This window comes from Pholcus phalangioides, unplaced genomic scaffold (genome assembly GCF_987345545.1).
Source record: "Pholcus phalangioides strain wild (caught in Gottingen) unplaced genomic scaffold, Ppha-v1.0 ptg000039l_1, whole genome shotgun sequence".
Taxonomy (NCBI): domain Eukaryota; kingdom Metazoa; phylum Arthropoda; class Arachnida; order Araneae; family Pholcidae; genus Pholcus; species Pholcus phalangioides.
The window spans coordinates 8982638-9270995 of NW_028301625.1; the positions used below are offsets into that span (position 1 = coordinate 8982638).

A 288358-nucleotide genomic window follows, 5' to 3' on the forward strand; every position below is an offset into this window, starting at 1 on the left:
AAGTATATAAGACATGCAAGGGATGTTTTTGAGGATTACAGGACAACAGCAGATATTCGGTATTATGAAGAATAAGGGGGATGGAGAAGGAGGAATGGTCCACCCCGTCCGGTTCAAAAACACAAGACGAAGAAGTGTACAACATGGCGAAAAGCCCGATGAATAATACTAGAAAAAAAAAAAAATTTGAATGATGTTTCAACGTAACAGATCTCAGTTATAGTCCGTGTCTTCAAGTCTTACTGTTTTACAGCATCTGGAATCTGTATATTTTTTTTATGAAATACCCTGTATTATGGGAATATTAGAATTTAAATCTGTGATTTTTTAATTATGAATTATAAAAAGGAAATGAATAAAATTCCATATAAAAATGCGAGTCAGTGAAACACCAATAGTAATATTTATTCAAAACATTCCATCACAGAAATACATCGCATCATCTCTTACGAGAGCATTCTCTTTTCATTCCAGATCACATTCTAGATACATATACTTTTGAAATGACAAGAACCACAAACTTTTTCACCTGTAGGTTAAAATCACAAAGATACAACAACGTTTTGTATTTTCCTTTCTCAACTTTTTTTTATAATCACAATATACACACAACAATACACGATATACAACATTGATATAATTTTATCATTTTTAATATTGAGACTGATCAAGTAGCTTATTCGCTCAATTTCACACTCCAAAACGACGTGGCCCCTTCCTGGTGGGAATACGTTTTTCGCATTCCTTTAAACAATCTCAGAAATATGTGTTGTAAGTCTCTGGTCTATCTGGTGCCTTTTCTTCTTGGTCTGAAGCCAGATACTGAGTGAGTGCTCCAGTGGGTGCATCCAGATTCCTAGTGGTACTGGGAGGGCCTGATACGGTCTTACTGCAGTGTGGCTCTGAAATAATGGGTGGTCTGGGAGAAACAACCAAACCAACATTAACAGTAGGATTAAAATCAGCTGAAAGGATGGTTTTATCTGCATGGAATGGAGCATTCTCAATGGCTTTGCTCGTAGAAGGTATTTCTTTTCTCACCTTGTCATCAGATGTAAGATTATAATCGCAATCATAAAAAGGTCCTTGTCTGTAAACATATCTATCAACAACGTCATAATTTCGTCTTCCGACAACAACGTAACTGCATCTATCGACTTCACCGTAATTATATCCATCTTCGATTTTGTGGGTATATCCACCGTAAGCGTATTTATTCTCGTCAATTTCTTCGATACTCCCAGTATTTTTAACATAATTAAAGTCATACGTGTCATTATATCGAGTAGAAAGAGGAGTCATAGCCATGGCTGTGGAAGCAGCATCTCTGTCCTCCGGAATATTAATTGGATTCATTTTGGTAGCTTCGGAACGAGCTCTCATTCTCTCCATACGAGCATCTATACCGTGATCGAGACCTTCTGTGCTGCTGAATCCACCCTCACCACTGCTATGTTCCATGCTTCCAGAGTTATTGTCAGGACTTTCATGATTTTGATTTTCATCTGATCCTGACCCCCTTCTTTCCTGTCTAATGTTCCTGGGCTGCAACAAAAAACTCAAATCAATCTAAATACAATAAAAAAATATTCAGTACATTTTTTTCCACTGTGGTATTTAAACCACGACGTTTGTATAGTGTTTGCTGATGTTTAATTGCTTGGAACGTATGTCTAGTCGCTTTGCGTAGCTGTTCAGACAAATAAAGATTTAAGCATAGTTTTTGTAGAAACTAGATACTAATCCTATAGTTTAAACTTCAGTGATTCTTGACGCATGAAAATTTTGATATTGATCCAGCTGATATGACTCTACCGGTTTACAATAACAGAAACAAATTTCAGACTACAACGTTGACAACAGTCAAAGATTATAAATTTAGCTCTTCAAAGACCACACTAGTCTTGTCCCTCAGATGAGTTCGGTTGAAACATACTGTAGTATATACCGTCGTTTGAGAGAGGTGTAACAGTATGTCATAAATGAATCGTGAATTAAGAAATGCAAAGGAATTCAAAAACTTGATTTTTAAGGGCAAAAAACATCCAAACATTTTTTCCCTTATTTTCTAAATTATATTTTTTTTACAAAGAGCAGAAATATGCCTAAAATTTGTGATTGTTAGTTGGGACGTTTTTGTTTGCATGGAATTAGTAGGCTGTTGTTAATAAGTGATCTACTAATCAGGTTGGATTCGTACGTTAACAGGTGGTTTTCGTTTCCTTTTTAGGACTAGAGATTCAATTATGTCCGTAACTCAGAGTGGAAAATCAAGAGATGAAAGAGAATCATTTGAAGAATAGACCTTGTATCAAACCTATAGGGTTCTTAAAAATTTCCGACACAAAATTTGGATGTAAGTAAAAAAAACATGAACCACATTCACCACAAGAAATTGAACTACAGTAAAACCTCGGTAAGTCGTCACTCGTGTTATCAAAAAGTTATGACGGCTTAAGAGCGAGTGACGACTTAAGCAAAGTGCTGTCAGTTTCAATGTTGTGAAAATCGTATAAATTTAAAGTAATATAACATTTATTAAAATATTAATTAAAAATACGATATTAACAAAACTTATAGATTACAAAAGAGAAAAAAACGAAAGTTCTACCTTTTTTGAGCTTTAGTATTTAAATTATTACGGTAAAATACATGGGTACATTTACGATCAAAACCAAAAATTTTTAATTAAGATTAATCAGAGCAATTGTTAAAATACAGTTAGCAACTCTGTACAAAAGAACTATTACACATTAATTTCACATATACATGCCATTTAAGTTTAGGGCTAGTTGTAGTTCATGATACAAAAATAAGGTAATGTTGAACACAGAACCCACTTTTGACTTGAACCTGGGCAGGGAAAGCAAACAGAAGACACCACTTGGGGAAAAATGTCTGGTTTTTCAACAAATATATTTTGTTTAAATTTGAAGTCCCAAATTAGTGTGGCCCATGCAGAAATCCGGCCCAGCTTCAACAATCTTAAACGTTTTAAGGGTTTTTGTTTTATAGCCGACAAATGAAAATTCTCAGCAAAACTTTCGTTACTTGAGCTGTTTCCCTTTTGTATATAAGTTTTACTTTCTCCTTTTGAAACATAGCAATGCTGTTATCAAGTTCTTTTTTTTAAAGGGAGCCAAAGAAATTATCTATTCCTCTCTCTCAATCTTTTCCATAGTGACGAGTTAACCGAAATTAGCGCGAGTAAACGAGGATGTATGAACAATATTATCTATAGAAGGTGAAAAGGACCAAAGAAAAAGGACGACTTAACGAGGTTTTACGGTATATTCACAATGGAAATAATGATCAGAAATTCCAAAGAAAAAAGGAGAAAGTGGTCACTGCTTCAGGCGCGTTTGGAACCTCATTTTGGAGGGGAATCTTCATGAGGCACATTGTGGCATTCTGTAATGGAACTTTCAGGCAAGAGTTATCGTCAGAGGTGCTGATGTATGAAACGATAGGGTCCTTTCGAAAGTACGACAGTCAATCAATCAGGTGCACCTCTGCTAATGGGCAGAATTTTGAGCACTTGTTTTGAAATCGTATTGTGTATAACTATTGTTCATTTCAAGCGTAACAAAGTTTTTCTTACACTTATTACTGTATAATATTGTGTTGTGTGTACCCGTTTTTCTATTTTTATCATCTTCAGGTCATATTTCTGGTCACGTTTTCCTTTGGGAATGTGGTTCAGTTTGGTGATCTCTTATACAAATACAACGCCACAACAGGCAAAATGCCCAACGAGGTGGCTGAGAAAGTGTATTTTTCTGTAGGTGGGCTTGAACCCATGTACCCTGAACTTTTCCCATCTCTAACTCCGTATCTTACCAACCCACCACTACAGCACTCTCTTCCTCCCCATTGTGTATTTTGTGCATATTTTTTTCAAGCACTCTGCATTAGGGAATGCAGAATAGAATTCCGAATCTAGAAAGATCTAGAAATCGGAAGTTGGTTGTTTAACCCCCAAACTGCTCTCATCCCCTGATCACGATGGACGTAATTGGCTGTTAATGGCTTATTGACAATTTGAAATAATATCGATGTTTTAGAATTTTTAAAATGAGATATTTTGGTCTTTTTGCTTTTTTTATTGCTTTTAACTAGCATGTGGTTTTAGAAAGACTGGTTTGTTAGTAGGGTGAATCGTCAGCAGCTATTTACTTTTGTGCAGATGCCATCTATCTTCTCTCAAAAGGATGCAAGAACCACCAAAATCTTATTCCTTTGCCCATAAGAAAAGGTAAATCTCCGACAATTTTCACTGATAAAAGGTTGAGATTTGAACATGTGTCTGTAGTTTAGCTTTAACGTCATTTATTCTAAATACTAGTAATAAACTGTTTTTTACTGTATTGTGTTGCCTTTAGAATGGACAGATTTTCACAATAGATGAAAAATTTAAGAAAGCTAAAAAGTTAATTTGATTGCTACGTTTCATTTTACTAAAAATATTGTTTAACCATCAAAGTAGGCATCGTATGTTACAGTGTGGAATTCTTAACTTCAAATTACTTTTTCCATTTGTTTCAACAAAAATTATTCAAGTTTTGAAATATTAATATTCAAACTTTAACTAGCACATTAAGCGTGAATAAATCTGCGAGAATATACTAACAGAGCTGTAGCCATTCTGATAGTTCCACGTATCTTTGGCAGCGTAGGAAACTTCAAAAGACATGAACAAATACGCTAATCTCATTAGTTCGATAAATAACTATTAATGGAACTAACAATTTGATTTCTCGGCTAGAGCCTTCGTGACATCTGTTAATGTATTTATTCATTATGGTTTTCTTTTCTTAATTTTTTTTTATATTTCTCTTGTGAGCATGATGAAAAATTTAGGAAAGTAAAAAAATTGAATTAGCTTTTTTTTCTGTGATATATTCATGCACGTTCCATTGAAAACAACTTTCAGTCAAACATGCATCGGATTCACAAACTCTAAAAATATCGTTGAAAACAACAGAGCATTCCTCACAATTTCATTTCGCAATTTCAACTATTTTTTTCGTCACCTGGTTATTTTATGAACTTACGAAAGCTATATAGACAACGATTTATAATTTAAAACTAACTTTAAACTTCTGAAACCAATAATGATTTAGCTATTATTCATAATCAGAATAATCGAAAGTGAATAAAAAATTTAATGACCTAAACTTTAATATCTCTTTTTAACAAGTTAAAGCTTCAAAGAAAATAATGACCACTTGTTGAAATTTTGTATGTATCTTTCGCGTTTTATATGATGATTATTTTTCATTGTAGTGCAAATCCTTAAATCTGGCGTTTTTTTGGAAAAAAAAAACACACACACACACAACAACAGACAGATTGACAAAAATATATCATAAAAACAACGCAACTTACACACCATTATACAGACACACACAACATTTTGCAATGAACAAAGCACACAACACGAGTACATATTACACATACACACACAATAACAGACATAAAATTTCACAGGCACCAAAATATGAGAGCAAACAGATATGTACAATACACAAACACCACATGGATATGAACTCAAGCAAGGCAGATGTTATAAGATAGTGACGGAATATGTGTATTCACACATACACACATACACAACACGAATAACCTCAGGCAAACGTATTTGTATATATATACAGGCAGATATATATGTACGTATATAGATGATACATACGCATGTGTACCAGGACGAGTTATAATTTCGCTTAGCTTTCGATTACGTACAATGTTAAAGCATCATGTATTATCCAGAACTCGCGATTACAACGATCGATAAAGTAGGTGATATATACAACACGAATCAGTCGAAACAGCAGTTTGAAGACCTTGAATTCTGCATCAGAAACTTTTCAACGATATTAAAAAAAATGTATTTTAAAATACCGAACGCCTCAATGGGAAATATCAATACCTTATGAGAAATGACAATATCTTAAAATTTTACATAATATAGCAGTTGACGGGGTTTTCAATAGCTATAGCCGACGATAAAAAATGATATCACTTCTCTCTCCGTAGATAACAGAAAAATTAATTCCTTAAATATAGTATTCATTAAAAAATTGTGTTGTTTTGAGATCTTTATACAATATGAATTTAACGAAAATGTCATAAAAATCCCTTATACAATCTATTTTGTTTATGAACCCACTGGGGTTTCAAATACTTTTTTAAAACCGTTAGCAAAAAATTCAATAAAAAGCCTAGCGACACAGCCACGAACTGCAAGACTACACTAAATTATTTTTTTGTGATGAGTCGAAACTATTAATTTATGAATTTTATTTACCATTCCAAACAATATATTGTTATTGAAAGTAACTTTGAATTGATTAAATTTTGAAAATGAATGTAATCACAAACAGTGTGAAATAGGGAACCTAAAATTCTTTGAGCGACAAGTTTTGGCATTTGGCACCTATAAGGTTATTTATGATTGCAAAACTGACTATATTTCATCGAGACAAATACGAGTTTTAAGATTGTTGAGGAAAAATAAAAGTACTGGACATTTCATCGATTTTTGCCAAAATTATTGCCATTTGTTTTTAAACCAGCTAAAATATGCTTGTGAATATTCGCTCTCATTTTCTTCTCACTCGAATTCAAACACTAAAACAAAAGCCACAACAGGCAAACTTTCCAACGAGGTGACTGAAAAAATCATGCCCATAAAAAGTATGAACGTCAAGTACAGTCAACTCACGATAAGTCGAATTCCGTTGAATCAAATATCTGTTTAAGTCTGTTTTCTCGCCACTCTAAAATCCTCAATATCATTTTATTGTTCAAATTTTTCCTTGAACTAGTTTTTTGTATGCTTGATAAAGCAGCATATACAAATACAAGGCCGCAACAGACAAAATGCCCAACGAGGTGGTTGAGAAAAAGATGCCCATAACAAATATGGATGTCATATGTTTCTAAAATACAGCATCGCAATTAAAAATGCATGCCAAGAAAATTAAATGACGTTTCAGAGATATATAGCAATGGACTAAACATTCAGTATTGCCATTATAAACAATATTCTGGTCTACAAAAATTTTCAACCGATATTGAAATTATAACTCGTCACGGTTTTTTTTTTTTCAATTTTCAACACACATATGCAATTATTAAAACAAATACATGCGATTCACCAATCTCCTAAAAAAAAAAAAACAGTGAAAAAAACAAAACAAAACACAATTACAAAAACACATAATTCACAAAATTCACAAGCTTTACAACATAAAGAGCATTTTGTGTGTGTATTGTTTCAAATAACGTCGGCATAACGAATTTATTGTATTCATTATACATTACTGTTATGAAACTAATTATTCTTTTACCTCTATTATTGAATGATTTCCACAGCTATTTATGAAATTAAATATTATTATATTCGTATGTGTGTTGTGATCTTTAATAAGGTTCTTGTTACACTTGAGACAATGAAAAGCGACACGATATTTTACTTTGAATATTTGCTATGATTGTTCGTCATATATTACCTCAAAGTTTTAAATTTTCCTTCGGCTAAATTTTATCTTTGTACTTGTGAAATGAGCACAAATGTTTGCAAAATTACAGAGCCTCGTTAAACGGTCCTCTAGAAAATGCGCTCAAAGATTTTCTCAGTTGAAAAGTAAGGGGGAGAGAAAGGAATAGCACGAGGGAGAAACTGAGGTTTATTTGGAAGAGGCGTGCGTGCCCAATTATTCTAAACGTCAATTAGGCCTTAACGGTATCGTTTAAGTTTTGCCCCACGGCACAAACCACGCCCTTACGATGTCTTCTTACTCTGGGTGCATTTATTAATCTTTTGCGCCGCTGGTCTTATTCTATGCACGAGATTAAGGGAGTGACGAGAAGACGTAGAAATTTCTTGAAAAACCTTTATATAAGTTAACGTATACCCCATACTGGTTCAAGATATGTGAAACAGCCGATCTTACTATGTAATATGAACTCATTTATCATCGCGCATGTTATTGATGTATCACAAAACTCATTGGTTATATTTTTTTAACTCGACTGCTCGAACTTTATACAGTCAACCAACGGTTAACGAACTTAATTCTTTTCAGAGAGAAATCTGGTCGCAAACCGAAATTATTACTTCCATAGATATCAATGTAAAGAAATTAATCCGTTCCTGGCACTCAGAAGATCTCTATTTCGAACTTTTACAACAGCTTCTGTGAGGAAGCAATGGTTACCATAGAAACATTACTGAAAAAATTACAATAATTCGAAAGAGATGAAATGCAAACAAAATGAAAACGATGCTAGGGGGAAGTCTGTCTTTCTTGAATATGTATCATCTATAAAAAAATCTCAGTGTCAAAACCCTCAAAATGTCCACTTACAACACTATCCGCCCACAAAATATACTCCAAGCCCAGTTACTGGTTCTGTGAGACACTTGTACCAAGCTTTCTAAATAAGAACTATGCAATGTACGCTGATGAAATAATGATTCCAGAAGTTACTGACTATTACTTCTATAATCTATACGAAGGTTTTAACAGCTGGCTGATGCGAAGATGTATTCAGGAAAGAAAGAAAATTCAACTGTCCTCGCTGGGAATCGAACCCACGCCCGCTCACTTACCGGGTGAGTGCCCTAGACCACTAGACTACTACTAAACCACACATACACCTGGTCCATATTCCTCTAACGAATTGGTACATGCTGAAATGTGCGTGTACATGTTATGAACCTGACGTGAAGTTTGTTTGCTGTGTGTGGTGCAGCCACCTGCCATCAGTTTTTTTCTAATTATGAGTGAAGTGTAATGATTGAATAACTGCATCGTTGTAGGACTGTTGCTCTAGACCACTAGACTACAAAGGCAACGAATGTCTCAATCTTTCCTTCGAGTTCGAGTGCACTGAACGGGACCGTACATGGACGGTCGGACCTAACTCAGGCCAAAGCTCACAAATGCTGACACTGCCACCAGATGGCGACTTATCTGAGGATGATGTCACTCTCCACTATCCATACGATAGTTTTTAACAGCTAGCTGATGCGAAGATGTATTTAGGAAAGACAGAAAATTCAACTGTCCTTGCGGGGATGTATTAGGAAAGAGAGAAAATTCATTTTCGCATCAGCCAGCTGTTAAAAGAAGCCTTCACAGTTCTATGTCAGATATTATTGCAAAACATCTATAAAAAAGTTTCTCTCTTCAGAGCTTCATAAAGTTTGAAATGACCTGCTGATCAATGGGCTGGATAAGAGGAGCAGTTTTTGGTGGCGGGAAACTTCACTCTAATCAAAATATAATTATTACTCTATGAAATATAATTCAACCAAATTCTGTCGGGAAGAAAAATTGTAATCTCAGACTTCTGAAATATGCTTCCTTAAGGATTCAGACCGTTTTGCCTGTTCGTAAACCGAATCATATTTTGTTGTTCGTAAACAAAATTGTTCAAAAACCGAGATATTCGTAAACCGAAGGTTTGACTGTATGGATTCAACTGTAGATACTATTACGTATCTGTTTACGTTATTTTCTTTAGAAATTAAGTTTTAGTCAGAAAGACTCAGGTATATTACTTTTTACCAGGTCATAATATTCACTTTGTTACCAGATTAGGGGGGGGGAATTAAAATTTAGAGCCCTTTAAAGTTCTTTTGTTGAGATGATTCTATGCTAAATCTATCATGGACGATAATAAAGGAAACTAACAGAATCTGAAAGCAGTCATCAAAGGAAGCATGACGAAATATAAACGAAGAAAAGACTATAGAGTGATTGAATATCGAGTATCTCCGAGGCGAAAGCTTTTTTCAGAGTGTTTTGAGAAAATTTTCAACGAGACTATCAGAAACATTCCAAGAACAATACATGTTTTCAGTTCATAGCTATCTGCTTGAAAGCACTGCGATATAACTATATAATGTATGTACGCTACCTCCGATTGTGTGTTTTGTGTTAGACACGAATGACGTAATGTTTCGTTGTTGTTAGATAAGACGTGCATTAAATCGTTAATTTAAGTAAGTAAAGAAATGATTGGAAATGACTTACTACCAATACACACACAATGAGGAAGGAAAATTTCAAAAGATTACCTCACCATCTGCACGGCGTTTTTCGTAATAATATTTGATGACCAATCCTAGCACAACGCTTGCCGTAACTCCACTAATTGTGTATACAGTTCCAATAAAAGTTGCACTGTTCAAGCCATAAGCATCGTCACCGGGGTTACCAGGTTTCTTTTGTTTTCCTACTTGGTCGTCCGGATCACCTGGAAGAAGAGCCTCAGTATAAAAAAAAATTGTACTTACGTTTTAATTCTGTGCTTGTTTCACTACATCTAATGACCAATTATAACTTAATTAAAATTATTAGTTCTGTAAGTTGGTAAAACTACAGGGTGATTAGGAACTCGTGGGACAAACTTGAAGTTGTGGTAACGCTCACTAAAATCAACATTTTTGGTCAAAGAAGATGGGAAAAAACTTCCTTCTGAAACACACATAAAGGTACTAATGGGCACCTTGTTTGAGCTAATACAATACGCTTGTTTTCTCGCTACCATTAACATCTTTCACACATGAGGGTGTCTAATATCAATGCTGCTTATGTTTAGGCTAACGACTATTCACACCCTTTACTGCTGCCTCTTACCAGCAATGTTTCTTTATCAATGAAAGATGTCGATGATTCACGATTTCGTTACATCTGCCATTATCTCCACTCGACATAAGGGAAACATTATGTTAGGCTTTCGCCCAATCTCTTTGGACATTTTTTCGAGGAGTCTAAACAGTGAATAGCAACGAAATCTGAAACCCATTATATATATAATGGCATCTTCTAAAACATTGATAAATCAACAATGCTGGTAAGAGACAGTTGTACAGAGTGTGAAGTTGAGCGTTAGCTCAAACATAAACAGCGTTAATATTAGATTCCCTTCCGTGTAAAGGATGTTGTTGATAAGAGAAACTATTTTCAAGCACATACTATTAGCTCAAGTATGACTCCCTTTAGTGCCCCTCATGCTTAAGTTTCAGCCTTACATCGTTAATTTGAGTGAGCACCTCAAAGTTTGTCCCACAAATTCAGAATCATCTCGAATATTTTGATCTATTAAAAAAAAGAATACGAACGTGGTATACTATAAAAATAAGGAAATGATATTTCTTATATCGATTTTGTCACATCATGGTAATTTTAAGTATACGAGGGTTAATTAAACCTATAGTTTGTAGCCGAAACCAAACGGGAATGCTTCCATGTTTCTATAACCGGGACTTGAAACCCCAGAGGGTGGTGGAAGATAATTTATATGAAAGATAATTTTGCCAAGAAATGACTTAAAAAAGATTGATTGAAAGTAAATTAACAATTGATCTTTTGCCCCCAAAGTTCTTTTAAAAATCAACTGCGCGAATTGTACGTACTCGTATTGTGCATTTTGGATTTTTTGCCATCACACAATGAACACGTTTCCTATATAATTATTTATTCACGATCATTAATTTTCTCAACATGGCTTTTTCAGTGATTATAGTACATTACAAAAACAGTGAAAAATATCACACCATAGTAATAGTAAAATAATAATAACTCAGTTTTGAAATTGAAAACAAATGATATCCAAACGAAAAAAGACGGTACTGTTTATAGCAAAACGAAGAAAGAAGAAACTAATTAACATTTGAAAGTGAGATATGAATCCAATTTACACGATAAGTCAAGATTTACGCATGAGTTAACGTCGGTGCATTTTGATGAAACCGATATTGATGTTCGTGCAGCATGGTGCGTGGCCCAACTCACACTGTTCATCAAATAGTTTCTATTTGTTCTGAAGATTTGTTTAGATATTTAGCTTTATTTTTTCAGTCCAGACTTGAATTTCTACTGTCACATCATTGCGTCTAGCGCTGTCTCATGAATAGTGTTTTGAATAAGAAATTGAATTGCTCCTTTGGGGCACTGTCCGGGCTGAATTTGGTTTTGAATGGTTCCCAAACTTCTTGCGTTACGTTACACTCAATACAGACTCACCTTTGAGAAGAAAACAACCAACAACATTCCACAGCATAGTTCCATAAACATAATATGCAAATAAGAATAGAGGAAAAAAAACCATTCCAGTTCTCCCGATTTCTATCTCCAGTGGTGTTCGACTTTTCTGTTCAATCCGGCTCTGTTAATTTAGGTTGGAAAAGATTCTATAACAAACAGGTTTCAAATTGGCAATAAATTTATACATAATAACTAGGTCTATGTTTTTTATGACCTAAAGTTGAAGCGTCGTCTATGATCTGTTAAAAAACTTAAAATTCAGGTGTTTAACCTACCACCACGATGTTTCATATTCAGGACATAAAAATTCGAGCCCTAATAATAACACATTAATAGTTAGACCTGTTACTTCGGTTTCCCTTAAACAATAAGATGAAAATTTTTGACTTCAGTATTAATCAAAAATAATTTTTCCATAAATTGGTTATGCAAATTGTCAAAAATAATAGGAGCTATTACAGGGCTTTCATATTTGGGACACTCTGCAGGATTTAGATTTGTGTATGGGACTAATAAGGGGTGAAGTATTCGTAGTACTAACTTCATCGTAGAATATATATATATATTACATGGATTTTGCGTACGTGTGAATTCTTGTCTAATAATTCGTAATGTAAATCGATGAGTTGTACAAAAAATAATGCAATGCCACTCGTGAAGGAAAAATAAAAATAATCTGTTACTTATATATACTGTGTGTGTGTGTGTGTATATATATATATATATATATATATATATATATACTGAAAACTATACAGAAAACTTTCTGTTAAGAGATGCTGAGTTTAGGAAAGAAAAATTCACCTCTGTTTCTACGGGAACAGAATCGACACCCTCTCGTATTTTGGACGAGTGCGCTGCCACTACCCTATAAAAGCAGCTTCCTTGGAGCGTATTTCGAAAGGTGCTATGGCATGGACAATTTCTCAGCAAATTCTCTCTAAAAATCAGCATCTCTACATAACAGCCAGTTTTCTGTGTATCTTGTATTAACAAGTTGAGAGGACATGTTTCTCTACATATATGTCGCCATTTGGTAGCCTTGATGTCATTTACGAGCCATTAGCTGATTTCTGTCGCCGTCCATCGAACGATACACTTAGGCATACATACGCTCCAAGGAAGAAATATTCTATTTGTTTCTATAGCGTAGTGGTAGTGCAACCACCCGTAATGACATAGGGCGTGGGTTCGTGTTTGTGAGTGAGTTTTCCGTATATATTGTATTCAAATGTATTTTGTATTTTTAATTTTGATACATGATTCTATTATCTGTAATTTCCCTTTTATGCAGATTCCAAGTCGATATGCATTTCTTTGATAATATCTTTGATAATGATCTTTGATAATGATCTTTGATAATATCTTTGATAATGATCACTTAATATAATAAACTTTTGCTGTACGATTAAAGGTTTAGCCCCACTAAGCAATAATTAAGTGCATATTTATAAATTCGTGTTCATTCGTGTTCGTGAGCAGAGGGATAGGTAGAGAGAAAGAGGGGGGGGGGGGTGAATAAATGTTTCGAAACTATTTGAATGTACACCTTGAGTATTTTGTTGACTACGAGTATAAGTACGTATCCCAGAGTAGGATCGTTGATTAAAATTTTTGGATAAAGAATTGAAGGTCGTGTGAAATGATATAGTTTTCAAGCATCAAAAATTTCATTAAAAAAACATGCACATTTCCGATGTTAAAAAGCTTATATAAATATCTCGAATTTCTAGCCTTCTACCTACCGAGCCAAGGATGACCTCCGATATATGGCACCTTCATTTCCCATCCAACTCCAATGGTAGAAAATTGCGGTATGCCGATCTTACCGGAGTTGGTGTGCGGTAAAGTAGTCCTCTAACGTAACGCAATGATCGGTAACGTACTCTTCGGGTTTGGATTTTTTATTGGCAGTACCGCAAAAATATACATTTAATTGAAGATTATGATACTCACTATTCGAAAAAAATAGGTGGCAGTACACAATATATGGAACAAATATCGACATATTCCTGGGCACACGTTTGAGAGCAGCACGAGAAACACCCGAAGGGAAGGTATATCATCATCATTGCAGTGATTCCGAAATGGTGTGACATTCGTGGCACCTGGAGTGATATGAGAGGCACCTTGGGGGTATCACAGTTCCTCGAGATCTGCAAGGATGCTGCGACATATTTCAAATTCCCGCGAATGTAAATTAAAATTCGGAAACCGTTTCATCATCTGGAGAATACCGATAGTACCTGAATAAAAATATCGTTAGCTTTCAGGCGGTTGACATCCAGTTTTGATGCGTATTTAGATTTTTGGATTTGAAAGAATAAAAACTGCAAATAATCAACAAAACATTGTTTGATTAAGTAGGTTTTCCCACTTCTGATTGTTTTAATCGTGTTATTTTAATGCTGAACGTGCAGAGCATTCCATTAAAAATTCCATAGAAACATACTTTATTGATAGTTTTGGAGAGTTAAACCAATTCAATCATTAATGGAAACGTCATATAATAAGACCTCCAAACACAGACCTGTGTAGCCTGAGCTTTATGCACTCTAAAAATATAAATAGTGAAATACACGTGACGTGCAACAACAACACAAAACGTATATATTTTCATTGTTTTTTTTCAATTTAAATAGCCTCATAAAAATATACTTACCCAAGTAAAGTGGAGACATGATCCTCTCTCATATATTAGGTGACTTACCTTCATCAGAAAATCACCTTTCGACAGTTATAAATATTACATACTCGTATCGAAACATATCCATAAAAAAATTGAGAAATTAAATTTGTATAGACATAAAAATGTACAGGGTGTCCCTTAAATTCGTAAATAATTCAAAAGTTCATAAAAATTGAAGGAATCGGTGTATTCGAATGCGGTTTGTAAAAAATGTTATTCTCACGAAAGGGAATTTTTTTCTGGTACTGAAAAGTTCAAAAATCAAGGGTGCAAAAGTTCAATTGAGGTTCAAAATAGAGGGTGCTGCATGATAGTAAATAATTAGAAATATGCAAATCAGAGTTCTATAAAATGGGATTAAAAGCTTATTTCTGAATTTTCCGGTTACTGGCCTCTTACATAAGGTTTTCACTGTGATGTTGACATTGGTGGATGAAGCACCATTGGTGAAGTTGTTGTTACGGCTGAAGCTTCACGAACGTTTCAAACACAAAAGAGATTAAAGAAAGGTTCAGGCCCAATCGCTCTTGCCGGACTGGTTTCCCTGGCCCTCTATCAACGAAAATGTGAACTAATTTTTTTTCTGTACCAAAAGAAAAAATCCTCTTTCATGGGAATAACTTTTTCTCAAACTGCATTCATATATGGCAATTTCTTCAACTTTTATGAACTTTTAAATTATTAACAAATTTATGGGACACCCTGTATATAGATGCTTATACTCTTACCTTCAGAAATTTTAGTGAATGAATCGGAATCAAAGTTTGGCTTCATAGATTCAAAAAACATTTATTCTTCGTCAAAGCCGAAACTACGAAACGGATAATATTACAGGGGCACACTATTCATCAACTGCCAGGAAAAAGCCGTTTTTAACTGACGTGTGACATGTTTTGCTCATGTACCACAAGAAATATTGTATCAATGATATGGCAATAGGTTCTTCTGGAACATAAACATATATATTTCTTTAGATAGCCAACTCGATGGATATTACTATGATTTTTTTCCTATGGAGTGATTTGATGAACTCAGTGTATGTTTCTGAAAGGCCATTGCCCTCTAACGAAGGATGTTTTTCCGGGAATGATGTTCATGCATGTTATGCATCAAAAGGATGTTTTCCCGAGCATGATATTAATGCATGTTATGTTAATGACGACACCTGTATATAGATTTTTCGTATATATCAGGTTATTCATACGTATTATATTGATAGACGCATCGTCCGATGATTATTATTTCTTTTCGGTCTCGTTGTCAAAGAGTAGAAAAATATTTTCAATATTTTAGAACTTCTCATTAAAAGTTTCTATTCTTGTTTTCTTTCCAGTATGAACTACCATTCAGTTTATAATATAGTAATACCCCAAAGTTACACACGCGATAGTTGGGATCGACGAAAACCGCGTAAGCTGAATTTGCGTAAACTACGGTATGATTTTGCATACAAATTTATACAAATATTTGTTAATTTAGACAAAAATTTAGAAAACACGTCTCTTTCCTTCCTACTACAGTACTTTCCTAACTTAATAAACTTTAATTTGCCTCCGTGACTGCAATCCTGTCCTTAAAAAGAATATGCTGTATTCCCTAAAATCTCTGTACAAATGAAAGTCACGTATTGAACGCTTTGAAGGTTTTGTTGGTCCATCGTAATAAAATAAGCCATTTGTGCTTATCCATACTTTAGATAAGACAACCATAATTTTTTTATGGGCAGGTTGACAGATTATATTTTATTATAATTATTAGTTCTTTCGCGATAATTGCTCGTGCATTGGGTTGATGTATTTAGATATATTGGAACATACATATACAGTATATTTTTCATTGGTATCTTTTTTCAGCTACCTCGTTGGGCATTTTGCAAGTTGAGGCCTTTGTATTTGTGTTTGGAGGCAAGAAAACAATTTTCACCTGTGGTGGGTTTGAATTAACTGAGAGTTGCAGATCTGGTGCATTGTCATCAAAGAGTGCCTCATTAAACGAAAAGTTTTCAAAACTGGCAATAAAGTTGGACTTCGGTACGAAATTGTGATGTTTTCTGCAAAAATGCAGATATCATACAAGCCTTGGAATTAAATTTCTAAATGAATAGTAATGTTCCATTTTTAGATAGTGCAGCCACTAATTATTCGGTATAGTTTCATTGCACATATGGTGTTCGCATTTAAAATAATTCTTACTTAAATTAACACTTAATTAATCCTTACTCTCTCAGCAATAATCCCTTGATTATGATGAATTTCAGAAACATAAAAGACAAAATTATCCTTTTCTTGGTATAATCACAGGAGAAAATCAACAAAAAAAGGCAAATAAAACCAAAAATCGCGAAATTCCTAACACGTTTCGACACAAACAATTCCGTCTTCAGAGGCATCCCAATTGGGTTGGTTACCAAATTTTCACTCCCGGTTGTTCAGCGGAAAAATACTTCTGTTTCATTCTGACCACGTCGTTTGACTTGAGCAGACGTATTTTTCCGCCGAGAAATCATGAGCGGAGATTTGGTAATCAACCCAAGTTCGATCCCTGGTCAGTGATATAGTGGTTATATTTATCCCCTTTGCAGACGGCACCCATTGTTTGTGCACAAATGCCTTGATTTTTATTCTGTTTGCTTTTTTTTCTGTTGATTTCCTTCTGTAATATCAGAAATGTGTATTTATCACAGGAATCGCGCAACTTGGGGTAGCGTAAGTCGGGGAACTATTGTATTTAACGCATAATATAGCTAATTGTATGTTTCTGTTTAACAAGTTTTCATTACGTAACATTTATTGAACCACACACTTATACGTAGCTCAAGTATGATTCTGCTCGGTGACAAATGCACGCCTCAACTAGAGGGTCATAGTAAATGCATTCAGAAACAAATGTGTTCAATCGAACATTGAAAATGATGTGCTTTCAGGCTTTCATGTGGAAAGTGAAATAGCTCAAAACCTCCTATTATATTGTCTTTGGAAATAATTTGTGTATATCCACTTATAAACATGGGGGTTGACAAATTTGTCATTTGTTCTAAGTACATCACTAATATTTCCGCGTGAGAGATCTGCTTTCATTCATCGCGCATTGCACCTCCAGTTATTCATAATACACCGATAAATCTTTCACGCATTGTTCGCATATTTGACGCGGATCACTATTCTAGGAACATGGCGAAATTTCATGATGAATGATGATTCATTAAATTTTTCTTTCCACCCCTCCCTCTCTTCCCACGCGTTCGGCAAAACTTTACTATATAATTTGATTTTCAATTCGACATTGAAAGATATCGCGTGATGACACGTTGGGGCAGCTATTCTTCGGAATACGCAGATATATAAGAGCCTATAACATTTGTTTTGGTGTTATATATATATATGTATATATTTTAAAGGCACTCAACACATCTTTTAATCTAGTTTCCCCTCTTCGATAGATAGGAGAATCCTTTCTTCTCAGAGAACGAAAAATAAGAACTTGTCAGAATTTTATTTTCTCGAGAGGGGAACAAGCAAGCAAAAGGAAAGGAAAAAAAAATGAATGGAAGGGGGATATATAAAATAAATATGAATGGTTTAGTGTGCGAAGAATTTCTCAGGTACTTGTGAAGTAATTTGGATTTCTATTTTTATTTATTTTTTGGCGAACAAAACACTTACACATACAAAGGCCACTGCAACAATCTATATTTATGAGGCTTCCGCTGTTGAAATTGTGCATTCCGTGAAGTACTGCCGCGCTCTCACCGTTTTTCATATACATCACGCTTTTTTCGAAATTGAGTACACCGTTATACATCTGGGTTATCTTGCAATTTTATAATGCACAGAGCGATATCGCTGATAAAAGTATTTGCTATTCAGAGATTATTTTGGTTTTCGGTATTTTTTTTAATTGGTTTAATTTTTTTAAACGTGTGTGTATAAAATTTCAATTTTTTTTTATTTTTTATTTTCGGATGAGTACAGATACTGATACAGATACACTGAAGAGGCAAAAAAACTGGTACACCTGCCTAATATCGTGTAGTGCCCCCGCGAGCTCGCAGAAGGGCCGCAACACGACGTGGCATGGACTCGACTAATGTCTGAAGTAGTGCTGGAGGTAACCATGAATCCTGCAGGGCTGTCCATCAATCCGTAGGAGTAAGAGGGGGTGGAGATCTCTTCTGAACAGCACGTTGCAAGGCATCCCAGATATGTTCAATAATGTTCATGTTTGGGGATTTAGGTGGCCAGCGGAAGTGTCTAAAGTCAGAAGAGTGTTCCTGGAGCCACTTTGTAGAAATTCTGGACGTGTGGGGTGTCGCATTGTCCTGCTGAAATTGTCCAAGTCCGTCGGAATGCACAATGGACATGAATGGGTGCAGGTGATCACACAGGATGCTTACCTACCTGTCACCTGTCAGAGTCGTATCTAGACGTATCAGGGGTCCCATATCACGCCAACTGCACACGCCCCATACCATCACAGAGCCTCCACCAGCTTGAACAGTCCCCTGTTGACATGTAGGGTCCATGGATTCATGAGGTTGTCTCCATACCCGTACACGTCCATCAACTCGAAGCAATTGGAACCGAGACTCGTCAGACCAGGCAACGTGTTTCCAGTCCTCAACAGTCCAATGTCGGTGTTGTCGGGCCCAGGCGAGGCGTAAAGCTTTGTGTCGTGCAGTCATCAAGGGTACACGAGTGGGCCTTCGGCTCCGAAAGCCCATATCGATGATGTTTCGTTGAATGGTTCGCACGCTGACACTTGTTGATGGCCCAGCATTGAAATCTGCAGCAATTTGCGGAAGGGTTGCACGTCTGTCACGTTTAATGATTCTCGTCAGTCGTCGTTGGCCCCGTTCTTGCATGATCTTTTTCCGGCCGCAGCGATGTCGTAGATTTAATTTTTTACCGGATTCCCGATATTCACGGTACACTCGTGAAATGGTCGTACGTGAAAATCCAAATTTCATCGCTACCTCGGAAATGCTATGTCCCATCTCTCGTGCGCCGACTATAACACCACGTTCAAACTCACTTAAATCTCGATAACCTGTAGCAGCAGTAACCGATCTGACAACTATGCCAGACACTTGTTGTGTTATATAGGCGTTGCCGACCGCAGCGCCGTTCTCTGATTGGTTCCATATCTCTTTATTTGCATACGCATGCCTGTACCAGTTTTTTTGGCTCTTCAGTTTACATGAAGGAACGTTTTAGAATGAGAAAAAATCATTTCTTCATACCAGTAAGAATTAAAAGTAAATTTTTCCGAATGCAATTCTTGTCATTATTTCCAATAGTTATTTCGTTTTTTCTCATTATACACGGTGACCGAGAGACTCATGAACAAATTTTAAAAATTGATAACACATAAACCACCTGACATAAAAAGGTACAGTTTACACTAAAATAATTATCATGGCCTAGATTTTTTTTTTTGATAAATTTTTATTTTTTTGGGGAACAAAACACAAATACAAAGGCCACTGCAACAATCTATATTTATGAGGCTTCCACTGTTGAAATTCTGCATTTTTTGAAGTACCAAAACGCTCTCTCACCGTTTTTTCTATCATCATCATCGTCGTCGTCGTCGTCATAAGCATCATCATCAACAACAGGAACCATTTTACATCCACTGCTGGATGAAAAGGTCTCTTCTAAATTTTCCCATTTTGCTCTGTCTGATGCTTTAGCCATCCAGTCAACTCCAGCCACTTTTCTGATCTCGTCGATCCATCTTGAGTGGTGACGCCTTCTCGGACGTTTAACACCACGAGGGTATTAATCTAGAATACTTGTGTTCCATCTGTTGTCCTGTCTTCTTGCAATATGTCCATCCCATTTCATTTTAGACGTTTAATTCTTTCCATGATATCATATACCTTTGCGCGGCTCCTTATCGAAGTGATTCATTTTCTGTCTCTTCTTGTGATGCCTAGCATACATCTTTCCATGATCAGACAGATGTTGTCTGTAGCCTTTGTATCGTCTTGCTTGTGAGTGTCCGTGTTTCAGCTCCATAAGTCAGTGCTGGTAGCACACACTTTCCTTTTCAGGCATAATAGCATGTGACTCTTCAGAATTAGTTTTTGCCAAAAGTGGTTTCATATACATCGCGCTTTATTCGAAATTGAGTATACCGGTATACAACTGGGTATATAATTAGTAGTTATAATAGGGTATATAATAACTAGTTTTATAATGCACAAAGCGATATTTTGTTACAAAGTATTTGTTCCTCGCTGATTTTTACGGTTTTTATTATTTTTTAAATTGGTTTAATTTTTTTAAGCGTGCATATGATATTTGAATGTTTTTTCGGGTGAGTACAGATACCGCTTCACATATAGGAATTTTTTTCAAAAAAAAAAAATCATTTCATCAAACAAGTAGGTAGGAATTAAAAGTAAATTTTTTCGAATGAAATTCCAATTCGTGTTATTATTTTTAATAGTTATTCCGGTTTTTTTTTTTATTATACAGGGTGGCCGAGAGAGTCCTGGACACATTTTAAAAATTAATAACAAATCAACCAATTGATGTAAAGAGGTGCGGTTTGCACTAAAATACTTATCATGATCTAGTATTTTTTTGATGACTGAAAAAAAATGCTCAAGTCTCACTCGTAGGTGGCGTTGTTAAACGAAAAACTCGATATAACATATAAAATGCAGCACAAACAGGACGTAATTAATGTTTATGACAATTTGCGTTACATAAAACCATCACATTTAAATATGAGTTCCCTCTTTAGATCGGGCTCATCTTCCCTCATCTAAACGGATGAAAGGATGCTGATGTTGAAATATGATAGTTTTTTATGTGTAACTCAAATTATCAGAAGTGTTAATTATACACCGTTTGTGTTGCATTTTATGAGTTATGTCGAGTTTTTCGTTGAAAAGTGCCACCTGGGAGTGAAGTTTAACTTTTAAAGTTTACTCTTTTTCTCCTATCGAAAAAATATCCGAAAACTCTAGGCCATTATGAGTATTTTAGTGCAAACCGCACCTTTTTATATCAATTGGTTAATTTGTTATTAATTTTTAAAATGCGTGCAGGACTTCTTGTCCACCCTGTACTACTATGGTTTATACTGATTTACTGAATGTGAAATGAGATTGAATTTAAATTTGCCTGTTATGGCTCATGCTTTGCTATTTATACAGTGAGACCTCGGTTATCTGAGTCTCGATTAACAGAGTTTCGTGTTATTCGAGGTACTTTTTATGAGCTGATTTAAAAAATTAGGCTCAGTGAAAGGATTTTCTAAACGTCTTTTGTTGCGACAGAACTGGTTTGCAGAATGTCAACGCCCGTGTTTCAAAGAGTGGGTGATATTGCCCTTAGAGAAGGGACCAGTGGGGTTGGGGGGGGGGACGGGAAAACTACAGATACACAATATGGATCCTATGGTCATATCTTAAGGATTATTATTTTTCGGAGAATGGGGTTGATGAGACGGAAAGGTTTTTGCAAGATTCTAGATTGGACAAAAACTTCAAACCTGTTGTTCATGAGCACATTGGTGCTCCAAAATGCCATTTTAACGCATGACCAACCCGGTCATGGCCCAGGGGTCTTAAGTGCATGGGGAGGGGTTTGGTACTATTATTTCCAGGGGTAAGTATGTAAATTGGTAGGCAGGTAGACACAACTACACTGGTGTAAGAAATTAAGAGAATTTGCAGACTTGGTTATTATTTCTAGAATTACTGTACCGATTTTAATGAAATTTGATATGTACATACATTGATACAATACAAAACAAATACATAACAATTCAATAATTGTAATACACACGCATGATCGTGCGTAACACTCGTTGGAGTCGGAAGGTATGAAACAGCGGTTGCAGAATAAACAAAAAAATGGGTTAATAGATAGGTTAATAGGGGGTATGGTCCCCTCTTACAGATATACAGGTCTCGCAGCGTGATTTCATACTTGAAATAAGGCAGTTTATCATTTCCTGTGGCAATTGGTTCCACTCGTTCAGCAACGCTGTTTTCATTCCCTGGATGGTTCCCGGAGGGGGGTTGCGAGTTGCAATTGCCCTCCCCAGAGCGTTCCAGACATGCTCTATAGGGTTAAGGTATGGAGATCTGGCTGGCCAATCCATCCGGTGAATATCCTCACCCTCTAGAAAATCGTCGAGCAGAAGAACTCTATGTGGCCTCGCGTTATCGTCCATTAAAATGAACTCAGGGCCAACTGCACCCCTGAAAAGGCGAACATAGGGCTCCAAGACCTCACACCAGTCACAGTGCACAGTGCCTCTTTCAAAGACATGGAGAAGTGCGCGGCCATCCAACATGATGCCTGCCCAGACCATTAAACCTCCTCCGCCATAATGGTAGATTTCGCGGACATTGGAGGGTAGGTAGCGGGTCCGTGGTTCTCTCCATATGAACGTACGGCGAGAATCTGTGCTTAGGCTGAACCGGGACTCATCAGTGAAGAGAACGGTCGCCCATTGATCCATAATCCAATCTCTATGCTCTCTGCTCCATGATAAACGGATTCTCTTGTCCGTAGAAGTGAGCGGGACGCAAACAGCAGGTCTTCTTGCAAACAACCCTCTCTCATGAAGTTTTTTGGAAACAGTCACCCTTGATACACGGGTTCCTGTGGCTGCATACAAGTCACGAGAGAGCTGAGAAGCTGTAGCACTCCTGTTACGCCTCGCTATAATCGAAAAATGGTGATCTTCTCTGGCCGTCGTGGCTCTTGGATGACTTTGCCCAGGCTTTCTCTCGATGGATCCGGTATCCTGGAACTGTTTTCATAAATTACACACGACGCTGGGCGTTAAATTGAACTCTCTACAAATCTGGACTTGAGATTGGCCTACTTCTAGACTCCCCACAATTCGCCACCTCATTCCATCATCTAAACGTTGGTGGTTACTTATTTTTACTGTTACAATTTGAAATTAATCGATTACTGCAAAATAACACCAAGAAATTCGCCGGGGTGTGCTAGCGAACGAAATGCGTCTTAACTTACGCGCGCTTATAAAGCCCGTTTCTCTGCTGACTTCGCCTACACACACGTGTACGGTTACGTATTTGACGTACAAGATTTGCATTTTTGTCTAGAAGCAGTGGTTTTACATTCAGTTCAGTTCTTTTCATGAAATTCGATGAAATATGCAAATTCTCTTAATTTATTTCACCAGTGTAAGTAGAGGTCCCAGAATATCACTTGACTCGGGCGTCGATGGTGCTGTTAAGACGACTCTAGCGCTCCTTGAAGCATTTAAGACTGTTAGATGAATGTAAAATGAGTACTAAATGTACTAAAATAATCTTTGAAATGTTGTAAAGTGTGAATATATTGTAGTACTTCATATAACTTCATACAAATTCATTTGATTTTTGAAGTGAGTATTTTTTCTCTTCACGACAATTGTACATATACTAAAAAACTAATTTCACACCATTTATCATTTATTTACCTAATTTAATCTCAAAACTCTGTAAGGATAATTTTATCGAAGATTTCGTTAACCGAGTTAGGTCCGGTCCACATTAGCTCAGATAATTGGGGTCCTAATGCATTTGCATTCAAACCAAGAATAGGAAAGGAATTAAACCTCATACAAAATCACTGGAAGTTAATAGTATTGACGACGGAAAACGTTCATGTGTGCAAAGATTCAGCGTATGCTGAAAGAGAAACACCAATCTATACCCCAAGGCTTTCTAAAACATTTTGTGTGTGTAAATGCATTTTACATAAAATTTATGAATATCGCGTCGATGAATTCATGGGAAACCGGATGCTTTTTGGCATAATATATACACGTTCAGACTGCGAGTTTCACCTGTGTATGTTATTTAAGCGGATAAAAGTCCAAAAAAAAATTCTTTGAATCAGCAGTCTTGCGATATAGTAAATTGATGTAGGAAGATTTTTAGCCACAATCGTCGTGATATTATGAGAACAGATTCTAGAGAGAAGTTTAAAAGTCCCATGAGGGCCAAGAAAAATTGTTTGCGTCAAAAATGCCACGTTAGAAATTAATTACTATTCAACGACGCTCATGACAAATCATGCGGAGGACTGAGAAGAAAAGAATGGAAATGAAGGAAATTAAAATTGTTAATACACTGTATAGTAAATACACATTATAGTCGTTTTAATAACTACTCAGTAGTTTGTTATAATCTCCCCATGGTGTCTTCTCTTTCGTTCACTTTCTTAGACCAACGACAATTGCATAAGAAATTTGAACAGAAAAACGTGCCTAAATGTGAAACAAGAAAGATTGGCTTTTGAGACTCAAGTACCAAATTTAGAAAGTGATGGATTAAACGGGAAATATAAATGAAAGATTATAATCTATAATACTTAATCTCGTAGACTGAATTCACGTAACTTAGTATATTTTGTGGAGATGTATAAGAGCTGACGCAGTTTGTTTCCAAGTGCTTCATTTTATAAAGTGCGTAAGAAAGGCTTTTGACCAAAAAATAACTTGTGCTGTTCGACTCAAGTAAAGTCACTACGCTCAGTCAGCTGCAATAAACAGTATATCTGTACTGTGTAGTAAAATGACAACTGAGAGGAAATATTAAAAAAAATTGGGGCAGGCTGTGTCATAGACACGGCCACAAGTTTTGACGCGGATACGTTTTTTGTGCCTTGAATCGCATGGTAGATACTGACATAATGAAATTATATCATTATCTCATCGGTTTTTTCTTTGGAATACCTAACAAACGATACCAATGCCGTCTATTTTAGTAGTGAACTTCTAAAGATATACGTAAAACAACGTGTTACGAATTCGGGTAGCGGCCCTGGTGACCAGACTAAAAAAGATATTGAAACCGGAGTGATATCATTAAATGCAACTTTGCAATGTGTGCATCTGATGATACTATTGCTTTTGACTTGCGTTGGATACTTCCTGAGATATGACCGTTTAAAGAATTTCATCACGCAACTTTTTGCGAATGCTCCCAGTAGCGTCAGATGATTTAAAAGACGTATTTACGTCAAAAATTTCTAGACGCTGCCAGTAAAATTACCAATTAGTAAAATCTGCCCCTATCTCTATTATAACGACAGACGTTTCCCTCCTGTAACATTTGAGGAAAAATGTTACTTTTTCCGTGCTATGACCTTAAATTCTTGAAAGAAATACCGAGATTGTTGTAAAAATGTAGAAATCAATAATTTGGATTACCGATATCTCTGTGAATTTTTCTTTGAATGTTACAAAGGTAAATAAATCTTTTCCATTGTAATAGAGAGAAGAATAATTTTTACTTATTGACACTTGTTTTTTTAGGGGTTGTAAAGAGAGAGAGAGAGAGAGAATACTTTTTTTAAAATTAAATTCCAAAATCAGCAGGGTAGGTCACGTACCACCGCGGTACATTCAACAATTTGTCTACCGCTGAGATGGAGGCAAATCCAGTGGAACACGATAAAATGTTCAGTAACGGTGTCCGGATTCAGCTCTTGCAGACTGATTTGTGTTAAACAGGCTTTAATTTAGGCAGTTAATAATGTTAAGCTTTAGTTTAGGCAGACTTAAAAAAATGAAAATCATAAAAAATGAACAAATGACGGTTTGCGGCGTTACACTTGTCAAAGAATCAGCTTTTGATACACTTAGATATTTCTTTGTTTATGGGGGCACCTAAAATTTCGGGTATATGACCCATCCACCTTGCCTGAGCTGAAAGATATCTTACGTTGCGAGATCTCTGATATGCTATACGCAAATGTGCCTGTATGTACGACGACCAGTATAAAGCACAGCAAACCGTCTATACCTTTGAAAAAAAAAACCATCACGGAAACGGATAAATTTTAGGTGGGTTTTATACCGATGGTGACCGACTACACGTGACAAACAACACGAGCGATTAAAGCCAACACTGAGTCGGACGACTAGGGCTACTGAGGTCGTCCATTGAAGGCGACTCTTAATAAGCAACTCAGTTGCGATTGTATTTCGTATAGGGCACAAAAATAGGAGCGCGAATTTTTTTGAATATGAACCGAAAACTTGTGTTATCAAAGATTAATGGAGTTGACATGTTTTATGTCCCCAGAAATGATTAATTATCACAAATTTCATATAACTATGTATTCATAATGAATATTTCAAGACCAAAAAAATTTGGCGGACAGTATTTGAATATTGCGTGCTTCTCACGTTACACAAAGTACTTTGTAAACATGAGACTGAGGAAATTTTTTAGCATCCATATTCACAATCACTTGATCATTTTTGTCACATCACGGTCATTTTCTGTCTACGATGACCATGCATGCAAATGCAACCTGGGGAAATCTCATCTTCCACACCTCCACACCTGCTGTTCTAGCAATCCTTGTACGACCTGCATCAGACCAGGAAGCAAGAAAGGATCCCGTTTCGCACAGCTGCCGATGCAAGCGCGCAAATGTTTTCGTATTGAGCAACCGCCTGTGGGAAAACGTTCACCGTACATTCGTGCTGCGTCTGTGGTACTTCCTATTGCAGCTCCGTCAATGTCTGCTTTTTTCAGTATTACTAAACTGCGCCATTATCCCGTACGTAACGTATAGAACGTACTGTTAGAACGGTTGCACGCTGGAATAACTTAAAAGGGCTATAACTTAAAGGGCTTTTAGGCGCCTTTTATTCACTGTGGCGCAGATTTGTTTCTTTTTCTCTCGATAAATTTCAACGGGTAAAGCCATTTTAACGTTTGCGGAGCGGCCGCAATGCATGTTAGACCATGCATTCTTTGATGACAATTGTTTGTATTGGTGTGTACTATCACTTCTTAAAGTTTACTATCACTAGTAAATGAGTACTATCACTCATTAAAGTTTTTCCCACCTTTTCTGAATCGCCCTGTATTTACGAAAAGCGGGAAATATTTTGTCCGAAAAATGTGTACGTAAAAGAGACATTAGATGGTGCGAAGATACAAAACAACCAAAAAACTTCACAAAACAACCGCACTACGCCTGCACAGAAGTTTCAAGACACATAAAATCTCTCTTTTCTGCGGGATAAGCCACTCGTCGTCTGTAATCTTCGATGTCGGTAACTCACGTCTTTTGCCACTGATGATGCTGGTTCAATTTTTGTGAATTGCGATCGGTCTGTCGCGTATGGACGACTGCGCGGGACTTGTTTATCGTGCGTAATTGCTTCTAGTAGACGATTAGCCTTAGTACCTGTTTGCAAGTAAAGAGAGATATCATGTTAGACGGCCATATTTTCGGAAGTGATTCCATTAATGTACAAGATGCAGGACGAGATCCAGGGAACCTATATTCATCTGTTTTGAGGAGCAATAACAGGACAATTCCTATTCACGAATGGTAACGTAAGTAACTCCTCTATGCCTAGTTTTTTTATGATTTTTCAAAAAGTGAGAATATCTGGTGAATGTGGCTATCGAAATATTTTGATCTCAGTTTGTCAGAACATTTATAAGATGCTCTTGAGACAAATTTCATCTTATAAGTCTCTCCCACTACTATTTTAGAGCTAGAAACAGCACTTTTTGACCGCATGGAACTACAGTAAAAGTCTGTTATCACTCTTGCAGCCAATTCAAAAAGCCGTGGCCTATCCATTAATATTTTTTTCTGAAATCGTAACTTTAAAAGAGTCCAGTAAATACCAATAAATTTTTAAAGACATTTTCACTCCAGGACAATGTTTAAGCAGCAATACCAAGTACAGGTGTACCACAAGCATGGGGAAAAATTGTCGTTGTAACACTGGTTAGAAGCGAATTTCAATTTTCGCACTGTCAAGTAAAACTATGTAGTTGTTTGCCTACATGATATACCAGGCATAATTGTGTTTTAGATAATTTTGTTCTGATATTGGCAAATGAACAGAATTCGAATCGTAAAATTGATTTTTGGCTCACAGCCACTGTTTTGCTCAGAATTTTAATAATGTTTACCAGGAGCATGGGGAGAGAGAGAGATGAATGACAGTAATCCATCCCTAGTCCCATTCTTGAGATAGAAAAGAAAAACGAGCGTGTTTTTGAGAATGTGACGTTACGTATGAATCTGTTGACGTTATAACGAAAGCGTTCAAATTTTCAACTAGTTACAAAAGAATATTTTTTGTATCTTTAACATTAGCTCTTTGGCAATCACTCTCAAATCACTTTTAATAGCGAGATTTTCTTTATATGCTGTACTCGTTATAACGAACTTTTACTATAGTTGCCCGCGTGGTTAATTAATAAACTCATCGAAAGCATGAGCAATAATTGCACGGCTACCAGAGGTAACCACATCTCCTACTAAACGTTCATTAGATAATTAAAAATCAAAATTGAAATAAACAAAAACATACTTGATCGGTTGAGTTATTTCGAGTGTAAAATGCTTACCTGTAGGATCAGGTAGCAGTATAGCTTTCTTTTTCTCCTATAGACACAAAATATTAGCAGTTACAAATATTCACGCTTATAAAATAAGTCAATATACATAATTTATATTACACAAAACGTATTTAATGTAATAGAGTTGAATTTTAAGGCAAGCAACATTTTGAAAATATAATTAGTCAGATACATCAACAACATTTTAACAGATTTTAAATGAAATTTATCTTCAACACACACACTCACAAATTATTAATGAATAATAGCGGGTACTAACCCATGGAGTTGATGTCCCTGGAGCATGTGGAAAACAAAAATCAGATTGAAAAATTCATAATAAAAAATAAAACACAATATTTCAATTGTAAACTTTTAATTAATAGTGTTTTGAGCGTCATTCGTTGCACATTGCAACAAAATATTCAAATAGCTTTGACAACGGAACGAAAAGGGAATCCGATCTATTGTGAGCTGTATTCTAGAATGAATTAAAGTTGTTTGTTAAATAAGGGTTTCAAGAATTTTGTAATTTCACGGAGATTATTCGTTTTACAATTTTCCTTTGCGTTATCATTAGCATCTGCCTAATGGAATTCGTAGATTGCGAAACACATTTAGCTTTTTAATATAAATTTCCAGATATTTCAAAAACCCATGTATTTAGAGCATTATGTTGTTGAAAATCATAAGATATTATAATTTTCCTAAATTTCAAAATCTTTTAAATAGAAATGCGGATAAATATCTTATGCACCTAGTTTGCCAATTGTATCTGGCGTCCAGCCCAGAAGCTTCTTTAATTGTTGTTAATATAATATTACAGAAGCTTCACAATATAATTGTTGATGCTTTGATTTTGAAGTACATACGTAAACATGGGAATACATTTCCAGGTAATATCGTGTTGTGAGCGAGACACAATACAAAGATAAGCTATTTTTATTTATGCTCTGCAGTAACGATTCTTCTCTCTCCCTCTCGTGCCGCGTATCATCCATGTAAAACAGAGTCAGCCGTAACTTTTCACAGAATTTTCTTAAAATTTCCAGGCATTTCAGAGGACGTTGAATTCAAAAAAAAGCTCTACATATTACTATATCGTAATCTGGGGAAAAATTGAAGTGATTCCTTGCGTATCCGCCAGTGTTTCTTAGTTTAGAAATAAAACACAGTATGGAGTTCACGTTTTGTTGAGTACAGATTTCTGTCATTTATGTTCTGGTAGTAGCCAACAAAACAAACTCGTCTTTGATTCGTGTAAACGAAAATTTCTAGAAATGTAGTACTTTTTTCTGTGAGGATCAACCGAACGATGCTGTTTTCTCGCACTTTGTCTGGCAAGTGAGTGCCTTGAACAAAAGCCTGAACGATCCATCAGGAAAGTTAAAAAATGTTTAATGCATAAGGAATCCGTCTGAATCTGCTGCATTTTTTAACAGCCTTTGCTCCAGGCGCCCATCTATCGATATGAGTATGCGCGGTGCATAAATTCACGCACAATTCGATACATTCCATGCATAAAATGTGGTCGGAACGGTTTCAGAAGCTCATACATCGGAAATATTCCAGGCGATGTGATTTTGAGATTCGGTCATCGGATATTAAGCATGGTTGGATCGGATACGCGTATGTATATCAATATAACTACATGTCAGAAAACTCTACTCATTTCTCTGAGCCGCCTTTGCCCATTTTTATCGAATAATAAATTCTATCTCTTGACTCTCATCGAAAAATCGAAAAATCTTTATTTGTCTCATTTTTAATCAAATATGAATGTAAGAATTCAAGGAGAAATTACATTATATTCTGTGTATTTTCTATGCACTTAAGAACTCGAGAAATCTTAACTAGCCTACTTCCATTAGTATTCAATGCATCGCGCTGTTATTTGATAACGTCTTCGGATGCGATAATGACGAATAATTTGGATTTATGAATGAGTTATCTATATTCCTCGTTTGATATAGAAAAATTGGGCATAATTGACTTTGACATCGATATAAGAAGAAACTTAACAGAAATAAGAAAATAAAATGAACGGATGAGAAAAAACAACTGAAAAAAAAAGAAAGACTAAAAGATGAAATGGAAAGAATAAAAAAAAAAAAAAAATAGAGAAATTGGTAAGAAATAAAAAGGAATTGAAATAGAAATTTGAAACAAGAAAAAAATTGACAACAGGAAACTGGAATTTTTATCGAAAAAGAAACGCAAAATTGGATAAGGAAAGATTAGAAATGAAATATAAAAAAATTAACTCATACGAATATGATACTTGATAGGAAGAAGAAATCTCATTGGGAATAACTCGAATAGAATCAACGTATAAATTGTAAACAAAATTTGAGGCAAATACAAGCACTTCCCGATTTATGAATGAAATAAGCTTTGTGGCCTTGATCAACCATTAAATAATTGATCTTGCGATATTTGGCAAAAACAGTTCAAATATCGCTGATTAACCATGGTCGTGATGAAACTGTTAAGTCACGTTCAAATATAGAATAACTCATAAAGAAGAATATAATGTTTCCAGATACTATAAAACAGTAACGCCGCAACTACTATCCGTTTGGTAGATGTACCGGTACTCATAAAGTTTGTGCCTCGCTATTGAGGGAAGTGACGGGGCGATAGCGCTTCTTTCACGTGACTAATCAGTCAAGAATGCAGAGTCTGCAGTGAAGAAGACGTTTCGCATTCAGAAACTGAGATTGAACTGAATTGCGGGCACCATTTTAGCGGCATTTTGGGCAAGAAATTAGGCTTTCTTTCTCTGGTATAAGACTGCAAAGCGTTTTTCCATCAGATTGGAGAAATAGTCTTCCTCGAGAAAATGGAAAAATGAACGAGCCGAGGATACGTATTTTAGTAAGAAGCACAAACGCAAGAGAGATAAGAAACTGATGACAATACTAATTGAAAATAAAAAATAAGGATAGAGCGCATGTTGGCGTAAAAATCATTCCGGTGGCTAATGATAAGTTTTATCAATAACAACCGTCGATTTAGCGGCAACCTCGTCCACGGAATCATAGCCAGTAGATATAATCATAGAGTTTGTTTTCCGCTACTGAGGGAATCGACGCAGATGTTAGAACGTTTGTAACACGATTAATCATAACGACTGCGTCTGCAGTGGGGGAAAGAGCGTTTTGCATTCTTGAAATGAGCAAAACGGAATTCGTAACTGTAATGCAACAACATTTTCAATCCAATTGAAAAATAAAGTTGTCACTGTCGTACTGCAACTGTACCATCAACCAAAGACTTAAAATTCCCAGAAAAGAGCCTCCCGTGACAGTTTTCTCGTTAAAAACGAAAGGCTGGTGTAAACTTTCTTTATGGATATAGTTGTGGTAGTGAAATCTCCTTTAAAAAGTGGCTATTATTATTATTTTTTTCTTCAGCGTGGGAATCCGCCATTCCACTTTTTGGCAAAGAAGAAGGGAGGAATTCAAACCTCGATCTGTCAATCAAGCCTGACGTAGCGTAGTCCTGACCATCTCGCGTCTGATGGGAAGGTCAGAAAACAGTTTTTTTCTAGTTGAGCAGAGCAGAGCAAACGTACTGTCAACCGTCTAAGATTTAACTGGGCTGCCTCCCGAACGTGGAGGATAACTCAGCCGGAGGCCCCGTTTTGGGCATCCAGTACTGTGGCCTGACTCCTGAGCAGGTCCCTTGAGCTGCAGATCTCTGATTGAGCTGCCAGTCTTCCTCCGCCCCCTTGAGATGGAATCACCAGACTCCCGGACCATGTTGCCCACCGCCCCTTGCGATTGAGCTGCCAGCCTTCCGGTCCCGGTAGTCCACCGTCTACTTACGAATGAGCTGCCAAGGCCCCCAGTCCAGGTAATCCACTGCCTACTTATGAATGAACTGCCAACCTCCCGGTCCCGGTCGTTCACCGTCCAACTCTGATTGAATTGCCAGTCTCCCGGTCGTTCACCACCTACTTGCGATTGAACTGCCAGTCTCCCAGTCCAGGTCGGCCACCGCCTACTTGCGATTGAATTACCAGTCTCCCGGACCATGCCGCTCACCGCCTGCTGACGATTGATCTGTCAGCCTCCCGGTCAACGTCTCCCCTATGACTCGGCTCCTCTGACGTCTTCTCCCGGACATATCCATAAGTGAAATCAATTACACTGACTTCTCATTACCGTGCCACATATTTTGAACCCTTCTTGTTCATTTCCCGAGTTCTGTCTCTATTTATATTTAAAAGGTCACCTTTTGTTATCGAATTTCATGATGGAATTTTTAATTTTGGTGTTATTCTAATGTCGCTCCATTAATATTTTTTTTGTCTCCAAATACCTTTCTTTCATTAAAAGTTTGTCATGATCTAATTTTCTTCTTTGTTGTATTGCCTTATTGTGTCAACATGTTTGCTTCTTTCCTAAGTGATTAATGATAGATAATTTTGTTTATGATTAAAATGAACCTGAGTGTATGTATTTCGCAACCCCTTTAGTCTCTTCAAGTGCTCCCCAAGCATAAATTTTTAAATTAATAAATTTTAAAGTTAAGATAACTTGAGGTAATCCAAATAACCATATAACACAGCACTAGAACAGCCTAGTTATATGACACATGGGCTATCCCCTACGTTACTTGCCTTTGTAGCGGAACACAAATTTTATGAGTACATCTACCTGTCGAATCGCAGTTTTTGTCCGTGTCTTCAACTGTTTAAGGTTCCACAGAACTTTATACTTTTATATGAATCATCCTGTAAGTTAGAATGAGTAAATGTATTAGTGTTATTTAGATAGAAGATTATGACGATCTCTGTTAAATGGTGGAATGAGAAACATCTTGATATTGCAGTAAATTGAATTCACGTGTCGGTAGTACGTGGGGTGTGCTAATGCTTTGATGCAATGCCAGCCATGGAAGAATTATGTGTATTTGAGACTTAGGCCGGGATTACACTATCAAAGTTTGATAAAAGATCTTTTATAAAATTTTGTAAAATGCAACCAATAAGCGCATTGGTTACATTGGAGCAAATGCAACCGGTGATCTCATTGATTGAATTTTTCAAGTTTTATCAAAGTGCTTTTACAAAAATTTTATAGTGCAATCCCGGCCTTAAATAAAATATTTTGTTATGTATTATGCCAGCAATGTGCCCATATTTTCATTTTCTGTTGTTTTTTATGTTGTGATTTTTATTGTTGTTCGTTGAAGTTTTGTTGCTCATTGCCGGACTTCCCCGAGGGCGTTTCAAGATTTTCTAATGCATTACGTTTCAATTCGTTAGAGCTGTCGTTTTATATCAATCCAGGTATTATACCCATAATAGCTTAAACCAAATGGGGCTCTTCTGAGCAACATCTAAAATCACCTAATTGGCCCTCGTGGGGATTTTACTACACTTCATATCATAACAACGATGCAGATGAAATGAAGAATCAATTTTTTCAACTAACGCTTCCCACTGTGTGTTGAAAAGAGATTTTTTTCAATATATATTAACCATTTGAAATATTAAAGCTTATTTTTAGATATGGAATTTTTGGTGCATTTAGAACGCATATATTTATTTCTTGGCATTGTCACCGGCAAATATGTTTTTATACGCACCATTATACCATTTTGCAAAGCACATGCTCCCACTAGTCGCTTCAGTTTTTTCCTGTCCCCACTCTGATACGTATATATTTTTTAAATTTTTTTCTCATTATTATATATATTCTTACTTTAGTATTCATATAATTTATATTTGCCTCTGGATGTTAATGAATATATTGCTTTAAAACATTGTTTAGTCATTAACTGCATCTAATTTTAGTGTGGTGGCCAGTACGGGCAAGATATTTACTCCTTGACCACTCATAAACATAATTTTGATTTTAGTATTTTGTGTTCTAATATAAAGTGAATAGATAATAAATGTTTCTGGTTTATTATCTATTCACTTGTGTCTGTAATCTGTAATTTTTTTCTCATTTCGAATATAATAAGTAATTTGAAATTGAATTTGACTCAATAAAGTTCACGAAGAAAAGATCAAGAGTCATAATGACATGAAATTTCTTCTTGGCAAGATAGGAAAATGAAGATGGGAAAATGAAGTTAAGGGCAAAATACAATGAATTAAATGATTAAAAGCGTGAATATATATAGACAATTGGGGAAAAAATGAAGTCTGTGAAAAAATATACATATTAAGTTCCCAGACGGCATCAGGGGTTAATAAGTACAAAGGGGAAAACCAGGATATTAACCGGTAGAAACAAGGATTGTGAAAAAATGCGAAATAACATAAGAGGAAATGTCCAAGAAATTGAAGAATATTATAACAAAAAAGATAAAGATTCAGAATTTTTTAAAATTTATTTGGGTATGAAAAAAACTCAATGGTTTTTTGAAATAGCGAGTTCATGAAAAATATCTAGAGGGAAAAAATAAACCAAAAGTCACGAAAACTTTACAAAAATAACACAATTGAATAAATAGGAGACAATGTTTAAAAATAGAAATGGAGCAAGGATAACTCTCGAAGAACTTTCGACAAGTTAAAGATTAAAAACTGAATAGAAGAGCGAATTGAATGATCACAAAATGTGACGTTCACACCGAAAATAACTAGAAAAATGAAAAAAAAACACAGTTTTAAGGAAAAGAAACTTGTTTCGAATCAAAAGATCGGAAAAGAAATGAAAATATTATCATCAGTGAAATTTTTGATTTAAAAGTAGAAAAACCTGCAATAATCAAACATGATACACGAGAATCATATTGAACATGAACAAACTTTCAATTACAGCGTGATCATCACGTATTCCCAGATGTTTACAATCTGTCCAGGGAATTTATTAGTAGACGTCCATGATCGAACCGGGATTCGAACCCAGACCTGCATCTTCAGAAGCTACTTCCTAACCACTGGACTGCCAGGCGGCAAATGATATGCCAGAATGAATTGGAATATTGAAATAACAAATGAAAATGAAATTTCAATTCGATTTTTAACCACTCAGACACAGGTCAATGACGATCTGATGAACAAATAATGTGGGATCGAAATGAGGACATCCTTCATTGATATTTCTGAACTTATTATCGGCGACGAATTTTTTAAAATTTATCCAGTAATATCTTCGAAATTATTTGATTTCACATTGATATGTGTAGATTATACATGCTCAACCTATGACCTGCGGGCCAAATATGGCCCTCAAAGTCACCTGATGTAGCCCATGGCATCAAGCTAAATTTTGCAAAAATGAACTAAGCGACACATTGACAGACTTAAGTGATCGCGGTGCAGTAACAGAGCACTAAAACGACCAGCGCCACATTAACAGATTACTCAAGCAATCCGCGGCACATTTACAGATAGCAGAAGTGAGTGACCCAAGGAACATTTCCAAATCACTCAAGTGACTAGTGCCACATTTCCGAAACACTTGAGTGGCTCCTGGTACATTAGCAGATTACACAAGTAACCCGCGGCACTTTTCCATACCAATGAAGTGGCCGCACTTCCGAAAAAGTTGAGCACCATCGATATAGACTATAATTAAACATAGACATAAAAATTTTAGCATATTCAGTATAGTGGCATTTTCTTATGTTTTTCCTTCAGTTTTTCACTGTATTTTTTAGTAAAATAAAAGAAGGTAGTGAGACATATTTTTGTGATGAGAAGCACCCCAATTTTAAGAAGTGTCACTAGAGCACCCAAAATTTATTCTGTTTTCTATTAAATATTTTTATAGTCTTATATTGAAGGGCATGGGCCTAGACTAGGCTTGGCAGAAGTCCACATATTTTGGAGGTTCTCCTGCCCGTACTCGTTACTTTTATAAAATAAGGGAAATGTACGTATTTTTTTAATGACACCTATCAATTCAATCTCTCATGTGAGAAAAAAAAATCTTCAGTTGTAATGTTAGTTATGACAGTGTATGACATTAGGAATACTTTAGGTGGCTGTGCCATATTAGGAATACTTTAGGTGGCTGTGCCATATTAGGAATACTTTAGGTGGTCAAAACTGTCCCATCAATTGGCGATGATTGGCTATTGAGCAAAATATTGGAGTGAAGTGGTACGCAGTCGAGTCATATTAACGTGGCTAAAGCTCCTTGAAATTTCTCTATAGGTGCCTTAAAGGAAAGTCATTCATACCGGGCCGCGAGTGATTAGCGTTTCATTTTCCCTTATTCATTTTCCATTGGTCATGTATTTGACCGGGCAGCGGGCTCGAAAAGCTTGAGAGGTTGAAAACCATACTGTGCCTTAAATGTCATCACCTCTTACTTGTGACGTCAGTGTGAAAACACCAATAGGATACAACACGTCATAAACAGCCTCTGATCGGTCACTGTTCTTTTACAGCCAAATAATAATTTCTCTTATATGTAAAAAATAATGCATTTCAAATCCCTGATAATTAGTCACCCCTCTTTTACGAATTTTTTTGTCCCGCCGTTGTCCGCAAAAGAGGGGTTTTACTGTATATATAAAGTGGATTGTAGGAATTTGGAAAACATTTTACTTGTTGGCGTGAAAATAAACGGAGTGACTCATCAGACTTACATTTCGGAAATGCTGATTTAATCAGAATATTTAATAAGCATTTTCAAATTCAAAATAGGCCCATGGATAGCAAAGTTAATCATTTTATTGATTTTGAGTCGCGGCTAAAAAAAATTTAAAACACGATTTATACTAAAATGACGAAATAAAACATCGATGAAGTTTCAACCTTGTTACTACTGACGGTACTTTAAAGTACCACGAGTTTTAAACCCCGTAACATCCTTACATACGTTGTTGGGTGGTGGCATTTTGAAGTATAAAGGCTGTACAACTATTCCACGATTACCAGATGACAGTGTCGCGTAACGGTGACACGAAAATATTTAAAATTATATGAAAAATACATATATAAACAAATAAACACATTCTGCAGCGTTGTGTGCCGATAATTAACTTTTATTCAAATTTTCAGAGAGATCATTGATCAAATGTGATGAAAAATTTCAAATGGATATTCAATTGCAATTTTACGCCGAGATTAAATTAAATCAATTAATTAATAAAACAAATGATTCGCAAGTATAAAAGAATAGATTATAGTAACGACACACACACACAAAAATAAATGGGGGGGGGGGTACTAATCACCTCCTCTGGCTTCTTTGAGGCCAAGAAACGGCTAAGAAGCACTAAATGCTACATTTTCAACATTTTAAAGGTTGGGGGTCCCCCTGTTCAAGAATTTTGAGCGTAGCCCAGGGAACTACTTATACGCGAACCCTTACACACGCAAAGCCGCAAAGAAAGCGAGTACAACTGAGAGATACTTCTACGCGCTACCAAAAAAGCTCTAATTTGATTGGTTAATTGAAGTGTGGAAATGGAATGATATATCAGCATTAATGTTTTGGTGTTTGGGTGCCCCAATCAGTATAAACTAAAGTCGTGGTGCACCAGTTTTAATCATGTATATGAAAAAGTGGTAAGCAAGAGATGATGTGAAAGCAAAGAAAAGTGTGTTTCTCTATTATTAAAATGAGAATAATTCTGCCTATGGAATTTCAAAAGTTTAAATATTTTTAAAGAGAAAATGGCGATTACGACAACAGCACAAGTGTGGAACAACTAGTTTTTTTAATATGTTAATCAATAAAATTCAGTTAGATGTTTCGCTTTTTGAAAGTGTTTACTTCTTGAAACTTTCGTGTGATGCAGTTAAAAACTGCTTCCGACAAAATGATCCCTAACAAATGTATAACCCTTTCAGACCCTGGTGCTACAAATGTGTGGGATGCTTTTTCTCACCGTAGAATTTTTCCTTTCGATCTCAGGGAGTTAAGTCCTGACTTAAGAGATCGTGTATATAAGTTTTGAGTTAAAAATATAGTGAATATAAACTTCAGGGACTTACATCAGAGGGCAGCACTTAAAGTCGAACTTTTAAGAGTCGGAGTTAAGTTTAAGTTAAGTCGGAGTTTTTAAGATTTCTTCGAAGAAAACGTTCTTCCGGGAAAAGTGTGATTTATTACATAAAATTCTGTGGTGTTTGGTCAGAACATGATAACTCCAAAATTACATTTTTGAGATATGAGTATTTTCATTGCGATTTAAAAAACAAAGATAAAGCGTACACACAAATACAAATAAAAATATCATACACCAGCATGTTGTTTAGCTGTACGCGCGTGTTTGCGCATTTATCTCACTTCTAATTAGTTATAATTAGCAAGATTTTCTTTTAGATCAAAAAAACATTTTTTTGGAGATATCATGTTCTGACCAAACACCACAGAATTTAGCAATAAAATTCTGGTAAACATTATTTGTGAAGATGAATATATCCTACATTATCTTGGCTGACAAATTCGAACGAAGTCAGTTATTTCTTGACAAAAAAAAAAAAAAATTGCAAATTTGACATTTATGTTTTTAATGAATTTTTTGAATATCAAAAATGTAAAGACATTTTGAAAATTCCAAAAAAAAGAAGAAAATAAATGCTCGGGTCTGAAAGGGATAAAACAAATTGTGGCTTTTTTACGGTAACATAAATAAAAATTCCTTGTTATGTATTATTCAATAAATTCGAATTGGATGTAAATTATTTTTGATGTTAAGTATGAAGTATGAAGGGAAGTGCTGAGAGAGAGAGAAGAAACTTTCAGGTACAATGTACGTTCAGGTACAATTCGTTCTGTACTACATAACTTTTTTGAAAAAAGCCCCATATTTTTTGTTTTTATAGTCTTTAATTAGATTTAAAATAACGTATACAAAAAAATTAACATGATAATTATCTCATTTTTTTACGATGCGGTAGTAGAAGGGTTAGTATGTAAAATTATGAATGAAATATTTTGAAAAAAAAGGGAAAATATTATTCATAATAAATAATATTTGAATAAATTTACCTTCCGTTACAATTGATAAAGGTGGCACCCCTGGTCGAAATTTTTCACCGGTTTTATCAGTTACAAAATATGGTGATGTATCTGTTGTTGGTGGACTGTATGCACCAGCCTCACCTATAGTTACGATGAAAAACAAAAACACTACACATTTGATCTGACGCATCACAGCTGAGTTTATATCATGGTTTTGTTTTCAATCTACTCTACTAGATAATGATTATTATTTTCCAATATCATCGTTATATCGACAAAAGTTTTATTTCATCGCAACTCGAGATATTTTCGTATTTTTATGTGAATGAGAGGGGTTTATACACGCAGGGGGGGGGGGGGAATCGGAAAAAGACGTTATTTTTGTATGTATACGCAATACGGGAACATGATCTGAAGAAAATACTATACTACACACGTTTTCGGATAACAAAAATGAAAGCATACAATAAATTCGTGTTTTGAAGCCATAGAAAATTTATTCATATCACTCGAAAGAAATGAAAATACGGAAAAACAGAGAAAGGATTTGATTTCACATTTCAGAATTTTTTTACGAATGATTGTAAAACAAAAAACAAATGTGTGTATGAAGGGAACTCGTCAGATAACTGGTGTTTTTTTTTGTAGGAAGTGGAAATAAAAACTATAGCAACACATATATGATAATAGAACTAACTTTTCATGAATCTTTCATCAGTTTTTTAATGCATCTTTAGATGTTTTTGTAATTCTCAACACGAAAATGTGCCTCACACGTGATTGCGTTGTTTGTGATTATTTCCAAGAATATTAAAAAAAGGGGGAGGAAGATGATGAAGAAAGTGTGAAAAATAATTGATAAAAAAAACATTTATTTTAAGAAACAGTGAAAAACTAAAGCAAAAATATCTTTCAGCTGTCTGGCAGCCGAGTCATTAACGCAACAATCTCCAGCTTCACAGGTCTGGATTAAAATACCGATGAGGAATATGGAAGCATACCCATTCGGAATCGGCTCTTAAATTGTAAATTAAATTTGAAATTTATCAACATTTACACAAACACGAAAAATACTAATACAAACAGATATGACGAACATAATTATTTTAATACACAGAGAACATACTTATTTTATCTCCTATTGCTAGGCCCAAGGAATTAAATGTCTAAAATATAAATGGGGTTACAAAAAAAACTCTTAACAAAATATAATATGTAATAACTTTTAGAAATGACAATACATCTGATATTACATTGGATTTCAAAAGAAATGAAATATAATTTATTTTTTCAAGTTAAAATAAAACTATGTAACTCACGTATTCTGTTTATGTAGTTGATAATTACTTTTTTCTAAAATAATTGAATAATTGATACTAATTTTATCACGATTTGAATCATTTTGTTATGTTTGTTAAATAAGATTATATATAAGTTGTGGCTTTGTCCTTAAAAAAATTATCTCTGAAAACCGCCAATGTCGTCAACAACGCGCCAAGAAAAAAAGTAAGCTAAAATACAATTTCACCATTATATAAAGCGTTTGCCCCCCCCCCCCTCCCCAGGTACAAATCCAAACTAAAGGCACATGGCTTTATTTTATTTATTTTATAATCATTATAAAAAAAACGACCACTTTTCTTATATCATATCAGAAATGTTAACAAGTTTGAAATTATCGAATATACATGCAGATTATCGTAATATCATGCAGTTTATCGTAATATCATGCAGTTTATCGTAATATCATGCAGTTTATCGTAATATCATGCAGTTTATCGTAATATCATGCAGTTTTTTTTCCTCATATAATTTTTAATTAATGTATTTCTTTAAATATAATCCCTTAACACATTTTTCTTTCTTCAAAGTAGTTCAAAATTTGTCGTTTTTACGGTGTATGTTTTTTCTCCCTTTAAATCTGTTAAAAAACGTAATTTTTTATGATAGAATTTTACAATGCAGTTTATTAATTGACTTGGTTTTATTTTGGGTACAGTGGAACAAAAGTGAATGTTGTTACACTTTGAAGCGTTTTTATAGGGGGTTAAAGCCTCTGTTTCAATTGCATTTTCTTATTTTTTTTTGTTCAAATTAATCAAAATATAGCAAAAAGAAAAAAAAATTAAATTGCCGTTAAAGTAATTTAAGGCTTTTACATATAGTGAATAAGGTAAACGATTAGGTTGTCAACTATTGTTGTGGCCTGTCAAAAAAAAAAAAAAAAAATGTGCATGCAGTGTGCCAATGTTGCCAATAACGCGCCAAGAAGTTAGCTAAAATATAATTTCATCATTATTATAGATAGCCTTCGCTCCCCCCGTCTACAAAGTGTTAAAATCGAAACTAAAGACACATAGCTTTACTCATTTATAAAGAAAAATGACTACTTCTCTTATATCATATCAGAAATGTTAACATGATTATAATTATATTAATTTCATGCACTTTTTTCCCCATATATTACTTTTAATTTATTTTTTTTTCTTTAAATAATCCCTTCACATTTTTCTTTCTTCAAAGTAGTTCAAAATATCTCTTCCTAGATGCATTTTCTTCCTTTATCATCTGCTGAAAAACGTACGTTTTTATGATAGCATTTACAATACAGTTCATTAATTGACTTTTTTCTTTTGGGTACAGCGAAACAAAAGTAAATGTTATTGCACTTCCAAGCGTTTTTGTAGGGATTAATTTAAGCCTCTATTTCCATTTTATTTTATTTATTTTTTGTTAAAATTAATCTAAATATAGCAAGAAGGGGGAAAAAAAGGAAATTAAAAAATTACTATTAAAGTCATTTAAGATCGATGTTTCAAAAGAAAGGCTTTTACATGCGGTGAAAACCAAGAAAGAATTTTTTAATTTAGAACATGAGGTAGCTATTTTATATAATATTTAATCACTATTATTAATAATGTCTATATTGTGGGTACTAGTTATTACTGATTTAATTAGTTGCGGGTTTTTTCGGTACTTTCAGGTATATTTTTACAATGTCGAGTATTTTTTTGTTTTGAAATAATGTATAAGTAGCCGAGGCGAAGTTATGATACAGATTGATAGTTAATGCCGCTATGTATTTATTCATTTACTTGATCAGGAAGACATTAGTAAATATTTATGATTTATTAAAAAAATTTTTGCTACATTTTATGGAGCTTATCACCACCTTCATTAGATTTAATGGCGTTTACGTAATCGTTAAGAGTAAAATTAAAACTTTAACGTCATCAATGGTTTTTTTTCCTTGTGTCAGACATTTTCATCTCTTTTAGATGAACATTTTTTTCATGTGCTAATCTAAAATTGCGTCACTTCAATAAGCTTATTTAACTTCTACGGGATGAAATTGCATTTTTGATACTAAAACCATGAAGTTCGCTTTGAATAGAAGTTATAGTGGAATCCCATAATTTAAGAGGAATTATTAATTCAAGTTCGGATCATTATTTTTTACCTTAAAATCAGAATATCTTGGCAAAATATGTCTTGCATGTAAGAAATATGTAAGCCAAATTTATTAATTATGTGATATTTATCAACATTTAGTTACAAGAAATAGTTTTCATTTGAGTTCGATTTACAAGCTTACGAAATAAAAGCTAAATTTAAAGAAACTTACCTGGTCTGATAATGGTAAAGAAGCAGGCTTGCTCTTGGTCTCCAAGACTGTTATTGGCCCAACAGTAATAAACTCCATAATCCAAATATGTAATTGGAGTATGATTGACATAGCTAACTTTTCCATTAGAAGTAAATGAGATATTTGTGTATATTACTGTTGTAGTGATATTATTTATTTTAGTGGTATTTCTGTATTCCCAGCGAAAATTTACTTCTTCAGGGTCAGCAATAACTTCGCATTTTACGGTTACCATATTATTGAGTTCAGTCTCATATGTTATCGTATAATCTGGAAGGCAGGCGGGTTTATCTGTAACACAGATGCGATAACAAATAATGCGTTATAAACATTTCAGTACAAAGTTAAATTATGTAAAACCATACAAAGCCATGTACACAATTCCAAAATGAAATTCTTACCTCAAAAATCACTATCTGCGATACTTTCAACTAAACTAAAAGAATTCTATCTAGCTATAGAGAATCATATATGCCCTCACTCTGAACCACCTACTGCTTGGTGGAACATTCTCTGCAAGCTTTATAATAAATTTCTACTGTTTCTTTCACTGCTTTCACGAGCGCTTGGTAATATCCTTGCTCTGAGGAGAGATAAATAGCTAAAATTCACTTAATAAATGGCAGACTCTACGAGATTGCAACGCTCCGGTAAATAGTATCGTTTTATCAATCGATTTGGGCTCCCGAAGCATCCTTCATTCCTTTTATCTGGTGCTCCTTGACGTTTTCTTTCTTTACTAATAGAGCAACAGACATTAAAGACACAGAACAGAGTGCCGAAGGATACGTTGTTTCATTGAAGACGTAAACAGCCAAAAGACCTGAGAGCAGGAATCACAATCCTAACAAGTATTCTGGAGCATATTCTGCACCATACTTTGATACGTATGTACAATTGAGGATTCACGTTTGCGTGAGGCCACTTTTTGAATATAATGAATTCAATTATAAATATAACTCAAAATGTACGATCAAAAACTCATCATAATGATAGTGTTTCCAATTATCTTAAATCAAACACTTTAAAATACATACTGAAATATATAACTCCTGTTTTCCGAGTAATCACATATTTCCTGAAATACTGAATACAGAAACTACACATAGCAATGAAAAACTTGAAAGTGGAAAACATGCATATATATGACATCAAGTTTTCGTAAATAATTATTTAAAGACTATTGTTATTAAAATGCATTTGTACTGATGAAACGGAATTATTATTTCTAAATGATATTTTGAATGTAGAGAGGGATGAGCTTCTCCCGTTTTAAAGCAAAATTAATGGATGTATACGGAGAATTATGAACAACAAAAATCACAAAACGTGCTCTAAAAGGAGTATGAAATATGTTTTCATAGCTTCTATTAAACAAGCATTCTATTTAAATATAAAGAGAAGTTTGTTGAGATAACTTATACATAAATAGTTGAAAATGTTTACTTTAAATAATATTGTGATTAATTGCACGCATAAATGTATAAAATAAATTATATTATCCATAAAGGCTTACAAAAATAAGTGAACAAACTTGAGATAACAGTGATATTCTTTATTTATGATTCAATATTTACCCATGAGAGTCTGTTTCTAGCATTTACTTATGCATATTTATAAATATAAGAACGATAATTATTCTTCTACATGATGTTTTCCTCCTTTGAATGAGAATTTCGCGTAACACGAAATATATTCCTTAAGTAGTTGGCCATAGAAGGCGATTGAAAAGTAAAAAAAATATTTGCTTTTTATTTCATCTCTCTCTTTGAGGAGTATTTAATCATTTGTTTTCTACTTTACCGTTTTTTGAAAACCAAAAAATTTTCATTTTGACTTAGCCAAAACATTTAGTTTCATTTTTCAGGGTTATTGATCTCAGAGCAGAAATAATAAAGAAAAACAATTGAACTAAAAATCGCCCATATTCATCTCTTTAATTCTATTTCCATCCATTGTGCGATTTTGTCCTTCAGATTTGGATTCATCGGTTTCAAACAACCCCGTGATTCAAATTCCATACCTGAGATAGAATCCGTTGTATTTTTCCCCCAGAGATTTTATCAACTATATTTCACTAACAAAGTTATTCCACCAAGTGTGCTGAATATTGGAAAACTATTTCAAAACCCAGATCAGGTTGAAAGTGAAAGCGGATTTTGAGGAATCGAATTCTACGTTCGTAAATTATTTATAAGCGCATCTACACTTCCCGTACGTCGGTATGCTGCGTTTCGACAAAACTACAATGTTGTGCATAGTTCACATGGACCAGAATCGCATTTTAAACATATACAGGCATTCTGAGAAAGATAGACATTGGAAACAGACGTGAATTATCCTACCTGAATGGTCTTTATGTTTTCGATGCTGTTCTTTATCCATCACTCGTTCACGGTTGGATCGAAAACATATGAAAATTCTTGAATTTCAATTACATAGACAGGACTGATTCTAATTTGTTATAATGTGCATACATTAATGAGTCGTGGCCATAATCCTTGTTTTCAGAGGTATAAAAACAGATAAATCAAATGATCGATATCAGGTGCGTATTGTATTTAACTCATTATGTGTATTGTATATAACTCATTATATGTATTGTATATAACTCATTATATGTATTGTATTTAACTCATTATATGTATTGTATGCTAGCTGCCTTGTTCATAAATTGTCTCACAAAATCGGATGTGCCTGAAGATTGGAATAACGCAATGATGGTTCTTCACAAAAAAGGCGAAAAAGAGGATATTAAGAACTATCAAGCAATCAGTCTCCTATCAGTAATTTATAAAATCTTCACCAAAGTGCTGACATATAGGCTTGAATCCAAATTGGACGAAGCTCAACCAAAAGAACAGGCAGAAGTGGATTCAGTACAATGGATCACATCCAAACAATCAGGGAACATATAGAGAGACACAAGGAATACGAATTACCATTGTGTATGGCCTTGATTAATTTTGAGAAAGCGTTTGACTCTATCTCCACATCTGCTGTTGTTAAAGCTCTAGATGTAACTGGGGTAGTGAAGACTTACATCAATATCATCAAGAAAATATATGACAAAGCAACTGCAACAATTCGTTTGAATAAAGGAAAAGCAAAGATTGAACTTGGGAAAGGAATCAGACAAGGTGATACTATCTCACCAAAACGTTTTACCACTGTTTTAGAAGAAGTATTCAGAAAACTGGATTGGGATAAAAAAGGAATTAAAATAAATGGAGAGTTTCTCGACCATTTGCGTTTTGCAGACGACATTGTTGTTATCAGCAGTAATCCAGACGAACTAAAAGAAATGGTACAAGAATTGGTGAAGGCATGTATTCAGGTGGGCTTGAAAATGAATCTGCAAAAGACTAAAGTTATGTTCAACCTCTTTGCGTTGAAGAGGACAATCTTGCTCAACAACACAGATAGAAGAATTAGAAAGCTATGTATACCTGGGACAAGAAATCACCATGGACAACGGAGTCATTAATGAAATAAACAGAAGGATGAGGATTGGATGGAGCACTTTTGTCAAAAACTGTGTAATTCTGAAGAGTCACATGCCATTATGCCTGAAAAAGAAAAGTTTTTAACCAGTGTATGCTACCAGCATTGACTTATGGAGCTGAAACATGGACACTCACAAGCAAGACGATACAAAGGCTACAGAGAACACAAAGGAACATGGAAAGATGTATGCTAGGCATCACAAGGAGAGACAGAAAACGAATCACTTGGATAAGGAACCACACAAAGGTATGTGATATCATGGAATGAATTAAACGTTTGAAATGGAAATGGGCTGGACATATTGGACAGGACAACAGATGGACCACAAGCATTCTAGATTGGTACCCCCGTGGTGTTAAACGTCCGAGAAGGCGTCCCCACGAAAGATGGATTGACGAGATCAGGAAAGTGGCAGGAGTCGACTGGATGGCTAAAGCATCAGCCAGAGCAGAATGGGAAAATTTAGAGGAGACCTTCATCTCCAGCAGTGGATTGAAAATGGTTGTTGTTGATGATGATGATGTATTGTATTTAATATATGTATTGTATTTCATGCCACCGGTGTGTAAAATGGCAAGTGTTGTATGAACGACTATATTTATATTTTGTATTTTCTTGTTATTAAAGGATCCGAAATTATACATTGTATGCTATACAGGCTGACGCACATTGTTTGCTCAGTGAATATATCTGCAATAATTGACGTTAGACAAATACTTTTAATTATAACTTTTTTTGCAAATACCATGTGATTACTTGAAATGCCATAAATTTTATAATATATTGTATACTTAAGAGAGGCGCTAAAACTTCCGAAAAAGCAAAGATTAAACTCAGATCTTAGATCTTGCTCTGCGAAATCATTCCAAAAGTCAGTCTCTCAGCAAAATTTCCGTACAATATTCAACGCAATGGTGTACTTATTCTAACATTATCGATGGGAAAATTATTGTTTTGGCGATTTATATACTACTGTGTCGATAAGTTTTCATTTGCTAGAAAATCTTCATTTTTAGAGACCGTACACAAATGGATTGATCTCAACTATTGATTATTTTATTTAGGTTATTTTATATATTAACTGAAGACCTCAGATCCAAACTCACACTTTATTTTTATGATGTAAAACATTGCATAATGTTCTATATTTTTTTATTAGACGTCCAGTTCTTTACTACGTTTAACTGATGGAGATTCATAACTAAAAGTTTTTCTGGTTTTGTGTAGGAGTTATGGAATTCAATATATAAAATACTTTTTTTTCGGTATATTACAGCTCATTCTCTCACGCTCTCTCTGAATACATTAACTATTTATAAATTGGCCTCGAAAAATCTATAGGATTTTAGCAACACGTATTAAATTTCACGGCTGATACATAATAAATGTTGAAGTAGAATGTTGTAATTTAATTTGAGGGGCCATTAAAAAAATGGGTGGGGATACAAAATTAACAAATAGCAAAAAAGGAACGGAAAAAAAATGACATCACACTGGCTAAATCGGCAAAGTAAGTAAAAAAAGCAAGTGAGTAAAAGTCACGACATAAGGTATGAATTAATTTTGTTAATTAAGAATAAACTTGAAACGTTGCAAATACTAGTGGCACAAATAATCTGCAGATGCTTATAACAAAAAAAGGTAAAAATATCTTATTTTTGTCTTTAGAATTCTCAGGAATGTGGTAAATCACCGCAAAAATGTTTGTGTCATCAGGTTATTTATTGCGAATGCATTTGTTTAATTTGAAAAGTCTTGCTTTTTTCAGTATTTTTCAACAACTTCTTCGCAAATTCAGGCACCAATGCTCGCGAAATAATCAACCTAATTGATTTTAATTAACAACACCTTTCTCACTTTCCAGATGACTAACCCTTGTTGATAGAAATGCAATGAATTGGCTAGAAAATTTTGACCGAAACATTGTATTAAAGCTCGATACATTGGAACGGATGTCGTTTGATAAAAATACTTCCGAATTTTACAGGAAATAAGTAGTTGCAAAGAGAGAGAGAGAGAGAGAGAGAGAGAGAAAGAGTTTATTTCCCGAGATTACGATTTATGTATTTTCTTCGTCTTGATTAAGCTGTTTAATAGCAGAAGCTGATTAAATGTTAATCTGTACTTCGGTGGGTTTTAATTCCGCAACCGATTTCACTTCGTGATATTTAACATGGTTTCTTACGGGAATTAAGAATTCAAGAACACGTACATAATACGCTGCGGAATTCCGAGAAACGTAGATGACGACTTTTAAAATTTACGGGAAATTTCACTTAAATTTTCTGTTTGGGAACGTGTACTGAACGCAATGCGAGAAAAATCGACGGGTTGTGTTTTCATGGAGAGTGCGCATTCTACTAATCTTTCAATTAAAACTAATTAGCTTGATTTGCTTTCATTGATTTGAACGATGTTGCTAGGACGGGAAATTCTCAAAGCTGTTTATTTGATTTGTTTCCAAGGCAAGCTATTTTGTAATCTGTAATACAACTCTGAAGAGATTTCGCAAATCTTTTGAATTTAGTTTCAATTTGCTGTTTTCCTAAACTAAAAATATAACGCTGATTTTTTTCTCTGATATTTCGTAACGCATGAGTTAAAAGATAACAAAATTCATATACAATGGATTTTTTAGAGTAATTCCTTTGTGGTTAGGTAAGTGGTTTACATGAGTAAACGAATTTATAAAAAAAATATGAAGATCATAATCTAATACCTAAAAGGAGATTATGGAGGGAAAAAGTTAAAAAAAAATGTGTGTGTGTGTGAAAGTTTTCTCTTATAAAATATGGGAATATTTGGAAATTAGTACCACTTTACGCACTTGACACAAGGGAATTGACGCAAGCGGGTAATGTTTCGGTTTTTTGATACTGTAATGTTCTGAGGTTATGATTTTCAGTTTAGATGAATAGCAAATGAATTTCGGGGCAGGCTTTTGTGCCGTTGTTCGACGGAGGAATGATTTTTTCAGGCTTTGGGACCGTCGTTTTTTTGAATATTCACTCGACTTTTCAAAAACTCTAGTAGCTAAATCACCAAGAGTAGCTTACGGGTCTCGAAACTTCTTGGGGAAAGGATTATTTGATACATCCGAAACGCTCCTACTGGTCGGCAGGGTCAGAGCTATTTCATTGGCCAGTCTCTTCATTTGGCGTCCGTGTGGTGCAGTAGTGAGACGCTCATCTACCATCATGAAGGCTACCGGTTAGATCCCGGGACGAACATGGATGTCAAGTTCTTTTTTCGCTGAATCTGAGGTGACGATCGATAGATGGCGCTTTCATTTCCGACCCAACTCGTTCGGTAGTAAATTGCTATATGGTGATATTATCGGGGTGGGTGTGCGTTAAAGTGGTTTTCTCTTCATTCCGACTGGTCCGATAGTTACGGGTGTACCTCTCTTGAAACTGAATTAACGCCAGAACTCTGCCGTCATTCGTATCCCGTTGTTGAGATCTCTTCTAGCTCAGTTTCATGGTAGAGTCCTTCTCTCTTGCAACTGAGAAAAGTCTTTACATTTCACTATGGATTGTGGAGGGGAGGGTTGACGAACATCCTTTCTCCTATTATAGCAGTTCGTGTGTTTGAAAGTTATTATGGACTCTTTGTTTATAGGTGATACAGACAGGGTTTGGATCTCTGCGTTGAAAAGCATGAGACCCACTCCTAACCGTACTCAAAAACAGAATGAAGGTATGACCCCCTAATCACGTAACTCCAACCCTGCCAATCAGAATGAAGGGATGATCCCAATCAAGTAACTCCAACCCTGCCAATCAATCTGAGTACATTTCGAATTTACTATAACCCTTAACAAAAAATCAACCTCGTTGCCCAGTGACCAACCTCATCATGACACCTCTACTCAATTTAAACCGACCCAGAAGTACGAGATCCCGACGAATTGCCGAAGTTCAAGACTAACAAACATCTCTTGATGCCACTTAATGGAATAAGAGAAACTTCAAATGAATTCTAATTATGGTTTCTGCCTGGTACAGAAGCTGTTTTCTTGCGCCTTCGAAAAGGCATCCTAGAGTGCCAGAACAATTGTCGATGTTGAACAAAATTGGCTAGTTATTACATGCTCGTGTTACGTTGTATTTTCTCCTTAGCCCTCTCCCTGGCATTGACGAGATATCTCACATTCTTAAAAGCATTTAATTTCAGCAATGGAAGACCAAGATACGGTATTTTGTAAAACTGATTTCTCAATGAAACCCTTTTCTTATATTCCTTTGCACTTGCTTAAAATAGGAAGAAAGCCTTATTTATAAAAAAAAGTATGACATTTTACACTGGGGGGAGGGGTTAGTTATTTCTGCTATGCCGTCTCAGGCAAAGTTATGATACAGGCATTAAGTGAATACTTAAACAAACAACGACCCTTTTAGCTCGAAAAACCATTCATCAGGTAATGGATTCTCATGAAAGCATAGAGTAACGTCGGCATATATCATTAGATAATGATTTTTATCTGTCGTGTAATAACTACAGCAAAATTTTCAAAAAAGAGGAATATTAATAATGCTAGTATCTATTATCAAACAAACAAGTAATATCAGATGTCTATAATTAAAAAATTGCAGATGAATTAAGTTATTGAAATGTATTTATTTCGTTAAAGTATCTAATTAAAAAACTTGTGAATTTCTTATGTGGGTTTTCAAGACTTTCAACTGGTATAGAAAAATGATAAATCGGTGTAGTTTTTTTGCATAAGAACATGTAAAAACTGATTCCATAACGTTGTTTTTTGTTTTTTTTACTCTATGACCATTATGACTGACTATAAATTTTTACGACTCCTACTCTGAAGAGCTACTTTCTATGAATGGCTCCATTAATATAAACAAGGACTATTAGAATGATGACTTGTTCGCCAAAAACAGAAGTGGTACTTACGAGTGATTTTGAGCTCCATTTCTTCACTAAAGCCTTCGCCTTCTGAATTGAGAGCAAAACAGCGATATCGTCCTTTGTCTTCTCGTCGGAGTCCTTTGAGAACAATGCTATTCCCGCTTGATATGTCAGCACGTGAATGATTTTCGGTGACCTCCACGTCGTCCACCAGCCATCCTATTTTATACACATCAGGATTCGATTTAATTTCACAGTTCAGCCGGAAGTAATCGCCTTCGGAAGGAGTTCTTTCAAAGTATTCTTTCATAACTTTCAAGCGCACCCGGGGCGGATCTAAAATTATAATAAAAAAAATTGAAGAAAATAAGGAAAATTTCCTAACAATCCAGTCCAAAGGTGCATATGCAATCTCGAATGCTTGATAGCACATATCACAACAAATCCGTCGGAACAAATTATATATTTGTTTTTGGTGAAGTGCCGTTGAGCACTTTCTAAAAAAACCCTAGCCTTTGCGACCACACATTTTATGATCAAAAATGCTTGTTTATGTGTCTTATATCACCTTTTAAAGTTTGTCCAGTGAATTTAGAATCACCCTGTATTTTGAAAAGTTAGATTGTAAGTTGAATAAAGCAATCTTCAACTTACGAACGTTTGAGTCGAAAAGGGTTGCAATTTACCTGATAAAACGTCGTTGCAATACAAATACAAATAAATACCACAACAGACAAATTGCTCAACAAGGTGCCTGAAAAAAGATGCCCATGAAAAATGGTGATGTCAAATATAACCAACATATAGCAGCCCAATAGAAAGCATATATAAGAGAAAAAAACTAATAATTAATAGTATATAAATATATATTGTTGCGTCTATACATAATGTTAAGGTGAATTCGAATCCATTAGCATTAGCGAATGGATTCACGATATTGAGAGAAAACGCTTATACAGGATGTCCCAAATTCTTTGCACAGCAGATACCTTTGCAACCGTTAACATTAGAGAAACACACTTTCAATTACAAAAAGTTTTCAAATGCATTGCAACTACTTAGAATTTCAAAATTTGTTTGAAGAGTCGTATACATAAAAAATAAACGAATTAACTTTTTATACAGTCCCCATGTGTTTCCAATTATAGAAATGTAGATTCTACTCTGAAAAGACATTTGCAAAAGATTCATATTTTCAAATGTAATATTTAAAATCAAATGTTTTAAATCACTATGTTTTGGCAACTTATCACTGTGTAGTGACAAGTTTTCATTACCTCAAAAATTTTCATTTTTAGGGACTGTACACAAATAGAATGAACTCAATCATTTAATTTTTTTTAAATCGCAATAAATAATAATTGCATCTTTGACTATTATTTAGGAAATTACAGAATTTTTAAGACTTTGAATTGAATTTATTCTCGTGGTTTGTGAACCACACCCTCACTAATTGGCGATAAATGCTTATAACGTCAGTCGAATACTGAATCTTTACTAATACTGAATGAATTAATATTGCATTTAAAAACATACAGTTTTTTTTTGTAAATGACTTCGCAAAGCCACATTTATCTTCACTTTTTTAAAGCTTTAGCGCAAAGCATCTACATAAAAAGTAAATTTTTCTATTTTTATACGTATACGACCCCTTGGGAAATTTAAGAAATTTTTAGTCTCTGTTCGTCATTTGAAAACTTTTTGTAATTTAAAGTGTTTCTAAAACCAAAAACAGTTGCAGAAATATCTGCTGTGGAAACTATTTGGGTTTGGGAAAGCCTGTATAGAATTTTTAAAATGGCGGATTAAAGAAATGGCTCGCCATCATTTTGAATCGTACTTATCTGGAGTCATTCCGCTACCCCGTTTCTGACGAATATCTTACCACGGAACGAACAAAAACAGAATAGTAAAATTAAGGGACCAAATGTCACTTCACAGTATTCGGTGTCATATCGGTTCACACACAGAATATTTTAACACACTTGAAAGGACGTTTGCCAAAAATACAGTCCGAGGGCTTTTCTACGGAAGGTGTAAGTTTTTGAAAAATACATTTCCCATCAAAACAGAACTACTATTTTTTTTCCGTATTTGGTCAAGGGTTATCGGATTATGAGCATGGAAATGACGACACATGTGTGAGCACTCTTTACAACATCACTTAAATATTTTCACAATAGATGGCACTTCTATACCATCAATGTGAACAACAATTTTTTTTTCTTTGGGGAGGGAGTACTTTCAATAAAGTAAGCACTGCCCTTGGGGTTTTCTCAGAGTGTAAATATGTACGGGGAAAAAACCAAATAAACACACACTGAGGGTTTTGGTTCCAGAGTTAATTTTTTTCGAAAAAATTACTTCAAGGTGCAATTTTTTTTCCAAAAAAGAAAAAAAACGGAAAGTTATAATTCCAGAAACCTGGAAATTTGAACAAAGGGGAGGAATTTCGGAAGCGTGTCGGAAGACGCTCAGAATGACATGCAAAATGAGGACGTCTAGCAAACCTAATAAAAAAAATCTAATTCCGCTCATAGGTTTACCGATGAAGCGTATTGATGACAAAAGGAAAGGTAAAAGGAGAGTGTTCTAAGGCATTTATTCCCGCTACTCTAATACGAGATATCTCGCTCTTGTACGGGAAGATGTTATAGGTGCCAAAATGTCACTTCTTAGTCATTTGTGATATAAATATATTTAATTGTTGTGTGTGTGTAGAGCGTTTTCGCCAAGTGGCCGTTGGCGCCTTGCTAGCCGTCACCAATAGAACGCCAAGCTCACTCAGGGAGAGAAAAAACCTGTTGTGGAGTAGCGGTCGGTCTCGAGCGACGATCTTTCCTTCTTCTGGTTCGCATCGTAGTTGAGAGAGGTCAGCCAACACCATCTATAGCAGATGGCCTCCTCGCAAAGCTCGTGACGTCACTGAACGTAATCTCACCTATAGCCATTGGATATAGCAGGCTGATACATGCGCCATTTTTACCCGTTTTTGTAATATATCCAAGTGCTATAGATGAGATGACCTTCTTCAGTGACGTCACTTTGCGCGGAGACCTTCTGCTATAGATGGTGTTGGGTCAGCTCGACCTCGGCGGGTGAGCTAGCCCAGGTCGATAAGAATACTCCCATAAAGTACCAAAGGATGTTTAGAAGTGTCACGAGTTCGATACCCGGTTCGTCCTTGTCAGAAAAATTTCCTGACACAGGGGTGCAACAGAAACGGCGACGTGACCGCAGAAAAAATTGCTATCGAAGGGAGTCCCCCCATCGAGGGGTTAGCGAACCAACCTCTCGATGAGTACAAAAAAACAAGCCTGCCGTTCGGAACCGGCAATAAATTGTAGGTCCCGGTCTAATTAGCCCTCGTGTGCAGAAAATGACCGTGGTGCGACAAAAATGACTATTAATGGTCATGATCTAAAAATAATGCACTGAAATTACTAAACACCCCTCTCAAATATGCATTGAGTAAAATTGCTTCAATCTCCAGACTTCTCGTCATCCAGACGATAGTGGGCTCGTTGACTTTGCGGTTCCCACGCCGATCCGGGGATCGCCGTCACCCATAATCTTCCGGTAACGAGATGGACATGGTCGCTGGTTGTAATGACACCTCGGTTATAACGTCAATAGTTGGTGGTCCGGACTGATTCCCGTAGAGAATAGTGTTAACGAACCTTGCTTTTAACTTCGATGAAAAGCATTTACGTCGATTGTAACGACAAATTTTTTCACTTTTGTCTTTGTTTCGATGACGTTTTCCCAAGAAACTCCCAAAATTAGGGCTGATCATATCAACGGAATAGTCTGTTGATCTATTTATGCCTAACATTAAAAAAAATATTTCATGTTGACGTTCTTGACTGGCTCATTGACATGATCACTATACAAAAAACCTTTGTGTTTTGCCCTTCCCGACTTTTTCTTACGTAAGTGTCTCGTTTTTTCAACGAAGCTTGCTTTAATTCCTGATTTTTACTAGAATCGGGAATGAAGGTAATTTGTATAATTTATAAATAGTGCCATTATGAACATGACAAAAAATATTTATCTCACGCATTTGTCAAGTTCATTTTTTCCCGTAAAATACATTTTAGGAGACTTGATGTAGCACTGTGTCCAAATTCAAAAGAAATAAAAACTTTTTATGCACAGCATTTGATTGCCACTGATTATATTTTTTGCCAAAAAAAGTTCTTGAAGATGGTAACCTCGGTTATAAGGATAAAAGTTCGTGAAATTTTCGATGTGGACAAGCTTTCGATAGACAAACTTTGCCTCAGAACAAGTCACCAACGAATAAGGTAAATATACGAAAAATACAAAATTCCTATGTGTTTAGACACACAGTGGAAGAGGACACCCACTATGTGTCGAAATGCATGAGGAGTTTTATATTTTTCGTATATTTGTGTTACTCGTTGGGGACTTGTTCTCAGTAATCTTCGATGTCGTAGTAACCGAGTTTGACTGTATTCCTCACAAGAAGATATTGTACATATATTGAGACGATCTATCTGGCACGATAAAAAAATGCCATTTTTTACTCGATCCTTTTGTTATAGCCGATGCCTTGAAAAGAAGCGGGTCATGTTTGTCATGAAAATATGTTTATTTCTTTTTTTTTTATTAACATTATTCCCTCTCGCGATCCTCATTTGCACTTTGTCTTCTCGTGTGCACCACGTCTCGATTTCTTTTCACTCTTTTTCGAAGATGGAAATACTTTCTCATAAAGCAAAGACGAGAATGTTGCTCTTTGACTCCTTGTTCATATTACACTGCTCAACACTGATTTTATTGCCGAAGATGTTTCAGTGATTTTAGGGTGAATTTCGGGCGCAGATTTCGAATGTGGCATTGGTTTTCTGAGATTGGAAATAATTTTTAAGATAAAGTGAAAATTAAACTTCAATAGCAATACATAAGCAGTATACGAATCACATTGAAACTGTGTAAAATGTAAATCATTGCCAAAATTATTTCAACGATTTCAGGGTGCTGATTTTGAATTTGGCATTGGTATTATCAGATTGGCTCTACTTACTGAGATGAAGTAGAAATTAAATTTCAATAGTAATACAAAAATAAAACACAGTTCCATGAAAACCACATTGAAACTGTGCAAAAGAATGTAATCATTGCCAAAGTAAATCATTGTAAATCATTGTAAATTTAATGTAATCCAATCAAAGTAAATCATTGTAAATTTAATGTAATCCAATCAAAGTAAATCATTGTAAATTTAATGTAATCCAATCAAAGTAAATCATTGTAAATTTAATGTAATCCAATCAAAGTAAATCATTGTAAATTTAATGTAATCCAATTAAAGTAAATCATTGTAAATTTAATGTAATCCAATCAAAGTAAATCATTGTAAATTTAATGTAATCCAATTAAAGTAAATCATTGTAAATTTAATGTAATCCAATCAAAGTAAATCATTGTAAATTTAATGTAATCCAATCAAAGTAAACCATTGTAAAAATCCAATGCAATCCAATATAAATCATCTCCAAAGATATTTCAGTGATTTTTAGGTGACTTTCGGGAGTTGATTTCGAATCTGGCATTGGTTTTGTCAGATTGGCTGAAGTTTTCCGAGATAAACTGAGAATTAAATTTCAGAAGTATACAAAAGCAGTATATAAATCACATCAAAGCTGTGCGAAATGTGAATCACTGTCATAAATATTTCAGTGATTTTAGGGCACTGATGCTGAATTTGGGACTGGTTTTGTCAATTTGGCTCTCGTTTTTAAGATAAAGTGAAAATTAAAATCCAGTAGTAATATACAAGGTATTTCAAAAATCCGATAAAATCATAACTATTAAGCTTTTAATCCGTTTTGATCGAATAATGTATAGGTAGAAAGAGAAAAATCTCGAGTTTCACGCCGTTGCTGACAGGAAGCGCTAACGCTCTTCCTTCAGCCGCCACTTCAGTGTTTGTCAAAATGGCGACTGCACAAAAGAAATCGTTTTGTGTTCTAAGCTTCGCGAAGTGTGAGACCGTAACAACGTTTCATTGTACTTTTCATTGACAATACCCTGGTGTTGAACTTCCTACCACTTAGATCATTAGGCGATGGTATAAACAGTTCCGAGACACGAGTTATCTGTGTATAGGGGAAATCCCCTGGCCATCCCCGCATGTCAGACGAAAATGTGGAGCGCATCTGCACGTAGTCCACAGAAATCCACTCGCAGTGAATGCAAACATGCTCGCAAAAGCTTGGGACAAATTTGACTACCGTATAGACATATGCCGTGCATCCCAAGGTGCACATATTGAACACCTTTAATTTGGTTTGCAAAAAAACCTTTATGATTAGCCATGTAATATAAAATTAATCTTAAGTGTCTATGTGTTCAATATTTTTCGTAATATACGTATTTCAAATCGGTTATTCTTTTTGAAATACCCTGTACATAAGTAGCACACAAATCACTTTGAATCTGTGTGAAATGTAAATCAATAATAATGTTAAGACCAATACATATGGACCACTGATATCATGATGATGTAAACGTAATAATATAGTGAACAAAATAGGAAAATAAATAAAAAAAATTAAAAGTAGAAATTCGACGCAAAAATTAGTCTCTTCAGACAACATTGAAATGCTGAGAGTATGCACTATCTCAAAAACTAGAGCTAATTCGGCAAAACGAACACCATTTTTGAAATTAGCAGCTCCAATATACTCTAAAATCGTTGAAATATTCGTGGCAACTTGAAATTTTTATTTTTGTTGAGAGGCGTTATCACTCCTTTTTTGATTTTCACGCAACAACACTGTATTATTCTATTAAATTTATTAATGAATGTATTGATCGAGTCCAAAACCTCAAATTAAATTCATTTCTCTAAAGTTTTTCGCATTTTTATTAACAGATTTAAATTGAATTTTTTTAAAACTTTCTTCCGAAACTTTGTTTCATTTATTTTAAATGCGAACCTACTAATAACGATGGAAAAAAATCCTGAGCTTATCAGCACGCTTCATTACCTGAAGCGTTTTTTTCCAATTTCATTTTCATGTCATTTTTTTAGAGGGTGAATCAAACTCGGTATCTGTGTGCACTCGTCAATAAAATCTAATCAATGAATACATCTGGGAGGTTTCTCAAAAAACACTTGAATGAGACACCAATTTATTAATGAAATTCGGTGTTACCTAATTGCATGCAAAGCAAGTATTTTTGTGGATTTTGACTCAAAGACAGATTTGTCATTTTTATAAAGACAATGTATGTGTGAAAGTATTTACTCTGAATTCATCCACGTTTATCTAACTCGTTGGTGCTTGTTTTCAAATTTTAAATGTATATCATGATACAGTCAATTTCGGTTATAACGTCATCAAAGAAAGCGAAATTTTGTCGCTATAACCGAGGTTGGGATATTTAAGACCTTTTCTTTGAGGAAAAAAATATAAACAGATGCAATCAAATGCCGTGCATTCATAGCTCATTATGGTTAAGTTGACCATATTTGATCGAGAAAAATACGAAAAATTTGGATTATAAATACGATACACCGTAGTTTCTCGCCAATTGTCACCGAAATCGCCAAATATTGCTTACAAATAACCCTTTGCGAGAAATACTTTGCTGAAGCAAGTCTGCTAAAATGTATTTCATGAAAAACAGATGAATATGTGTCGAATATGTAAGAGGAATATTTATATTCATATTTATAAAAAGACAATTTATAAAATATGCAGATTGCTTTCATCCTCAATTTTAGTGTAGATTAAGAATTAAAGCTAGCTCCGTTGAAAAAACGAGATAGTTTTATAAGAAAAAGACGGCAAGGGTGAAATACGAGAATTTTTATAAATACGGGCCATGTCAATGAGCTAGTCAGATCCTCAAACGCGTAATAAATCTTTTTCTAACCCTTTATTCAAATCTTCGACCTCGTACAGACCCTCAAAATACTTGCACTGAGAGTGAAGAGTTGGTTTGTTTCGGATTCGCTCGCGTAAGGACGAAAAACCACGTCAAACATCACTCGTCTGTATATTAGGCTCAGCACAAAAAAATTGATTATCTCTATACGGCTTCGTTGTAAACACTTACAATCATCTATCATGTTAGCATGTCTTTCTTTGATGCAGTTTGTTATTGGTCCCTACAAAGGCATCCCGCAGAAGCCAGACATGCTTGGAAGATCGAAGAAAGAAAAGATGCAGAGAAGAAAAAAACACAATAACACAACAACAACAACACAAAGATAACATTTGTCATGAAAATATGTTTTCATGTATTTTTTTTTCTTTTCTTCACCCTTGATTAATGCCGCCATTATTCACGAGGGAAAACTGTTCTTACAATGTCGAAACGATTGGGTTGATGTCTAAGTTCACTGCCGTCATCTTCTCGCCCATCAAAATGGCATTTGTATATCTGGTTCTTCTTTTTCCTGCAGAATTCGTACATTAACCGCAGTTTTATTTGCATACGTAGGGTAAATGCGAAAGAATCATCTGATTTCCCCTTCTCGTTTAATGTATTCCAAAAAAAGAGCTTATACTTTTTCTATCATACCCTGAATTCTTTTCAAAGTCTTCTTCCTCATGTCGGTGTACATTCGAAGGAATTTGTTCATATATATATATATATCCCACTTGAAATGCATCTGTATCTCATACCTTCTTTCATCTCATTTTTTTTCTCTAAACGTGACACTTATGTTTGAAAACCAGTAATTTATCCAAAAAGTTGGATGCATTTGGGTTTTCAGTCAATAAATTACCGGAACAGATGCCATTTTCCGACTGATTTGTTCCAAAGTAAATTTGACGAAGAATATTTTAAGAAAATTGATGAACTCCACTTGAATTTTTCTTTTAGGTTTCTTAGAACAATATTATGTTCTAATTTTAAAAGATATGGTTTTTTGCGTCTTCCGCCGTATAACGAGATCCTGTCTAATCTTAACGTGTATGCATCTGATACTCCATCTGATGGTAGCCAACTATCGACAGGATAGTATTCATGTTTTTAACACGAGCATTTCTGTGTTATCATAAACGAAAAGACGCCAATTCTATATAATACTGTAAACACAAAAAATATAAATAATGGATTATAGCCAACTAGCGATATGCCACAGTTTATGTTTCGAACACCTGCCTTTCTAGATATCAAAAACCAACGCTATTTTTATTAAATATAGGCCTATACAAAATTTATAGCTAGTCTAGCTTTTGTACGCGTGTAATGATTACAAAAACGTACATATGTTAGAAACATAAACATTATCATATCACTACTTTCGATATGTATTTTGCGTAGTAGTAATTGAATTAGAATATATCATGCACACACGAGAATAAATTATAAATACAGTAATATATAGGAGTTAACCCTATTTTAATCCCCATCACAAAATCTCAACAACGCTATCAACTTCATAACACACATCGGTCTATTTTTAATTTATAAAGTCTTATAAAATATTTCTGATTCGCAAAATGTTTGGTTTTCTAAATAGGTGAAACACCAGCCCACGACGTCTTAACAGGTAGGTCTACAGGATCAGAGCCCCAGGCTCCGAATATTATTGGGTCCCAATATTAGAGGGCCCCAAATTATTGAAAGCTTTCACTTATTCTGAAATTTTTCCTTTTATTCTCTCTGGATTTTCATTACTTATCGCACATTATTTCTTTCATTAATTCTTCAACTTGCATCATCGCATTTTTATCTTTCGCTGTATAACGGAATACCGCCTAATCTTAACGTATACTCGTATGGAGTATATCGTATACAGTAGTCTTCAAAGTTACATAATCAAAGTTTTAGTCAACTAGTGATAGGAAAGTCTTTATGCTTTTCTAAGCTACTGTAGCTTTTATGTGTGTAATGATTACAGGAAGACACATGCTTTATATAGAAACATAAACATTGCCATATCACTACTTTCGATATGTATTCTGCTTAGTAGTTATCGAAGCGGAGGCATATATATTAATCATACCGTAATATAAGGGTTCTTAATAATTTTCAGTCGCGACCCAAAATCCGCGTGCGGAAAATTCACCGCCAGCAATTCACCGCTAAGAAAATTCACCGACCAACAATTCACCGCCATGCAATTCACCGCCAGGAAAATTCACCGACCGACAATTCACCGCCATGCAATTCACCACTAAGAAAATTCACCGACAAGTTCAATGCGAGTCAGTTAGCGAGGGAGTGAGCGATTGAGTTACTGAGTGAGTGAGTGACCGAGTGATTGATCCAGTGACCGAGTCAGTGAGTGAGTGACTGAGTGACCGAGTAAGTAAGTGATTGAGTGACAGAGTGAGTGAGTGACCCAGTGAGTGACCTAGTGACCGAGTAATTAAGTGACCGAGTGAGTGACCGAGTGAGTGACCGAGTGAGTGACCCAGTGAGTGACCGAGTGACCGAGTAAGTAATTGATTGAGTGACCGAGTGAGTGAGTGACTGAGTGACCGAGTAAGTAAGTGATTGATCGAGTCAGTGATTGAGCGGGTGAGTGAGTGACCCAGTAGTGACTGAGTGACCGAGTGAGTAAGTGATTGATCGAGTCAGTGATTGAGCGGGTGAGTGACCCAGTAGTGACGAGTGAGTAAGTGATTGATCGAGTCAGTGATTGAGCGGGTGAGTGAGTGACCCAGTAGTGACTGAGTGACCGAGTGAGTAAGTGATTGATCGAGTCAATTTTTAATTCGAGAAAATTTTTAATTTTTATCAATTTTAAAACGAATAAAATCCAGGGCCCACATCCAGTAACGGGGACCCAATACGCAGATATTTAGTGGGGCACCCAGACACTGGATTTATCTCGGGCTTCCGCTGTTGAAAATTCTACAATGTTAAACGACAGAAAAGAATGAGATTCATCCAGTGCCCCCAAAATGAAACGGGACCCCTGACTCAGAAGCCAATCGGGCATCCCCCTGTGAGGGCCACTGCAAACATTCATTTTACCAACGAATAAAATCCAGCCCTCCCCCCACGCAATTACCCTCGACCGAATTCGCAAATTTTATGGGGTCCCAGACTGGATATACCTCGGGCTTCCACTATCGCAAGGACCCCTGGAAATGAAACCTTTTAACTTCCCCATGAAGGTATATGTGCAATCCCCCGGGTACCCCGACCCTGTATGTTGGGAGCACTGGTGATATATGTATATTTTACGTATACATACCTCTCGGCATGACCCCCACGAGGGCAGGGCTGACAGGGGCCGGAACGTTTCTTATCGCTTTTTGATATTTTCATACTATAAATTAAGCACAGAGGGGCCCGTGAAAAAGCTTGTTTGGGGGCCCGCCATCTATTTCAGCTTAGGGGACCTGCTGTAGGATGTGGGAACCTCTGGGTACATGCACATTGCTTGGCCCCAATGCGTCAAATGGGTCCCGATATATGCAAGAGTTAAATGAAAACTTGATCCCAAAATCGTAACCGACTTCCGTAACACAAAAACGTAACAGATTTCCATCACTCAAAAAACGTCACCGACTCCCGTAATAAAAAAATCGTCACTAATTTCCGTTGCATAGGAAGTATATATATATACGTATATAGTAAATATACAGTACATATAGATACGCACTAAGGCGGGATTCCTGAAAGTTCATCACGTGAAATCGCGGGTAACAGCTAGTTCAGCATAAAAAAAAACCATTGGTTACTGATGATCAGCGATGTTTTTTATAATATGTATTAAAGTGATAACAGGAGATGATTTTAAGCATTTTTAGGGGGTTGATTTATCGCGTATCCACTTACTTTATTATCTTTTAATTCTGTTATTATCGCTTTTAACATTTCATTAGAAGTTTCTGAGTAAAACAGAGTTAATGGAATTTTGTTGAATATACTATCTTGTATTGGGCAACAGCAATTTGTAATTTATACAAATACAAGGCTACAACAGGCAAAATGCCCAGCGAGGTGGCTGAGAAAAAGATGCCCACAATAAATATGGATGTCATATATTTCAAAAATACAGCAACCCGAATCCGTATCATCTGAATTTCTTCTCATAAAGTCATTATTTAAACTTTCCGCCATATCTTTAGGATATGGCACTTACTCACTCAATAGATCACTCACTCACTTAGCAGCTCGCTCACTCACTCACGGACTGACTTACTCGCTCATTGAATCAGTAACCCGCTCGCTCACTGAATCACTTACTCGGTCACTCAGCCCCTCACTGGGTCACTCACTCACTCAGTAACTCAATCGCTCATTCCCTCGCTAACTGACTCGCATCGAACTGTCGTCGGTGAATTGTATGGCGGTGAATTGTTGGTCGGTGAATTTTCCTAGCGGTGAATTGTTGGTCGGTGAATTTTCCTAGCGGTGAATTGCATGGCGGTGAATTTTCCTAGCGGTGAATTGCATGGCGGTGAATTTTCCTAGCGGTGAATTGCATGGCGGTGAATTGTTGGTCGGTGAATTTTCCTAGCGGTGAATTGCATGGCGGTGAATTTTCCGTAAACCCCCAAAATCAACAACACTATCAACTTCGCAATTCATCAATCTATTCTTAATTTAAAATTCTTATTGAATATTTCTGATCAACAAAACGTTTACTTTTCTAAATTAGTGAAACCAGTCCACGACATCTCAACAGGTGGGCCAACGGGATCAGAGTCTATTGCACCGAATCATACAGAAGGGTCTCAAATTATTAAAAGCTTTTAATAATTTGAAATTAATTCGGAATTCATTTCTGTTATTATTTTCAGTAATTTTTTTATCAATGTGAAATCAATCATTTTCCAGCAAGTATGGAAATGTTTCTGATTAATTCTGAAATTAGGGTGTGCTTTGAAATGTGTTCAAATATTTTTATAGGGGTAGTTTTCAGCATTCTGTAATAATAACCTGCCATTTTTTGGATGTCCCCCGGCATGTCTCCGGAAATACTCTATGTGGACATCATAAATATGTGGGTAGCAGCCTAAGCCGCCGCAATCATCAGGAAGCCCCATGAAACAAGTCGGGCAGAAAAGTTAATTTATAATATGTGGATTTGTACAATAATCTCAGGAGACCTTGTGACCCAAGTTTGAGTCGTGTTTCATATGTTAAGATCCCCTGCCGTAATTGACTTGATTTTTACTAGGCGAGATTTTGTGAATCGAATCTTAGCTGTAAGTTCAAGCTGGCCAAAGAGAGGGAATCGATTGATATTTAAGATCTAATATAAAACATTTGAAACATTTTTGCCATTTTTGTTTCTTGTTATAATTGTTGATTTTGGATTGCTGTATTTTGGTACTATTAACATCCATTTTATAAGTTATGGGGTTTTTCTTTAAATATCTTATTTTACAGTATTTATTAATTTTTTTCAAGCCATCTTGAAGGGCAATCACCTGCTGTGGCTTACATTTTGTATTTGTATATTATTTACCATTTAACGACAGCCAATGTTCCCCATTGGGGATACCGGTTTTATTAATTAGAAAAACTATTTTTCGTTCATGAAACTTGATTTTTTTTCGCTGAAAAGGTGTAATATCCCAATTTCAATTTACAAAACAAAAATTTCATTCATTTCAGCAATTATGCCATATAAATATAATTTTTTTAAATCACCTATTTTGGAGGATGAATAAAATTTAATTTTTTGGTTAACTTTAATGTTATTTCAAGGATACGAGCAGTTCAGAAAAGACATAGGAAATTTTTTTTCATGAATTTTTCGGTTGATGTTTGTTTTTAAACTAAAGTATCTCTCAGAAGGGGAAATAAAAGGAAAAATATATAAAAATCAATTCAAATCTGAATTCAGCTTGTAAAAGGTTAAGAATACATATAATGTTCATTTCTGGTTTAATTTATATGAATATGTTATGTTATCACGAAGAGTGCCAACATAAGGTGACAAATAACATATAACATTATTGTGATGTGACAAAAGATTGTTTCCGTTCGCGTATGTTTTATCAAAACGTGAAATATTTTTACATATTTTCGAGTATTAGTAGCTATCAGGTTGTACGCATTAACGAAGAACCGTATTTATTGATAAATTTGCTGATGTAATTTTTATTCTGTGTGCTATCGAATATATTGGACTTGTGATACAAATAAATCTAAAAAACCGAGTTTTGTAATAGATCTGGTACGTAACGTCTTTTATGTTTCCCTAATGATTCAAACTGCTTAAACATTCATATATTGCACTAGGAATGAGATATTTCTATTCAATAAGCATAGTGTAATAAGACTCTGTGACATCTTATTCGAAAATAAGTCCCAAGGTGTTTATTGATATGATTGTTAATGTGCATTTATTTCTCGTAGCGAGAGAGACTGGATAACTTGTGTCTGCTAATTAGCGCTACCCTTCGAGTTCTTTTTCAGCCAGACTTCCTTCTCGCATTTTCTTCGTTTTGCTCGCCAAGACATTTGCCGAAAGTAACGATCATTTCCGATATTTCCTCCTTAATTAGGTTTATGACCTAACTGAGATTCGGATAATTGCTTTTCGATATTTTCCTTCCATTTTTATCGGAACTCACCAAAGGAATACAGTTTTAAAAGCATATGGTATTAATGCTCGATATCTTTATCGTACAATGCTGTGTTTCCGAAACATTTGTTGCTCGTCAATGTATTAGTTATGAAGAGACGAGAAAGATACCACACACACAACATGGGCAAATTATTAAGAAAAAAAAGTGGACGAGGATTTGAGTGAAATTCTGGAAGTATGCTTTAACCACCGAAATTTATATCTGAAAATACAATAGGGAAGACCGGGGCTAGTTTTCTTAAGGGGCAAGTTGGCATACAGCTTATCTTTCCTACCGCAGTGAGCACTGAGTGCTGAGTATCGTCATTGTCAAAATACCTGAGGATGTTGCATCATTCATTGTAGTTTCAGTGCGATGGGAGCTTCCAGAGAGCAAGGACAGCAAGTTTACTGATTTCCTGCTAAGAAAACATTTCTTTTTTCACTCAAAGTTTTTATTCTCTGAAGCACATGAATATGTTGTGGCCTCTTTTTAACAGTTATGATGGGTAGATTGGTCAATAACGTTTTGTATTCAAGTACTGAAATGCTTTATGGAACTTTTGTGGAATGGTGAGGCAACAAGTCCTCTTGTGTAAAAAAGTCATGTTGGGGCAAGTTGGCATCCCGCCTGAGGGTCATGTTGGCATATAGAACACGTGTAATATACCAACTTACCGATTCGGTATAACAGCATCAAAATTGTGCGAAAATCACAGTTCAAGTGAGCGATCGACCTGATTTCTTGGTGGATATGAGGCTGTGAATGATGACTTTCTTATTCTTTTTTGGTTTTTTGTAACTTTTGTTTTTATATTCGTTTTTACTTCAAAACATCGAATGCTTAATATGCACATAATTTTTTCTGCATTGAAAGAAAAGTTTTGTAGTTACTAATTTTTGCTTATTCCTCATACCCTATTAACCACCATGCTATGCCAACTTACCCCAGAAGTTGCGACAATTTGCTCCATGGTTGGCAGAGCTTTTTAAATTTTTCAAGTGGATTTGACGAAATAAGCATGTAATTTTAAGTGATGTTTTTTTCATCATTAATTTGTAGCCAAGAAATACAGCTATCCACAGCATCGGTCACATTTGCTGTAAGTACTACAAAAGAAAAATAAAAAATTATAAACTATGCCAACCAGACCTGGTCTCCCCTAGTCTCGATAATCCGAGAGAAACGGAACCGAGAACATTTCGGAATACTGAAAACTCGGATTATCCGAAAAAATTATTTTGTGAAGAGGGGAGGGGGGAATTTCTATTTTGATTTTATGGGTAAAAAAAGTATAAGTAGTAAAATATTAAGAAAGAATTATTATGTTCATCCCTGAGTGACCGGAGTGGAGCCCTGCCGCCAGCCTCATTTGAGGAAATATAATTGCTCTTACATGGACCTTCTTTTTGAGCTTACGCGTATTCGTACTTCATCTTCTTATTTCTTAAAGAATTAAACGGATAAATTCTCCATAAATTAGGGCTGTCTCTTCTAAAAAAAGACTGGTATAGCTCTGGCCCTGGGAGTCCAATATGAATACTATTACAGTCGACACTCGGTTTACGAACTTAATTCTTAATTCTTTCTAGATGTCCGTTCGTAAACCGAAATAATTTTTCCTATAGGAATCAGTGTAAAATGAATTAATCCGTTTCTGCAACTTTGAAGATTTCTAGTGTGAACTTTTACAACTGATTCTGTACATAATCAATGGTTATAATTGTACCAACGCTGAAAAAATTACCATAATTCGAAAGAGATTAAATACAAACAAAATGGAAACGCATCGCCAGGACAAAGTCTGGTTTCGTGAATATGTATCATCAATAATCTCGCTGTGAAAACCCTCAAAATCTCCTCTTGCAACAACACATCTGGCCGCAAAATACACCTAAAGCCAAACTGATGCTTCTGTAAGACACTTGCTGCCGCAAGCTCTGTAAGAAAGAACTATGCAATGTAGGATGATGAAATAATTTTTCTAGAAAATGACTATTAGTTCTGTCAGATATTATTTCAAAAAACATCTTTAAAAAAAAGTTTCTCTCTTCATAGATTCATAAAGTTTGACATAACCTGCTGATCCATGGGCTGGATAAGAGGAGTAGTATTTGATGGCGGGGAAACTTTTCACTCTGATGAAATATAATTCTTCAACCAAATTCTGTCGAAAAAAAAAATTGTAAAATTGTAATCTCAGACTTGTTCGCTTCCATTGGGAATTAGACCGTTTGGCGTGTTCGTAAACAAAATTGTTCACAATCCGAGACGTTTGTAAAGCAAGAGTTGACCGTACAATTATTTGATCATTTTTTACGCTATAGATTTACTATAGAGGAATCTGTGAACCTTCATTCTCGAGGGTCCGATGCCGATCTCAGTCAGAGCCCGAGTGGCGCAGTGATAAGATGCTCGTCTACCACTATGAAGGTTACTGTCAAGGTTCACGTGCTCGAATCCGGCCAAAGAACATCAGAGTATAGGGATCAAGACATTTTTAAACTGAAATTACTCGCATTCATAGAAAAAAAACAGACAGAATGAAACACAACTCGTCCGAAACCTCGAGCTTTCGAATTATCGAGACTTCACTGAAGATTTTATTTTCCAGTAAATATTTCACACATATGCCGTTTTGAAATGAATTCATTAACTATTAATGTAGTTTTTACTTCAATTTATTAAATGATAATGAGATTGGGATACACACGCATTCTGAGATTTTTTTTTAGGGGTAAAAAAATTTATCGCCTTTGGGATCCACCCAAGAACTAGAAACTGCAAGAGCGTGAAGGAGTTTACTTACTGTTATCGTTCCATTGGGAAACATCTTGGTGACACAGACTTGGATGCTTCGACTCGTCGGAGAAGAAACAGTGGTGTAGAAGACAAAACAAAAAGCATTTTTGTTCGTAGAAATGGCTCTATATATACGTGAAGTATTTTTTTTAACTTTTAAACCGTATACTACCCAGGCAATGCGGCATTCGTCAATTTTAGCCATTGTCCCAGTTGAGGGGCTGGGCGGTGTCGGGAACTTTATTTTCCATGTACATAAAACACATACATAAAAAAAAAAACTCATAACATAGAATTTACAAAAGAAAATAGAGAAGAAAAAAACAAGCATAACTAATTATAAATATGTACAATTCCAATTGCAGGAGATTTCGGCAGGTCTGTGAGTGAGTTCCGGTTGGAAAACAAGATATATATATATATATTACTGCCAAAGCCCGAAGTGCGGCCAATTCGCGACGGGACCGGCCACTCCACCAATTGGCCAAGAGTTTTGGTCAAAGTCCGAATTGTAGAAATGATTCGGACTTTCACCGACCATTTAGCGAAGTGGCCGGAGATACCTGACCAAAGCTCGATGTGCTGATGTAAGATGGCCCGGTAGGAGCCAAATCTATTTTTTTAATCGCCAACGTGTGATGCATGTCTGCATATAGCAGCTGTATTGGATTAGCTCCATGTGGCGAAAGAAAAAAAGTGAAATTTGAGAGAAAAAAAACTATACAAATATTTATATAAACATATAGTTTTTTCTGCCAAAGTTTGAAGAAAAAAATGATTACCGCATCGTGACTGCAGTTTGATGGGTTGCCATAACTAACGTGGACATAATTATCACGAAAAAATACGCCAAATTGACGATCATCCCGAATCATGTTTTTTGATATCGGACTTTGATCTGGGATCACCGACCACGGCCAGTCGGGTGGAAACGGAACAAATTCAACGAAATTAGCCAATTCGCAAAGTGGCCAGTTTCGGGCTTGAGCAGTAATATATACAATTGAAATTCCGGGACATTCTAGGGGGCCAGTGAACTATGGCTGGAAAATAAAGCAGAAAGTAGAAAAAGAAAAAGAACTAGTAAGAGAGAGGAGGGGGAAGCTAAACTCTGTAAAAATGCGTGTCCGCCGGGGGCCCCCAGCGCAGGACTTCCTTGGGTCCAGCTTAGCCAGGAGACGTGTGCAATCAGTCCGAGTCTGATTCTTGGACGTATCGTTGATGTCTTCCTACCAGCCCAGCTGAGCGTTTTGGCTCCACAACGATGGTGCTATGTTCCGCTTCATTTAGATCTGGTCCTACCATCTTAGCTTCGTCTGGGTTGTCTTGCAGGAATCTGACAAGCTTGACCAGTTTTCCTGTCGGTCCCGGTCTTTTTAATATATTGTCCGTGGCATCCGAGGGAGTTCTTAAGTGGAATTATTTGGTATGTCGACAAGATGTGGCGAAGTGAAATTTTGTTCCACGCTCACCACAGCTGCAGCGATCGTTGGAAATGGACTTGAACCTTGTGAGGTTAGCAGAGAACGGACCGGGTCCAGTAAAGATAACAACCAGTTCTCTGCACCACTTGCTGTTCGTGGTTTTTAACTCGACGCACGATCTTAGGTTTCAGGGCACTGAATCCTGATCTCGATCTTTTGATTTTTGGATCTTGGCTGAAAAGGGTTAAGAGCCCTCCCTGGTCATAGAGATTATATACATAAATATTGTTGTATAAACAGAATTCTTTTAAACGTGCATATGTTATGTAAATATTTATGATTCGTTTTATATTTCATTAAATTTAATTAAAATTTCAGACAAAAAAATTACATAGTTCCAAATATTTATACAATTCGCGATTGAGCTATACACAGGGTGCATGCATAGCTAACACCTTGCAATTACTGGCAAACCGTTGATCCTAGAGGCCCAATGATAAAAAGTATCCAAAAAATATGTAGAACTCAGATACGTCGTTCATATTGCAAGGGGTTGTATAGTTATTGAAATAAAAAAAAATATTTTATATAGACACCCTATACTCAGAAACACAATCAGAAAATTGTTGTCCCGCTTCTCCTGAGGCAAAAAAAAAAAAAAAAAAAAAAAAAAAAAATTACATCTCGAAGTGCAATATTCACTGAACATTTGAATTCAAAAATTCAGAAAAGTTGGGAAGAAAACAGCATAAATGAGGCCGAAAAGTGCCTTCCGTTCGCGTTTGTCGTTTTTCCCAATTTTTCTCCGATTTTAGAATTCAAATATTTTAGTGAATATTGCAAAACGTGAATTGTTTTTTGTCGACCATAGGAGAGACAGGGCAACAACTTTTTAATTGGGTTTTTGAGCTCAGGGTGTCTGTATAAAAGGTTATTTTTTTATTTTAATAACTATACAATCCCTTGCAACATGAATGACCAACAAGTCAAATAATTGAAAGTTTTCACTGATTCTGAAACAATTTCTTTCACAAATTCTGAATTTTCATTAATTCTGGAATTGTTTCGATTCTAAGTGCAACATTCGCTAAAGTATTTTTAAATTAAAAAAGTAGAGAAAAGTTGGGGAAAAAAACATGAATGAAGAGAAAAAAGCGCCTTCCGTTATAGTTTATGCTATCCCCCCCCCCAAATTTTCAAATTTTCTCTAATTTTTGCGAACATTGCACTTGGAAACGTGGAATTTTATTTTGTTGGCCTCAGAAGGGACAGGGCAATAACTTTCTAATTAGGTTTTTGAGGACAGAGTGTCGGTATAAAAAGTTGATTTTTATATATTAATAATTATACAGCCCCTTGCAACATGAATAACGTATCCGAGTTCTACACGTTATTTGGATATTTTTTCATATTGCAAGTATGCCTGTAAGATCAACGTTTCACCCGTACAATGCAGAAAATGTGGCAAGGGTAATTATGGAATCACCCTGTATATAAAACAAAATATTATATCAAGATAAGAAAGCAAAATACTACTCAAAGCAGAACTTACAAGTTATATTGAGGTATCGCTTAGTTTCCACAAACTTTCCTGGGTACTGTACTTTATTCTCAGCTCGACACACGAGTGGCAATCGGTGATGCTTCTGTTGAGGTTTGAACTTGAGGACCGAACGGGATAAATTTTCTGTGGTTAACACCATTGTGCTTGGTAGATACGTATTGTAATTCAAAGACCATGTTATCAAAGCTGGAGGCCTCGAGCCAGTTGTTTGGCATACTATATGAGCAACGTGCCCTGCGCTGAAGTTCACTTCTGTATTCACGATCTGCACTTCAGATGGAGGAACTAGAAGCCGAAACAAACAAAATATAGAGATCATGGATACATTATATTAAAGACAATTTCAAATAGGATCCAGATTGATTTTCACTGAAGAAGTAAAAAAAAATAATACCTCGGCTAACGAAGATAATTCGTACCGGAATCGTATTCGTTAGCCGAAACGTGATTTTCCATGGGTTTCTACAGAAAATCGTTTAATTCGTTCTAGGTACATCCCAAAATGTAAAGATAAGTTTTAAAACCCCAAAGAACTCTATAAAAAAAGATAAAAACTGATCGAAGGCTGAAATGACCATTATCAAAGTTGGATAAATGAGAATTTACAGGAAATGAGTCACTGAAGATCTTATTTTACACTATGTATGTAATCAATACCATCTTTAGTCTACTAAAGCTGTGGTTGTAGCCGGATAGAACAACCCAGTCGAATTTGTAGGTGTCCCCATCCATTTATGATTTGTTCAGGTCATTTCTGTGTCATATGATGCATGTAGATGGTAAAGATGATATTCTTCGACAAGGGAACACCAGTATCGTTTAATAATCAACAACATCAGGTTGTGGTGTTGCTGGGAGTTTTTCTCTAACAGGGTTATCAATAAATGAAATAGCTCACCTAAATGTTTAAAAACAAGTACGATAAACATATTGGGATAAATCGAGAAGCTATTCTACTTAAAAAATAAGACAACCATAATCTTTTTTTACGGGCAGCGTATTAGTTATTATTAGTTTTTTTCGTGATATTGGGGGTTTCTGTATTTTAGTTATATTTGACGTCCATATCTTTTATGGGCACCTTTTTTGCAGCCATCTCGTTGGGCAACATGCTTGTTATGCCCTTTGTTTTTGTATTTGTATAACTCCTAGAATGCCCAGACTGTTCAGTCTGATGCTAAGATTCTGACGCGGACATGAGTTAATCGGGATCAAATGATAGTAATTCTGTAATTCTGATGATGATTGGTGCTAAAATTCAGCTATATATATAAACGATGTGGCTGTTTTATGTTCGCGCGTTCATCCATATCTACGAAATTGTTAGTTGGCCGAAAAATTCGTAAGCCATCATTGTATTGAACTAGAGAAGTTTTCTTGTTCAAACTTATATATATCGGGAATTTCATTCAATGTATGTACGTTCAACAGTTGCGATCATGTGTTGTGATCTTTTGAATGACTGAAATGTTTGAATGAGGGGTTTTGAACATCAACGAAATTATTTAAAAAAAAGGATCCTTTTCTTACTGAAAAACCGAAAAATCTTGTCGACTACTTACGAAAGAGATCCACCATAATACTTTTTACTAGCGGCTCGGCAACTTCAGCATTCTGTGCTTCGCATCGAAGTTGGTTTTCGAAATCAAATCGATCAAGATTTTGAACCGTCACGTAGTTAACAATACCGGTAGATGTATTTTCGAACGTGTCATCGTACAGTTTATCGCCTCGCCACCAAGTCACGTTCGGGGGTGGATCTCCTGTTCAACAGAGAACGAAAAACATGAAATCAATTACAAAAAATACCAGGTGTTTATCTCTCTCAAATTGTAATGTTCAGTATATACAGGGGGTTTCATGAAGAGTATCAGAAAGAAATAAAAATTCTACTGTTGATTTTGAGATTGGTATAAAATATGAAATATATGAAAAATATTATCAACAAAAAGATGAAACTTTATATAGCTGTGTTTTACTTGCACCTACGTACAATTATAATTAAAGGAAATGAAATTAAAATTTTTAGTGCCCTTAAGAAAAATTTACGTCTTACTCGCGGCCGAAAGGAATTTTTCCGGTAACAACTAGCTGAGGCATGAGTGATTGGGGAAAAAATACTAGATTTTTTTTAACCTTTTCAATTCCTAAATTTCTGAGAAAGAAAAATTGTTGGACGTGCAAGTCACAAAAAATCAAAAATTAAATTTCTGATTTCTCAGCGAATTTTCATTCGAATGCCACGGGATAAATTTCTTTCGGTATGGTAGCAAGAGTCAAATTTTACTAATTGATATTTTTTGATTGAGGGACGTATAATTTTTTTTCCTAGTTATTATTTTACGGATGTGGATTGATTGATGATGTGACTGTGATCACGACTGTAATTGTTTTTCTACTGGCATGTTTGATATTACTATAAATTTCGAATAAACCATACAAAGGCATCTCTCGTTTTATGCGATTAACTCGTTCCTCAAAATAATCGCGTTGAATTTGATTGATACTTTTTATGTTTGTTTTCAGTACTTCCGATTGATTCTAGTGAGTGTGGATGGAGCCCAATATTGATCGGCCGATCATTTTTTCTAAAAGAAAGAGTCGAGTTGCCCGACAAGAAGCACTTTTCGTCTTTTTATGAACACTTCAGTAGTAAAAGAATAGCCAGAGAATTCTGAATTTCCCTCCCAAATATGACAGTTCTATTCCCATTAGGATCTTTTTCTTTGACTTTTTTTTTTTTTTTTTTTTTTAAACCGAGCACAACTCAGGTCTATCGCCATAGGCAATTTTCTACCTAGTGAGTTGTGTCGGAAGTGTAATTGTGTGTACCTAACAGTCTGAGTGCGTATCTAGTGTTGTGTATGATTTTTCAGTGCTGCCATCTATATCTCAGAAGTGAAGTGAGTGATGTGTCGTGACTGAATATTTGTACTGTTTGTAGGTCTGTCGCTCTCTGTGGCGAGACTTTTTAACGGGGAGATCGGCTCGCATTTGCGCCTCGAAGTTGGGAACCACAGAAAACCAACTTCAGCCGACCACCACTGTGGCGACGGTGGGGCTCGAACCCGGGTCCCCGCGATGCGAGTCCGTCAGTATGACCACTCGACCACCACAGCGGCCTTTTTCTTTGACTATAATTCTGAGAGCAAATTCTGAAATTAATTTCTTAAGCAGTTTCTGTTACCAAAAGCTGTTGATTAGTGAGATCTGGCAAATTGGCTTTGAGCGTTTGTCCTCATCTAAATCATAAAACCCAACAGACTGTCATTTTAACAACGCCATATATTTTTAACTTGCAAGCCCATTTCCAAGATTAACATCAAACTTCAGGTTTAATTCTGAAAGATACGATGCGCGAATGCGAGTCCCCGTGAAAAAGTTTCGCCACAGAGAACAGGCCTCTAACGGTACAAATATTCAATTATTACACTTCACTCACAGATGGCAGCACTGCGTAATCCGACACGACGCTAGATAGTACGCACTCAGATGGTTAGGTACTACTTCACCAAACACCAACTCTGGCCATATCACTATACTGCAATTTACTGTCATTAATGAGCTGGGTTGGAAATGAAGGCGCCATCTATCGGTGGTCGCCTCAAGCTCATTTTAGGAAAATATCTTATGCATATTCTCCTCCGGGTTAGAATCTGGGATCGTTACGGAAACTTTCACGGTGGTAGACGCGCATATTACTACCACGTCACTCGAGCGCTTAGACGGTTAGGTATACGCACTTTATTCCCGATTCTGCCACGAAGCTGGACTGGAAGAGATCTCGGCCTTAAATACGGTAGCAGAGTCCTGGCGCTCATTCATACACAGGATACGATTCTATAATCTACTTTTCAAAATTGCGTTATGGCAAGAACGCGTGGAGTGAGGGATACCTATCATTTGTATATACTTTAGACGCACGTGAAACACTCTTTATACAGGGTGATTCTGAATTCATGGGGCAAGCTTTAAGAAGTAATATATAAGACTTCAAAACAAACATTTTTCATCATAGAATGTGCGGTCGAATCACAATGGAAAAGGCGGTAGAGGGTGTTTTTAGAGAATGCACAACAGCACTTCACCAAAAACAAATATCATATTTCCCCGGTGAATTTGATGCGAAATGTGCTATCAACCATCCGAGGGTGCATCTTCGGACTTGATACAAGTTTGTTTTTTATTGATGTACAGATAATCAAGGTAATGCTGCGCCAAACAATCATTAAGCAGTATAAAGACTTGTTGAAAAATTTGTGTTAGCCAGGTTGCATCATAAGAACGCCTACCACATTACAATACCTTGCAGCACTCGAATGGCTGATTGCACTTATTGCAGCAAATCCGTCGGTTTTCTACAGAAAAATAGGACATTTGCTTTTGGCAAAGTTCTGTTGTGCACCGCAGCTGTGGTGGTTAAGTGATCATAGTGACGAACTCGCATCATGAGGTCCCGGGCTCGAACCCCACCGGTGCCACAGTGATTGGCCGGCTGAAGTTGGTTTTCTGTGGGTTCCCAACTTTCAGGGGGGAATGCAAGCCGATCTCCTTTTGAAAAAGCCCCGTGACAGAGAGCTAAAGGCCTCTACAATGGTACTATTCAATCATTATAAAAGCCTCTACAATGGTACTATTCAATCATTATAAAAGCCTCTACAATGGTACTATTCAATCATTATAATTCACGTACAGATGGCAGCACTGAAAATTCAAAAACACGACATTAGATACGCACTCGGACTTTGTTAGGTACCTATATACAAACACATTCTTCTGGCGCAACTCGATCGGTTGTAAATTACCCATGGTGATAGACCTGAGTCGTTCTTTGGTTCGAATGAATGCTGTTGTGCGGTCTATGAAAACACCCTCTACCGCCTTTGCTATTGCAATTCGACCACAAATTCTATGATGAAAAATACTTGTTTAGAGCCCAGTTTATATACGTGGGAAGTGAAAAATACGGTTCCCTTGACTTCGCAAAAATCCTCATACAAAAGAGGGTGTCAATATTTCATCCTTTTTCTTCACTCCTCTTTCCGTACGAGGGAGAAAAGTTGCCAAGAGAGGGCCAGAACTCCCAATGCTACCGCAATATTGCACATGTAAACGGGGCTTAGGTCTTATATGACCTGTTAAGTCCCGTTTATATGAGAAATGGAAAAAGCGTTTTTAAAACGGGCTTCAAGGATTTTCACCAAAACCAGTTCGCATGGACCGGCACTTTAACCCCGCTTTACCGATGTCGTCAGAGGTAAAGTGGGTCGGTCGGTTCAATTCGCAACACAAAGGATTATTAGGAAAGGAGGTTACACTCCCCAAGTATCCTCAACAAAGAAAGGGCAATTCCTGCTCCTCATTTCTTTTCCTGCGAGGGAAAAAAGTTGCCAAGCGGGTGCTAGAACTTCCAATGCTATACCGCAATATTGCACATGTAAACGGGGCTCTAAAGTTTGTCTCATGAATTTAAAAACATCCCGAGTAGATAAAGCAATATTTACTATTTTTAACGATTCAATTATAAATATCTCCAATCAAGAACGGGAAGAAAGTTATTCCAGTGTTTTAAAATTTCAAATGATTCATTACGTAATTCATAGAATTGAAATAAAACCAATGGCTTTCAACAGTGATTGGAATTAGTGTGCCATAGGTCAATTCAAGAACCCCCCACTAGAGTTTCGTATCGACTGTTTCTGCTGTAAATCTCGAATGTTCTCAGCCAATTCTGAAATCTCAGCAGTTTGAGGCAGCAACTAATTTGTGATATCCACCCTTGGCTGTATGCGTGCCTGAGAAAATTTCTCTCGCAGGTCATAAATCATCGAATACCCTGCCGCTCATTAATTTTTCATCAAACAGCCATCCACACATCCTGGCACTTATTCTACTGAACCTGTCTTTAGCAGTGATTGCTTATTAATGTATAACACGATCCGTGACTCTTTCAGCTATTTTCTTGCAGTCAATATATTTCTTCGCGTTAAATCTGCTGGGTCAGATTAATAGATTAACTTACACAATCTTAAGAAAAGGCACCGAGAAATTTAAATTCTAACTAATTATTACTATCCGTTTCAAAATGAAACCCAAACTCAAAATTAATCCATTCGTAAAAATTAACGTCTTAAAATGAATTTGTATTTTTAATCACTCTTATATAAAAAAGAAACTATTAATTTTAAGGGATTAATAAAAACAAACAATTACAAAAATTATTTTATTGACTCACCATTAATTGACTTGAAAAGGCGCAATCTCTCATTAAATTTTATTTTTTCAAGTTAATTATTTGGGATCAGTTCGATTTTAATTATAACAAACGGCTGAATAGCATTGCACTAATTATTAGAATTAATTATATGATAGTTGAAGTTTATTTATTAGTTCTCCTAATTACTCATTTACCTCATTAGTTACTTTATTTTTTATAGAAATGAGGTATGATGATCGTTTGATCATTTTTGCCGCTTCACGGTCGTTTTATGCATATTAGGGCTAATTTGACTGGAACAGTTTATGCCCATTTGATGGCTTTTGCATGCATAAAAATTCCATTCCTTTCACCGACAGGGAGGATTCTGACGAGAACTGTGCGGTTTCTCTGAACTTTTGAAATCTTTCTTGATGTGAACTTTTGAGGCCTTTAGAGCAGTGGTGCACAACCTCAGTTTAGTTAGCGGGCATGATACGCGTTATTTCTGTCATGCGTAGGCCAGAAACTTGTATTTATATAGGGTGACCATATGACTTTTATTTTACGGGACATTCTCCTAATTTTGCTAGTCCGAACTTCTTTATAAAAAAAAAATGTCCCTTTTTTCCCCCTATTTTCACAACTTGGCTTGCATTTTTGAAACCAAGCATTAAGGGTCTTTTCAAGACATAAAATAAATTATTATAATTATGACTATTCGTTTTTGTTTGTTTGTTGCGGGGTATTTGCATGAATATATTGGTTAATCTCTCACATATTTGTCCGCTTTTCGTTTTTTGGTGAATTACTTGCCTTTGATAATTTTTCTTGGGTGTAATTGACAACTTCACTTGCATTTCACTATTTTTTGACTGTAATTGGCCATTTTACTTGGCTTCGATAATATTCTTTGTGCACAATTCAAACTATAGTCGGCAACCTAAGGGGTTTCTTACGTATGATATGGTCATTGGGCCATATTTTTTATATATCTGTGACAGCATTTACATGGATAAGTTGCAAATTTACGCGGTACCACAAATGCAACATTTACAGCTGCTAGCCCCACCGTCACCACAGTGGTAGTCGGTTGAAGTTGGTTTTCTGTGGTTCTATCGCTAGGTCTATCGCCATGGGCGATATTGCGTTATGGCGGAGGGATACCTATCATTTGTATATCCTTTAGACGCACGTGAAACACTCTTTATACAGGGTGATTCTGAATTCATGGGACAAGCTTTAAGAAGTAATATATAAGACTTCAAAACAAACATTTTTCATCATAGAATGTGCGGTCGAATCACAATGGAAAAGGCGGTAGAGGGTGTTTTTAGAGAATGCACAACAGCACTTCACCAAAAACATATATTTTCCCGGCGAATTTGATGCGAAATGTGCTATCAACCATCCGAGGGTGCATCTTCGGGCTTTTGCTCGGTTTAAAAAACAAAAGCCCAACGATATCACCGCCCACGTGGCGTGGTGGTAAGATGCTCATCTTCAACCCTGAAGGTTACTGTCATGATCCCAGGTTCGAATCCAAAGGAGGATATAGATAAGATATATAATCTAATGCGCCTAAGGCGACCACGGCAGTCAACGTCTTCACTTCCAACCCGTCTCATTATTGGCAGTAAATTGCAATATAGCGATATTGGTGAAGTCGTAGACCAATGCTATTTACGAGCAAGAAAAATGGATCTCTACACCGGACCACGAATGTTTTATTATTTGTGGACCAATATAGCCTGGTCTTTCCCAGATTACTAGATTTCGTCTGAGAACACGTTACACTGTGTTTACAGCTGAAATATCCATAATCTGCAAGAGAAATAACGTTCTGTGACTGCGGAAATGCTGCACAGGATATGACTGGAACTCGACTATCGATTGGATATCTCATCAGGGCAACATAAAGAGTGTATGAGGAAGGGTGTTAATTTTTTTTTTATGAAAACTCTTTGAGAGCGTTGCTTGTAATACTTTTCTTATCCTTTCCAACTTCTTGTAAAGTGTAGGGATCTTTGAAAAATCAGGAGTATTTGTACCGGATACCCTGTATAGCAATGGTGCTCAATCTTTCGGAGAGAGTGCGGGCCACTTCATTGGATTGAAAATATGTCACGGGCAATTTTAGCTATTAGTAACCAAGCTGCGGGTCACTTTAGTAATGTAAATATGCCTCGGGTTACTGAAGTGGTCTATTTCACCAAACACGAACTCTGGGCATATCGCTATATTTCAATTTACTGCGATTGACGAGTTGGGTTGGAAATTAAGGCGCCATCTATCGGCGGTCACTCAAAACTCATTAGGAAAAATATCATGCTATCTATATTCTTCTTCCCGTTCGAACCTGGGACCTGACGGCAACTTTCACGTTGGTAGACGAACATCTTACCACCATGCCACTCTCGCGACCCACATGCCGTGGATCACAGATCTGTGAATGTGCTGCAGGCCACTCGAGTGATCTGAAACTGTGTCGCGGGTCACTTAAGTCATCTGTAAAAATGCCGCGGGCCACTAAAGTTCTCTGGGAATGTGACGCGAGCCACTAAAGTGATGTGGAACTGCACCGCGGGCCACTTAAGCGATCTGCAAATGTGTCGCGGGTCTTTTAAATGCTCTAGAACTATGTCGCGAATCATTCAAGTGATCCGCAAATATATTGTGTGTCACTCGAGGGATGTAGAACTGCTCCGCAGGTGCAGTGATGTATAAATGTGCCGCTTAATTTATTTTTACGAAATTAGGTTTGAGGTCGCGGGCAACATCAAGCACTCAGAGGGCTGCATTTCACCTGCAGGCCATGGATAAAGCATCTATGCCATATAGTGAATAGCTACAGAACACCGCAAGAGTTAATTGTTAATTGGTTTCGTCAATCCTTGACGATTCTCGGGTGAGTACCAATCGGAGACCACTACCCTAAAGAATGAAAATTGTTCTGTGCCTTGGTTATGCACAAATTCCCTATTACTCGATGAATGACAACATTAAAAAATAATTTACTGATAAAGTCGATCGAATCACATTGATAACGTAGGCCTAATTGATAATGTTGGTCTTCATCATAATACAATAATTAAATGATATGTAAAAAAAAAAATTATCAGTGAATCTTATAATTTTTAGGTTGATGCAGCTTATGAAATAAATCTGTAATTTATACAGTCTGTAAAAAGTAGATTAAAAAATGCCTAAAAACCCTGAAAGTTTAATCTTTGCAATGTATTTGAGAGTGATTAGTGGTTACTTGAAACCTCAAGTTAGAAAATATCTAACCATCAAACAAAATAAAAACCTTAAGCTTTAGTTTATTGATTTCTTCTTTTAGTGTAGAGACTATTTAAATCCTTTTTATGATCCTCAAAGCTTTTTAAGAGCTTGTATAACCTCAATTAATTAAACTAAATTACTTCCATTAAAGAGGATAGACGATACTGTTCTTGAGAAAGGAATCGATCGATTAAGAAAAAAATGGAAAAAAACAGGATCTTGACTTCAATCGCGTGATGAATAACGTGATATTTTGAAGAAAACTTTAAATGATGCGCATATACAGTAGCTGTTTTTACATCAATGAAAATTTGACGAGTATTACAGCCCGTCGTTAACGAGTGGCATTTGCGGTACTGAACTGTAATGTACTGTAGGAGATTTTTTGGTTTTCTAGGAAAATTTCTTCTTTTTCAGATTTATTTTCCTACTTTTGTGTTTGTTCTCTCAGTTCTTGCATCATTGAAGGAAGAGAAGTTTTAACGAACCGTTTTGTGTATATATACTGTGTCCATTAATAATTGCTTCAGTGGGTGAATTTTTAGATAGCCGCTAGAACGGATAGGAAAAAAAAAAAAAAATTGGAAATTCTCTCCGATGATAGCCCGTAGCCCTCTCTCCCTCGTTAACCAAAACAAAACATAATGAGCTTGTCATTGCAGAAGCGAGCTCATTAGGGATGATTATGAGAAACATTCACTAGTGGGTTGAAAAAAAAAATGGAGCCGAAGAGAGATCGGAGTTTTGGCAGAAAGAGCGAAAAAAAGAAGCATGCGAAGATTCGGCAAAGTTCGAGGATTGCCCTGGGAAATGAATAATGTATCTGTATCGTTTTCGTCTTTGTTCTGTCATTTTGGAAGTTATAGATACGCAACGTAGTTATTTATGTCCCGTACAATTGTGACAAAAAAATAAAGAATGTCGAAAAATTGGAACACTTAAGTGCTTTGGTATTTAAAAACAGATTGCGGGGGCAAAACTTCATCGTTCGATGGATGGTAACGATATGATTAGGTTTCGAAAATCAATGATTCACGCTCTAGAAAACAGTAGTGATATTTAAAGTCGAAAACACGTGGGTCGTAGTATTTATCTAAGGGGGTGTCCCAAAATTAATAACAGTTTTTAAATAAAAACAATACTAGGAAAAATGTCGTTTTACAAAAAGAATGCTGGTAGCAGATTAGTGGGATAGGGCATACACAATTTATCCGTTAATAAAATATCTTTCGGAAAGATGACGCTGTAGGCACCACCAGGAAGCATCAATGGACAATAAAGGACAATTATATCACAACATTCCCGGAATGTCTAACGTCAGTCGTAATTTAATGTAAAAATCGTCGAATGAACTTAGCCGACAGTTTATATAGCTTTAATAGATGTAGAATGGTTACACATAGGAATGACTATTGCTGAAGTTGCTCTAAAGTTTGATTGCCACATGATTTTTTTGGTACATAGCAACCTTTAGGAAGACTCAAAGAAAGAAACCGCATTGATTTAAATCCGACGGATACGCTGGCCAACTCTATTATTATTCCTGGTTGGAGAAAAAATTCTAGACCAATAATATACGATTATATCAAGACATTCCTCCAGAAAACCGTAAAGCTCAGCAGACCGATTTGCAACATCTTGCATGAATGAGGTTGGCTCCGGTGATTCGTATAAGACACTATAGATGGATGGCCATAAAATAATGCAAAAAAGTATCTGCACCGTCATCTGATGGTAATATTTTGTACGAATATTATAATAGTTTCTTAAATAAGTTTTTTGGAACACCCACTATAAGAGCAACTGCAGAAGCATTCCTTTCATACGATATCAAGGGATTTCACTCTCATGAAGCGTGATTACTTAGCTCTTTGCTTTCTGAATATCTGACGTAAATTGATGTTCTTAACATATTTTTGATTGAAAAAAATATTGGCAAAGTAAATAATAGGTTATTATAAATAGATAATTCAAATATATATATGCATAATTTGACTCTTGAAACGACTAAGAACATCTCAAGAAACAACTCATAAAATCTTGTTTAACGAAGGGAAAGAATACTTACCTTAGATTTTATTCACGATTTTTTTAATTTGGTGTAATTTTATAATTTTCTGAGTATATGAAACATGAGCAGTGTTTGCAGGTAAAGGCTTCAACAGATTTATTTTATACAGAATAGTAAGAAAGGGGTTTTATACAGGGATGTGTCTGGTGTTCAAATGCATCTCGCGAAAATGTATTTTATGCGCAAAACACAATGCTATTTTAGAGTGCCAGTTTCGTAATAATGAGTTTCTGGCGATATATTTGCTGTACACATTCAAATAGATACCGGTCCATAATGGGTCAACCTATATCAATTACTGTCAAGATTGTTGCAGCCAAGCTCGAACTATAGAGTTATATAGCTTTGCGTTCTCTCTCTAATTGGATATAGTCAGTTTGTAAATTAGCATTAATTTATAAAATTACCAATTAACTGAAGTCGCAGACGGGAATGCTTAGAAAGGGTAACTCGGTAATGCCAATGGAGTCATTGCAACAATTTTGTAGTTTAATTACTAATTTCAATAAAATATCCGCTGATAGATCAAATAAAAACAAATTAATTCGGTGAAAAACGAAGAAATGATGAAACGTTTCTATACAAACGTTTATTGAATTTTACGTTTATAACATGTTGAACGGACGATTTCAGATTCAAGAATAATGATGTTCCTTACCTCCTCTGGCTTCACAAACGAGACTCACATTGTCTTTTATTTTATACGGTCCGATGACATCATTTACCTCAATATCATTCGCATCACGAATAATTACTTCATCTGGAGGAACTGAAAAATAGAGAAAAAAAATACGATCATATATACCAAATATTCAAACGTCATTTTGAGCCTGATGCTAACACGAATGGTAGGTCAGTGAGGGAAATGACACTATTAATGTGAATTGTACAGGGAAATGTAGGCTTCACGGCTGGTGTCATAGGAAGTACGTTCCAGATCAAAGATCTGTATAGCCCAGGACATTTTTGTTTACAAATTTGTCTACGAAAGTGATGGACATTAATTGAGACGGATTGTTTAGTGTCGCAAAGCGTTTCCCAATGAGTATTTTTGATTCCCTTTAATGAATTATAGAATAGAGTACTTCTTTTTTCCTTGCTCTCTTTTACCGAACCTCGATCTTTCTTCGGTGAAAGTGTTTTGAAGTCCCTTGTATCAAACTCTTTTGTTTTCCTACGTTTGACTTCAGCCACACAAAGTTGTTTCTCTGTGACACCTAGTCCAATTCCGAAAAGAACCACCATGTGATTGCCTTGAGCTGATATACTGTAGAATTGCTGATAGCTTTTTAGCTAATAGAATAGGCCATATCTGAACAGAAAATATTTTTAATTGGGGTTCTTGATAACGTCACCTGTGGTGCGCTTTTTTATGTGTTAGGATCAATCGTTTATTGTTTTTTGTTTAAAAAAATAAATTGGAAATGTAGAATATGTAAAAGTGTAAAGGAAACTGGTATACCTCCACCATAGTAAACCTTGAAACACTTGAAATAGTTTTAATAATATTGCATTTTTAGCTGTGTGGATGTTTTTGGAGTGCAAAAGATTACAAATGCACCAGCTCACAACGAAATGTGTTTTCAGCTCTTTGTCGGTGACCTTGATGGAGTTTTTGCAATTGGAAAATTTTAGTAAACAAATTGTGTGCTTGTTTTTGCCGCGTTTATTCTCAACATTGCAAGTTTAGTGAACTATATTTAGCAATTATAATCTATGCAATCACCTGATGAACCATACCAAGTGCTCAATCATACCAATCACTACGAAAAAAGTTATTAATATTTTTCACGAGTGTTGGAACATTGTGTACCTTAAAATAAAAAGAGATCGTGTACTTCGGAACAGTATAAAACTTGAAATTTCCCTAGTTTACCTTGGAAAACCAACTTACACTTTACTTTTAATACGCCTTCTTTTGTTTTTAAATACAATTTATGTTTTAAATTTTAGTTCTATACTTTTTCCCAAGAAGAACTCCAGCGACATCCATTTCTTCTCTTTTATTCACCTTCGGTTATTTCTGGTCAAATTTGTTAGAAAAAACATCAAGTTTACAGTATGGGATGCGTCCAATAAAAACTTCCCCCGAGTGAATTTCCTTAGGAAGAGAGGTAAGGAAATATTTTATTGTTCATCACAGTGCTAGATATAGCAAATGTTGCATCACGGATGTTGTATCTCTGCTGAAATCACCTAATATCAAGGGAACTGATAAAACTAAAGATGTAAAATCATTCAATTTTCTTCTCTACAACTATAATGTAGAATAATTATGCATTTCACATCTATATATAAGTACGTTTTTACCTCCATTATTGTTAATTTTGTGTCCATGTATTAATAATCGTATTCGTGTCACTATTTTGATATGTTTTATTCCAATATATGATTTATATTAGAAAAAATACTTATACAAATACAAATACAATGCCACAACGGGCAAAATGCCCAACGAGGTGGCTGAGAAAAAGATGCCCATAAAAATATGAATGTCTTATCATACAGGGTTGTCAAAAAGTCCGTAGAAACTTTAAAAATGAATAAAAACCGGAAAAACGAAATAAAAAACGGTTTGCCGGGTTAGCATTGCTAGGTCACGGGAACTTTTTTAAGACAGAAAAAAAAATTTAAAACAAAACAGCCGATAGAGTTGCGCTGGTACGAGTGACTTGGTGGAAATATGTAAATGAGACCATTATAAGAACTTGCGCTCCTAATCCACAATCAGTTCACCATTGTAAACAATGTATGTGAACCTGCTGCACTCTGCCGTTGCTGGATTTGTGACTCGCCTGCAATGTGTTATCTCCTGTGGTGGCGGTCATGTGGAACACATACTGCTGTAATAACCGATTTGGAGGCATTCTGTTCGTTATTTCCGTATCTTTTCTTTGACTTGTGTGCGTCAGCACCACCTATCGGCTTTTTTTTTACTTTTCTTTCGTACAAAAATTCCCGCGACCTGGCGATGCTAACCCTACAAACCGTTTTTAATTGCGGTTATTTTTCCGGTTTTTATGAATTTTTAAAGTCTCTACGGACTTCTTGCCCACCCTGTATTATTTTTTCAGCAATATTTGTATTTTGCGAGGTACAAGACCCTTTCTCCTACTTGCCAACTACTTCGGAATTTCCGAATTTTCTACAGATTTCTACCATGAAACTACAGCGAATCATGAAAAACTACGGAAAATTTCATTTGTTCAAGGATTTCTTTGAATTTCATTATCCAATTTAGTACAAAATGACGTCGCGCAAAGACCGCATCTCCAAAGAATAAATATGAAATTAATAACAAATCAAGAAATTGATATAAAAATGTGCAGTTTGCACTAAGATAACTTATCATGATCTAGAGTTCTTTTTGATAAATAAAATAATGTTAAAATTTCACTCACAGATGGAACGAAAAGTTTGATCGACATCTATATGCATATAAAATCGATTTTCTGTTTGATTGCTTGTCTGTCTGTCTCTGCGTGATCCCTATACGAATCTGCAATTTCATACAAATCTTTGCCAAAATTTGTACATGCACGAAACAGAATTAAACTTAGGGTAAATTCTAAATTGGATCATAAAACTGTCCAGCAACAATGACTTTTGTTACCTTGGTTCACAAACAATGGTTCGTCACTTTTTCAATGCTTCCAGTATATGAAGAAAACCCGGGTATAAAGGGCCAGGTATTACTGCTGGTGTTTGATATAGAATGTCAGATTCCCAATTTTTTTCCCAAGTTGAAGAAAATTGATTTGAATTAAAAAAAAAACATGCAAAAAAAATTTAAGGGGGTAGGGGAACTGTCCCCTGGACAACAAAAAACTTTTTCGGGAAAAAAATTTCGGCAATTTTTTTTTCAATTTTTTTGAAGGATTTTCGAGAATTTTTTTTTTTGGCTATGAACATTGACATTACGGAGAAGCTTATTTCCTAGGTTGGCATGTATGCACTTTGTTGCAATTTAGAATATTTTTGCCTTTTCAAAAATCCATATTTCATGATTACAGTCAAGAAAGACTGTTTAAAATTCATATGATGTTTCATACAGTATACAGATACTAAAAATTAATTTAGAGAAATCTTACGGTTAACATTGACTGAGAAAATATAAAGTTTGAAAAATAATGTACCGGAATGTAAAACACAGTCCTTATATCTGTCACCACAGAGGCTTTGGGCAGGAGTTGGGTAAGTGATACTGTTTTGAGTGACAAATTGTTTTTTGCTTGATCTGAAAGTGGTTCTATATATTAGTCTCGATATCAATTGTCTATGTTTGTATATGCGATTGATCACTTAAAGCTTAAAGTGCGGGTGACAACGCTAACGCCCAGGTGTCAATGAGTATGTTTCATTTTAATTTAATTCAATATGTCCGTGTCCCGATTGAGCGACATTTTTAAAGACTTCATATTTCCAACTTATTCGAAGATGTTGACCAAATTTGTAAACAAAACGTTTTGGGGAGAAATTTTCCTTGGACCATGGCTCCTTGGTCGAAAATCTAATTGGTAAAAATTGAGTTGTTGTGCAATAAGAATAAGAGATAATCGTGGAAAAAAACCTGCCTTTTCAAAACTTTAGATAGTTTTGCAACATATACGAGTAAATATGAAATTTCAAGATAAAAGCTATTGACACTTACTGACTACTTTCAGATAAATATTGACGATCTTTGTCGAAGACCACTGAAAATCCACTCTGCAAAAATATCTTCCGGTGTCGTTTTCTCTCAGGTCAAACATGTATATCCCAATAGGCACCGATTTGTTGAATTTCACTTTAAATCTACTGAATGAAGTATAACGAGTTTCCTGGACGGTATTTCCCTTAGCGTCAATAGCGTAAAGTGGCGTAACGTCATCGTCTTTGTACCAGAAGATGAATTCCATCTTGTCACCTTCCTTACGTGGTTGGACATCGCACGGTAGTTGGACATTCCCGGCTAATAAGCTGTGTTCCAAAAGCGTCTGAGAAATCACTAGAAAAGCAATATAGAAAAATACCTTGTCTGTATAACGGAAAAGTATGAATCAAGAGAAGGGTCTTCAACCTTTTGGACCCGGCGAGCCAAATTGAAACTTCCCACAAAGTGCGCGGGCAATTAACTAATGTAATTTATGAAACACTTCAATAGAAAGGGCGAATTTGGCCTCTCTCGAGTTAAACAGGGATAAAAATAACTGAAGACTTAAACTAATTCTGGAGTTATTTCTTTTATCAATTATCAATTTTGATTAGATCTGAAACTATTTGAACACTAATTCTGAGAAACTTTTTTGTTTAATCACTGATTAAATTAATTAATTCTGAGATCAATTTTAAATGATTCTGTAGTTATTTATTTAGGTAATTATGAAATTAAGTTTTCCTTCTCAATATATCTTGAAATCATTCTTACAATAATTACGTGACTAATTTTATTGATTGTGAAATAATTTCCACCAGAAAATACGAAATAATTTCTCACACGGATTTATAAGTTATTTTTTCACTATTTCTGAAATTATTTGTTTAAAGAATTCTAAAATAATTATTAGTTTAAAGAATTCTAAAATAATTATTAGTTTAAAGAATTCTAAAATAATTATTAGTTTAAAGAATTCTAAAATAATTATTAGTTTTTAAAAATTCAAAAGTTATTTGTTTCAAAAATTTTGAATTTTCATCAATTGTGGAATTATTTCTTTAATCAGTTCTGGGAATTATTTCCTTCATCAATTCTGGGGAATTATTTCTTTCATTTATTCTAGAATTAATAATTTTTGAATGTTTTCAACTATTTTCTGTCAAATGATCGGCAGGCTACGACAAAAAACTCCGGGGACAAATATACAAATATGGCCAGCGGGCCATGCGTTGAAGACCCCCTGAATTAAGAACTCTATCTATACATTAAATTTTTATTATGTTGATATTAATATATGGAGTACATACAATCAATAACTAAAAAGTCAAACAGACTCTCAAACCTAAGAATGGTTTAAGAAGTATCCTTGCTCGAGAGTTTTCATTTTCTCACAAAGATTTATTTAACCAAAAATCATAAGTATATACTTGGTATAGTGTAGAAGAGCATGGAGCTATTCCTGGAATAGAAACGTGACGTTGTGCACCTATTGGATAAAATTCTAAAGTGATCCCACGCAGATTTCTTGGGAAATTTGCAGATGTGACAGCCAAGATTACGGAAAGATGCAATTAGGCAAAAGTAAAGTGGCTAGCACAGCGGAGACAGAGGAAATTCTCAAACTTGATAATGTGCCTGCACTGAGGCTTATTTCCAACTTGCTCGCTTGTTTAAACGAACACTTTCAGGCTGCTTAGTTTCAACAGAAGCTCTTGGCAATTCTCACGAAGTGTTTTATTTAACCATAGTAAACAGTTTGGTGAAGTAATGATGTGTGTAATATTAAGCTCATGATGTGTATTCAGGTTAGTAATTTTTTTTTAATACAGTAGAATTTATAACAACTTACAATTACAGAAAAAACTGCCATTACAACGGACTTATCGTTTGAAGGGGTCTCATACCTGTTAAGTGGTGAAAACTATGCTCTGGTAGAAATATTATTAAAAATGCTATTTAACGACTGATTTATTTCAATTTTTTTTGCACATATTTTCGATTATATATGCTATACCAGTATATACTGGCATATTATATGCCAGTATAATATATATATATATATATAACCATTGATTTTTATTTCAAATATTTTACACAAATTATATATATATAATTACTATTTTTTATGATATTTCTACTAGAGCAGCGGTTCTCAACCTTTTTTGACTCGCGGAGCCCTTTTATATAATTAAGAAAATCTATGGCGGAGCCCCATAGGCCAATTTTTTAGTTATTCATCAAAGTTGCTGATGTTTTACTATTTAAAAATATTTATAATTATTTTTTTTAATTTTACTGTTTTTTCTTTATTTTCCTTGAGTGGCCGCGGAGCCCCTGGAGAGTGCACAAGGAGCCCCGTGCAGCACCGGTTGAGAACCGCTGTACTAGAGTTCATCATGCTAAAAGGTATGAGACCCTATGAGGGAATTTCAATTTTTTGCTTTTGCAATCCTTTACATGCATTATAATCATTTTTTGCATCATTTTGTCCTCACACACACACATTGGCATATGAATAGGTTTCTCCAATTGTCAGATTGATATTTGGCTCACAGCAATGAACGTTTTTGTTCAGAATTTCGTATTCTCAAAACAAATTGACCGACCTATTAAAACTCCCAGTTATTATCTAGAAGCTCAATTCTATGACTTTATAGAATTGTTAAAATCTTTCCGCTGATCGGTAGCTTTTTTGCAGGATTTGTCCACGACATGAATTCCTGTTAAATAACCCCCCCGGCAGGAAAAGATGACCGTAGTCTGTCAGTCACTGGAAGTAACGAAAGTCGAAAGTCTGAGTCAGAGATTAGATTGGTAAAACCTATAAATAGGAAAAAGAGGTAAAATTGCGACTTTTCTTTGTTCATCCTTTGTTAGAAAGGTACCTATGGATGATGTTTATAAGGAGCATTTGCAATGACGAGTGACTAGTTACCCCATTCTTAGTTCGTTTTCAAAGAGATAGAAAGGAAGAATAGAAAGAATTTTTTTATTGACGTTATAGCGGAAGGTTTCCAAATTGAAACTCGCTGTAAATGAATATTTTTGTATCTTTAAATTAGCAATTGACAATAACTTGCAAATCAATCGTAATAGCGAGATTCTCGTTGAAAGCCGTAATCGTTATAACAGACTGTCACAGCGTGCCCAGTAAATCCTTACCTAGGGGTATTTTTTTCTCAAACATTAGTTATAGAAACATACTTTCAATTAGAAAAAATACCTGAATAACCTTCCATTTTAGAAACGTCATTTTTTACTAGGGACCATTCACGTACTGAGATACACAATTTAATTTATTATACACTTCTCCTGTCCTATAAAATGTAATTAGAAAGTTTTTGCCCAGTGTCTTCTGAGTCCAACAGAAAAATTTCAATTCTATGTTTCTAAGTGCAATATCAACTGAAATATTTGAGTTCAAAATTAGCTGAAAACGAGGGAAAGAACAGCATATACCAAGAAAAAAGAAAAAACTTGTTTTATGCTTCATATGCTGTTTTTCTGTCATTTTTAATCACTTTGAATTAAAATATGTCAGCTGATATGTGCTTAAAAACATGGATTTTTTTGCTGCACTCAAAAGCGACAGCAACAATTTTCTAGATGTCTAATTCGAAGTTAGGGAACAGAAGTACTGTGTGAAAAATTAAATTCGGTATCTCAGTTTTTGTTCGGTAAATTAAATGATATATCTGAAACGGGCACGTTATTTGGATACGTTTTCTAATTGAAAACATGTTTCTATAACGAGAAGAAAAAGGTATAGGTAAGGACGTTATGGACATACTATATATGTTTAGTGAATATTTCTCTTAAGGGCGTCTGAAACCTCTTAGCATGGTTAAAAACCATGTATGTATTTAGTTTCCCAAACTTTTGGAACCAACACTCCTTTCTTCAGAATTTTTTTTTCTCATCGCCCCCCCTCCAACTCAAGAAAACCCATAGGATTCTATGTTAAACCCGTGAGTTCTATCGCCCCCTTAGACCATTTCATCGCACCCGCCACGAGACGATATTGTCCACTTTGGGAAACACTATTCTAGTAGAAATATCATTGAAGATACTTGTTTAACCAATGATTTATTTTGATTTCTTTACACATATTTTTGATTGTATATACTATCGTATGTCAGGATAAAGTTTTACATGTCTCTAATACTTAATTTTTTGTGAATTAAAAAAAAAAGCATCACAAACAGCTTGCGCGCATCATGAAATAGCATGAAACTGTTCAGTTGACGAAATGAAGCAAAAGATAAAAATTTCATTGACTTTTCAATCTCATTTAAAATTAGGTTTAAAAGTTTTGCGAATTTTGAATTATATTCAATTGCATTTTAATATCATGCTATTTTATCATGCGCGGAAGATGTTTCTTGATGCATTTTTTTTGAAAATTTGCGAAAAAATTAAGTATTTAGAGATATGTAAAACTTTATACTGCCACACATAAGATAGCATATACAATTAGAAATATGAGTAAAAAAATTGAAATGCATGAATTGAACGCATTTCTATTAGAGCATAGTTTTTTGTAACATATTAAAAGTATGAGATTCCTTAAAATCAAGAAGGAAAAATTCCATTCGGATAATCTCTGGATGTTGAATTAATCGATATCCCAATAAAAATATTAAATTTATATATAATGCTAAAAAAAATATTTTCATTTCACTTCCGAATCCACAATCAATTTGATGTATAATTTCGTATCAGATGATCTAATATCCTCTTTATCTATCTCAGCGGGTTTAATTCCATGGATGTTTGTATTTATGAATTATTCAGCGGAAAAAAAAAATAAGTTGAATACATAAATATTTTCATATTATTTGCATATTCATGTAGTAAGCTCTTGACGTATAAATCATTTTTGACCAGGAAAAAAAATTATTTAAGGTGAAAAAATAATAATATTTCGGAAAGTGTGTATTTTCAGCAAGGAATGGAAAAAGGAGGAGATTAATTGTTCTTTTTCCTGGGATATGTGTTTGCTTTTGTATTTCCCCTTCTCCTAATTCTTGTAACGTCTCAGGATATTGAATGTTAAGTAATCGCTAGAATTTTTTTGTCTTGGGTGAATATCATATCGAAAGGAGACAAACACGAGGGAAATTAATACCGAATAGAAATTTTTGCACGAATCTAAAAAAAACTAACTCCCGAAATTAAACGTAATATCTTGGGAAAATTTGCTCGGATTCTTATTAAGGAGAAATCGTATCGATTATTGCTTTTTTTTTTATTGATTAGTTGAGATAAAATATTAACCTTTTACGGTCCCGTGTGTATTTGAATATACAGAGTGCCCCGTAAATTCGTAAATAGTTTGAAAATTCATAAAAATTGAAGGAATTGGTATATTTGTATGCTGTTTGCGAAAGAGTTTTTCTCACAAAAGGGGATTTCTTTTTGGTACAGAAAAAAATTAGTCGAGGAGCTTATTTTCAAAGGTAATATTTTCATTTCTTTAAATCTTTGGGATGAGTTTTGTCGAATTATGTAACAGGGTTTATTCAAACGGGAATATTTTTTGGGTAGAAACCACAATGTAAAGTTGGTCGTTTCTACCGAAAGGGAACATATCCACCTAGTTTATTCACTTCAGTATTTTTCATTCAAAAAGGAACAGAAGAAAGCTGTTCTCCCACTGGCGTTAAGTGAATTTTTCAAAACCGCATATTTTTCATAAGAGCTTTTAATTTCGAATTTTAGAGTAGAACCTCTCGATAATGGACACCCATGGAACCAAAAATATTTTCCGCTAACGAGGAGTATCCGACAATGGGTAGTAAAATACATCGAGTCCCGTCAATGTAATTCAAGAAAGTGTCCGTTAGTGGAGGTATATGTTAATAGGAGTGTACGTTATGAGAAATTCCACTGTAAGAGAAGGATCATGCTTCTTATGTTACTCATAAGAGAGTAGTAAGATTACCTTCCTTGGCTGGTGAAACCTTTTGGAATCAACGGGTGGCATGGAAATTTTCAATTTTCCAGAGTTGACTAGCTCGAATTTTCATTAAAAGGTAACATTTCCACTAACACTAATTGCCATTCAAAACGGAACATTTCCAAAATTTAAATGTAGATGACTTCCTCGAATGTTGGCCAAGGAATATAGTATTTTAAATATTTTTATATCACTTCGTATGCTATTTGTTGGGCTATTTTCCACGTTTTAAAAGCAGTCCATTTTGGAGAAAAAAGGTTTTCTAATTCTACTGTGTAAATTTAGTAATTATGGAAATGTTTTCTTTAAAAAATAAGTTCCTCAGTTAAAATTTTTGTCGACGGAGGGCCAGGAAAGCAGTGCGGCAAGAGTTATTGGCCCTGAACCTTTCTTCAATCTCTTCTGTGTCAGAAATGTTCGTTAAACCTCAGCCGGCGATTCGTGGCTTAGGTAAAACAACTTTACCAATAGTGTTTCACCAACCGATGTCAACATTACAATGAAAACCTTCTGTGAGTTCCACTAACAGGAAAATTCAGAAACACGCTGTGTTTATCGTACATCCTGCATTTTATAGGACTCTAATTTGCATATTTCCAAGAATTTACTTTCATGCAGTATTTATATACATTTCCCTCTATCGACGAAAATTTGAAGTATTTTTTTTGTACCAAAAAACTTCCTTCGTTAGAACAACTTTTTTGCAAACCGATTTCAAATACAATAATTTCTTAAATTTTTATGAATATTTGAACTATTTAAGAATCGATGGGACACTTGTAAAATTTAAAAAAAGAACATTATACCAATTTCTTTTCTCAATTCATGTGATATTTTTGAAAGTACGGCTATATGAGTCCAAAACTTTTTCATCTAAAAAGAGATGATTCCTCATTGGTGTCATTTTTCGAGAGGCTGAAATTTTGCGTGCTCAGAGATTTATTATTTTTATTATATTATTCATTTTATTTATTATTCTTATTATTCGCTCACCAAATTGCGGGAATTGGAAATAAAATTCAGGTTAAAAACTAATCAACTTTGCTAAGCAAGATTTTATCTGTTCTTAGATAACATTAAAATCTAGGCAAACTATATATTTTACCCTTAATTAACCATTTTAGCTAATTAAAAAAAATCTACTCTAATTAATTAAATTGCTGTGTTAATGTATTGTTTTAATTAAAAATATGCAAACAGCAGCAATTTACAGCCGTTTTTGTAATTTTTTTTCAATACGTTTTTAGGGGGGGGTGAACCATAGAAGGTTGATGGATTTATTTTTGTTTTTATACTGTTTTGATTGATTTCACCGAGATAGAGAGAGAGTCATAAACGGCATAATTTGCGCTCCTAGATGGTGTAAATTTTATTCGATTTTTAATTTAACTTACTTTTCTTGCACAATATTGCTAATTGATTGGAGTATCTTAAACGAGAAATTTAAGTTCTTCCCACAAGCGGTGAAGTAATAGTTATATATTTATACATAGAATATTAACTCACGTCTCTCTTTTAAGATAGTTTCCTTGCGGATCATCAACGTTGCTGTCTCACGGGTATTAAGTGTTAGATATTTTAAGCTGTGTCTATTAGAAGCTGTTAATTTGCTTTACTAAAGTACAGCCTAGTTTTACTGGACTTGTGTGTGTGTGTGTGTGTGTGGTTTGCCGAAGGGAGGTTCGTAGATGTTCTAAATCCTTCTTCGTTCGGAAAGAGGAAATATCTTCTGCTTGAGAGGAACGACTCTAATAATTGGTTCTTGGATGGGTTCGAAGTCAAATGAAGCGAAATAATCTCAAGTTTTGGGCCTCAAATCAACGAGATACGTTTAGAAATTCGACTGCGAAGTGCTGGGCGGATGTAACGTTGTGGTAAAGAGATTTAATACTTGATAACCGAATGTTTAATAACTTTAACAGTTAATGAAATGCTCGAATGTCTAATCTTTTTGGTATAGGCCCCGGGGTTCAATCGCTTCGGTTATGGAAGGCTACGTGAACAAAGCTTTAGGCTAAACTAGGCATTCTTTGCGCATATTTACCATATGCGAAAAGTTTGTATTTCAAATTAATTTTGATGTCAAAAATTACTTCGGCTTTAGCGATGCTTTCTCGAGAAGTATTTCGCTTATGCTACTAATTATGTATCATATCACGCCGCATGGCATATAATTATTCAAAAGTTTGGTTTCTCGGAAACTTTAAGAGGATTTATTTGAAATAGCGGAAAATTGAAATGTCTCTATTAATGACACCAGAAGAATTTTGTATCCAATTCGGTTAAGAAGATGATAAAATATAGGTTTTCATTTCGCTAAAGTGTTTATTCTCAGTTTTAGCATTTACAAGCCTCCAATAGAAAGCAGAATAAATTCGTTTATTTAGTAAAATAGATAATCGAACTTTTTCTGAGAATCTTTGATTGCCATCAGTTTATTCGGTTGATGTTTTGCCGTCACACACTGAGCTCCATTAATTACTTTAACCCTTAAATGCTCAATTTTTTTCGAGCTGATAATTTTTTCCTAGTTAATGATACGTATAGATAGCCAAAAAATCATTTAAAAAATCTTAAATTATACTGCTTCTACAGTGTCTTTAAAGTGTCTTAGTAGAGCCTCAAATATCACCCATAAAATTAATGTATTGGAGTATTTTACATTCCAGATATATAACTACCTTCTTTGTTATTCACTTTTTTGAGAAAAAAATTGTATTGCAAACTTCAAGGTAAATAAAAGAAATGCAAACATAACATTTCAACAAATCAGCAAAATCACAGCCATACATGGTCTGCAGCAAACAAAAAGTTGTCGTTAATTGAGGCATCTTCAATCTGGTTTAAAACATAAAATGGAAAGAAAATGACCTCAGCTCATGTGCGAAGTCGATTTTGATTTTTTGTCTTCAAACTGGCTAAAGTAATGAAGGTTTAAAGGACCCTTTGCATATATGCAAAGCTACGTATTTGGATTAAGAGGCTGATAAGTATACAAGCTCAAATATTATCAATACAATGCCTTTGCATATATACAATGTGTTTGAGTATTTCAGCTTCGTTTAGAAGCATATTTTAACCTAAAAAGCTATGCTTAAATAAACAGGTTTTTGATAAAAGTTAGTTAATAGTCAAATACATTTTTTCCAAGTTCTAGAAGTTGCCAACAAACGTGGAAAACCCTCAAGAAACAGCTCTTTCAACACTAAAGAAGTGCATACTTTAGTAGTTTGTCAGGCATGTTTCTTAATGTTCATCACTTTTCTCACACTTTTATATTTTTCTTATAAATCAGTGAAATAACCTGAACTCATTTTCCTTCGGAAATTAAATTACTAGTAGGTAAAGCAAAGATAATAATGGCATTGCACAGACACAATCGGTTATAATCGAATTCTATCCTCGAAGCATTCTTTTCATCATATTAGAGAAGGACAGAAGGATTTATAAAAGCTTTCTCAAATTTTCACAAATTGATTAATGAAATTTATCGCGCGTTAATAAGTGTTCATGCCATTGGTTTCTGGGTTCACGAAATAGCTTAGGAAATCCAATTCGTTTCTTGTAAAGAAATCCAATAAAATAAACTAATCTAATAACTTATCCCTATAATCCATTTATCCTTAAAGGGCATTATGACTTTTCATTGCCATGTACTAAAAACTAATTGCAAAAAAAAAAAAAAAAATTGCAAATAAGATGGCCTGCTTTCAACGCATTTTTTACATTGTATAAATTAATGTTTAATCATTTTTCAATAAGAGAACACTTTGGCATACGAGGATTCAACAAGGTGGCAATCATTTAATTTAATTAATTGATTGATTAGAATATTTATAAAATAATAGCTTGTAATTAGTTATTTATTAGGTCATTAGGAGTTTTATTTTTAATGATTTTTCATCAGTTTTTTTTGTTCACTTTGTATATTGGTCTTATCGATGTATAAGTCTTTGTTCGGTGCCGTTTATAATTTGCGTAATTATGTTTGTTGCCGTTCAGAACAAGAGGTGAGTAGTCAAGAGGAAATTTCTTGGCTCTGATCTGGAATGATCCAAGTTTACGCTTGAAATTGCAAACAAATCAGAGTTGATGCTACGAGAACGCTGTGGAGAGTAACTACTACCCAGTGATACGTAGTGAGCAGTCGAGTGATTCACTTGTCGCTCTCCGAGAGAAGGGTTATCACAAAATGCCTTAAACACATGAATAATGTCTTCCAACACTCCTGATCAAGATCCCAAGTCAGAAATACAAATAGATTGTTGAATACCAAGAATTTAATTACAGTTAATTAAAAACAAGAGGATGCTTTTGCGAAGTGAGGAAGGTTCTTATAATGACAATCAAAGGTAATTGACAGTAACAATATTTTATAGATAGCTTGCGAATATTCCCCCAGGCGCTATCTTCTTGTGAGCAGATTTAATTAGACGCTCCTGTGAGTGGAAGACAAACTTGGAAAGACTATTCAAATGCCGAAGGTCTTTAGGCTTTCTATGGGAAAACTCATTGTATAGTATGAAATGTTATACATGAGGAGCATTTTTAGCGCAACAAAATCTTTCTAATATGCAGCCAGTGTCTGACAGATTGTGAAATATCGCGTTCTTATTTCTTTTTCATGAGCTTTTGCAGCTTGAATCGGTAAAATCTCTTGAAATAGTTTGCTGAACCATAGAACCCCTGCTCTGCAAGAATAGGTGACTTTACTCTAGTGTTTCTCAAAGTGTGCGTCGCGGCTCCTAGGGGTATCACCAACGTTTACCAGAGGGATGAGCTGCAAATATTTATGTGTGCACCTATTTATGCTGCGAAGTGGCACTTTTATGATTACGCAAAATCTACTTAACGATTCTGGGTAGCCGTTGCTGAACCATGAATAGACAAGGGAGCCACGAGTGACAAAAGTTTGAGAACCACTATTGTACTCGATTGTCAAGGAATAGTTTTAACCGGTACTATGCCTAAATATCAGCCTGCTTAACAACTATCGAGTTGATGTAGCTATCGGACCAACTCCAGTTTGTTCCATCCAAAATATGAAGCCTAACTAAAAAGGTGGTACTCATTGACATAGTTTAAGCTAGAGTCTCACAATTTCACAAGTTTTGCATAGGAGATCGACACGGATTTGTTAAAAACCTGAATTTAACCAATTCATGTCGATCTCCTATCCAAAAATTGTGACTATAGTTTAAACCATGTCGACGGATACCACCCCAAAGCCCGGTTTTCCCGGCAGCAGATTTTTCTACGCCACGTGAACCGAACAGGACAATTTTGCGTCGGCAGAAACGTGTAACTTTATCAAGCTACAAATTTGTGTTTTCCCAGTGTGGCGCATCAGTTCAGGGCGGTTATATAGTATACTAGCTGTTACCCACGGCTTCGCTCGCGTGAATTTGGTAATCCGAAAATTTTTCCTTGAGACCCCTTTAGGGAGTGAATTTTGAGAAATCCCTTCTTAGCGAGTCTTTGCATCTGTGGACCTTTTAACCCTTCAAGCGGTTTTAAAATTTTTCCTGACCTGCATTATATAACTGCCACAGTAGAAATTACTAAACATTCTAGAAATTGTCACCTATTTTCAAGGAGAAATTTTTTTTTCTACTGGGAGTGAGCGGAAAAGTGCCCTCCCCCCACCAACACCGAAAATAATAATAAAAAAAACAAAGAAGAGGAAAAACCCATCGTTTTCTGTTATTTTTGCTGCACGCAATAATCCTATACTACCCCGAAGGGAAAAGGAAAATATTGCCTCTCTCCCCTTCCGTCATCAGACATTGAACAAATACTGACTCGGCTCACTGGTAGTTGATCAACAGGACGGGAGGATGGAAAGCTTAAAAAAGCTGAAAAAAACATGCTATTAGGAGAAGAAAACTTACAAGGGTACCTGAGCTCCGGGTTGCCGAAATAAGAGCGTCTTCAGAACCCGAGATATTTCGGGATGGCCAAAATAAAGCGGTTTGAATTAGACGAGATACTCGGGATCACCGCTGTAAGGGTTAATAATCTCGCTCATATTCCACTTGATTTCACTCCATTGGTCTCCTTAGAATATCCCAGGATCACAAGAGGGCCATACGGACCCGTGTTGAAAACCACCGTCGTAGAAGACACCAAAAAATACCAAGACGAAGTGAAAGTTACGTATATGACCCCTGTACACTTCTGTAACGTGCCACCGCATACATTATATAATTGCGAACATTAACCTGATTACTCGGTCTCAAAGGGGCAGAGGTTCCGAAAGCTGTAGACCTTCGTAAGCAAATATAAAATAAAACGGCGTGAATGAAAATTCAGGAATGTAGAGAAAACTTTAAGGGAATTTTTCGGCGGAAATGATAAGAAAAGAGCCGAAAAAGAAAAGAAAAGAAAAGAAAGCCAGATGAGGCAAAAAGAATCGTCTTAAAAGAACGAACAAGGAACGGATTGAAAAACAAAAAACTTTGCAAGTGAATATTGATTTTCTTTGAAGAAAAGTTCCAGAAGCGCAGCAGCAAATGAGCGAATTTCAAATTGTTTTCAGTGGGGAATTCCGTAACAGCCAGCGCACACAAAACTTTTCTCTTGTTGTGCAGCATCACAGACACCGATGTGATGCTATATCTCCTTGTGTATGTGTGTCTAGGAATTTTTTTTTATACACATGTACATCCATATACCTATGAGAAACGCGTATCAAAGCTTTTTCTTATTTTTAGAGAAATTTGAATTTTCGTAACAGCGTCAGAATAATTCATCTAAAAGAATTTGAATTTACTTCGTGAGAAAAATAACTTACATGGAAAGAAAGTACAAAATTTTGTGTATAAAACAAAATGAGAATTTTTCCGAGGTGTGAAATGTATATTTGGTACAAACAATCTGAATGCATTATTGGAATTCTGATCGACATTTATAAAATTGATGCGATTCATATACTTTTTTAAAGCGTTTTATATTAAATTTTAGATGAGTTTTCATTTCTCTGAGAGTATCCGTTCCGTTTTGCTTTTCAATCATGTCTTTGGTAACATCAATAATAAATTAAAATGCTCTAAATCAGGGGATCTGATGCATGGCCAAAATTACGGGAATGCCCCATAAAGACAGGTCTCATTTGGCCACCTATTATATAGGGTGTAACTAAATTGATGGTCAGAAAGGAGCAATATTTTTCGGTACGGAGGGAGGACCAGATATGCGGTATTTCTGCCACTAGCGAGACAGAAACTTGTATACAGACTGTAACTAAACTGATCAGAACTATGAGGGGTGAACTCGTCAAAACAATGTGGGGTCGGAAAGCAAGCGGCGAGCCGCGAGAGGGAGCTTTCTCTGGAGTGTATGAAACGTCGCCCTTCAATCAGTTGCTATTCGTCGTTCAGCAGGTTTTGCCTGATTTGCTATGAAATGTACCAGCAAATCTTTGAGCGATTATGGTTCCATCACGACGGAGCGCCAGCACATTTCCTCAGGATTTTGCGGAACTACCTGGACACTGCCTTTCCGAACGAATAGATTTGCCATGGTGGGCCCGTCGCTTGGCCTCCCAGATCTCCCGATCTGTCCTGCCTAGATTTTTTTTCTCTGAGAACAGCTAAACAGCATAGTTTACGAGACGCCGATTGAGATAACAGAGGACTTTGCCACTCGAATTAGCGTTGCAGCTGCAGACGTTCGTGAAATGTCAGGAATCTTGGCAACGTGTGACGCCTGTAAAGCAGCTGGTGGTTGCTCATTTTAGCATTTGTTGTGAAGTTTTCGATAATAAAGATTTTTGTTCTTTATTATTCGTCTTTGGTGTGTTCCCCATTTTCACCAAGCAGGCGCCCTCTCGCGTCTTGCCGCTTGCTTTTCGACCCCACAATGTATGGTGAAAGTTGTTTGATTTGGCGAGTTTTATCACCCCTTACAGTTCTGGTAATCAGTTTAGTTACACCCTGTATAACAAATGACCATATAACCTGTATTTTATGGGACTCTCGTAATTTTGGCCACGGATATACACATGCACACTACGTTCCGGCATGTACTGATTCGTTAGAAATTCCTCAGAGGAATGTGTACGAGGTGCATGCACGGTCAAGTAGTAGTAGGCCTACCAATCATTTTCCGCGATTGGCAATTTTTCAGCAATTTCAACGATAGTTGGCTACTTTACTCGTTTTTGACAATGTTTTTTGGCGGTAAATGGTAACTTTACTTGCCTTTAACAACTTTTTTTGGCTATAGTTGGCAACTTTGCAGACCTATAAAACATTTTTTGGCTGTAACTGGCAACTTTACTTGTCTTGGGTATAAATGGCAACTTTGCTTGCCTTGGGTATAAATGGCAACTTTGCTTGTCTTGGGTATAAATGGCAACTTTGCTTGTCTTGGGTATAAATGGCAACTTTGCTTGTCTTGGGTATAAATGGCAACTTCACTTTTCTTTGGTGTGAATGACAACTTTACTTGCCTTTGAAAATTTTTTTCGGTTTTAATGTGCAACTTTTTATGAGAGTTGTATTAAAATATCGTCTGTCTAGGTATTTATCGTACTGCGTGTATTGACATTTTTCAGCCTGAACAACTTTCGCGGGCCCGATGGGAACACTTAGTCGGCCACCTTTGTCCCGTGGGCCGGAGGTTGCACTCCCTGCTATAAATTAACACTAATAAAACACTAATTAACACTATAGCGTGTCCAGGAAGTCCTTACCAAGGCAATAGTTCGTCGTAGAATGTTTTAAATTGGTAAATATATTTGATTACACACACACTTACATATAAAGAAATTAATTTTTCAAAAAATTACAAAATTAATTTTTTATCCATTCTTCCTTATAGTTATTAAATCATAACTTTAGTTATAATTTAATATCATTATGGGGTGATAAAATTCATTTCACCATTTATAAAATTTCTTTCATCACCGTACTAAGCAAGATATTTAATTAAAAATTTGCAATTTTTTTTTACTTTTTGGTGTTTGGAAGCATATTTTTAGCTGTGATTGAGGTGTCAGTGCACAAAATTTAAATTACAATAATTAGAGGTCAATGTCCTCTGTCAATCTCACAGTGTTATTTTTTCGTAATTCACCAGTAAGTGAAATTCTCAAATGGTTTTGTATTTCGTATGCTGAAATTAAAGTAGAAAAATCAATTAATTGCGTTTTTGCAAACATGTAATTTATCGAATTTCACATTAATAATTTTTTTCTTCAAACCAGTGGAATATCAGTCATAATTTCTCAATGTCAGTTCAAAACTCAAGTGTTTTGCTTTTTAATTTGTGAACGACCCCCAAATTTCTCTCACAAATTCTAAAATTTAATATTTCCGTCAATATTTGTCGTCAGATCCAGGCAGATTCATGTGTCTCCAGTGGTGTAGATGGTAGCATGCTTGCCCGGTATGCAAGAGGGCCTGGGTTCGAGTCCCGGCGGAGACGTGATGACTTTTCTTTCCGAGCTTACCTCAGCATAATATCCGGAAAATAACTGTTTCCTTGAAACTTGTTTCGTTTCACATGTTTCCGAAAGGACAAACATTTTCTATACATGACTTTGGGGCACCGTGGAAAATACAGTGGAAAACCTCGTTCATACGTCACTCAGTTATACGACATCCAGCTTTAGCTTTGGTCTTAATTGGTTCCAATAAATTTCAACCCATCCAATGTTTCTGACGTAATATTACGTCGGAAGTTCTATGGAAGAAATACTAACACCATTCTTTCGCTTGCCACGGTATGTGCGCCGCGAATTTGAGATGGAAATGCAACCTTGAGAATTTTTTGTATGAATTACATAAAAATACGGTTTTTTTTTCACTGAAAATCTGCTTTCTCCCATTTTTGTTCTATGCTTGTCTTTGCCTTTGCTTGAGGGGTCGTACATTAGAATAATTTCTCAGAGCGAGGATTTAAAATTGAATAGTGCTTTATCAAATTAGAAATGATATCTAGTACAATATGCAAAGTCATGAAGTTATTGAAAATATGAGGAGAGCTCAAAAATATTGTTAGGTGGGGGGGGGGGGAAACAAACCAAATATTTTTATAGGTATTACTGACATAGGGTTTAAAATATTGTATAGTCTTGGACTCATGGACCGGATACAAGTTCACGCGCTGATGATAATTCTGCATTATACATTTGTCCATATAATATTGCATCGTACCCAATAGTTTTTTTCTCGACAAGATATTACAATTAAGGATCAATTTCTCGCATTTTGTATTTTTTATTTGATATACGTTTCATTCCACGTCGTTGATTTATGCATGGTGCTATAATCTAAATGCTCAGTTTAAGTGGAGGAGATTAAATTTAGGAGCGTCGGAAGATCAGACCCGTTGTGCTTGGGCAAGCAAGTAAAAAAAAAAATTTAACTAGAATAATCTATTTTTTAATTTTTTCACAAAAACCCCAGGTTTTCACTTTTGGTGGATTCTTGCATAGAGAGGAAAATATGCAGTTCATTGAAAGAAGGAACCGAGAGCAAAAACATTTTTTGAAGAGGTTTTAATGTTAAAATAATTCATTTATTCGACGTTTTCACTTCGTCTTTTGAAAAAACGTCATTTATATCCACCAAATGCGCGCAGTGTTGCTGCAACAGTTCACCTTGCATATTGTCACAGCAGAATCCATAAATTTTAGGGTGATTGCTGACGTATATGACAATAACTAGTGAGATAGCTGATGGCCATTCAGAGTGAACACTTGAATGATTTGTTTATTGCTTGTTTTTGAGAATACGCTCACGCGGCGAGACCCAAAGAAACGGGTTTCAATTGTTCTGACGGGTATATATCCTTTTAGAATTTTGTTTTCTCGCAATATTTTCAGCATTATCCTCAGAGGGTAAGAAAGTCTAATAGCTCTAACGACGTTAGCCCCCAGACGGTGACGTCTCTCTCTATACTTCGATCATATCTCCCCTACACCTGCGTTCATCCAATGTAAACATATTCAAAAAATGAAGTCTCTCTTCATAATTTAAACCTCGTGTGCCAATAAGGACATGCGTAGCTCTTCTCTGCATCCTCATTCGACCAAGTCTATGTCCCTCTGTAGGTATAGTCAACAAAGCCTTACATCATACTCCAGTCCAGCACGAACTAAGCCTGAGAAAAACGGAAGAATGACCTTGAGAGAACGCGAAGAGACCTTTTTGAAAATGAATTGATCATTCTATACGCTGTTTTGACCACTGCTGAACAATGTTCAAAAAACCTAAGCCGCTCGTCAAGAGAATTCCCAAATCGGTGACCCTAGTTACATCTGGGATAATGACATCATTCAAGTAGCAAGAGAAACGTTAGTTATTGGAAACAAAATGAGTGACCATGCACGTGTCAACGCTAAACATCATGCTCCATTCCTTTGCCCATGCTCCAATCCTGTTTAAGTTGGTCTGAACTCCCTATCGCTTTGATTTCTGACTACCACCTCTGTAGTTGCACGTCTTCTGCGAATTTGCTAGCAATTCCATCGATACCCTGATGGAGTTTATCGATAAAAAGTGAAAAAGTATGGGCCAAGGAGTTCCTTGAGAATTCCCCGTTCACCATGACTCGTTGTGCCCTATCTCTTAACCACGATTCTATCTAATTCAGCAAGTTGCCCCTAATCTCGTGTAAAAGAGTTTACCCTGTTGGACCCGATCGAATGCCTTCTGGAAATCAAGGTAAACAACATCTACAATTTTGCCCTTACCCAAAGCCTTTGCCACGTGATCTAAGGAAAGGGAATTAGTCACACATGACTTCCCCTTCCTGAACCCATGCTGATTATTCAACAATACATTATTATCGTCTATCCACTTCACCAATTGCCTTTCGATAATAATTTCCAAAATTTTCGAGAGGGAGCTTGTCAAACTCACTGGACGATAAATGGACACAGCTTTCCTACGACCTTTTTTAAATATCGGACCAACATTAGCAAGCTTCCAATCCTTTGGGACGATACCCTCAGCAACACTACTCCTGTAAATCTGTGCGACTGACCCCAACAATTTATCAGCACATTCCCTGAGGACCCTGGGATAGACATCATCTGGTCCTGGTGCTTTGCTTGCACATACATTTTGTAGAAGATTTAGGACCTCCGCATCTTCCACTTGAATTTCTTTGAGAATTTTATTACCCCATGCAACACCCGTACATTGAATATCATTTTCTCCATTAAAAACCGACACGAAAAAGTCATTGAAAACACTACACATGTCTACATTGCTCTCTACTCTAGACCCTCCTATCAAGAAGAGGCCAACTGTCCCCTTACATCCATTATTGATTGATGTATCTAAAAATGATTTTGGGTCAGAGCCAATGTGTGTGTGTGTTATCTGCCAACCTAGATTCAACATCTTTTTTACTATCCCTCATTGCTTTGTTCAACGCCCTTATTTTATTAGTGAACAATGACAGGTCACCTCGTCCACTTTCATAATCTCTGAATGCTCTTTTCTTTTGAAGATAAAGGTTACGCATGCTATCCGTGAACCATAGGGGGCGCGATGTATAAACAAGCTTTTTTCGAACAAAGGATATGACGTCGTGCAAAAAAGCTTCGTACTAAAGTCTTCCCATTGACTTACCACCCCGACGGATTCACTTCCGCTAACCTTCCGCTCAAAACATCAAAGTTAGTTCTCCGAAAACAAGGAACCGGTTTTTTGTTATCAATTTTACTCGAAGAAAAGTTACAGAATAAACTGACGACACGATGATCACTGGAAGAAAATTTGTCCCCACCGAAACATGTTCAACAAGATTCGCGGAAATAGTGAGAACTAAATCAAAAATTGCAGTATCCCTAATGGCTTTTGATACATGCTGACGCAAAAAATTATCGAGCACAAACTTAAGAAAGTCTCTTTCATATTGATCTCTAGCTTAAAGGTTCTTCCAATCGATACCCGGGTAATTGAAACCCCTAATATGACAACACTTTTATGCTTGCACATGTAGGAAATTACATCATGAAGTTTGGCGATGTAGTTTGGATACCTATTCGGTGTACGCCTTTTGTTTTGAAGCTCAATTCACATACTTTCATTATCACTTCTTTGCACGTTACACTCTCTAGCTTTTAAACATGATTTCACGTATATCAAGACTCCACCCCTTTTCTTATCTGATCTATTTCTTAAAAAAAGTAGCGTATCCTGAGATGTGTAAGAACACATCAAACAATGTTCCACTGCAAGATTCATTGAGAGACTGGTTATTTGTGGAGATATATACGCTCCAAGGTTGAAACATTCTATCTGCTTCCATAGCTTAGATGGTAGAGCACTCGTCCGGCAAGAGAGAGACTGGGGTTCGAGTCTCCGTGGGGGCAGTAATGAATTTCCTTCCTTGTAATCTCCATCTCCACAAATATCTCAATGAATCTTGAATTGACAAGGGGAGAGGACATTTCTATATGCAATGTTCCACTGTATACAAAGTTTAATCTAGTAATTGTTTCACACACAAAAATTGATTTGTTTGTGCAACGTTGGTCATTTTTGTCGCACCACGGTCATTTTCTGCACACGAAGGCTAATTTGACCGGGACGTACAATTTATTGCCTATTCCTAACTTCAGACGTTTTTATACTCACTGAGAGGTTGGTGAGCTACTGGTCATGCCGCCGTTTCTGTTGAACCCCTGCATCAGGAAAGATTCTGACAAGGACGAACCGGGTATACGCGTATACCTCGCGACACCTCTAAACATTGTCTGGTACTTCAGGTGAGTATCTTATCGAACTGGGCTACCACGCCCATGTAAGTAACGTGTTATGAGTACTATCCGATTTGCAACATTTTTTTCATTTGGAAATTGTTAGTCAACAAAGCATTTATCTACGACCAACGGTTCAGAAGAAAAATGCTTTCGTAGACACGCTGTAGATAGCGTAGAATTTCTAGCTACGAAAAGTAAAGGTTTTCTAGTGGAATTCCGGAAATAATCCGCACCGAATTTCTGGAGTATATGACGAAAGACATTTACGTCAGGAAATGTAATTTGATTTGCAGGACATCGGTTATCTTCAAGGAGCCACCTAATTATTGAGTTTATTAATCTAGAATTAAACAGTTTCTAACAATGTTCTAGTTTTGATTATTCCCGACGCACTTGTTTTCGCATTAACTGACTTGAGAGAGAATGAGAGAAATGCCATTACACATTTGTCGAGTAATACGTTATATAAGAGGAATTTTCTGTAAAATTCAATTCTTTGGTATTGATTTGAGTGCCTTTTGAAGTAGAATCTTCACATATTATTTCATTGTATAGTTTCATGGAAGTTTTATATGTGACCAAGAGCAATACCGTATGAAAAGCGTGTTTTTACAATATATACAGGGTGAAAATTTGAGTGCGTTTGAGCTTAAATAACTTGTGAGCCGTTTGTTGCAGTTGATAAATACACCCCGTAATACTTTAATTTAGAAAAATTATACGAACTCCGTGTCATTTATTTTAGGACCGAAAATGTACTGAGATACAATATTTAATTTTTTATACGGTCTCTCTGTTTTCTAACTTCCAATTAATAAGTTGCTGCTCAGTCTTTACTGAGTCATAAAAAATTCTACACATCTAAGTGCAGTATTCGCCGAGATATTGCTCATTGAACGTTAACCCTGTATGGTTAACCAACCCCTATAGAAACGTATTGGAAAACATTTTCTTTTACAAAAACGGATGTGAACTGATGATGTTAGAATATTTTTGATTGAAGTAATACATCAACACAGCAATTTAATTAATAAGAGTGGATTTTTTTAATTAGCTAAAATGGTTAATTAAGGGTGAAATATACGGTTTGCCTTGATTTTAATGTTATCTATAGACCGGTAAAATCTTGCTTAGTTTAGTCGAATGGTTTCTATCTTGAATTTTATTTCCAATACTCTCAATTTAGTGAGATTTCGTAAACCTCCGAAATCGCAAAATTTCAGCAGCTCTCAAAAAATAACAATGACAAGAAATAAACGCTTTCTGGATAAAAAAAGTATCGTACTTATATAGCTGTATTTTGTACTGAAAGTTTTTATACTACTTGTTTATAGCACTACACTTGTTCTAACACTACAAGATGCACTGTGCAGTAATTTCTAAAATATCAAAAATATTGAGAAAACAAATTGGTATACTGAGTTTTTTTGACCATGTATATTTAAATATGCATATTTAAATATACATGTTTAGAAGACACCAACGAATAAGGCAAATACACAAAAAATAATAAAAGTCCTAATGCATTTCAACACCAATGGGTGCCGTCTTCAGAGGAAAAATTTAACCACTACTTTCGCTGACCGAGTTTCCCATTTGGGTTGAATACCAAATCTTCACGTTCGGTTGCTCAGCGGAAGAAGTACGTCTGTTCACTTATAGTACGTCAGAATGAAGCTGTGAGCCTGCGTGAGATACTAATGCAGCGTCCTGATTGGACATTTGCGAAATATTGCTATCCGATTGGTCCATTCGAATTTTCTTGTAATTCCCGCTCGAAATGAATTTAAGCCATGGTGTTGCGATCAGGGGTGTAGATTTATTATCGTTCACTAGTATATTTTTGAAGGCCCGAATATATGTGCCTTCGTAGAAATCTAGATCAACTGTGGACTTGACTTTGTGAAAAACTCTCGCTTCTTGAAATTTGAATTTGTGGCCTTCTTGCCAACAGTGAGCGGCGATGGTCGATTTTTCACATTCCTGATTCTTAACACAGCGAGCGTGTTCATTTAATCTTGCTTTTATGGGTCTCCTTGTCTGTCCTATATAACCAAGAGAGCAATCACCACATGGAATGTAATAAATGCCCCATTGTTTATTCTGCGGTATAGCATCTTTAGGGGGCATGAAACCAAAGTTTTTAGTGGGCACATCTATGGTTGTTAGATTAAACTTTTTAAGAGTCGGTTTTCTTCAGTGAGAGTATTGGATCGTAGGGTATGACTACACTTTCTCTGAGTGGTCTCTCTGTAATATTTTCTAGAGTGGTTCTTCACGAAGAACCACTCTAGAAAATATTCGACAATATAAATATTCTAAAATATTTCAAGAAGCGAGAGTTTTTCACAAAGTCAAGTCCACAGTTGATCTAGATTTCTACGAAGGCACATATATTCGTGCCTTCAAAAATATACTAGTGAACGATAATAAATCTACACCCCCGATCGCAACACCATGGCTTAAATTCATTTCGAGCGGGAATTACAAGAAAATTCGAATGGACCAATCGGATAGCAATATTTCGCAAATGTCCAATCAGGACGCTGCATTAGTATCTCACGCAGGCTCACAGCTTCATTCTGACGTACTATAAGTGAACAGACGTACTTCTTCCGCTGAGCAACCGAGCGTGAAGATTTGGTATTCAACCCAAATGGGAAACTCGGTCAGCGAGACTAGTGGTTAAATTTTTCCTCTGAAGACGGCACCCATTGGTGTTGAAATGCATTATGACTTTTATTATTTTTTGTGTATTTGCCTTATTCGTTGGTGTCTTCTAAATATTCTTGGGCAAAGTGGATCAACTCTTCTAAATATACATGGTTAAAAAAATAGGGCCAAAGAGTGTTATGGAGGGTTTCAAAATTTAGAAAAGTTCAATAAACTGCAACTTTAAAGAATCTTTAAAAAAGTCTTGTTTCAAGTTTTTCCCTTTACCCATTTTTTACCATTTCTGGGACGCTTGTTTTCATTTCTATTTGATCTGTGCAACTTTTAGTTTTGATTGTTGTACCTAAATTTTGAACTGATACAAAAGTTACAAACTGAATAAAAATATCTTAAAAAGTTTTAATAAATAATAATTAATTAATTAATGATTAACATTTTCAACGCAAATAAAACCTTTTTCGCTCACAAACAGTTTTTCTTTCATATTTCATTCATATTATCACAATTTTTTTTTTTAAAGTTAAATAATAGAGTTTTTTTGTCATATATAATGTATTTTATTTTTTATGATAATCGTTGGCTTGTATTAGTTTTATTTTAGTGCTATATTTGTTTTCTCGTGTAAATTGCTCTTATTTTGGGTTACTGTGTATTTCAGTTATGTTTTTACATATATATTTTTCATGGGCATAATATTTTTAACCACTTCGTTGGGCAATTTACCTGTTGTGGACTTAGTATTTGTATTAATATACAAACTGTTATTATTACAAATACTAAGTTTTTGTATTATACAACACTGTTTTTACCCTAATTTTCATCGATTTTGAATTCAAAGGTATTGATTAATATGACATTTAGAAACATGGATTTTTTTTGCCGGGCTCAAGAATGACATAGTAACTACTTGTTAATTGGAAGTTTGTGGACGAGGAGACTACAATAAATTAAATTCTATATCTTAGTACATATTCATCCCCTATTTAAAAAATAACACATCTAAAATAGACAAGTTATTTGGATACTTTTTCTAAACTGGTGGTTTTCATATAACCAACGGTTCACGAGTTATTCGAGCCAAAACGCACTATGTTTCCTCCCAGTATAAAATGTGATTTATATTAATTTTAATAATTTAGTATTGTTTTGTAACTAACTACTCTATGCAGTAATCTAATTATATGAAACTTTTTTTGTCGAATTTAGTATTACAACCCCTAATCGTTATTATATCTGGCAACTAGGAAAGTAGCGTAATTATTTCTTGGCGAACTAAAAAATTGCCAATAAATACAGAATTCAATTTGAAAAATCCGCTACCATATATAGACGACATTTTTTCTTTTAACATCAAACATTCAAAACTGAATTAAAATATTTCAAAGCGACAACGGCACGACATCAAACATTACCTCTTAAAACCATCTGGTCATGAAAGCATTGCACTTGCTAAACTAAATGATTTATTCATGAATAAATTACAAAAAAGGTGAAAACAATGGACAGACGAATAAAATATTTATATCCATATAATCAAATATAAATATAAACGATCTCGCGGTTCAATCTGATCCATAAAAAACAAATTAATTCAAACTCCCTAAAAAAAAATTAATTTAAATATGAACTTTATTCCTCGAAATTTAACAAAGCAACACGTTTGAAGTTTCTTTTGTTGCGTGAAATTAATAATTTCAAAACATTTGAGTATTTCAATATATCATTAAACAAAATTGCATTTCCTTTTTATTTCGTCACAAAAAATAAGAAATATATGTTGAAAAAAAATCTCTCGTGTTCAATTTGATTAATTATTGGAATTTTTTTCTTTGCTAAAAAAATCAAATATTTAAATTTTGAAGTATTTTGTTTTTGTATTTCGAAGAAAAACAATAATTTCATTGTTTTTTTTTTCGTGGTTTTGTTTATAAGAACGGAAACAATTACTTTGATTATTTCTATCTGTAAACTTATAATTGTGCGAATTGAATAGGGAGCGACTGTTGAGCTTTGAATATTGTTAGAAACACGAAATTTATCATGTTTATTTATTGAGTTTTTTTCTCTTAAGTTTTATTCATTATTTTCTTCTTTACTGTTGGCAAATGGTTACAAGGGATTTCCCGTCTTCGAACAAATGTCCAATGGAAAATATGTATAAAAACATGAACACTTTAAAATCTTATTGTTTTCCCTACTAAGAATTGTCTTGAAGTTTTTCGTTTTATAGTGGTTTTATTGATAAATTATGCGCATTTTTATGAAGATATTATTTCGTTCTGTTGTGTGTATATAAAGAGTAATACATCTCTTATAAAGTCTTTGAGAAAAGGGGAGTTTGAAATTTTGTTTCATTTTTATTTTATTTTATAACACTTTCAGGTGTGTGTGTATTTTTCATCATCGTAATATTTGATGAAAAATTCTTTGATGTGTTTTTTTTTAGTATAAGGATCTAACGGGAGTTAGGAAGAAAACATTTCACACAATAATACTGTATATCAGTGGTTCTCAACATTTTTTCACTCGCAGAGCTCTTTTTACCCTATAATTTCTGTGGTGGATCCTCGTAGGCCTCTTTTTTTTCCATATTATGTATCAGATCTACTGATTTATTTTATTTTCCTGGAGCTGCAGCGGAGCCCTTGGAAAATCACACGGAGTATGGGTTGAGAACCCCTGACCTAGAGAGTTTGCTAGCATGTGAGTGACGAAAACAATGTGCAAGCATGTGGATGATTAAAAGAGTGGTCCAGAGAAAGAGGGTTTAGTTCGTTGAGTGACTAAGAAAGTCTGTAAACATGTGACTGATCGAAAGAGTGACCTAAAGAGTGTGTGAGCAGGGTAGTGACCGAAATAGTAACTTTGAGAGTTTGTATGCATGGGAGTGACCTAAAGAGTGATCCAGAGAACGAAGGATTAGTTCGGTGAGTGAACAAGAAAGTGTGTAAGCACGTGACTGACATAAAGAATGATTTAGAGAGTGTGTAAGCAGGGGAGTGAGACCTAAAAAGTGTGCAAGCATAGTAGTGACCTAAAGATCGAAGAACTCGACCGTAATTTTTTATTGAATATTTTAATTTCTAAAATTTTAAATTAGCTTAAACATTGATAGAATATCATTGTCCTTAGACATCGTTTGTTGTCAATGTAGACTAAAATATCACATGTATATAGTAATTGTACTACTACTGCACCATTGTCATGGCCCTACAAAAAAAGAGGGTGGGGTCGACAGAGCTCCAACCATATATTGCCACATGGAAATTTCCAATTAGTGGAGATGGGTTGGAAATGAAGGCATCTTCTATCGGTGCTCGTCCCAGGTTCGGTAGACAAAGAACTTGTTTCTGACATTCTTAGAGTGGATTCGAACCCGCGGATCTTGACGATAACCTTTATGGTGGAAGACGAGCATCTTACTACGGCACTACTCGAACTCCAGAGTTCCAACCCCTGGGACTCAGCATGATTCTCATCACTTTTTGTTTTTCAAGCTATAAATTCACTATAGAAGAGCCTAGGGGATCTGCTCCTGGATATGGGGGGCCATGACTATTGTTAGAGCTCATAACTCTGGATCAGAGGTTCCCAAACTTTTTGTTCCATCGCCCCCTTCTTCAGAATATTTTTTTAATCATAGTCAACAACTCCAACCAACCCATAGGATCCTATGCTATACACGTAGCTTCTACCACCTCCTGGACCTTTCTATCACCTTAAAGGGCGATATTGCCCACTTTAGAAAAAAATGTTCTAGATAGATTCTCTTAACAGTAACACTTCTTTGACAAAATACCACACTCGGTCAATACTATAAACCTCTTGCGGATAAGTTGTCATTCATGTGGGAGGAATCTCACACACTTTAATATAATAAACCTGTAATCCTTACTGTTTAAGGGGAAGGAGGAGGAAGGGCAATAGTTAATATGAGATGGTTTTATTACAAAGGTAAAAATGACAATAAAGTATTCCTCCACATATAACTTCAGGAATAATCAAAAATATTCTAGAAGTCCCCCCCACTGGGATAAACTTTGGCTATTTTTGATACAAAAAAGGGTTTTTTTTGGCCCTTAGTAGCGGAAATTAGATGCTTATAACCGATGATTTTCATATGTTGAAACAGCGTTTGGTTTTCGTTTTGCCGATTTGATTCTTATAAGTGGTTGGTTCTTATAACCAGTGATTCTTATAAGTGGTTGGTTCTTATAACCAGTGATTCTTATAAGTGGTTGGTTCTTATAACCAGTGATTCTTATAAGTGGTTGGTTCTTATAACCAGTGATTCTTATAAGTGGTTGGTTCTTATAACCAGTGATTCTTATAAGTGGTTGGTTCTTATAACCAGTGATTCTTATAAGTGGTTGGTTCTTATAACCAGTGATTCTTACAAGCGGTGGCTACTGTACATCCCGTGTTTAGCGGGACTTTTCGTATTTTGTAAATTTTTCTGCCGCAAAGTTAAAATGATAAAAATTTCTGTTTAATCTCATGTTTTCAAAAAAAAACCCTGGTATAAACTTTTTGTTTATCGTAGATATAAGTATTTTGCATAATATTTGTAAATACCGATTTCACAGAGCCAGAGGAACTCAATTTCAAAAACGTGATTTACGGTGAACCAAAAAAACTTTTTAAATGCGTTTAAGCCGAATGGAGTTATTATAATTCTTTTTGTAAGTCAAAATACTCACACACGCATATATATATATATGGACTTGATGCTCCATGGCATCGATGAAACCCATATTGTAAAACTGAACAACTTGGTGCGTGTGTGTGTGTAAAATACTAAAAAACGCAAAAAAATTGGAGTGTTCTTTTGTGTTCTTTTTTTCATTTAACTGTAGAATATTCAACATATATATTTGAGGTTTTGTTTCAAAACGCATTCTACTTCATCGTGAACTGCTATAGTTGCTTTGAATTATTTAGCTAGCTCTTTATTTCCCACTAATTGCAATTTATGAAATGCTTAAATTTGTATCAAGTGTCCTACAATTATAAATGCACTCACGCATCGCTGTTGCCAGAGATATAATCAAGATGCATCATGGCAAACACAGTTTCAAGTCGTTCACATTCATTGACTTGAAATCATTCAACAGACAAAGAAACCTACGTTATATTAAATTAATTATCAATATTCAGATGGTACGACTCCAAGAAAGTTCGTTTCAAATAATTAAAGAAAACGTATACGTCATTTGTAGCTGAAAATTAAATTTTGTAGAAATGCTCATCTACGATTCCGATTATATTCTTCCATCCAAAATCAAGAGAGTACAAGGTATTACTACGATGCAAACCGTTACGCTTACATATTCATGAATTAAATTAACCCGATATATGAAAGCATTTAGGTTAAAAATAAAGCAAAATATGCAATTAGCTTTGCCATAATGAATTAATGAAATGGACGAATCCTCTTCATAAGAAAAATAAAAATAATTTAATCGTAGAGGTGTTCGAGCATCTAACATCTGCTGCAAATTGAAATGCATTTGTTAGTATCACAGACGGTACCGTTATTATATAAAAAGCCATGTAAACATTTTTTCTATCTAATGCCCACTATTTTAAGTAATCTACTTTAATAAATATTGTATAAAAAAATTAAAAAATCTTTTCTAGTAAAAAATTGAAAAAATAAAATCACATTACCTACTCCTATGGAGCGTGAAAAGTTAAAGATCATTGAATAAAAATTCATATAATATTATCTTAATATGCATAAATATATATAGATCAATTAGGTATGCATTTATTATCCGGATGTTCTTTAGTATTAAAACAGCATCTAACTTTAATCAAAATAACATATCCGCAGGAATATCTCTTTAAATTTTGAGTTTGATATATTATGCCAAATGTGTGTGTGTGTGTGTGTAATGCTAAAATATGTAATTGAAAGATTTCGAAAGATGTAAACATTACCGAGAAAACATGTTATTTAAAACATGGAAATTTTCAAAAGTGATATATACAGAGTAAGAGGAATCCCTCAAATGTATATTTGAGGAAATAATATTTTCAATGTTGTTGTCTGACCTTAAATCGGATAATTTCTGTTTAACAAATAACACCAAGTTATAAATTTTTCAAACGTGGAGTAGGGAGATTTAGTGGAAAGAGTGAATGCATAACAGGTAAATGTTTGCTTTGTAAATGTGTGCAAACTTTGCATATTTACTCAAGGATTTCTTAGTTTTTATAGTACGTGTATATGAGAAAGACGCAATTTCAAGACAGTGTCCTTGAATAATATGATACGGAGCCCAGCATTTGGACCACTTGAAACGCTATCGAAAATCATAAAGCTTACATGCATGCCAGAAACAGAGTCAATGTGAGGATTTTCAACAGATCGAAGCACTGAGGCTGAAGAATACTGTATAGGACGTTCGAGTGATATGGAATACTACTTTTATTTTTCGATTATTCCAGTCTAAATCATGGTAGAGAAACCGGAAACTTGCATTTTTATAAAATCTAGATTCTTGTCTTTGCATTGGCAGGTGTACCGTATTTAAAAATAAATATTATGTCTAAAAAAAGGCATTTGAAAAAAATCATTTTCATCGGGTAATATGGAATAGACGGGCCTCAAAATGAAGAAAACTAATTCGAATCGGCCAAAAACAAGATTAAATGAGTTTATGACAATGAAAAATGAAAATTTCATCGTTTGTTTTTGTAGTTGATATATGCGGTGTTATCATATTCTATTTCCAAGAGTCACAAATGAAATCTTCCTATTCTGACTCAAAACAGTCAAGGTGGGCCGGACCCACAGCGAACAGGGCACACATTATTTCTAGATTTTTTTTCTCTTCTGTCTTTCGAATTTTTCAATCTTGAAGAGATACTCTAACCAACTCAGATAATATTTATAGTATTCCATATTATACCCGACATACCATCTGTGAAAAAGTAGCGTTCCATCTAGACGGAGGAAGTCGCTAGCTAAAAATAAGCACAGTACAATAAAATACAACACTTGTGAAGTGTATTGTGCTTAGTTTCAAATTATTTAGTGGCAGCAAGTGGAAAAACAAATATTCAGCTATAGCAGCTGTGATGATAGTGACAACCGAGCTACACTGGCTCTGTAAGTGTCGAAGTTCGTTTTACCCCTGTTCCATCTGACGGCATACCTGAAGGTGGAGAAAACCTATATAGTGTTTCATATCACTCGAGAATTCCATTATCATCGCACTTTATAGACAGGGTGTCCTGTAAGACGTAGAGGAATGGTTTAAATTAAAAAAAAAAATGCTGAAAATGTGTTCCGAAATCACTCTGTACCAGTTTTGAGAGTTAAAATACAGTGTGTCACTAAATAGAAGAAATCTGATTTTTTATACGGTCTCCTGTCCTTTTGCTCTTCCACTTGGAAAATTGTTGACCTGTCTCTCCTGAGGAAAAAAACCCAAGTTTCAAGTATGATATTCTCTGAGATATTTGAATTCAAAAATCGGAGAAAAATTGGGAAACAACAGCATAAACTAACGGATAATTCTTCTTCCCCTGAGTTAAGCAGTTCTTTAAAAACTTTTCTATCTCTGCGAATATCGCTGTTAAAAACATGGATTTTTTTTCTCCGGCTGAGAACAGGGCAACAACGTTTTAATTAGAAGTTACAGAACAGGGGGACCGTATAAAAATTTACATTTATTTATTTTGCGTAACACACTGTATTTTCACTCTCAAAACTGGCGCACGCATCCAGAAGAAATTTTGGGCATTTTTTAAATTGAAACCATTAGTCACTTACTCACTGGTCACTCATTCAGTCACTAACTTACTCACTGGTCACTCATTCAGTCATTGACTTACTCACTGGTCACTCATTCAGTCACTAACTTACTCATTGGTCATTCATTCAGTCACTCACTCATACGGTCACTAATTCATTCATATGGTCACTGACACAGTCACTCTCTCATACGGTCACTAATTCATTCATATGGTCACTGACACAGTCAGTCGCTCATACGGTCAGGGCAGGTGAAATGTCAGGTGCCAAATTTCCGAGGACGAAACATACCAGGGGTGAAATTTCCGGGGGCAAAATATACCGGGGACGAAACATCGCGAGCGAAATGTCGGAGGCAAAATTCCAGGATATCCCATAATTATAGTAACTAAAAATAACCATATTTTTACTAAGACAAAAATAAATTCACTAAGCACTAACGGGTTTAAATATGATTAATTAGTAAAATACCATATTAAAAAATTATAAAAAAAATTATAAATTCACTCGAAAATAAAAAAATTCAAGGCAAATTGATTCATTCAAATTACGAGCACATTCTCATCAATTAATTCATGCAAATTTCTTACCGGTGTTAAACGTGTTAGAGATTATGAACATGACACACAGCAAACACATGTTCCATCGGAAATACAAGGCTATTAGCTCCCACATTGTTTTATATTCTTTTTGCATTTTCATCCATCAAACTTTAAATCTAAACGAATAGAACGAAACACCATTAATTTCACAATTATGAAAAAAAATATACAGGGTGGGCAAAAAGTCCGTAGAGACTTTAAAAATGAATAAAATCCGGAAAAATAAGCGAAATAAAAAACAGTTTGCATGGTTAGCATCACTAAAAAAGGTCACGGGAATTTTAAAAGACAGAAAAAAACCTAAAAACACAGCCGCCAGGTGGCGCTGACGTACACAAGTCAGAGGAAAGATACGCAAATAACTAACAGAATGCAGCCACCACATGACCACCACCACCACAGGGGATAACTGCACTCTGCCGTTGCAAGATTTGTGACTCGCCTGCAATGTGTTATCCCCTGTCGCGGTGGTCATGTGGAACACATACTGCTGTAGTAAACGATTTGGAGGCATTCTGTTCGTTATTTGCGTATCTTTTCTTTGACTTGTTATACGTCAGCGCCACCTATCGGCTGTTTGTTTTATTTTTCTTTTTCTTTCGTACAAAAATTCCCGCGACCTAGCGATGCTAACCCTACAAACCGTTTTTTATGGCGGTTATTTTTCCGGTTTTCATGAATTTTTAAATTTTCTAAGCGGACTTTTTGCCCACCCTGTATATATATATACACACACACACACACACACACACAAACACAGGGTGCATAGCAAACAGGGGGTATGGAACTTTAATGGCGAACCGTTAATTCTTGAGGCATAGTTTCAATTACACTGCTGGCCACCGTAAATGCAACACCCTGAAGGAAGCATGCAAATAATATGAAATTTACAACATGCATTAGCGGAGGTGAGATATGCAAATGATTAGAATTTCAGCGCAGACGCACATCACGCGCGCCTGTGGCGCCACTTCAAAGCGCTATTTAAGGCTTGGAGATTTCGACGATTTGAAGTACGGCAATTGTGTTTTTCTTATGGTTTTTTCAAAAAAACGATCAATTATTCCTCGTAGAAAACAGCGATCATCTTTTGATCAAGTATCCGAGTTCGACAGAGGAAGGATAGTGGCCTACCGAGATTGTGGATTATCTTTCAGGGAAATCGGTAGTCGTGTTGGACGAAACCAAACAACTGTAATGCGGATATGTGATCGTTGGATGCAGGAGGGTTAGACGTGTTCGATCGCATCCACCTCAGTGCACCACTTCACGTGATGACAGGCGTATTGTGCGTATGGCAGTGACGGATTGCTCAGCCACATCACGAACCATAGCACAGCACATTCAGTCTGTACCGCGTCATCCAGTGTCTGCGCGTACCATTCGACGCCGTTTACAGCAGAGTGGTCTGTCCGCAAGACGTCCATTGCTTCGTCTACCCTTGACGCAGAACCACAGACGCCTCCGCCGCCAATGGTGCGATGAAAGAAGGATGTGGACGGCACAATGGAATGAAATTGTCTTTACTGACGAGTCACGCTTCTGTCTGCAGCACCACGATGGTCGGATTCGAGTCTGGAGACACCGTGGAGAGAGGATGCTGAACAGCTGCGTTATGCACCGCCACACTGGTCCTGCACCGGGTATTATGGTATGGGGCGGTATTGGATATCACTCTCGCACTCCTCTAGTACGCATTGCCGGTACTTTAAAAAGCCAGCGCTACATCTCCGAGGTGTTGGAGCCAGTTGTCCTTCCTTATCTTCAGGGCTTGCCCACAGCCATATTTCAACAGGATAATGCGCGACCACACGTGGCACGCATTGTCCAAAGGTTCTTCGTCAATCGCCAGATTGAATTGCTTCCCTGGCCAGCTCGCTCTCCGGATCTTTCGCCGATAGAAAACATGTGGTCCATGGTTGCTCAACGATTGGCCCAGATTACATCCCCAGCTGCCACACCAGATCAACTTTGGCAACGCGTGGAAGCTGCTTGGTCTGCTGTACCCCAAGAACACATCCAAAGTCTCTTTGAATCAATGCCGAGGCGTGTGGCAGCGGTGATCTCCAACAATGGCGGCTACTCTGGCTACTGATTTTGGCAGGAACCACACTTCACAGAAGTCTATAAATTTAATCATTTGATGCTTGGTCAACATGTTATCTACAAAATAAATATTGTTGCGATATCTCTTGTCTTTCTTGGTGTTGCAATTTGGGTGGCCAGCAGTGTAGATAATTTTTCCTAATAACGTGTAGTACTCAGATATGCCATACATGTTTTAAGGGGTTTATATAGTTATTAAAATAAAAAAAAACTTTTTATACAGTCCCCGTGTGCCCTAAAACCACCCAATTAGAAAGTTGTTGCCCCATTTCTCCTGATGCCAAAATAAATTCCCTGTTTCTAAGTGCGATATTCACTGATATATTCGAATACGAAAAGCGGAGGAAAGTTGAAGGAAAAGCAGTTCTGAATGCGGAAAAACCATTTTACCCTCACTTAATGCTGTCCCCCCCCCAAATTTCCTCCGTTTTTCAAATTCGATTATCTCAGTGAATATTGCAAAAACAACCATCAGGAGATACAGGGCAGCAACTTTCTAATTGAATTTTGGGGCACACGGGAGCTATATAGAAAGTTTATTTTTTTTATTTTAATAACTATACACAAAACCCCTTGAAACATGAATGGCATATCTGAGCACTTCACGTTATTCGCAAACCTTTTCTAATTGGAAGTATGTCTCTAAGATCATTGGTTCGAAAGGAAAATGCCATACCCCACCCCCCCCCCCCCGTTTGCTGTGCATGTTTCTAAGCGAAATATTAAACGAGATATTGAAATTCAAAATTTCTGAAAATGAGGGAAAGAAGAGTATAAATAACGGACAAAATTCTTCTATGCGATGGTTTTTAACAGCAGGCTGATGGGACGATGACTTTAGGAAAGAAAGAAAATTCAACTGCCCTTCTCAAGGGGAATCTAACCCACGTCATCTCACTTGCCGGGTGAGTGCACTAGACCAGTGGTTCTCAACCTTTTTTAGCTTATGACCCACTTTGAACCACATTTTCTTCTCGTGGCCGCCCTCGTCTTACCTAGGGCCCCCTACCCTCATGAAGGAACGAAACACTTTATACTTACTGTGTGAATTTAGTTTAGTCCAAACTAAATTTATAATGAACAAAAATTTTATAGATAAGATCAATTTAAGTGAGGGGAAGGGAAGATTGCCACTTTTCTTAAGGGACAAATTATATGGGAATGATAGGTATGTGCGAAATGCTGGACGATCCAACGAACCTACACAATAAATCGCCTCTACCGACACATCATTATGGGTCTGCACCTTATAAAGTGGCTGAAGTTCAGTGGACTTCCTTCTTTTGGGGGTTCTATGCATGGCCGTCTCACTATAATGATTCCCCGGGCAAAATTATATTCTGGGGCGCCCCTTTACGTAATCGAAACCGCTTACATATTTACACTCAAAAATTATTGTACCATATGTGACCATGAAGGGCCTCCATGAGCATCCCAAGCCATGCCCACATAGGTTTAGACGGCTCCTGCTTCATGGACAGCTCTGCTGGATTCTGAAAGTTTAGTCACACTTTTCCCCCAACATATTTCACTTGAAAATTTGTATATAATTTATAATTGTTATAATTTCTTCATATCTCTCTGCGGGCCCCCTTCACCACTTGTCATGACTCCCCCTTTCATCTGATTTTCACTCGTGGCCCCCTTAGAATATCCCAGGACCGCAAGGGGGCCATATGACCCCAGGTTGAGAAACACTGCACTAGACTACAAAGGCAACGAATCTCAATCTTTCCTTAGAAGCTTCGTCTACGCTTCATACACTGTTCCTTCCCTCATTTTCAATGATTTTAAATTCAAATATTTCTGCGAATATTACATTTAAAAGCATGGAAGTTTTTACGTTGGGCTCAAGAAGATTATACGGCAACAGCTTTCTAAGTGGAAGTTAGAGGACGGGAGGGGGCGTATAAAAGATTTAATGCTTTATCTCGGTACGTTTACGGCGCTTAGTCAAATAAGTAACACATAGAAGAGATGGGCACGTTAAACACTTTTCCTAACTGAAAGTATGATTCCACAGCCAACGGTTTACGGGTTATTTTAGGTGAAGCGGACTTTTTATACCCTGTATACAATATACAGGGCGATTCCATAATTCCCGTTGCCTAATTTTACTGGTGAACTGTTGATCCTTGAGGCATGCTTTCAATTAGAAGGAGTATACATATACAAATACAAATTCAACGCCACAACAGGCAAAATGCCCAACGAGGTGGCTGATAAAAAGGTGCCCATAAAAATATGGATGTCATATATTTCAAAAATACGACAACCCAATTAAAATAGCAATTAACACAAATTATAAACAATATATACACGTGATAAAATATACAATGCCCATAAGGAATACTTATGGTTGTCTTATTCTAAGAATGGATAGCTTCTCGATTTACCCCAACATGTATATCGTATTTCTTTTTAAATGTGTCAATTGTGTTACAATTTACTACCTCCGGGGGTAAGCTATTCCATTTATTAATTTAGGGGAATTTTCCCCTATTACAGAAAAATTCCCTGCGACACCATAACCTTGCATTGTCCATCACCAATCGATACTGGTGTCCCCTTGTAAACGCAGTCGATTGGCGGTGTACTAAAAGTTCATGGTCCATCCTATCCATCCCATTGAAAATTTCGAACACTTCGATCATATCTCCTCGACACCTGCGTTCATCCAATGTAAACATATTCAAAAAAGAAATCTCTCTTCATAACTCAAGCCCTGTGTGCCAATAAGGACAAGCGTAGCTCTTCTCTGCACCCCTTCAACCAAGTCTGTCCCTCTGTAGGTATGGTCTCCAAAATCTTACAGCATACTCCAGTCCAGGACGAACTAAGCCTCGAAAAACCGGAAGAATGACTTTAGGAGAACGCGAAGAGACCTTTTTGAAAATGAGACATAGCATTCTATTCGCTTTTTTGACCACCGCTGAACAATGTTCAGGAAACCTAAGTCGCTCGTCAATGAGAATTCCAAAATCGGTGACCCTAGTTGCATCCGGGATAGTGACACCATTCAACTCGTAAGAGAACCGTGGGTTGTTCGAACCAAAATGAGCGACCCTGCACTTATCAACGCTAAACGTCATGCTCCATTCATTTGCCCATGCTGCAATCCTGTTTAAGTTGGTCTGGAGCAACTCCCTATCGCTTTCATTCCGGATTACCCCCATTAGCTTCACATCATCTGCGAATTTGCTAGTAATCCCCTCGATACCCTGATCGAGTTTATCGATAAAAAGTGAAAAAAGTATGGGGCCAAGGACACTTCCTTGAGGAACTCCACTTGTGATGTCTGTCCAACCAGAGAATTCCTCGTTCACCATAACCCGTTGCGACCTATCTCTTAACCACGATTCTATCCAATTCAGCAAGTTTCCCCTAATTCCAATCTCGTGTAAACGCTTCAAGAGTTTAGCATGTTGGACCCGATCGAGTATCCAAATAACGTTTAGAATTCAAATGCCTCATTCATATTGCAAGGGGTTGTGTAGTTATTAAAATATAAAAATCAATTTTTTATATGGACGCGATGACTCGTAAACCCGATTATAAAATTTTTGCCCTGGCTCTGCTGAAGAGGAAAAAAAATACACGTTTCAAGTGCAATATTTGCTAAGATATTTACATTGAAAAATCGGAGAAAAGTTGGCACAGAACAGCATAAACTAACGAACAATGCTTATGTCCCTGGTTTATGCTGTTTTTTCACAAATTTTCTCCGAATTTGAATTCAAACATCTCAGCGAATATTGCACTTAGAAAAGTAATTTTTTTTTTGTTGGCGTCAGGAGAGACAGGACAAGAACATTGTAATTGGGGTTTTTGAGGACAGGGTGCCTGTATCAAAAGTTAATTTATATATTTCAATAAAGGGGAGGTATATTTTAATAAATATGTAACACCTTGCAACATGAATGACGTATCTGAGTTCTATACGTTATTTGGATACTTTTTCCAATTGGAAATACGCCCCTAAGATCTACTGTTTACCAGTAAAATGCGGCAAGGGGAATTATGGAATCACCCTGTATATAAAGAATGTTCTATAAAAATCCACGAATAAGCTGACGTTTGTTTACAAATGAAAATTCAAAACGGAAATCACTTACAGTAAAGAGACATTTATGAGAACTGCGATGGCGTTTTGATATACTTATCCCTTATGTAGGGAATTATGATTGATTGCAGACATTTTCCACCGAGTTTTCTCTCAGTATTGACTCTTTCTCAAATTTCTGCCGCTTACGTACAGTCAATAGGTTGTTGACCAACGTGCTCATAAGAGAACAATCAATGGATGATAGCTAAGAGTATCGATTAAAGCCATTAATCGTCGACTCCGCTGACAACGAAACTCAATTCGTCGCCATTCTGACAGATGAGAATTTAAATTTTCCATAGGGCTCTGTCTCTCTTTCTCCATCTGAGCCCTCCATAGGAATGCAAACAGAACCATTAAGATATCAAAAGCCTAAGTCTTGTGGATCTAGATGAGGAAAAGAGGTAGAGAGAACTGTTAGAGAGAGAGAGATACCTTTCTGCACTAGCCGGAAATTCAGTTTCAGTTTAAACAGAGTCTAATATCTTGGATGGTTCCGATTTTCGCTTTCATTAACTGAAAGCATATTCGATGGAATAATACCTCTCTCTCTCCCTCTCTGTCTTCTAGACATTTCTCTCTTGGACCTCTTTCTATCATCTCACCCTCTCGCTCTCTCTCTCTCTCTTTCTCTCTGGAGTCGTTTACTGAAGAAAGTGAGGCGACATCTCTTACTTGAAGCACGCCATGCAAAGTGTTTTGCATAGGACTCAGCAGAAATCCATCATTTCCCTAGAGGAGTCTTCCTTTAGTAAAATGAGCAAGAAGATGCGTGCAAAGATGCTTCAAATTGGACTGAATATTAGAACGTTTAACCTCTTCTCACTGATCTACTACAAGTGTGATAACAATACACTCGTCTAATATAAACTTTGGCAAGTCAGAAATGGCTAACACTCACAGAAGCAAATCATTCAAAAGTGAAATTAGAACGATGAATTATTTAAAATGATTTATTTTTGAGTAATTTCGGGTGACTTTGCAAATTAGGAAGTGTATAAAAACTTTGTGAGAACGAAAAGTCACATTTGGAAACCAATCAACATTTGTTTTAGTTGAATGATCAATGCAATTAGTTAATTAAACACACTTGATTATAAATAATTTTCAAAGAATAATTATTTGTCAAATGTAGGCTGACCATAATTTTTCGAGAAAAATGTCTAAAATATTGCCTATTGCCGCCTAAACTGATTCTAACATTTCGAATTATGACTGAAAAACTGCTAAATGTGGGAAATGAAGCACTACTCTAAATTGTAGTGGATCAAAATACAATTCATTTTAAAAACGTTGAACAGGATTTAGAGAGATGATTATTTATATTTTTGGTAGTAATTATATGATTTTTATAAGTTGGGAAGAGAATTGCAGTTCTCTTGATTCCAGTAAAAAATTAAAATTTTGTAGACTTTGGTGGAAAAGCCTACAATGACTAAAATTACGGAAAACACGGGAATTTCCGGAGAAATACGGATCATATGGTCATCCTGGTCAGAGTGTATACTGCATTACACAAAAGGGTGATGCAGTAAACGGTTTTGCAAAGGCGAAATATTTAACTGAATTTTATTCATTAATTTTACGAAATCGGGGAACAAACACAATAGAAGAAACCACAAAGAGCATTAGAATTTCTGCTCCAAGTCCAGACAGGTCAGCATAAAATCCACGAAAAAGTCATGAAATAAATGGTTGAAAAATAAGAGAATTTTCAACAGCAAGGTCCCTAATTTGTTCACACATATACCGTGATGTTCTCACCAAAACGGGAGGAAAAAAGCCTAGCTAAGCAGTGTAGAAAATAACAGAACTTCTTCTGGCGGAACTCGCATTTTGGCGGTAGAAGTGAGTAAATTCCAGAACATTGTGTGAAAACCGTTATTTGTTTTGTACCATTTATTTTGATACTTCTCGGATTTTTTTTGCAGACCTATATGAATTCGAAGTGAAAATTCCAATGCTCTTGGTAGTTTTCTCCAGTGGTTGTTCTGATTCTGCAGTAAAATTTAGGTGTTGAAATTGCATTTATTCGAAATTTTGTAATCGTTGCCGCGTAACTACTGCGAAAAAAAAGTGGCGGAATGCCAGATGTGTGTCTCGATCGTAGGCTGAAAACAATGGATTTCTCTAATTTCGCATCAAAACCTTCATCTCCACCTCCCGCTCGGCACTTCAAACCAGTGCAGAAACTTTCTGACCACTTAAAAAACCCCGTGTTTTCCTGTTCGCTTTTGTCAAAACGCATTGCGCTACTATTTATACCAGGGATGGTCAACTTCTCACTATCGGAGGGCCAACGTGATGGTCAGATGCAGCATCAGGTGCAACACTCCGGTGTATAAGCTGCATCAGTAAAATGACTCAGAAAACGCAGATTTGTCATTTAGTCGTTAAAATGTTGCCCTGAGTTCCACTTTATAAACTGATACATATTCGATACATCATCGTTTATCTTTTTAACATTTAGTGGATGCAATGCATCAAAAATTATAGTTTCTTCTGCAAATTTTTCATCTAGTTAAATACAATAAATATTACAGAAAAAACATTTTTTCCCTTACCCCTGATTTAGTAACGCAACCGGTGGACCGCACGGGTCGAATAGAAGCTCAAGGAATTGATTAACGTACCGGTAGATTTTGAGAGGAGAATCATTATTGGGATAGAAAGCTTGGAAAAAGACAGAGGCGTGGATAGGATTGACCATTCGGAGTGAGTAAACACGATACCAAGATAAGATTGACTAGTTTTGCATGGATCAGGCGGTAGATCAGGAATCCTGTAGATGTGAAGAATGCTCACATGCCTTATTACCTGTTGCTCCTGTATCTTCATAAAATTACAGGGAACCAGATTTGCGATACACGTACTCTTATTACGTGAGTTACCTTCTTTAAACAGAATATCAGTATTTTGGTTTGATAAAGTGTTAGACTGCTTCAACAAAGGATATCACCAACCTGGCCTGTCGAAATTTAGAGATAAAAGGCTTCTCTGTTTTCGAATCAAATATTTATAGTGTCAGGAAGTGAAACTCATTCTGTCAACGGCACCATGTCAAATGTCAACTATCCAATTTGTCGAATTTTTGCTCTTTGGAATTATTAAGGTCTGCTTAGCCTAGTCGATTGAAGTTTCAAGTTGCTATTATGAGTTGAAATCTACTTCGAAAAAGTTTCATTACTTTAAGCAGCACACCAAAAATGAATTAGCTGCAAATACAGAGGCCGCCACAGCATTCATCTTCTTTAACAAGGGAAAAAAAACCCTTCACACTAAATTACGCACTAGAAATAATGAGTGTAAGTAATTTGCTAATCAGAAAGCCTGCTGTTGGAACTAAAATAGCTCAAATAATAATCACAAATTTGATTCATAGTATTTTCACTTAGTCTGGGGTCGAGCATACGAACTTCGCTGGCCAACTGTTGGCTACCTCTGATCTATAATATTCGAATTATTGACTTATCTGTTACTTTGATCAGCCGTTATTCCACAGTTATCAAAATATATCAATATATATTTTTAACTCCATACATTTTGTCAGATGTATATCTTGAGTTATGCGGCCTGCCACAGTCACAAAACATTATTGATATATTCTATGTCAAAAGCACAGCTTTAGTCAAAGATTTTTCGCTATTTTGTGGAATAGAAATAACTAAAAACTACACGAATAAGAGAAAAGAGAAGAAAAGGAAAGATTCTCATCAACTCACAATAAGCATAAAAGATTCTTAATCCAGATTAAAGCTGCTCTCAGGTTTTCCGCACTTAATCCCATTTCGGATGTGGTGGCATCAGGGGAAAGATTGCATTCAGGATCAGCTGTTCCTTACATCCTGTTTCCCGTTGCAGAGTTGGCTTGGTTCTGATTTGCGATTCCAGATCAAAATCTTTTTATTTTTATTTTTTCGGTACAAAAAAGAATTCGAGGGCAAAAAAGAAGAAACAAAAAAACCTTGGCGTTATAGTGCTTTGTGACAGAGCAAAAGCGCCCAGGCAAGCGCAAATTGGCCTTCCCGTTGTCTGCATTGATTACCGCTTAAAATGGTTCTTTTTGCCCCGTTTTTGCTACTTTTTATGCTATTCTTTTTTATTTCTCTTTATCATTTAAGTTTTTTTTTCTCTCTCTCTCTTTCATCTGTCTTACTTTCTTATGTGTGTGTAGTTTTTTTTTTTTTTTTATCTAAGTTCCTTTTATCTTTGAGCTCCCATGTCAGCAGTTATTTCAAGAAAAGAGTAGTGATTGGTGTTGATGTGATCCTAATGCAATTTGCAAGCTTGCGGTTCGTCATTCACTTTTCTTACCAACAGTTTCGGTCGGTTTTTTTTTCATGGGATTATGGATATATTTTTTTTGTAGATTACGTTTTTTCCATTCTGTTTTCAGGCGTTTTCTGGAAATGGTAAAGAAAAAAAAAATACACACGTGGTATTACGTAAAGTGTCCCGAGGGAGAAAGATCGAAACAGTTTGCTTTGCTCCCAAGGTAACTTCCAGTTTGTATTTTCAACGTGTTGTTGTTGGAGACATATCACGAGTTCATTCAAAACATTTTTATATTTCTTAAATTTTTATGCTGTAACAGAGATTTGACAAAAATAAATTTGTTGCTGTTGAAAATGTCTCTGAGGGTGTCTGAAAATTTTATTCGAGTATTTTATTTGGTATTTTTACAAGTTCAACATGAATAGTGATACAGCAAATACAAAATTTTAATTAACTTTAAAAATTTCATTTCTGTTTAACAGTTATTTTAACATAGTAAAAAAAGCATTGAATATCATGAATTATATATATTATTTAATCACTGATTCATCTCATATTTGGCACACATATCTAACTATATATGCTACGCTATGTCAATGCAATGTTTCACATCTTTCTAATAAGAGTACTTATTTTTTGTGAGTTTTAAAGCGGTAAGAAAAAAATTTAATGTTAACACCTTACGTGCATAATAAAACAGTACGCATATAAAACCAATGTAAGTGAATAAAAACTGATTCAAAATATGAAAAAAAAATTAGTTCATTAAATGAAGCAAAATATTTGAAATCCATTCACTTGATGTATCCAATACTTCATGTATAAAAAATTATTACAATTTTTCAATTTTAAATTTGATTCTAATTGAGATTGAGTCAATGAAATTTTAATCTTTCTCTTCATTTCATGAATTGAACAGTGTTTATTCTATCAAGTTTTATTCAATTACATTATTTTAAATTAGGAAGTTTATAAAAACTTTGTTAAAGCCAAGTATGTTTTTTTTTCTTTTTTGACACAAAATAATGTGTTACAGACTCTGCCACGGAACTGGGCTGAAAGAGATCTCGGCAACGGGATAAGTCCAGTGGCAAAGTTCTGGCGTTCATTCATTCATTCATATTAAAGCCAAGTCACATTTGAAAAGTATAATCAACATTATTATTTGTTAAATGACTTATGCAATTAGTTAATTGATTATTAGTTCATAATTATTAAATAACTTTCAAGGGCGCGGTAGCACAGGTCGATTAGATACTCGCCTAAAGTACCAAAGAATGTTTAGAGGTGTCGGGAGTTCGATACCAACAAAAATGGCGACGTGACCACAAAATAAAAATCACTACCGCAAAGAGCCCCACACCGAGGGGTTAGCGCACCAACTTTTCGGTGACTATAAAAAAAGGTTAAAGTTCGTAAGCGGAATAAAATGTAGGTCCCGGTCTAATTAGCCATCGTGTGCGGAAAATGACCGTGGTGCGACAAAAATGATCAAATAGCTTTCAAAGAATAATTATTTGTCAAAGGTTGGCTGGCCGTATTCCCTCGAGAAAAATACGGGAATTTAGGAATCCAAATATGACACATCACAAATTGTCAAACGATGCCAAATGTAGGCTAAACTGCCAATTATCATTAAATTATCAATACCATACTATTAAAAGAACCTGCCAAGTGACACGAAATGAAGCACTACTTCAAGTAGCAGTGTATCAAAATGCAATGCTTGAGTAAAACGTTGAACATGAATTAAACAGTAAAGTGAGATGAATCTTTACGGTCATAATTATCATAATATGATTTGTATGTTTAGAAAATAGTTTTAATCATTGATTTCTGTGAAAAATTAAAAATTTGTAGGCTTCGGTGGCAGTACTATAAAAAGTCAGACATTTCTATCAAGTAAGTTTTCAATCATCCGTACATGCATCAAAGACTCTGGATGGCAAATATGTTTTTCAAAAATTAATTTCAAATCTCTCTGTATGTTTGAAAATTTATTTCCTTTTATTTTTGTGGGAAAAGTTCGTTTTATCTTTGAGCTCCCTTGTCAGCAGTTATTTCAAGAAAAGAGTGTTGATGGGGGTGTGATCCTAATGCAATTTGCAAGCTTGCGGTTCGTCATCCACTTTTCTTACCGACAGTTTCGGTCGGTTTTTTTTTTCATTGGGATTATGGATATTTTTTTTTTATAGATTCCCTTTTTACGTGTTTTCTGGAAAAGGTAAAGAAAAAAGAATACACGTGGCATTATGTAAACTGTCCCGAGGGAGTAAGATTGAAACAGTTTGTTTTGCTCAGAAAAGGTAACTTCCAGTTTTTGTATTTTCAACGTGTTGTTGGAGACACGAGTTCATTCAAAACAATTTATATTTTTTAAGTTTTTATGCTCTAAAAGATATTCGACAGAAATAAATTTGTGGCTGTTGAAAATGTCTCTGTGGATGTCTGAGAATTTTATTCGAGCATTATTAGGCATTTTTTGCAAGTTGAACATAAATAGTGATACAACAAATCCAAAATTTTAGGTAACTTTCAAAATGTCATTTTTGTTTAAGAGGTATTTTAACATGTTCAAAAAGTACTGAATATAATGAAATATGTTATTTAACCACTGATTTATATCTCAAATTTAGTACGCATATCTAACTATACGTGGCATGTTAGTTTCGGGCTGCAGGAGATCTGTGGGACACATGGGATTGGGGGGGGGGGGGTATACTCACACTTCCGGCACAACTCAATCGGTAGTAAATTGTCCATGGCGGTAGACCCCGGAGTTGTGTTCGGTTTGAATGAAAGTAATTCTCCAGTAGAAATATCATTGAATATATTATTTTACCACTGATTTATTTCCAATTCGGCACACATATTTTCTGTTGCATATGCTTTATATGCTAATGCTCTCTCTTTATCAACACAATGATCTACATATTTCTAACAATTATATTTTTGCCAAAAAAAGAAATATTTGAAAAAAAAGGTATTGTTAACACCTTGTGAGAGGTGATGATCTGATCTGAGGGCTTTTCAACATGGTCAAAAACCTTAAAAACCATGCTCCAGTCAAAATTTCATTAAAAATATTATTTAAACTTTGATTTATTTCAAATTTGATACACATAATTTCAATTGCATTCACTGCGCTATGCCAACATAATGTTCTACGTACCTTTAGTAATTTTGTTTTTACAATTTTCCGAACATTAAGAAAAAATGCATTGTTAACAACTTGCGCGCATGATAAAATAGCATAACATCAACGCAATCGAATAAAAAAAGTGTTCAGTTTATCAAATGAATGAAAAGATTGAAATTTCATCATTGACTTAATCTCATTCGGAGTTAAGTTTAAAATTTGAAAAATAATAATTTTATTTGTATATTAATTATTCATGAACGGATTTCAAATATTTTGCCTTATTTGATGAACTAAACAGTTTTCTTCATTTTGAATCAGTTTTTATTCAATTACTTTGATGTCACGGTATTTTATCATACGCGCAAGGTGTTAACAATGAGTTTTACACTTAAAGTTTTAAAATCAGAAACAAAATAATTACATTGAAGATATGTAAAATATTGTATTGGCATAGCATACTATACACAATCGAAAATATGTATACAAAAAATGATCGTAATGCAACAAGAATGATAGAGGTATTATCAGAAAAAAATAACACAATTTTTTACACCTTACAATACCTTTATACCCCATGGGTTGACCGAGTACATGATTTTATAATCACTTGTGAAACAAAAGTGATAATTTCGTACCGAACCCCACAAAGACAAAGAACTAAAAAAGCCCATTTTACGTGGAAATAGCTGTGATACCATAGAAACGACTAAATTGTTGAGTCATGACTTCTGTATAATTTACACCGACTCCATACAAAAAATTACAAAAACATACATTGTTGACATTCTCTTAATGAGAAGTGGTTAATTGATAAGCCTATATTCTTGTGTTGGTTGTTACACTAAGCAACAGATCCACTGCAGATTAATTGTTTACCAGCAAATAATTAGTGTCCCTCACGCATAAAATAAGATTAAGTATTCTTCAGCATGGATGAAAAATACGTACGCGTTTTTTGTTCTTTTACTCAACGTCACTGCAATATCCACACTATAACTTTTTTACTTTATAATATATATTTCATTTACCTTCCGAAAGTGTATTTAGTTGTGCGAATGCCCGCCGCAAGGAACAACAAAGAAAAATAACATTACTTCTGTGAGAGTTAATAAAACACACATATATAATTAACATGGAAGAGAGAACAGGAATGGATGCTGTGTAATTCATATTAACTTCTGGCATAAGAAACAAAAATTCCCGTTGTTATAACGGCTACAAAAAAAAACAATAACAACATGGCGTTAACTAATGGGATGCGGCTAGAGTATCACAAAAAATTCTAAATGTAAAAAGAAAAAAATTTGCAGAAAAAATAATAATAACAATACAATTAAATGAGGAATACACACACTTTTATTTCTGTTAAAAAAGACCATAATACATATGAAAGAAATTTTTATTTAAAATTAAAATCAAAAAGTCTAAAAGTTTATTTCCTTGTTTCAAGAGCAATATTCATCATTATTATTATTTTTTAAATTGTCATCATTATTTAAAAAGACTAAAAACCATGATATAAATGAGAAGAAAAAAAAAAAAAAAAGAAAAATTAACAGTTATTATTATTTATCTTTTTTTAGATAAATTTTTTTCCCTCTTTGAAATAAGGATCTGAAGCAAAAGGGAAATTAAATATCAGAATCGATAATAGCTTGAAATGATAGGGTCAGCGTTTTCTTTTTCTGATTCCCATGGCAAAGTCGTTAACAGCAATGGAGATGGATACATCAGGGAGAAAATTTGTCTGGATCTCGCATCTGGAGATGGGAAAAATCGGCCGATTACAAGCAGTTCTGCAGATATTAATATCGAAATTTTTTTATGTTTTTTTAAAAAAAAAAAAATGTTACTTTAAAGACAATAGTATGTTTTATTATTCTTGCGTGTATATCAGGTTTGAAACAAGTAGCGTTACGAGGATCTCATCTCTTAAAAGAAAAGAAGTCTGATGATGATGCATGATGTTCAAAACTGATGCTTTTTCCCTACTAACGACGTTCGAGATATAAAATGAAACGTAATTTTAGTTTTGGAAGAGCAAAGTGATTTAGTAGTGAAATAAGAATTTTTTTTATACATAGTCGTATTTTTCCTAAATGAGGATTCACGTAACATGAAAATAATTCTGTCCATTTTTTTTTGCTTTCGATATTTTCTAGTGATGACTGACTGTATGAGCGATTATTTAGTAATGTCCGCATGGGAAATATTTCTATAGACGACATTGCTATGTTTGATTTTAGCTTAAAATAGAATATGTATTTATCATGTAGTTTGTGTTGGATATGATAAAACTATTGTGTTCATTGAGTGTGTTGTGAAAAAGTATATCATTGACGTTTTACTTTCTTTTGAGTACTATATATAGGATTTATAAGCGCGAAGGAGTATTTATTGTTCGTTTTACAGATGAATATTCGTTTTATGGACATGAAGGCTACTAGGAGTATAGCTCAACACATACAAACATTATTAACCGGCTATTTTATATGAGAATTAACCCACGTCACCGAATAATTTATTCAGATTATTTGGATAACTCTGAAAAAATGTGGAAATTCACTGTATATTTTGATGGCTGAAATGGAGGGTGTAATTCAGAAATCTTCATGCTTGATGAAATTTAATATTTATGTAATACGTAATGAAAAAATTGCAAAAGCATTTCGTCTGTATAAGTGCCTTCACTGCATAGAACATATTTTTGAGGAAAAGCCGCTAATAAAGAATGAAAGTAGGCGATATCTCTGCGATATCCAAAAATAATATTTATGTAGAAAATAAACATTTGCACCCCTCTCCCCAGACACTGAAATGAATTAAAAAAATAAAATAAAATAAATTCCAAATAAATTCAAGATTCTTAAAGCAATTCATTTATTTTCTCATTTTTAGTGTGTTCATTTTCATTACGCTCAACTGGCAATGTCGATTTATAGAAGCCGTCATATATAGTTTTGGTAAATGACTATTCACGTAACATGAAAATAATTCTGCCCATTTCTATTTAGTTTTCTATATTTTCTAGTATGAAACGGCTATTATATGAGCGATTGTTTGGTAATGTCAGCACTGGAAATATTCCTATAGATGACATTGTTATGTTTGATTTTAGCTTAGAGTAGGACATGTATTTTTTGCAGGTTGGTGTTGGATATAAAACTATCGTGTTCATTGAGTGTGCCGTGAAAAAGTACATCATTGACGTTTTCGCTTTTTTGAGTACTTACATGGAAGATTTATAAGTGTGAAGGGGGGGGAGGAGTATTAACTGTTCATTTTAGAGCTGAATATTCGTTTTAGGAACGGGGGGGGGAGGGGGGCTATTGGGAATATAGCTTAACAAGTCACTGACCGGATATTTTATGTGAAAACTCACTCGCGTTACCGAATAACTTATTTAGATTACTTGAATAATGCTCTGAAAAAATGTGGAAATTCACTAGACCTCTAACTTTGACGAAATTTATTATTTATATAGGGCAAACGCGCCTAATATCGCTCTCTTGGTTTTCGAGGGATGTAGGTGCAGAAACTTGGTTGTGATTGTCTGAACTTGCTTCATCATGAACTAGTTCAACTCTGAGTCGTCGCTGATAGAATGTGGACGTGCTTTGTTGAGTTGTTCATCTTTACATTTTTTAGACTCATGAAATATTTTTCAATGTAAACTTCTCTCTCAGCTAAAAATATGAAGGTAACCGGCAAAAGTTTTGAAATGTAATCAAGACATTGCTATTGTTCCCGGGTCTTATTTAATTCAAATTTCGATGAATTTTTTATGTGTTTAAGCCCGCCTGGGTGGTCTTTTTTTTTCGTGGAAATATGCTTAATATCGCATCTATTGATTAGTCCACATACAGTACGCTGTGATATTAGGGTTTCTTTCGTTATTCTTTTACTTTCTTTTCTCTTATTTTTAGGAATAAAGCATATCAGAGTCAATTCATGTTTGCAGCTTTTCATTTTGTGTGAATTTGAATCTTTGAAATCTTAGATCCAAGCGTTTTTCAAATGTTCAAATAAGAATGAAAGATGCTGATTATAATGAAAATTCTGTAAAGTATAAAAAGCACTTTTTCAGCTAATTGGTTTCAACATTTCTTAAGTTCTTGGTAGCTATTGCCTATCACAAATGTCAAATTTGAGACAAAACTTTTGTATTCCCAATGTATGCGACAGTAGAAACTGTTAGAAAGATGGGAATTTCAATGGAGCTATATTTGTTTCTCCAAAAAACGATGTTTTTATACTTGAATATCATTTTTTGACGAACAACACATAACTACATTTGTGCAAGAACATATTCCATCAATAATTTTCCCCTTTTTGTGTAATCCAGAAACTTGAGAATGAAAATTCAAAATAGGAGTGATATTAGGCACGCGTTTCTCTTAATACTTATTGCAAAGGTGATATTAAAGAGATTATTTTAGAAGAAAATAAATAGTTTGAAACGCCCCCGTCACCCCTCTTCAGGAAAATGCGTAAGGAACTGCATTTTTTTCTCATATCTATACGACTCCAATAATCCAATAAAATAATCATTTATGCTATTGTCACATGTATTTTCTTACATGGCATAGCGATTGCTATACTATATTATTTTATACTGTTCAATAAATATCTGCTTCTTTTTTTTTCCTTTTGTAGTCTTATTAAAGAATAAGTGTCATTCAACTTTTCTACGAGGTTTCCGGTATTTATCTAAACTCGATTGTACATTAACGGAGACTCTCACTATCAGTTTAAGTGAGTACTTCACATTACTCTTCCTAACCTCATAAAGTTGTCTTAGCAAGAGTCATCCGCGACAGCCAGTCCATCGAATTCGCGAGGATGGGCTCCTTGAAATATTGAATTATTGATTTCAGCTGCCTATAAACATAAGATGGTACATGATTTCGTTGCTCTTTAATCTGACATTAAACTAACTTAATTGGAACATAAACTATTTTAATGTCAGACAAATACAAAGAGGTATTGACATGCTTCTCCGTATTCTCTGCAGAGACGCTCTTGTTTTTCGAGATTGTAGACACAACGTGATATTGACAATTCCAAGAAGAAAATAAGTGAAATCCATATAAGGAAGCGTTAAGATAAGAAGCCTCATTCAATTCATTTGTGGGGGATATTAGTTAGACGGAGTAACTATTTCGAGACATGGTATTGTAAGACAGTTTCGCGACAGTATTGTGTATGTGTCTTTCTCAATCACTAGATGCGTTCAGTTGGAAGCCGCACGTCACGCTATATGTTTGTTGTGTCTAATCTACGAATAATATAATAATCAAGGATTGTGTTCGGTAGTGATACGCTTTTCAATCGAGTTGTTACATCCTAAATACTTATGATGCAACTTTAAAACATATAGTAAAATTCGATTTGGTTATTTCTATAGAATATCAATGTGATTCGATCAGGATAATTTTTATTGGAGGATAAAAACAAAATGCTGAAGGAGTTCAAATCAGTTTAAATTTTAGAAAATATTTTTTTATTTATTAATTTCAACTCGTATCCTATGGCCGAAGAAATGAAATTCGAGCGATGAAAGAAATGCACATGGCAGCATCTTCTCTTCAAAATCAAATTCCCGATAAATCTCATTAAAATACTCTAAACTTGAAGACAGTTGAAATATATATATATTAACAAAAGCACGTAATTCTTTTATTTTGTATCAGAAACTCAATAAATGGATGATGCGAATAAGAAAATAATTTCTGAAGAAGATGAATTAGTATCAGATAGCGTTTGAAAAATAATTCGAAAAAAAAGAATCTTTCCGTCAATGGTAGAAAACATAGAAGAGAATTGCACGAGAAGCACGAAAGTTAAGTGGTATGATACTCATGTACATTATCTGGCTTCTAAAATGTAAAACAAAAGCATAAATTCAAGATAATAAAACTTATAATCAGTTTTCAGAACGACATTGTGCGATTGAGATTTAATTCTTTATTATTATACGAATCAGATAACGTGAATAATGATGCTGGGCCTTTATTTCAAACAAATAATATATTCACCTAAATGCGTTTTTATATTGTGTACACTGTTATATTAATAAAAATGAGGGCTAGTCGAAGAAATGAGAATAATCTCATAAATTACGTAGTGGAATCCCGTTTATACGACAATTAAGAATCACGCTAAAACGTCACATAAATGCGGAAATAGTAGAGCTGAAACCAGTTTAAACATGACCCCGATAATAGACCTCTGAGGAAAATATTATAAAAATTAATTGCATAGAAATTTGGTTGTATAAAAATCGCATTTGAGAGGAGGATATACATAAAAATGAATTTTTTTAAAATACCATGCTGAAAAACTATATTTGATTTAGTATTACGGTTGATTGAATCTCTAAGTAATCTTATCCTATTCCTTTCAGTATATAAAAAACAAACTGAAATTATAAACCTTTTTAGAGACGTCTTATAGCTGTTTATCTAAGGAGATAATAAAAGGAATTGAGTCCAATTCTTTTCTATTCTCTCACAGGCATTGACGAGATATCTCGCATTCTTTAAAGTTTTTTACTTTAGCAATGGCTCAGATATTTTGGGAAGCTGATTTATCAATGGAACATTTACCTATCTCTCGTTGTACCTGCTAAATAAGGTAATAAAAGATACGGGAATCGAAAAGAAAATTAGTGACTTCTGCTACACCGGGGAAGAATTAAAAGTTGTCTAAAAAAGTAACTGATGCTGTACATGTTTCCCTTTGGTAGACCTGTACCCTCCTAAATGCTTTCAAAGCACTTTTCTATCCTCCAGGAAAAACGCTGAGGACATTGGAAAAAGATTCTAAAAAAAACATGATCCCAGTTGAAAAAAATTGTATTCAGTGTTTTTGGGGTTTGCCGCGTTTGAATTCTCAGAAACATGTCAATAAACAAATCACTTGAGTGTCCACTCTAAAATGGTCACAACCGACTCAATGTTTATTTCCGCATCTATCAACAATCATTCAAAACTTTATGGCTTTCGTGGTGATAATTCGCTTAATAATCTACAAAAATTACGTGAATTTGAGAGATTGAGAGAAATGGTACTTTACAACACTGAGCTTTTAGAAAACGTTAATGCACACTCTGCTTGACAAAACGTGAAATATGTACTGTTCTCTTCATACAATCCTGACATTATTCCGTATGACGTTTGCAGTCAACTGAATGTAATTGAAGCTGTAGAGCCAATAATTTTCCTCATAAACGGTGAGTTTGACGAAAATGCGTTACTGCCAATTTGCCAATACTGGTAAAAACACTGGGCAGAACACAAAGATCAATGAAGACAATTACAAAAAAATGTACAACTGGACTGTAACTAATGTAGATTTTAACTTATTTGTACCCACTGTTTCTCAGTTTAGTACAGCAAGGATTTGGCTTTGTATAATACTTTGGCCTTGCAACTAGATGTTGAATATTTTAGCAAGAGTAGATCACAACCCTACTCAGAGATTGGCATCGAAAAATTTTTCTAAAAGCCATTCCTGATTTATAAATGAACTTTTGAAGTTAATGTATTTTATTATCTCGTGGTTACTTTTGTGTTAAAATTTATATTATTGGCATTATATTGTTATTTTCCGTGCTAATGATTATTTTGTAATTGATTATTTAGATTACTGTTTGAAGTAAATAACTAACACAATTTTGATGTCCTCAATTGAGGGCACTTGTCGTCCAATGACATACTTCCTGTTGATGTACTTAAAAAATCTCTTGAAATATTCTTAATTGGTACAATTTCAACAAAATATCCCAATATCGAAATGGAATTCAAGGCGCATCAAGGGGTTAAAATGCAGAGCACGGTCCACCTTCATTTATTGCTGATTGTATTCTATGGTAACCCTACCACACAGGTTCTTTTCGAATTGATGTCATTTCATCACAATCATCAATGTTGACAAAAAAAAACTAAAATTTAATTTAAATACGTATCAATAAAATAATTTCCTGGTGATGAATTCTCAATGAATGATTAATTATTAATTAATTATGAAAATAAAATTTATTTTATACTATGTAATAAAAAATAAATATTATGTGCGACAAAACAAACGAATAAAATATAATGATTTCTGAAATGACAGGAAACAAACCGTACACTCTTTGCTAGGTATTGTATCGGGATTGAAATGAAAAGCGTCTATCGGCACTATAATTTTTGAGTTGATAATGATTAATTTCTATTGATCGTTAATCATAATGATTAATGAGTCCTTAAAAAGTTGTGAATGGCATAAAAATGGTGAATGTTATTGGCGATGCTAAGGTGGACAGTGTTCCGCATTTTAACCCAACAAGGTGAGAGCATAAATGGGTTAAGCAGTTTTCACTGCTTAATTTAATTTACTACTAATTTATTTTTTTTGACTATCCAGGCTTATTTCAGCAACAATTAAAGATGGTAGAAACATTCTTTTACGTATGGCCATGCATAGAAAAAATGCTTTCGTGTTTTCGAAAGTACAAAGGGGAAAAAAAACATAAATAGCTTAAAATAACTAAAACAATAGAAAAATTCTAAATATATAAAATAACGAACGGAAAAAAACACTTATGCATTGTAGGCGAAAACGCGATTTTCAAATCAATAGAATGTAAGGGTTTGGACTCACAACATGAAAATTTCTAAATTAATTCGAACTCACTTTCATTAACTTCACGAATAAAGCTTATGATAATGAGCATGAGTTGTTCTGAAAGTCGAGTTTACTTCATTTCTATTTAAAAAAAAGGAAAGAAGGAAAAAATAAAAAAATAATTTGTATGCTTTACTTAGAGGTTGCAGGGAGTTCATTGGTGTTAATTAGGGCAAGTTAAATTGACTACTACTTTAACCCGTTAAATTTAATTTGAGAGATTTGAAACGAGCTCATTTCTTTCATTAATTCAATTGGTAAATGTAGGCGAATAAGCATAATTTCTTTTTTTTTTGGTGGAAATCTACACAAAATATATATTAAAAAAAATAGTTTTCTCTTTACTCTATTTGTACTCCATGTTTAAGTAAATTCATATTGTTTCTATTAGGTTCCTTATAAAATAATGTGTGTGGGCTTTGTGATAGACTACTAGATCAAACTCAAGGACTGAATATTGAATACATTTTTAATTAAATACTAATTTATTTTATATGGTACTCTGTAAATAAGAAATTAAAATGTAACAGATAAAATAAATACTTGAATCAGTTCAACATTGCCGTTGTTAATGGTATACTTGATATTATTTTTTATCCATATATTACCTGCTATGGTCGTGAAATGTGGTCACACCTGCTATGGGGTAAAACAATTATACCCAATTGCTGCCATTAGGGTAGAAAGAAAAGATTAGCTCACTGCAGAACTAGCTAAAAGTTTAACATTCTCAATTCAATTTCACTACCCCGGAGTTGACATTGATGATTTTTCTTCCGATAAATAAATGAAGGGGAAAAAATAGACAAGATAATTAACTTGATACCACATTGGCGTTAAAAGTTGACTACAGGCCATGTTAAATCCTTTATGATTAAAACTTATTTTAATTAAGAAAAAATCAAACTTTCAAACTGAAACTATCTGAGGTTCAATAGCCTGTAGCTGAATAGTTATCATAAAAGTCTCTGGTTTAACAATTCCTGGAGCTGGCAGTAAACAATAATCATTCAAAATACACGTGAAGCAACGCTGTTTAATAAAAATTTGAATAAAAGTCTTCAAAAGGCCATGATGAAACAAAATGATCAAATGATATCAGTTTTAGACGGAAAAGGCAATTTCTTAGTTCTAGCTTTCTAAAGCATGCGAATTTGTTTGAATTGCCATTTTTTTATAGTTCGTGACATCGTGAGGAGTACGTTAATTTTTGCATACAAGGCTACCACATCATTAGAATTTAATCCTTGAGCATACTTTACGAAACGGAAAGTACAATGAAAAAGAAACCGTACAAAAAAAAATAAATAAATAAGTCTAACGAATTCTGTAAGATACTCGGTCGTCAAATATATTTTCTTCAATTTTTTTTTAGGTGAAGAGCCATCTGCTATCAACATGAGAAAATTACATAGAAACAGATCCAAGCGGAAGTAAAGAGCGAAACTTCTGTGGTACACAGCACAAATTAAATTCGAGTTAAGGTCTTTACAAGCATACGATGGACTGTAACAAACGAGATATAAAAGAAACTAAAAAAAAAACAAAAAAACTAAATGAAACGAGCCTTATACGAAGCATAATACTAAGGAAAAAAAAAAACCAAAACTCGTTATGAGTGTGTGCAAAGCATTTTCTTTTTTTGTTTTTCAACACTAGTAAGTTGATCGCTATAAGATGAGGTAAAGAAATTAAAAAACGATTGTCTTCAAGAAAGAAATTCTTATTCTCATGAAGAAATGCAACGTACACTCATTTGCGGAATGCGTTTCATCCCGTTGTAATTCTAGGTTAAATGCACTTAAGAAACGTCAACCAAATACGCAGAATTTTAAAAGGATATTAAACGTCATTCCAGACACAGACGAACTAATCCCTCTTTCTACAGAATTGCGTCGAAACATTTGAATTCAAAAGTTGAAATTTTATCTCGTGGTTTAACCAAACCCACATATGTATCGTTGTGTGATTAATATTATCCCGTCTATCGCTAACATAATTCCAATAGAATTAAAGTTCAGCTATGCTGGTACATTTTGCAATTTTTGTTATATTAAAGCACCAAGTATTCACCTATACTGCCACCATATCGTTTCTTTATGGAAAACAGAAATGCTGGTTCAGAGCCACCCTTAGGGTATGCGACAGGTGTGGTAGCACCAAGCTCCTTGGCTTTGTGAGGCTCCGCATTCACGGTAAATTATTGGAGGCTTTCACCAATTCTTAAATTATTTCTTCTGTTAATTCTGAATTTTCATCAATTCTAAAATTTTCATTAATTTCTAGAGTTGTTTCTTTCATTAGTTTAAAACCACCTTCGATGCTAAAATGTAGTTTACATTTTATTGTGTCCTAAAAATGTTTTGTGTATATATTTCTCAGCAGTCATATATATTATGAAATAATAGATGCCAATTCTCCCCTCTAACCACAAAATGTATAAAATCGGGGCAAAAGGGGTCCTAAACATTTTTGGTGCTTCAAAATTGTTGAGACACACCTGGCAACGAATCTGGTAAGGACGGCCCGGTGCTGGTTAACTGGAATAGTGAATATTCCACTGAAATAATAGAATTCGAATATACAAAGTGATTCAAATTATTTGTCTATATGACTATCTCTGCAACCGCTGACTTTAGAGTTGCACTTCCAATTACAAAAACTTTTCAAATGAAATAAGACTGCGAAATGGTAGGGTCGTACGCATAAAAAAAACCTTTTTATACAGTCCCAATGTGCTAAAACAATGTGCCAATTAGTGAAATTCAGAACCTGCTCCGAAAAGTAGTTTGTAAAAAAAAAAAAAAATTCCGTATTTTTAAATAAGATATTTATGGAGATATTCGACTTTGACACAAACTGCGTGAATGTAAATTGAATTCAAAATTTAAAAATTCTGCAAAAAAATAAAATGTTATTGTCATTGTGATAGAATAAAAAAAAAATAGTCGAAACTTCAATAATTCTAATAATAAAGCGTTTCCAGTCAAGTTGTTTCGCATCGGAACCCATCTCCTTATTTACGTTCCTTATGTTACCCAGTCGTTTAAAGTTGGATTCACCAAAGATTTGTGCATTCGCTATCTTCCGAACCATTTAAACACATTATTGTTTTTTCGTTTTTTTATATCAATTCTTAGTATAGAATAATAATTGTTTCTAGAATTTTGATTTTTTTTTGTAATTTTAATTTTTTTTATAAATTTTGTTTATGGGTGAAAAATATCTGACAGTGTAAGTGATGAAAAACAATCATTTATTTTTTAAATACATAATAAAATGACCAATAGTTGGATCATTTCTTTTGCGTACAATCCCTAAAAATGTAAATTTTCAACACACAATAAACTCGTCAACACAGAAAGTCACTAAAACATAATTTTTCATCTGAAAATATGGAACTTTCTGTAAATGACTTTTTGGAGCAGGTTTTTCTTTAATTTTTAATGGAGCAGGCATTTCTCTAATTGGAAAGTTTAGCAGACTGTATAAAAGTTAATTTGTTTATTTTTTTATGTATACGCTCAACGTAACCAGGACTCCGGGTTTTCCGATAACAATAACTGAATGATAACTGTATCCGAAAAATCCTGTTTTCACGTACAGTGACCATGCATCTTGTTTGGTAAAATTGGACGTATGGTAAACGGGTATTAGTAAAACAGGACAATTATGTGTTTCTTACCTACATATTTGGTTGAAAAATGTTCAATCGATCTTTTTCCCTTTAAAGATAATCTTGCAGCCTGATAACGATAACTTACAGGGGAAAAAAGTAAGTTTGGCAGAATGCGTAGAAAATAAAAATAAAAAAAACAACCCGCGAATATTTGAAAATGAAGAAATTTGACCTAAAAATGAAAAATATCTAATAAAAAATTGCATAAAAATTAAAAAAACACTCAAGTTTACCGTAAGGGAAAAGAGCAATATTCAGTAAAACTGAAAAATATGAGCAAAAAATGAGAAAACATGCATTTAGCTTTGCAAAAATATGCATTTAGCTTTGCAAAAATATGCATTTAGCTTTGCAAAAATATGCATTTAGCTTTGCAAAAATATGCATTTAGCTTTGCAAAAATATGCATTTAGCTTTGCAAAAATATGCATTTAGCTTTGCAAAAATATGCATTTAGCTTTGCAAAAATATGCATTTAGCTTTGCAAAAATATGCATTTAGCTTTGCAAAAATATGCATTTAGCTTTGCAAAAATATGCATTTAAAAATGCCTAAAAATGTGCCCTAATACTCAATAGTGAAATATTTTCTGCAAAAAGTTAAAAAAATTTGATTAGATTTGAAGAACAAAAAAATAAAAGTTATCTTGAAAACTCTAATACAAATACAAATACAACGCCACAACAGGTAAAATGCCCAACGAGTTGGCTGAGAAAAGGCTCTAGTACATAGTTTTATAAACGTTTGGTTCCATCGCCCTGTTCTTAAGAAAATTTTTCTCCCATCGCCCCCAACTCAAGCGAATCCACATGATCCTATTTTATATCTGTAGCTTTTATTCCCCCCCCCTCCCGGGACCATTACATCGCCCCCTAAAAGGCGATATTGCCGTTTTTGGAAAACACTACTCTAGTACAATGCGATTAATATAAAAATGCACTTATTCTAAAATTTCGGCGATTGTATGCATTTGTATGCAGTAACTATAAAAAGTCCTAAAACACGCAATTGCATTTGTACTTATGCATTTGCGTATTATCCGGGCTCTATATTGATAACAGTACTCATATGATAACATTATCCGTGATTCCAATAAGCGGTGTCGACTGTATTATGATATTTTAAGAAACCGCATGGCATTTGGAAACTTTTCGTATATAATTAGAAGTATATATCTAAAGTCAACGGTTGCAGAGATAGTGCCATGGGCAAAAAATATTTGATTCACACTGTATACACGCACTTGGTAGCTAAAAGGTTAATTGGAACGCTTTGGAAATATCGACGTACATTGAGAATCCTAAATAACTCCCCTAAACACACATCCTTTTATCCAATAAATCCTCTAAATCATAGATTCGAATATAGATTTCTATTACAGTCGTTTAAAAGGGCGTATGTTGATAATTATTTAAATTTGTCTAATTAAATTTGATTTCAGGTTTTTCGTAGAAACCAAAGATCGAGGAAATTTTAGGATTTACACAAAACGGAAAACCTCAGGTAAACTCGACAGAGAGAGAAAGTTTTCAGCAGAATTTGATTAGGTGAAAATTAATTAAAGGATTGTGGGATTTCGCTTTTGTACAGGAGACAGAGAGAGTTAAATTTTTTTTATTATTCTCTCCTCCGAATGTGGTGTTGTGTCTTTGACAGTATTGTTGAGAATAAAATGCTATTTTGGCAATGATTTCGGTGTGGCTTCGTATAAATGGAAACCCTTGCTTTGTGTCAACTTAATCGAATTCTCACTGCAGGCGCCATGATGAAATAGTTGCCCCTTCATCCATTCAACGATCAATCATTTCCGCTTCATTTTTCAACACCATCAACAATATATATTTTTTGTTTTAACACACGCATGCAGTAAATGTAATAAATAAAAATTTTGAGCTGTGTGGGATAATTTTTTTAAATATTCTATTAAATGATGTTGTTGATTAATGGTGTAATTTATTTAGTTTTTTTTTCGAAATTTTAATAAAATATCAACGTAAAAAATCGATCACATTTTGATATCTGGAGATCCGTTGTGTAAAAACTGTCTTTGTGGCAAAAAAATTCAATTTACCAGTTTACTGATCATTTAACGCGTCATTTTCATTCAATAATTTTATGTGAACACCATTTGAATCATTTCAGACCCTGGTGCCACAAATGTGTGGGTTGCTTTCTCGCTGTATTTGAAATTTTTCTTTTGACCTCAGGAAGTTAAGAGCTCCAACTTAAAGGATTGTGTAAGTTTTGAGTTGGGAATGTAGTGAATATGAACTTTGGCGGCTTTCATCAGAGGGCAGCACTTAAAGTGGTTTTTCAATAGGTTTATAAGATGGCTTTCAGGAAAAAGTGCCTCCGAAAAGTATGATTTGTTACATAAAATTTAACGATAAAATTCTGGAAAAAATTGTATGTGTCAAGATGATTTTAACCTGCATCATCTTGACTGAAAAAAATTGAAGTGGATTACTTCTTTACAAAAAAAATTGACAAATAGAGATTCGCTGACATATATGTTTTTAATGCGTTTTTTGAGTATCAAAAATGTGAAAATATTTTTAAAATTCCAAAAAAGTGAATGCTCTCTCGGGTCTGAAAGGGTTAATGTCGGAAACATCTGATCACAGAATGTCATTTCATTCAGTATTTTCATAAATACGTGATTTTTCAAGTACTTACAGTAGTTTCTAGAAGATGCACATCACACTTATGTGGTTTTTAATAGTTGATTTAGAATTTGTAATTAACTTTTTGGTAGATCATCGTATTTTAATGAATTGAAATGATTTCTAAATAACAACCTACAGTATTCATTTTAATAATTCCTAAAAACGCTTTCACCATAAATCCTATCTTTCGAATATGGACATCCATTACTGTCAGGTCGTATGTTTCAAATTATTTAAATTTGTTAATTAACTTGATTACAGCTTTTTCACAAAAATGAAAGATAAATTTTTAGTTTTCGTGGATTATTAAATTTTAATTTTATTTGAAATATTTGCATTGAAGCATTGTTCAAATCACGTTTTATGAGAACCACACTTCTTGTTATTATTGCTTTATATTTTATTGAACACAGAGTAGTCTGTTGAAGCTGCGACGTACTTAAAGGCGTAATAGTACGCATCAAGCGTAGCAGAAATGGCATGGATGCTACAGTAGGCCACATCTTGTCAGTGGAAATGACAGCGGGGATGACAATAAGTATAATAATGATAATAATTATAAAAATATTATATACAGGATATATATGGACAAATATTATATATGGATGAGTGTGGTTATCGGGGATCAGAAGGTGGTACAACCTTTCTGGTTGTGTTGATTCCAGCCGCAGTGACGACTATGCGTGCTATGAGATTCACAGGTGTCTCCAGAAGATTTCCAAGGGAATGAGGTCAGATGAGAAGCCTAGCAACAGGTCCATCGCGTGCAAATCCACCTCCTGGCATACGCAGTATGAAAACACGCAAGTACGACACAGGAAAAATAAATGCACTGGGGTACCATCATGCATGTAACCACATGACATGCTGCCCTGTAGTAACGCCCCAGCTGTAGTAGATACTACTACTATTACAGGTTTACTATAGCTGGTGTGGACTGTGGACGGTATATCCTCCATAAGTATTTATGCGATTTTCACTGACTAAACGTGTTTTGCGGATAGCATGTTTTATGATGATTTTTGTTTCTCTTGAGTTTACCACCCCTTTGAGTTTTGCAACCTCTTCAACAGAACACTGTTTATAAGGAAACTCAGAAGTCGAGCAAGTTAAGCTGATATAATTTCATTTGAAGGTTAGTTAGCGTCCAAATCTTAAATGGAAATGGTTGGTTATGAGGCACAGCTTATACACAGGGTAGTAAGGAAAGTCACCAGGCCACATTTTATTGGCGAACCATTTATCCTAGAGGCATACTTTCAATTAAAAAAAACCATTCAAATCAGGTGTAGAACTCAGATACGTCATTCATATTGCAAGGGGTTGTATAGTAATTAAAATACAGAAACTAATTTTTTATACGGACACCCCGTCCTCAAATACCCAAATAAAAAGTTGTTGCCCAGTCTCTTCTGAGGCCAAAAGAAAAAAAAATCTGAGTTTCCAAGTGTAATATTCAATAAGATATTTGAATTCAAAATGGGGACAGAAAAGCAAAAAACTAACGGACAACGCTTCTTTCCTTCATTTATGCTTTGTTTCTCAACTTTCCTTCAATTTTTTAGTTCAAATATCGCTGCGAATATTGCACTTGGAAACGTGTAATTTATTTTGTTGGCCTCAGGAAGAACAGGGCAACAAATTTTTAATTTCATTTTTGAGGGCAGGATGTCCGTATGAAAAGTTAGTTTTTGTATTTTTATAACTATACAACCCCTTGAAACATGAATTACGTATCTGAGTTTTACACGTTATTTTGATACTTTTCTAATCGGAAACATGCCTGTAGGATCAATGTTTCACCAGTAAAATGTGGCCTAGTGATATTCCTTACTACCTTGTGCATTTATTAAGTGCACATGCCCTGTATTTCTCAATACTTCGGCACAAGCTATTCTGCTTTTCTATTTAGCACGTTCTATGTATCTCTGTCTATGTATCTTTTTGTTGTCTATAAATGTTGTGTAAAAATACAAAAAAATTCCGAAACTGCCACACCCACCATGGCGACGCGCTTAAATTGTGCAGGCGGCGGAGCCTGGCCGTGTTCAGTGAGTAATTTAGGTGCAGCTTTTTTTTTATCGTCCTGGAATCACTGTATAAACGATTGTGAATTGATACATTGTTGCTCAATGTTCATTCACGTTGCCATAAACCTGTTTATATATTTTACAAGCCAAAAACCTACAACCATATTCGTATATTTACTTAAACGTAACAACTTGTTGATGTGTACCATTGGAATTTATTTAAGGTTTTAAAGGAATAAATTCTATTTCTTACATCGACGGAAACAACAACAGAAATTTGACTTTAGCGTTGTTGGCATTCGATTGAACTTGGTATAGATCGAGAAAAGGACAGGATAAAAAGAAAATCTTACCTTCTGTATTCGTATTATATATATATATATATCTTTCATGCTACTTTTCGTGACCTGCAAGGCTTCTAACTTCCTAACTTCAAACAGCATTTCGTTTAAAACCACATCAGTGCCACAAGCGCCAGTCGATTTCACAAGAAGTTTCTACGTCCTCTTCAACTCTTCCAAAAACCCAGACAGCACAGAAGCAGCGGCACTCTAACGCACGTTTAACCGCAAGAATAGGAAACAAAATATTTTGGAGAAAATTTTGAAGGATTTGGAAAAACAGGATTTTTTTTCTGTCTCTCTTTCTCACTCTCTTTCCTATTTTTTTATTTATTTTTTTCGTGTCCTCCGCTTTAAGGTAAATCCAGAGATATACGTAAAAATTTTTCAACTGCGTGTTTCGAATAGAGGGTTTTGTGTTACTCAGGTGAAATAACTCTGTTTCCTCCTATGGTCGGAAACGATCAGAAACGCTCTGGGCGAAATGAATTACCAAACTTCGGATTGTTATTTTAGGGGGAAAACAGATACGTCACCTGACTCTTCTATTTTTGTGTCCTTCTCAGGAACTCTTTTTTGAGGAACTTATTCATTGACAAACTTAATTCCAATACAAAAATAGTTTAAATATGATGCAAAGATTCTTTTGAATTAATTATTAATAATTCGAGCGCATTTATGCTGAGACGCCATCGTGTTAATATGCTTGATTAATTCACTAGAGCCGGGAAGTTCAGGCACTAAAAATGGTCAAAATAGGCAGGAAAAAAGCCGCCAAAAGTGCTCAAGATAAGCAATAAGAAAAGGCATTTATAATTAATGTAAGAAAAAAAAAAACAACTAAAAGCCGATATTAAGTATCCGAAAACAGACAAAAAATTGGCACTTCGTCTTCTGTATGATATTGCTTATAATAGATACAATATTTTGGAAATTAAATTGATTTCATGCCAAAAATAAAGTGTTTGTGATTTCTTCACTATTAGACGAATTCTAGGGCCAGCAGTACCAGACGCGGGACCCATAAAATTATTGTACGGATCCTTCGAGTTATGAATGATTCCATTTATTTGTTGCATTATTTGGAAAATTCATTATAATTTTTATAGTTAAAACACAGCCACTCTCTGTTTTATTGTTGTGAAAAAAAACAATTTTTTTCATTCATATTTCCCCGTATGCGGACATATATATATACTTCAAAGGAAGGGCCTGGTGTGGCCGCACCTGTCACACACTCTTAAGGACCTCTCTGGCCAATTCAATAGAGTATTAAAATAACGTGCTATGGTTGTTTGCAGTGCATTTGTGGTGTATAAAAATAAAATGGACCCCAAGTCCGGAGCCCTCTCAACTCCTTAACGGCCTAAGCCAACCGATTACCTCTTAGGACAGGAATTGGTCAGCTATACATGTACAATACAGTCCAATGCATGAGCAAGATATGTTATAAGGAGAAACGAACTTCTACTTTTTCTCATCTTCGCGCATACAGGGCTGCGTTCGTCTGAAGCAAAAACATTCATATCTACAGGGCCGCCATTGGGGAGGGGGGGGGGGAAGCGAGTCTGGTGCCCCGGGCGCTGGGCCAGAGGGGGTGTAAATTTCACCCTTTAACCTTTTATTCAATTTTAAAGGAGGCGCCGAAATGTATGCTTGCCCGGAGGACCAAGCATCTGGCTACGGCTCTACATATCCAACAACATCCAGCCAAAGCAAACTTAATGCAGGGCAACCCCCAAGTTTTTGACCTCGCAGACAGTTACAGCTATTCGCATTTAAATGGAGCTGGAAGGATGAGGGGAGGGTGCTTTCTGATAATAATTAATACGAAGAGTTGGAGATTTTAAAAAGATCATGTGTGCCTTCTGAAGTTTTCCCCACTCAAAATATTCAAGTTCTACAGAATAATGGTCTCTGAAATTCACGAGCAAACTTAAAACAATGTTAAAATAGTCATTTATGGCGGGGAAATTCAAAAAAGCGTTTTTGCAAGAAAAGTTCAAGAAAAGTTGCAAGAAATAGGCAGAAATAGGAATTTATGGCATTTTGCCTAAACTTCCGGGCTATATTAATCCCCATTTTTGAATCCAGATGTTGTTTAGATCACATGTGTTTTATTTGCATATCCTCGTTTTAACGTTGTATTTTTTTATCTAGCTTTCGTAAAATATTTTCTGCACAAATATCCTTTACTAATAATCAATAGGAACGGTAGAAGGGATTAGAAATTCAAAGTGAATTTCGGCAAAAAAATTCTTTGACCCATAGCCGTTATTATATATTCTTTCTCTTTAACCTTCCTATCTAGCCTCAATTTCATATATGCATTACTATAACATCAGTAGAAGCCAAATTCGTGCAATAGTACGAACGGGTATTATTTTCGATTGTTATAACTGATAATGGACGACGATGATTCTGGAAAACAATGGTAAACATATTGACATACATAAATGTGTATGAATATATTCAGCAAACACAGCATGCTATTAGTTCCGCTTGCGATTGTAATCGATTACTCTCATCCCAGAAGTCTTTGTTGCTTCAATTATAGCGAATTTCTTCTACGATGAACAATGTCGCTGTCTGCATTGTACGATTACGGCCTCTTATGATTGATGCTTTCAATAATAATGATAAAACAAATATATACGATGTTCCGTAAAGGTACGTTCCCGTAACATTCTCGTAAATCTTGTAAATTCCTCGAAAATCCTTGCACCTTTTGTTTTAGCGATAACTAAAATCTGCACTTCGCAAACGTTTGCGAGGGAATGACATTTCTTAATATACAGCGCAACAGAAAACAAATAGCTATTCTCCAAACAATAAAGGCGCCCAATCATTTGAACAACGGCATTTTTAACACCCAAAAGAATTCCGCATGTTCTTAAAGAAGAGATTGAAGATTTGCCATTTTTTTGGCAAGAATTTTTCAAAAGGAACAATTCATTAAATTTTTTACATCATTTAATCTTCTGGCACTAGCTTTATTTTGCGAATTTGAAAAAAAAATATATATTTTCGGTTGTCGTGCTCGGGCAAAATGTTTGCACTTGAGGAATACCTACAATTTTGGATAGAGTCTGCTATCTTATTAGAAGAAGCCAATACTTCAGCGTACCCCAGGACAAAAATTTTATAAAGGAAAAGTTCTAGGTGTTCCATATAAGATTCATTCTACTTGCATGTTCATGTTTTGACTCGGGTGGATGGTATAGAAAGGGAACGATGCTGTAGTAAAAAGCGAAACGTGTCATCAAAATTTACTGACACTACTGAGACGTAGGTAGCGGCTATTCTGATGGAGGTATTTTGGTGAAACTTTTTTTTGGATATAAATGGACCATGGGGGGATGGAACAGATTCAATAACAGAAATAGTTCAAGATTTTTTACCACCAAGTGAAAAAGTGGCGCTTTTTATAATCAAGAACTGTTCTTGTAACAAAACTTTTTACACAATTAAACTGTCATTAATCAGTTTAATTATACTGACACTACTGCGCCCTATGTCCCGTTATGGTGGACACATTTCATTGAAACTTGATATACCCGTTATTGGGGAAAAAACTGAGATAAAAAAAAAGCACACTTCTTCATCTGGTGCTTAAAAATTGAACTGGTTTTTATAATTGAACCTTTCTTTTCGCCATGGTCCATATACCCTATATACCAAGTTTCATCAAAATATCTCCATCACAATGGGAGCTACATACGTCTGAATACTGCCAGTTTATTTATACAAATTCAAATAGAAGGTGATCGAACATGTCACTGGACTTGTAGAACGTAACTCCTCGTGAAGCTAGGGACTGTGAATAAATGATGCAGTAAATCCACACCATACCGTCACTTTTGGTGAATGCAACGGAACCTCTAAGATAGCGTGCGAATTTTCTGGCTCCTAAATTCAGCAGTTGTGAGTATTGACTGCACCATCGAAGTGAAAATGCGCTTCGTCTCTCCAGAGAATATTCTAAGGCCATTTTGAATCGACCTCAGCGCGAGCTAGAAACTGCAGTGAGAACCGGAGTCGAGCGTCATAATCATGTGGAAGCAACCGCTGCACAAGTGAAAGTTTGTACGGATAATATCAGAAGATATTCCGCATGATCTTATGGATAGTTGAACGTGACCTATCTAACGCCTGTGCTATACGCCTGACACTAGTGCACACTACCACGAGAATTTGAAGCTCTGTCTTCTTCCACCTGAAGCGAAACCTCCTGTAGCTGCGTCTATAGAAACGAGTTTTCTTCCTCTTCCAGGACGAACAGCCAACCATCCCGCGGTTTCAAATGTCGTTATAATACTCCGAAGGGTTTTGACATTCATTGGACCTTTTCGAATCCTCTTTCAAATCCGATATTTCCGTAGAGCGGTTACTGCGGAATTGCTGTTTTGGTAAAACAATTCGACCAAGAAAGTGCGATCTCGTAAACTTATCGTCATTGTGATCAGTAAACACATTGAGAAACAAGATCTCCGCGAACGTTTCTAGGTTTTATAACAGATGCTGCGTGACATCACATAAATTTACATGTTTACTCCAGGTATACAAAGTGAAACGCCCTCTGGTGGTGACATATGCAACTAAATTTCCCCCCCCGAAACAAATTTTATACCTTCATGAAGTCCTGCACAAAATTTTAGATTTTTCTGATGACTTGTGTCGCCTGTAGGCTATTTTAAAATAGGGTCTTTTAATTATGGACGACCTGTAGATGATGATATACTAAACAATGCCCATAAGAATATTTATGGTTGTCTTATTCTAAGTATGAATAGATTCTCGATTTACCCCAACATGTTTATGAACATGTTACTTGTAACACACACCACCCTGTGTGTGTATTATAAGTTATATAATTTATTTTCTTCCGGAGAGGGAACATCGGGTTCAAGGAATCAATTAAACTCAACGGTTTTATTTTCCACGTCACTATTTAAGAATTCAAATCTCGATTGAATGGCATCCCATGAGCATGATATCTCTTGGGTTAAAACAAATTCAGGATAAAAGTTGTGAAAAACAAGATTGATAAAAGAAATAAAAACGGATATATATATATACACATATACACACACTTATATATATATAGTAAAGAATGAATGATACATCAAAGTGTAAATGCATTTAATCAAGGAAATTATGTAGGAAAGCAATTACGCAGAATTGAACTGAAAATACATGTCCTTGTTCTTGTTTCATTTGCATATCGTAGTCCCTCAATGTTATTTTTTTTTCTTTTAGCTCTATTAGTATTTATTTACACTCACTTTTTTGTATGCTACATTTGTCTGATGAAATTTTAATTAATCGCTGTTATTTGATTAGATAGAGACGTATTATAATGGTTTACAGTCACAAGAACCGAATATATCGTACAAAGTTATTCAAGTACGCAGTACAAGAAGATATTACCGCCTAAAAATAGAGAACAACTGAATTCCGTTCAAATGTATCAGAACTCATATTTTATTTTTTTAAGGTTATTTCACAGGGATACAAATGCAATTTCACAAATTGCGCTTGAAGCAACTTGCGATTGGGGATCGTTGGTAATTGCCAGATATCACAAGGAAACTATGCTAGCCGAATCAACACTGTAATCATAACAAATAAAAATTATACAACAACGTTATCGAGTTTTTTCTTAAATGCAGCGACGCTGTAACCTATGATTGTTTATACCAACTGTACATAGCATAAGTTTAAATCACTGTGAAGAAAGATTTCTTGTTTATGATTCTTGACATCTGGAGAATCATAATCCAAACAACAGATGGTCTCCCAAATTTTATCAAGATACAATCGCTATCCTAGCAATAGCTTCCTAGACGTAAACAAAAACAAGGTCCGGTAGTGTTGAACAGACCTCACATACGTTTCAAATATGGAAATAATAGAACGGCCAAAGAGAGTAACTGAGATTCGATCACTTTTGCATGTACAATTTGTGGGATTTAAACACGCGTTTTGCAAATAAAGCTTATCGCGCAACATTATACCGAGCATAAAAATATGATGACCTTTTATAAAGAAGTTGGGGTAGAAATGTCGCATATCTAGTCCGTGGACTGAAAAGGTTGTGCATCCCTGCTGTAATCTATGATTGTTTATAGTTTATACAATCTGCGCGCAGCATAAGTTTGCATCACTGTGAAGAAAAGTTTCTTGTCTATGACTCTTTAAATCTGGCAATCATAATTGAAACAACGGATGGTCTCTCAAACTTTTTGAAAATACCATTGCTATCCAAGCAATAGTTTCTTGAACGTAATCAAAAACAAGGTCCGGTAGTGTTGAATAGACGTCATACGTTTCAATTATGAAAATAACAACGTCCACACACACAAAGTAAGTGAGATTCGATCACTTTTGCATGTGGTTTTGAACTAGGGTCAACGATTTGGTAACTCATTGATGAGCAGTTAGGTGGTAAAAAAACGAATAGAATGTTCGATTTCATTCTCAAAAAGATCTCTCCGTCCCCCGCCCCAGTTCTCCTAAAGTAATTCTTTCTTTTTTTCCGAGGCTTAGTTCGTCTTGGACTGGAGTATGCCGTAAGGTATTTGGAGATCACATCTACAGTGACACAGACTTGGTTGGAAGGGGGGTTGGTGCAGAGAAGAGATACGCGTGCTCTTGTGGGCACAGAAGGCTTAATATATGAAGAAAGACTTGATCTCGTGAATATGTTTACAATGGAAGAACGCAGGTGTCGGGGGTGTATGATCGAGGTCTTTAAAAATTTCAACGTAATGGATAGGATGAACCATAAGTTATTAATACATCGTTAATCAACTGCTTCGAACGAAGTATCGTTTAGTAAGAGGCAATGCCGAGTTGTGGTGTAGCAGGGAGTTTTTCTTTAATGGAGTTGTCGATAAATGGAATAGCTTACCTCCGGGGATCGTGAATTCTAACACAATTCACACGTTTAAATAGAATTACGATAAACATAGTGGGATAAATTGATCCATGTTTAGATTTTTATGAGCAGTGCATTATATAGTTTTTTTCTATCGTGATATATGCATTTATATTGGGTTGCTTCATTTTGATTACATTTGGCAGTGATATTTTTTTTATAAGCATCTTTTTTCAACCACCCGACTGGGCAATTTGTCGGTTGTGGGGTTTACGTCTGTATTTGTATTTGCATGTACAATTTGTGTAATTTAAACACGTATTTTACAAATAAGCTTATTATAACGCGCAACATAATACCAAGCGAAAAAAAAAAATGAAGAAAAAGTTTCAGTTTTCATTTCTGCTCGGTCCCTAGATGAATTTGAGATGCTTAATGAAAAAAAAAAAATTCTTGGGATTCAATCTCAAAAATCTTTCGATTATAAGTTTTTTTTGTGGAAAACCTTGTATTTCAATTTACTCGATTGCTCCTAAAATTTCAGTTTATTCACCGAATACTCGAGAGGTGCATTGTTTCTGACTCAATCATCCGCAGCAATGGTTCTGAGAGCACCCGTTAAAAATAGGAGAATCGGGAGAGAGAAACGGGGAAAAAAAACACAACTTGGGAAGAGGTTCGGTGAAAAAAAAAAAAAAAAAAAAAAATTGTTTTTATTTTTCAACTCATTTTAACCGCCATGAAATGAAATGGTAGGGGGAAAAAAAAAACACATTCACGGGCAAAAACATTTACTTATCGCTTATTCTATTCCACAATCGCAAAATCGTTCGCTTCCTTTTTTTTTTTTGCATTTTATTTTTCTATTGCGGGTTGTTTTTTTCCCCTCAACACAATTCCGGTGTCGACAATTTCAACAGCATCTTAATTTGTTTAATCTCCATCAAAACAATTTTTCAGCCGAATTTTAATAAGATAACACTGAAAAACATTTTGTCGTTTCCGGAAATAATAATAATAAAAAAAAAAGAAGGAAAAAAAAAATCGTTTCCGCGTTATTTCACATTTTTTTCCTCTTTCCCGATTTCTTCAATTTATTCAACTTAAGTTTATTATATTTGTATTGGAAATATTCCGGCGCGATCTTGTTTTCTTTTTCCTCCTATAATGATAAGAGTTGAAGTGTTCGGCAAATTATAATTGGCGGTTGTATTTTATTATGTAACAGATGCGTTTATTGTATTCAGGTTAATAGTGATTCTTGCAAAAAGATTTTTATTTATTTTTTTTTCTAAACTTGTTTATTTTTTGAATCTTTCGATAAATACATCGTTGGGGTTTCCGAAATTAAAAAAAAAAAAAAATCTATCGAGAGAGAGAGAGAGAGAGATCCTTTGTTTAGTGAAATTGTAGAGTTTTTTTTGCATTTTGCAAAAATTTAAGCCATTGCATTTTTGTATATCTATGGAGGGCAATTCGTGTTTTGCAAAAATCTATGGAGGGCAATTCGTGTTTTGCAAAAATCTATGGAGGTATTATGTTTTTTAACAATCTATTGGACTCGTTTTATAATTAGAAAATATACGTAGGACTTTTGTTTTTAGAAATTTACAATAATAGTGTTTTTTTCAAAATCTATGTCGTTGTTATATTTTTGAAAATTGACGGTGCTAGGGTGTTTTGTGAAAACATATGGTGCTTTTGTATTTTTCGAAAATCTACAGTTTTTTTTAACCCGAGGAGCTCTTGTACTTCAAAGTCACAATTAAAATGGCAGTGATCACAAGGAAAGTCACAATATTATTTTTAAAATTTTATGTAAGTATGGTGATTTTCAACAATTTATGAATTTTTTTTTAATAAGCGTAGACTGTTGTATGTTTTGAGAACTATAAAGCTATTGTACAAAAAAAAACCAATTTATAAATAATTAAATTGTATTTTTTCAAAATTCACGTATGTTTCTTTCTTCGTGGAAAAGCGTATGGTATTTGAGATGAGTGTAGCTTATAAATAGTAAACGTTTATGTTATACATTTGAAAAGAAAAATACCTGGCAGTAACGACATTATATAGGCATGTATAGTCAATTTAGAGCACAGTTTTCCATCGCCCAGAAGAATTTTTTCTCTCTCATCGCCCCCCTACTCCAGCGAACCCATGGGATCCTATGTTAAACCAGTAGTTTTTTATTGCCCCCTTGGACCATTCCATCGCCCCCCAGGGAGGCGATATTGCCCACTTTGGGAAACACTGATTTAGAGAAACGTGACACAGTACTGATTGTAAATAGTGAGAGTACTTACGTGAATTGACCCTTTGGCCGTTTGAAGAAGTCAGTGTTAACAACTCGGTGCATGTTTATTATCCGGAATTCAGAGAGGTACTTAAATTAGCCAATTCCTTGACCCTTGGCCAGCCAAATACCAGTTCTTCTTGGAACTGCAACCTAAAAATTGAAAGAATTGTAATAAAAAACACAGATCTTCAGAATTAATGAACAAAAATATAAATAGGTAATATTTTTTTGAAAAAGCATACAAGAGTACAGTTATATATGTTATTGCCACAGCCCAAAATGTGGCGAATTCGCAAAATGGCCAACAGGTTTGACCAATGTCCGATTTTCAAAAATGATTCAAAATGATTCAAAAAAGTTAATTGGCAAGAGATGCCTAGTAAAAGTTCGATGTGCTGATGTAAAATGGACCGGTAGGTGCGAAATTCATTTTTTTTCCATCACCAACGCGTGATACATGGCTATATGTAGTAGCTGTGTTGGATTAGCTCCACTTGACGAAAGAAAAAAAAAGAAAAATTTGAGAGAAAAACTATTAAAATAATAAAATATTTCAAAATCAGACATAGTTTTTTTGTTAAATTTTGAAAAACAAGATTACCTCATCATGACTGCGTGTGACATGCGTTAGGTATGGGTTTCCATAGCTAACGTGGAGATAAGTATCACGAAAAAATAGCGATCACCCAGGACCATGTTTTTCCTTATCGGACTTTGGCCAGGGATATACGGCCACTTCACGAACTGGCTTATCAAGGCCCGAAATTCGGCTTTCAATTGGTGAATATTCTACTTTGGCCGGTACTTGTACAAAACAGATGAAATTTCTGATAAACTTTTATGGCTGTAGTGATAAATAGTATCTCAAGCACAGATTAATATTTTGTTTAAAAGAACTTTCAATTTCTATCCTCAAAGTATATGTTCAATTCAAGCTTATATAAGTGTCTGAATTTCGAAATATTCTTAAATTGAAAATAAAATTTTCTTTTACGACGAAAATATTTCATGGAATAGAAATAAATCAAGCGAGATAACATTGAAGAAAAAAAAACATAATCTATTCAAAATTTTATTCTTTAAAAAAGAGCCAAATTTGTGCACACGTTATAGAAAAAAAAGCAGTAGTTATAATTTTCAATTTTTTTATGTAACAAAATGCACAGCGCTTTTGAAATTTTATCGAAAAATTGTTTACTTGATATTAGTTTATTTTTATCGTAACCGTGGCAACAATGAAAATCTAAGTAGGTGGTGTTTTTTTCTACTATGTGTTACACAGCGTTTGGGAGAGAGCGGAATTATACTCCCAACAGGTGAAGTGGTCGATTAATTCGAGACCGTTTCTTTAAGAAAATTAATAAATTTTCTCCACATTAGATGGTGACGTATCTGTATTTCATGAGATAAATTGGTTCATGTGCATGTAATTTAAGTGCTGTACGTAAATTCATACACCACATAAATTGTACAGGGTGCAAAGCTAACAGCACGCATCGCAAAATACTGCTTATGCTCTAACTTCGAATAACGAATTTATCTCTCTGTGTCGCTGAATCTAACAAAAAAAATCCGGTTTCCATGTACATTCCATGTATTCCGGTTTCCGGTTGTGCATGTACAGCCAGACCTAACTCGGGCCAAAACTCACATTGCTGACAGTGCCACCAAATGGCGACTTCGAAGATGATGTCACTCTCCGCAATTACTACGAGGGTTTCGACAGCTGGCTGATGCGGAGATAAATTCAGGAAAAAGAATATATTCAATTGCCTTTGCGAGGAATCGAAACCACATCCTCTCCCTAAGGAAAAGGATTCATTGCCTTTGTGTTCTAGTGGTCCAGCGCGCTAACTTTGCAAGTTGTGAGGACGTGGGTTCAATTCCCCGCAATGGCATAGGCGGAGATAAACTTGGAAGTCTGGGGGGGGGCACGATGATGATGATGTCAATTCATATATACATTAGATCAGTCGACTCCACCTTTGACGCAGGAGGGGAAGGGGCAATGCCTCCCCATGCCCCCCCCCCTGTATCTCCGCCCATGTTCCATGTTGTCTCTCCACAAATATCTCTCCTCATTAGGCAGAAAATATTATATGGTAATTAGGAAAAATCTATGAAATCAGGGCTAAGAACTGCTCAGACATCTGCTCAAATAATACAGTCTAAATACATCAATGATTGTCTTGCCTTAGACGACAGTATATTTATTTGTTAAAGCAGATGGGATTTATATCCTCATTTAGAAGACTGTATGTCTCGTCGAGGAAGCAAATGCCATTTGTCACTTTATCTAAACGACTTTACATCTCGTTAATGCAGCAGATATGCTTTATTGCCATATATATACGACTTTGAATTTTGTCAACGAGTGCAGCAAATGCAATTTATGAGTTATCTCTGAACGACTTAACATCTTGTCAACAAACACAGCAGATATGATTTATCACTTTAGCTAAATGACTTTTCATCTCGTCAACGAATAGATGTGATTTATTACTGCAGCTGAACGACTTTACACCTCGCAAACAAAACAAGTGTCATTTAATACCTTATATATAGACGGCTGTATATCTCATGAATGTAATAGTGTTTTGGTTTTTCACCAGAGAAAATTCTCAAACAACGAACCATACCAGTTCTGGTATCAGAAACACTTCAGTGTTATTCATTAAATCTGATCAACACAGCTGAACACGTCTGTTGACGCTAGTCACCAGCAGTGGCAAAAGGTCGAATACTACCATGGATATTGCAACTATCTCATCATCATGATAATTTAAGATTACTTCTTTTGTGCCCTCGATCATTAGGATCTAAAGTTCTAACTTTGTTTTCTAATTTACAATATCAATAATATAAATCAACAATTCAGCGAAAGAAATAATCTTAATGAAATTACGATTACCCAATTCTAAAAAAGTAATTCAACAAAAGAGTAGTATAAAATAAAATAGAAAATTTGTTTCCCTTTTTTTGAAAAAGCAACGGAAATTTCTTCTAAACGTTTTGCTGCAGCTGCTTCAAGGTATAGATTATTTTTCAAGCATTGGAAATATAATGCTGTCTAGGAGATATGTGGAGATGATGTAAACTTTCACTCTACACACCCACATACTCTCCGGCATCGTAATCTTCGGCTTTTCCATGTACAACGATGTCGTTGAATTTTGTATAAAACGACGATGCAACCTAGGATTTAGATTATTTTTTGTAGACCTAGTAGAAGAATATCCTAGTCCCTTGGGGTCATAGAGTAAATGTTCATAATCTATCTATTTATATGTGTTTTTTATTCCGTTAATGTCTTTTGTATCACTTTGTACTTGTGTTTTCGTTAAATAACAAAAAAAAAAAAAAAAAAAAAAAAAAAAAGAGAAAAAAAAAGATTTTTCATACCAGCTACATGCGGCATAAGTTTGCATAACTTTGAGGAAAGGTATCTTGTTTACGACTATGAAGATGACTGAACGATCAAAACAACCAAGATTTGATCAGTTTTGTATATAAAATTTGTGGGATTTGAGCATGCGTTTACAAATATATGAAAAACTACTATAGTCATCTCTAGTGGCAAAACGTCGTACACTACCATGGACCTCTCTACCTACTCTCATCATCATCGTAATTTAAGATTATTCTTTTGTATCTGAAAGTCCCAACTCTTGGTTTTCTAATTTACAGTATTATTAATATAAATCAACAATTCAGCGAAAGATAGAATCTTAATGAAATTACGATTCCCAAAATCTGGATTTTTTTTTTCAACAAAAGAGTGGCATGAAATAAAAAAAATTGTTCTCCTTTTTTTTTAAACAAGTGACTTGAATATTTCTTCGAAAGCTATTGGTGCTGCTGCTTCGAGCTATAGCTTATTTTCAAGAATTGGAAATGAAATGCTGTCTAGTAGATATTTAGAGACGATGTAAACTTTCACGCCAAACACACATATACTTCCCGGCATCATCATCTTCCACTTTTCTTTGCACAACTTACGTTGTTGAACTTCGTCTGAAACGCAGCGATCCTGTAATGCATTTGATATCTGGCAATCATAATCCAAACAACTGATGTCTCGCTATCCCACCAGTGTTTTCTTACACGTAAACAAAAACCAGATGTTTGTTGTTTTGAATAGATCTCATACGTTTTAATTATGAAAATGATTGAAACATCAAAATAACGGAGATTTCAACACTTTTGCATGTAAAATTTGTGATTTTAACGTTCGTTTTACAAATACGATAAACTACTGGACTTGCTAGCAGAGGCAAAACATCGAGTGGATATTCTATCTCATCATCATAATAATTTAAGACTACTCTTTTGTATCCTCGAACGTTAGAATCTAAAGTTCCAACTTTGTTTTCTAATTCACAATATCAATAATATAAATCAACAATTCAGCGAAAGAAAGTATCTTAATGAAATTACGATTCCCGAGAGAATTCTGGATTTTTTTTTCCAACAAAAGAGTGGCATAAAAATAAAAAAAAATTAAAAAAAAAATTGTTTCTCTCTTTTTTTTTTTTTTTAAACAAGTGACTTGAAGATTTCTTCTAAAGGTATTGCTGCTGCAGCTTCGAGCTATAGCTTTATTTTTCAAGCATTGGAAATAAAATGCTCTCTAGGAGATATGCGGATAATGTAAACTTTCACGCCACACACACATACACACACACACACACTCCCAAGGCATCGTAATCTTTGGCTTTTCTTTGCAAAGCCCTTAGAATTTCTTCTTGGAGTCTGAAGAGGACTGTTGAGTTCTGGCACTTTATCTACACCCGCATCACGTGGTGTTGTTTTCGACCTACACCTGATCCCATGACAAAGTACCAAGTGACTTACTGCTTCTTTTTTTCTTATTCTTTTCTGATATATATACTCCTCTTTCTTACAACTTCTTTCCTCTTCACAAACTCAATGGTAAAATGGAAAAGAAAAATTTCTACATACGGTAAATGATACGGAAATCGGGTTGACCTCTCTCTCTAGACTGCAATTTTTTAGTTTTTCTTAAGGTTTCCAACTCTTTTCTTTAGAGCTCGTCCCTATCGCTAGCTTTATTCTTTATATATATGTTTGTTCTTTTTTTTCTCTCTCTCTCTCACTCTGTACGATTCTACGTTGAAATTATTATTATTATTTTTTTTTTAAAGTTCCGATTTGGACAAGAAAGATATGTTTTCTTAGACTATTGATTGTTGGAATTCAGTCTAGATGTCTTTACTATTTTTGCTCTAGAATAAATAAAGTAAGGGGTACGTGTATATATATATCAATGTTCCAAAAATTATTCTGCTGAACGCTTTTTGATAAGAGCATGGATAGAGTTCATTCACTGGAGAAAATTTTGTTTATGTCTGGCGGGATTTTTGTGCATTTTTCTTTTTAGTGTTTCATTTTTTGTGAAGAAAAGTTTTCTGTCTGGGTGTCGTATAGTGGAATAATGACGCATTTATTAATGTAGGTATCTATTCTGGTGTGTTAAATCACTTTTTGGACACCTAAATGTGATATTTAAGCTACGAGTTACCGTTTCAAGCTAACTTGGAAGAATGCAATCGATGTTAGAAATTATGTGTTAGCTCAACTTTTCAGCTGGAGAAGGGTGTACTAACCAATTTAAGCTTGCTATTGCCGTTATTGAATTATACACAATCAACGATTTTATCTTTTGGGCTATAGAGTGTCCCCGGAAAAAATTGTACCAAATGTTCTGTCTGCATCCAATGATACACATCTTCAGAAGCGGTGACGCGTTGAGCGTCTAGTCTGTCCAGAGATAACTGTGGCTGAGGTAGAGCTACGCTTGTGTATTTGTAAGGATTGTGGGTTTTAGTAATAGTTTCTTACAGGAATAAAGAGATTAATTAAGTTTAATAGAGCAAAAAAAAAAAAAAAATGGTGTAGGCCATAGTTTCCGAACCTTTTTTGTCCCATCGCCCACTTCTCCAGAGATTTTTTTCTCCCAAGCGCCCCCAACGCAATCTAACCCATAGAATCCTACACTATACCCGTAGCTTCTACCGCCGCCCTGGAACATTCCATCGCCCACGTTGGGAATCACTGGTGTAGGCTGTCATGCACACGGCCGCATGTTTTGATGCGAATACGTTTTTGGGCCTACCTTTGAGTGTTAGGTACTGACATAATGAAATTGGTATCATTGGATGTGTCCTTGGAATAGCTGACATAGATAAAACGTAAAGCAGTTTCTTTACGAAAGCGGGCTGCGAGCCTGGTGCCCAGACCGAAAAAGGTAATAAAACCAGAGTAGCGTCATTGGATTTGCCTCAAACATTCCTATCAAATGACAATATTAGCTTTTGTTTATGTTGCGAACCTTTGGAGATACAGTATAACGTAAAACAATTTTGGTAATGAAAGCGGACCGTGAGCCTGGTGCGCAGACCGGAGGAGGTATTAAAACCAAAGTAGTATCATTGGATTTACCTTAAAAACGTCTATTAGAGGACACCATTAGCTTGTACTTGCGTTACAAATTTCTCGAGTCATAGCGTAAAATAATTTTATCATGAAAGTGGGCCGCAAGTCTAGTGCTCAAACCAGATGGTATCATTGAATTTTCCTTAACAAGATCTACCCGCGGACATACAAAACACTGATATATTCTGAGTACTTCCTGAGACATGAGCGTTTACATTATTTCGTTATGTAACTTTTTGCGAATGGAACCAGTATCGTCAGAAGATTTAAAAGACGTATTCACGTCAAAAGAAAGCATGCATGTGACTTCTGTAGCTAATTTATTTCAGACATATAAACATAATATATGGAAGGTTAGCTTTCCAAGTTTCATTTGGCAACACTGAAAAGCTGTCAGCTTCTAAGTGTTCAGTGAAAGCTCAGTAATTTAAAATGAAAACATTGGCTAAAAACGAGAAGCTTACGGTGTTTAGGGTATATCTACTCTCATATACAAAGTCGCGAAAATAAATTGCTCGATTTGTTGAGCGACAAGTCGCAGAACAAGTGTTGTGCGATTTTGTAAACGAGTGTGGACGTGTTCTGCGACTAAGGCCGTCATTACACTATAAAAGTTTGATAAAAGTTCGTTTATAAAACGAACAGTGTGTATTGGTTACATTCTTTAAGTTCTATAAAAATACTTTTATCAAACTTTTTTAGTGTAATCCCGGCCTTAGACTTGCCACTTTTCATAGATAAAAGTCACAGAACACCCAATTTGTTCTGCGATTGTAGCAGAACATAGTCGTGGAACACGTGTTTTGCGACTTTGTATGAGTGTGGACGTACCCTTATAATATGCAAAATCTTCAACGCCTTGTGTGATGGTTTTGATAATTTGGGAGTATAGTGTGAAAAACGCCACTCCCGCAGGACTTAAGGACAATGTTTATTTTTCCACTTCTAGAAATTTACTTTTGCAAGTTTTCAAAAGTGTTCGAAATTCAAAAGTTCAAAAGTTCTATTCGAAATGAGCCCAATAGTTTAAAGCTAAGCGCGATGTATATCACAAGTATTCTATTTTATTTATTTGCCAGCGATTCTTCAAGTTACATGGCACTTTATTTTTCAAAGGTGGTGTGTCGAGTAATAAGACTTCAAACAGCAGATATCGGATGTGATCAACTCAATTAATCAGGCTAAGCTGGCCAGGCGCGAATCCAGAGGCATGAGTTCTGGGTCATTGCCACTCCCAAGACCAGGATAATATGGGAAAAATTGGTCTGTTCTGTCAAATACAGGGTGATTCTTCTACCGAACAAAATCAGTCTTTCCTTCTAATACATCACCCTGAATTCACGCCTGATGCTGGCACGGGTGTGGCCAAAACTATCGGCGCCTATAGTGATCATTTATGAGATAGTAGATTTTCACTGTTGTCAAATAAAACTTGGAGAGTTAACCTTTCTTTTTAATCACCCTGTACAATTGCAGATTTCGCTTTAATCGCCTTTGGATAACCAGAGTGATCACACCGTCACCACTGAAGCTTTCTACCGTTGTAAAGTTTTTATCTGGACCACTGCTTTGTACTCCAGAACCTAATACGAATGATAAGGGCCGAGAAAACATGCAATTCTGCATTAGTGCAATGAAGTTGCTTACTCTGTATGAACTCTCTAACTACTGTACCTGGAGACAAATGTAACTATTAAATATTATAACTATTTTTACTAATCTGTTGAGCAGTTATTGTGTGAGCATATGCATATTTTTGATACTTGCATTAATTGAGAGTTTTGTTACCACAATTTATTATTTTATAATTGAGACTGGGATTTTGAAAGTCATCCACATATATACCACTCCTCTACATTTTCTAAATTAATACTTTAAGTGGCATAACAGAAATCACTAAAAACTCTTTAAAATGCTATATCATTTTTTTTAATGAAGCCATGTGTTCCAATTTTGAGCAGGTGCAACCGAAAAAGTATAAGGGAAAGTGTATCCATTGAGAGAGAAATCAACTTTACAAAATATCTAGGTTTGTCAATGCTAAAATTAGAGGCTTCGGAGGAGGCGAGATCTCCCGCCTATGTCACTTAGAGGGTTAAATAATAAATAAAACCAATCTTTTCAGTGAGTCAGTGAAACACCAGCTGCGTGAAGAATATAAATATCAGCTATAGTTCCAACTATAGGCTGGTGTTTTTTTCTCAGATTAGCTTTGAAATACGTCTAAAATTTTAATGTTTCCGGCTGTATATATTGTATCACGTTGATGCAAAAAATGCATGAAAACATAAATAGCGAAAAATTTATGATCCGTCTCCTTTAGTGTCGATTTAGGTTGTCGTTATATTCAAAATTATCTTTTTTTCTTGAACTTCCAACCATCATTGTTGTTGACGAAAGGATTTATTGAATGCACCGTTGGTTATTCAAATCGTATTGAAATTCAAACAAATGTGTTTGCGATTACAAATTATTTTTTTTTAATCACATTTTTTTACTCCTGGCCACCGTTACAGACCGCAATTATTTTCTTTCAGAGAGAGAGAGAGGATACCGTTATTAATTATCGTTTTGGTAGAATGTAATTAGCAACGTCTGAGGGAATTTTCCCGCTGGCTTTTAAAGTTGCCAAAAGTTTTGTTCAATGCATCCGGCATATACTAGTTTCATGCTCGAGCTGGTTCCACCGAGAGGAGAGGGTAAGAATTAATCAAAAATCAATGGCATAAAAGGAACTGGAAAATAAATTTCTGGAGGAAAATCAGTGAAATGGGAGTTTGGTATGTATGTGGGGTGGAATGGGGGAGAGAAAATATGTAATAGAAGGGTAGGGAGACCCCGCAGCAGAAAATTTCACGGTAAGCTTAGTTCGTCACGCAATAGCGAGCGTGCTAAACCTATGGCTTTTAGCACGTGAGCGGCCAGCGCTGTGCTAATATGTCTCAGTTTCTGCACGTGAAGGCTTGGCTTTTATAATTGTTGGTTATATTTTAAAAATTTGACACTTACGAAAGAAATTTACATATTTTATGAAATGCGCATCAAGTTGTTTTAAACCATGAAACCAGTGTTGCACATAAGTTGTATGATATGAACAGGTAAACACGTTAGGCACTTAATTAATAACCCGTATATCACGGAAATTATTCCGGCCTGTGTTGGTGGATATTTGCATGCAATTCTTGTTTGCTGTGTTTCTAAGCTCATTTCATTATCCAGAACAGCATTGCTGTCTAAATACTCGAGTCATAAACGGTTGGAAATTTTCGAAAAACATCTTTAAAGCTAACTTACTTGATACTAAATAGCTTTTTGAAGCTATAAACAGCCAACTAAGAAAACGCGTGTGGATTTGATGGATATACACGAGAAACACAAAATAGATGGTATGGATTCATCATCCTGGCCGTCATTCTCTTGGGTAATTATTACATCATATTACTAGACACGGTACTTTAATGGATTGATGATAAAAAATAAGTTAAAAAAAATAGGGATTTTATGCGCGATTACCTGGTGTATTATGTGCTATGTTGCATACAATGCTATTTATTACAAAACGTTTTAGCAAAAATAAAAATAGCTTGTAATGTTGATGAATCATGGCGATTTCTGATACTGTTTTCCAGTGGTTCTCAACCTGGGGCTATATGGCCCACTGACGATCCTGGGGTATTTTAAGGAGGCTGTACGGGTAAAAATCAGATGAAAGGGCAGCCACAACTAGTGATGAAAGGGCCACAGGCAGCTGAGTGAAGAGAAATGGAGCTTTCAATTGAAACATGGTGAGAAAAAATGTGAGAGCTTTCAAAATCCAGCAAAGCTGTCCATAGGACTTTTTATATATAATTGTTGGTTATATTTTATAACCAACTTACGAGAGAAATTTGCCTATTTTATGAAATACACGCATCAAGGTGTTTTAAACCAGGAAACCAGTGTTGCACATAAGTGTGGCACATATATACCTTTTAACATGGTGAAAACAATGCTCTACTAGAGGTGGTCCATGCCGATGGTACAGGTGGGTCCGAAGGCAGACTCGATAATTTTAATTTTAATTAAATGAAAAATGTTTTTATATATTGATATCAGTGTTATTTTCTTATAGGTTCAAATAAAAATTAGATTTTCATACTGAGGGTAACCATATCTAATCGAGGAAAATACTGTAAATTGCAATACTAAATATGGAGCAAATTGTAGTCAACAATTCAGTTTACGACAAATTTGCTGACTATTGCTAGGATTGCTGAAGAGTGGGGAAATGAAGTAGTTGAGAAAATCACGGTAAAATAAAATGTATTTCATGAAAAAACATTCATCATGACTGGAGACCATTTACATTCAGAAAAATATTAGAAACTGTGATGTGAAGTATAGGACATTGCCAATTATTTCTTCAACATTACCACAAGTTGGGAAAATCACCAATTGTTGATGTAATGGCTGAAAATTGTGAATGAGTGAAAAATGAAGAACCGCTGAAACTCGCAGTGAATTGAAATGTGTACAAAACTGGCTGTTGCGAAGAGATGAATTTTTGGAAAGAGAAAATTTAACTGCTTTTGCGGGGAATCAAACCCACGTCCTTTCACATTCTGGATGAACGCCCTAGATCTCACAAAAGCAACGAATCTCTCAATCTTTCCTTGGAGCTCGTGTACACTTAAACGGACCGTACATGGACGGCCTTAGTGCGTTCACCCGGAATGTGAAAGGTCGTGGGTTCGATTCCCCGCAAAGGCAGTTGAATTCTCTCTCTTTCCGAAAATTCATCTTCGGAACAGCCAGTTGTTAAAAATCTTTGTATGGATAACGTAGAGCGACGTCTTCCTTCCAATTGAAATGTGGTTCACTGAAAAAAATGTTGATCATGACAAATATGACTATACATAAGCTTTTATACAGTCATAATTATCATATTATAATTTATAAGTTGTGGAAGTTATATCTTCATTCCACCATTTTGAGTGAAGATTACATATTCCAATGAGTGTCTCTGAAAAAACGGGATAATTGTGTAATGTCGGGACGTAAAAAAATACAGAAATGCCCCTTAAATACGGGACACATGGTCACGTAACTCATGCTGTAAGTTAGAGGTCCGTCGAATCATTTTTATTGGTCTTTGGGTTAAGAGAGGTTGAGAAACACTACTTTAATTGATTGAATTGCTATGTTGATGTATTGCTTCAGTTAAAAATATGTTAATAGCACCTATTCACGTCCCCCGTATTGGTAAAACACTTTTTTCAATACTTGTTTTTTGGGAGCTGAACCATAGACGGTTAAATTTTCTGATCTGGGCTCTATAGCCAGCTTACCCCCTCTATAAATTCGAAACTGCACTGACGATCAGTTGAACCAGCAATACAGTCACATGTTGAATGTATTGTCTTACCAAGAAAATGGTTTGAAGTGATATAGGAATAGCCGAGAAATTTCGAATGTGTATCGCATTTCACCTCTTAGCATTATATTAACGCGTTGTGTCCCAAGAGGAAGAAGAGTTTTGGAGGAGTGTAATAATGAAAAGCGAACAAACAACACGTCGAGATGAACCCTGTAGCTGTTGTGGTCGCGCAACTTATGCTCTTTCAAGGGCTTTTCGTAAATTAATTATCTGCTCGTTATGTTCGCTACTCCCTTTTAGCGAGTGTTAAACACAGCAGATGGCTTCGAAAGTGCTCGTTAAGATTTCCTATGCCTGTAAATTAAAGTTATAACCCCGGCAGTTACATATCATTGCGTTGACATTTACACACAGATATATCTATTCATCTTGAGACACACAGCTGGCGTTTACATGACAAGTGACATTTGTATTGGTCAGAGCTCGAGCGATTCAACTTTTCAGACAAGAGACTTTTTTTTGCATCGATTTTCCTTTTTCACATTAGAAGCATACATATGGAAGGCTCAGAAGCCAATCAGAGTAAGTTAATAAACATTAAAAATGAGATAAAAGGATTTTTTATTCTGCGGCCGGGTAATATAGAACACAACTTTTATTTTTTCGATTATTCCAATTTGAAACATGGTATATAAATCTGAAACCTGTATTTGTATAAAGTTTTGTTTCTTATTTTTGCATTGACAAGTGTATCGTATTTAAAAATAAATATAACTAAGAAAAAAGGCATTTAAAAATCATTTTCGAAGAGTAATATAGGATAGGGGTTCAAATGAAGAAAACTAATTTGAATTGATCAAACAAGATTTAATTCGTCTATGACAACGGAATATAAAAATTTCCATCGGTTGTTCTTGTAGTTGATGATGAGTTGGTGTCATAGTCTGTTTGAAGGAGACAAATGCAATCTTCCTATTCTGCCCTGAAACAGTTAAGGTGGGCCCACATTATTTCTAGATCTTTCCTCTTCTATCTCACTAAACTATTCATCTTGAAGAGATATTCTATAGTCCAACTCAAATATAATAACTATTGTATTCTATGTATATCACTCGACAAACCATCTGTGAAAAATAGAGTGCCATGTAACTTGAAGAACCGCTGGCAAATAAATAAAATAGAATACTTGTGATATAAATTGCACTTAGCTTTAAACTATTGGGCTCATTTCGAATAGAACTTTTGAACTTTCTAATTTCGAACACTTTTGAAAACTTGCAAAAGTAAATTTCTATAAGTGGAAAAATAAACATTGTCCTTTAAAAGCTTTGATGATGGTTACAGCCGAGCGGCACTGACTCTATAGCATCGGGGGACATTTTAAAGTTGTTCATTACTGTTCCGCTTGGCGGCCATACATGAAGGCAAAGAGAACCTAGTACTTTCCAAATTACTCAACTATTATCCGAGGATGATGTCACTCTCCGCTATCCATACGAAGGTTTTTAACAGCTGGCTGATGCGAAGATATATGTAGGAAAGAGAAAATGCAACTGCCCTTGCGGAAAATCGAACCCACGTCCTCTCTCTTGCCGAGAGAGCACCCTAGACTACAAAGTCGACGAATATCGCAATCTTTCCTTGGAGCTCGTGTGCACTAAACTGTATCAAACACACACAAAAATGAACTGACGAAATAACAAATGGATGGGGCACCGATGAACTGTTTATTAGACTAAAGCTGGTGTTGGTTGTGTTTGCGCGTACATTAGTGTGAAATAAAAATTCAATATCTCTCATCTTCCAGTAGATTCTCATTTATCCAATATTTTGGAGCTTTGCATTTTAGCCTTCCGTGAGTTTTTGTTTTCTTTTTATAGTGTTCCTTCGTTGTTTTAAAAAAAAACTTATCTTTAAATTTCGGTTAGAACCTGGAACGAATCAAATGATTTTTCATGGAAATCTATGGGAAATCATGTTTATGTTAAGAAAATTTTGGCTAGCAAACGTGATTTCTGGAACAAATTAGTTAAATTCGTTAGGCGAGGCATCACTGTATATGGATATGTGCTGTAATATATTTGTGTTTATACATATATTAATTTTGTGATCTATATATTTGCGAGGTTTCTATACGGGCTGTCCCAAATTGTTTGCACAGGGAATATCTCTGTAACAGTTGACTTTCGAAACATACTTTGAATTACAAAAAGTTTTCAAATGACGTGCAGTTACTTAAAATCTGAAAATTTATTTTAGGGGTCGTACACATAAGAAAATGAAGAGAATTAACTTTTTATACAGTCCCCGTGTGCTCAAAAACCCAATTAAAAAGTTGTTGCCCTGTTTCGCCTAATGACATAAAAAAAAATTCCACGTTTGAAAGTGTAAAGTGCAATATTCACTGAATATTCAAATTCGAAAACAGAGGAAAGTTGGGAAAAAACTGCGTGTAATGCAGGTAGAACGGTTTTTCCGCATTTATAACGCTGCCATCCCCAACTTTTCTCCGTTTTTTGAATTCGAATATCACGGTGAATATTGCAGTAAGAAACGTGGAATTTTTCTGGGTTTTGAGCACACTGGGACTGTACAAAAAAGTTAATTCCTTTATTTTTCATGTATACGAACCCTCACAGACAAACAAATTTTGAAATTTTAAGTTAACTGCACATCATTTGAAACATTTTGTAATTGAAAATATGTGTGTTTCAAAAGTCAACGATTACAGAGATATCTGGTGTGCAAACAATTTGGGACGGCCTGTACATTTATATTGCTTTTTCTCACGTTTCTTTCTATCGTATTTCAATGTATTTGTATTGTACTACTGAATATGCATTAAGTATGCAATTACAAAGAAAGCCGCGAAGCGAATCCAGCTTTTTTTAAAGGTGAAATTCGTGTTCAGCACAACGAATTTCATAGGAACTGCCTGTTTTTTTTTATTCAGGTCGCAGAAAACTTTTCGAAAAATTTGTGTCCGGTGATTCATGGTCATTCTCTATTTATTGGCAATACCACTCACCATTATCTTGGCAGCGACAGTGATTATGTATTTTCAGGTGTATGTTTTCATTATAATTTACGTTTGTGGCCTTCAATTTAAGTTTCGAGGCGATAGATGGATAAATTTCTATACTTTTGCATCGATTTTTCTCGCTTCCTTACTCGGTATTTCTCGATACCTTTTCTTTCTCATTGCACTCTTAGCTCTTTGATCGATTTAGTACTCTTTATTTTTTTTTCCTGAAGATTGCACTTCATTCTGATGTTCTGTAGTCAATTCCTTTCTTTATTGTTGAAAAGAAGTTTTCCAGACCTCACCGGAAGCGTGATTTCTTCCTATTTTTTCTCATCTGTTCCTCTTATTTTATTTTACTTTATCTATTTTTTATTCTCTTGCAGGCACATTCAGGTTTAGCACGATATATTGCAATGTACTGTGCGAATTGAATTCCCGAGACTTAAAAAAATGATGCCGGCAATAAGTTTCACTTTTGTTGGTGGATAGGTAATGTCACCGGCGATCTAAAAGTGTTTAGTCAGCTCGAAATGTCTGTGGCATACACCTATAATGGCATAGGATAAGTCCGCACAGAAGATAGGAGCCTATTTTTTATGGGGGGCTTTTGTGCCCTTTGATATACACCAGTGTTTGGCAATTTCGGGATCAATAAAGTTCAACGTTTTTGCACTGAATTTCACGAGTTCAATGACCAAACTATTGTCAGTATAAATTGTAAAAAGTTTTTTCCCTTAGACCGTTGGAAAAATCCCCGTTACAACTATTGAAAATTTCATAACTACAATTTTTCAATAGTTTTTATTTTTTATTTTAAATGAATTTATTGAGTTTTATTTTAAATGAATTTATTGAGTTTTATTTTAAATGAATTTATTGAGTTTTATTTTAAATGAATTTATTGATTTCCATTTTAAATGAATTTATTGATTTCCATTTTAAATGAATTTTTGATTTTTATTTTATATAAATGAATTTTTGATTTTTATTTTATATAAATGAATTTTTGATTTTTATTTTATATAAATGAATTTTTGATTTTTATTTTAAATAAATGAATTTTTGATTTTTATTTTATATAAATGAATTTTTGATTTTTATTTTATATAAATGAATTTTTTATTTTCATTTTAAATGCATTTTTCCATTAAGCAGTTATCAATCTTCATTAATGAAATTATTTTTTTCCATTTTCATATTTTTATGAAGACTGATTATTTATACATTTTTTTCAATTTTAATTATTGTTTTATTTTAACTATTTTTGTTTTGATTTTTTAATTTTAATTTTTTTTTGTTTTGGTTCTTTTATTCTAATTTTTTGTTCCAAATTTTGTTATTTAATTTTTTTGTTTTAAATGTTTTATTTAAATTTTTTTTTACTTTGATATTTCTAGTTATTTTGATTTGCAAATGATTATTGATAATTATTTTCAATTGATTTTTTCAATTTTAATTTTTGCCTAGTTCTTTTAATTTAATTTTTAGTTAATTATTTTGATTCCAATTTTTAATAAATTCTTCTGATTTTTAATAAATTACTCATTTTCATAATCATAATCATATTATGATTAAATATTATTAATAATATTTTTGTCTCATTTTTGGCCTGTTTTTTTTAATTTTTATTAATTCTGTTTTATTTTTGTTTTTGAATATGTTTTATAATTTCAATTTTTTGACTATTTTATGTCTGATTATCATTCGCAGACAATTTTGTTTTCATTTATTTCTTCAATTTATTGTATTTAATTGCATTTCATTTAATTTCATTACTTTTCAGTTGTCATTCTTAAATTACTTTTGTTTCAATTTGTTTGGATTATGTTTTAATTTTCATTTGAATTAATTTTGTTAATGCACTGTCATTCCCAAAGAAGCATTTTTGTGTCTCCTTTCAGTTAAATTTTTTGATTTTATTTAATTCTCAAATATTTTTTTTCATTTTTAAAAGTGTTTTTAATTTTCATTCTCAGGCTTTTTTCAATTTTAATTTTTAATTATTTTTCAATTTTAATTTTAATTATTTTTCAATTTTAATTTTTAATTATTTTTCAATTTTAATTTTAATTATTTTTCAATTTTATGTTTTTATTATTTTTCAGTTTCAATTTTCAACCATTTTCTAATTTTCATATTCAAATATGTTCTTGATTTTTCATTTTTAAATATTTTCTTGATTTTTCATTTTTAAATATTTTCTTGATTTTTCATTTTTAAATATTTTTTCTATATATATATATATTTTCATTTTTTTTATATATACATTATTTTTTAATTTTTTTCTATGCCTTTTATTTACCTAATATATTTTTCCGAATTTTCTTTAATACATAATTTTTTATTTTGATTTTTAAATAAAATTTTACCTCATTTCCAATAGATTTTTATCTTCATTCTAATTACTTTTTTTTTTTTATTAATTTTTTCTTCAATCTTTTAATCAAACACTTTTTTTTTCTAAAAAAATATATAAATCTTTTATTTTTTTAAATTTTTAATCTTGAACGATTTTTGTTCCATTTTCATTGTTAAATTAGCTGCATTATCAGACTTTTATCAAAGTGAAACAAAAATACGAAACCATATTCATCTCAGTTAAGAAAAATTTCCATTTTCTGGAATACAATATTTCAATTTTATTGGGAATTGAATTTTTTACTCTCCGTATATTACTTGCCACATTCAATTTTTCACAGCTTTAGTATGTAGGAAGTTGGTGGTGAAAAACGTACTAGTAGTATGCAAGGATGGAAAAAAAAAAGAATAAGATGGGTAATTGAAGTACGTAACTGTTAGGTTTCAGAACAAAAATCAATGTTTTGAGTACGTAACGGCGAAAACCCATACACAAAGGTTACAGAACGAGATCTGGGGGGGCCTCCCACCACCACACTCGAAAGGGAACGGATTTGCATTAATTTGCATAAATATGCCACTAATTCATGCAGATATGCTCGATGTCTGTAAAAATGCCTCTTCAAGCCAAACTCTGGGAATTTCGTAGAAAGGGGGGTTTTTGGTAAAACAGAAATCCTTTTGTTTTACTTTTTCCTCCCTTGAAGGTATCTTGAAGGTATTCTTCGAAGAAAAATTTGTTCTTCCGAAGGGGTTTGAATCTCTTTGTCAGAAAACATTTATCTTGGTTGTTGTTTCATTCGACACACCATTTTCAACGAAAAAGAAATGAAAAAAAACTATATTTGAAAAAATGAAATTGAGACCCGATATATTCTATGCTATTTCAGGATTTTGTTCTGCATATATTAACTTATTTCGCACCCGGAGCTAATATTTTAAGTATGAATTATTCGGATGTATTCTGTTGAGTTTTTGACAACTCTGACGAAATTCTTTTTTATTATCCAGTTATGTAAAATAGTGGAAAAATTTTCCAGAATAAATTTCGTATTTGATTAATGAAATTTAGTAATTGTCAGAAACGACCATGGCTTATTATATGTTTCATAAAATGTGACTGTTACGGTAAATGCGGTTCTATTATGCATAATTGTCGCATATTTTGGATAGTTTGATAATTTCTCTAAATTCATCACTTTCACCGGCGATTATGTGTCGTTGGTAAATTTGATTAGTTTTCGTATATTTATCAGTTTTAAATGCAATTATGCATAGTATCCAAATGCCGTTGATAAATTTCACAAGTACTAAAAATCTTTCTTTTTTACCGGTGATTTTGCGTAATACCCAAGTATCGCGTCGTTGATAAATCATACCATATGATATACTATACATGATAATTCATACATGTTTTGCATCATTATATCGAGGAACAAATCGCATAATTTTTAATCATTATATCCGTGCAAGACAATATTCATCACACATACCAAACTCATTTGGAATTTTTTCATATTTTTCGAATTCACTAATTACACTAAGGTATTTTGCATAATCCCATTTAAAGGCGATAAATTTCAAATATTTATCACATTTGCCAATGACACTTGGCACAATCACCAGTAAAATTGATAATGTTTTCAGTATAATTCAAATTTACCAACGACGATTGTATATTATGCATAATCTCCGGTAAAAGTGATATTTTTTTAAATATTTATCAAACTTACCAACGATGCTTAGGTATTATGCATATTCGCCGGTGAAAGTGATACATTTATTAAATTTACCAAGACGATTGATAAGTATGCATAATAACCGATTTATCACACCGTCACATTACTTTTAGTGGAAATATATTCAAAAACTCTAATTGTTAACATTGACGTTAAACAGCCATACTAATGTCGTACATATTTGACATATTTTAAAAATTTCCTCTACGTCAAAATTTTTTATTTCTTAAGAGCATATGCATGTTTTCTTGGAAAGATCTTTAATATACATTTATTTCGTTTTTTCTCTCAGGTACATAAGGTTCTAGTTTTTTTGAAGAAAATAGATATTTATCGACCAAATACGAAATATTTTTAGAATTGCAAAGATCCATTTAAGATATATTCAAGAAATTCTTACAATTTTATATATTTTTTTCTTTATTTCAAGAGAAAAATTCTTTTTAAAATCCTCTGAAATCCTTCAAGGATGCAATAAGATTTTTACAGTTGACTTTGCATTTTGGCAAGAGTCTATGAGATCGTTTCGGGAATAAAACTGAATAAACAGGCTTGAATGGATGTTTTGGCAGATCCTTAAGCATCCAAATTGTGAGCTATAAAAAAGGAGTAAAAACTTTTATTTTATTTTAAGTTTTTTTGTTGTTTTTTTTTCGAGTAAAAACCGTATGTTTTTTTATGTACAAAAGGAATGCAGAAGAAAATTCATACCCGCATGCATATACTATGTTTAGCGATTTGGCTTCGGACTCGACGTACGATCCGAATGGCTTTTAAACATGGATACAAGAAGCACTTAATTCGAGTTGTTTGAGATACACGGATTCTTCCTCGTCTGGCTTTTTTTACTCCAAAATAAGATGGTTTTTGCGTTTTAACAACAATCTGTCTATCATTGACTTATATAATATTTAATGCCACCATTTATATGATCCGTTTGAAGATATTCACTAGATTGTTTCACCAGATTTAAATTCCTATCAAATTACGTACATTTCAAATTATATATATATATATGTATATTATTATTGCTCAAAAGTTTAGGCGCTAAAAATGGTCAAAATAGGCAGGCAAAAAGGCACTAAAAATGCTTAAAATAGGCATCAAAAAAGACATTTATAATTAATGGAAGGAAGAAAAATAACTAGAAGCTAAGATATTAAGGGTCCGAAAACCAGCTAAAAAATTGGTCGCACTTGCTCCGTCTACTGTTTAAATTATAGATTAACAAAATTATTAATGCAGTTATTATAAATTGATTTCATGCCAAAAAGAAAGTGTTTGTGGTCCCTCAGGATTAGGTCGATTTTAGGGTCACCGTTATCACAGGAACCCGTAGAGAATGTGATCGTGGAGTTCCTTCGAGTTATGAATAATTCTCGTTTTTCTTGGTGTATTATTTGGAACATTGATCGAATATTTGAATATTCATCGCCATTTTTATAGTTGAAACATAGCTACCTTGTTTTATTGTTATAAAAATTTGGGCCTGATGTGGCCGTGCCTGTTACACGCCACCTAAGGGCGGCTTTAGTCAATTCAGTCGATTAGTTAGTGAATATGTAGTAAACTTCTAATTTCACTCATCTTTTCTCATACATGGACTGCGTTCGTCCGACACAAAAACATCCATGTTTAAACACTATCCGACCGAAGTAAAGTTAATGCATGGCAACACCAAGTCTTCTATCTCTCGAGTACTTACGCCTATTCTCGTTTAAATGAGGCCTGGAAGAGGGGGGGGGGAAGTGATTATTTAATACTACAGTTATTATTATACTATAGTTATCGTTTATAATACTATATAACTATTACATAACATAATTTACTATAACTATAGCTTGAGATTTTAGTTCTCAATGCTCAAAATGTCAAAATTCTACAGAATACGACCTATGAAATTCACGAATAAGCTCAAAATTATGTTAAAATAGGCAATTATGACAGGAAAAATTCAAACAGACGAAAGGCATTTATGACATGTTTCCTGAACTTCTGGGCTCTATATATTATCAATTAATTAATCATATCGAATAATATCGAATACTTATACAGTGTGTCAAAAAAAAACTTCCTCAGGTGTTTTTCTTCTCAACAGTTTTTCATAATTTATTTGAATTCTGAAAATAATTGTAAAATTTCCATTATTTTCGGCACTTTTGGTAAAACACCATTGATAAAGTTCAAAAAAAAATTCCTTGGAATCTTTTCATAATGAAGCATTAATATTCCTAAATCTTCTATCATCTCAGTGTTATAAAGTACAAGGATCTTTCTCACGAGAATAAAAGTAATCAACAGGTAATAATTAAGACAAAAAAAAGTTATGGATTTTCTTTTTAGCGACATTTGTTTCGTGACTAATACATATTTCTCCACTAAAATTATGTAAGTGGTTTGAATTAATTGATAATTTCAGGTTATAAGATATTCGGAGTTTCCTATTACTGGGAACAAATCAAAGAATATTCTTGAAAAAAATTTATAGATCATCAGTGACGCAAGGAATTTCTAGAAGTGTCATTTTTCTGAATATTTCACATTCTTATACATTTCTTTTCGTTCTCACGGACTCTTGAGATAATCTTTTTGGAAGGTTCATCGATAATGGCTTTCATTCTGTTTCGAAAATCTGGAAACTTTCCAAATACGTTTACAAGCCGTAAATCGGATTCTACGATATTGATAAGAACTTTGATGTTTCAGTCAATTTTTAGTCAGATTTTAGTCAATTTTCAGTCAAATTAGTTAATATAATAACTGATTTGCAAAGTTGTTAATAAGAATTTTTCAATGATACCCATTACATTCCCCACACTTAATAGTCATAGTTCTCACAATAAAGTTATTACATTTACCAAATCAAAGAGTATATTTTCCAATATTTTATAATTATTTTGAGTAAAGATCGATTTGGTCTTGTTTCAGAGATTCAGAAATGCATTTGAAATTTTAAACTTGAAATTATTGATGTGTTTCAGATGAAATGATGAGAAGTAGTCGGTAACACACCAAAAGACGTTCAGAGTTTTCCTGAGTTCGTAATCTGCTGAGTCATTGTAAGAAATTTTTCTGACGCTAACTTACTACTCCAACTTATCGATGAGAGATGGCGTTTTCGAGCCACGCTTCTAATCTCTACCTCTTGGCGAAAGATAAATAAGTAAATCATTTTACTTGCTAAGTTTGCCTCTGTATGCATTATATAATCGTAGTGAGGCATAAAGGGGGGGGGGGTGAATTATTTCATTTATTTCGTATTTACATATTTTCAAGATTATTGTGCAAGTCAACAATTACATAAAAATCTTTTTGTGTTTTCTTCATTATTTATAAAATTAGCAGTAAAACAATAGACAATATACTGTCAGGCGTATATGCAGTTAAACTCGGTTATAATAACATGGAAGATTCTGTTGAATTTTATCATTATAACCGGAGTGTCATTACAACGGATAGTGATGTTTTCAAGAAATTTTCAATCAAAAATATGATCGGATACAATCACATCTGTGCCAAAGCTCTTATCCATCATGGTTAAGATGACCATATTCGATTAAAAGAGATGGGGATTATGGTTACGGGACATCGCCAATTCTCACCAGAAAGGTTGTTGGCAAATATTGCTCACTAATGTAGCAATATTTGCAAAGCAACATTTCAGCGTTTCAACGTTCAGCACTGTAGCAAGTCTGCAGTGTTTTAAAATGCATTTTACTAAAAGAAAAAAAGAACAATTGAGAGGACAGCAAATATGAGCTGGAAATTTATATATTTATTGTCATATTCATTAAAAATTTATAAATAATGTGAATTTTTCCATTATTCACACCACTCAACAACAACAAAAGAAAATTTCATGTTTTTTAAGGAACTTTTTATGGTTATAGAGTATATTGGGGCTGCTTATTTCAAAACTGGACTTGATTTTGCCGAATTGACTCTTTAGTTTTTGAGATAATGCATGCCCTCAACAATGTCATTTGTATGCGACTTATGTATTACCATTGAAATTTAATTTTCACTTTATCTCAAAAACCAGACACAATCTGACAAAACCAATGCCAGATTCGGAATCAGCTTCCCAAAATCACCCTAAAATCATTGAAATATATTTGCCAATGATTTACTGTGTTTATTCATAACGTAATGTTTCAATGCGATTTGTATACTGCTTATGGTATCACCATTGAAAAGTTTGAGTTTCACTTTATCTTTCAAAAACTAGAGCCAATCTGACAAAACCAATGTCAGATTCGGAATCCACACCCTAAAATCACTGACATATCTTTGATAACAAAACCAGTGTTGAGCAGTGTTATGAATACGTAGTAATAATTGTGTATGTAATTATGGATATATACGTAAAAATTATTATTTTTTCGTTGAAAAAACGAGAAATATTTCAATAAAAAACAAGCCGAAAGGACGAAATTATAACAAAATACGGAAGCGTCTCGAAAGTGACGTGAACTTTGTTGTTATATCCGACCGACAATTATTAACGTTATAGTGAGATGGAATTCTATTTGAATCCAAGAATAAGATTAAAATTGAAACGGAGGGAAAAAACCATAGAAACCAATGGTCATCTCCTTCATGTATTGGTAAGTCCGGCGAACCACAATCATCTAAAAAAACCTGATGAATATTTCTATTTTTTGTCATGTTATTTTCCTGAAGATTTATGTGCATTTTCTTTTTGATATGATGTGGTAAATTTCACGATGTTGTTGTTGGTCGAAATACCCTCAAGAAATGGGTATATAAATCAAACAAACGTATTACTTTTCCGTATCGACCACCATAAAGTGATGAAAAAATGAATGCATCTCTTCGCAGCTCAAATATATTTTTTTTTTGCTAGAGAAATAAATTGAAATGCATTTCATACATAAATTTTGATATTTTCCTGGCGAAACGTTTTTAGCATGATAATGGGACTTTCACTACCCACCTGATGTATATAGTTTATAGTTCTTCATCACCGAATAATCTGACAAATTCAACGGATAAGACCTTGGTGATAAATGCACATATTCTACATGAATATTGCCATTTTTTGAAAATGAAAATTATAATGTTATTTCATTTTATATACAAGGAAAACATTACGTGCGAGTTGGCAATTCCATTCCATATTTTTCATAAAATTAAATGTCCTAAATTTGCTTTTTCACAGCAACGTGAAAACTTCCGAATGCTTCGTGAAGAGATTTCACTAGTGAAATAATGCAGCTGTTTTAAAAACTTCTCGCATCGAATATGCGTGTTGAATACCTTTGCATATACATGACTCGAATTCAATTAAATATATACCGTGTGTTCCACGGATAGTATCTAAAAAAAAATCAAAACTCTACTGCTAATTTTAAATTTGATGTAAAATACAAGGTGCCCCATAAACTCGTAAATTGTTTAGAAATTCATAAAAATTGAATGAATTGGTATATTTGAATACGGTTTGCGAAAAAAAGTTATTCTCAAGAAGGGGAGTTTTTTTTTGAAACAGAAAAAAATTATTTCAATTTTTTGTCGATCGAGGGCGCTGCACGAAAGCAAATCACTAGCTATATGCAAATCAATTTCTATAAAATGTAGGGTGCGAATTTTCAGCAACTCTTGAAAAATGACACCGAAAGGAATCATCTCTTTCAAGTTGAAAAGGTATTGTATTCATGTGGCCGTATTTGGTACTGAAATGACACTAAGAGATGTACTTTCTTAAGTACCACATAAATTGAGAAGAGGAATTATTAATGTTTTTTTTACCACATACAGGGTGTCCCATAAATTAAATTGATCCCATAAAAATTGAACGAATTTGTATTTGAATGCTGTTTGTGGAAAAGGTACTTGGACGAAGAGGGGTTGTTGGTACAAAAAAAAATTAGTTCCAACTTTTGTCCATGGTTGGCTCTACACCAGGGTTGTACAAATCCCAGGTGCCAGGTTGCCATGGTGACTAAAAGTCGGTATTGGCACCTAGAATTTTCTTTGTGTAGTTACTAAATTGCATCCGGAGAGCGGCGCAAAATGTTTGGAATTTATAACCGCATATCTGCTAACGTGAAAAAGGGTCATTATGCCCTTAAAAGTAAAAAGAAGAATTATTTCGGACCTTTCTCTCCTGGTAAAAATTTTTTGGTGCCTTGATTTTTCTTGTGATTTGTCCAGCCCTGCTATACATGAAAGAAAGCCACTGAAAAAATGCGAAAAATCAGTCCTATAAAATGCAGGATGTACGAGTAACAGTTCGTTTCGGAATTTTTCTGTTACTGGCGCTTCATAATGTTTTCATTAATGTTGTGATTTTGTGATGTTACATTAGGAATAAAACAGTATTGGTGAAGTTATTTTTCCTCATCCAGGAATCAGCGACTGAAGCTTTACGAACGTTTCGGACACAGAAGGGATTGAAGAAAAGTTCAGGTTCAGAATTCTGTTATTTTCTTTGGTGTAGCGCTCTCTATCAAAAAAAAAAAAAAAAACAACATGTAATTTTTTTTTGTACAAAAAACCCTTTCCTTACAATATAATGAATTTTTAAGCTATTTACGAATTTATGGGACACCCTGTACATAAAATAATGATTAGTAACTGGGATATAAAGCTGTTATCGTTTTCGTCTCATAAACTAATAGATGAGGGGCAGAAATGAAAATGCCTATTCTGCGCCCAAAATAAAAAAGTAACGTTGATTAGTGATATTTGCTTCTCTTTTTATTATCCCGAAAGAAATTCACCTCGTAAAAATTGAAACAAAAGTTTTTACCGAGACATTGGTAATTGAAATTGATTTTTGTCAATTTTACGATCTAAAATAACCAAGTGAGAAAAATAATATGAAGGCATTCGTAAAAAAAGTGCAAAATATGAAGAATTACAATCACTGATAGTGATAGCAAACAAATAGTTTTTTTTTGCCAAATGTTGCGGGATGGATTTATTTCAATTTGATTATAGTGAAACAGATAAATTTAAGCAATTGAGTATTAACAAAAATGCCAAGTTTTTTTTAAATATTTTTTCATAGTTATATTTTTTATGAGGGTATTATGATTGGATATTATAAGATTTTTTCTCGTGGAAATAAGATCTTGAAAAACAAACTAGCCATACTGATTGAATTTATTGTCAAATACTGTATATATTAAATAAGTAAGAGAGAGAAAGATGTTGTATTGTTTTATTATTTTTCTAAATTATGTGGCTATAAAAACAGTTATACAAAAATAACTACAGGCAATTGATTTGACGCGTGATCTTGAAATAACATTTACATTAGCTTTTAGCACTTTAAATAATATTATGTAAAATGTTCCCTCCAACATTTTAATTAATGTCATATCTCATTTGCATTTTATTAAAAAAAAATCACCTTAAGTTTCTCTTAACAGCGCGGTACATAAATTCCCTTTGAACTCTGCTCAATGCAATTTATTATGTGAATTTTATGTTACCACGGAACATCCGTTGAAATCAAGTGACTTGTCATTCACTTTAATATTGAATCATTTACTATATTTAATTAAACGTAATACAATTTGAAGGAGGGGGAAGTATCGTTGACCGCAAAATAACTTGAAAGGGTGTCATTAACCGTAAAATTTGATTATACATACAGTAATTGATTTTCCTAAAAAAATCTGAAATGAAAAATAAATCAGAATTTAAGACTCTAGAGTCCATTTTTCAGCTGGGATTTATCAGAACTAAATTTAACGAATTTTTTTACTTATGGTACTTATCCTACCGGTGATTGTAATGAAATGATTGTTATAATGAGCGTCGAATGTATATCAAAATTTGAGAAAAAATAATCAATGATTTGTTTTTTTCTTCACTTATTGATTCTAGCTGGGGTACAATAATATTACATATGCTTTTTTAACACTTGATAATTTTCAATATATTTTCTGAGGTCACCTAAACCGGGCCTACACTTAAAAGCTAATATCTAATATTTAGGTTGAGACATCTAAGTCTCAGCTGTGAATTCAACCTGTTGAATGCGATATTGATGTGTCATTTGGCATACTGAGCTTAAATTTACCGACTCAACTTTACTTTTTCACACCTTTGATTACCGTTGGGGTTTCTTCCACTGATAGGACTCACCTATACCAGACCTGCACTCAAAATTCGCATAGTGAATTTCGCGTGACGCATTCTTATAAGTCCGGGGTGGCCAACAGCTGGCCTGTGGAGGGATTTTGTGCGGCTCACGACAAGATAAAAGCACCGTGAAAAAATTAAATTTGTGATCATTATTTGAACTATCGGTTCCAACAGCAGATTTCTTGATTAACAAACTGTTTACAAACTTTTTATTTCTAGTGACGAAATTAATTTAATAACTAAGTAATTAATTCAATTAATAATGGAGCGGCTTACACATCGAAGTTACACCACCGATGCGGCCCGCGACGCTATAGCTGACCATTAATTTGGCCCGCGAACAGAAAAAAGTTGGCCACCCCTGTTATAAGTGAAAGCTGGAAAGTGAGATGCCGAAATATGTGAGTATGATTCATATTTTTCAAAGAATTGAAAAATTGAATTTTTCTCATCATTTCAATTTTCCTGAAAAATCAGTCGTTATGATTTTTTCCCATCTCACAAACCCGAAAAAGCTTTACCGTACCCCCGGTTGAGAACCGCTGAGTTCAATTATAGATATACACTTACCGTGTTGTCAAACCAAAAATCATTAACACGAAGGAGTTGAGCTTTGCTGCAACACTCAGCGAGCGATTATGTCTCAAGCGAATATGCAAACGATTAGAGATAAGACGTGACTAAATGAACGGTTTCGACCTCTAGAGAGCATTAAATTGCTTCCTTCGTTGCTTCATTGAATGGCTCTTAAAGGCTACTGCTTTGAAGTTTACCTCTAATGTAGGTTCACCGTATATGATTTACGTTGCAATCAAAGAGTGTTCACCACAACAAAAAGTACACTTTCACTCTGACTCGGTGTGATACTTCAGGCATGTTGAATTTAAAAAAATCCATAATATCACACAACCGATATTGACCGAGAAAGGGGGCATTGGATTTTGCGAATTGTAGTCAAATTCCCTGTTAGGAAACACATCTTTCTAGCCGAAGTCTAAATGGCTTATAAAACTAATATACTCAATAAGATACTCGCCTAACGTACCAAAGGATGTTTAGAGGTGTCGAGAGTTCGATTCCCGATTCGTCCTGTCAGAAACTATCCTGTCACAGGGGAACAACAGAGAAGGCAACATGACCAAAGAAACAGAAATGACCGAAGGAAACCCTGATTGCTACCGCAGGAATAAAAAAATATCACAAAATTTTTCCGAAAATCGCAATTTATTACTTTAAGTGCAGTTTGTTCATTACTGCTGAAATTGCTGAAGGGTATGGAAATAAAGGGCTGCTACAAATCGCAGTAAACAAAATTGTATTTCCCAAAAAAAAAAAAAAAAAAAAAAAATATATATATATATATATATATATATATATATTCAAATGATTTAATGACCATATTTCATTGAGAAAAATACGGTAAACTGGGATCTTAATTGTTTCAGTTTGATTAAATTGTTTTGAAGCTTAAATGATCGAATGAAAACAATTTGCGATCGCAAATTTCCAGGTGTAATTTCAATGAGTATATATAGGCTATTTTTCATTTTATTCAATTTTATCATGCTTATGACATGGTCATGTGCATGGCCATGTCACTATTTGAGCATTTTTTACATTGAAACTATACCTCTACGATTGACGGTTGATGAGATAAAGGCCACATTAGCACTTACGGGACACTCTGTATGGTCTAGTGGAAAAATTGATTTTATTTTGTTCCACACGTCAGTACACGAAGGATTTTTTCATATGGAATCACTTATCGGACTAAACATGAAAAATAAACTCAATTCGGCTCCCGATGTTTTTGCAAAAAAATGGACAAAATCCTTCGTTGATTGTGCTTGACCTTGACTTTTGATGCTTGCAGAAAAAAGGATATGAAAAAAATAGAGGGTTTAAAGATAAAGAGCTGTCACTTCTACGGAAAACCCGGTGGTGAACTAGCATATCTGGAAACAGGGCAAACAAAAGGCACACTGCGGTTGCTTGAGTCGACTGAATTGTGGTTTTCTCCCTTTTTCCCCGTTTCCTTATTCCATTCCGCAATAATCTCACATGGTGACTCACACCCACTTCCCACGTGGTTAATTTTTTTTTAAATCTTATATTCTAAATTTTACTGCAAAATTTAACTTAATTTCTCAATGACGGAAGAACAAGCACGTGAACTCATTTTTCTGCATGTACTAAAAAATAAATGTAGGTTTAGCTCATATACAGTACATTATTTTCGTAAGTACGATGTACATACTATATTAGTATTTAGTTTAATTTTTTTTTCCAGCCAGATACATTTTTCTTGAAACATTATAACAAAATACAAAAGAATTATCTTTGTTTCGTCAATATAATATGCAATTTTTCAGGGAAGTTAATTTTTATTATTTCTTACCATGTTCGATATAACGACCTTCCAATATAACGTCCGTTTTCGTGGAACGAAGGGGGTGTCGTTATAACGAACGTCGACTGTATTACTTGAGGCGGGGAAATGTTGAGTAAAAAGTCAAACAAACGACGACCATTAACTACAGAAAAACGCTTCTCCATTGAATGACGGTCTCGTAGATAGCAATCATCTCCTAAATAGACGCATTTGTCTCCAAGCATTCTAAATCGACTATTCACTATTGATCCTGATTCCAATTACACCAATTGATAACACAGAATGTCAGAGCCGCTATCGGAGGAACCAAAAACATGTAAACAGTATTTTATGTTTAAAAATATACCAAACCATGTTTTCCCTTCAATAGCCAATCTTACTAAAAGAGACGTCATTTTTTCTGATTTTACATGGTTTATAGAAATGAAAAGATTGACGAGATAAAAAACAAACAATCACACAAATATTCCGCTCTTCGTAAGCATTTTTCTATACTTTGAGAATCTTTTTCGTAAGAATATCCCACACGAATATGATATCAATTCGTTCCTAGGGTTCAGAATCCGTTATATATTTTTCTTCAAAAATGAGTTTTTCTTATGAAGATTGTGCTAAAAAAATAAAATTTACACGGTTGATTTTGAAATTAAAATGAAATTTCAAAAAGGAACAACAAAAGAGGAGGATTTTGGAAAGACACGAAAACGTGAAAATATTTAAAATTTTATCAATATTTAAATCATGATATATCACGACAAATATTCGTAGTTGATTTTTTTTTGCTGTTCAATAAAAAGAAATCCAAATTTAGTATATTCAATACTTTTTAAATCAAGGTCTCTCTCTAATATTTCCACCCTGGAGCGTATATATATGTTGAAAGGCCCCGTTTCTGTCTGTTATCTGTTTCCATAGCTTAGATGGTAGAGCCCTCGTCCGGCAAGCGAGAAACCGGGATTTGATTCCCCGTGGGGGACTGACATGAATTATCTTCCTTGTCATCTTCATCTCCACAAATAACCACTCTTTCAATGAATCTTGTATTAACATTAACGAGTGGAGAGGACATTTCTATATGCATGTGGCCATCTGGTTGCCTATGTCATTCACGAGCTATTGGTTGATTGTTGCTGTCGCCGTCCATGTACGGAGACTTTCAACATATATACATACGCTCCAAGGTTGCAATATTCTATCTGTTTCCATAGCTTAGATGGTAGAGCACTCGTCCGGCAAGCGAGAGACTGCGGTTCGAGTCCTCGTGAGGGCAGCGATGAATTTCCTTCCTTGTCATCTTCACAAATAACCAGTCTTTCAATGAATCTTCTATTAACAAGTGGAGAGGACATTTCTATATGTATATAAGTTATGTACTTTCGATTTGTGGAGTATGATGCATAAAATTTATTATCTATCACTAACACAGTTCAACATGCACACCACTGGTATCCAGTCTATACTAAATTTCCTGCCAAGTTTGTTGCAATGTCCTTAGTAATCGCGTTGGCACACACAGTGTCCATTTTGCGTCGTCTCAGTTCAGTAATGTCAGGCACGTTTGTGTGATAGCCACAATGTGATGACATAGAATCAGAACATCCACGTGTGACCCTTCAGTTGTTTTTAATGTTCAGGTGGGGGGGTTGCTTCTTGATTACCGAATCATTCGGCCTTTCTTCTTTTGTGAACAAACGATGATGGGGAAAGTACGATGGTAGAAAGTACTCAATAGTCCTGTGTCTCCTTAATCATCTTTGTGGTGCCACAATTTTGAAGAGCTGCAACCAAATGTTCTCTTTCAAAAAAATGTCGCGCTGTCACATAGACTCAAAGAGGTGCGGAAATTTCTTGAGGAAGCCTTTTCGTAAAGTTGGATTGGTCGAGGTGGACCGATCCCGTGGCCACCGCGATCATCGGATGTTACATTGCTGAACTGTTTTATGAAGGGGTATGCAAATTACCTTGCGTGGCACATTGAAGTACACTGAGATTATTTCACTGAAACAACGCATAATCAATGCTGTCAGCACGGTTATTGCGGACATGTCGCAACTAACCTGGCCGGAAATTGAGTACAGACTGGATATCTTTCGTGCTACCAGTGGTGCACCTGGTGAACTGTACTTGTAGTGCAGGGTAAACTCTCTCTATGAATTTTATGTATCATACTCAACGAACTGGACGTAAATAACTTGTATACTCTATGAGTTATTAGATTTCAAAGTTGTTAAGATATAAATTTGGAACACCCTGTATAATGAGGGCTAATGTAGGCTAATAAGGTAAACTGAGGCGAGTGGAAATTTGAGGTAAGTGGAACTATGCACATGATTTGTAAAATTTAATTAACTTCTAAAAACAGTTTCTTGGAAATTTTTCTCTTCATATAGTGTGTGTCCGTATTTCAGATTCCGGAAACCTGCGTCGTCTCCGATTGGTTAAAAACCCGAATTTCAGGTTAAAAAAAAGTTGAAATTCGGATTTTTAACCAATCGGAGACGACGCGGGTTTCCAAAATTTGAAATACGGATGCACTATGTGTGTGTGTTCATACCCTTACTCTATTTTTCAGAAAAAATATAATTGGTACGATAGCTGCTCGTACAATGTTACAAAGAACTTCTATATGCAGAACTTAGGTTTGTGGTCAAGGCACTAGCTGTTGTGCTCATAGGCACCAGAACCTAGGGGCTGAGGTAATTTGAGCCCCCCCCCGAATAAATTTTGTAAGTGGGCTGAGCCCCCCCCGCACCAATAATTTCTGAAAAAACAATGCAATGCATCTTAGCTCTGCGACGTGCGCGCTTGAGTCCCGTATTTACGGGACGACCGAAACTTCTACCCCCCCCCCCCCCAATGTTTTCTTCATGCCAGTTGACATAGGCGTGAATTGTTGGACATACTGATATGGCTCAATAATATTAGGGAAGGGCTCAAACAGCCAATATTTCTATAGATATTAAGGAAATAGTGGTAAATATTGGGGGAAAAAGCATGGGGCTCTGTCTAGGCCTAACAGGCACATTCTCATGAATACTATAACCTAGCCCACATTCACCCGTGGTTCTTGTGCCTAATTGTCATATACCCGCAACTCTGTCAAGGCTATATATATATATATATATAGGCATACATCAATTTCCTCAACTCAGTGCGACGTCTTGAATTATGTTAAATTAATACGTCAGTACACAGTACATTCAAGTTTAGTAACCCACTTGACACATCAGTCACAGTTTCACCAGGTTGGATTCAGAGCTGGGATTTTGATGTTGCAGTTAAGATTTTAAATATTGAATTTTGAGTGTAGGCCAATCAGGCGATCAATTTACCCTATCAGTGAAAAAAACCGCAATGGTAATCAGAGGAGTGAAAAAATAATTTCAAGTCAGTGAATTTAAGCTTAATATGCCAATTGACACATCAATCTCGGATTCGAAAAGTTGGATTCTCAGCTGGGACTTAGTTGCATAAGTCTAGATTTTAGACATTGGCTCTCTGAGTGGTTAGGTGAGTGGTCTAGGCGAGCCCTATCAGTGAAAGAAGACACATTAGTAATCACAGGAGAGAACTGAATTTAGTCAGAAATTCAAGCTTAGTAAGTTAATTGACACACCAATAGCAAATTGCAGCGGGTCGGATTCAATAGCTAGGACTTTGACCTCTCAGTCTACATTTTAGACATTGGCTTCTGATTGTAGGTCCGGTTCAGGCGAGCCCTAACAGTGGAAGCTACATGGTAATCACACACCAATCTCGGATTCTACAAGTTGTATTCATAGCTGGTCCTATGATGTCTCAGTCCCGAATTCAAATATCGAATTTCGAGTATAGTTCCGGTTTAGGCGAGCTCCAGAGGCACCGAAGTAAAGAAATTATTGGAGGGGCGGAAAGTTTCTGGTCGTTCCGTATATACGGGACTCAAACGCGTACGCAGGAGAGAAAGAGTGCATTGCATGTTTTTTTCGGAAACTAATGGGGGAGTTCGGACCCCCCGTTACAAAATTTATTAGGAGGGGGCTGAAAAGGCTTACGTTTCTAGGTTTCGGTACCTATTTCTAGTCCTATCATTGAAAGTAAAGTAATAGGAGTCTGTATTTCTCGTATACTGCTTGGGCGGAGACGTGAAATATCAAAGATTTGTGCGGGCGACACAATATACAGGGTGTGCAATCTTATCGTTGTCCAATGACTATTTCCTGAACCGTTGGTTCAGAGACAACTTTTAATTAGAGAAAATGCTCTAAATGATGCCACACATCATCTTAAATGCCGATCGAATGAAACAAATTAATAAAAAAGTGACAAAATTTAAATTTTTATACGGCATCCCTGTCTTCTAATTTCCGAATAGGAAGTTGTTGCCCTGTCTCTCCTGAGCCCAACAGAAGAAAATCCATGTTTGTAAGTGCAATATTCGCTGAGATATTTGAATTAAAAAATTGGAGAAAAGTTTGGAAAATAGCGTAAATGAGGGAAATGTCACGCTGTTATTTCCCCTTGCTTCTCTGATTATAATTTCAAATATCTCAGCAACCCTCTGAAACATGGAATTTTTTTTTCGTAGCCTCAAGGGAGACAGGGCAACAACTTTCCAACTGAAAGTTAAAGGACGGGGGATCGTATAAAAATTTAAATTTTGTAACTTTTTAATAATATTTTTTTCCCATTCGAACAGCATTTAAGATGATGGATGACCTCATTTGAAATATATTTTCTAATTAAAAGTTGTCTCTCTCAAACCCACGGTTCAGGAAATAGCCTTTGTACAACGATAAAAGAGGCCATCCTGTCTGTATACAGGGCGATTTAGAAAAGATGGGAAAAACTTTAAGAGGTGATAGTACACACCAATACAAACAATTGTCAGCAAAGAATGCATGGTCTAACATGAAACGCAAACGCGCTAGCACGTTTCGGAACGGCCGCTCCGTAAACGTTAAAGCGGCATTCCTGTTGAAATTTATCGGGACAAAAAGAACACTACATCCAGGCAAATGTAACCTGGGGAAGAAGAAGAAACTGTATGCACATCCGTTCTGTCCGTGCTTGTACGACCTGCATCAGACGGGGCAGCAAGAAAGGATCCCGTTTCGCACACCTGCCGATGCAAGCACGCAAATGTTTTCGGATTGGGTAACCACCTGTGGGGAAAACGCTCACCGTACATGCGTGATGCCTCGGTGGTACTTCCGTTTGTAGCTCTATAAAATGAAAATGTCTGCTTTTTCAGTATTACTAAAGTGCGCCGTTATCCCGTACGTTATAACTGCTGGGACGGTTGCGCGCTGGAATAACTTCGCAGAGCTGGCGACAACGCCTTTTATTCACTGTGACGCAGATTTGCATCCGTTTTCTTCTTCTTCCCCAGGTTACATTTGCATGCATGGTGTTCTTTTCTTTTAATAATAACGTGATCACCACGTATTCACAAGAGATCTTTACGATCTGCCCAGGGAATTTGTTAGTGCGTTAGTAGACATCCATGCCCGAACCGGGATTCGAACCCAGACCTGCACAGTAAGAAGCTAGCTCCCTAACCACTGGACTGCCAGGCGGTAAGATAAATTTCAACAGGAATGCCGCTTTAACGTTTGCGGAGCGGGCGTTTCAAAACGCGCCAGCGCGTTTGCGTTTCATGTTAGACCACGCATTCTTCGACGACAATTGTTTGTATTGGTGTGTACTATCACCTCTTGAATTTTTTTCCCATATTTTCTGAATCACAGTATACAGATTGACATAATCGTTATCGCGCTCCTCCCAGAACCTTCCGCCACCCCATATCTTCAAATATATTCCGCCTATGTATTAAGCCTATTTACTAAATAATCGAAGTTAAACTGTAGGGGTCGCGGCATTAAACTGTAACTCTCACAGCCTCTAATTAGTATAAAATAACCCCGTTAAAATAAAGTGCTCTAAATTTTGTTTAAGGTTGCATACCGCATTCGTTATGACTTATTCACACATGATTTATTTGTACTTATAATACATAATTATAATTTTTATGATGATTTTACATCGAATACTGACGGAAAATATTATTTTAACTTTTTTTTTCGTATCTCTATAGCTACTGTCTATCATTGGAAAATGAAGGAAACGGAAACTCCTTTTTTACCTATATACCGACTTTGTTCATTTAAATTGATTTAAATTAATTAATCTCTTATAAGAAATACACTATTGGATTGCAAAAAAACTAAAATATATAGTGTAGATAAAATAAAAAACGGTATTTTTTTCCCTTAAATTTCTTTCTCAAAACAAATCACCATATCCAATTAGTAATTAAACTTCCATTGGTTCCAGATATTTTGTAAAATTTCAGTTTAAGTAAGGATATAATTCATTTAGTCTGAGTCTCTGCTTATTAAAGCAGTTCAATAATGAAAAATAGGTCCACCATTGTTATACGATTTTACAAATAACATTCAATTTATTTAGTTTCGCACCATGTTTAACTAGTAAATGTTAAATTATCTTTCTTAATGGAAATGAGGTGTTTTATATTGTAGTATAGTATTGCTTGTATTGTTGCTCGGGGAAATGATTCAACAATTAATGCTATTATTATATCTATTCGTTTCGACTGTCATTATTTGTTGAGAAAATATATATTTAATTTATTTAAATGGTTTTTTTCGTCTTATGAATTTACGTGTGCATACGTAATTATGATTATTTTATTTTAACACAGCATATATATATATGCAATTGATAGTAGAGAACTGTTAATAAATATTTATTTTTTAAGGGAATTTTTTAGTTTTCATAAAAATTTAAGACTGATTTTTGCGTAAAATATTCAGACTTAATTATTTGTATTTTTTATGTCTTATTTAAAGATTAAAGATCTGAAAGATGTATGTTATTTTTATACCCAGCGCTGTCTTATGGATATCGTGGGCCACGGGCCCGAAATATATTAGGGCCCCATTTCAAGTTGATTATATGTCTTTCGGTGCTAAAACACTGAATCGAATCACCAAAAGAAAAATTACATGAAAAATTCAAGGAAAATTCAGTTCAAACGCAGAAAATATTTGACAATTTTGGAGTCCCGTTTTTGACTCGTAACCCTGGCCTCAGCTTCGTGGGTAAACCTTCCAAGATTCTATTTAACAAAGTTGTCTTTAATTGCCACCTTTAAGTGGCAATTAAAATTCATTAACCCCCCCCCCCTCAAAATGCCATATCTTTTTCAATGAATTACACTTTCTTCCCATTTTCATAAGATGCAAACTAAAAAGTGCAGGGAAAAGTTTTCCATTGGGAAATAAACTTTACAAAGTATCTGGCTAATGCTAAAATAAGCCGCTTTTGTCCAGGTGAGATATCTCGTAATTGTCGCTAAAAGGGCTGATATACCCGCTAGGACGGATACCGGCGTAAAGTAACTGATTTCAGCCAGTGTTTACAACTGTGATTTCTGCAATATTTTCGTGTTGTGTAAGGTAGACAATGTTTTCTAACTAAACAGTATTACTAATTTAGAACTTTTGTTACAAAATATTTTGGAAAAAATTCTTGGAAGAAATATTAGCTCGTGTAAACGCCGCATTAGCAGGCCTTATACATGAAGCTTTCAAACTTGTAAACACCACGAAGAACATTACATAAATATTACTGCAGTTATTACAATTAAAGTAGTTATACAATTGAATAATTTTCAATCAATTAGAATCAAATTTTCAAGTTTGCCCCAACTATAGCCTGGAAAACTCTGCCCTAACATGTTATAGATCAAGGGTGCTTAACTCTTAAGAGAATGCGGGCAAATTTATCGGTTTGAAACTGTGCCGCGGTATGGTGATCGGGAACAGCACTACAGGTCAGGCACTATGTACCTCTGGCCGCTTAAGTGATCTGTAACTTTGCCGTGTTCAGCTTAAAAGCTCTCGAACTGTGTGTGCCGCTGGTCACTCAAGTGATCTGTGGATTTAAGAGATCTGGAAATGTGCCGCTTAATTCATTTTCATAGGATTAGTCTTGAGGTCGTTATCCTCATCAGAGGATGGGTCAAGCATATATGTTTTTGGGGGACTTTTCGTGGCAGCGAACCCTGAGATTCCTGTGCCAACCACATAGCTTCTAAGCAGTAGCAGAAAAGCTTAAAATCTCAGAAAGAGAAGAGAAGAGAGAATAGCCAAAATCTCAAAGTCTTTTAAAATTAATGGCAAACAAAATTCGTAGTTTAAATTATTTTACGATTTTCAAAAAAAATGTTTTGATACTGATTAATTGGATTCTACATGTTTAAAATGTCGTTCGGGAAACAAAACAATAGTAAATCTCAATTTCACAATTTTTTGATTATCTATTCAAGAAAACATTTTTATTAGCTTTTCATCGGTAATTAAAGGAATACGAGATAAATCTCATTTTACATGTCAAACAGCTTAAGTTAAATGTCAAGTTAGCCTACAACATACTGACATTGTCCAAGGAATGTCACTTGAAACCAGCAGCTATTTCGCACTTCAAAGGCCTCGGTCCGTTAGGGTGTCTCATCCGCATACTTTGGAGCAGCGGCGGCTCAAAACACGGTTTAGAAGTGTCCCATGTTTCAGTATCTTATTAACATAGTATCAACTACACAAATTACATGGGAAAGCTTCAGAGGGGTTAGTTAGTTATTTCCATGTGGATTGATACGGCATATTCACTTCGGTAGTCGCGACTCCAAGGAAACGAACCCGTTTAAATTTGGTATAATTCAGATTATATCGATTTAGTGAGACATGAAGAAATACACTTTATACATCAGATTAATCATAAGATTTAGACTATTTAGAGCATTAAACTGAGTATAAGAGAATCTGAAATACAGTAAAACGTCTTTAAGAGACTGATGGCCGTTGGAAATGTTTCCACTTCTTGAAAGGCATTTGCAATCAACTTGAAAATGAGCCCTAATGTATTTCGGGCTCACGACCCTTGATATCATTAAGACAGCGCTGGGTGCTGGGTATAAAAATAACACATATCTTCCAGATCGTAAATCTTTTAAATAAGGCATCAAAAATACCAATAATCAAGCCTAAATATTTTACACCGAATTGAGGAAAATCAGTTTAATTTTTTCTGAAAAAAAAACAAAAAAAAACTAACATAAAAAAATAACCGTAAAAATTAATATTGATTTTAGCAATAAATACTCTCTACTATCAATCGCATATATATAAACTATTTGTTAAAATCAAATAATCATAATTACGTATACTCGTAAATTCATCAAATAAAAACCCTTTAAATAAATAAATTTTCTCAACAAATAATGACATTCGGAACAAATGCTAAGAACAATAATTGTTGAATTATTTTCCCGGGCAGCAATAAAAAACAAGCAATAACATACTACAATATAAAACGCCCCATTTCCATTTAGAAAGGTAATTTCATATTTACTATTTAAAAATAGCGCGTAACTAAATAAATACAAAAATAACTTTTCGCATATTCATTATTTTTTAAATAAAAATTTAGAAACTATGATACACATTGAAAAGAAATCTTAATTTTCTACATTTCAATATAATATAATAACACTTTTTTGCTATTTACTAGTTTATGAGATTTAAATCAGAGAATATAATTTCGAATTTTGGGATGAACTTTGTTGTATCGAGATATTTTTATACACTTATTTTTGCTAAGAATTCAGAAATTATTCAAAAAATTACATTTTACTTAAATTTATACAAATACAGGCTAAACAGTCAAATTAAAAAAAAAAAGGGAAATAATTTCAACTTTCAAACTAGCGTCCATAAAAATTAAAAATAACGTCCACAATTTATATATATTTTTCCACTTATAGAAATACAAATACGAATACCAAGGCCACGACAGACAAAATGCCCAACGAGGTGGCTGAAAAAGTAAGGTTATTTTTATACTTTTATAAATTTATCTTTTTCCAGTTAAAAATCCCCTACTTTAAACATTACTTTTTCATTAATTGGTGTGTATTTCAAATAGTTTTTTTTTTCGGTTTAAACATTGGCACAGTCGACGATCGCTTTTACGAACCCGTAGGACGTGAAAAACAGTTCGTAAAATCGAAACTTCGTCAATGAGAAGGACCTTTAGAGGAGTAGTATATTGTTTGGGAACCAGGAGATTGGTTTGTAAAATCGTGCAGTTCGTAAATTGGGGGTTCGTGAGAAATCAAACGTCGACTGTAACACTGAATAAGTTGTTTTTTTTTAAATATTTAAATAATATAACTAAAAATATAGTAAAATTTTGGCCAAAATGCTACTTACCTTTTCGCGGATGGTGTGTGGCCCTATTAAAAAAAATCACAATTTGAATAGATGAAAGTTTTTACCTCTCTGTGGTCTCCTTCAAGTTCTAACTTTTCGCGGCGACACTTTTTACAAGCTGTTTTGACCGTCGACTGCCAGTCTAAAAGTTTCACTGTTTCTAGTTTTGTTTTTGGTTTCTTGCAACGTTTTATGAGTTTGACTTGGCGCGACGCACAACGGCAGAACCGAACGGAAGGGGGAACTCACACACACACACACGAGGCAGAATTTGCACCTGTGGCTGCCCGAGTTTAAGTGAAAAGGAAGGGACCCAAACGAAGAGTGAGTCGAGTCAATGTTCGGACAGACTGTCCTGAACGCAACTAAAGAACGCTACCAACCATCCGCTCAAGACCGCGGTAAAGTACTAAACTAGTAAGTCTTGGGGAAATCGCGGCGGCTCTGCCCGAGAAATATATTGATCTTTTCGAGCACCAAACGGGAAGCTCTTCTCGTTCTCTCTCTTGATCTTTAAGCGGTTACCAACGACAGATACTCAATTGAAGTGGATCTCATCTTCATCGGGGGCCACCGTTATGTATATATATACCCGGGGCGAGTGATGATGATGGGTGATTAGGCGGGGCGCTTCACGGCCGTACATCATCCAGATAGGCTCAAAGAAGTGGGCTGGGCTTTTATGAAAAGGGATCTTCACGAAAGTTCCTCTTGTGGGAGTGTTCTTTAATATTTGAAGTTTCTCCGTAAGTTTATTTTTCGTCAAGTAAGTGGGTGTAAGAAGGACATAGAATTGGTTGTCCGACAATTTACAGGCGGAGTTTGAATTTTCACGTTTTTTCTTCTACCTACGTGAGTCAAAAATAGGTTCAGCAATCCATAATCTGTCTGTAGTACAGAAATTCATTGGTTTTCTTCCAATCCTTTATCGTTTAGCCCGATAAAAAGGTATTAAATATTTATTTTTCACAAATACGGATGGGAATAGGTGCCGTTAGTATATTTTGAGTAAAACAGTACATCAACATAGCAATTTGTATTTTGAAATGTTAAAGGAAATTATTTATTATATCAACATTTTTAACAACTATTTTTATTTAACAATTCATATTAACATTAGAGTGGTTTTTTTAGTCAATTACAATGGTCGACTATGGGTAAAATACAGAATTTTCCTTTATTTTACTGGTTTCTATAAACAGATGCAATCTTGCTGAGTAAAGTTGAATACTTGTTACATTGCATTTTATTTGGTGCAATTTTATAAATCTCCGAACACACATAAAATTTCAGCTTTCAGCAGCACACAAAGAAAATGACACCGACAAGAAATCAAATGTTTCTAGATAAAAAAGTATTGCACTTATACAGGCTGTCCCAAATTGTTTGTGCACAGCAGATATCTCTGCTACCGTTAATCATAGAAACATACTTTTAATTACAAAAAAGTTTAAGTAACGTGCAGTTACTGGAAATCGCAAAAAAATGTTTGAGGAGTCATATACATTTTCACACAGTCCCCGCGAGCTGAAACTTACAATTATTGAAATATAGATCCTGTTCTAAAAAGTCATTTGTAAAAAATTTTATATTTTTAAATGCAATTTTGTCACTATGTTTTTGTAACTTATCATTGCATTAACAAATTTTCAATAGCTCAAAAGTTGAAATTTTTATTGACTGTATACACATTGAATGAACTCAAATTATTTGAATTTGTTTTATTCACAACAAATGACAATAACATTTTCTGAATATTACAGAATTTTTACAACTTTGAATTTAACTTACGTTTAGCAATTTAGCAATTCGTTCAATTTGCACCATTGCCAATAAATTCGTGAAACTTCAAAGTTAAATGGCTCTGTTAATATTGCATTTAAAAATATTCAATTTTTTGTAAATTACTCCCAGTATTTTACGTTTCCCAAGTTTTAGTCCACAGGGTGCACATAAAAATTTAATTTTCTATTTCTTAAAAGTATACGACACCTTGGAAAATTTCAGATAATTTGAGTGACCACACGTCATGTGAAAGGTTTTCGTATTTGGAAGTCTACTTGCAGAAGTCGACGGTTGCAGAGATAGCTGGCTGCTGTGTAAACAATTTGGGGCAGCATGTGTAGCCGTATTTTGTACTGAAATGGCACTAGAAGATGTACTTTCTAAAATAACCAAAAAAAATTGAGAAAATAAAATTGTTATGATGGTTTTTTGACGGATGTATTTGCCATGTATATTCAAATATATACCGGACCATACAGAGTTAAAAACATCGAAGGTAATTTACAGTAAATCAGTACAAATATACAGGGTGCGCAGTTGACTCCTCGCACCACACATTTTTAGTGAACCGTTGATCCTAGAGGCACACTTCTAATCAGAAAAAGTATTCAAATAACGTGTAGACCTCAGACATGTCATCCATATTGTAAAATTTAAAAAAACCTTTTTACTTTGTCACCCTGTCCTAAAAAGTCAATAAGAGAAAAATCTCAATCTTTAATGTTTCTAAATGCAATATCCGGTGATAAAAGTTGGGGGGGGGGGTGTGAAACCACAAAAATCAACGGCAAACGTTTCCTCCTTATTTATGTTGTGTTTTCCGATTTTGAAACGTGGACAGTTTTTTGGTCTTAAGAGAGACGGGGCAACAACTTTCGAATTGGGTTTTTGAGTACAGGGTGTCCGTATAGAAAATTATTTTTTTTAATTTTAACCCCCAAGGTATTGGCGATAAATTCGGATGATCTTTATTTGACGAAATGGGCGATAAATATGGTAACCTTGTCCTAACCTAGAGGTCTTCAACCATTTTCTACTCGCGATCACTCCATGTAGCCATCATAAAAATATAGAGCATTCTTATGTTAATAAACGCCAGGTTCGACATACGAATGCATGATTTCAATCCTTGAATACAATTTGTATAATGTGTTTAATTGGAACTTTGATCAAGTGCTGGTGAGCACGAAATCAGACACGGGCGTCGAGCACTCTGGGTACTTCAGGAAGCACCGTGGTGCTCGCGAGCAAGGGGTTGATGATGCTTGTCCTAACCTAACCCCACGTTTGAGAAAGGGAAAGAAGTTGAAGGACAAAATGTAGAAGAAAAATAAGGGAAAAAGCAAATGAAAGGGAAAACAGCATAATAGATAAGTATAAGGAGAGAGAGAGAGAGGGGATGCAGATAAAGAGAGAGTTAGTATGCGAAGTAAATTTCTCTTTTCACCCTCACCCAACCTGTTCTCCTTTGATCTTATATGTATATAGTAGAAGGATACGCCATATGTGGGGGAAAAGTCAAAAGAACAACTTCGCCTCGCGATGATACGGAGAGAGGAAAGAAAATAGAGAGAGCTTTTTTGAGTTTATTCCACCCACGTTTGGATGCGATGTGACCTCCTTGATCGTAAAGTTGTTAATAATTATACAACCTAACCCTTTACAATATGAATGACGTATCTGACGCCAACACGTTTTTTGGATACATTTGGAAGTATGCCTCTAGGATCAACGATTCATCAGTAATTCGCTTTGAGAGAAGTTGGCTATGGCTAACCTGTGGCAACCACATAGATTCTAAGCAGTGGCACAAAAGCTTAAAATCTCAAAAGGGAAGAGAGAGAATAGCCAAATTTTCAAAATCTTTTAAAATTAAAGGCAAACAAAATTCGTAATTTAAATTATTTTACGATTTTCAAAAAAAAAAAAGGTTTTGATACTGATTAATTGGATTATACATGTTCAAAATGTCGTTCGGGAAATAAAACAATAATAAATCTCAATTTCACAATTTTTTGATTACAGATCCAAGAAAACATTTTTATTAGCTTTTCATGGACTTACAGGACACCCTGTATCAGGTTGTCCTGTAAGTCCTAATTCGGTCTTTGTCTCAGCAACTGTTCGTCGTAGAGGTATGGTTCTAGTTTTATAAAAGCTCAAAATGTGTTCTGTAATTACTCTGTACCAGTTTCCAGAGTGGAAATACACTAGGTCACAGACTAAAGCAAATCTAAATTTTTATACGGCCCCACTGTTCTCTAAGTGCTAATTAGAAAATTGTAGCCCTGCTTCTTCTGAGCCCAAAAAAAAACCAAAAAATCCATTCACTGAGATATTTGAATTGAAAAATCTGAGAAAACCTCTGAAAAGAATACCATAAATGAGGGAAAGGAGCATTGCAAGTTAGCTTATGCTGCTATTTCCTAACACTTTTCCCGATTTCAAAAAAATATTTCATTTCATATTGCACTTAGAAAAATGGATTTTTTTGTTGGTCTTAAAAGAGACAGGGCAACATTTCTCTAATCGGAAGTTATAGGACAGGGGGAACCGTATAAAAAGTTAGGTATTTTATTTTATGACATATTGAATTTTTAATCTTGGAACTGGTGCAGAGTGATTTCTGAACACATTTTAAGCATTTTTTTAATTTGAAACTGTATTTCTACGCGTACGCTTGATGAGATAAAGCCCGAATTGAGATCTTCAAGGCACCCTGTATATCACAAACAATGAATATAAATGCAGTCATGTGTGTTTTATAAAAATTACGTATCGACACGATGAATGAATCTTCAAATTTATTCGTTGCTATATAATCTGCTTACATTCATAAATAACGAAAAAATAATGACGAGAGACTATGCAGTATCTAGCACAGAAATTATTTGAGAGATTCTCGTATCTTAAGGAATTTCTCGAGCGAGAAAGGAGACGTGAACATGGCTGTGTGATGCCTTCAAGCGACCATTAATGCTTCTGATGATGTAGGAGGTATACCCGTAACTATCGGACTACTTGTCTTGATGATATAGAATTCAAACAGTAGAAACCAGAACGAAGATACGTCTGTAACCGCGTATTATTTTTATCACCATAGAAATCAAAGAGAATCGGATCATACAATACACAATATGTACACTGTCAACTGAGAATTCGGATAGGATACGCACACACAGTGGCCAAAAAATTAGGAACATCCTTCTACTCACCAATAATATCGTGTGGGATCACCTCTGACTTTGATGACAGCCGATATTATTTTAGGCATGGAATCTACAAGTTGCTGAAGCCTATGCTAACGAAATGGCAGCTCTTAATTCCTTCAGAGTAAAAGGTGGTGTTTCGGAGATTTTAACAGACCTTTCAACCTGGTCTAAAAAATGCTCAATTGTATTGAGATTGGGTGACATAGTGGGCCATTGAAGCAATTGAAACTCTGAATCATGTTCTTCAAACCAATCTGAGGTAATTTCAGCCTCGTGGGAGGGCGCATTGTCCTGCTGGAAATAACTATCACCATCAGGAAAAGTTACACTCATAAACAGATGCATGTGGTCAGCAACGATGTGGAGACAGGCGCTGGCATTGACGGATGATTCTAATGTAAATGGGGGGATGAGGTTTTTTCCAGGTAAATGCTCCCCAGACTGTGATTCCATCGTCACCCGCTTGAACAGTTGTCATGTGGCATTCCGGTTCCTTGGCTTCGTGCTGCTTGCGCCACACACAGATCCCACCATCAATGTCACGGAGAAGAAATCTTGACTCGTCAGACTAGACAATCTTCTACCATTCATCAAGTGTCCAATTTCGGCTTTCCCTAGCCCACAAAAGCCGTTTTCTTCGATTTTGCAGTGAAATCAAAGGGACTCTTGTTGGTCACCGGCTATTAAAAGCAATTCGTTTCAAGGTCCATTTTGTAGAGCGTACGGATATGCTTTGCGATGATCCTGAGTTGTATTGTCCTGAAATTTGTTGCGTTGTAGATCTTCTGTTGCTGTACAGAAATGCGTTTCAGTCGCCTGGCATCTCCTTCGTTCATAAGAGATTTCTGCCCACTATCCGCCATTTTACTAGTCCCTGAAAACAGGGACTAGTAAAAATGGTATGAAACAGTACATTCCGGTATATAATTTTCTTTGTTCTAGTTTTTTCTATACATTTGTTTAAGATTGAGATTTTATTGACTCAATATTATTGGAAATTGAATTTTAAATTTGAAGAATTTTAAATTTAATTTCGTATAAGTATTTAGGATCTTAAATCTTTTTCGTAATTTTGTGAGCTGAACTGTTTCCTTTATTTTGAATCAACTTTTATTCAATTTCATTGATATGTTATTCTATCTTGCGCGTAAGCTGTTTTTAATGCGTTTTTTGATAATTTATAAAAAATTAAACATTAGATATATGTAAAATTTTGCACTGGCATAGGATGGCATGGATAGCGCATACACAATCAAAAAAATGTGGTAAAAGTTTTAAATAAATTTATGGATTAATAATATTTTTAATAAGATTTCTACAGTTGGAAGTTTTTTACCATGTTAAAAGGTAGGAGAACCCACAAGGGAACTGGAGTTGCACTGGGTATCACTCAAGTGATTTGAAATGTGCTTGGGGCCACTTAAGTGATCTGGATATGCGCTGTTGGCAGCTGAAATGATCTGGAAATGCGCCACAAGCCACTCAACTGATTTGACGACCTTTTGTGGGCCACTTGAGCAGTTTGACTATTTGTCACAGGGCACATCAGACTCAGAGGGCCACATTTATTCGCGGGCTATTTGTTGAGCATGTGTGCTTTAGAACAGTGTTTCTCAACCTTCTTTAGTCCATGGCCACTTTGGGACAATATTTTATTCTTATATCCCTCTCCCCCGTTTCATTCAGGGCCTCCCTATCCTCATTCCATATCGAGACCCTTTCTAATTATTGAATTGAATTTAATCGAAACAAAATTTATAATGAAATTTTTTTTTGACAAATAAGATAATTTCTGGAATCCTGAGCCAGGCACGGGTAGAGAAGGTGGGTAATAATCCCTTCTAAAAACCGCATTGTATGGGGAAAAATAGGTCTATGTGAAATATTAGACGACCCAACGTACCCACACAATAAATCGGCACTCCCGACACATTATCGTGGGTTCACACCTACACCTGGGCGAGTTGAGTGGACTTTCTACTTGCAGGTGTTTTAATACATGGCCAACAATATTCTTATGCAAAGATAAATTTAAAGAAAATTCAAGAGCCCTTGAAGGACAAACATACACAAAAAGTTTCGTATGTTTGTTTTTTTTCCTTCTTTTTTGACACAAAATAAAGTGTTCCAGACTCTGCCACGAAGCTGGACTGGAAGAGATCTCGGCAACGAGATAAGTCCAGTGGCAAAGTTCATTCATTCATTCATTCATTCCCTTGCGGGGAATCAACCGACGTCCGGGTGACTCACTTCACACACCCTTGACCACTAGACTACAAAGGCAACAAATCTCAATCTTTCCTTAGAGATCTAGTGGTCAAGGGCACTCACCCGGATAATGAGTGGACGTGGGTTCGATTCTCCGCAGAAAATCAGTTGAATTGCATTTCTTTTCTAAATTAACCTTCGTATCAGCCAGTTGTTAAAAACTTTTGTATCGTAACATTTTCTCCCACCACACTTGAAAGCTCTAATTCTTCCCAGGTCTCTGTGCCCCGCCCCCTTCACCACTTGTCGTGGCTCCCTTTTCATCGAATTTTTCCTGCTTAGAATATCCTATATTTTCCCAGGTTGAGAGCCAATGCTTTAGAACATATTAATACGAGAAAACCGCACCTAATTTTTAAATCACTAAATTTTTACCTGAACCCCCCAACCCTGATAATATTTTGAACTTGAAGACGTACTGACGTCAGAAATGATTCGAGCATATAATAATATTTCATATACAAAAAATAGGAATAATACCACATATCACGCGGTTCGTCAACACGTACCTCTCGATACCGGTTCTTAACTAGTCCTCAATTGAAACCATATTGAATCCTTCACCGTCCAAGTATCATCTCTATACTCAAATAAACTACTTTATAATGAAGAATTTCATTACCCGAGGAATTTAATATTCATAGATCTACTCACCATCTAATTTGCAGCCTGATGCAAATGATATCACTGGAAAAAGGCCGTTTCATTATACTTTTCTGCTTTATCACGCAACATACATATAAATAATGTAAATAGCTAATCTCCAAATATATCTGCGAACAATTATTTCCCGATGCATATTTACGAATATTAATACTGAGTCTTAAGGAGTAATTTGATTCGTTCAATAACATCAGTCGTACGAAGTTTTCTTATCGAATCTATTTTAGCAACGTATATCCCGGGTAAAACAAAACTACCCGGAGTATTTTTAATAAAGCAATTACCGAATCTTGATTGAATTAGACTTGTTTTTTTAAGACTGAAATAAAAAAAAATAATCAAAATCAAACATTTTTTTTTTTGCTCGTAGATTTAATTAGATTTCAATATTTTGTGTCTTACTTATTTTTTCTCATGACTATAAAAATTAATTGTTCTTATTTAGTTCATATATGTTACTCGGTAAATGACATAAATACGGTTATTTTAGTTGATAACTGGTTATTATGCATACTCACCAATCGACTTGTTACGTTTGATAGATTTTTGACTTTTACCAGCGAATGTATATAATACCGAAGCGCCGTTGGTATATTTGATAAATACTTGAAATTTATCAGTTTTGTCTGTGATTATGAATAATGCCCCAGTGTTATCGGTGAATTTAATACATATGAAAAATATCCAGTCTGTGATGAATATAGTCGGACCCCGATATAATGGTAACGAATTTTGCGATTGTAATACGATATAATGATAACAAATTTTACGATCGTACCCCCGATATGATGATATATGTATGAATTATCATGTATAGTATATCATATAGTAAGATTTATCATGCTTACAAATAACACGACGCTTGGGTATTATGCATAATTACCGGTAAAAGTGATGAATTTAGAGAAATTAATCAAATTTATCACCAACGCTAGTTCACTATGCATAATCGCCGGTGAAAGGGATACAAGTTAAATATATATATATATGTGTGCGTGTGCGCGTGCGTGCGTGAGTATTACGGTAAATGTGACAAATCTGTTATTTTACGTAATAATCGGGGTTATTATGCATAGTACCCAATCGTCGCGTTGTTGGTTAACATGGCAAATCGTACTATATGATATACTATACATGTGATTATTCATACATGTATTGGTATCATTATATCGAGGTACGATCGTAAAATTTGTTATAATTATATCGGAGAGTCCCACTATATTCATCATACATACTAGACTCGTTTGGAAGTTTTTTCATTTTTATCAAATTCACCAATTACACTAGGGTATTACGTGCAGTTCACCAATTACACTAGGTCATTACGCAATTTACACATAAATGTCAATTTTTTTAGTATTTATCAAATTTAAAAATGACGATTGAATCGTTATGCATATTGCCAGTAAAAGTGATAAATTTATGGAAATTTATTGAAATTTAACAAAATGGTAGGCGATTATGCATAATAAACGCTTATAATGTATAATTGCCAATCGTTTCTGTAGGTTTGATAAATTTACTGACTCACTCACTCGGTCATTCTTTGCTCACTCACTGGCTCACTAACTCGTGTCGAACTGTTGCGGGTGAATTATTTTTGTCTTTGAAATGTCTTTGAATTTTACCAGCGGTGAATTGTTGCCGGCGACTTTTCCGGCGGTGAATTTTCTGTAAATCGTTCTCTATGGGCTTACCTTGACTGTTTTGGTGTCACAATAGAAAGATTGCATTTGTGACTCTTGGAAATAGACCATGACACCACAACATCATCAACAATAGAAAAAAACTCTGAAACTTTTATTTTTCAGGTCATACTCATTGAATCTTGTTTTTGATGAATTCGAATTGGTTTCTTTCATTTTGAACCACTATCCCATACATTACCTGATTCTATTACCACTATTTCATATTACCCCACGAAAATAATTTTTAATGAATTTTTTCTTAGTAATAATATTCATTTTTTTTAATACGATACTCTTGTCGATGCAAAAACAAGAAATCAAATTCTATAGAAATACAGGTTTTCAGGTTTCTATCACAAAAAATTGAAATAATCGAATTCAAAATGAAATTCAAATTGAAATAATCGAAAAAATAACAGTGGTATTCATTATTATCCGAATGTACTATTTATATAAAAAAAAAGGAAAACGTTACTTAATGAATTTTCTGCAAGTGTTATATACATAAATTGGTAAGAGTAGTGGTAGAGAGTAGTAAGTCACACGCGAGGATTGCAACAGCAATCACTCATTCCCTACTTAGATGTCACATAGAGGGTCTGCCGGAATGAGTTTTCCGATTCATTCCTGACAAGCGCAGGAGGCCTCCCGGCGTGTCGAAGACAATAGGATTATTTATCTTGAAGATCTCAGAAATTTACCTCAGTAAAAGTCTGGCAGCTCAGTGAAATATCATCCAGCCGTAACATTTACAAGAGCACGGAACCGGATAGGTTTTCTGGATTTCGGAAAACCGTTTTCTCGGGAACGTAAACATAGGATTGTAACGCCAGGTTGTGGAATGTCCTAGTATTTCCTTTTTACGGATCATTGCATCCCTCAGAGGGTCGTTTTAGTAGCTCACAGGTACCGCAGTCAATAAGCATGCAATGGCATCCACATATATTCACGCTGCTTTAATGCCGAATCGACCAGCAGTTCATATAAGTACGTATATCATACCCCATGCTTACGTTGTTTCCATTCGGCAAGTACATTTCTGTTCCGTGTATACCTTCGAATATTTGTAACGTTATGCAGTGTGTGACATTTTATTGCACTAAAATTTTCAACAAATGTAAAACAATAAATTGTATTTCCATGTGTCCATTATTATCCTTGGATATCGCGATGGTCTTCAAGACTGGTCCCGGACTATGAAAAATTAAGTAAGTGTTAATTTTTGCCTTTAAGGGCGAGATATCTCGTACTATAGTAGTTGGAAAAATACTTTATAGCTATCTCTTACTCTCCTTTCCCTTCGCTTCATCGCAATCGTTCGTTGATAACTCTATAAAAAAAATTGGATTTAATCCTATTTACCTCAGTATTATTTTTTTTCTCTACCGCTACGATCTGATAAGTAAAAAAAAAACGATTTTGGTATAAAATTTTATACATGGGAGAAAAGAAAACCTGCTCCACTCAACTTTATCCCTTTATTTCCTAAATGTTAACCAAGATACCAGTTTCTGAGACATGCGGCTGGTAGAGTTCCTTTAAACCCCAAGATGGCTTATCGACCATATTTGAAAAACAAATGGCATCAGTATTGTCGCTATAGCCAATCGCCATAGCCCTATCATGCTCTTTTTTCAACGATAAGACGTCATTCGGAAAGGGAAACAAGTTCTTTGTTCGAAAATAAAAGACGATGAGTCTGCCGTCCTTTATAGGCACCGTAGGGCAGTATTCACCGACATGGTTTAAACCAGTGGTTCCCAAACTTTTTGAAGCACGACTTTGTTTTGGCAAGAATTTTATTGGAGATCCCCCTTCTTTTCAACTTCAGTTAAAATTCAATCGATAGATGGTGCTGTACCGATACTATTAATATATGCATAATCAATTCTGCATTTTTCGAATTTTTTTGAAAAACCGACATTCTGATACAGATACGTCGGTGCTCGTGCTTGGATGTGTGTTAGCAGCGGATACATCAACTTGTGTTTGAAAACCAATGGAAGTTGTATGATTGTAGAGTTTGCTGTCACTAAAATCCGCAACTACGTGATTTCGGCAAGCCTGATAATTGAAATTTTACAGGGCTGCCTGCACACAAGCATAAAAAATCTGTTTTGTTTTTCATTTATCGGTTTTAAGATTTTCAATTTTGATTGGGGGAGTTTCCTTTTCTAGACACCCTGTACTTTCTAATTTATTAGGTGTGAGTTTTACTATTAAGACTAGAGAGGCACACATGGATTAACAAGGCTCACAAAAGTTAAGGTGTGTTTTAGGTTTGACATAAAAAATATTTACGTTGCGAAAAAATAAAATTCATTTATTTTAATACGTTTAAATTTTCCAAAATCTTTCGCTAGCTCGACTACGCGGCCCCCAGGGGGTCACGACTCACAGTTTGAGAACCACTGGCTAAAACTTTAGTCACAATTTTTTGCGTAGGAGATCGACACGGATTGGTTACATTCAAGTTTTTAACTAATACGTGTCAACTTCCTATCCAAAAATTATGACTATATCTTAAACCATGTCGCGCGCGCGATACCCCACCCTTACTCACTAATACTTCAACTATAAGTCATTAAAATTTGTTGCCAAAAGCCTGTACGTGTATCGAATTTTACACGAGCGTCTTATGTGAGGCAAGTTCCTTTAGTCTTGTTTTATTTGGAGGAATTGTGTATAATTTTCCATTTTCTTTAGCAACGAGAAGATAAGATTAGAAAAAGCAACTCTCCTATAACCTCAGCGATGGCTCCTAATGGAAAAGAATTAGTAGTACATGTTATAGTCAACTTATTCGCACAAAAGAGACAAAAAAAGGAGAGTGTATGCTGAAAAGAGGGCGTTGGTCGATATACAGTGAAACCTCCCAAACACGGTCATTAACTGGACCGAGAAAATGTGGCCATTATTGCGACGTTACCTTTATTAAGAGGTTCGGTATTTTTTAAATATTGATCGAATTTTTTGGTTGCCTGTAAAATTACAACCATGCTATAATTAATTAGAAAAAAAACTGTTTTTGTAGCACAAGACATTTATTTTGTACTGAAAATGCGTGAATTTTCCATGGCCAAATTTATTTGTGATTATTTATTGTTAATTTCATTCGAAACTTTCATTATGAAAAATGCGTCAAGCTGCGCAGTATTCCTTGTATCCTGGAACATGCATTCTTTAGATGAAATTCATCCTCCGATGCAATTTGCATTTTTTCGTTGTTATCTAGGGCAGTATTTGTAATTAGTGCTTACCTGACTCTTTGTTCTATGACATAGCCACTTGCCAAATTCTGACCCTAATTTCTGCTTTGTTCTTTCTGAAACACGTTTAGCGCACCCGCTAGCATAGAATAAGTAGGTCCGTGGATCACGTTTTGGAACCACTGACTGAAGGAAAACAGTTAATTTTATGTTCGAAAATCTTAAAGGAGGAAAAACCTCCTTCAAAACAAATCTTCTGGGTTATTTTCCTTATATGTGATATATAATGCATCATTTTTCTTTTATTTTAATTTTCAAAAGTGGCCGTTCTTTGAAAATAATGGTTCGGAGATTGTACTTAATTTTAACTCAATGGGATGCGCTATCTTCGAAGAAAATGTGACCGTTGTTCGGAGGTGACCGTTATGGGAGGTTTTACGGTATTTCAGTTTTTGAGAGAGAGATTTCAGTTTTGAGTTTTTCATAAGAGCCTAAACTGTACGTGAACCAAATTTGTTGATGGAAATCTGTACGTGAAGGAGTTAAACTACACTGCTGGCCACCGTAAATGCAACACCCTGAAGGAAGCATGCAAATAATATGAAATTTACAACATGCATTAGCGGAGGTGAGATATGCAAATGATTAGAATTTCAGCGCAGACGCACATCACGCGCGCCTGTGGCGCCACTTCAAAGCGCTATTTAAGGCTTGGAGATTTCGACGATTTGAAGTACGGCAATTGTGTTTTTCTTATGGTTTTTTCAAAAAAACGATCAATTATGCCTCGTAGAAAACAGCGATCATCTTTTGATCAAGTATCCGAGTTCGACAGAGGAAGGATAGTGGCCTACCGAGATTGTGGATTATCTTTCAGGGAAATCGGTAGTCGTGTTGGACGAAACCAAACAACTGTAATGCGGATATGTGATCGTTGGATGCAGGAGGGTACGACGGACCGACGTGTTCGATCGCATCCACCTCAGTGCACCACTTCACGTGATGACAGGCGTATTGTGCGTATGGCAGTGACGGATCGCTCAGCCACATCACGAACCATAGCACAGCACATTCAGTCTGTACAGTGTCTGCGCGTACCATTCGACGCCGTTTACAGCAGAGTGGTCTGTCCGCAAGACGTCCATTGCTTCGTCTACCCTTGACGCAGAACCACAGACGTCTCCGCCGCCAATGGTGCGATGAAAGAAGGATGTGGACGGCACAATGGAATGAAATTGTCTTTACTGACGAGTCACGCTTCTGTCTGCAGCACCACGATGGTCGGATTCGAGTCTGGAGACACCGTGGAGAGAGGATGCTGAACAGCTGCGTTATGCACCGCCACACTGGTCCTGCACCGGGTATTATGGTATGGGGCGGTATTGGATATCACTCTCGCACTCCTCTAGTACGCATTGCCGGTACTTTAAAAAGCCAGCGCTACATCTCCGAGGTGTTGGAGCCAGTTGTCCTTCCTTATCTTCAGGGCTTGCCCACAGCCATATTTCAACAGGATAATGCGCGACCACACGTGGCACGCATTGTCCAAAGGTTCTTCGTCAATCGCCAGATTGAATTGCTTCCCTGGCCAGCTCGCTCTCCGGATCTTTCGCCGATAGAAAACATGTGGTCCATGGTTGCTCAACGATTGGCCCAGATTACATCCCCAGCTGCCACACCAGATCAACTTTGGCAACGCGTGGAAGCTGCTTGGTCTGCTGTACCCCAAGAACACATCCAAAGTCTCTTTGAATCAATGCCGAGGCGTGTGGCAGCGGTGATCTCCAACAATGGCGGCTACTCTGGCTACTGATTTTGGCAGGAACCACACTTCACAGAAGTCTATAAATTTAATCATTTGATGCTTGGTCAACATGTTATCTACAAAATAAATATTGTTGCGATATCTCTTGTCTTCCTTGGTGTTGCAATTTGGGTGGCCAGCAGTGTACTTAGCGACGTAAAAGCTGCACCTTCATCTATTGATGACATAACTATTATAGATGCTTTAAAATTCTTAAAATGACCAGCTGCAGCTGGTGCATATGTGCATATTTTTGTCCACACATGCACCTATAGTCAGCTGGCAGGTTTAGAGAAACTGGTTTGCTTGCAGGTTTCAGCCCCTCAACAACCATCTCGTTTAATGCACCATCTAAGATTTTTAACTTTCGCGTGCGAAGAGGTAAATTTCCTGATATTTGCACGATTGAAGGGTTAAGTAAAGCAAACCAATAACTCAGCAAAAACAAAATGCTCAATGAATTTCAATAACTTTACTGATATCATGACAAAATATTAAACATTTAGAAAGTTGAGCTTGAACACTCACATACAACAACAAACTGCAAACAGCAGCATAAAAAGAATAACCAATAGAATAAGGTAATTTTTTTTGTGGATAAAAATGTAAAATTCCCGTTGTGACTAGTTTTTACAGAAAAATCAGCTCACAGCGTTAAAAGGTGGGGAAAACCACAAAGAACACCCACCTCAGCTGGCCCATCGGCCACAAAGGCACAATTCTAGGTTAAAAGCATTAGTAACAACTCCGTATGGTGAAACATTATAGTATATCATCTTAAAAATAATCTTTCATATCAGAGGTTGTTGTTCTAACTCAAGCGTTAGGGCAACAATTATATTGCACGTCCATTAAAATTTCAAAATAAACAACAAACGTATAGTTAACAACAATTCTGATTGTGTTATACTATCCAGTATCACAAATATTAACAACAATTCACATTATTAAGCTCGTCTTACGAACATGATAAAATATAAACCACTTTAACATTTACACAATTATCACACCAACTTTAAATATCTGAGGTCCGCATACAGTGTCGTAAAACACGAAAAAAATTTAATTTACAAATATATCATTTAGATAGCCAATACCATACTATTCCGGAATTCATATATTTTGTAATATTTTAATATATTTTATATTTTATACACAAATTGTGTTTAAAAGAAACCATACATTCATTGAATACTGCATGGTACTTATTTTACATTAATTTTCCCTGAAGAAGAATATTCATGATTTTAGCTGCTTTCAAAATCAAGTTTTGGACAGTTCTGTTTAAAAATATTGTGCTTCAGTTCTAAAAAATTTTGCACGAGAGAGCAATACCAGAAAAATTGTGTGCAAATATATTCCGGAAAAAAATTGCGCAACAGAGAAATGCCTCAAATATTAAGCATAAAGCAACATTTGAAAGATCAATCATAAAGCATTCCCTGAAAAATTGTTCGTAAAAGATTTTTAAACGTAAAAGGAATGCACAAGTGCAGTACCCCTAAAAATTTAAAGAAAAGCAATTCTCTGAAAATTGTGAGCAGGAGAGCAATACCTGAAAGTAAAACAGTGCAATAATTAATCCCTTTCTAATTTTTAATTGTGCCCTGAAAAGTTGAGCGCAAGTAATAATTCCTGTAAACACGTACGTCAAAAATCCCTTAAAAAGAGTTCACAGAAGGGCATTCCCTCAAAAATTGTTTATGAAGGAACAATCCTACAAAAACTGTTTATAAAGGAGCAATCCTAAAGGAGCAAAAACTGAGTAAAGGATCAATATAAAAAAAACTGTGTAAAGGATCAATATAAAAAAAACTGTGCGTAAAGGATCAATCCCTAAAAAAACTGTGAGTGAAGGATCGATCCCTAAAAAAACTGTGCGTGAAGGATTAATCCCTAAAAAACTGTGCGTGAAGGATTAATCCCTAAAAAAACTGTGCGTGAAGGATTAATCCCTAAAAAAACTGTGCGTGAAGGATTAATCCCTAAAAAAACTGTGAGTGAAGGATCAATCCCTTAAAAAACTGTGCATGAAGGAGCAATTCTTGATAACTCGAACTCAAAATACCATAGAGCAATCCCTTAAATTACTAAAAAAAATTATCCCAAACTTCTGTAAAATTAAACTGACAGATTATTCCATGAATTACATCTCTGTATCATTACTATAGGCCATGGGGACTATCCGGTGGATGCGAGCTGTCATTGGGAAAGTTTCTAGCTGGTAGAAATTGAAACAATGACGCGTTTTCATCCAAGAAATGAAAAAGTTCAAGGAGTTCCTGATCTATTGGATGGTTTTGCAGTGATTGTGATATCACGTTGGATATCGCATCCATTTCTTCCGTAGAAAATTCATATCCTATTGTATTATTTGCTGCAGGAGCCACGTCTGGAAGGTTTTCCTGGACGTTCTCAGGAATGCCTACGACTGGGACTTCATTATGAACATCCAATAGGTCGTGAAGTAATTGCGCTAGTGCGAGGGCCATTGGATATAATTGTTCCCTAGAAATTTCATATTCTATTGAACCACTTGCCATAGGAGCCTGATCTGATTGGTCAGGAACGTCTTCTTGGATGTTGAAGTTCTCGGGAATGTCTACGACTGGGACTTCAGTATGAACGTTCAATTGGCCGTGAAGTAATTGTGCTAGCGCGTTGGCCATTGGATCCAAGTGTACCCTACAAAATTCACATTGTATTGTACCACTTGCCATAGGAGTCTGGTCTGATTGGTCAGAAAGGTTTTCTTGGATGTTGATGTTTTCAAGGATGTCTACGACTGGGACTTCATTATGAACATCCAATTGGTCGTGAAGTGATTGTGCTAGCTCATTGGCTATTGGATCTAATTTTTCCCAAGAAAATTCATATTCCATTGCATCACTTGCCATAGGAGCCTGGTCTGATTGGTCAGGAAGGTTTTCCTGGATGTTGACGTTCTCGGGAATGTCTACGACTGAGACTTGATTATGAACATCCAATTGGTCGTGAAGTGATCGTGCTAGCTCGTTGGCTATTGGATCCAGTTGTTCCCCAGAAAATTCATATTCTATTGTACCACTTGCCATAGGAGCCTGGTCTGATTGATCTGGAAGGTTTTCCTGGATGTTGACGTTCTCGGGAATGTCTACGACTGAGACTTGATTATGAACATCCAATTGGTCGTGAAGTGATCGTGCTAGCTCGTTGGCTATTGGATCCAATTGTTCCCCAGAAAATTCATATTCTATTGTACCACTTGCCATAGGAGCCTGGTCTGATTGATCTGGAAGGTTTTCCTGGATGTTGGCGTTCTCAGGAAGTTCTACAACAAGAACTTCATTATGAACATCCGATTGGGTACTTACTGTAGAGAAATCTTGTCCAAGTGTTTCTATGGCATTTTCTGGGATTGCGCCAGAAACACTTTTCTCACCTGAACTGTCGGACTCGTCTGGAGCGGTAGGTGAAATAATGGTCAAATTTAGCTCTTGCGTAGGTTGCCTTGGCGTGTAAGTTCCCTTCCTGGGTCTACCTCTGGGCCTTTTCATAACCGTTTCTGGTTTATTGGTCGAACCCTGCTTTCCTTCGTCAACTTTTACTGTGGTGTCGGTTTTCAAGGAGGTGTAGCCGGATTTAGCCTTCTTCCTCACTGAACGTTTTGGGGTTGCTTTTGAATCACGCTGCATCTCTGAGTTGGCCAAATCCTTTTCCATTTTGGGATTCTTTGCGGAAACGGAATTCAAAAGGGCCTTTTCTTGCGTACCTTTCCTTTTTCGGCTGGGTACCGAACCTTTTTGGATTTCACTCGAACTAGAACCATCATTTTTATCAGAGGTCTCAAAAACGTCTGAACAATTCGGTGAGCCCTTTTCTTCCTCGCCAGCATTTGCTGAAGCACCGATTTTCAAAGATATATTGTCTTGCATCACATTTTTTTTTTCACCGAATTTTTGACGTTTTTTCGCTCGAGTTGCACCAGAAGTATAGTTTTTTTCCCGTATCTTATGAGTCTCTGAACCACCAGGTGAACCTATTTTATTTGTATCATTCGCTTTACAGGGAGAGTTGTGTATTGCAACTTTCTTCCGTCCACTAAGCTTTGGACGTTTTGAGAATTCACTCGAGGCATACGTATGATCTGCACTTGTGCCGGTTTGAGTTCTAGCTGGTTCCACAACCTGACTTACACCAAGTATTGAGCATTCAGGGATTACATTCTGGTTCACAATAGAATCCAAAATATTGTGTGAATTTCTATTCTCGTCGGTTTGTCGTGTGGCACGTATTATCAACGGAGTACTGTGTGGTTGAGTAACCTCACTTGCTCCTCCTTCGGCATCTGGGACATTATTTCTATCCATAGTCATAGAAATACTATTCTCAGACGTTACTGAAATGATAGGCATGCTTCTTAGGTAAATTGGTTTTGAGGTTTCAGTTTCTAACGGGCGAGAAGCGTTCGCTGCAACGCAGTTTCCTTGTGGTTTCGGGGTTCCTCTCGAACCTTTCTTTTCATTCGAATTCTGATTTTGGTTGTCTGCATCCCCAACTGAATTACCGGGTTGACGCATTTTGCCTTTCACATCAGATTTTTTTGGGGCACTCTTTTTCAATGATTTGACATCTTTTACAGCAGGATTTTTTCTGGGTCTGCCTCTGCGTCTTTCAGGCTGTGGAGGTAGTTCAGGAAGAAAAATTGTTCTACGTGTTCCAGGTGCCTGAAATAAATTCACATTTGGAGGAGGAACTTTATTCAAGATATAATTTGAAACTTTTTCCTCCCCGATCATTTTCTTCGACGCAACATTTCCTAATGAAGAGTTCCCAGGAACGTAGGTTCTATTCTGATATGCAGAGCTACGATTACCAGCAGGTACAGACAGATTTCTGGGACGTTGAAAACTAGTTTCGCCAGTTTCATTTGTAGCGTTCCTGCCAACTTGTTCATGACTATATCTCTGCGGAGGATTACGAGCGGTATTAGGCAATATGTTATGACCAGATGGCTGAGTCCCGATGGAAGCATTAGTGACAGTCGAATCAGGCGCGGTGGGGTTGACACATCCTTTTATTGGGTGCCTTATGGGTTTATGAGAAAGGTTGCTTCTATGTGGTGAATGGTCAGGAATAGAGTTTCCATAATAATGATATGTGTGAGGCATTGATGGGTAACTGGCTGCTTTTCCGTGACCTTTACTGCCAGTTTTATGTGTCTTAGGGGCAGCAGTAGAGTATTGGTTATTTACAGAACCACTCGAATAACTATTCCCATGAATACTTCGCTTTCGGGAAAAAGCTTGAGTCGAGAATGGATAATTGCCCACCTGCTTATGGTCAGATATCTGTGTAGTGTTACTGGTAGCGTTAGGCGTTATGTTATTTTGGAAAGGCTGGTTACTGGCGAGGGGAATATTGGTCACTAATGGATAATTGATAGGACTGTTGTACCCTGTGATTGGACCCCCCACTAGCTGTGTTAAAGGTTCGTTACCCACTGAACCGTCAGTAATAAGGTTTCCATCGTAATGGAAAGTGGGAGGGATTAGTGGATTACTGATTAGAAAACTTTGGCCCTCCATTCCAGTGTTATCTGTTTGGGTGGCGCTAGAAATGCATTTGCTAGACATGCTACCACTAGCTAAATCAGAGGAAACCCCGGAAGAAGTATTGCCATGGGTATTTGGACTCCCAGAACTCGTTCTGGTATACTGAATAGTGGAAACATCTGTTTGTTCTCGCTCAAGGGCGTATCTCTGTGCACCGATGTCGGTAGTGTTAGTAGTTATGCTCGTATTGTAAGGTTCAGTTGCTGTGGGGACATTACTAATAGAAGTTGAAGGGTAACTATCAGTAGTATCCGATAGGGTTAATAGTACTGGTTCATCTGGAAAGATGCGAAGCTCAGAACTTTCAAAAGTGCCTGAAAAAGTTACTGGATTATCTGTACGTTCTAGATTTTCAAGGTAACCATTATTAAAAAGGTCAGCTATAGTAGGATACTGGCTATCTATCTGATTACTAGGAAACTCAAACAAGAATTCAGAAGAATTAATTCCTAATTGTAATTGGTGAAAAGTATAGTTTTCAAAATTTTCAATCGGATTTTGTTGTCTTGTATTTGAACCCTGAGGATTCGGAGCTGAAAGAGCGGAGTCGTCAACACGAGTGACATCAGCTTGTTGGGAAAAGCTGCTCTCAGTCCTTATGGGAGCAGCATCACCAGTTGAAGGCGACCAGCAAGAACTGGGAGACAAATTTTTGTCCATTTCTCCTTGATCGTGTGGATCCATCTGGAATCAATATCAGCAAACCTAGAGCTAAAACCCACCGTCGGCACGCTCTGGTTCTTTATATCTTTAAGTATATATTCTAAAGAAGTAAAAATTAAACAAATGATTTATGTTGAAAAAGAGATATAAAAAATAAGTAAACATTTTTATTTTCTGAATTTAAGATTAAATAAAAACTCTGAAACATTTCAAAAGAATCATGACAAAATTTGAACTACAACTGGAGATTTTACCAGCAGTTGATGACAGATTTTCAAGAGAGTATATAAAAACGAGATAAAAGTGACCAGAATGATGAAATATAATGAAAAACAGTATCTCGAGTACTATTTTCCTTAAAAATTTCCACAGAATTTTGAAATTTAATTTCTTTACATTAGATTTAGATTTCACAGTTAATTTCTTTACATTTTATTTATACAAAAAATATATATTGGCAGACAACAAGATGTTTCAATCAGCTTTAATATAATTTCCACATATGTTTATTATTGAGAAACTCTAAACCTTTCAAATTGACATTTCAACTGAGATTTAAAAATTTGACAATGAAAATAAATAGTAAAAGTTTTTTTTTTCCTGTTTATAACAGTTAGAGAACCCGAGGATAACTCTCAAGTAGACCCAACGATTTTGCTAAGAACATCTTCACATTATACAGAAAGCATTCGTTCCCTGGTCTACAAATTATTTCCGACATGCAAGTAGGACTCGCAAAAAACCTCTTAAATATTTATAGGATGCCAGTGATGAAAAAAAATAAAGTCCAATACACGTTTTTTTTTCCTCGAAAAAAATAAATAAACACGAAAAACACACATACAAAACATTGGAGAGAGAGGTAAAAAAAATATATCCGAGGGAATTGAAAACGAATCTTAACAATTGAATACCTATAAACGGAAACTTTAAAACTGAGTTTCGAACATGAGTTTGGAGTAAATAGAACTCAAGAAACAACGATAACTGGTGTAAAGAGGATGACAAGTAGATATAGAAGATCTAGGGGAATACAAATTATAAGAAAAAATTTTAAAAAAGGAATTAAACATGTCACGGAAACCACTTCTAGTTTGAATTTGAGTTCACGTAAATTCAATTTTTAAATCAAATTCGTGTGGTACAGACTGTTTTATTCATCTTCTGAACAAGATGCAGAACTATTTAAATACTGCAGTATTTCTTTAAAGGGTATTTCTTGAATTACTGAGAAATTTAAATGCAATGTTGTGATTATTAATTTATTATTATTTTGAGATTACAATTAAGATCTAAAACTTATAATGTTCCCGATAAATTTTTGTAGAATCGTTTTCTTTTGTGTGTTTCCATCATCTTTTATGAATTACGATTTTATTTTAAAAATCAAGCATATATATATATATATATATATATATATATAAAGAGGATTAAATATATTATTTATTTCCTAAATTTGTGTGTGTATATCACATTTTTCGGAAAATGATGATGAAATTTCGAAATTTTTCCATGCGTAACAATGTGCAATCGTTCGAACCACTTCTACACAAATTTGAGTTATTTTCAATTCATTAAATTTCAGTTCACGTCAATTCAATAATAATTTTATCACAAAAATTAAATAATAATTCTTGTCTTTTTAAATAAAATTTGCGGTACGGACTCCATTATTCATCTCTGCTAAACAAAATACATAACTATTTAAATATTACAGTATTTCCTCAAAATATAGTTATCTTGAATTAATTATTGAGAAATTTAAATGCAATGTTGTGATTATTAATCTATCATTATTTTGCGATGCAATTAAGGTTTGAACCTTATATAACGTTCCCTATAAATTTTTGTAGGATTATTTCTTCGACGAGTTTTCATCATCTTTTATTAATTAAGATTTTATATTAAAAATCAAATATGTTTGGAAGATTATGTATAATTTTTATTACACGTTAAATTTGCATATCACCTTTTTTCGATGATGAAACTTCGGAATTTTTTCATGCCTAATAGTGTGCAATCGTTCGAAACCACGTTCGCTGGAATTCAATTTGTAAATCGAATTCACGGTACAGATTCTTTCATTTCATCTGCTGAACAAAATGCAGGACTATTTTCATATTAAAGTATTTCTTTAAAGGGTACTTTTTGAATTACTGAGCAGTTTATATATAATGTTGTGATTATACTAATTTATTATTATATTGTGTGTGGTGATACAATATTATGGTTTAAAATTATATAATGTTCTCAATAATTTTTTTCTACCTATTTCCACATGGTAACTTTTTTATTACTTAAGATTTTGTTTTTAAAACCAAATATGTTAAGAAAATTATATATTTTTTATTACGCTTTTAAATTTGCAGATCTTTTCCGATGACGAAATTTCGGAATTTTCTCATGCGTAATAATGTGTAATCATTCGAAAACATCACTTCCGAGGCATTTTCTTGATTTTGATCGATGAATTAAGGATTAAATCTTAAATGCGTAACTTTGCATATGTGCAGAGGGTTCTTTAAACGTCAGTTACTGGGGCCATTTTGAAGATAAAAATTCTGTGGATTGCTTTTTCATATATTATTTCTATTTTATATTTTTAATTTCCTAGAGATGTCCCAATTACAGGCAATCATTGTTTGTTTTATGCAGAGCATGTGATTTGCTTATTTGCTAAAATGTCTTGCTTCCATGCCTTTTTTTTTATCTTGAAGATAGCAATCCGAATTTTTTTGCCACTAGAGTTTGAATCATGAAGAAGGTAGCTATCGAGGGAGTCCCGTAAGTCCTGGTTTGGCCTTTATCCCATCAACCGTCCTTCATAGAGATATGGTTACAATTAAAAAATAATGCTCAATATCCGTTCAGAATTCACTTTTTACCAGTTTTGAGAGTGAAAAATACAGTATGTCACGAAATAAAAAAATATTCAACTTCTTTTACGGACAGTCAGTCCTGAAAATTCCAATTAGAAAGTTATTGTCCTCTTCTGAACCTAACAAAAAAAAATCCCGCCTGTTTAACTGCAATATTTGCTAAAATATTTGAATTCAAAAATTGAAGAGTTCAGAAAAACCAGCATAAACTAACGCACAACGCATCTTTCCTTCGTTTATGCTGTTCTTTCCTAAACTCTAACTTTCCTCTCGTTTTCGAATTCAGATATCTCAGCGAATATTGCAGTTAAACGCATGGGATTTTTTGTTGGGCTCAGAAGAAACAGGGCGGCAACTTTCTAACTGGAAGTTTGAAGACAGGGAGGGACGTAAAAAAATGTAGATCTTTTATTTTGTAACAAACTCTCGAAACTGATGCAAAGTGATTTCTGAACACATTTTGAGCATTTTTTTTTTAAATCGGAACGATACTTCTACGACAAACGATTGATGAGATAAAGGCCCAATTAGGACTTAAAAGGCACCCTGTATATTTTTCAAGTAATATTAATTCAACACCTTCATTTTATGTGTAATTTTTGAGGCTTTGCATGTTTGAATAAGGCCCTGTATATGCAATACAGTTCGAAATAGATTTATTTGAAATGATTTTTCCGGCTTCCAATGCGTGTCAATAACTAAAAAACTCATCAGCTCGAAAAAAATGATCATTTAAGGGTCAATTAAATGGTTTTGTTTTTTGCGATTTACGCACGAATGAAACATTTTAGGACAATATAATGACTACCACAATAACAATAAAAAAGAGTCTAGTAATTGATATGTCTGTGTATGTCGCTGTTCGAAGAATATCTCTCAGAAATCGCTGCTGTGTGTCTTATCAGAACAATGAATAGTTCGATGAAGATGCAGGTTTTGATCAATGGCCATGGAGGAAACCAAGAATGGAAGACGTCCAAGGAAAGTGGAATAATGCGTTCGTGGATGCTGTTCGGGGGGGAACGAACGAGTCAGAATTTCAAAATCAAAAGCACCATGCGTTTTCACTGCTGAGAAAGCCTGTCTTTTCCAAACCCAGAACACCTAATGACCTTATAATAGAGCAGTAGCAGTAAAAGAAAGCCTTTTCTCTAAACTTCTGGGAGTCATCTCTTTTCACTCTTAATTACGTATGCAAATTTATGCAGAAGAGATAAAGATTAGACGTCATCAAGAGCTATTTTTCACGCAAGAGAAACTTCGCAGCAGTCATACTTTTCTGAATGTTCTCCCTCCACCTCTAGAAATTTTCGAATTGTGTGTGTTTTTGATTTTTTTTATTTTCACATATATTTTTCTTTCACTCTCTTCTTCATTTTTCCTTACGGGGGTTTTGATTCATACTGATTTTCTCAAGGTTTAAATCTGCTTCAGAGGAACTTCGGGCATCCATTTCTGAAGAGTAAAGCGGTGAAGAAAAAATATTTCAAGGAGTAAATGGAGAGAAGGACCTGCAGTTAACGGGACGTGATGATATGTCTGATGTCAAGCAAGTGGCCCGTTCGACGTAATATACGACCGTGAGAATACAAAAGCTTTGTACCATCGAATTTTTACTTCTATGAATGATGGCCAAATTTTTTTGTGTTTCGGGTCACTAGAAAGCTTTGCGCAACCAATACAAACAAACATTCAATTTGACGAGCGTAAACTCAATATAAGTTTTATATATTTTTGTTTCTTGACTTATTTAGATCAGGACTGCTCACAAGTTTTTAATGAGCGTGATCTGCTTTATGGGCTTTCCAAGTGTCCGGAAGCCCGAAGATATATCTATGAAAATATAATATACGCAATAAAATTTCATATTAATACTAAGGATCAGTGGCGTTTTGACGGGTGGACCAACTGGTCGGACGGCCTGAAGTTTAATAGTTTAATGGGAACATTGGAGGTTTTTGTCTGTTCTGAATTTATTATATTTTCGTTCTTTTCTTAATATATTTTTCATTATGTTAGTGGAAATTCAATTCAGTTATTTCACGAAAAATGATGTTATTGAATAAGTCTAAGGTTGAAAAGAGAGGTCTAAACTAGAATCCTCCAAGATTGTGTTAGATCTGTAGAGAAATCAGAATTATAGATCTTAATGTGGCCTTTATCTAATCAACCGTTCGTCGTACAGGCATAGCTCGAATTTATGAAATGCTCAAAATATGTTCAAAAAACACCCCGTGTCTTAGTTTTGAGAGTGAACATACAGTGTGTCTCAGAATAAATGATCTAAATTTTGTACACCTGTACAAAACTCAATCAGAAAGTAATTTTGCTATATATCTGAACATGAATTTTTTTTCTAACTTGCAATATTCACAGATATTTGAATTAAAAAATCGGTGAAAAGCTGGGAAAGAACAGCATGAACTAAAAGACAATGCTCCTTTCCCTCATTTATGCTGTTCTTTCCCAAATGTTCTCATTTAAATATCTCAGCGAATATTGCTCTTGGAAACGTGAAATATTTTTCTTGGCTTCGAGAGTGGCTTTCGAGGTGGTTGAAAAAATTATGCCCATACAAAATATGGTTGTCAAATATAACCAAAATACAATATAAAAGCATATATCACCAAAAAATATTAATATACAGGGTGTGCTGTTAATGGACCGAAAAACTCAGAGGGTTGTTAGTAGACATCAAGAGGAACAAAAATTGCGATGGAACATGGTATCGAAAACCACGCTGAGAGGGTGAAAATAACGAAAAACGCAATCAGGTTTCGACGTCAAGCTGGAACGTATAGTATAATAAGTAAAATTTATTTTATTAATTTTAATTTTTACAAGAGTTGTTGGTAGTGGCGGCCACTGACGTCGTTCACTCGAAGGTACCAGGTATGCCAGGAACATCGAGTTCAGCTGCAACCGCTCGTGTACTTGTCGAGGGAAATTGGCAAACCGTTGCAGCACGGTTTCTTCCATTTGAGGAATGCGTACATTGAGCGGTCTCCCTGCATCACGCCGTGCTAGGTGAAAGGTCCCCGTCTCCCGTAGTAGTCGATTGATCGATCGTGGCGAAGGTAGTATGGTGCGGACAACGCCTCATCGGATATTGCTGTTGGTACATCAATATCAACCCATAGTACCCATTGTCATCTGCTCCACCGTAAATTAGATGCATATCAGCGTATTCCTCGTTCGTGCAGTCAGCCATCACGATACTCATTGAAACAGACAACTAACTGCTACACTTGCTTACTACCGCAATAGCGCTAATTTACGTCGTCCGCAACGCGTGATGCTACCCCAGCGCATGCGTTTTGCCGCGCTGCTTACGTCATTTATGGTGAGCGAACCCTCGAACGCATTCAGCGATCAACATACATCAACTTTTCGTCTCCTCTGGACTCAGAGCCTGCATGGGTTTTTCGCTATTTTCACCCTCTCAAAGTGGTTTGCGACACCATGTTCCATTGCAATTTTTGTTCCTCTTGATGCCTACTAACAAACCTCTGAGTTAGAACACCCTGTATAACACACTGTCCATAAAAACATTATTGCTGTCTCATCTAAGTATGTATAGCGTCTCGATTTATACCACTACGTCTATCACAGTTCTTTTTAAACGTATCATTTATGTTAGAATTCACAACCCCCGGAGGTAAGCTATTCCATTTATTGACAGCCCTATTACAGAAGAACTCCATGCGACGCATCACAACCTAGAATTGTCCCTTACCAAACTATACCGGTGTCCCCTTGTCGAAGCAGTCGACTGACGGTGCATTAATAACTCGTGGTCCATCCTATCCATCCCGTTGAAAATTTTAAACACTTCGATCATATCCCCTCGACACCCGCGTTCATCCAATGTAAACATTTTTTTTTCCAACTTCATTACTCTTCATTCGTTAAGGTCTAATAGCATTGCGTGCAGCTTCGCGGGAGAAAACAAATGGCTTCGGGAGCCACTTTTGCCCCAGTGGGCTACGGGTTTAGCATGTATGATTTAAAATTTTTAAAATCACATTCAATACCAACGTCTGGAAATTATCAGAAACAAATTCTGTGACTGATAGCACTTCAAAATGTTCGCGAATTATGCTTTTCTATTTCCAAAGGGTTAATGTCGTTCCTTAACGTTAAAGGATATCAGTGAATTAGTCAGAAAAAAAAAAGAACTTGCAAAAAATATTGTTGTTTTTGATGGTTTAGCCGTGAAATTTTTCTTTCCGTGTGTGGAAAGGAACGCTGCCATCTTTAGTCGAATTTCTTTTCCCATCTAAACGATAAGGTGCATCATGGAAAGATAATTAAGGAAAAGACGTAAGAAGAAAAAAAGGTCACATGCAAACGATCTAAGCTCATGAAATGAGATTGAGGCTGAGTTTTTTTTCAACATCTAGAGGCAAAAAAGATAAATAGAGGCTAATTGCACAAACTTTGTATCTTATACAATGTGTTCTTAAGTATAGGCTTGGGTATAAGACTCAAAATGGCGTGATGTCGGATGATTGTTTAGACCTCTGCATCACTAATTTTCGAGTTAAAAAAAATATTATGATGACAGTTTTAATCCGTGTTTGTGTCACATTATTTATTTCGTGTATTATCCAGATCTGTAATTCTGAATTCTCTGAGATGTATAATTGTCCAGACCTATAATTCTTGATTCTCTGTGATGTATGATTGTTCAGAACTGTAATTCTGGATACTCTCAGATATATAATTTTCCAGAGCTATCATTCTGGATTCTCTGAGATCTATAATTACGCAATCTATAATTCTTGATTCTTTGTGATGTATAAATTGATATATTTGCGGTCCAGATCCATATATAAAATTCTGGATTCTTTGAGATCTATAATTATCCAGATCTATAATTCTCGATTCTTTGTGATGTATAATTATCCAGAACTGTAATTCTGGATTCTCTGAGATCTATAACTATCCAGATCTAAAAAATTCTGGATTCTTTACATATCTACAATTTTGGATTCTCAAATGATTTTAAAAATGTTTTTGATTTTTAAAAGAAGTGGGTCGATTTTATTAAACGGGAATTTGAGCATGTGGTTGGTATTGATTTGATTTTGTTCTAGTGATTTGATTTTATGGAGAGGCTGATTTTATTAACCTACGATTTTATTAGTGACTGGTAATGTAATACCGAGAGATTGTTCTTACCACAGGGTGTCTATAAAAATTATATTAAAAGTTTATGTAGATGTGCTTACTCTTTCAGTATCGAAATTGGACTTGAAATTAATACTGAATATGATGTTGTTCTACATCCAAATCACATGGATGGCTTTCTCCAAAATCTTTAAGACCTTCCACGAATTGGCGCCGACAATTCGTCCAAGCCGTTGACGGCTTGGGTCTGTCAGCCACTTAGATCTTCTCGTCTCCTTCTGAACTCTCCTTTTTGAACCTATTGTGAGAAAAATTATACGAATACCGATATAGTGCAAAGAACACACAAATACTACAAAGGAAGAGGTTTAAGATGATAACCATCAAGAAAACAACAGAAATATCACAGAATTTATAGAAATGCATTAAAATGCGCTTGAACACAGAATATTTTTTAAACATTATTTTCGAGAGTTTGAAGTCTCTCCTGAGAAAACTTTTTTCGTATCTCTGTGTTATCAGAAATGTACGTTTTATTTCATTTTGTAACAGTTTTATCTTTTTAAAAGTATTAGAGAAGATTAATCTGCTTCCAGGAAATGTTGAGATAAACAACATAAATATAAGTCATCATCCTTTTTTCTGAGAAAAACCATAAAGAGAATTTTCAAAAATTCCCGTGACTAATTACAGAAATTATAATCAACCAAACTCCTAAATGAATTCCCAAATTACCATTTCAAAACAGTTTGAAAATTATAATCCTCCCTGTTTCAAAAATATTGTTATTATCCAGAAAAACAATAATCTATAGAGAGAAAGGCCGAACACTTAATATTCAAATCCCTATCTGATAAGGAAATTCGTTTCTTTCCCCGAATTGAAACAAACCTCTTCCTAAACAAAATTCTTCACTGAAAATTTTCTGCTAATTAATAAGGTATCAAAGAAATGAAGTCACTAATAGGGATATTTTTTTTTTTTTTGTGATGTTCCTCAACGAATATTTGTAACTTACGACAGATAACGTAGCTTTGAAGTTTAGCTTAAGGTGTCTCATATCTTATAACATGGTGAGAAACAATGCCTTCATGGAAAAATATCGTTAAAAATACTACTTAACCATTGATTTACTTCAACTTTTTTTCACATATTTTTGGTTATATATGCTATCCTAAGGCGGTATAAAGTTTTGCATATCTCTAATACTTAACTTTTCTTTAAATTTTCAAAATAATGCATTAAAAACAGCTTGCGCGTATGATAAAATACAAATACAAGGGCCGCTAATAAGGGGTCATCCATAAAAATATGGATGAAAAATATAACCGAAATACCCAATATAAAAGCGTATATTACCAAACAAATTTGACAAAATTTGATTTCGTTCTAGTGATTTGATTTTATGGAGAGGCTGATTTTATTAACCTACGATTAGATCTTAGATAATTTGGATATCACGTTCTCTGTTAAAAACTGACGAGAAAAAGTCATTGAAAGCCTAATTTGCTCTGTACCCTAAATCCGTCTATTGAAAGGGGTCCAACTGTCCCCTTACATCCATTGTTGACATACCTGAAAAACGATTTTGGGTCAGCACCAATATTGTCCGCTAACCTAGATCCGACTTCCTTTTTACTTTTCCTAATCACTCCCTTCAAAAAAATGAAATTTCAAGTTTAATTTTAAATAAGATTGAGTCAATGAAATCTCAATATTTTGCGTCATTTCACGAATCGAACAGTGTGTCTTTTATTTTGAACGAATTTTTACTTAATTTCGTTGATGACATGCTATTTTATCATGCGCGCAAGCTGCTCTTAATGCATTTTTTTTTGTTGAAAATTTGCAAAAAGTCACGTATCAGAGATATTTAAAACATTATACAGATATAAGATAGTATATATAATCAAAAATGAGTGTAAAAAATTTGAAATAAATCCGTGGTTAAGTTGTATTTCTAATGACATTTCTATATACTACAGCCATAGTCTTTCACTATGTTAAAAGGTATGAGACCCCTTAAATCTATTCGGATAATCAGAAATCTAAATTAACAAGTAATAATAGAAGTAATTTTTAAGTCTAACTGATACAAAAGGAATGTTATTAAATGCCGTTTCTGAATTTTCTCCCGCACACAGTAAAATACGATTGCGGAATATTCTGTGTAATTATGCGCGAAATACATACAGTTTTGTAGTTTTGCTCCTCTAACGACCCTTAAAATCATTTTGAAGAGATTTAAGCTCTCTCTTCGAGGCTACGTTCAATTAATAAATAATTCTCCGTTCATTTGATATCGACTAGATGGAAAGAGGTTTCGTGGCTTAACACCTGCCCTCTAGTGCACTTCGTTACCCCTTCTTCAACCGCATCCTTTTCCAATAAAAGCTTACGATCTCTAGTTAAAGCAAAATTTCCAAAGCACCCCCCATCCTCACATTTCTCCTTGTTATAATTATTGGAAGTTTCTCCTTAACATATAAGCGCTGTGATGATCACTAATGGAGCCTATTTGCTGTTCCGGGAGAAAACTCTTTTCTTATCCTTATTTGAGGTGAACTTATTTTAATTAATTCGCTTCCTTCCAAGTTTTTCGTTTCCGAAGAAAAATTCAGTACGAAAGCCGCGAACTGTGTCTATCTTATAAAGAATATTCTTTAAAAAATTTAGAATAAATTAATTTTTAAAAAATATATATATATACTATTTTTTCAAGGGGTGTTCGTTTTCCAAAATCTATGAAAAAATTGTAATCATATAAAGCTGAATTATTACGAGATTTTTAGACAGTTTTCTATTATTTACCGCAAATGAGACATTTTAAAATGAGATAATAAAATCTTAACACCGTAAACATGCACGAATATGATTATCATATTTCCAATTATACAAAATTGTTCCGAAGTTGGTGAATGCAAATTGGATTCTGATCAAGTTTCTGAATGTTTTCTTCAACTCCAAGGAACTCATTAATTTATTCCGCGAACAATGAGGATTAATTCATTAAATATCTCCATTACGATCGACCAGAATTTTGTGTGATTCGTGTGGAAGTTTATACGCCCTGATTCATAATGTAAAGAGATATTAATATTTTCAGGAATATTTTAGAAAATCTCAATCATATGTAGAAATATATTAATGATTTGTGTTCTAATATCAAATAAATGATCAGAATATGCAGTGTGTCCTGTAAGTCTTAATGCTGCCGTTGTCTCATCAACCGTTCGTCGCCGTAGAGAGGTGTAGTCCTAATTTAAAAAAATGCTCAAAATGTGTTCCAGAGTCACTCTGTACCAGTTTGGAGAGTGAAAATACGGTGTGTCACAAAAGAAAAAAAATTAAATTTCTATACAATGCCCCTGTGTTCTCTAAGTTCTCAAACTTTCAATTAGAAAGCTGTTGCTCTCCCGCGGCCCCCAAAAAATGCCATGTTTCAAACTATTCACTGATTTATTCGAATTCCAAAATCGGAGAAAAGTTGGGAAGAAATAGCCTAAAACAGGGAAAGAAGCGTTGTCTGTTAGTTTATGCAGTTCTTTCTCAACTTTTATCCGTTATTTGAATTCAAATATCTCAGCGAGTATAGCATTTAGAAACATAGGATTTTTGTGTTGTCCTCAGGAGAGACAGGGGAGTTAATTGACAGAGGATCGTATAAAAATTCAAATTGTTTATATTCACACGGAATTTTCACTCTTGAAACTGGCACAGAGTGATTTTTGAACACATTCCGTGCATTTTTTAAATTGAAACCGAACTTTTACGACAAACATTTGATGAGATAAAGGCCACATTAGAACTTTTAGGACACTATGTATAAACTATTAATAAATTTATTTACAGTGTATATATTTATTAATTTTGGAAAAACGATTCATTACAAAAAAGTTATTCTGATAATCACTCTTCGTGATGGTTTTCGTTTCATTTCCATTATTTCGTGACGTTAATTATTTTTGACTTGGTATGGATTAATAAGATTAAAAATAAGGAATGTTTTATTAAATGGAAGCGAAAAGTAAAACCACTTTTTCCGTTATACCGGTGTTATGTATTATTTTAATTGAACACCAGCGATTATGTTAACATATTTCTCACAAAGGCGTCAACATTTTTTTTAAGGTTTTAACATTTTTTAAAAAATTAAAATATTAATAATATTAGTTAATTTAAAAGTTATATAGAATAATTAATTATTGGTATACGATATTTACCGCCACGTGTCAAAAAGTAAAGCAACATCATGGAATTGATTAAAAATTTTGTTTGAAAAAATAGAAAAATTATGCTTTTTCGCATGAAACCACGTGTTATTTTTCCCGGAATATTTGATATATTTTCGTCTAGACAGGTAAATATCTGCAAATAACAAATTTCAGGTCCATTATTTATCCATAAGCATTCGCTATCTTGGAAATTTCTCAACGGGTTTCTGCTCTTTGGACAGATTTTCCAGACTGTATTCTTATATCGGAAATGTTTATTATTTTGAATTTGACGCAAATATTTAAAAGGGCCAAGCCCGGATTATTTTCTATTTCTCGCTATGGTACACCGTAATACCTTTTATATCAACAGTTTTACTAGCTATGTAAACACTTGATTCAAAATTTTGAAACTTGTGCGATATATATAAGTACGTTGCAGTCCCCGCTGTAAACAAATGACATGTCAATATCAAGAAGATTTAAATGAAACTTGGATCAGTGCTTTCATATTTTTTTTTCAGTAAAATCGTACAAAAATATGATTTAATATACTTCAAACAAAGAATACATCGCAATTTCACAAAATGTATGTAATAGCATTTACGGAAGAACAATACTGATAGGCTGCCAACGTTATGCGGTAGTATATTTGACAATGATAGTTGATAAGTGGTGATATTCGAATCATCAACAGAGTTTGAGGAACACCAGCCTTAGTACACCAGCCTTATACTAACTAAACTCTTACTATACAGGGTGTTGCCTTGAAGTGGCGACGAACTCAGAGTGGTGATATTAGACATCAAGAAGAACAAAAATTGCCATAGAACATGGTATCGCAAACCACGTTTAATCGGCGAAAATCGCAAAAATACTTATAAAGGATCTGATGTATAGTGGGACAAAAAGGCCAATAATAAGTAGAAAAAACATTTATTTAACAGCATGATTGCAACACAGCCTGTATTATACAAAATAAAGTACAATAATAAGTACAAAATCTCCTGTAATCATTTCTCTTCGTCTACTTTCTGAGATTGAGCTGCGCTGCTGAGGCTCTATTGTAATCATGCTGTCAATAAGTATTTTGCTTTGTAACCCTTCATAAGTATTTTTGCGATTTTCGCCGACTAAACGTGGTTTGCGATACTATTTTCTATGGTAATTTTTGTTCCTCTTGATGTCTAATATCACCACTCTGAGATTGTCGCCACTTCAAGGCAACACTTTGTATACATGGTATCTGTGTAAGACGGTCACCGTTGATTAATGCCTAAGTAGTAGCATCATCAGAACAATAATCCTGGTAGGCTTGGTGCAAAACAAGTGACACTTAGAATCATTAACAAAGTGTGGGACGGTCATTACTTATTGATGCCTATACAACAACATCTTCAAAACAGAAACAGTGGTAGGCTGCCGATGTCCTGCTTAAACATGGTGTTGAAAGTGTGATTTCATTGTCATCTGTAAAGAGTGGGGCACGCGCCGATGATTCACGACTATGTTATAACATCTTCGAAACAACATGCCTATGTCCTATTGAAACATGGTATAAAAGAGGTGACATTTCCAGTGATCGACAAGTTGCGGGACGGTCATAACTCATTACAACTCATTGATGCCTATTATAACATATCTGAAACAACAGCGGTGGTAGATTGTCATCGTCCTACTGAAAATGGTACAAAACAGGTACTACTTCGAATGATCGTCAAGGAGTAGGACGGTCATCATTCGTTGATACCTAATAAGGAAATTGTCTCAAGGCGACGTCTTCGAAAAGTTTTGATAAAATCACCACTGATTCTACTCATTTAAATGCGCACAAAAATATAAGAAAAATCCGGAGGAATTGTTATGGGCCACTCATAAAAAAATTGTAAATATTAATATTTTGAACTCCAATAGAAGCCAAGACTAATTTGAAAAATTCCTCAACCCTAGAGTTATAGAGTGACGTCATTCAAATAACTCTTTATTGAGATACAGCACAGATAAAGGAAAGCTTTTCTTTTTCCTCACTAAGTATTTAAGAGAAAAAAGAAAAAGAGCTAAAACGTATTGAGAGTGAAAAGAAAATGTTTATAGATATCCAAAACGCGAGAGGCGATGAATAGCCAACTTTTGCCAATGTTAATAATTTTTGGGTCTTTAATAATTGGACTTCACCGCTAATTTTAGTGTGTTTCTGAGGGAGATGAATGTGTGTACTCGAATTTTTCATAACTTCTTTGGGAACGACACATTGGGACCCTTTCTTTGTAAGTTGTAACACCTTTAAATCAAAAATTCTGGTATGCTGCCAACGTTCTGCTCATACATCGTATACAAAACAGGTGATACTTGGAATCATCAACAAGGCGAAAGAGGGTCACCGTTCGTGGATGCCTAAGTATTAAAATGTTCAAAACAGCAATCCTGGTATACTGCCCTACACGGTTCAACCATACCACACTAGTATTTATACACCGTACAAAACAGGTGGCACTTCGGGTCATAGACAGCAACCCCACGTGGCATTGTGGTGCTCGTCTTCCACCATGAAGGATGCCGTCAGGTCCCAGGTTCGAAGGGGAAGAATATAGATGAGATATTATCCCCAACGATCTTGAGGTGACCACCGATAGATGGCGAGTTCATTTCAAACCCAACTCGTTAACGGCAGTAAATGGCATATAGTGATGTGGCCGGAGTTGGTGTGTGGTAAAGTAATCATATCCACAGGGCGTGGGACGAGAGACAGACGCTTATTGATGCTTATGTAATAGAATTTTCGAAACATCCATGCTAGTAAATTGCCTAAGTTACGCAGTATTCATCGTTATTGATGCCAGAGGTCAACAGAGACAGAGGATTTCTCGTACAGTCTATAGAAGTATGAGGGAAATCGCTTCTTAATTAAGAATTACAGTAAAGAATAATAATTAGTTTTAATTAATAATTATTAGTTTTGTATAACTTTTAAGCATGACGTAATAAAGCTGCACTAATCGTTTATTTTAGACGCAACAATCCTAGAAGTGATACGTAGTAGAAAATACAAAGAAGTAAACAAAGCCGTATCTTCACGATCTAGATTAAAAAATATTTTGGAAGCAAACGAGTTAATGAAACCTAATTTGACGCTAATTATTTGATTGATAAATGACAAAATCTAATAATAATAAGTTAGTTTTTCCCCTTCGAAAATCTGTAAAAAAAAAAATGTTTCGATTTTTTGAGCCATTTTTGCTGTGAGTTACTTCTTACAGAGCATTTCGTTTCTTTATTTCGTTTTAAAGATTGAGTTTGAAGTAGAACAAAAAGATGTTTTCTATGCTCCTCGTTCAATCACATCCTAGAAAAAAGCATTTATTTGGGTCAAAAACGGAAACTGAAATGGTGCGTCACTAATGACTGGCAGATGCGGATGAAAAAACAAAGCTAAACTTTAAGGGGTTTTTTTTTGTATCGTATTAAAAAAAAATTACAATAGAATAGACGTTGAGTTGTTTACTTCATCTTCCCAGTTTTTTTAGCCCCCTTAAATTTTCCGGATGATACTTTTTCTCAGTTTTGTCGTAGGAGCACGACTTTTCAAATAGAGAGCGAGCTAAATTTTTTTTTTCTCCTAATTTATTACGAAACGAACGCCACGTGCCAAATTAAATTACTTTTGCAGAACGATATCTTCTGAAACATTATATTATAAATCTTTTATAATTTAACTACTTTTTCATCGATATCATTTTTTTTTCCTACGTGGGTTTAACATTCTAATTAGTTTTTGAAATCCATTTTCGAAGTATTTTTCCTTTATGTTGTTTTATTCAAAGTAAAGTTTTCAGTTACGTATGAAGAAACATAGCAATAAGCGTATACATTTTTTTTAAATTTATGTCCAAAAATAACGCTGTTTTTGATTGAACATGATTATCTGAAGATGGTGGAAATATAATACGAATGTCTTGTTGAGCTCATGGACGGTATGTGATGGGATTTACGGTAGGTTTTTTTTGAATATATAAGCCGTGGTTTATACGGCTTTATATTCCATTTTTAGACTTCGGTGGTTCCTACAAATGTGAGGAATTGCCATCTATTTAAAATATCCGGTTTCATTGAAAATTAGTTTGAGAATTTCGATCGTATGATGCTGTTGCTATTCGATTTCTATTCATTTCGATAAGATTAATGGTTTTATTGTAATTTTTCTGTATTTAATATGATTTTGTAGATTTTATGTGGTTGCCGTGGGCTGTTTTTCAATTTTGGGAAAGAAAGAAATGAAAAATAACAAGAGGGAGAAAAAATATCTGAAATTTCAATGTATATTTTTTTAGTGCGGGAAATCACAAAGTAAGATCAAGTTCCTCATTCTTCTTGGACCCATTTATCAAAATGTTCATTTCCTCTTCATTGTCCATTTCTACGAACATCGAAACACTTTTTTTTGCTGGTAACAGTTCTTTCATCCCAAGCTTTCTCGGCAAATGAGACGACATTGTTCTGAACTTCTTCTGTTTTCTGTTTTCTTTCTTTCTTTCTTTATGGATCTTAAAATTTGGTGCAAAAACAAGTTTCTTGTCTATAAGAAATTTTCAGTCAACAGACTACGAATAGTTTCGATACTGATTCCTGGAAGTTACTAGGAGCCTATTGAAGATCTTATATTTTACTTCAGAGATAATTAAGTTAGCATAAATAATAACCATTAATAATAAACTCAAAATATTAGTATTATGATATAAATAAGAAATATATATATTTTTTCTACAAACTATACAATTGAAAAATCCAGCATGATCAATTGCTATTTTTCACGATTTAACAGCAACTTTCAAACCCCATGAAATTGTTATTATGAACTTTTTTTAAAAATCTAAATCCAATAAATAAATAATAAAATTGATACTAATGTAAATGTAATTTTGTGTTCAAATTTAAGGAATTTTAAATAATTTATACGTTAGCTGGTTTTTAATTTTCAAAAAATTTACCCTTAAATACTTGAATTTCTATTTTATGTTGATTATTATTTTGATTCAAGGGGTAAAAGAGAAACCGTAATTATTGAAAAAAAAAATTAAAATACAAAAATGTGTGAGCGTTGTCATATTTCATTTCTTGCCTTTAAAAAAAATACGCATAAAATTATAAATTTAATTTATAAAATCGGCAATACTCTCTTCGCTTTTTTACTGTTTTAAAGGGTTTTTAATGGTTCTTTTTTCACGTTAAGACCTGAGGTACACATATGTAAACCTAACTCAAATGGTCCTAGTAAAGATATCGGTACAAATTTAAAAAAAAAATTTATTATATTTTTTAGCCCTTCAAGCGGCAAGATGTTGAGCTCAGATATGAAGAGGTTGTGAGCTAAAAAAATTATTTGTTCACGTACGTAAAGCTACGTATTTAAGGGTTAAGTGAGAATTTTATGAAGGTAAGGTGTTTCTAAAGAATTTTAAAGAAAGTTTCGCTTTCTTGGTGTGACTTACCTAGCAGCCAATTTCCAAAAACATACAATTGAAAAAAAATGTTAAAAATTCTAAAATTGTTTGGATCCATAAATGAATCTAGCACAGTTTCGAAATATCCTTAATGTAATAAAAGAAAGGTGACGTGTTTTAGTTAACGTACCGGCGATGGTAAGTACTTTTTAAATTTTTTCTGACTCGAAACATGGATGTTGAAAACAGGAACAGCCAATGAAGACTCCGTTTATACAGCGAGATAAAATTTTAACTAGAAAAGAGTCAGTTACAGAGACTGCTTGCATCTACGTATTAAAATTTCAGTGACTTTGCAATTAACATTGTAGTAATCTTATGATATTTAAAGAACGTTTTTCTTCTTTATTCACCAGGAGTATATTAATGGCAGTCGAGATGAAAATCCATATTCCCAAAAGGGAATAAGAACGCATATCCCAGTCTTAGTCTACACGTGTCTTCAAGATCTTAATGAGATGTATTCAGTATAGAAGCTGTAGTATGCATATATACGTATATTTGCGGTGGTGTACTTGAAATGAACTCTGTCTGAAAGTAGGGGATCAGAAGACATCACCGTTTTACCACGAACCGCTCACGCATTGGTTCGTGACCAGATGAAAATGCATGACTTTCTGTCTTGAAACAGTAGTGTGAAATGTCACGGGAAGTGATCTACTAGACATCTAGTTTAGCGTGGAATCTAAAATTCATGCATAACTCCAGCAAACAATTCCGAAGGTTTTGAATATGTAATACACACAAATATGACGCATGTAAATTATAAAAGAACAACGCAAACAAGTAATAATAAAGTCTAAATGAACTATTATGTAATTAACCACAATTATTGGTTTATATTTTTATACGTAAACACTTCAGTTTCTCATAATCAATTAAATTGTGTTCAAAAGAACTTTTTTACTGGAAAATCTTCACATTAACATTTACACATTTAATCACTTTAAATTCATGGCTAACTAATATGCATCAGGGTCATTACTTGTTTTTTGATAATTTAAATGTTATCTATAATCATAGAGTAATTCTTATAATAGATGTTCTCAGGAAATAACATTCAAGTTCAATTGTAACTATATTGTTGCGAAAAAGTCTTTGAGTACCGTTTTCCAGTGTTATCAGCGTTAGATGATATTTATCAGATGTATTTGAGGACTATGGACAATCAAAATTGAGTATTTTGCTACCTTTGTGCCTCCCAAGGAATGAGCTTCTGAGCTCCTTCGGATGTTTCTGACTAGAGGTTGGATATCAAGCATTTTTCCGAATTCTGCGTGTTAAAGTAGATAATGTCTACAGCTTCCCTGACGAGGGCGAGATATCTCGTCCCAATGTACACGGAGGAAATACATTATAGAGAGAGCCTCTCTCTTTTTCTCTCGCATCATTGCGATGTTTCATTGGTTCATCTTTATGAATGGAATTTGATTTTTTTTTCGTTTACCTCAGCGTGATTTTTTTCTCTTTTTTTTCTCCTCTTTCTCTCTGTTTTCTCTAGCGTTAGTGACATGCAATTGTTTTTCCTCAAATAGAGATCATGTGAGGAGAGAGAGGGCATATGGTTTTATATAAAGTATCATACAGGGTGTAAAGTGATGTCCTTATACACCCTTTGTCTTTTGAACCATTGGTGATGGAAACATACTTAGAATGAAATGCGCCCATTTTGGATATCACAGTTATTTTACTAAGTATATGTACATACCGTACATATACTGAGATACAAAATGTAATTTTTTATTCGAAAATCCTCCTAGTCTAACTTTTAATTTGAAAATTGTTTCCCTGTGTCTACTTAGCTTTTCCCCCGCCCCCCCCCCCCCACACAAAAAAAACTTCCATGTCATTCAACGACATAATGCTGATTTAAGGTTAAGTAGGACATCTCAGAATTTGGTAAAGTTTTAATAAACTGCAAAAGAATGTTTCAAATTTTTTCTCAAGTTTTTTTCTTAACGTTTTCTGACCTGGAATTTCGAACTGAAAATTTTTATATATTTACATATATTTTGATTTTTGGTGGCAATAAAACATGAACATTCGACATTTTGTTGAAAATTCATTTCAGAAATAGAAATGTAATTCTAAAACGGTTCCAATCAACAATATTTTACAACTTGCAGTCAAATATGTTCAACCTATATAACGTTAAATTGAAAAATATAATTTATTTGTATCATTGTGTGATTATTTTGGAAATAATAATCGTTATTGGCATCATTCAAATGCACGATAAATACCTGCTCAATTTCCGATAGTTTCACATGCAGTCAGAAATCAGATTGATAACGTGCATATAAACAAAGAGAATGAAGTTGAGCTCATACTATTGATCGCAATGGAACAGTAAACCACTGCAATCTATCACCAAAGAATAAAACTGCAATATGCAATGCTAGTTGGTTGCATTTCCCTCACGAAGAATGGACTGTGAAAGCCAAAAGCGTTAGGATTCCGATTGGAATCACTGCATCAGAAAGGGTTGATATGTGTTTTCCCTTATTTCCAGTGATTTTTGATTTCGGGTGATATTGCACTTGGAAACGTGGAATCTTTTGTTAGGGTCAAGCAAGATAGGACAACAACTTTTATATTGTAAATTAGAATACAGGAAAACTGAATAAAAAAATTAGATTTTTGTCTCAGGACACATTCGACCCCCAGTAAAAACAAAGAAAATCTCTAAAACGGGATAATTTTTCTAATCCAAAAATATGTTTTTCTCACCGACGGTTTAAAACTAAAGAGCGTTTAAAGTATTTTACACCCTGTATATGGGGTCTTTGTAATTAAAGTTCCACTTTGAAATGGCCATAAAAAAACTACTGCACAAAATGATCTCAAACTTGTGGTAATAGTTTACAGGAGGTCATGGGATTCAATTTTTCACAAAAGAAGTTCAAAAACTCACCGCTAGCGAGGAATGTCGCTGTATGCAATATTGTTAAAAAAAATAAGACATGAAGACATCGGTTTAAAATGTTTTTAATCGTTTCTAAAACGTGTTACAAAGCATGTTCAATGTGGCGTCCACCATTTTCTGAATGCAAGTTAAATCGCATTACTGCGTTTTCAATAGTAGCTCTTAGCATATCAGGCGAAATGTTAGGGATATGTCGGTGTATCGCATCCTCGCCTGCCATAAGCAATGTAGCCATTTCAATTTTGCGTAATCCCACAAACAGTTTCGTTTTTGAAACGATTAAAAACATTTTAAACCGATGTCTTCATGTCCTATTTCGTTTGATAATATTGCGCCAGTCCCAGCTGGTGGTAAATTTTTGAACTTTTTTTTTTGTGGAATATTGAATCCCATGACCTCCTGTAAACTATTACTAAGTTTGATAACATTTTTGTCCAGTAGTTTTGCTTTTATGGCCATTTCAAAGTGGAATTTTAATTATAATAAACACCCTATATTTTGCACCCTGTACATATGGGTGAAGGTGGTGTATGCAGTTTTAATGAAGGACAAATCTATTTCACTCATATTGTTTATTCATGTGTTCCCGATTGTTAACAAACGTACGAGTATAGGAGATATAATGCCTAAACCTACACATAATCCAAAATTGTTCCCTGTGAAGGTGCTAATATTCAGAATTATCTACTATTATTTGGATCATACTGTGTCATACTGATTTTCGTACATGAATCACGGATAATCATAACATTCAGCGATCTGTTTTTAAGATATTGAAAATTAATTTTTTTTTTCCTCAAATTTTTTGAATATCTTAATATTCGTTTCATGCAAACGACATAGGAAAGATATCTATCCAAAAATATCAAAGGATCAATACCTTCATTTCAACATGGAAAAAAAAAAAGTCTCAAAAACGACATAAAAAAGGGGTAGATACAAGAATGAAGCAAAATAAGAACAACTTCGTTTTCAGAAGCGTTTTTTTTTGGGAATAGAACGGAGAGGTTTCACTAGTGGTGGGAGAGAAAAAGCACTGCCTTTATTTCGAAATATATCAAAAATATAAATAGGATTATAGCACTCGTAGGAACTCCTCTATGGGACCCAAGAGAGCTTTCATTTATTTCAAAAAGCGTAAAATTTTCTCCTTTTTCTTTCCTTTTCTCCGGCACAACAAATACAACGGAACAGAAATATATATATATATATATATATAAAACAAAAAAAAAATAATAATACAGCAAAAAAGCTAACAAAAAAAAAAGAACTATTTTTTTTTTCTGTCGTGCTTTTCCGTTTTAGACCGTATTTCTGAAAGTATCTTCAAACGATTGCATGTTGAGACATCTATGTATATATGATGGAAAAACACAATTGTGAGTGTCTGTAAGAATAACATGTGGTTGTAAAAAAAAAAGAAGAAAAATACAGGAAAAGAAGAAGATCAAATACTTCATTTTGTTTGTGTTTTTTGAAGAAAAGGACATTTTCATTGAATCAGTGGTTTTTTTTGTTGTTGTTGTTGTTATTTTTGCCCGGCTTGTATGCGGTTGTGGTTCACTTTAAGGGATATTTTGTTATGATGCAAAACAGAAATCAGTTTCAGATGATGCGGACGAGACAGATTTTATATATCAAAAAAAAAATATATATAACTGCCACAATCCGAATTGGATCATTCCATGAAGAAGATATGGGAAAAATATTGTATTTTTTTTTTGGTATAACTGTTTACCCACGGGTTCTTTCATGTTTTTTGCTTGAATGTTATACTGTAAAGACAGGTGTGTAGAATACCATGTTGAGGGAGAGAGGCATTCTGAAAGGTTTCCAATTGTAATGTTTTGCTATTATGATGTACACAGGGTGTCTTGTAAGTTCTTTATTTCATCAGCCGTCCGTCGTAGATGTGATTCTAATTTAAACAAAATGCTTAAAAGGCTTTAAAAAATTACACTGTACCAGTACTGGAGTGTGAAAATTCAGTGTGTCAAAAATATAGAAAGATCTAAATTTTTATTATTCAATCCCCTTATATTCTAACTTCCAATTAGAAAGTTGTTGCCCTGCATGTATTGAGGCCAACAGAGAAAATTCCATGTTTTTGAGTGCAATATTCGCTAAGATATTTGAATTCAAAACTCGGAGAAAAGTTATGAAAGAAAGCAAAACTCACTTACAACGGTCGTTTTCCTCATTTTTATGCTATCCTTTCCCAACTTTTCTCCGCTTTTCGAATTCGAATATCTCGGTGAATATTGCACTTGAAAACTTGGAATTTTTTGTCTGCCTCAGGAGAGACAGGGCAACAACCATCTAATTGAAATTAAAGGACGGGAGGTCCGTATAAAAATTAAGATTTTTTTTATTTTGGTATACGATGTATATTTACTCTCATAACAGGGTAATTTTTGAACGCCTTTCGAGCATTTTTTAAGCTGAAGCTATACCTCAACGGTGGACGGTTGATGAGATAAAGGCCGAGTTAGCACTTACAGGACACCCGATACAGATGAATATGTCACGGTAGAAATTCAATCAGTGATTATGCGTAATCACCAGTTGTTTCGGTAAGTCAGGTAAATTTCACAGCATTCAATTTTACAGGTGATTAAGAATAATACCCGAATGAATTTGAGTAATTTCATCAGTATGGAAAAATTTCCACCTCTCGTGCCTTCATTTAACTAGATTATTATTTTCTCTTATACGTGATGCGTACACTACATGAAATTCGCCATAAAAATTAAATTAAATGAAAATTTAATTTTCAAAAATTTGTTTTTGATTCAGTTTCCGACTTTTAAATGCGAAAAAAAGATGAAATCATAGTAAAATAATTACAGTATTATCGTTTTTGTAATTTTGGCTTTCTTCACACATATCAATATTTGCAAGAAAAATAACCAACATGATGTCCTTCATTTACGACTTCTCGTATCTTACCAATACGAGCTACGTATAATCACCGATAAATGTGATAAATTCGTAATATACTTGTAAGAACGAAATTTATCAAAGTTGTACCAAAATAATCAGTGATTATGCATAATAACTGGCGATTATGTATAACTACCGGATTTAATATACTTATCGGAATATATATGTTATGGTAAATGTGACAAATATGTTATATTTAATAACAAGTTATTATGCATAATCACCGAACATTCTGATAAATTTGATAAATTTCCCTAAATTCCCGTAAATTTACCGACGAATATGAATAGTACCTGGGCTGTAGCGTGTCTTCTCCTGGGCCCGGAGTGGACCTTTTCTTACATCCCCTTTTACGGGGTTATTACTATGTAAAATAAATGTAATTTTTTTTTGTGGGTTGCCCCGCTATTCGGCTCGAAGCCCTGGTTACCCCAACCTTTTTACGGGCCTGCATAGTACCATCCTTGGTAAACATAATATATCATACTATATGATATACCATGGTAATTCTTACATGTATCATTATATAAGGGTACGATCGTAAAATTTGTTATCATTATATCAGGGTTCAGGGTTCGACTATATTCATCACTAGACTCATTTGGATTTTATCTTTCATATTTATCAAATTTATCAATCACCTTTGGGTATTATGCATATTCGCCGGTACAAGCGGCATATTTATCAAAAACTACCAAGACAATAGGTAAGTATGCATAATAACCGGTTATTATGTAAAATAACCGAATTATCACATTTATAGTACGATACTCTTTACATTTATAGTACGTCGTAACTCTCTATTGCAATTCTAGTTGTAGTACTAGCTAGCAACTCAAATATGCATATTTGGATTTTATATCACATAGATAGAGAGGCGTGCGCAGGAAGGGGCCAATCCGGCCCCATGCCCCCCCCCCAGACCAACGAAAAATCAAAATAATTAATATTTCTGTAAAACAATGTATAAATGTATCGTAAGAAAATACCTGTTATATGCTATTTTAAATAATTTCTGTTAATTTAAATGCTTTTTAAAGAGTGGTAAGCCAAACTTCTCAGGAAGAAAAATTTTGTGCCCCCTCCGCCCCCAAGCCTTTGGTGCCCCCTAGACGTTGAACCTGCTTACGCCCCTGCATAAATAATGAATATTTGTCTTAGATAACATCATTTTTGATGTGCCATATTTTGGATCTTGGTTCATTGTCACGGTTTTATCACTTTTGTAGACCAGTTATACTTTCAGCTCAAATATGGGTTCAGATGCATAAATGATGAGGCTCGTAGGAATTCATGACTTCATATAATTGCATGTTGTGATTTTGCACTTTTGAATTCGAAGTTTTTTCAATACTGTGACAATACTGATGGAGTAGTGTGCACAAGCCATTCACCTACATTTGTGTACAACATGATTTAATGCTTCCCAATTGTACACTGGTGTGAAAAAATTAAAGACGAGACGATTTTTCTAATGTAACGTCGTGCAGAAGTGTTCCAAATCGACACAAATAATACCATAATAGCATAGGATCCCCAAGATTTAAGAACATGAGAGAAGTAAACAAAACTTTCCAGAAAAAAAAGAAATCTAAAGGATAAAAAGGAACTTCATTGAAAAATAATGTTTGGGCACAATTGGACAAAAGAAAGAAACGTGCATGTGACAAGCGACTGGCAAGGAAAATCCAGCTTTCAGCGTTTAGCACGGGATATAATCACCGCAGACTACTATGCAAGATTTACATCATTTGCCCATGCTGAGTATAAGGCTGTCAACGAGCTGATGAGGCGTTGCTGGCTATTCCTCTTGTAGCACCAATCGCAGCTCCAGAATCGTTTCTGGCGCTGGTGATGTGCTGCCAAGTGTCTCCCTAGAGTGTCCCACACGTGTTCGAATGGATTTAGATCCGGGGACCTTGCCGATGAATCGATGCGTTGAATATTTTCACTCTCCAACAGCCACTGTACGATGAGGTGCAGCGTTGTCGTCGATGAAGAGGAACTGAGGACCCATAGCACCTCTAAAAAGACGTACGTGAGGAAGAACCTCTGTACAATAGCGATCACCAGTGACTGAACCTCCTTGGAAGATGTACCAAGCATGATACCTTCCCAAACGAGAACTCCGCCACCTCCACTGGTCCCTTTCGATGATGTTGCAAGGTTTTATTGCGTTTTCCCTGCTCTTTCCAAAATTGCTAGTCAGACTAAATCTGCTTTCCTTTGTAAAGGGTACTCGACGTAAATTTTCAGCTTCGTCCTTAAGTTTAGTACACCACTGTATATATGGTGACATTTTATAACAATTTTTTTTGCACGTTAGTTGAGAAATTGTAATAATTCTAGGGGAAAAATAAGCAGAAAATCATGCCGATGTACACACAGTAGCGGGAAATGATGAGTATATTATCAAAACACGATATCATACTCTCTCTGTATATAGCATCACCGAATTAATTTACTCCTGTAGCCAAATCTATGAAGCACGTGGACTTTGAAGCCGTAATTGTGCATTGTAAATAGGACGGCTACCAAAGCCCCCGAGTTAGGATGGGCTCTACATAAACGGAATTAATGTCTAGGGTATGCACAAGAAAGGCTTCAGACCCTGGTTTGTCCTAAACTCAGAACATTCCCTTTACATGGTTGTACCATATATATAACAATTGCAATATAAACCAACAAATTACATTATATTAATAACTACAAATGTGATGTAACTGAAAACACTAATTAATGTAAAAACTATAACCATATAATTTAACTAATAAACTAACAAACATACATACACTTCGCCACAGGTGACGTATGTGTACATGCATACACTAACATACATATGAATTAATACAAGGTACTAATATATTTTATTATGTAAACAAAAAAACTAAAAATGCTCAAAACGTCTGCAGAAATCACTCTATGATTTTTGAACACATTTGGAGCATTTTTTAAACGGGAACCTCTACGACGAACTGTTGATGAGATAAATAATCTAAAAAAGATTAGTTAGTTTTAGGAAATGTATTATATAGTATTAATTATTAGTTTTTATTTCGTGATGCATGCTTTTATATCGGGTTGCTGTATTTTGGTTATATTTGCCATGCTTATTTTTTTATGGTCATCTCTTTTTCCAGTCAACTCGTTGGGCAATTCCCCTGTTTTGGCTTTTGTATTTGTATAAAGACCGAATTATGACTTACAGGACACCCTGTATAATATTTATCTTCGTAAAATAAAGATGTTTGATCACGTTTTAAATGGAAGGTATGTCAAAACGATAAAAACATAAACAAAGAAGATATTTTCCTGTCTATTTTCCTCTAGAATTATTTGATACATTCCAGTAAGCAATGCTGTATATAACGAAAAAAAAATTCTTATAAAAATTTCATCTACAGCAAAATACTAGAATTTTTTTTTTACGAGAGTCATTGCTATGTTTTCTTAGTTACCACGAAACCTTTTAACTTTTTCATTCATTGTCGAATAAAGCTGAAAAACACCAAAAAGTCCATGGACGAAAACACAAGATAAACAAGTATATATATATATATATATAGTATTTGTACGCATATAAGACATACAGTTGAACCTTTTTTCGTGTCATCTATAGCAAATGTACATTACTCTCTAAGGTACAAAAAAAGCCACCTCAAACACGTTTTTTGACTTTTTACAAAGTTTCGTTGTTCATACTGAAAGGATCGGAAGTGTTGAAATGTATGGAGAACATCTGGCAGTTTTCCCGGAGGTTCTGAGGGTCAATACTGATCACCTGCAAAGGGAAAAGCTCGTCTTCTACATTTGAAATGCAAATATTTTTCGATATTCGTTCCCTTCTAACATATGCTTATGAAGTTTATTTCCGTTAAGATGCCTCTCAGAATCATGTATTCTCGTTGACAGCAGGAGAGCTTTGATTATCTCCTCTCCGGTCTAACTAAGATGGAAAAATATTCTAACACGCAACATGATGAGCTAGTGACGTTTTCTTGCTCCTTTATTTGGAATTATAAAGTCATTTAAAATTGATGTGGGTGCATTGCCATGCTGTGCATAATAATGTTTGTTTGGAAATATTATAAGCAGAGTCCTGTAAGTGCTAGCATGGCCTTTATCTGATCAACAGTCAGTCGTAGAGGTAGGATTCCAATTTAAAAAAATGCTCAAAAGGCATTCGAAAATTATATTGTACCAGTTTTGGGAGTAAAATACAGTGTGAACTAAAATAAAACGGTAAAAAACGGTTTTTTCGCATTAAACGCTGTTCTTTCCCAAATTTCCTCCGTTTTTTGAATTCGAATATCTCTGTGAATATTGCACTTAGAAATAAGGATTTTTTTTCTGTTAGCCTCAGGAGACACAGAGCAAGAATTTTTCAATTCGAGCATAGGGGACCGAATAAAAATTTAGAATTTTTTTATTTTGTTATACACTATATTTTCACTCTCAAAACTGGTATAGGGTAATTTTTTAACGCCTGTTGAGATAATTTTTTTTAATTGGAATCCTACCTCTACGATGGACGGTTGATCAGTTAAAAGCCATACTAGCGCTTACAGGACATCCTGTGTAATGGAAGAATCTGTACAAGAATTATATGTAAGGTACAACTCTCAATCCTCTTATTGGAAAATCATTGTACGTTATAGGAAAGAATATATATTTATTCATTTTAATATGTGCATGTTCGTACATCCCTGCACGAACCAACTGTAGCCTGTATAGCCTGTATACTGGGTGTTTCAAAAAAGCATCGCCGAAACAAAAGGAAAATTCGGGCATACGATAACAATCCAAAGTTATGCATAACTATAAAACCCCTTGCAACATGAATGACGTATCTGAGTTCTGCACGTTAGTTGGATACTTTTCAACTTGGAAGTATGCTTCTAGGATCAACGGTTCACCAGTAAAATGCGGCAAGGAGAATTGTGGAATCACCCTGTATAATGGAAGAATCTACGAGAGTTATATATAAGTTAATAGATTACACTGAAAGTGAGGCAAAGAGCACCATATACTAATTGACAAATTCGAAAAAAGCAAAATTCTGGAAACATTCTTGAAAGTTTCAATTCATTAAATCGTTTATAACTTCTGCGATGCCCCCTTTGTATGAAAAATATCTTAAGTACACGGAGGTTTTTTTGCTATTGGGTTCAAGAGAAATACAATTATAAATAAGATAGAAAGAGGGCAATAACTTTTTATTGAAAGTTGGAGTGCTGAAAGGATCACATAAAAAATTGAATTTCTTTATCTCGGTACCTCTAAAATAAACACAGTAATTTAAAGGGCATATCTGAAATGGACAAGTGTGTTTTTTTGAATATTTTTGCGATTTAAAAGTGTGTCTCTAAAATCACTGGTTCGAAAGGATAAAGTGTAAGGACTTCACTGTGGACCCTGTGTATCAGAAGAAATATAAAGTTCGAGTAACACGTAGAAAACATTTTGAAATAGGTATACATATACAGTAGAACCTCTCGATAACGGACACCCATGGGACTAAAATTTTGTACGCTAACGGGGAGTGTCTTCTATTGGGGAGGTACGATATACAGTAGAACCTCATGTTTACGAATTTCACATTTACGCGACGTTTGGCGTCGGTCGCAATTGGTTCTTATATGTTACTGTGTGTAAAAGTGATAGACCGTTATGTTATGCATAATCATCTATCTTCTCGATAAAGGAAGTTTAATTAAATTTCACTACATTTATATATCGCTTTTACCAGCGATTATGCATAATTCTCAAATAAAATTGGAAAGTCTGATAAATATAGAAAAATTTATATAGAATTTTTCTTCTCTGCATTAAACGAATTAACTATTTTCACCAATACATGATACGAGCACTATACGTATTTTGCGATAAAAATTAAATTAAAATAAGTGTAAAGAAGAAATAGTTTTTTCGAGCAACATTATCAGTTACGTTGGCTTTCTTCACAGGCATCAGCATATGCAAACAAAACAACATTACCGTTCGGAATCAACATCCTGGACCATAGTTATGTTCAGTTAATCAAGTAATTAATTGACGGATTATCATATTTACCAATACCAGGTCGGGATTATACATAATCACCGTTGAATATGCCGAATTCTAGATTGATGAAGAAAAGTTCACAAATTAGAGTTTAGAAAAAAAAATTAGTTTGCCTAATTTTACTGTCCGCTGACGGGGAGTGAAATACATGAAAGCCCTATTCCACGGGATCGGGGATCAGAAAAGTGTCCGACAACGGCGATTATCCATTAAGGGAGGTTCCAGTTGAATTGATAACTCTGTCGTTGTAAATTTAAAAACCTGGGCAACATCGGTTGTTAAAGGGAAATTATCCCGGTGTTGTTGTCATCCAAAAATAAATATATTAAAGTCGGAGAGTTACCTATCACTCCGAAGGAGCTTGAATAAGATTCAGCGACTCTTTAAAAATTGAGCTGGTAACGTTAAAATTACGTAACAGGCAATTTTAGTTAATGATGTGAAAGTTTGCGGCAAATTCACAACGCCCGTTTAGAAGTCGTCAAATACGTCTTGCTTGCTTACTCCGTTTATGGAATGGCGGTGAGTTATCTCACTCGAACAACAGACCATGGTCTAAAGTGGAAGCACTGAATTTATAAAGGCAAGCGATCTCTTTACAGAGTGTAGACATTTTTACATTGTTTCCACTTGCTCCCAATTCCCATCATGCCACTCGCTTCGACTTGCCGTATATTGAAGGAGGAAACCCACCTAACTTTATCCGGAAAGGGCCATTTCTTCTTTTCACTTTGTTCCCGAATGCAATTTGCTTTTTCACTTCTAGCATTTTCTCTAATGTTTTCGTTTAATGTCCTTCCTGCAAATATCTTGCGAATTTAGCTCTGACAATTTTTCTGAGACATTTGCTCCCAACGATGGGGTTTTTTTTTTTAAATTTTATTTTCCCTAACGTTGGTTTTTTTTTTCTCATGCTTTTCTATTTCATCTGCTTTCCATGGAAATTTTGCCACGACTTCTGTCAATTTACTTTCCTTTTTGCCTGTTTTTTTTTTAACCCTACAGGGCAGAAAATATTTCTTTTAAAAAGAAAATCCACGTGAAAATGAAAGTAAAAAATAAGTTGATATTTCTCTTTTCGGATATTTTTGCCTGAATCAAAAGTTTCCGTTTTTATTACGGGTCTGAAGTCAACCACATATTTTCCTAATCCTTTTCTTGCTCTTTGATTATTTTTTGGATGAAAAAAAAAATTATTCTTGAATGATTTTTCACTTTTCGTTTGTTCGCCCCATTGGATCCTCAACCAATCACATATCCCTTTCGATTCTTCTTCTGGTGCACTAACATTTAAGATTTCCAAACACATTTCTGAATCTCACTTTATGGATTACTCGATTAACTTTTGGAGTTTTGTAGATGTTCGAATTCTCCTTCAATCGTCTATAATTTATCAGGTGACTCTCGAGTTTTTTTGTTTTTTTTTCATCTTATCTGAACTACGTAATCGATTCGTTTCCATGATGGAAAAAAAAAACCTTACCTTGAACATAAAGTCAATTGATTTTTTTTTATATATATTTACCCAGATACAGGGTGACCTGTAAGTCTTCATTCGGCCTTTATCTTATCAACAGTTCGTCGTGGAGGTTTGGTTCCATCTTTAAGCAGTTTAGCGTTTTTGAGTGGTAATTATAAATCACTAAACCCTTTTCAAAATGCCGCGTTTTTTAATGAAGTAAGTAAGCTTTCTTCCGATTTTCAGCAGGTGCAAACTAAGGGTTCATAGAGGAATTTTTTTTTCATTCACAAATCAACGTTACAAAACATCTAGGGTCGTCGATGCTGAAATAAGAGGCCAGATATCTCGTCATTGCAGCTTAAAGGGCTAAGAAATGCCAAAAAATGTGTTCGAAAATCACTATCTTTTTCGACCGTGAACAGACAATGTGTCATAAAATGAAAAATCTATAATTTTATAATGTTCCGCTGCCCTTTAACCACCAGTTGCATAACCCTGTCTTTTGTGACGTTAATCGAAAAATTTACACGTTTCTAAGTAAAATATTGTCGGAGCTGTTGGAATTCAAAAACCAGAGAAAAAGAACCTCATAAACTGATGGAGAACGCTTCTTTCCCTCATTTATGCTGTTCTTTCCCAACTTTTCTTCAATTTGTGAACTCAAGTATCTCAGCGAGAGATATTGTATGACTGAGATAAATTACCCAGATATTTGAATTCCAAAATCTGAGAAAAGTTGGGAAAGAACAGCCTAAACGAGGAGAAGGAGCGTTTTCTGTCAGTTTATGCTGATCTTCCCCAACTTTTCTTCAATATTTGACTTCAAATATCTCAGTGAATATTGCACTTAGAAACAATGAATTTTTGTGTTGGACTCAGAAGAGACAGGGCAACAACTTTCCAACTGGAAGTTAAAGGACAGGAAAGCCGTATGACAATTTAGATTTTTATTTTATTTTATGACACACTGTATTTTCAACTCGAAACTTCCATTTCTGAACACATTTTGAGCATTTTTTTTAAAGTTAGAACCATACCTGTATAAGAACTGTTGATGATATGAAGGCAGAATTAGAAATTACAAGGACACTCTGTTTAGCAAGTCGAAATTGTTTTTTAAAGTTATGAAGAATTTGCTGCTTTTATATATGTTGTAACCGAACATACAATTATCAAAATCAAGTAAATTTGCGAACTTAGAAATAAACTATGCGTTTATGGCGCCAAAGAGAATTGGAATGAAAATAAAAAAATGAATGAAGTTTTTGAACAATATTTTGGTTTTTTTAATGTGTGAAAATTATAATATTATGATGAGATTATGTGAGAAAATTATAATATTATGATGAGATTATGTGAGAAAATTATGATATTATGATGAGATTATGTGAGAAAATTATGATATTATGATGAGATTATGTGAGAAAATTATGATATTATAATTTATGAGATTTTTTGATATTATCTCTGAAGTTTTTAGTCAAGTGAATCAACGATAAGCATGCTTCTCTCTCAAAAAAAGAAAATGTTTTTGAGATAGAAACTCTCTTGTGTTAATAACCTGATATTTCTACTATGTGATCATTTGATAATTTTTGTCGCACCACGGTCATTTTCTGCGAACGAGGGCTAACGTGCAAAAATTAACGGGCGAGACGGTTTTTCTAATGTGACGTCGTGCAAAATTGTTCCATATCGATACAAATAATACCATAAGATCCCCAAGACGTAAGAACAAGTAAACAAATCATTATTCACGGTCTAGTCACTTTTGTAGACCAGTTATACTTTCGGCTTAAATATGGGTTCAGATGCATAAATGATGAGGCTCGTAGGAATTCATGACTTCATATAATTGCATGTTCTGATTTTGCACTTTTGAATTCGAAGTTTTTTCAATACTGTGACAATACTGATGGAGCAGAAGTGCAGAAGTGTTCCGAATCGACACAAATAATAATATAATACCATAGGATCCCCAAGATGTAAGAACGTGGGTGAAGTAAACAAAACTTTCCAAAAAACAAATGTAAAGGATAAAAAGGACCTTCATTGAAAAATAATGTTCGGGCACAATTGGACAAAAGACCGAAACGTCCATGTGACAAGCGACTGGAAAGGAAAATACAGCTTTTAGTACGGGATATGATCACCCCAGACTGCTATGCAAGATTTACATCTTTTGCCCATGCTGAGTATAAGGCTGTCAACGAGCTGATGAGGCATTGCTGGCCATTCCTGTTGGCGCGCCAATCGCAGCTCCGGAATCGTTTCTGGCGCTGGTGATGTGTTGCCAAGCCTCTCCCAAGAGCATAGTTACCCAAACTTTTTGTTCTATTCTTCTTTGTTGACAATGTCCGCCAACCTATATTCATTAATGTATTATACAGGGTGTCCTGGAAGTCCTAATTCTGCCTTTATCAATCGTTAGTCGTAGAGGTATAGTTTTAATTTTAAATAATACTGAAATTGTGCTCCGAAATCACACAAAAAAAATCTCAATTCTTATACGTTCCCCCGCCCTCTAACTTCCAATCAGAAAATCGTTACCCTATCATTCCCGAGGACAACAACGAAAATCCATGCTTCTAAGTGGAATTTTCGCTGAAATATTTGAATTCAAAAATCGGAGAAAGGTGCGAAAAAACACACATGATGGAAACAAGTGTTGTCCATTAGTTTATGATGTTCTTTCTCGAATATCTCAGTGAATATTGCATTTGGAAACATGAAATTTTTTGTTGGTCTCGGGAGAGACAGGGCAACTACTTTCTGATTGAAAGTTAGAGAACGGGGGACAGTATAAAAAATTAGATTTTTGATTTTACGACAAACTATATTTCTTCTTTAGAAACTGGTGAAGAGTGATTTCTGCACATATTTTTAGTATTATTAAATTGCGACCATACCACTATTAAGAACGGTTGATGAGATAAAGGCGGAATTAGGACTTAATGGAAACCCTATATATTCTACGGTGCATGGTTCCAACATAACGTCGGCTGAACAGTATATAAGACATCTGAAAAATTTCTGGTGATATAAAGTATCAGAATGAAGCGACACCTGATGGTGCTTCGTGGTAATATGACGTAACAAAAATAAAAGACATTTATCAGGCAAAACGCTATGTAATGGCACAGAAAGAAAATATATATGGCAACACTTGTTGTTTATATGACGTCATAGAAAAAAGAAACTCTTCATGGTTGAAAATGGTCATAGAATGTAGAGGAAGAAATATGTAACACCATGTTGTGATATCACGCCACAGCAAAAAAAGGACACCTGGCAAAATAACTATGTTGCATTACTGAATGAAAATAAATATGGCAACACGTCGTGTTGGTATGACGTCACGGAAGGGAAATAAATATGACAATATTTCGTGTTATTGTGACGTCACAGAAAAAAAGAGACAACTTGATAGCGGAAAAGGATGATAGAATGTAGAGGAAGAAAAATAAATCTGTCAACACTTTGTTATATGACGTCACAGAAAAAAAAATTACCCCAGGCAAAATATTATGTTGTTATTGAATGAAAATAAATATGGCAATACTTCGTGTTAATGTGACGTCACGGAAAAAAAAGACTCATGATGGCAGAAAATGATTATAGAATGTAGGAAAAAAAAATAAATCTGGCAACACCATCTTGAAATATGACGTCACGTAAAAAAGGACACCTCGCGAAATACTATGTTATGTTGCTGAATGAAAATAAATATGGCAATAATTCGTGCTAATGTGACGCCACAGAGGAAAGAAGGTTTTTTAACAACTGGCTGTTGCGAAGACATACTTGTTAAAAAACCTTCGTATGGTAGCGGAGTGTGACGTCATCCTTGTATAAGTCGCCATCTGGTGGCAGCGTCAGCAGTTGTGAGCTTGGCTGAGTCTGGTCCGCCCGTCCATGTACGGTCCCTTTCAGTGTACAGGAGCTCCAAGGAAAGATTGAGAGATTCGGTGCCTCTGTAGTCTAGTGGTCTAGGGCATCCACCCGGAAAGTGAAAGGACGTGAGTTCGATTCCCCGCAGAGGCAGTTGAATTTTCTCTCTTTCCAAAATATATCTTCGCAACAGCCAGTTGTTAAAAACCTTCGTATGGTAGCGGAGAGTGACGTCATCCTTGTACAGAGAAAAGAGACTCTCGATGGCGGCAAATGATTATAGAATGTAGGAGAAAAAAAATCTGGCAACACTAAGTGATGTGCCGTGACAGAAAAAAAGGACCCTTGGCTAAATACTATGTCATGCTACTGAATGAAAATAAATATGGCAACACTTCGTGTTGATATGACGACACGGAAGGGAAATAAATATGCCAATACTTCGTATTAGTGTGACGTCAGAGAAAAACAGACTTCCGATTGCGAAAAACTATTATAGGATGTAGAGGAAGAAGTTAAATCTGGCAACAACATGTTGTAATATGACGTCACAGAAAAAAGGAGATACCTGATGTTGTGTTACTGAATGAAAATAAATATGTCCAAATTTACTAACAAAGTAGTCGGAAACGTGAATGATGAAAAAGTATGATTTCTTGCCAAATATGATAAACTGATAAGTCAGTTAATGTTTACGTCACTCACCTCACCGTCTAATCATATCACTGTGCGTTATGAGAATTAACGGCTCGTCTAAATACTATGTCATGTTAATAAATGAAAATAAATATGTCAACACTTCGTGTTGATATGACGTCACGGAAAGGAAACAAATATGACAATACTTCATATTAGTGTGACGTCACAAAGAGAAATAAATATGAATATACATATACTTCGTATACACATATAGTCACAGAAAAAAGAGATTCCCGATGTCGGAAAATCATTATTGAGCGTAAAAGAAAAATAAATGTGGCAACACTTTGTTGTAATATGGCGTCACAGAAAGAGAGACGTGTGGCAAATTAATATTTGATGGCGAGGAAGAAAAATAAATCTGGCAACCTTCTGCTTCATATGACGTCAGAGAAAAAAGAGACTCTCGATGGCGGAAAATGACTATAGAATGTAGGAAAAAAGTAAATCTGGCAACACTATGGTATGTGACGTCAGAGAAAAAAGGACACCTGGCTAAATACTATGTCATGTTACTGAATGAAAATAAATATGGCAACACTTTTCGTGTTGATATGACGTCACGGAAAGGAAATAAATATGGCAATACTTCGTATTAGTGTGACGTCACAAAAAAAAACTTCCGATGTGCGGAAAATTATTATAGAATGTAAGGGAGAAAATATAATTGTCTACACTATGTTGTAATATGACGTCACATAAAAAAGAGACCTGGCAAAATACTATGTTATGTAGCAGAATGAAAATACACATGGCAACACTCCGAGTTGATATGACGTCACAAAGAGAAATAAATATGAATATACATATACTTCGTGTTAATGTGACGTCACAGATAAAAAGAGACTCCCGATGTCGGAAAATGATAATAGAGCGTAGAAGAAAAATAAATGTGGCGACACTTTGTTGTAATATGACGTCACAGAGAAAAAAAGACATCTGGCAAAATACTATGTTATGTTACAGAATAAAACTAATATATATATAACAACACTTCATGTTAATGTGACGTCACAGAGAAAAAGACTCCTGATCGCCGAAAATGATTATAGAATGTAGAAGAGCAATAAATTTGGCAACACTTTCTTGCTATATGACGTCACAGAGGAAAAGAGACGGCTAGTTATGAGATGTCACAGGAGGAAAAGAAAATCTGGCAACGTGACGTAACAGAAGAAAGAGACACCTAACGGCGCAGAATGATAGTCTGGTGTAAATTTAAAAAAAGTTAATCTGGCGAGACTTCATATTAGAGCTGTTTGTTGACGTCATAGAAGAAAGAGCTTCCTGACGATGTAATAGCTGAAGGAAAGAGAAAACGTGCAAATAGCAAAAATTGTCCAGACCACGTCTACTCTTCTCGGCTTGGTGGCTCGGGTGAGCCCTTCGTGTCGTTGTCGCCATCCCAGGAGCTGGGTCACATCTCTCCTCTCGGCACGGTGCAAAGCTGCATTAAGAAGACCTTTCAAGCGGCTTTGGCACGGTGTCTCTAGTGAGCCCCCTACCATGGTCAGGCTAGGTCATAGACCACGTCTACTCTTCTGGGCTTGGTGTCTCGTGCGAATTCTTCGTGTCGCTGTGGACAGTTCAGGTACTGGATCATATCTCTCCTCTCGGCTTAGTGGCTCTAGTATTTCCAGATAATTAAAAAAAAACATTCTTCCAACCATTTTTCATCAGAAAAAACAAGTTACTGAACACTCGCCGGTTGTCACTTACAATATCAGGGTAAACTTTTCTCCAACTCCCAATGCCATCTCGTCTGAAATCACCACAAAATTTGTTAATCGCGACAGTACCCGATTGTCCGGGGAAAAATATGTTGTAAAAATTTTGTATGTTTTTTTTTGACGCAAAATAAAGTGTTCCGGACTCTGCCACGAAGCTGGGCTGGAAGAGATCTCGGCAACGGGTGAAGTCCAGTGGCAAAGTTCTGTCGTTCTTTCCTTCGTGCAATATCAGTGTTGAAAAAATATTATTTAACAGAATTATCCTCTTTACAAAACAGATTCATGTATGGTTGCAAAACTCTTATAAATGCATGACAATTAAAACACTTTAAGATCACTTTTATTTTTTTCTAAAATCAATAATACTTATTTAAGGACTTGAAATGGTCAAATTAGTATTTCCAGATAAGTGAAAAAACCATTTTCCAACCGCTTTTGATCAGAAAAAACAAGTTACCAAAATACTGAACACTCGTCAATGCCAGTTTAAATATCAATGTTGAAAAACATTTATTTTGCATAATGATCATCTTAACCAAATAAATTCACGTATGATTGCAAAACTCTTGTAAATGCATGACAATTAAACCAATTTAAGATCACTTTAAATTGTTTAAAAAACAACACTTGTTTATCAGCTTAAGACGGTGAAATAGTATCTCCACATAAGTATAAAAACCATTTCCTTAACCATTGTTCATCAGCCAAAACAAGTTACCAAAATATTCAACACTCGCCAATGCCACAAATGCAATAAATGACACTGATTAATGAACGACGTTAATGATCAATCAATCAAAACATTTTTTCGTTGAACTAAAAGAAATGTCTTCCACGATTCATCCACATTAAGTGATGAGAATCACCAATCAAATTTATTTTGAATGCGCCAAACCCCCAAAAATACATCAACCGCAAGTTAAAGTTAGTTTGCAATTAACGCAATAAATAAAAGATAATTAACTTGAAAACATCAGCTCACCACAAGTCGATCGAAGTACGGAATCAAAAAATATTCTCTCCGGTATTAATGTGCGAGCAACACGGTTTGCTAAATTCATGAACAACCAGCAGCAGCGATCCAACCTGCACATGAGAACCGCTGAAAAAATTGTGGCACGACGCTCTTTGCGTTCGGCTTTTTAAAGGGCGACAGAAAGTTCTCGAACAGCAACCGTAAACACGAGACGCTCCAGACAGATCCTGGAACATTCGGAATGGAGAGAGCAGACGCCTACAGTAAAATAATAATAATAAAAAAAACATGGTCAAGCTTCTCTCCAGAACTTTCCACAGAACTATAAATTCTCTAAAAATATAATTTTCACTTTTAATTAAAAGTATAATGAAATCCTTTAACACTATTTTTTTATTAAAATAACCAGAGAGAGTCGTTAATTTTACATTAAAATAATTTTAAGTCTAATTTAATGATCTCAATATCGCAAAATATTGTGCAATGAGTAATATCACCGCATTTCTATTGAATAAAATTAATTATTTTCAAATTTATTTTCTAAATAATGCCATAAATTTCTAAATCTTATTAGAAAAATAATTCTGTTTTACATGAAGGGTTAAAGAAACCAAAAATAATAGATCAGGTGATACTAATCCCAGAAAATTTGTCAGAATGGAATGAGAAATTTTTAAAAATTAAAGTTAATTACAGGAATTATATGTCACGATTATTTCAGACGTACATTGATTCAGTTACAATGTACTCAGAGCGAATCCTTAAAAAATCATCATTAGAAGGAATTAATCATAGTCATTCCTAATAATTATATTTTTACCTGCTTCCAGAATTTCAAACAAGACAAAGTTTTATGCAAATTACTTCATAATTCTTAATTGTATATACATATTTTTTGTACATCATTAGACGCCAATACCCAATTATCAAAACATCGAGAATCCCCTGATACTAAATACCACAACTCATTCTCAACCTTCATTATGGTATATTTTAAGGATATTGCAGTATCTTAATAATCAAATGAAGTGATTTCTTCTTCAAGAATATTGCATATAAATCTATTGCATATCCCAAGTTAATTTCCAATTATTTAAGATAACCGCAAATTTTAATCTTTTATTTTTATCGAAAATAGTCTTTTATTTAAAATTATCACAGGAAAATTCCAGTTCGTGTCATATAGATTTAAAGAAAAATTTTAATACCCTTCATATCTGTAGAATATATTAGACACTAAACTTATTAACAATAGGAAGACTTTAATTCCAAAGATATGTAAATGTTTTAATCCTTGTAAGTATCATGAAAAGTGGATGGGAATTATGATTTATACTCGTAAAACTATTTTTTCTTCTCATTTATCAGTATTTTTAATATAATCGGAGCAAAGTTTTGCTTCTCACAAACTTATAATTAGCAGTAATTATGGACAGTCTTCTCAGAAAATCATGCTTGTATAAGGTAGATAGATGCCCACCACGGGAAAAATATGACAAAATCCTCCCGAATTTCCCACGAGACTCAATGACTTATTCAAAATATTTTACAATGTCCAATTAGATCTGTTTGTCTCATTAGACGACAAAAATTACCGATTTTTTTTATTTTTTTTTTACAGTAACCCCATCAACTTACGTTTAACCTTCACTGCATCATATTTTAATGATTTCGATATCATAATATTCTGATCAAGATACTTTTTTTTACAATGCTAAATATACTCATTTTATTTTACTCAGAAATAATTAATGAATGATTTTAGTGCGTGTGATTTCAAATTCTTATTAACAAAATCCTCTTAACGTCAAACTTGCATGAAAAATAAATATTTCAAAGTTATTATTTCCCTAATCCATTCAGGATTTAGGAATTTCAGAATACGCAGATTTTAGTTCATTAAAAACATCTCGAAATAAACATGAATAAAAATTTACCAAATAATGATTATCGTGGGTACATCATATGCATTACAAATATTTAAAATTTTCGTCTCAATAATCAGAACAATTTGATTATCTTCTGAATGTCGCATTGTTTTTTGTGGTATCCACCTATGCCTCTTTCAGACCCGAGCATTCATTTTTTGGAATTTTCAAAATGTTTTTGTGCATTTTTGATGCTCCTCAAAAAATGCTTTGAAAACATAAATGTCAGAAAATCTTTCCAATTTTTTCATTTATTTTCTTTTGTGAAAAAATTATTTATTTCGTTCAAATTTTTTCAGCCAAGATAATGCGTAGCAAATTCATCTTCACATACAATTTCTTCTAGAATCTTCCAATTTCAAGTGCTGCCCTCTGATCATCGTTAATCATTTTTGTCACACGAAGGCTAATTAGACCACTATCTACAATTTATTGCCGATTCTGAACGGCAGTGTGTCATTTATATATTCCCCGAGAGGTTGGTGAGCTAACCCCTCGATGTAAAATACCCTGAGGTAGTAATCTTTTCTGTGGTCATGTCGCCGTTTCTGTTGCACCCGTATGTCCGCAACTTTCTTAAAAGGACGAACCGGATATCGAACTCACGACACCTCTAAACATCCTTTGGCACTTTGGGCAAGTATCTTATTGAAATGGGCTACCACGCCCTATGAAAACCCTCAAAGTTCACCCTACCATCTGATGAAAGCCCCCAAAGTTAATTTTAACCATATTTCTAACACAAAACTCACATAATCTTTTAATCTGGGGCTTAAGTCCTTCAGGTAAAAAAAATTTCTAAATTGAGAAAAAGCAACCCCCATATTTGTGGCACCAGGGTGTAAAAGGGATACAAAAAAAATGGTGATTATTATTAAAACATATCACGAGGAGTAAAAACTGAGATAAAAATCTTGACAGTCTGTATAAAGTACAGTACATGAAACATCAAGTGAATTTTTAGATTGAATCAGCAAGCACGGAAAGAAATGAAATTTGACTCTACTTATGTCTGAGCCATTTAGTTTAAACTTTGCACTGGAAATTTCACCCCTGGCATTTGACATAGGGCGTTTCAACTGTCCTGACCGTATGAGCGACCAAGTGTGAGTGACCAAGTGAGTGACAACGTGAGCGACCGTATGAGTGATCCTATAAGTGATTCAAGTGAGTTCGATATTTACCCCCCTGACGTTTCGCCTGTCCTGACCGGATGAGTGCCAAGTAAGTGACTGTACGAGTGACCAAGTACGAGTATACATTCAGTATAAGCTGAGAGAACAATCTTGACATAGTGCATGAATAATTTGAAAAGTACAATACGTGCAAGTAAAATTTTACACTGAAGTGACAAGAATGCGAGAAGTGAAATTTGACTCTACTTATATGTGAGCTATTTCTCTCTCTCTTTCTTACATGTAAAAAAACTGCGTTCCGCGGCAGTAGTTTTATGTAACAAATCACAATTATTTCCGAGACAATTGCACATGAAATTCAAATTAAAGATGAATATAATACGGATTATTATTATTAACTCAAGTTTTTTTTTGATATTCAGTAATAAATAGAATAGTAGCCCGTTGGCCTTTCAGAGGTTTGTATACTTACTAAATACATAATTTTAGTGCCTGTAGAAAAAAGGTATATGCGGTGGAATGTACAGTGTGCTTATAAGAGCATTACTTTGGAATTTTGGAATACAAAAGTGATTTTTGAACAAATCGAAATATCATGGAAATTTTCTGGATATTATGCTGAGGTGAACTCGGAAAGAAAAGTCATCTTGTCTCCGCCGAGACTCGAACCCATGCCCTCTTGCATACCGGGAACGCAAGCTACCATCTTCATCACTGGAGACACGCCCATGCTTTCTTTATTTCACGCACTGTGGCGTGAGGCACCGAAGTAGAGACAGTAGCGCCTCAACTTCAGGAATTGGCTCCAAGGTGGGACGGTTTATCATCCGTGGTTAATCCCCAGGTGGGACGGAGCCATCTATCTCTCTAAATCCAAATGCTATATTGTCATTAAAATTCATTAAAACCATTGCCTTTATGGAACGCAATTTTTTTACATGTAAGAAAGAGAGATAGAAATAGCTCATATATAAGTAGAGTCAAATTTCACTTCTCGCATTCTTGTCACTTCAGTGTAAAATTTTACTTGCACGTATTGTACTTTTCAAATTATTCATGCAGCTATGTCAAGATTGTTCTCTCAGCTTATACTCTCTGCGGTATTTTGAAATAATAATAATGATATAATTTTTGAAAATAAATAAACCCATGTCTATAAGCAAGTTAGCGTACGAAGCTAGAACAGTGTATAATTTTGAAATCCTTTGTATAGAAATCAATTTAGTGTCAGTGGTAACTAAATATAGATGATAATGAATAGGCCCCTGGCAGTCTAGTGGTTAGGGAACTAGCATCTGAAATGAGCAGGTCTAGGTTCGAATCCCTGCTCGGGCATGGATGTCTACTAACACTGACAAATTCCCTGGACAGATCGTACGATCTCTTGGGAATGCGTGCTGATCACATTAAAAGAAAAAAGTTAATAATGATGAACTTTCTGGGATTCACACTAGATGAGTGTTATTGTCCTCTTAAATTATAGATTTGATTTGCAATCAATCATACGTTCGACGTGGCATTTTCGGATCGAATTTCTCAATGTAAATTTCCTGCTTTTTAATAAACCAATTTATTTTACTTTTAAATGAAATTACATATAGAATTGGTAATTTATTCGGCGTCTTTTTTTCCAAAAATAAATAAATCTTAAGATTTTCTTTGTATTCCCTTAAGACGATGGTGAGACAAATATGTCTGTTGTTTTTTCTCACTGTAGAATTTTTTCTTTTGATCTCAGGGAGTTAAGCCCTGGATTAAAAGATTGTCTAAGTTTTAAGTTAGAAGTATGATGAGCATGAACTTTGGGCGCGTTCATCAGAGGGCAGCACTTAAAGTTGAAGTATCAAGGGTTTTTAAGGTTGTCTTACAGGAGAAAATGCCTCGGAAGAAAGATTGATTTCATTCTCAACAAAATTGTATGCGAAGATGAATTCAGCGGATCATCTTGGTTGAAAAAAAAAATTGAACGAAGTGAGTTATATATATATATTTTTCTTAGAAGAAAATAATTTCATCATTGATCATTTTTGTCGCACCACGGTCATTTTCTGCGCAGGAGACCTAAATAGACCGGGACCTACAATTTATTCCCGATTCTGAACGGCAGCCTTTCATTTATATACTCCCCGAGAGGTTGGTGCGCTAACCCCTCGATGTAAAATTCCCAAAGCTAGTAATGTTTTATGTAGTCATGTCGCCGTTTCGGTTGCACCCCTATGTCCGCAACTTTCTCACTAGGACGAACCGGATATCGATCTCACGACACCTCTAAACATCCTTTGGTACTTTGGGCAAGTATCTTATTGAAATGAGTTACCACACCCTATCCTCTGATGAAAGCCCTCAAAGTTCATATTCACCATATTTCTACCGCAAAATTCACACAATCCTTTAGAAGCCATTCAAGTATTACGTAAATTTTTTTTTAGCCATTTTTGACCCCCCCCCCGTCAGCAAAAGTCAGCAAAACGCATGACCCCCCCCACTTGTCAGCAAAATTTCGTCATCAGCTCTGGCCCTCTGAATCCAACTCATGTTTTCATAAAGGGTGGTTGATGACGTAAGCATTTTCCAAACCCCCCTTCCCCCCTTGTCATCAAAAGCCCCCCCCCCCATCGATGATGCCGTAATACTTGAACGGCCCCTTAATCCAGGGATTAACTCCTTGAGGTAAAAAAAAATTCTGCATTGAGAGAAAGCAACCCCCACATTTGTGGAACCAGGGTGTGAAAGGGATACAAAAGAAATGGTGATTGTTATTAAAACATATCACGTGGAGTAAAAACTGAGATAAAAATCTTGACAATCTGTATAAAGTACAGTACATGAAACATCAAGTGAATTTTTAGATTGAATCAGCAAGCACGGAAAGAAGTGAAATTTGACTCTACTTATGTCTGAGCCATTTAGTTTAAACTTTGCCCTGGAAATTTCGCCCCTGACATTTGACCTAGGACGTTTCGCCTGTCATGACCAGATGAGTGCCAAGTAAGTGACTGTACGATTGACCAAGCGTCATTCATACAGTCACTCACTTGGTCACTCACTCGGTCACTCATATGGTCACGCAATTCGTTGCCCATGCAGTCAATCACTTGGCCAGCCATACAGTCACTCACTTGGCCAGCCTCACCGTCACGCATTTGGTCACTCATACGGTCACTCACTCAACCATACAGTCACTCACACATTCATACGATCACTCGATCGTTCACTCATATGGTTATTCACTCGCCCATTCATATGGACACTCATACATTCACTCACTTGGTGACTCATATAGTCACTCTCTTGTTAATTCATATGGTCACTCACTCTCTCATAGAGTCAATCGCACACCCACTTGGTCACTAATACAGTCACTCACTTGGGCGACAAATCATTTTTAATTTTCGAATTTTAATTTTTTTTTCATTTTTTTTGGGGCGCGATAGCCCAGGTCGATAAGATATACGCTTAAAGTACCGAAGTACGTTTAGAGGTGTCGCGAGTTCGATACCCGGTTCGTACTTCTCAGAAACTGTCCCGACAGAGGGCCATAACAGAAACGGCGACATGACTACACAAAAAGATTTCTACCGCAGGGAGTCCCACATTCAGGGGATAGTGGGACCAACAATACCAACAATAGTGGATACACCAACCTCTCGCGAGTATAAATAAAAAATCTTCCGTTCAGAATCAGCAATAAATTGTAGTTCCCGGTCTAATTATCCATCATCTGCAGAAAATGACCGTGGTGTGATAAAAATGAACGATCATCAAATTATTTTCTTTTGTGTAAGGAAATAATTCACTTTGTTCAAATTTTTTCAGCCACACAAGATGATGCAAATTATATCTATCTTCGCATAAAATTTTCTTCGGAATTTTATTGCTCAAATTTTATGTAATAAATCACACTTATTTCGGAGGCAATTTCGCATGAAATTCATATTAAAGATGAATATAATACGGATTATTATTATTAACTCAAGATTTTTTTGATATTCAGTAATGAATAGAATAATAGCCCGGTGGCCTTTCACAGGTTTGTATACTTAATAAATACATAATTTTAGTGCCTATAGAAAAAAGGTATATGCGGTGGAATGTACAGTGTGCTAATAAGAGCATTACTTTGGAATTTTGGAATACAAAAGTGATTTTTGAACAAATCGAAATATCAAGGAAATTTTCTGGATATTATGCTGAGGTGAACTCGGAAAGAAAAGTCATCTTGTCTCCGCCGAGACTCGAACCCAGGCCCTCTTGCATACCGGGCAAGCATGCTACCATCTACACCACTGGAGACACGCACTGAAGTAGAGACGGTCTCCTCTCAACTTGCCCCGAGGTGGGACGGTTTATTATCCGTGGTTAATCCCCAGGTGGAACGGAGCCATCTATCTCTGATGGCTCAAATTTCATTTCTCGCATTCTTGTCGCTTCAATGTAAAATTTTACTTGCACGTATTGCACTTTTCAAATTATTCAAGCAACTATGTCAAGATTGTTCTCTCAGCTTATACTTCCTACGGTACTTTTAAATAATAATAATGATACATGTTTTGAAAATAAAATAAACCGATGTCTAGAAGCAAGTTAGCGTACGAAGCTAGAACAGTGTATAATTGAAATTCTTTGTATAGATATCAATTTAGTGGTAACTAAATATAGACATAATGAATGTATTAATAATGATGAATTTTCTAGGATTCACACTAGTGAGAGTTAGTTATTCTCCTCTTAAAAATTATAGAGATTTGATTTGCAATCAATCATACGTTCCACGTGGCACTTTTGGATCGAATTTCTCAATGTAAAAATTTCCTGATTTTTAATAAAACAATTTATTTCACTTTTGAATGGAATTACATGTAGAATTGGTAATTTATTCACCGTCTTTTTAAAAAAAAAACCAAAAATCTTAAACGCTTTCTTTGTATCCCCTTAGGACGATGGAAATATATGACATCCATATTTTTATGGGCATCTTTTTCTCAGCCACCTCGTTGGGCATTTTGCCTGTTGTGGCGTTGTATTTGTATTTGATGTTGAGACAAATGTGTCTGTTGTTTTTTCTCACTGTAAAATTTTTTCTTTTGTCCTCAAGAAGTTAAGCCCTGGCTTAAAGGATTGACCAAGTTTTAAGTTAGAAGTATGGTGAGTATGAACTTTGGGCGCGTTCATCAGAGGGCAGCACTTAAAGTTGAAGTTTCAGGGGTTTTTAAGGTTGTCTTACACGAGAAACTGCCTCGGAAGAAAGAGTGATTTATTCTCAACTGTATGCGAAGATGAATTCTCTTTGCATCATGTTGGTTGAAAAAATAATTGAACGAAGTGAATTATATTTTTCACAGAAGAAGATCATTTCATCATTGATAATTTTTGTCGCACTACGGCTGAATAGAAAGATACCTAGAATTTGTTGACGATCCCGAACGGCAGCTTTTTTTATACTCACCGAGAGGTTGGTGCGCTAACCCCTCGATGAGGGATTACCTGCGATAGTAATTTTTGTGTGTGGTCATGTCGTCGTTTCTGTTGTAACCCTGCGTCAGGAAAGTTTCTGACAAGGACGAACCCCGAATATCGAACTCGCGACACCTCTAAAAATCCTTTGGTAGTTTAGGCGAGTATCTTATCGACCTGGGATACCGCATCCCAAAAGAAAATGAAAAAGAAATTAAAATTCGGAAATGATTTGCTGGTCGAGTGAGTGACTGTATGAGTGACCAAGTGGGTGTGTGATGGACTGTATGAGAGAGTTAGTGACCATATGAATGACAAAGTAAATGAACATATGAGTGATCAAGTGAGTGACTTTTTGAATGACCGAGTGAGGGGCTGTATGAATGTGTGAGTGACTGTATGGTTGAATAAATGATCAAGTGAGGCACCTAGTGCATGACCGTATGAGCGACCAAGTGCGTGACTGTATAAGTGACCAAGTAAGTGAACGTATGAGTGACTCATGATTGACGTAGTGAGTGACCGACGCTTGGTCACTGATACAGTCACTTACTTGGTGACTCATCCGGGCAGGACAGGCGAAATGTCAGAGGGTAAATGTTCAGCTCACTTGATTACTTATATGATCACACTTACGATCACTCACATGATAATTGAATTGGTTGCTCATACGGTTAGCGCGGATGAAATGTTTTAATGATATATAATTACTATTTTCTTTGTATTCCTTTGAGACCCTGGTGCCACGAATGTGGGGGTTGTTTTTTCTCAGTGTAGAATTTTTTTTTTGACCCCGAGGAGTTAAGCCCTGAATTGAAGAATTCCGTAAGTTTTGAGTTGGAAATATGGTGAATATAAATTTTTGGGGACTTTCATCAGAGGGCATTGCGCGGTAGCCCCGGTTGATAAGATATTCACCTAAAGTACCAAAGAGATTTTAGATGCTTCCATAGTTTCTCGGTTCACCCTTGTCAGAAACTTCCCTGACACAGGGGTACAACAGAAGTGGCGACACGACCACAAAAAAAAAAAAAAAAAAAAAATGCTGCTACCGCAGGGAGTTCCAAATCGAGGGTTTAGCGCACCAAACCCTCGATGAGTATAAAAAAAGCCTGCAGTTAGGAATCGTCAATAAATTGTACGTCCCGGTCTGATTTGCCCTCGTGTGAAGAAAATGACCGTGAGGTGAGAAAAATGATCAATGATGAAATTATTTTCTTTCATAAAGAAATAATTCACTTCGTTCAATTTTTTTCAACCAAGATAATGTGTAGGGTATATCCATCTTCACATACAATTTTCTTCATAATCTTACTGCTAAATTTTATGTACTAAGTCACACTTTTGGCAGTTTCTCCTAATCTTAAAAACCCCTGAAAGTTCAACTCTTTAAGTGCCGCCCTCTGATGAAAGCCCCAAAAGTTCATACTCATCATACTTCTAACTTAAAACTTAAGCAATCCTTTAAGCCTGGACTTAACTCCCTGAGGTCAAAAGAAAACATTCTATAGAAAGAAAAAGCAATAAACACATTTGTCTCACCATCGTCCTAAGGGGATACAAAGAAAAAGTATTAAGACTTTTTTTGAAATACGATGAATAAATTACCAATTTCTACATGTAATTCTATTGAGGAGTGGAATAAATTGACTTATTATTAATCAGGAAATTTACAATGAAATTCGATCCGAAAGTGCCACGTGGAACGTATGATTAATTGATAATCAAATCTCTCTCTCTGTAATTTAAGAGAATAACTCTCACTAGTATGAATCCTAGAAATTTCATCATTATTAATATATTCATTATGATCTATATCTGGTTACTACTGATGCTAAATCGATTTCTATACAAAGAATTTCAATTATACACTGCTTCAGAATCGTACGCTAACTTTCGGGCAGAAATCGATTTATTTTGAAAAATTGTGAAATCATGATTGTTATTTAGAAATATCACATTGATTACAAACTGAGATAACAATCTTGACATATCTGCTTGAATAATGTGAAAAGTACAGTAAATGAAAACATCAAGTGAATTTTTAGAGTGACTCAGTAAGAATACGAGAAGTGAAATTCGACTCTACTTATATCTGAGCTATTTCTCTCTCTTTCTTACATGTAAATTAATTGCTTTCCGTAAAGGCAATGATTTTAATGAATTTTAGTGATAATTGAATTCGGATTTGTTCGAAAATATCTTTTGTATTCCAAAATTACAGAGTAATGCCCCTATTTGTACACTGCATATTCCATCGGATATACTGTATCTCTCTAGGTATTATCTTACGCTAGAAGTATTTGATTCATTAGTGGAGCCCGCCACTGATTCCTTCGAAGGCAGAGCCCGCCTGCTCTGCCTTCTGCGGCCAACCTCTTTTTTCCTCTTCATATCACATCTCGTTTATTTCGGCCCACTTCGCCATAGTGCTATGAAAATGGGCATGTGAAAGCAACAGCTTACTGAGGAATTTTACAATGCTTGAGCAACAAAAGAAAAAAAAAACAATGGGATTCATCAAGGACCCCCAAATCCATCAACTTCCATTTGCGAGTTCCCTGCCTAGAGCCCTGTTGCACTCTCTCCACTCCCCCCCCCTCCCGTGAGGGCCACGAAAAAATTTCATATGCAATTATTTTATCAGCGAATAAAATCCAATCGCTCCAACTAAGGAGCGGGGAGCCAGTACGTATATTTTTGGTGGGCCCGATTTATAGCGGGCTTCCCCATTAGCAAATTTTTTAATGTTAAAAGCAATAACCAGAGTGAGAATCATCAAGGACCCCCCCCCCCCCCCCGCGGAATGAAACCTGTCAACTTCTCTCCATAGGTACCTTCAAGCTACAGCCCTGCCACACTTCCCCCTGTGAGAGCGACAAAGAAACTTTCATTTTAATAAAAAAATTAATCCAGGGCCCACATCCAGAAGCTGGGACCCATTACGCAGGTTTTTAATGAGTTCCCGATTGGATTTATCCCGCGCTTCAGCTATCGCAAAATTTATATTGTTAAATCAACAAAAATCGCAATGATATTCATCAAGGGCTCCCCCCCCCCACAAATTAAAACCCGCCAACTTCCTCATGGGGGACCATTAGAGCTATGTCGCACTACCCCTTATGAGCTCCACGATAAAAAAAAAAAAACTATTTATATTAATTTCATCAACGAATACAATCAGACAACCACATCCTTGCAGAAGGAAAGCCGGGAACTTAATGGGCAGACATCAAGTGGAGCCCCAGCTTTATCGCGGGCTCCCTCTATTGCCAATTAATTGCTTTAAAGCAGCAAGATTATGACTTCCCGAAACCTGTCAACCCCCCCCCCCCACACGGTGACACCACGAATAAAACTTATTTGCAAGGACTAAACCAATGAATCAAACCATCAAACCAGAACCCCCCATATTAAAGCTTAGGCCCGCAAGGCGGACACCCTCGCATGGATTCTAATGAGACTCATCCCGGGTACTGCAGCTGAAACCTTGTCATACTTCCATATAACAGACATGAACAAAATTCAAATTGTACCAATGGATAAAACCGAGGGCCCGGACAGGAGTCTTCTCTTGGGGGCCCTTTAGTGACCATCCGATGAATATATGGTTGGTACATTGCATCCAAGTGATGTCTTATTCATGTAGTTATAAAGGAAGGGATCGGGTTGACTCTTACCTATAATACAGAAGGGTCATTGAAAGTATCTATCAAAGTCCCCGCCCAGGATACCCGGGCCCTGTATGTTGGAAGCGCTGGTGATATATATGTCACGAAAAATTTGATAAATCAGCTATTATGCATACTTACCAATCATCTTAGTAAGTTAGATAAATTTATAACTTTTACCGGCGGTAATCCATAATACCCAAAAGTCGTTCGTAAATTTGATATATATTAAAAAAATGTCACTTTTACCGGAGGTTATGCATAATAACCAAGTGCCATTAGTAAATCTTATAAATACTTTAAATTCATCGTCTTGAACTGTGAATAAGCATAATTACCCTGGTGTAATTGGTGAATTTGATTGGGCATTGAGATTTGATTTGAATCACCGCATTTACCGTAAGAGTAACATTTTATGAAAAATACAATAGACCCTGGTCGTTTCCGACAATCACCAAATTCCATTAATCAAATATGAAATTTATTCTGGAACATTTTTACACTATTTTACATGACAATAAAAAAAGTATTTAACTAGAGTTGTCAAAATGTTGATGTTGTGTGACGAATACAGTGGGACCCGATATAATGATAACAAATTTTACGATCTTAGCGGATATAATGACACAATACATGTATGAATTGTCAGGTATAGCATATCATATAGTACGATTTATCATGTTTACCAACGACGCGACGCTTGGGTATTATGCATAATCGCCGGTAAAAGTGATAAATTTTAGTACTTATTAGAATTACCAACGACGCTTGGGTACTATGCAAAATCGCTGGTAAAAGTGATAAATTTATGAAAGTTTATCACACTTACCAAAATGCTTGATAAGTATGTATAATAACCCCATTTATCACATTTACCGTAACATATGCATAATATGCATATCTTACATACGGTTTACAGAAACTTTGCCCTCTGCATTTCGCCCATAGCACGCTTTGTCCCAGTACATTGTGTTTTCCCTGACAATATGAGTGACTGAATGTATGACCATGGTAATGATCATTTGAGTAATCAAGTAAGGAGGAAATTTGCCCCTGCACAGTTCACAATGACATTTTGCCTTCCTTGATCGTATGAGTGGCCAAATGAGTAACCGTATGAGTGACTGCATGAGTGACATAGTGAGTGACTGTATGAGTGACCAAGCGCATGATCGTATGAGTGATCAAGTGAGTGGAGATTCAGTCACTCACTTAGTCACTCATACGGTCACTCACTTAGTCACTCATACGGTCACTCACTTGGTCATTCACATGGTATTTCATTCAGCCATAACAGTCACTCACACTCGCATACTCATGCGGTAACTCACCCACTTATATGCAGTCTCGCATACGGTCAGGGCAGGTGAAATGTCAGGGGCGAAATTTCCGGATCCCCTTACATACAGATATATGGTTTCGGTACAGAATATTCAGGAGTTTAATGAAAACTTAGCCAAAATCGTGTATAAATATATATATTGTACTACAGTCGAATCCCGTTTTAACGAATACCGTTATAGCGAAAATGTCGTTTTAACGAACACTTTTCTAATCCTCCAAATAAGTTTACATACGAACAATGCTAGGTAACCTGGAATTCCTATATAACGAAATTTCGTTTTAACGAAGTGATTCCTCCGGTGTCTCAGCGTTTGTTATAACGGGATTCGACTGTACTTAAGACTGACGTTGGTTGGTTCATTATTACCAAGTATTTTTTTTCTGGTAAATAGGGGGACAGAATAATATTGAAAATATCAGTTCGTGAGATGTTCTTTCACTCGCTGCCATCAGTTTCATTAATTTTATAATTTTCATCTCTTTTTCCAGCATGATGGAATGACATGATATTTATGAACATCATCAAGAGAAAGGGAACCGCTTTGCAACTATTACTTTAAATTTGATGTAAAATTTATTATTCTAATTGGTGATCCGATTTGGTTATAAATAGGCCAAACATTGATATTGAGCAGTCCTAACATCAGGAGCCACTCATTCTGTGGTATCTGGAAAAAAATTGGATTATTTCGTTCAAAAAAGGGTCTCCGGATAAATTCAAAAATCATCACAGTAATATGAGGAACAAGTAAACGAAAATTCCATTGTAGTGAATGCAAGAAAATCTATAGAATCAAAATATTTTTAAATCAAAACTTCCACTCGAGGAAATCGAACATTTCTTATATTCACTGATGAACCAATCTTTCGCGTAAAAGACATGCAATAAGCCAGTTTTTTCAAGCGTGCATTTAATGAATTTTACAAAATAGAACTACAAACATGGCCAGAATTGAAATTCAATCACTGTAGTGTTCTGTATCACTTCTCCACTGTTTTCTATCAAATACGTGTTTTTCTTAAGGTTACCAGTTCCTATCAGTTTTAATGAATTTCATTAGAAAGAGTTGTGTGAACTTAACTCTCTACTTTTGACCCTTAGTGAGTAGTAGATATATCACTGTAAGCAACCGACAGTCGTATATATATATATATATAACCCTATCTTCCCTTCTTTTAAACACAGATGCATTTTCACTCTAGGAAATGTAATAAATATTCAATTACGTGTGTTTCGCTTTGATAAAACAAAACTTTCAACGGAGACGATAAAAACAAAGACTAGAATGTTTAGAATGTTTCTTCAAATTGAACAAAGTATTCAATTATTCAAGGTGAAAAACTCGGAATACATTTCAACATCTTCGTGGTAGTGTGACGATCGTGAAACTGTGTCATTCTGTATATTGTTAAGATGCAATTAGTAGATTTAGGAAAATGCAATTTTTAAAAATCGCTTCTTTCTTGGGCACAATTTACTAGTCAATCACCCTTTCAGTCTGGCAATCTGTACTTGAAAAGGTGTATCAGTTATCAGGTGTTACTGTTCTTTCAACAATTCTCTGATCAGAATGAATAACGTACCAATATTGTACAATATAAATGGCTTGACATACAGGGTATTAAGAAAAATCTCTAGGGCACATTATACTTGTGAACCGTTGATTCTAGATGCATATTTCCTGTTAGGAAAAGTATCTAAATAACGTGTAGAACTCAGAGACCGTCATTCATGTTGCAAGGGGTTGTATATATAGTTATTAAAATACAGAAATTAAATTTTCATACGGAGCTCTCCCCCGTAAGAAACTGAATTAGAAATATATTGCACTGTCTTTCCTGAGGCCAACGAAGAGAAATCCATGTTTCTAAGTGCAATATTCGCGGAGATGATATATCTCTGGACAACTTTTGACTTCAAATATTATTTGAACTCAAAAAGAATAGGAAAATTGGGAAAAAGAACATAAATGAGTGAAAGAAGCGTTGTCCGTTAGTTTTTGTCGTTCTATACCAATTTTTAATTTCAAATATCTCAGTGAATGGTGCACTTAGTAACGTGGACTTTTTTGTCGGCCTCACAAGAGACAGGACAACAACTTTTTAATTGGGTATTTGAAGACAGGGTGTCGTATAAAAAGTTGGTTTTCGTATTTTGATAACAACCGCATTCAGTATGAATGACGTATTTGAGTTCTACAAGTTATCTGGATACTTTTCTAATTTGAAGAATGCCTCTAGTATTAACGGTTCACCAGTAAAATGAGGCCTAGTTGTGTTCTTTACGACCCTGTATATAACACTGATGTCCCAAAAGACTTATACAGGCAATTTCGCAGTTGATAAACATCTGTGGATGATTGTATAGCTATTTCTGCCGTTCAAATCCCAAATTAGTTCTAGTTTGCAATTTGATTTGGTAGTTTATTAGTGAGGTAGGTCACATTCCATTACCAAGGAAAAGTCGAAAAGTCAATTACACCGAATTTTCAAGTACAGTATTTCCACAATCGTACGATACAGATCTTCGATAACGTTTTCAACATAGTCTCAAAAATGCACAATTGAATTAACTCTTTAAGCGGCAATTTGGAAATCACTTAACCTCTCTTCAAAATGGCATCTTTTTTGATGGAGTAGGCTGTAGTAGGGGTTGCGAGTTGCAATTGCCCTCCCCAGAGCGTCCCAGACATGCTCTATAGGGTTAAGGTCTGGAGATCTGGCTGGCCAATCCATCCGGCGAATATCCTCACTCTCCAGAAAATCGTCGAGCAGAAGAGCTCTATGTGGCCTCGCGTTATCGTCCATTAAAATGAACTCAAGGCCAACTGCACCCCGGAAAAGGCGAAGATAGGGCTCCAAGACCTCACACCAGTCACAGTGCCTCTTTCAAAGACATGGAGAGGTGTGCGGCCATCCAACATGATGCCTGCCCAGACCATTAAACCTCCTTCGCCATAATAGTCGATTTCGTGGACATTGGAGGGTAGGTAGAGGGTCCCTGGTTCTCTCCATATGAACGTACGGCGAGAATCGGTGCTTAGGCTGAACCGGGACTCATCAGTGAAGAGAACGGTTGCCCATTGATCCATACTCCAATCTCTATGCTCTCTGCACCATGATAAACGGATTTTCCTGTCCGTAGAAGTGAGCGGGACGCAAACAGCAGGTCTTTTTGCAAACAACACTCTCTCATGAAGTCTTTTGGAAACAGTCACCCTTGATACACGGGTTCCTGTGGCTGCATACAAGTCACGAGAGCGTTGAGAAGCTGTAGCACTCCTGTTACTCCTCGCTAAAATCGACAAATGGCGATCTTCTCTGGCCGTCGTGGCTCTTGGACGACCTTGCCCAGGCTTTCTCTCGATGGATCCGGTATCCTGGAAATGTTTCCATAACTTACACACGACGCTGGGCGTTAAATTGAACTCTCTACAAATCTGGACTTGAGATTGGCCTGCTTCTAGCCTCCCCACAATTCGCCACCTCATTCCATCATCTAAACGTTGGTGGTTACTCATTTTTACTGTTACAATTTGAAATTAACCGATTGCTACAAAATAACACCAAGAAATTCGCTGAGGTGTGCTAGCGAACGAAATGCGTCTTAACTTACGCGCGCTTATAAAGCCTGTTTCTCTACTGGCGCCGCCTACACACACGTGTACGCTTACGTATTTGACGTACAAGATTTGAATTTTTGTCTAGGAGCAGTGGTTTTACATTCAGTTCAGTTCTTTTCATGAAATTCGATAAAATATGCAAATTCTCTTAATTTATTTCATGAGTGTATGTATCATTAGCAAATATTCTTGCGATCGCGTGAATGTCAGGTAATGAATGTAAGATTACTGCTTCATTTTTCCTCAGTTTCCTAGTTTTTGAAGTGTTTTTAGTAGTGCCGTGTGAGGGAGAACGGGCAACTCGAGTCGTTCAGTCGACTAATCTCTTGGTCTCTTGTACTCCGCGCTACCCCAGATCAATTTGAGTATCCCTGTGTGAAGAGGGCTCTTGAAGGTCTATAAAATATCCATACTCCCATCAGCAATTTACACATAGGATTGTCATAAGTGGTCAATGATTTTGTAAGGTTCACAGTGGCAAAAATACAATACAATACCAACTATAGCCAGGCCTAATTAACATCAACTTTTATTATTCGCTGAGACTAATTTCATTGCGAAAACACATAGGTGGGGGGGGGGACATTGAACTAACAGGCCAGAGTGGCTATGCAAATTTTAGCCATTGTAACATCATGATCGATTTACTCAGAACCGTGAGATGAACATTAGAAATTTTTCACTCAGTATTTTGTGGAATGAAAAAAATATTTTTGCTTGTAAGATTTTTATTTTCTGGAAAACTTTCATTAAAACCTAAATTTACGTTTCACTCAAATTGAATGATTTTACTAAAAACGTCGTCATTTCAAAGGATATATACAAAAGTTGATACTGATCAACATTTTTAACGTACCGATTTCAATAGCGACTTTCGCTTTAGCAGAGATAATATAGTAAGATCAAAGAGATACGGATATTCTTGTTAGCAGCATCATGTAAGTGTTTTTGTTGGTGTTTTTTTTTTTGTGAATGGCTGAATTCCGGAAGCTATTTTAAGTGAGCCTTCATCACAAAACGGCATATTTCTTGAAGTGTTTCCCATCTGATCACTAGATCGATTTAAGAAGCAAAATGACTCTTTCTCGGTGATAACACTTCCAGAGAGATGCGTATCTAGATTTTTTTCACTTATGTCTTGAAAACATTTAAGAAAGTGTACTCGGTTTTTCTATTTTTATTCTGTCTTAAAAAATTGAAATATTTGATTCAATCATTTATAAAAATATTATTAACATTTTATATATTTCATAGCCTCAACTTACCACAGAACCTCAAAGCAGCAACTTAATATCATTTTTATAAACTGTTTATCAACTGAAATTTAAATTTTTAATACGTATATAAGAAATGAATTTTTGAAACATACATTTAGAGAATTATAACTAATTGTTATCTATTTATTTTATATATTCCGACTAAATTCTTTAAATTATATTTTGAAATTGAATTTTTTATATATTACAACTATCAGGGAAACTATTAATTTCTTTTATTTTAGATTAGCAAATTTTGATTGAAATTGTGTTTTGTATATAATAACTTTTTTATATTGAAGAAATCGACACTACAGAATATGATATGGCCTATCTTCTGAAGTTATATATATCGATTTTTTTTAATGTATAAATATATAAACATGAGTACGCACACACACACGAATAAAATTTGAAGGAAAAATAACATTGATGTTGTTTTGCGATAGTCTATACATTAATGGAACGTATGATATTGGGGAAGATCTATTCAAGAAAATAATGTACAGGTTGGGCAAAAAGCCGATAGAAACTTTAAAAATGAATAAAAACCGGAAAAATAACCGAAATAATAAAACGGTTTGCATCGCTAGGTCACGGGAATATTTTTTAGACAGGAAAAAAATCCCTCAAAGCAGCCGATGGGTGGCGCTAGTACAAACGACTTCGGTGGAAATATGTCAATGAGACGGTTATAAAAACTTGCGCTCCTAATCCACAATCAGTTCACCGTTGTAAACCGTATATGTGAACCTGCTGCACTCTGCCGTTGCTGGGTTTGTGACTCGCCTGCAATGTGTGTGTTATCTCGAAAAATCGTCAACAAATAAGGCAAATAGCAGGAAATACTAAAAAGTTCCTTGTGTATTTTTAATTAAAATTTTGGGTTATCTCCTGTGGTGGTGGTCATGTGGAACACATACTGCTGTAATAAACGATTTCGAGGCATTCGCTATTTGCGTATCTTTTCTTTGACTTGTTTACGTTAGCGCCACCTATCGGCTGTTTTTGAGTTATTTACTGTCTTAAAAAATCCCCGTTCTCTAGCGATGCTAACCCTGTAAACCGTTTTTTATTTCGGTTATTTTTCCGGTTTTTATGAATTTTTAGTTTCTACGGACTTTTTGACCGCACTGTAGAATAGAAATTATCTTGAAGTGAATGTATTTGTAAATTGGTTATAATAAAGGCGAGAAAATGGTATATATTGATAAATATATCTTCGCATCGGCCAGCTGTGTTAAAAACCTTCATATGGATAGCAAGAGTGACATCCTCAAATAAAAAATTGTTTTGATTTTTTCATATTCTAATTTTCTTGATGGTCACACTGACAACAATCAACATACCATATTGTTATAAGTGTGTTATAAATAACTCGTGAGAATGCGAGAAATACCGACACAAAAATGGATTCTCAGTTAAAACAAGATTAAAACACCAATATATGGATATATCCGGACTAAATGCCCAGAGAGAACGGCTTGAAAGCACTCTTTAACATCAGAGATTATTCAAACTGAATCTCTGCAAGAAAAGTCTAATTTCCGAAAGAGTTCTCCCTAATGAAACGTCACAGTATAGCAAGTATGTATACTTCGTTGATAACACCTGGGTCTGGCGAGAGAAAATGCTTTCTCCTATCTTTTCCTCTCCCAAAAGTAGGTTCGCGGGTCTTTTATCAAGACAGGGCTGCACCTGTGGTCCCTAGTACATGGGTAATACCTCAATCCTGACGTTTCATTCTACTCAAAGGAGTCGCTTTGTGGTTCGTGAAAGAGGCTTGACTCTTTCCCCAAGAGATTTTTGACGTGTTAATTTGTTAGATGGATGTTTGGAGGGCGCGTATTCTGTTCCGTTGATGATACTTAGAGGTCGGTGTCAAATATCTTTGACCAGGGGTTCTTAAACTTTTTCAGCCGTGACCCGAAATCAACAACATAACGACCCATCACAGTCTATATTCAACCTAAAAATTCTTATTAAACATTTTTGGATTAACGAAATGTTTAGTTTTAAAAATTTGTGTAACACCAGTCTATGGTGTCTTAACCGGGTAGGTCAACAGAGACTCAGCCCAAAGCCCAGAATTGAACATTGAGGGAAGGGGTTCCAAATTATTGAAAACTCAGAATTTATGACTTTTCACTAATTTTAGAATTAGTGAAAAGTCATAAATTCTGAGTTTTCATTATATCTGGAATTATTCAATTTTCAAGAAATTAACTTTTTAACAGCCTTTATTCCCAATTGGGAACATCGGTTTTATTTAATTAGAAAGAAATATTTTTCTTGCATAAAAACACGTGATTTTTTTTGATGAAGGTGTGAGATTCCAAACTTAATTTGTAAAACAAAAATTTCATTTATTTCAATACATATGAAATAAATTTAGTTTTTTTTAAATTAGCAATTTTTTTAAGAAAGATTAAATGAATTTATTTTTTGTTTTTAATTTAACGTTGTGTCTATGTGCATGGGCAAGTCTACAAAATATATAGGAAATTTTTTTCATGAATTTTATGGTTGATATCTCTAAACTAAAGGATCAGAAGGAAGAGGAAGTAACGGGAGAGAGAGAGAGAAAAAAAATTAAGGAATTCAATTCAAATCTTAATTCGGATGTTAAAAGGTTTTAGTAAAAAAATATTCCGGAAGATTTTTTCATTTATTCTGTAATAATTTTCCATTAATTACAGAACTGTTTTTCATTAATTCTGCAGTATTATGTGGTTTTTTAATTAATTTACAGTTCCTATCGTATCTGAATTTTCATTAATGATTATTTAATGTGTTTAGATTTTTATGTCCGCGAAAAGATAATTTTCATCATTCCTGTGCATTTTGTGTGAGAGATTGCACGGGTGGTCCCTAATTGTATATATTCCCCCGCCTCCCCCACGATATTTTTATTTTGAATATTTTCATCAGATCCACCAGAGCGAGTGAACACTGATGCTGGCTTCTAGCACATAAGTCAACAAGGCCAATCAAACCCATTTAACTCACCAACAGTGTTAAGCGAGAGGACTCGCTCTGATGAATAGTTTATATTATACAATAAGATTTTAGTTTTGTTTGTTTGTTATATCCTTGTATATATAATATGGCAAGTGGAAGATAGCAGATGGTGATGCTCCCCCTTTCCAATTGCTTCTGAAATATACCTTCATTAATGTACATTCATTTTTCTTAACGAAACCCCGGAACTCTTCTCCAATAATTCTCAACTCCATCTCATCTGTTATCACCACAAAATTTGTGAATCGCGATAGTGCCCAATTGTCCGGGGAAAATATATTGTAAAAATTTTGTATGTTTGTAAGTTTTGTTTTAAAATATGTTTGTTAAAAAAAACTCCGGTAAAAGTATTCCGGACTTTGCCACAAAGCTGGGCTGGAAGAGATCTCGGCAACGGGATAAGTCCAATGGCAAAGTTCTGGCGTTCACATTCATTGTGCATTTTGTAATAATGTTTAAGTTAAATATGGATTGATGAAAATTAAGAATTCAATTATTACATAGCAAATTACGAACACATATCAGTGATAATTATTGTTATACAAACTGGAGAAGTTATAATAGATCAGGGGGAGTAATTATGTATATAAATAAACAAATTAAATCAACACAAAAACATTAATTTCACTACAGCACACAGAAGATTTGTTTATACACCTCACAGAATACGATGTTAATATTCTGCTTTTGTATCGTTCTCACGTTCATATACAATTAGTCAGTTTAATGAAGAACTAGAAATAAATATGAAAAAATTAAAAAGTAACACATATATGCAATATGAATATTGATCTACTGTATATAGTAAAACGAATGGAACATCTCTCAATATTTAAACATAATGGCCTTAAATGGATTCGAATCATTGTACAAAAAATAACACGAGAAACAAAGGAAAGTCACACATGCATAAATCACGTCTTTTACAGAACAAAACAGAATATCTCACAAAACTTTACAGTATTCAACACTGATATCAGTGACCACTACCCAATATTAGGAATTATAACCTGTTGAGATAAACAAGAAGGGAATTTAGATCATGAAGATGATGAAATAACAAAAATAGATTATAAAAAAAATTGAACAATTCATATCAAAAATAAATTTCAATTGCATAACGAGAAAATGATTCGGTACAAAATAAATACGGACATCTCTTGGATATTATAACAATGAATACTAACCTCTGGACTAAATCTACAAAAAAAATACCCTAAGAAAAATAAAAAACAATGGATAACTAAAAATATACTTGACAGAATAAACCACAAGGAAAAATTATACAAACATAAAAAAATCTTCACATAATTTTATGTGAAAATGAGTACAAAAATTTAAAAATATACATTAAAAAATTAAAACAATAATACTTCCAGAAGAGCTTGAAAGCTTGCGAAAACAATAAAAAGATTACAATGGCAAATAATTAAAAATTTAAAAAAATACTTTACCAGTTTTTCAAAATCCAACAGAATTTGCAGATAAATTTAATCATGAATTTATTACAAGAATTATAAATAAGGAAAATGCAGATTTTTCTACTCGTATACAACAAGAAAGCCCTTCAGACACCTCTATAAATTCCATGCTCTACATTAAAACTGAAAGTCATATACTGAGACAAATTGTCGCAGAAAGTAAAGAAAATGAAGCAAGTGGTTTTCATGACCGAAATTACGCCGAATATGATGAAGATAATTTCCCACTACCACATAGATGTGTTAAAAATAAATCACTAGCTAATTAAACATAAATAATTAGAAATAAATACACAAAAAACTAAATTTATGTGCACGAAAACAAGAAATATAAATGATAGTTCAGAAATTCATGTAAAGTTGCATACCTACTGCCAATCTCTAACTATATTAGAATGTGATTGTGAAGAAATAGGTAGAGTGTTTAATTATGAATAATTAAGAATAGTTATACAAGATAATCTAAAATGGAACATATAAAGTAAAGTGGAAAAATGATAAAAATACTCAAATGTATTCAGGAGTCCTTTTTAAACTTAAATACATAATTGATATAATTACTTCTTAAAAGATATTTTCTATGCATGGATTTACTCAAATATAAATTACTGAATATGTGTCTGGGGAGGAGCATATAATGAAAACATACGCAATTTAGACAATCTTTACAGTAAATTAAGAAAATTAATAAATTTTCCAATAGATAATAAAAAATACAGTGCCACATATTGAGACTGAGACAAAATTACGTGTACAGAATTTTTAAATTCATCATCACAATTGAAGAATGGTTAGTAAAAAATGAAAATAGAACCTCGAATATATAGATATAGAAATATTTATCAAGTGCATAAAAGTAATAAAATATTATTTCTAAAAAGTTTTTGTTTTACATCGCTCCAAAAATAATGAACTTCATTTACACTAATAATCACATAAATAGTAATAGAAATACAGAATATAATGTCTTTAATATGATCAAAAACGATATATGATTAGATATAAACGCAGTGATTTGAAATGCATGTTAGTCTAATGCATGTTAAAAATATATAAATATAGTAAAACACATCAAATACATAAAAGAGCTGTTGCTGAAGGGGAAAAAAAAATCAATAATAAAAATCATATAGGCCTGCTGGAAGGACCTTACCGTCACTTGGGGCTACATAAGTGCATGCAATATATGTGTGTATTTTGTGCCGTTGTCGTGTAATTTATGTTTGTATTTGTATATTGTATTACATTTTGTATTTGTATATTGTATTACATTTTGTATTTGTATATTGTATTACATTTTGTATTTGTATATTGTATTACATTTTGTATTTGTATATTGTATTACATTTTGTATTTGTATATTGTATTTGTATATTGTATTTGTATATTGTATTACATTTTGTATTTGTATCTTGTATTACATTTTGTATTTGTATATTGTATTACATTTTGTATTTGTATCTTGTATTACATTTTGTATTTGTATCTTGTATTACATTTTGTATTTGTATCTTGTATTACATTTTGTATTTGTATCTTGTATTACATTTTGTATTTGTATCTTGTATTACATTTTGTATTTGTATCTTGTAATTTGTTGTTTGTTTTAATTAAAAAAAATAATAATATCATGCCGTTTCGCGTGCATGCCGACTTCAAAAGTGCTGTACATAGGATTGCTCAAAAGGGTCCTGTAAATGATTGAGTCCCAGCCTAGGTCGCATCGCCGGCCTAGCTCGTCTCTTTGTTGTATAATGGTCAGTGCGCTTGCCCGGTATGCAAGAAGTTCTGGGTTCGATTCCCGGTGGAGAGAACGGCCCGCTTTTGCGCCCGAGTTGTGAAAAAAAAAAAGTGGTAAAAAAGATTCTAGTCTTCCATCATGAAGCTTACCATCGAAGTCCACGGTATAGAGTTGACTGATAGCTGGGTGCGATTGCCCGGTCGATAAGATGCTCGCCTAAAGTACCAAAGGATGTTTAGAGGTGTCGCGAGTTCGATACCCGGTTCGTCCTTGTCAGGAAACTTTCCTGACACAGGGGTACAACAAAAAACGGCGACTTGACCGCAGCAAAAAATTGCTCCCCCATCGAGGGGTTAGCGCACCAACCTCTCGATGAGTATAAAAAACAAGCCTGCCGTTCGGAATCGGCAATAAACTGTAGGTCCCGGTCTAATTAGCCCTCGTGTGCAGAAAATGACCTTGGTGCGACAAAAATGATCAATGATTGATAGATGGTGCCTTCATTTCCTACCAAACTCCACTTATTTTTGTAAGTTGCCGTATGACAATGTGACCGGAGTTCGTGTACAGTAAAGTAGCCCAGGCCGAAAAAATCGTCAAGACTCCCCTGTTACCAGTGGAACAACAAATGTATTTATAGCAGTATTGTGAGTGGAGTCGCTTACAACCCATCTCAAGAGCTCCTGCGACTCCCAGATTAAGATACCCTGTCCGAGAAATCTTACAGAATATTCATCAAAATTCAAAAAGAAATCCCTTTCCATCATTTCAACGATGAAATTGCTACTAGTACATATGTGTTTCATCCCGACTTTAAAATATTCGAACGAAATTTATTTCTTTAGTCTCTATATATTTTTATACCAACCAAAATTTCGAAACACATCCCAAAATGTATTTTTCACGGCTCTAAAACCCGTCACGAACTTGACCATCCATTAGCAGAATCCCGATTGTAGACTGAAAATAAAACCAAATAATTGTTTTTGTCCAACATTATTTTATAGATCCATAATATGTGTAAGAGTATAAAAAACTAAACTGAATTTCATTTTTTCGAGAAAATAAAACTATAAAAACTATTTGTCTACTATAGTGAAAATTTGAAGTTTTTCCAGAGCGATATTATTTTATTTTATAGAGCTTTAAGCGTCATTATGTAGTGCAAGGGAAACAAAAGTAAAATTTTTAAAACAAAAACGATTTTGTTGCGAAATTTAATTAGGATTTCTTTCCTACTCTTTTTATCTTGTTTAAATATTATACAAACGTTGAAATATTGTAATTTAAGTATAAAATTGATTCTTTTCTGTCTTTCGGCATCATTGTCTTCGAAAAAGAACGTTGCAATTTATACAACTATTTCATGGAAGTGAAAGTGTTGTTTTTGTCTCTTTTTTTTTGGTAACATCGTGTACTTTATTTTCTTGAAAGCCCCATCGGAATACACTGTCCAGACTTGAAAGGGATTAATCTGAAGTTTCGATTTTTTTTCCTTCAAGACCTCAGATCACTTTATTTATTTATTTTTTATATCTTTTTTTTAAGTATTACACCGTCCAAAAGAATACTCCAAAGACTTCTATACAGATTAATTCAAGAGAAATGTTACGTTTTAATTTTCCGATACATTGGAAATATTATATTTTAAAATCAAAAAATATTTTCGATTTTATAAAAATATGTGCATATTTTTTAGGCACTTTTATTTGCCAAATATTTTCGTAATTTAAACGGAGTAAATAAAAACTGTAAAAATCTGGATTGGAGGTTTTGAAGAAGAATTGATTGAAGATAAGAGAAAAATGTGGATGTTTATGCATTTTTGAATTTTGAAAAAAAAAAGAGAAACATATCCATATAAGTAAATTAAGTTTTTGGGAAAAATTCTAAGGGCAACCGAAATACCGCTATATCTTGAAAACATGTGCCCGTAGGTGCATGAAAATTTTAGTGACAACTACAAGTGTGACTAAAAATATTTCCAATTAAAAATAATTTTGATGAGTACTGCACTTTCCAGAAAAAAAATTGTCGAAATTATAGTAAAGGTCATAACCTGAAAAAAAAGGATAAGGACATGCGGATTTTCTGACGTCGAGGAAAGAAATTTGCATTTGTTCTCATGTTGGTCTAACAGTCGAGTGCTGTGAAATAGTTTTTTCTGAATGTGTGAATATGCCAAAGGCAACATAATTATTGGACATTAAAGGGGCGAAAAGCTTGCTCTCACAGAACACGTGACGTCTGATCATGAAATGTAGAGAAGAATTAAAAGATTGGAGACTGTTGATAGTTTCATAAACGGGTCCGAGAATTTGGATTGTAAAAACCTTGCACAAGAAGGCGTCTTTCTGTTACCATACCTCAGAAAAGATGATGATTCTCAGTTTTTACATGAGAAAATATTCTCTGTGCAATTCAAGAAATACAACTTGCCTTGTATAAGTCGAACAGCGCGTAACTTGTTAAAAAAATCCGAATGTCCAGTAAGCAAAAATGAAGTGCAAAACTCCACTTATAGAACAGCACAGATAAAAGGGAGTTCAATTCCCAAAAAACATATAATTTTTTGCTGCCAAGTGGAATGATTTTGTTTTCACTGATGTGTGTGAAAAGTTCAATTTAGAAGAACCTGATGGATTTTAAACATTACTGGCACGACCTACGCCGTGACAGAGCAATATTTTCGAAATGCCAATTCAGAGGTTGATCAGTGATGGTTTGGAGAGGTTTTGCATTCCAAGGGAAAACTCCAATCGCTTTCATAAGCTGCAAAATGAATTCAGAGGTGTATCAACACATTCTGGCAAAAAATCTACTACCAGGCACCTCTTATAACTTCTGGATAGTATTTGTTTCAACGGGGTTTGAAGTCAATTCGGTGGAACTCGTTGATTGCACAACTAGAAGTCCTGATCTCAATCCTGTGTAAAACTGTTGTGGGGCATTTTGGAACGAGAAGTGTTTAGAAAGGGTACGCAATACGAAAATAAACGTGACCTTATGACCAGCAACCAAAAAGGCTTGAAGGCGCAGCAGCTCAGGTCGATAAGATACTCGCCTAAAGTACCGATGGATGTTTAGAGGTGTCGCGAGTTCGATACGTGATCACCTCTGGTGAGTATAAGAAACAAATCTGCCGTTCGGAATCGGCAATAAATTGTAGGTCCCGGTCTAATTAGCCCTCGTGTGCAGAAAATGACCGCGGTGCGACAAAAATGATCAATGATCAAATCGGCTTGGAAGAAGATTCCTCAGCAAGTAATGTATGAATTATCTCGATCAATGACATACAGAAAGATAAAGATTATAAAGAAAAAGGGAGATTTTTTTTTCTCGGTTATTAAAATGATTTTGTGCATAATGTTCCAGTGTGTGTGTGTGTCCTTATATATTTTTTCCAGGTTTTGACTTTTACTATAAATTCAAACAATTTTTCTGAGACAGTGTAGAACTCGTCAGTTTTTTTTTTCATTTTAAAATGTTTACTTATACTTGCCAAAAACTACTACATACCAAAATTTACATTACTAGGTTTTCGAGATATGTCAATTTTTGGATTGTCCTTAAACTTTTTTACAGCAGCTTGCTGCGATACATTCACACACACCCATGTGTGCCATCATGTGAAAATTCTGCAATTTCTTGAACAGTTCAGAATCACATTTTGATAGTATTTATTTATTTAGCGAAAGAGATGTACAAGCATACATACACCAACTTTTCATCCAAGGTGAACATGATTGTCACATACTGGATGATGGTTTTTTGATTAAAAAAAAGTACAATGTGTGTGATAGGGGAAAAATACCTATATATATACACTTATAATGTATATAAACGCAAGTATAAATAGGGGAAGGGGGAATTGATAGAGTTAAATATTAAATAATAGGTGGATGAAGGGGAGGGGGACAAAATTAAGTAGTAACATCATTGTGGCAGCGCATGGTGGGCGCATTTGAAATATCAAAATTAGAGAAAATAAGTATGATTTGAATAATTGAGCTACTGTCGGAAAAGAGCAAAATATTGTAGATGATGATAAATATAGTGTGAAAAATCAATAACTTCGATTAGTGTAGGGACAAATGCTAAAAAAAAAATTAAAAGTGCAAAAGTGCACGGAGATATCATTAATAGACAATAGATATCTTTTGAGTTACTTTATGTAGATCTAAGGAGAAGGAGCATTCTTAATTTCAATGAGAAGACAGTTATAAAACTTAGGTATTAGATAAGAGAAATGAATTTTTTTAATATTTTTGTGAATAAGGCAATGAATATGTGACGTTATGCCTAGCAGAAGATCTAGTGGCGATTAATGTGTGGTAGGGAGTATTGACGTTTAAAGAGAAGCAACAGGGTTTTATAAAAATACAAGTATCTAAGTGGTAGGATTTTTATTCCTTTAGTGGTAGGAAAAGAGGGAGATGAAAGGAGTATAATAGCCATTAAAAACTAGCCTTTAATTTTCTTCCGTAGTGATTTAATAGGTTTTAAATTAGTCAAATAACCACTACCCCAAATAGGTAAACCGATGTAAGAATGTAAACCATAAGTAAGAGTGGAACAGTGAGTAGTAAAGGGTGATTACAAAAGAACGATTAACAAAATATTTTAGAAAATCCAATTTTTATACATTGTAAATCTTAATTTGGTTTGTAGATTATGAACATTGGATTTCCATTTCATGTCAGAGTCAATATAAATACCTAGATATTTAATAGTATTCACTTGGGGTCATTCGAGTATTACGTCAGCATCGATGGGGGGGGGGGGTCTTCGATTTGCTGACTTTTGATGACAACGGGGGGGAGGGGGTTTGATGATGCTTACGTCATCAACCACCCTTTATATAAATATGAAATATTCTTAATGACATCCTGAACTGTGGTTTGTGGGCGCCTGAACTAACAATCCCCCTATTGATAAGTATCGGAGAGAGCCATGAATCATTTAGTGATCACTAAATGATTCGTGGATCCTTCAAGTGATCTAGAAATGTGTTTGAGCCGCTTAAGTACTCTCGAACTGTGCCACGCATCATTCAAGTGATCCGTAATTTTGCCGCAAATCACTTAAGTAATCTGGGAATGTGCCGCGGGTACCTTGAGTGATGTAGAGCCGTACCGCTTAAGTGCTTTAAAACATGTCATTCAAGCGATCTCTAAATATGCCAAGGATCGTTCTGGAACTGTCTCGCGGGAGACATACTTGTGTGA

The 288358-nt window shown here is 35.0% G+C and overlaps 1 protein-coding gene across 5 annotated transcripts; it reads right to left on the reverse strand.

The window, feature by feature from the left end:
- Positions 1-384: 384 nt before the first annotated feature.
- Positions 385-199705, reverse strand: LOC149065551 (synaptogenesis protein syg-2-like). 5 transcript variants are annotated; one of them, XM_089253849.1, is made up of 14 exons: positions 199241-199705; positions 159462-159604; positions 119247-119374; positions 88552-88887; positions 84559-84669; positions 73911-74111; positions 72337-72633; positions 52073-52363; positions 43634-43945; positions 40036-40149; positions 29400-29416; positions 29129-29165; positions 10091-10269; positions 385-1545 (listed from the first exon to the last, which is right to left on the reverse strand). In XM_089253849.1, exons 3-14 carry the CDS (start codon positions 119356-119358, stop codon positions 757-759), a joined length of 2796 nt encoding a protein of 931 aa, XP_089109975.1. In that variant the 5' UTR covers positions 119359-119374; positions 159462-159604; positions 199241-199705; the 3' UTR covers positions 385-756. The 5 variants fall into 5 exon arrangements, with proteins under 5 accessions (XP_089109975.1, XP_089109976.1, XP_089109977.1 ...); XM_089253850.1 differs by having other exon boundaries at positions 199176-199705; XM_089253853.1 differs by having other exon boundaries at positions 1442-1545; positions 10096-10269.
- Positions 199706-288358: the final 88653 nt, after the last annotated feature.

What these genes read in the sequence shown, in the direction of transcription:
- LOC149065551 (XM_089253849.1), bottom strand. Translation starts at nt 119,358, where the DNA reads ATGAAAATGCAAAAAGAATATAAAACAATGTGGGAGCTAATAGCCTTG. An exon ending in TATTATGGTGGATCTCTTTC is followed by an intron (nt 72,634 to 73,910) that starts GTAAGTAGTCGA and finishes TTCGGCTTCTAG; the next exon opens with TTCCTCCATCTGAAGTGCAG. An exon ending in ACTGCTACCTGATCCTACAG is followed by an intron (nt 10,270 to 29,128) that starts GTAAGCATTTTA and finishes CTCTTCTTCCAG; the next exon opens with GTGATCCGGACGACCAAGTA.